This window comes from Argopecten irradians, chromosome 3, assembly GCF_041381155.1.
Source record: "Argopecten irradians isolate NY chromosome 3, Ai_NY, whole genome shotgun sequence".
Taxonomy (NCBI): Eukaryota; Metazoa; Mollusca; class Bivalvia; order Pectinida; family Pectinidae; genus Argopecten; species Argopecten irradians.
In genome coordinates, this window is record NC_091136.1 from 31,846,998 (window position 1) to 32,082,921 (window position 235,924).

At 35.7% G+C, this 235,924-nt stretch overlaps 9 protein-coding genes and 2 long non-coding RNA genes across 12 annotated transcripts; 6 read left to right on the plus strand and 5 right to left on the minus strand.

Moving 5' to 3' along the window:
* The first annotated feature begins 20,001 nt into the window (after positions 1 to 20,001).
* LOC138318237 (cell death regulator Aven-like) lies at positions 20,002 to 26,096 on the plus strand. The gene is made up of 6 exons (XM_069260435.1): positions 20,002 to 20,278; positions 20,581 to 20,737; positions 23,503 to 23,669; positions 24,180 to 24,663; positions 24,827 to 24,886; positions 25,550 to 26,096. Exons 1-6 carry the CDS (start codon positions 20,027 to 20,029, stop codon positions 25,603 to 25,605), a joined length of 1,176 nt encoding a protein of 391 aa, XP_069116536.1. The 5' UTR covers positions 20,002 to 20,026; the 3' UTR covers positions 25,606 to 26,096.
* Positions 26,097 to 31,307: 5,211 nt separating this feature from the next.
* Positions 31,308 to 47,391, plus strand: LOC138318232 (uncharacterized). The gene is made up of 3 exons (XR_011207853.1): positions 31,308 to 31,944; positions 32,503 to 32,605; positions 47,023 to 47,391. It is a non-coding gene; the product is annotated as an uncharacterized lncRNA (long non-coding RNA).
* Positions 47,392 to 90,324: 42,933 nt separating this feature from the next.
* Positions 90,325 to 91,996, minus strand: LOC138318233 (uncharacterized). Its single transcript, XR_011207854.1, has 2 exons — positions 91,861 to 91,996; positions 90,325 to 91,557 (listed from the first exon to the last, which is right to left on the minus strand). It is a non-coding gene; the product is annotated as an uncharacterized lncRNA (long non-coding RNA).
* Positions 91,997 to 98,801: 6,805 nt separating this feature from the next.
* LOC138318239 (uncharacterized) lies at positions 98,802 to 113,939 on the minus strand. 2 transcript variants are annotated; one of them, XM_069260437.1, is made up of 4 exons: positions 113,808 to 113,939; positions 112,598 to 113,232; positions 107,121 to 107,341; positions 98,802 to 102,150 (listed from the first exon to the last, which is right to left on the minus strand). In XM_069260437.1, exons 2-4 carry the CDS (start codon positions 113,178 to 113,180, stop codon positions 101,974 to 101,976), a joined length of 981 nt encoding a protein of 326 aa, XP_069116538.1. In that variant the 5' UTR covers positions 113,181 to 113,232; positions 113,808 to 113,939; the 3' UTR covers positions 98,802 to 101,973. The 2 variants fall into 2 exon arrangements, with proteins under 2 accessions (XP_069116538.1, XP_069116537.1); XM_069260436.1 differs by lacking the exon at positions 113,808 to 113,939 and having other exon boundaries at positions 112,598 to 113,380.
* Positions 113,940 to 114,125: 186 nt separating this feature from the next.
* Positions 114,126 to 162,603, plus strand: LOC138318234 (uncharacterized). Its single transcript, XM_069260432.1, has 12 exons — positions 114,126 to 114,300; positions 117,974 to 118,098; positions 118,460 to 118,587; positions 123,462 to 123,602; positions 123,834 to 123,929; positions 134,510 to 134,624; positions 139,103 to 139,224; positions 147,068 to 147,190; positions 147,469 to 147,568; positions 148,183 to 148,266; positions 155,545 to 155,634; positions 156,778 to 162,603. The coding sequence occupies exons 1-12, from the start codon at positions 114,266 to 114,268 to the stop codon at positions 160,983 to 160,985; spliced, it is 5,367 nt and encodes a 1,788-aa protein (XP_069116533.1). The 5' UTR covers positions 114,126 to 114,265; the 3' UTR covers positions 160,986 to 162,603.
* Positions 148,792 to 155,074, plus strand: LOC138318235 (uncharacterized). The gene is made up of 5 exons (XM_069260433.1): positions 148,792 to 149,969; positions 150,319 to 150,483; positions 150,969 to 151,062; positions 151,556 to 152,357; positions 152,715 to 155,074. Exons 1-5 carry the CDS (start codon positions 149,212 to 149,214, stop codon positions 152,924 to 152,926), a joined length of 2,031 nt encoding a protein of 676 aa, XP_069116534.1. The 5' UTR covers positions 148,792 to 149,211; the 3' UTR covers positions 152,927 to 155,074.
* Positions 162,604 to 163,649: 1,046 nt separating the features above from the next.
* On the minus strand, positions 163,650 to 167,598 carry LOC138318240 (protein lin-52 homolog). The gene is made up of 6 exons (XM_069260438.1): positions 167,544 to 167,598; positions 166,891 to 166,959; positions 165,849 to 165,880; positions 165,576 to 165,642; positions 165,119 to 165,202; positions 163,650 to 164,434 (listed from the first exon to the last, which is right to left on the minus strand). The coding sequence occupies exons 1-6, from the start codon at positions 167,560 to 167,562 to the stop codon at positions 164,373 to 164,375; spliced, it is 333 nt and encodes a 110-aa protein (XP_069116539.1). The 5' UTR covers positions 167,563 to 167,598; the 3' UTR covers positions 163,650 to 164,372.
* A 4,100-nt stretch (positions 167,599 to 171,698) lies between these two features.
* On the minus strand, positions 171,699 to 185,823 carry LOC138318236 (probable methylmalonate-semialdehyde/malonate-semialdehyde dehydrogenase [acylating], mitochondrial). Its single transcript, XM_069260434.1, has 15 exons — positions 185,697 to 185,823; positions 179,938 to 179,991; positions 179,374 to 179,448; positions 178,928 to 179,089; positions 178,218 to 178,296; positions 177,776 to 177,930; positions 176,058 to 176,205; positions 175,663 to 175,727; positions 175,329 to 175,385; positions 174,903 to 174,962; positions 174,527 to 174,656; positions 174,120 to 174,301; positions 173,593 to 173,772; positions 173,173 to 173,271; positions 171,699 to 172,661 (listed from the first exon to the last, which is right to left on the minus strand). The coding sequence occupies exons 1-15, from the start codon at positions 185,733 to 185,735 to the stop codon at positions 172,560 to 172,562; spliced, it is 1,587 nt and encodes a 528-aa protein (XP_069116535.1). The 5' UTR covers positions 185,736 to 185,823; the 3' UTR covers positions 171,699 to 172,559.
* Positions 185,824 to 189,690: 3,867 nt separating this feature from the next.
* Positions 189,691 to 205,285, minus strand: LOC138318241 (galactosylgalactosylxylosylprotein 3-beta-glucuronosyltransferase 3-like). The gene is made up of 6 exons (XM_069260439.1): positions 205,192 to 205,285; positions 200,382 to 200,506; positions 198,962 to 199,554; positions 198,171 to 198,257; positions 197,693 to 197,899; positions 189,691 to 197,367 (listed from the first exon to the last, which is right to left on the minus strand). The coding sequence occupies exons 2-6, from the start codon at positions 200,464 to 200,466 to the stop codon at positions 197,284 to 197,286; spliced, it is 1,056 nt and encodes a 351-aa protein (XP_069116540.1). The 5' UTR covers positions 200,467 to 200,506; positions 205,192 to 205,285; the 3' UTR covers positions 189,691 to 197,283.
* A 174-nt stretch (positions 205,286 to 205,459) lies between these two features.
* LOC138318242 (ADP-ribose glycohydrolase MACROD2-like) lies at positions 205,460 to 218,093 on the plus strand. The gene is made up of 10 exons (XM_069260441.1): positions 205,460 to 205,930; positions 211,218 to 211,346; positions 211,690 to 211,833; positions 212,056 to 212,151; positions 212,362 to 212,382; positions 213,170 to 213,273; positions 213,631 to 213,661; positions 213,815 to 213,894; positions 215,450 to 215,564; positions 215,959 to 218,093. The coding sequence occupies exons 1-10, from the start codon at positions 205,663 to 205,665 to the stop codon at positions 216,348 to 216,350; spliced, it is 1,380 nt and encodes a 459-aa protein (XP_069116542.1). The 5' UTR covers positions 205,460 to 205,662; the 3' UTR covers positions 216,351 to 218,093.
* Positions 218,094 to 221,258: 3,165 nt separating this feature from the next.
* Positions 221,259 to 234,943, plus strand: LOC138318243 (WD repeat-containing protein 27-like). The gene is given in 24 exon segments (XM_069260442.1): positions 221,259 to 221,651; positions 221,958 to 222,099; positions 222,585 to 222,709; positions 223,357 to 223,470; positions 223,697 to 223,819; positions 224,029 to 224,149; positions 224,439 to 224,643; positions 224,926 to 225,029; positions 225,414 to 225,508; positions 225,748 to 225,959; positions 226,426 to 226,508; positions 226,733 to 226,832; positions 228,831 to 228,923; positions 229,393 to 229,502; positions 229,740 to 229,829; positions 230,101 to 230,285; positions 230,530 to 230,663; positions 231,055 to 231,149; positions 231,268 to 231,389; positions 231,745 to 231,842; positions 231,975 to 232,077; positions 232,812 to 232,910; positions 233,754 to 233,798; positions 233,800 to 234,943. Coding segments are annotated over 24 exon segments (2,817 nt in total). The 5' UTR covers positions 221,259 to 221,510; the 3' UTR covers positions 233,878 to 234,943.
* The last annotated feature ends 981 nt before the right edge of the window (positions 234,944 to 235,924 follow it).

A 235,924-nucleotide genomic window follows, 5' to 3' on the forward strand; every position in this document is an offset into this window, starting at 1 on the left:
GATAGTGCAAGCAAGGTCATTGATAGGTTTGACAGTGGACACACACCTCATAGGGCAAGCAAGGTCATTGATAGGTTTGACAGTGGACACACACCTCATAGGGCAAGCAAGGTCATTGATAGGTTTGACAGTGGACACACACCTGATAATGCCACCAAGGTCATTGATAGGGTAGACAGTGGACACACACCTGATAGGGCCAGCGAGGTCATTGATAGAGTAGACAGTGGACACACACCTGATAGGGCCAGCAAGGTCATTGATAGGGTAGACAGTGGACACACACCTGATAGGGCCAGCAAGGTCATTGATAGGGTTGACAGTGGACACACACCTGATAGGGCCAGCAAGGTCATTGATAGGGTAGACAGTGGACACACACCTGATAGGGCCAGCAAGGTCATTGATAGGGTAGACAGTGGACACACACCTGATAGGGCCAGCAAGGTCAATGATAGGGTAGACAGTGGACACACACCTGATAGGGCCAGCAAGGTCATTGATAGGGTAGACAGTGGACACACACCTGATAGGGCCAGCAAGGTCATTGATAGGGTTGACAGTGGACACACACCTGATAGGGCCAGCAAGGTCATTGATAGGGTAGACAGTGGACACACACTTGATAGGGCCAGCAAGGTCATTGATAGGGTAGACAGTGGACACACAACTGATAGGGCCAGCAAGGTCATTGATAGGGTAGACAGTGGACACACACCTGATAGGGCCAGCAAGGTCATTGATAGGGTAGACAGTGGACACACACCTGATAGGGCCAGCAAGGTCATTGATAGGGTAGACAGTGGACACACACCTGATAGGGCCAGCAAGGTCACATTGATAGGGTAGACAGTGGTAGACACACACCTGATAGGGCCAGCAAGGTCATTGATAGGGTAGACAGTGGACACACACCTGATAGGGCCAGCAAGGTCATTGATAGGGTAGACAGTGGACACACACCTGATAGGGCCAGCAAGGTCATTGATAGGGTAGACAGTGGACACACACCTGATAGGGCCAGCAAGGTCATTGATAGGTAGACAGTGGCACACACCTGATAGGGCCAGCAAGGTCATTGATAGGGTAGACAGTGGACACACACCTGATAGGGCCAGCAAGGTCATTGATAGGGTAGACAGTGGACACACACCTGATAGGGCCAGCAAGGTCATTGATAGGGTAGACAGTGGACACACACCTGATAGGGCCAGCAAGGTCATTGATAGGGTAGACAGTGGACACACACCTGATAGGGCCAGCAAGGTCATTGATAGGGTAGACAGTGGACACACACCTGATAGGGCCAGCAAGGTCATTGATAGGGTAGACAGTGGACACACACCTGATAGGGCCAGCAAGGTCATTGATAGGGTAGACAGTGGGACACACACCTGATAGGGCCAGCAAGGTCATTGATAGGGTAGACAGTGGACACACACCTGATAGGGCCAGCAAGGTCATTGATAGGGTAGACAGTGGACACACACCTGATAGGGCCAGCAAGGTCATTGATAGGGTAGACAGTGGACACACACCTGATAGGGCCAGCAAGGTCATTGATAGGGTAGACAGTGGACACACACCTGATAGGGCCAGCAAGGTCATTATAGGGTAGACAGTGGACACACACCTGATAGGGCCAGCAAGGTCATTGATAGGGTAGACAGTGGACACACACCTGATAGGGCCAGCAAGGTCATTGATAGGGTAGACAGTGGACACACACCTGATAGGGCCAGCAAGGTCATTGATAGGGTAGACAGTGGACACACACCTGATAGGGCCAGCAAGGTCATTGATAGGGTAGACAGTGGACACACACCTGATAGGGCCAGCAAGGTCATTGATAGGGTAGACAGTGGACACACACACCTGATAGGGCCAGCAAGGTCATTGATAGGGTAGACAGTGGACACACACCTGATAGGGCCAGCAAGGTCATTGATAGGGTAGACAGTGGACACACACCTGATAGGGCCAGCAAGGTCATTGATAGGGTAGACAGTGGGACACACACCTGATAGGACCAGCAAGGTCATTGATAGGGTAGACAGTGGACACACACCTGATAGGGCCAGCAAGGTCATTGATAGGGTAGACAGTGGACACACACCTGATAGGGCCAGCAAGGTCATTGATAGGGTAGACAGTGGACACACACCTGATAGGGCCAGCAAGGTCATTGATAGGGTAGACAGTGGACACACACCTGATAGGGCCAGCAAGGTCATTGATAGGGTAGACAGTGGACACACACCTGATAGGGCCAGCAAGGTCATTGATATAGGGTAGACAGTGGACACACACCTGATAGGGCCAGCAAGGTCATTGATAGGGTAGACAGTGGACACACACCTGATAGGGCCAGCAAGGTCATTGATAGGGTAGACAGTGGACACACACCTGATAGGGCCAGCAAGGTCATTGATAGGGTAGACAGTGGACACACACCTGATAGGGCCAGCAAGGTCATTGATAGGGTAGACAGTGGACACACACCTGATAGGGCCAGCAAGGTCATTGATAGGGTAGACAGTGGACACACACCTGATAGGGCCAGCAAGGTCATTGATAGGGTAGACAGTGGACACACACCTGATAGGACCAGCAAGGTCATTGATAGGGTAGACAGTGGACACACACCTGATAGGGCCAGCAAGGTCATTGATAGGGTAGACAGTGGACACACACCTGATAGGGCCAGCAAGGTCATTTATAGGTTAGACAGTGGACACACACCTGATAGGGCAAGCAAGGTCATTGATAGGGTAGACAGTGGACACACACCTGATAGGGCCAGCAAGGTCATTGATAGGGTAGACAGTGGACACACACCTGATAGGGCCAGCAAGGTCATTGATAGGGTAGACAGTGGACACACACCTGATAGGGCCAGCAAGGTCATTGATAGGGTAGACAGTGGACACACACATTGATAGGGCCAGCAAGGTCATTGATAGGGTAGACAGTGGACACACACCTGATAGGGCCAGCAAGGTCATTGATAGGGTAGACAGTGGACACACACCTGATAGGGCCAGCAAGGTCATTGATAGGGTAGACAGTGGACACACACCTGATAGGGCCAGCAAGGTCATTGATAGGGTAGACAGTGGACACACACCTGATAGGGCCAGCAAGGTCATTGATAGGGTAGACAGTGGACACACACCTGATAGGGCCAGCAAGGTCATTGATAGGGTAGACAGTGGACACACACACCTGATAGGGCCAGCAAGGTCATTGATAGGGTAGACAGTGGACACACACCTGATAGGGCCAGCAAGGTCATTGATAGGGTAGACAGTGGACACACACCTGATAGGGCCAGCAAGGTCATTGATAGGGTAGACAGTGGACACACACACCTGATAGGGCCAGCAAGGTCATTGATAGGGTAGACAGTGGACACACACACCTGATAGGGCCAGCAAGGTCATTGATAGGGTAGACAGTGGACACACACCTGATAGGGCCAGCAAGGTCATTGATAGGGTAGACAGTGGACACACACCTGATAGGGCCAGCAAGGTCATTGATAGGGTAGACAGTGGACACACACTGATAGGGCAGCAGGTCATTGATAGGGTAGACAGTGGCCAGCAAGGTCATTGATAGGGTAGACAGTGGACACACACCTGATAGGGCCAGCAAGGTCATTGATAGGGTAGACAGTGGACACACACCTGATAGGGCCAGCAAGGTCATTGATAGGGTAGACAGTGGACACACACCTGATAGGGCCAGCAAGGTCATTGATAGGGTAGACAGTGGACACACACCTGATAGGGCCAGCAAGGTCATTGATAGGGTAGACAGTGGACACACACCTGATAGGGCCAGCAAGGTCATTGATAGGGTAGACAGTGGACACACACCTGATAGGGCCAGCAAGGTCATTGATAGGGTAGACAGTGGACACACACCTGATAGGGCCAGCAAGGTCATTGATAGGGTAGACAGTGGACACACACCTGATAGGGCCAGCCAGCAAGGCCAGCAAGGTCATTGATAGGGTAGACAGTGGACACACACCTGATAGGGCCAGCAAGGTCATTGATAGGGTAGACAGTGGACACACACCTGATAGGGCCAGCAAGGTCATTGATAGGGTAGACAGTGGACACACACCTGATAGGGCCAGCAAGGTCATTGATAGGGTAGACAGTGGACACACACCTGATAGGGCCAGCAAGGTCATTGATAGGGTAGACAGTGGACACACACCTGATAGGGCCAGCAAGGTCATTGATAGGGTAGACAGTGGACACACACCTGATAGGGCCAGCAAGGTCATTGATAGGGTAGACAGTGGACACACACCTGATAGGGCCAGCAAGGTCATTGATAGGGTAGACAGTGGACACACACCTGATAGGGCCAGCAAGGTCATTGATAGGGTAGACAGTGGACACACACCTGATAGGGCCAGCAAGGTCATTGATAGGGTAGACAGTGGACACACACCTGATAGGGCCAGCAAGGTCATTGATAGGGTAGACAGTGGACACACACCTGATAGGGCCAGCAAGGTCATTGATAGGGTAGACAGTGGACACACACCTGATAGGGCCAGCAAGGTCCAGCAAGGTCATTGATAGGGTAGACAGTGGACACACACCTGATAGGGCCAGCAAGGTCATTGATAGGGTAGACAGTGGACACACACCTGATAGGGCCAGCAAGGTCATTGATAGGGTAGACAGTGGACACACACCTGATAGGGCCAGCAAGGTCATTGATAGGGTAGACAGTGGACACACCTGATAGGCAGCAACCTGATAGGGTAGACAGTGGACACACACCTGGGCCAGCAAGGTCATTGATAGGGTAGACAGTGGACACACACCTGATAGGGCCAGCAAGGTCATTGATAGGGTAGACAGTGGACACACACCTGATAGGGCCAGCAAGGTCATTGATAGGGTAGACAGTGGGCACACACCTGGTAGGGCCAGCAAGGTCATTGATAGGGTAGACAGTGGACACACACCTGATAGGGCCAGCAAGGTCATTGATAGGGTAGACAGTGGACACACACTTTATAGTGCCAGCAAGGTCATTGATAGGGTAGACAGTGGACACACACCTGATAGGGCCAGCAAGGTCATTGATAGGGTAGACAGTGGACACACACCTGATAGGGCCAGCAAGGTCATTGATAGGGTAGACAGTGGACACACACCTGATAGGGCCAGCAAGGTCATTGATAGGGTAGACAGTGGACACACACCTGATAGGGCCAGCAAGGTCATTGATAGGGTAGACAGTGGACACACACCTGATAGGGCCAGCAAGGTCATTGATAGGGTAGACAGTGGACACACACCTGATAGGGCCAGCAAGGTCATTGATAGGGTAGACAGTGGACACACACCTGATAGGGCCAGCAAGGTCATTGATAGGGTAGACAGTGGACACACACCTGATAGGGCCAGCAAGGTCATTGATAGGGTAGACAGTGGACACACACCTGATAGGGCCAGCAAGGTCATTGATAGGGTAGACAGTGGACACACACCTGATAGGGCCAGCAAGGTCATTGATAGGGTAGACAGTGGACACACACACCTGATAGGGCCAGCAAGGTCATTGATAGGGTAGACAGTGGACACACACCTGATAGGGCCAGCAAGGTCATTGATAGGGTAGACAGTGGACACACACCTGATAGGGCCAGCAAGGTCATTGATAGGGTAGACAGTGGGACACACACCTGATAGGGCCAGCAAGGTCATTGATAGGGTAGACAGTGGACACACACCTGATAGGGCCAGCAAGGTCATTGATAGGGTAGACAGTGGACACACACCTGATAGGGCCAGCAAGGTCATTGATAGGGTAGACAGTGGACACACACCTGATAGGGCCAGCAAGGTCATTGATAGGGTAGACAGTGGACACACACCTGATAGGGCCAGCAAGGTCATTGATAGGGTAGACAGTGGACACACACCTGATAGGGCCAGCAAGGTCATTGATAGGGTAGACAGTGGACACACACCTGATAGGGCCAGCAAGGTCATTGATAGGGTAGACAGTGGACACACACCTGATAGGGCCAGCAAGGTCATTGATAGGGTAGACAGTGGACACACACCTGATAGGGCCAGCAAGGTCATTGATAGGGTAGACAGTGGACACACACCTGATAGGGCCAGCAAGGTCATTGATAGGGTAGACAGTGGACACACACCTGATAGGGCCAGCAAGGTCATTGATAGGGTAGACAGTGGACACACACCTGATAGGGCCAGCAAGGTCATTGATAGGGTAGACAGTGGACACACACCTGATAGGGCCAGCAAGGTCATTGATAGGGTAGACAGTGGACACACACCTGATAGGGCCAGCAAGGTCATTGATAGGGTAGACAGTGGACACACACCTGATAGGGCCAGCAAGGTCATTGATAGGGTAGACAGTGGACACACACCTGATAGGGCCAGCAAGGTCATTGATAGGGTAGACAGTGGACACACACCTGATAGGGCCAGCAAGGTCATTGATAGGGTAGACAGTGGACACACACCTGATAGGGCCAGCAAGGTCATTGATAGGGTAGACAGTGGACACACACCTGATAGGGCCAGCAAGGTCATTGATAGGGTAGACAGTGGACACACACCTGATAGGGCCAGCAAGGTCATTGATAGGGTAGACAGTGGACACACACCTGATAGGGCCAGCAAGGTCATTGATAGGGTAGACAGTGGACACACACCTGATAGGACCAGCAAGGTCATTGATAGGGTAGACAGTGGACACACACCTGATAGGGCCAGCAAGGTCATTGATAGGGTAGACAGTGGACACACACCTGATAGGGCCAGCAAGGTCATTGATAGGGTAGACAGTGGACACACACCTGATAGGGCCAGCAAGGTCATTGATAGGGTAGACAGTGGACACACACCTGATAGTGCCAGCAAGGTCATTGATAGGGTAGACAGTGGACACACACCTGATAGGGCCAGCAAGGTCATTGATAGGGTAGACAGTGGACACACACCTGATAGGGCCAGCAAGGTCATTGATAGGGTAGACAGTGGGACACACACCTGATAGGGCCAGCAAGGTCATTGATAGGGTAGACAGTGGACACACACTGATAGGGCCAGCAAGGTCATTGATAGGGTAGACAGTGGACACACACCTGATAGGGCCAGCAAGGTCATTGATAGGGTAGACAGTGGCACACACCTGATAGGCACAAGGTCATGATAGGGTAGACAGTGGACACACACCTGATAGGGCCAGCAAGGTCATTGATAGGGTAGACAGTGGACACACACCTGATAGGGCCAGCAAGGTCATTGATAGGGTAGACAGTGGACACACACCTGATAGGGCCAGCAAGGTCATTGATAGGGTAGACAGTGGGCACACACCTGATAGGGCCAGCAAGGTCATTGATAGGGTAGACAGTGGACACACACCTGATAGGGCCAGCAAGGTCATTGATAGGGTAGACAGTGGACACACACCTGATAGGGCCAGCAAGGTCATTGATAGGGTAGACAGTGGACACACACCTGATAGGGCCAGCAAGGTCATTGATAGGGTAGACAGTGGACACACACCTGATAGGCCAGCAAGGTCATTGATAGGGTAGACAGTGGACACACACCTGATAGGGCCAGCAAGGTCATTGATAGGGTAGACAGTGGACACACACCTGATAGGGCCAGCAAGGTCATTGATAGGGTAGACAGTGGACACACACCTGATAGGGCCAGCAAGGTCATTGATAGGGTAGACAGTGGACACACACCTGGTAGGGCCAGCAAGGTCATTGATAGGGTAGACAGTGGACACACACCTGATAGGGCCAGCAAGGTCATTGATAGGGTAGACAGTGGACACACACCTGATAGGGCCAGCAAGGTCATTGATAGGGTAGACAGTGGACACACACCTGATAGGCCAGCAAGGTCATTGATAGGGTAGACAGTGGTCACACACCTGATAGGCCAGCAAGGTCATTGATAGGGTAGACAGTGGACACACACCTGATAGGGCCAGCAAGGTCATTGATAGGGTAGACAGTGGACACACACCTGATAGGGCCAGCAAGGTCATTGATAGGGTAGACAGTGGACACACACCTGATAGGGCCAGCAAGGTCATTGATAGGGTAGACAGTGGCACACACACCTGATAGGGCCAGCAAGGTCATTGATAGGGTAGACAGTGGACACACACCTGATAGGGCCAGCAAGGTCATTGATAGGGTAGACAGTGGACACACACCTGATAGGGCCAGCAAGGTCATTGATAGGGTAGACAGTGGACACACACCTGATAGGACCAGCAAGGTCATTGATAGGGTAGACAGTGGACACACACCTGATAGGGCCAGCAAGGTCATTGATAGGGTAGACAGTGGACACACACCTGATAGGGCCAGCAAGGTCATTGATAGGGTAGACAGTGGACACACACCTGATAGGACCAGCAAGGTCATTGATAGGGTAGACAGTGGACACACACCTGATAGGGCCAGCAAGGTCATTGATAGGGTAGACAGTGGGCACACACCTGATAATGCCAGCAAGGTCATTGATAGGGTAGACAGTGGACACACACCTGATAGGACCAGCAAGGTCATTGATAGGGTAGACAGTGGACACACACCTGATAGGACCAGCAAGGTCATTGATAGGGTAGACAGTGGACACACACCTGATAGGGCCAGCAAGGTCATTGATAGGGTAGACAGTGGACACACACCTGATAGGGCCAGCAAGGTCATTGATAGGGTAGACAGTGGGCACACACCTGATAGTGCCAGCAAGGTCATTGATAGGGTAGACAGTGGACACACACCTGATAGGACCACCAAGGTCATTGATAGGGTAGACAGTGGGCACACACCTGATAATGCCAGCAAGGTCATTGATAGGGTAGACAGTGGGCACACACCTGATAGGACCAGCAAGGTCATTTAAAGGGTAGACAGTGGGCACACACCTGATAGGGCCAGCAAGGTCATTGATAGGGTAGACAGTGGACACACACCTGATAGGGCCAGCAAGGTCATTGATAGGGTAGACAGTGGACACACACCTGATAGGGCCAGCAAGGTCATTGATAGGGTAGACAGTGGACACACACCTGATAGGACCAGCAAGGTCATTGATAGGGTAGACAGTGGACACACACCTGATAGGGCCAGCAAGGTCATTGATAGGGTAGACAGTGGACACACACCTGATAGGGCCAGCAAGGTCATTGATAGGGTAGACAGTGGACACACACCTGATAGGGCCAGCAAGGTCATTGATAGGGTAGACAGTGGACACACACCTGATAGGACCAGCAAGGTCATTGATAGGGTAGACAGTGGACACACACCTGATAGGGCCAACAAGGTCATTGATAGGGTAGACAGTGGACACATACCTGATAGGGCCAGCAAGGTCATTGATAGGGTAGACAGTGGACACACACTTGATAGTGCCAGCAAGGTCATTGATAGGGTAGACAGTGGGAACACACCTGATAGGACCAGCAAGGTCATTGATAGGGTAGACAGTGGACACACACCTGATAGGGCCAGCAAGGTCATTGATAGGGTAGACAGTGGACACACACCTGATAGGACCAGCGAGGTCATTGATAGGGTAGACAGTGGACACACACCTGATAGGACCAGTGAGGTCATTGATAGGGTAGACAGTGGACCCACACCTGATAGGACCAGCAAGGTCATTGATAGGGTAGACAGTGGACACACACCTGATAGTGCCAGCAAGGTCATTGATAGGGTTGACAGTGGGCACACACACCTGATAGGACCAGCGAGGTCATTGATAGAGTAGACAGTGGACACACACCTGATAGGACCACCAAGGTCATTGATAGGGTAGACAGTGGGCACACACCTGATAATGCCAGCAAGGTCATTGATAGGGTAGACAGTGGACACACACCTGATAGGACCAGCAAGGTCATTGATAGGGTAGACAGTGGACACACACCTGATAGTGCCAGCAAGGTCATTGATAGGGTAGACAGTGGACACACACCTGATAGGACCAGCAAGGTCATTGATAGGGTAGACAGTGGACACACACCTGATAGTGCCAGCAAGGTCATTGATAGGGTAGACAGTGGACACACACCTGATAGGGCCAGCAAGGTCATTGATAGGGTAGACAGTGGACACACACCTGATAGGGCCAGCAAGGTTATTGATAGGGTAGACAGTGGACACACACCTGATAGGGCCAGCAAGGTCATTGATAGGGTAGACAGTGGACACACACACCTGATAGGGCCAGCAAGGTCATTGATAGGGTAGACAGTGGACACACACCTGATAATGCCAGCAAGGTCATTGATAGGGTAGACAGTGGACACACACCTGATAGGGCCAGCAAGGTCATTGATAGGGTAGACAGTGGGCACACACCTGATAGGGCCAGCAAGGTCATTGATAGGGTAGACAGTGGACACACACCTGATAGGGCCAGCAAGGTCATTGATAGGGTAGACAGTGGACACACACCTGATAGTGCCAGCAAGGTCATTGATAGGGTAGACAGTGGGCACACACCTGATAGGGCCAGCAAGGTCATTGATAGGGTAGACAGTGGACACACACCTGGGAAATACACTGGACACACACTAATAGGGCCAGCAAGGTCATTGATAGGGTAGACAGTGGACACACACCTGGGGTATACACTGGACACACACTGATAGGGCCAGCAAGGTCATTGATAGGGTAGACAGTGGACACACACCTGGGGTATTCACTGGATACACACCTGATAGGGCCAGCAAGGTCATTGATAGGGTAGACAGTAGACACACACCTGGGGTATACACTGGACACACACTGATAGGGCCAGCAAGGTCATTGATAGGGTAGACAGTGGACACACACCTGGGGTATACACTGGACACACACTGGACAAGGTCATTGATAGGGTAGACAGTGGACACACACCTGGGGTATTCACTGGATACACACCTGATAGGGCCAGCAAGGTCATTGATAGGGTAGACAGTAGACACACACCTGGGGTATACACTGGACACACACTGGACAAGGTCATTGATAGGGTAGACAGCGGACACACACATGGGGTATACACTGGACACACACTGATAGAGCCAGACACACACTGGACAAGGTCATTGATAGGGTAGACAGTAGACACACACCTGGGGTATACACTGGACACACACTGGACAAGGTCATTGATAGGGTAGACAGCGGACACACACATGGGGTATACACTGGACACACACTGATAGAGCCAGCAAGGTCATTGATAGAGTAGACAGTGGACACACACCTGGAGTATACACTGGACACACACTGATAGGGCCAGCAAGGTCATTGATAGAGTAGACAGTGGACACACACCTGGAGTATACACTGGACACACACTGATAGGGCCAGCAAGGTCATTGATAAAGTAGACAGTTGACATACACCTGGAGTATACACTGGACACACACTGGACAAGGGCTTCAATGTGGACACAGCACATCAACACCATTAAAATGTTAATTACATCAGATTTTTAGGGCCAATCATCTTCCTTTTTCACAAATCTCCTATACCTTTTAATGAGTTGTTTATTTCGGGGTCAAATTTCAATAGCCCTGTTTATTAATAATACTATTTACACAAGGATTCTTAATTCAATTTTGAAGATGGAATTAAATAAAATGAAAAAAAAAATGCTAAGTCATGTACACTACATACTCTACTGTATACACATGTCTGTAGATAAATATTTTGACATATCATAGTAATGACAAAAATATATGGAGTATAATATTATACAGATTTCTCGTTGGATCCAATTAATTATCTATGGATATGTAATTAGAACATCAAATCAAAAAAGGTTAACCATTGGTTTCTGTAGGTTATCTTTCCTTACTATCTAAAACTGTAATGTTACAGGGCGGGAGTAGTGTAACGCCAGCCGGACTTGAACCCACGACCCAATACTTACCGGTTCACCACTCTACCAACTGAGTTAAAGGATAATTCCCCCTAACACCAAGCTAGAACACGACAGTATCATTATGTACAATTATAACAGGTACCATACACAAACCAACCCAGATTCTACCTCCAATAAAGACTCTCAAACTCTATAGCTTGCACACCTGCATGAGTATATAGTGTTCTGTCAGCCAGACTCAACATTCTACCCCAACATAATGGTCCCCCACTCTCCTGACTGAACTAAAGGGAAATTCACCCTAGTGTGAAGCTAGTAGATGACTATATCACTAGTCCTATGTACAATGAAAAACTGCTACAATAATGACAGTAAAAACATGTATGGCAAAAGGTATTGTTCTTCAACAAAAGTGCACAAAAACAAAATCACTGACAGGTAAAAATAAATGAAATGTATACTTATTTATAAGGTACGTAACTGGGCCACACGTTTAAACTTCATATAATTTAAGACAGCTCAGTATCAACTATAGTAGCATTGCTCCATTTCTCTTTTTGTCATCAAAGAAAGATTGCCTTTGTTTCTTCAGTTGCATTGCTCCATTTCTCTTTTTGTCATCAAAGAAAGATTGCCTTTGTCTCTTCAGTTGCATTGCTCCATTTCTCTTTTTGTCATCCAAGAAAGATTGCCTTTGTCTCTTTAGTTGCATTGCTCCATTTCTCTTTTTGTCATCAAAGAAAGTTTGCCTTTGTCTCTTCAGTTCAATGCATTGTTCCATTTCTCTTTTTGTCATCAAAGAAAGATTGCCTTTGTCTCTTCAGTAGCATTGCTCCATTTTTGTCATCAAAGAAAGATTGCCTTTGTCTCTTCAGTAGCATTGCTCTATTTTTCTTTTTTCATCAGAGCAAGATTGCCTTTGTCTCTTTAGTAGCATTGCTTCATTTCTCTTTTTGTCATCATAGCAAGATTGCCTATGTCTCTTCATTGCTCCATTTCTCTTGTAGTCATCATAGCATTATTGCCTTTGTCTGTCTCCACATGAAGATAGCATTAATTGTCTTTATAGAAGTATTGTTCCATTTCACTTCTTTGTCTTCAGAGTAGTAGTGTCTTTCTCTACAGTAAGATTGTTCCATTTCTCTTTTGATCTTTACAAAAGGATTGCCCAATGCTCACTTGTTTGTTTAACAGGATTGTTGAATATCTCTCAATGTTTCCAACACCAGAGTCTTTCATTCTACTATTTTCGTTTTTGTTTTGCTTCCAACCAAGCTTTTCCTTGATTTTCTTTGTAGATTTTATGCCCAATGACTCTTGATTATTCAGAAACTATATTTTTCTTTATCATATTTAGATGCAACAACACTTGAAACAAGTTACATATGTGGATGTAACCTCCACAATAATTACTGTAACTTTAGTTGTACTTACCTGTATCATCAACTACATTGATCCCTTCTGATGCTATTGGTATCAGACAATATCAGTATCTTGTTTCCTTTTACATCCATTCTGAAATGGAAAGAAAACAACAGAAACAGCTATTACATACATGCACATATTAGTCATTAGAAATTAGTTTCAGACTTACAGCGCTTATCTTGATACCCTGAAATAAGCCTGAATTGTAACTTACACACAGAGTTATGTTCAAGATTGGTGAACTGACAAGCAATTCAATTTTTGGCAATATGTAACAAAGGTTGTGCTTACCGTGAGACAAGGTGGGATAGGGCAGGACAATATAGACGACAGGTGAGACAGAGTGGGATAGGGCAGGACAGTATAGACGACAGGTGAGACAGGGTGGGATAGGGCAGGACAATATAGACGACAGGTGAGACAGGGTGGGATAGGGCAGGACAATATAGACGACAGGTGAGACAGAGTGGGATAGGGCAGGACAGTATTGACATTAAGTGAGACAGGGTGGGATAGGGCAGGACAGTATAGACGACAGGTGAGACAGGGTGGGATAGGGCAGGACAGTATAGACGACAGGTGAGACAGGGTGGGATAGGGCAGGACAATATAGACGACAGGTGAGACAGAGTGGGATAGGGCAGGACAGTATTGACATTAAGTGAGACAAGGTGGGATAGGGCAGGACAGTATATACATCAGGTGAGACAGGGTGGGATAGGCCAGGACAGTAGAGACGACAGGTAAGACAAGGTGGGATAGGGCAGGACAGTATTGACATTAAGTGAGACAGGGTGGGATAGGGCAGGACAGTATAGACGACAGGTGAGACAGAGTGGGATAGGGCAGGACAGTATAGACGATAGGTGAGACAGGGTGGGATAGGGCAGGACAGTATTGACATCAAGTGAGACAGGGTGGGATAGGGCAGGACAGTATAGACGACAGGTGAGACAGGGTGGGATAGGGCAGGCACTATAGACATCAGGTAAGACAGAGTGGGATAGGGCAGGACAGTATTGACATCAAGTGAGACAGGGTGGGATAGGGCAGGACAGTATAGACGACAGGTGAGACAGGGTGGGATAGGGCAGGCACTATAGACATCAGGTAAGACAGAGTGGGATAGGGCAGGACAGTATTGACATCAAGTGAGACAGGGTGGGATAGGGCAGGACAGTATAGACGACAGGTGAGACAGGGTGGGATAGGGCAGGACAGTATAGACGACAGGTGAGACAGGGTGGGATAGGCCAGGACAGTAGAGACGACAGGTGAGACAGAGTGGGATAGGGCAGGCACTATAGACATCAGGTAAGACAGGGTGGGATAGGGCAGGACAGTATTGACATCAAGTGAGACAGGGTGGGATAGGGCAGGACAGTATAGACGACAGGTGAGACAGGGTGGGATAGGGCAGGACAGTATAGACGACAGGTGAGACAGGGTGGGATAGGCCAGGACAGTATAGACGACAGGTGAGACAGAGTGGGATAGGGCAGGCACTATAGACATCAGGTAAGACAGAGTGGGATAGGGCAGGACAGTATTGACATTAAGTGAGACAGGGTGGGATAGGCCAGGACAGTATAGACGACAGGTGAGACAGGGTGGGATAGGGCAGGACAGTATAGACGACAGGTGAGACAGGGTGGGATAGGGCAGGACAGTATTGACATTAAGTGAGACAGGGTGGGATAGGGCAGGACAGTATAGACGACAGGTGAGACAGGGTGGGATAGGGCAGGACAGTATAGACGACAGGTGAGACAGGGTGGGATAGGGCAGGACAGTATAGACGACAAGTGAGACAGGGTGGGATAGGGCAGGACAGTATAGACGACAGGTGAGACAAGGTGGGATAGGGCAGGCCCTATAGACATCAGGTAAGACAGAGTGGGATAGGGCAGGACAGTATTGACATTAAGTGAGACAGGGTGGGATAGGGCAGGACAGTATAGACGACAGGTGAGACAGGGTGGAATAGGGCAGGACAGTATAGACGACAGGTGAGACAGGGTGGGATAGGGCAGGACAGTATAGACGACAGGTGAGACAGGGTGGGATAGGGCAGGACAGTATAGACGACAGGTGAGACAGGGTGGAATAGGGCAGGCACTACAGACATCAGGTAAGACAGAGTGGGATAGGGCAGGACAGTATTGACATTAAGTGAGACAGGGTGGGATAGGGCAGGACAGTATAGACGACAGGTGAGACAGGGTGGGATAGGGCAGGCACTATAGACATCAGGTAAGACAGAGTGGGATAGGGCAGGACAGTATTGACATTAAGTGAGACAGGGTGGGATAGGGCAGGACAGTATAGACGACAGGTGAGACAGGGTGGGATAGGGCAGGACAGTATAGACGACAGGTGAGACAGGGTGGAATAGGGCAGGCACTACAGACATCAGGGCCCGGCACCATAAAACTTTCTCAGACAAATTTTTTACTCAAGTATATGATTTTTCATAGGCTTAAGTAAAAAAATTTATCTGAGAAAGCTTTATGGTGCCGGGCCCAGGTAAGACAGAGTGGGATATGGCAGGACAGTATTGACGACAGATGAGACAGGGTGGGATAGGGCAGGACAGTATAGACGACAGGTGAGACAGAGTGGGATAGGGCAGGACAGTATAGACGACAGGTGAGACAGGGTGGGATAGGGCAGGCCACTATAGACATCAAGTGAGACAGGGTGGGATAGGGCAGGACAGTATTGACATTACGTGAGACAGGGTGGGATAGGGCAGGACAGTATAGACGACAGGTGAGACAGGGTGGGATAGGGCAGGCACTATAGACATCAGGTAAGACAGAGTGGGATAGGGCAGGACAGTATTGACATTAAGTGAGACAGGGTGGGATAGGGCAGGACAGTATTGACATCAAGTGAGACAGGGTGGGATAGGGCAGGACAGTATTGACATTAAGTGAGACAGGGTGGGATAGGGCAGGACAGTATAGACGACAGGTGAGACAGGGTGGGATAGGGCAGGCCAGTATTGACATTAAGTGAGACAGGGTGGGATAGGGCAGGACAGTATTGACATTAAGTGAGACAGGGTGGGATAGGCCAGTGGATAGGCAGGAAGTATGACATAGAGACAGGGTGGGATAGGGCAGGGCAGGGACAGGTGAGAACTAGAGACAAGGCAAGAAATGACATAAGTGAGACAGGGTGGGATAGGCCAGGACAGTAGAGACGACAGGTGAGACAGGGTTGGATAGGGCAGGCACTATAGACATTTTTTTAATCATTCTATTGTTTTTAACCAAACTTTCAGACTAATACCGAAAATAAAATGGTTTAAAAGTCCTCATATATACATTACAACAAATAACGTACAGGAGATTCCCATGTGTACGTGATAAGGATAATGTCATTTAATTTATATCATTATATCAAATATGATCCTCCTATATCATATCTATAGTTTGAAATGACTCACCAAAATTTCTATGTTGTAAACACCATGCAGTATTATTCTTTATATCATGATAAATTATAGTGCGGGTCCATTGTTAGTATAGGCTGTGGGATTGGCGGTTCACAGGATGACCCAATGTAAACACTTAGTACAGTATCCTTCACCTCTAACTCCATCAAGTACCTCAAAGGAACTGGCAACTTATTGTGAACTATTTATTTAATCAGCACAATGAAATTTATATTTCTGAATACACTCAAATTGTTAAAATCTATAATGGAAAATATATTTATAAACCATACCTGTAGCTATGATCAATATTTTATTATTCATTACCATTAAATTGTTTGTTAAATAAACAGGTCTTATGGAGCTGTGATAAAATATAATAATCCATAACTTGTACAAAACAAGTTGACGTATTATGAAATTTGTATTTAAGGAAACGGTCAATATTACATGATTACACAAACAATTCATTTTTCATTTTTGACAAGATAATTAACAATAGATGTAAAACTCAATTAAGGTTAAATTAAGTAATTAATACTGTCAGAGGTGAGCTTTGCTACAGTTATGATGTTGATTAAGGTGTTCGTACCTGTCCGAGTAGAACAGTATCTGCCTGGTGGTATCAGGTAGGACCATTCACCTATATAGTGTCATATCTAATTAATGAACCGGTCACATAAAGTTCACAATGCAGTTGTTCAGGCTACTCTACAGGAACCGCCATAATTTTTAAGAATATGAAAAATACTTGGATAAATTCACAACTTAATACACGAGTGCCATGGAATACATTTCTATATTAATACCATATTTGCCCCAAAATGCCTCCATTTCTATGAACGCCCTTTCACATTTTCGAGACACTAAGTTTCACTTACCGTATTCAACCCAATATGTGCCCCCATCCCTATAAGTGCCCTTTCCCCTTTTTTAGGCTTCAATTCGATTTACTTTGAATTAAATGTAGACTGAAAATATGAAAACTTTGTTGGTTTTCTTACCAATTTCTTTTGCAAATTGACTTATGGCTTATGATTATGGTCCCAGCCTAAATTTTGTCCCATTAAACACTCCCTCAATTTTCAAAACTGTTAATTGTCCTGTATGCTTATTGGGTTAAATATGGTATAGTTTAATCATTAATAATACATTTATTAATAGGTGAATATCATTTTGTAGATTATGAATTCCTTGTATTTATTCTTTTTCACTGATAATTTATAACCATTATAAATTGAATTAAGACATTTTAAAAAGAAAATGCATTTTTTAAGTATACTTCAATAGAAATGTACCAGAAAAAATTACTTAAAATACTGACATCATTCATTGTAGGATTTCATGAAATATCTTGTCGAAGAAAATTGTCAATCCTTTAAAGTTTTCAATATGAAAAAACATAATAATAGAATCAACATGATATGATTAATGTGTGATACCTGTCGTTGAGTAAAGCTCTCAAGGCCTAACTGTAGATTACACAATGTTCAGCATGGTAAGGTCATATTATGAATACTTTAACATTAGACGCTATCCTAGCATAACCTTGTCAGCTTTTATCATTATTTCAATGAATAGGCCACAAGGAACCTATATTTATATATAGCCATTTTCTCATAGCTTTATAATGAATGTTTTTCAGTTCTTCCTGAAAACCCTTTCATTTGGCTCTTTTGAATTCTTTTCAAATTAAATTCTATTTTATCCTAGCTATCTGATGATTGAAAGCCATGTGACTACTATAGAGCGATGACATATTGAAATCAATGTAAACAGGTTAAGAAAAATTAATAAAACTGATTTACACACCATTCCTTTCAATAAAATAGTTTACATGGTTCTTATTCAAGCTCTGTTTGTTTTGTAGGTCGAGTGGTTTAATTATAAAGATGCTCCACCGCTGACAAATGTTATTTTTTCACTATCAAAAACATGAGCAGACGATTTAGTATTTTTCTTCTGTTACAAAAGTTACTTACTTTACACCATTACCACCATTGAAAAGTTTGAGCTTCTAATTTTACTTCAAATTAAAAATATGAAAAATAATTAATTGCATCCCGAAAAAATTCCATGGCACTATATTCTCTATGAAATGAAGTACTGATTGTGCATGCACCAAAGGCAAAATAAATTATTTTATATTATTTTTTGTGTTAATTAGGCATATATATACACAATTCAACACAAATTATAGTTCGAATGATGAATATCATTTATGCTCTGTCGGCGGTGGAGCATCTTTAAGGATATGAAATAGTGCTGAAAGTTCAAGGATATTTTTTGGAAGCATTTGTAAGGCCTACTGTTATATTTTATTCTAGAGCCTTAAGTCAAACTTTTAATATATTGAATCCTTAGAAAGAAATTAAATATTATTATTGTGATTTTTGAGTAGTTAATAGTTTTGACTTTTAATAACTAAGGATCTTCTCTGCTGAGAAGTCAAAATTTCCCTATATCAATGTACAATGCATATGTAAGTAAGCCTTATAGTTTCATCTGTGTCAAACATTATTAACACGTACAATCTAAAGTTTTGGTAAAATAATGAAAATAAATCTTGAGATACTTTCATATAAAGGGAGGGATTTTATCAATTTGATCTCTACATGTACGAATAATATTGGATTCCATCATATCCGTGAGTTCAGAAGATTTTTGAAATTTTGATAAAAAAACCACCGACAAGCTGTCAGTACTTAGCGAATGCCCCATATGGGATTCGAACTCGCATCCCAAAAATGGAGGCTGTCTGGACATCCCACTCAGCCACCACAGCCACAGTCCAGGCTTACATGCATGTACAGTGTGGTCACAGGCATCTGTTTCTGGTTAACATTATTTTTTTTCAAACCAGAAGCAGACGCCTGTACTGTACTGTAACGTACTGCAGACTCCAAAAGTCAGTTTTGATTACAGTATTTTACGTTCTATTGACAGTCAATCGAAGTCTAAGGAAGTCCTATGTAGGTTAAGAAAATGAAGGAAAATCAGAGTACCGGAGAAAACCCACCCATGTACTGCAGAGTCAACATGATACGTGATGATGCGCTGATCAGCTGCCTCCATCAGCTGAAATCCGGAAAATGGTTACGATTGTCGAGTTCTTATTTATACATGCCACCGGAAGTTCACAACACGTTTTGTTAAAACTACCTGACCTGTGCATGTGTGTATTCTCAAAGTACACGTTTTGTTAAAACTACCTGACCTGTGCATGTGTGTATTCTCAAAGTATATATTTTACACAAATGTCATTGTAATTATGCGACCCGATGAACACAAAAAGAAGAGAAGTGCTCAATATAAAAAGAAGCATGGCATGAATAAAGATGACCAGTCGAAAGATGCACGTCGACTTCAGAGTGCAGGGAAGGGTAAAGTGAAAGTAGACCAGAGACAAGATGGGAAAGCTGATGGTCGTGGTGCTAGTGCTGCAAAACTTCCACATTCTTCCTCTGGTAGTGATGTAAGATTTTTTTTATGATTTAGATAGTTTTTTATTCATTGTGAATATGTGGTAGCCATTATGCTATATGTATCTACAAAAGGAATAAATGTGCAAATGTACATGTAAAATGCAATGTAGATGTACAAATGTATATGTGAGGCTTTGAGAGTGAATATTTAAAAATGGAAGTTTCAACTGAAAGTACTGTAAAATTTTCATTATGGTTAATTGATTTACAATTATAAGTAAGCACTTACCGAGGGTATGCAATGGAATGTGAAAAATAATTATATAGATGTTGCAAATCTCTACATTGATAGAGTAGTGACAATGATGGAGACTCTGCTGCACCAGTTCGTCAATCATTCAAGCGAAGAGAAGTTGTTAGTAACTGGGCAAGATATGAAATACTTCCTCCAGAGACAGAGACCACACAGAAAAGAGGCGAGGATTTCGCCAACCTCTTAAACTCTGCTGGTAAGGTGTAGGTGTAATTAAAAATATTTGCTGCTGCATTTATTGTTTGAATATACGGACTTTTCAAAATTGAAAGTTTACTTTTTCGTAAATAATCTTTTTTTTATTTATGTTTCATTGTATTAACTTATAATTTGTAGTACCTAAAATAGCTGAACAAATAAGCAATCAGTTTCAAGTATGAACTGCAATCCATTCTTTGTAATCTAGCTGTGATGACTTTGTCAGCAGACAAACAGAGGGAGATCAAATCCATATATGACCATAATTTCAAACAAGAACGTTAAGCCAATGGCTGACTTTTAGTTTAGTTTAGTTTAGTTTAAACATATTTATTGTCAAAAACATATGACAAGAGATTTGGTACAAGTTATGCATATATATGTGTGGCTTAGAGTTGCTAGGCTTTGTCACTATACGCTAATACTAGCCGATTTTGTTTACCATAACTGCATGGTAACATTGAACTTTGAACTTGCGTATGAAAATGTGCTATGCAACGTAAAAGGACTACTTTTTTAAAAAGCAACACATGACTTTGTTTACATTTTGACGCAACATTACGTGTATATTGTTGTTTTTTTTATTATTGAATTTTGGAAAAATGTAAACAATATATACATGTTTTATATTTATGTAAGATTCAAACAATTTTTAAATTAACAATTGTATATGTAGTAAAGAAACGGAAAAATATCCCGACCGGGGCGACGTGCTTTCATTTTTGTTAAAAATGATGGGTGTCAAATGTAAACATTACCTCTGTGCCTATGTTCGTCCTACGATCGAGTCTTTGGGGTGGACGGGCGTGAGACCCTCTGATAGAGGTCAGTTATAAACATATCCTCTTGTCTTTGTTCTTTGAGAATTTAATCATGTGTATTATAAAACATGCACCGCTAGTAATCCACGTGTTGACAGTTACGCGTCACCACAAATACATTGTATCCATCGAACACAAGTGAATTTGTTTCATCTATCGATGGCGATGGATCTAAACGTAGATTATATAATCACATGGCTCCCAAGGATGTAATATCGTCAGGTCAGACGACATCTCAAACACATTGAGCTAATTGAAAATGGGTGTTTTGACAACTTCGGCAAACTCAAGTGTGTAAGCGTGCGTCAGCTTCGCCTCGCTGCACAATAACGGTCACCGAGTTCACACATGTGGCCGTGTACAAATTCTTTATGTTATTACGCTATATATTAACTTTTAGCAAAATTGAATATATATTTAAAATTCTGATCTAATTATATAAATTTATCTCTGAAATTAACTTTGTTTGTCATGTTTATTTTACAACAAAATATTGAACATTTTGTCGTCGCGGATGAATAATTCTACCTTATGTGAAGAGTCATTATTCGCTGTTCAATTGAGTAAGCTCCTCCCACTTTTGACCGACTTTTATTGAATAATTACGTCACATTTAAATGACGATTTTATTGTATAAAATATAAATAAAAAAAGTCATGTGAGTGTAAATATAGGGATTGGATTTCGCTTTTATGTTAACCATGCTTGTATGGAGCAATTCCTCTAAGAATATATTCAATATGGGGCGCTAAAGTTATGCATATATATGTGTGGCTTAGAGTGAGAAATAAAAGAATCAATATTTTTTCTTAAACCTGCTGCTGTAATTTTGTACCTGAACAAATAAATTTTCATTAACTTCATCAAACAAGTTTTTGCTTCCATTTAGCACTAGATTTATATCAATTGGAACATTCAAGTTTATCAAAGAAGCCTGATATAGAGTGGACATTCGAAAAAGTAGTGAAAAGTATTTTCATATGGATATCCACATGGACAAGTTGGTTCTCCCACTAGTCCTCCCCAAAAAAAAATCATACTGTAATGGACTACTTTCATGTCTGAGTCTGGTATGTAGAATATTCAAATTTTGTTTGCCAACAATGAAATATTCATGAGGTGGATTTTGTCTGTTATGATCAGAGAGTAACGCTTGCTTAAATGACCGAAGTGTAAGAAGAGACCTGGTTTCTAAATCTAAAGCATTCCATAAATGGCGTGTTGAGGAAAGAAAAGAACGCTTAGTTGATGATAGGCGACTATTCTATAATCTTCACCATTTCTCATTAAATAATGACTATGCTGACCTACTGTTGGTGGTAATAATGTGTATAAATATTCGGGAACAAGTTTATTATGCATTTTACATAAAAGAGAAAGTTTACGACGTTTTCGTCTGACATGTAATTTTTACAGACCGGTCTCAAAATATAAAGGAATTGTTTCTAGTATCGATGGTAAAGCAGTTATAATTCTTGCTGCTTTTAATTGTAGTTTTTCTAGTCTTTCAGATTCTGCATTTGTATAGCCGGCTGACTAATACTGTGACAAATAAAAACCTGCATGCACATCTACACATGGTCCCAAACATTACTGCCAAGTTAAAATAAAATTGATAAGTAGTTTAAGGAGGAGTTGTCCAGACTAATTTTAAAACCTGTTTATAGTGACCTGGCTATCATGGCAATCAAAATTTTACATGCATATATACATTTTCACCCAACATTATTGCAAAAGTCCATTGATATTGACACAGTGGTTGTCCGAAAAAAAATTTCAACAAAAACCGTTGTACAGTGACCTGGTTACCATGGCAACCAATATTTTGACTATTAAACACATTATCACACATTTACAAATATACTTCTAAGATGTTAGCTATTTTTTTATTATATATTACTGGTATACCTTAAAAATGTTGATAATTCATCTGGTTTGACAGGTGGCACCAGTTCTCAGTTCCGGTTTAAAGAAGAAGAGGACTGGGAAGATGATGAAAGCGTGTGTGCAGATACCAAACTGTTAACTGTAGACCCAACTGATTTGGCGGCCAGTCTCCAGTGTATACCACTGTACCAGAGACTGGGAGTAGATCAGGATCTCTTTAGTGTAGGTATATCTCTCAACTGTCGGATGCCTGTATTGGTTAAATCTGCCACTTAGCTTGTTTTGTTTTTCACTTGATTCATAACTATTATTTTCACAATCTGGAAAAAGTATCTTCTGTGCCTTAAAACATGATATTCCCAAGTTCCAAATTCACTTTTAGGCTAATATCAATTATAGCTTTTAAATAAACTATGCTTGACAGTCAAAGGGGAGACAATTTTTATGTTAATTCAGTTTTGATTATCGAAGGAGAGATACTCTTCTTTATTTAGCTTTCATAGGAATAGGAAAGATAATCTTTATTTTTTCTTTATTGGTAAGAATGAATAATCCTTCAGTTTAATGAATTAAAAAAATAATATTGTATTTCTGAATATTTCAGCCCTGAGAAATACAATTTACTCTAATTTATCTTCATGAATCAAAGTTTACAGAGGAGAACCACTTAAAATGCCTTTATTGGTAATTTTTTTGACCAAACTGATGAACATTTCTAATTCTGTTACCTAGACTGAACAAATACAGGAGATGGAAGCGGATGCAAGAGAACACACACTACAGTATAACCCATCCCCAAAGCCAGCAGATATAACACAGCCACATAGAACAAATCCTCCATCTGTAGACAATCCAAGTACAACTGACCACACCCAGCTTTCAGTTAACAAAGTAAAAAGGGATAAGGATACAAATGGTATTAATCTGACAGCTGTTTCCAAAGAAAATTTAACAAAACCTAAAGTAGATGGAGATTTATTTAAACAAAAATCTGACTCTCAAAAATCTGCAGATGTTGTGGCAGGTAGCGTTGGTGCCGGTGCCTCTGTAAATACTACATCTGTGGTGAGAACACCTGTAATTAATAATCATAACAGTACAGGTGAAAAGACAACAGGTGTTTCCCGTGATAACCTAGATGATGATTTGGACTTTCTTCTTTCTCTCGAGAATCCATCTGAGGCCACTAGTCTAGGGGAGACAACTCATCAAAATAGTAAGTTTGATAGCTGGTTTTTATTTCAGTAACTGTGATAAAAAGAATAACTATTTTTGAAATAATAAATAATCATGCTGCTGGTAATGTTTGTTTTTCCCCAAACATTTAAAAATAATTGGTACCCATAATAGAAACATTTTTCTCCATTGTTAAATTGCAGGTATCCAAGAAACAGCGAAATCTCCGCCCGATAAAACTGGGAATACAACACAAAGCAAAGGTAAAATATACTCTATAGAAGTATATCACGCTTTAGACAAAATGTGCCTCCAAATGTGTGTCCCTATTACCTTTTCTGATACATAATACAATACAATATATTTTATTAAGGTGTATTTATGTCGTTAATTAATCGTTCTTGTCAATACTGGTACAACAATAAATTGATCATTTTTATTTGTGTGTGATTCACAGCTTACATGTAATTTCATTATAATTTAGTGAATAACCAATATTTAAAATCCAATTTTCTATATCCCAGTCGATCCTGAAATGGAGGACTTTGCGTTATCTATGTTTCTGTCTAGTCCTGTAGTACCACATATCTGCTGTCATGTCACACTAAGGATATTTATGTCTTACAGACAGCCTGAGACAGGTCTAATTGATCTTGTATTTTACATTCCTTGATGTCATTAATATGGTGCAGGGGAAAAGACTATGTTTCACCTATACCTTAATATTATAATATTTGTAAACAAGTGAAACCTGTTCACACAAACTAGAATTTATATGGTACAATTAATGTAAATTAGGATTATATTAAATACATTTGTAGAAACAGATTAAAACTAATTCTGCTCTGATAATTACGTATTACTTTTCAAGGATGATATCTATAATTATATCACATGTACAAACAGTATAATTATTTTTATATCAGAATCTGCCAAAGAAACAGAAAACCTCGAGGACTGGTTAGACAGTGTGCTGGACTGAACAGCAGAAATCATTCTGTTTCCTTCTGTGTATCTGCTCAAGATCTTCTAGTGAATGTCTTCTGTCTTTTATGGTGATGTGTCAGACCTTCTATGGATCTTAACTGCTCGGATATGCTTCCCTCAACCAAATACCATTAGATTATCAACTTAGATAAGGTATATGTAATGTCTCGTGTCAACATTAATTGATACACAGCGGTTTGTCTTTATATTGTTGCAGATTTTGCAGTAGAAAATGTACAGCTGAAGTTCTCAAGTTTTTGTTTTGTTAAAATGAAATACAATGAAATGTTGCAATATCAAGAGTCTTTTTGTATTGGTTGTTGAAACAATAATTATAATTTATTGTTATTTAGGAAAATCTGTGCCTGTCATTTTCATTCTCAGTTCTGAAAAATAGTATGTCTTTGATTTGACCATTGAAACAATACACATCAAATCATTGATGAATTCCTTCAGGAAATCAATATATTAAAATTAACAATATTATTTTGAATTGTGTTATATTTTGGGTCAAGGAAGCAATATCAACGGTTGTTTTCCATATAACACTGGCTCCTTATAAACATGTTTGTAGGATACACATTACTTTAAATATTGGGCAAAGAAGTCATTCTACATGTAACAGTGTGGACAAAATATTGTCAAATTTTCTAGTCGATCTGCCCCTTTGTCAAGACACAAAAAGAACAAATAGAATTACATATTAAGGACGGTAACGAATGTTCACAAAAACATAAACAATGAATACATATAGAACATACAGATAAACTACAGGGACAATGGCGATACATATTGTCTAGATGATCCCTTTGATCAGATAAATTATGTTATACATGTTCTTGTCTATATAAAGATTGGATCATTCTATCATTGATAACTCTCTGTCAGGTAGTGATTTCATTAACTTTCTCTGGTTTTATGGCAGATTATCTCCCTTAGACCATGGGCAAAACCTGAAATCTGATTGCACCTTTTGTAGTAAAATTGTATTGCATTTTTACGTGTTCATCTGAACTCTACTTTTATTCAAAGGGTGGAAAAGGAGTACACAAAATCTAGAATGCAGAATCCAGTTTTGCTGAAGACGTATGTTTATGAAGTCATTGTAGAGATTAAGTGTTTTAAAATAAGGAATGTTGTGAAAGATTAATGAAGAGCCATACTGTGGTAGACTATCTGTCCTGGATTATTTACTGGTCATCTTTGAAGTCAGCAGCTGAATCAGAGGCTGCACTGACTTACCCTGGCACTATCAGTATGGTGTTTGGGTAGTTTACCCGGATACCCAATATCAACGTCTACCTGCCAACGATTTTTGGCTCGGTGTGCTTAGTACTGGGCTGTTTTGGACCCTAATATATCCCAAAAGGGAATATTTTCTTGGATATAGTTTAACACATTCTCATGAAAGCATTAGTTTAATGACTGTTGTAATTAATCACACTGGAAACAGGTCAATTAGTTCACAACCATTTGTACAAGTCTAGTGGGTAGTACTACTATAGTGTTGTATGTAAGCACATCATGTATATCATTTGTAAATATGTCATTTATGTACAAATTTCAAATGTACAAATGTACTGATGTTCCATACTTGTGCAAGTGTCATACATATATATTATGTACAAAAAAATGTGTTGCATACATGTATGCACAGGTATCCCTATTTACATGTACAAATGAAATGTGTAGAAGCACCACTTATGAACACATGTGTCGATAAGGTGCATGTCCATGCCCTTGTATGCATGAACATATATATCTACCATGTTTCAATTCTAGCATGAATATCTTATATATCCTTAAAAGTGGTATTTGTACACGTTTAGTAACGGGTCAAGGGACAAATGCATTTTGCGTTAATGAACAACTAATTGTAAACGATAAAAAAGTACTATAGTTGTACAAAATCCACACAAGTGCATAAAGGGATCTGAGAATCAGTTACAGTTAAAATGGACCTACAAGAGTGTTGTAGACCATATTAGACCTTTTAGGGATCTACAATTGTAGATCAAAATTTTAAAAAAAATAAAACAGTATATGGACTACGTGTATCTGGGTCAAAATATACATAAACTGTAACTAATTCTCATATCCCTGTGCCAGTATAAACTAAATAATTATCATATCCCTGTGCCAGTGTACACTGTAAATAATTATCATATCCCTGTGCCAGTGTACACTGTAAATAATTATCATATCCCTGTGCCAGTGTAGACTGTAAATAATTATCATATCCCTGTGCCAGTGTGGACTGTATATAATTATCATATCCCTGTGCCAGTGTAGACTGTAAATAATTATCATATCCCTGTGCCAGTGTACACTGTAAATAATTATCATATCCCTGTGCCAGTGTAGACTGTAAATAATTATCATATCCCTGTGCCAGTGTGGACTGTATATAATTATCATATCCCTGTGCCAGTGTAGACTGTAAATAATTATCATATCCCTGTGCCAGTGTAGACTGTAAATAATTATCATATCCCTGTGCCAGTGTAGACTGTAAATAATTATCATATCCCTGTGCCAGTGTAGACTGTAAATAATTATCATATCCCTGTGCCAGTGTAGACTGTAAATAATTATCATATCCCTGTGCCAGTGTAGACTGTAAATAATTATCATATCCCTGTGCCAGTGTACACTGTATATAATTATCATATCCCTGTGCCAGTGTAGACTGTAAATAATTATCATATCCCTGTGCCAGTGTAGACTGTAAATAATTATCATATCCCTGTGCCAGTGTAGACTGTATATAATTATCATATCCCTGTGCCAGTGTAGACTGTAAATAATTATCATATCCCTGTGCCAGTGTAGACTGTAAATAATTATCATATCCCTGTGCCAGTGTAGACTGTAAATAATTATCATATCCCTGTGCCAGTGTAGACTGTAAATAATTATCATATCCCTGTGCCAGTGTAGACTGTAAATAACTATCATATCCCTGTGCCAGTGTGGACTGTAAATAATTATCATATCCCTGTGCCAGTGTAGACTGTAAATAATTATCATATCCATGTGCCAGTGTGGACTGTAAATAATTATCATATCCCTGTGCCAGTGTAGACTGTAAATAACTATCATATCCCTGTGCCAGTGTGGACTGTAAATAATTATCATATCCCTGTGCCAGTGTAGACTGTAAATAATTATCATATCCATGTGCCAGTGTGGACTGTAAATAATTATCATATCCCTGTGCCAGTGTAGACTGTAAATAACTATCATATCCCTGTGCCAGTGTGGACTGTAAATAATTATCATATCCCTGTGCCAGTGTAGACTGTAAATAATTATCATATCCATGTGCCAGTGTGGACTGTAAATAATTATCATATCCCTGTACCAGTGTAGACTGTAAATAACTATCATATCCCTGTGCCAGTGTGGACTGTAAATAATTATCATATCCCTGTACCAGTGTAGACTGTAAATAATTATCATATCCATGTGCCAGTGTGGACTGTAAATAATTATCATATCCCTGTACCAGTGTAGACTGTAAATAACTATCATATCCCTGTGCCAGTGTGGACTGTAAATAATTATCATATCCCTGTGCCAGTGTAGACTGTAAATAATTATCATATCCCTGTGCCAGTGTGGACTGTAAATAATTATCATATCCCTGTGCCAGTGTAGACTGTAAATAATTATCATATCCCTGTGCCAGTGTACACTGTAAATAATTATCATATCCCTGTGCCAGTGTGGACTGTAAATAATTATCATATCCCTGTGCCAGTGAAGACATGATAATGTTAAGTCTTTCTCTGATTTACCAATCGTCTGTATATTGTAAACCCCTTTTTCCTGTAAACAATATTTCGCGTCATTGTAATCTGATATTGGCGGTCGAAGACCTACTGGCAATCGTAAATTTGTAATTCACGATAATAAATATGTTTACACTACAATCATTGCAACATTCCTGATTTCTTTCTACAAAACCCGTCTTCTTTTTGGTGAGGACCGAATTTAAATGTGAAATTGCCATCTATACGTTACATTTCCTCCCCATATCAGTACTACTGAGGACGGAAAAAAACGCGCAAATTCCATAGGAAATATTCCTAATTGAGTCGTTTGAATCATAATTATACTCCGTAACCTTTCTATATATACGTTATATCACATTTATTTCCCCGATTCCTTTCTGATCCCTTTCCGGAATCAGTCCACGCGTACGAGTTATGACAAGATGTATACATGACATTTTATAATGAATCACGTTTCCATATCTCAGAAGTGCTTTAGGATTATTTCCCTTCTAACTGATCAATGTACTTGATGCTCCGGTTTTGCCACGCCCATTTGTTCTTTGAGATGATGAATAAACAGGGGCTCAGAGAGGAGATATTGATTTGATCAGAAATGAATAAATAACACATACCATTTCGACTGCCCATAGTTTGGAGTAAAACGAAATAATTCCTTCTATTTCCCTCTTTTTAACAATAAATAATCCGTACTTACGTGTGCCATTGTGGATTAATATCAAGTATGGATACAATAAAGATCCCTCTGGAGATATGCATCAAATTGTGCATTGTATGTCACCACATTTAGAAAAAGAAAAAAAATACTAATTGACACATTAATCACAAATCATAGGAGGCTTATGTCAAACATTTAAAATTATTATTCAAAATATTGGCTTTGCTATCTGTATAGTTTAATTTCAATTTCGTATCAAAAATCACATTTGGAAAACCATAGGGTAACTGTAATTACCTGAATTCATGTAAATTATTAGTTTTTGCTCATTGCTCCGAATTGAATTTACCCCGTAAATCCCGGTAAAACATCTGTTAACAGGACTTCAAGGACAAACAATTGAGCAAAAAACGAGCACCAACTGCACAATTACTACATAAATCAGTCACATGGATTCTAAAACAAGCTTTATATATGCAGGTATGTACATATTGTATAACGTAGTGAATTATATGCACCGTTTACCTTCCAATCAATACATACACATAAACGGACCTATCTACGGAATGTGATGGATTGCCTCAGCATCAAAGCTTGTGTTTTTGGCATCGTGTAACTCATTTCGTTAATATGTCTATAAAAGATATATACTTGTACATGTATATATGTATAAATTGTATTATCATTTGCGCTCAGAGTGCAATTTGGCGGAGAGAATTGGCCTCGGCAGGGAAATCGGGGAATCGATCGGTACACTTTCTTTTTTAATCTGAACTATCTCAATTCCCAATGGCTCGCATTTCCAGTATAGACAGTATATTACCACTATAAACAACGCTGGCTCACGCATGACGATAACATGTTGTTCACCTGTACGTACTATAATACATTGTGGTTGCGTTTGTCACGGTCCGCTAACTATTAAGAGGCAGGCCAGCATCTGAAGTCATAGGTTGCGGCCGGCAATATGCCAGATCGGGGCCTTTGATGGAACAGGTCGGAACTTTTGATGTTAGGGCCTGTTCGGCTCCTGTTTATATCTAGTATTTATAAATATCAAATATTGGGTGCATTAAGTACACCTCATGATCATTTACCTATACCAATATTATTTATGTTGTAAGTCGAGTAAGAGTTATCTCCCTTCGAACAAAAACCGATACCGGTACATGTACCGTTATATGTGATGTTGTAAGTCGAGTAAGAGTCATCTCCCTTCGAACAAAAACCGATACCGGTACATGTACCGTTATATGTGAGCGTATTAAATATTATATAGCAAATAATGTGCTCTCTTTTTCTTTAATATACTAATATTCATATACAGTTATTACTTAACCTATTTCTATTTGTTGTTAACCGCCTATGTTAATTTATATGTGTATAGTATTCACATAAAGTTGCTGAGTTTTTATCATTCTAATATTGTGTAAATTGGTAACAAAGACTAAAAGATGCTAATAATTTAATTGTTAACATTCCCCTGTTTTATGTTGTACTTTTTATATGGATTTCGTCATGTTTATTTATACTGCCCAATATCGTTGATCTCAATTCAAGAGATTCCCTTCCTTGAGATTGTTCGTTTGAGTTTGTTTTTTATGGCAGCAGAGCATATTTTGACACGCATATGTGCAACGACATGCAATCTGTTACAGATTTATTATACTCAATTATAACTGCATAAAGAAGCAATATTTATTCAGTATTGTCTTCATGATATTGTTTTACTAACACTAAATTGAATTTTATCTGAATACGTCAAGCTGACTTAACTTTTACCGACAAGAAAAGGAAGCAGTGTCATTCTAGGTTAATATATGTGTATAGAAAATAATATATTCGATGTATTGGTTTGAGGACATTTGGGTGCAATAAGGTAAGTACAATCAGTTTTTTTTTAATAATTTTACACTGGAAGTTTTTTTTAATAATTTTACACTGGAAGAAACAAAATCTAACATCAAAATATGTCCAGTGTAACGTATTCGAATTGAAAAGACTCCTGACACACATACTCATTCATAACTGACCGATAATGTGATGATCAGTCTGTAGTAGGGCGTGTAAAATGTGACGACTGACCGGACTAGTCTGTGTCACCAGACTGACCTCTACATGACATTCATCACTGGTCATTATATAAAGCTGATTTCATCGGTACTCTTATGGATAGCAATGACCCTTGTAGAGATGTGTTTCGTACTCTCCATATTTTTGAGTGACAACACTTACAAGTGTCTAAAGCTTTAAAAGAAAGCATCATGTATCATCCGTGTATCAGAAACTGATATGTCACTGCAGGGGCGAAACTGATATGTCACTGCCTTTACTAGCCTTACTTTAGGAAAATTGTTTTTTTATCAGGGACGTAGATCACATATAAATCTTTGTTTGGATACAGGATTCTTCTGTTTATGATTTCCTATTTTTTCAGATTAACAATTCTGAATCATCCAAGAACACATCACTGCAGCAACATGCAACAATTAATAAAACTATGCCAAAGCCAACCAACAGATATACGTTAGATGACCAATGTGAGTAGTCATTTTCTGCAATATCATACTATATTTTTTTTATTTTCATCTGGAAATCTGCTGCCGAGATGTTTGGTACATCCGGACTTGAAACAATGAAAGCATATTTAGGTGTATTGTTTTCTTGTCTTTTAACTAGTTTTGAAATAAACAATACAAAATTAAACCGACGCAATAAAATCGGATTAAAATTATATACCAAATGATAAGTCTAGGTTCCGGAAAATATGAGTGTGCTTCTTTCCGGCTGTCTCACGCGTCGGTATTCTAAACACGTGCACGTGGCCGATGACATGACCAACTTCCGGTGAATATTTATAGAACGATATTAGAGATATCAGCAAAAGTTTAACGATTAGCAGCTTATGTTAACGCCCTTTTTGATGATTACAGTGGAATTGTGTCTCCTTTTTTTACTTTAAATAGTGGAGCTCATGACACATAAAGCTCTATTTATCTATAATTTTGTTATCTAAATCGTAGTTATATTTATACTTTACAGTAGTCTGTTTTTAAATACACATATCTGACCCATATTTGTCATAATTCTAAATTCTTGGGTGTTTCTTTGATGGAAAGTTTATTATGTGAAATGGCCAAATGAAAATAAACCAAATATTAAATTTAGGGGTTACATTTTACTTCTAAATTTAGAAATTGGCATTGAAAGTGTAAGAATCATGACATTGCATTATTGAGGTAGTGTGATGTGTTGTGGAGTTTGTCATGACACAGCATTAGGATCGCCACATTATGAATAATCTGTTAAAACTATGATAATTTATAGGATTTTCTAAGCATGCCCCACTGAATCATTTTTATGCAATATTAGAATGTCATTGCCTTTCTTCCGCTATTTTCACAATCCTAGCATTTGTTCCATAAATAAAACTAATGAAAATAATTGTAACATAAAAAAAAGATAACCTAAGTTTAGATCCTAAGAATAAACAACTATTATAGTAGCCAGTGTGAATGTCCTTATGTTGCTAAAACGCCCACAGTACCCCATCGCCATGCCTATGATGCAAGTAGTAAAGTCCCATTATGAGGCTTTAAATAGTCATGATAACCAAAATATTTTGGTGTGGTCACAGATTAACACTTGTAAACCGATAAAGGAGGAGCTTCGGTGGACACTGACCTTTGGTTAAACCAACATGAAAGAGAGTATTACTGTAATGCATATAGTCACCGATGTTCCTTAGAGCGATCCGATGTTCCTTAGAGCGAGTCACCGATGTTCCTTAGAGCGGAGCCCATTTATAATTACAAAAAAAATGTAGTTAATATTTAAAGTAGCGTAACTTCTTTTCGATATTTCGTTTTAATATTAGCCTGCAGTGCTGAATTAGCGGTTTGACAAACCCACAATATTAAGCTGTATATATTAACCCAGTAGGTCTCTGACCGGAAACAATCTGCTGTGCAGACAGAAAATGTATCAATATCTATTTTACTGTTCGAGCTTCAGTGGTCGATGAGTCAAATCTGAAGCATCAGTTCTTATGTAAATGTTTATGTGTTGAAGCTGTGGTGAGTCACCAAGAGGAAGCCTTCATTATAATATGTTATTCAGATTCACCAATGGATATAAATAACGAGGACCAAATAAAAACTGTTCGATTCGGATTTAGGTCGTCCCGCTCCGGGCTGAGTATTAGATCACTTCCATTTATACACTGTGACGTTGATAATCGGAACCCGCACAATCTATTACATCGCTCAATGCATCAGTCAATGTAAAGCGAACTACTCGGTTTTTACTCTAAAGAAAGTTCAAATGGAAAAAAAGAAATAAAAAGATAGATCCTCCCAGTAAATAAGATAAATCTTGACAGAATCTGTTTATCACATGGGTGATGATCAATGCTAAGCTTTCACCCGTAGTCAGACGTCGCATGTGAATCATTTATAAAAAAAAACACTGTTGATAAAAGGATAGACTTGCATGTATAGATTTTGCTGCTAATCGTAGAATACATAAGTGCTGTTTTAGCTTATTCATTGACAAAATATATAAATAACCCAATACATGTATGAATTGGAACTATTTTGTCATCCATGACCTTTCATCATTTTAACTCACCAATATTGTGTAAATAAAAAATAACATTTGAAACTTATATATAAAAATATAATCTATTAAAACATTTTGCGATGACAGTGAGCGGTCTGCAAGGTTGTCAGTCGTTACATGTAATATTACACTTGAAGTGTTGAAGAAATGGAACCGCAACATGAAGTAGCAAGTTCCATGGATAACAGTTCCTTGCAATTGGCATTTTGTTTTCGATAGCTGAAGCGGAGTACGACATACAGAAGATGCTTTGATAATGCTATTTTGAAAATGATATCGGATGAAATTTAAAAGAGCTTTCTATCAGGGCCACTACGGTTCAAATAACAAATTGCTTTATTTAATTTCCAAATGCAGTAAGACTAACAATATACAACCAAGTCATTTGATGATGTACCATTCTTACAAAAGTTTTATGCGTGTACCCCGAGGTAGTTACATTTTAAGGAAACTCATTCAGTTACAGAATATTTTATTATAAAATACTATACTTTATTTATTTCCATACATACTTCTTATTCTTCACAATTTCAGTGGTATTGCAATAGGAATTTAAAAATGAAGACGACACTTTTATTGCATCGATAAGGTCCGGTCACCAATGGCTGGTCGCTAGACCATGGCGAAACAAATGTGAAATAATATAATAATATTATGATAAAAGTAAAGGTTGTAAGCACATCTTGGCAGCCATGGTATTGTTATGATGTGACAGGGGCCGTACAGGGATTGTGTCTGACATTCTTATTACCGATGGCCGTTCATAATTAATACCACTTACTCTTCAACTCACAACACACATCTTTATAGAAATAATATATAACCCGACTATACAGATAAATAGGATCGCAATTACTTTCGTCGTGGACCATTCGCTATATAGGTTTCATCTATCAATTATGGACAACTTGTTGTATGTATTATCTGTTGGTCGATGCGGTACGTTAATTTGTCTGTGGTCCGAAGTTTATCTGGTCCCGACACGCGACCAAACGTCCGACACATAACGCAAGCGTCTGTCAGCGAGATTCGGCGAGAATCGTGAACGCCCAATTCTTCTCTGGTCTTACATCAAAGCGTTACTGATTTTAAATTAATGACTTGTCCGTATCTTATAAAGGCGTAAATCAACGCTGACCAGAATAGGAAGGGGCCTGTCTTTTCCGTTTGCATGCACTAATGAAGTCCTCGACAACGCTACGTGTTTATAGAAAATTTATGGCCGCGGCTAGATTTTTGTGTGTCTGGTTGTGAAAATATAAGTATATTTCAGACTGGAAATTAAATATGAATGTTTTTCCGTCGCGTTTTTATCGGAATGAGAACACTCTGCTAATTAGGCTTCAAAGAGATTGTATCACACGATTTCTCTCGGACAAAACAAATATTAACCCGCTTGCGACGGTTTTAATGGGAAATTTTGCCATAAATAAGTCGAGAAGAAACAAACGAATTCGCCAAATCATTATTGCTTATCAATTACTTATTGTTGGCTGTTTACTCTGACCCACAAACATGTGCAGGTATTGGCCAAATTACAACGTGCATGCATAACCGCCGAGGTATTTGTCATTTGGGGGCGCTTCCCATGTTAGGCCAAGTAATGCCAAATAATGTTTGAATCAAAGGTCTCATGTAGACCAAGTTTTCAAGATGATACAAGAATATACATAGAAGAATTTTGCAGACATAAATCACCATTGTAACACATACATTGTTTAAATAATAATACCGAACATATTTTCATCTCCTTCCTTTATTTTCTACATTTGAGAAGAATCTACAAATCTTAAAATATCGGTAGAAGCCATGGCGAATCACCAAGTATGGTATTTCGGGAGAAACAAAGAAACAATATTGTTCAAGACGTGTGTGACGAAATGGCAAGTCTGTGTTACCATCCAACGTCTGTTGTCCATGAGACGTTTAATCGTTGTTGTCGTCTAGGTCCGAAATATATACCAGAATCCAGGATGGCACATCCCGTCTGTGATATCTGAAAATGACCCGAAGATCACTCGCAAACGGGGCCTAAACTAAGGAAAACTTGACTAACATTTATCATGTTAAACAGTCTAGGATTTATTTTTGTGACAAATTAGAAAGATTGATGGGTTTCTAATGAGTTTATAGGATAATGAATTACCCTTCTATCGCCGTCGTTACTCAGTATTGACGGCGGCAGTGTTTGACCTTTGACCCTGCTATCTCGGGACGCTAATTTTATCGTTAATGTATAGTTTTACAGGTTGTTAACATACCTAAGGAACTCCTGCTAATTAATTGGTCTCTTTATACTCACATCGCCCAATTACCATAAACGACCATCTTACATTTACCGTTCCGAGAATGGTTCAACTTCCTTCTGAACCACGTAATATTTATGGCTCCGTCTAATTGTCGTCTGCTAAGAGTGAAACACTAAAAATACATGTTCGTTCGGAACATAACATATTGATATACTAGTAGTATATGTCTGGCTGTTTTTGTGTATTTAAATTCTGTAGTGGTTACAGATATTAGTGTCAACCATAAAGAAACTTTACTAACAGCCCAAGGTTCATTAGACGGCTATGTAAGAATTGGGAATACCACGTTCAAACTATCCCAACTAAACTCATCATTACTTCCTAATTAGAGGAGATATCTTTGGTGATAATTCATCATCCGATTGACATTTAACAACCATGTTTAATATGTAATTGCTGTGTCCGCTTGACGCTTACAATTCGCTACCCCTCGCCCTCGCGTTCCGCCCTCTGGTGTTTCCTATATCCCTCCCAACCCCTCTCTATAAATCTATATACTGTCGAGATTAGCCGTGTCGGTATGGAGGAATACACCTCTATAATTTGTCAGTAATGCTAGAATGTTATGCAGAGATTCTGTATCTAGGAATCTGCCAACATTCTTTGGGAAAGGGTCCAGATTATTGTTCTCCAATTGGACGCCGTAACCTCTGGAATTCCATAACACTATCCGTACGTACACATACCGTGGCTACTACAGACGATAAATGAGATGTTTTATTGTTCATCATCTTTTATGTTTACCAAAGTCCTGAAACTATTACAAAATGTATTTTTATTTGAACGATTGTTCAGTACAGATAGGTGAAACATGAGGCATTGCACAGAAACTACACGCAACCAAAACGTTGGTTGTTCTCATGCACAGATATACAAATCTATCAAATAGTTGATTACCCAATGTAAAGTCCAACAAATAGCGATGAATATGCTTAAACAATCAAAAGATCATTGACATTTTTTGTTTGATTTTCCCCAGACATTTTGAGGGTAATTTTCTAAGACTCTTTGACTCGTTGTGAACGTAATGGCCAAACGATTAGGCTAAATGTTGTATAATCACTCAACATTCTAGAAATGTCATTCCATATTGTATGCCTTTTTATGGGGTCAACAGAATCATTCGACCTGTTTGTTTTTAATCCTAGTTTATTACACCATTGATACATACCGCCATCGTTGCGAACACCTCAAACATGTAGTAAACCCCAGTCATCACCTCCACTTCCGTCACCAATAGTCCTCTTAAGTGTTACTATAAAAGGATGACAGTAACATATACCGCAGCCTCCCAAAACATCCACACACCACAACATGTTGCACACAAGAGAGGCCGTCCTAAAATGACCATAGATGTATTAACACGTTCAACCTATCAGAAACCAAACCAGATGTTTCGTCGTCATTATTTTACCTCTTCTAGTGTATGTTTATTTGGCAGACAGACAGGTTTAATGACAAAACGAAAATTAGGTGAAAGTCATATACTGTATAGTACTCTATCAGTTTATTGGTGAAATGAACTTTTGATATGAGCAATAGATAGCCCATTGACGTTGGATTGCAGCAATGATTGTCGCTGTGTGGCCAATCTGTCAGTTTGGTCACGTTTGTAGACGAGACGAGATACTATCAAGTAGACTCAGACAGTCCAGAATACTCAAAATAGATCCACTCTCATTGATTAACCAAAACTGTGTCGGAAATATTCTGGTAATATTATAGCATACAGTCTCGGGGGTTTATTTTAAGAATGCATTTCGGGACATCGATAGCCATATAGCCTGTTTATAACATTTGAAAGCGAGATTGCGCTGTATGTCTGCACTATCATGAAAGGTTTAATGGTATTCATGCAAATGTCTCTGAGAACATTTGCGATAACAATTAATTGTATAAACACTTACGAGAATAGAATCAAACGGTAAGACGACGCGGTACTTATCCCTAATGTTTATTAATGTCATTATTCAATACATTTCTTCGAGTATACAGAATCTTCAAAGAGGCTGAAATGTCGACAGTTTCAATGATGATTTAAATGCATCTCTGTGTACGATGGTGCGGAAGTGTTATCGCGCGGACACGGCTGAGGTGTCGCCGGAACTATAAATCGAATCCTCCCTTTTAACGACCAAGGGGATGTGACGGGGTGACAAATCGATGTCATTTGTCTCAATCTAACTGTTTAAGAAACTATCGCTTGCCTATGGCTCCAAAATCAGTAGTTATAAGTATTTTAATATCAGGCACGCATGCGCGGTAAAGCGACCGTAACGGGGAGTAATTAGGATTGTTTATTAGCTGTTTAACTTCTAAAGCCATGAAAAAATGGAGTTTTAATGTTAATGTTGACTTTACCGATACAAAGTCGTTATTATGGCACATCAATGAGCATTTGGAAAGCTGGTTCATAATACCCGGAACACCTTTGAACTTTAGTGTTAATGTACACTGTTCTAAGGTCGTGGGGACATTTGTGACGACAGAGTCCAGATTTTGCAGATAATGATAATAGTGTGTTGATATTTTCTGCTTTTATGTTACATTACATCTGAAAATGATTCGTTATTATGGCCAGGTCGGACTATTTGGGGTGTTCTAAATAAACAAGTGGTTTTAATGTTCCATGTGGTGTGTTTGGACCCCTGGGTCAAACCCTCATTAGACACGTTGTACACCCGTTTCGTGTTCAAATTTAGAACAATATGCCATTGCCAACACATTTTAATAACGGGGCTTTCGAAACCGGTATCAATTTACGTGACTAATAGAATTAAAACCAAGTGATTCTGTCTTAATTGTTTCTTTTATGACCATTATCTAACGTACATGTACAACAATATACAGACTAGTTATTATGCACAATACTTTCTGGGAAACCTTAAACGTGTATTTTATATTCTGAACGTTGCAAGTTGTTGCAGACGCATTTAACGGTACAATATCAATGCCACAGTGATCGCAATACTTGAGCTGGGAGTACCACTAGGGGGCGTGGTACAGTTAGCAGAATCATAGTAATACCACCAGGGGGCGTGGTACAGTTGGCAAGATCATGATACCTCCACTAGGGGGCGTTGATCACTTGGCAGCATCACGGTTGTCGCTGGTATTTTAATTTTATTGTTGACACATGTGATGCCTTCACCTACAACATGGCACCGGTGTTTTCGCAGTGTTACTGAAGCGGTTAATTTCTGTATAATACACGAATTATGATATAGACATGATATTGCGTAAACATTGTAATGAAGATCTCCAAGGTCTAGGCCAGATCGACAAGCTAACCGGTCTTTGCGAGACAGTATGGTACGAAATCTAAAGATATAATGATAAGTGTCTGAAGCTCGCGCACCTGTTCCCTAAACAAAATACATATTTCATTACGAGTCCTAGCGCCGAGACTTGTCTGTTACATCTGCTATTTCTACTTCATGCTAAATTTGCTCAGAATTTGGAGCATCACCCGGCACTGATAGTAATTAAATCTGTCCTGTGACGATGCCCTCCATCAAATTTACGGCCGTGAAATACTCCAAAAATTATTGTCATGGTGGAAGACCGTGTTAAGATTACAGTGATCACCATTTTCCCACAGATATATTATGATGGAGATAACAGAAGGATCTGTTATCAATTTGCTGCCAATTCTTGGTGTGTCACGACTCCTCGCCGATCGACATGCGATAACTCACCGCGTCTCGGCTAATTCCTCCCGGCCGATGCTCATTTGATAGAGATCGTAAAACTATTCATACAGCCCATTTCTAGAAGATTTGCTTATTATCTCTTGGTCGTTAAAATGTTGGTGTTTTATCGGATATGTTTTTAAACTGTGTCAGTGAGTGGTTTTTGAGAAAGTTGTTCGTAATTGGCAGGCCGTGACAGGCACCAACAGTACGAGAAAAGTTCTAATTAGACAAAGTTCGTCAGCAATCTGGAATTATGCACATTAAAAATTCATTAGAGCACGAGATATCTTAATAACTTAAATAAGTGTAAAAACTTCACTCTTAATTCAATATAAATTTTGACGAAGACATTTTAAGATTATGTAATGTTTATTATGGTACATGTGGCCTGGCATGTACACCCGGTGTGGCGGTCACGCCCAGCATTAGTGGAATGTGATATTAATGCCGGAGTCCTAAATTATGTCCGGGAGGTTATATACTCATGTTTGAATTAATAATTTTTAGTAGATAAAAAAAACAACCGGTGTTTAACAAGATTACCTATCAAAGATCAATTACATAAGCAAATATCAATATTTTTGATATCTTAATGCATATGGACATTACATTTCCATATTTGAAAAACCATTAAATTATATTGAGTATTAACACTTCCTAAGAATGATTCGTGAATTTAATAAGTGACATTCTACGTTACCGTAAGTGCAACAGAATGCACTAAAACTTTACAGTGACCCCGATGTTGACATTGACAAAACGCCGAACAATGTGATACAGCGCTGTAGTAATAACAACATAAAGTTAACAAGTGCTGGTGACATTCACAATAACAAACACAACTTATCACCACGAGGGTCGCACGTGGAGCTCACGACGTACACACTCTAACATATTACTGGCTACGATCGATCTTTTAAACTACTTGGGCAAAACGTATCTTATTTAATCATGGACCAAATTGAGCAATATCGGTGGTTCATTTGCGTTAAGAAAATTTAACCAATTAAAACTCCCATTCTGTTTGCTCTGTGTTCCTTTCTGTCACCTCCAACGAACATTGCGATTGGTTGGTTGAACGTGGGCAATAGATGTCCCACAAAGAAAACGAAACTTTTGGTTAGTGAAATTTTGAATACCGCATTTCAACTCTATGTCTCTGATTGGCGAGGCGACAGTCCCTGAAAGTAGAGTGTTAGAATTGGTCACACCCATTATCATCTGACTAGATATAGAATGTTATATGCTATCTTTTTCCTTAGTAAGTTTTCTTCCTCCAAAAGGCCGTATTTATTTTGGCCTTTAGCTTAGAATTATCTTAAGAAATTAATGTTCCTGTTTTCCCCTTGCGAAAGGTTTCTAACGTGGAGGTTTCTACTCCTACTTGATACCAGGTATTGGGACGACTAAAATATTTAGTACATACAGTGTATACTTCTGGTTTATGGCTCAGGTTTGTTGTCTCTTTACAATAAATCTCACTACCCAGACAACTGTCCACAGCCATCTCTGCTCCAATAATTAAACAGCATTGTATCCTCCTACATGTACCTAGCTGCAATATTGTAGCTCAAAAGACTTTTAGACAGAAAATAGTGTCGTCTGTAGAGCTACAATTGGTGCTAATGGAGCAAAGTAATGATTGTGGAAACCATCATTAAAACGTTTGTACGCATTTTATCGTACTTGTTTTATATTTCTTACCTACTAGACAATAAAACCAAATTCACAGCGAGAATTATTTTTTACATAATTATACATACTGAAGGTCTTCCTGAAGGGAATGTACATGTACATATGGTAAATCTACAATTGTGAACTTGACGTCTTGTGAGCCGTATGGTAGCTATTAAGAATGACTGTTATGTTTTTTTGGACAAAAGTGATATATAAATACATGTTTACGCATAAAATATTAAAAATTGTGCCCGAGAGATTTTCTGAGGTACTGCTCCACCTGGACACATAGGCACCTTTTCGAACCCGGCCGAGAGTTATAGTAGGCCGGGTACGTAGATTCGTTCTACATCATACCATATCTTCTTCATTGTTATCATTATAATGTATGTGTGTCACTCTTCTCGCCCTTCATACGAAGTACAGTATATTTTAACTTCCGATTTTAGCGTTCATTCCATTTCCGGTTCCTGCTTTTCAATTTTATAGATAACCACTAATTTGCACCTCCCTATTATTGAGCACCACGAGTATCATATCGCTATTTAATATATATTCGTTTTCCGATAGAGCTCTGCAGTACACATACACTGATTAACAAACCGCTTGTTTACTATACATATCGCCGGCCGTCTATATAACAAGCCGGGGTCACTCGGTGCAAAATAATAGATGAAAAAGATTATTGCATCAGGCGATACGTTAGTAAAAAACACAACACAGAACATCGGTCAAAACATGACTAACTTAAATACGACTTTGATTTTGTACCTCGGCTGCTAATCACTCTCTTAAGTGCCTCTTTAACAATGCACGCTCTGTAATTATTTGTAAATGGCGACTTAAATGGTGTAAACAATCGAGTTATTTATGCCATAAGTAGTTCGTATATATCGTTATATAACTAGGAACACACACTCGTGGGGTGAAGTAGGGAACTCAGACAGGCGAACAAGTGTCAACATAGACTTCAAACACAACACACAGACACGCTCCTCAATGGTTTTGTTTGACATTGTAGTAGCTGTGTGGAGGATAATAACTACAAATCGTGTCCTTAAAGTTATCCAAGGACAATTGATCAAGTGAAACTTCTGAACGTGTATTGGGGCAATATTACAAAGGTAAATTGCTGATCTAAATTCATCTTTACAAATGCATTGTATAATATATGTTGTACAAAGACCCAAATCCGCTGAGCACTATGATTACTAATATCCAGTTGTTTTTTTCTCCATTGCATTTAATATCTGTAAGTAGGACAAAACTAATAGAAAATATCAACATATGTCGATCAGTAGGTCATGTCACTCTTTTAACGAAACCCTCTTCGCGAAGGTAACACGAAGTATCACATAGGATAGTATACTCATCATCATTCGTTTAATATCATTTACCATGTAACATCCTCCAGCTAGTCGCGGTATGTCTCCGTCAATGACACAGTCAGCATCTGTTAGATGTCTTTAACTGACACTTCCGTAAGCATGGTAAGAGTATCTCAATCACCATAAAGGTCTAATCCCAATGGACCTTAAAGCAATGAAGCCGAACCAAAATACAGATAACTGTTTTTATTGTGAAGTATTACACGTGAAGGCCACAGACTAGTACGATAAGTGTATCTAGGGACAAGTCTGAGGACATAATCAGGTCACAGGGACTTTAACAACGTCACTGTATGTCAACAGATAGCACTCGAAGGTCAAACGTCTTATTGCGTCTTGCTTAATTTGCCAGTATGGAGGCCATACGCTTCCATTTAGCTGAAATTACAGGTTATATGCTTCGGTCAAGCTGAATTGGAGGTTATATGCTTCGGTCTAACTAAATTGGAGATTATATGCTTCGGTCTAGCTGAATTAGAGGCTATATGCTTCGGTCTGGCTCAATTGGGGATTATATGCTTCGGTCAAGCTGTTTGCAGGTTATACATGTATGCTTCGGTCTCGCTGAATTGGAGGTTATATGCTTCGGTCTCGCTGAATTATAGGTTATGTGCTTCGGTCTCGCTGAATTATAGGTTATATACTTCGGTCTTGCTGAATTGGAGGTTATGTGCTTCGGTCTCGCTGAATTATAGGTTATATACTTCGGTCTCGCTAAATTGGAGGATGAATGCTTCGGTCTCGCTGAATTATAGGTTATATACTTCGGTCTCGCTGAATTGGAGGTTATATGCTTCGGTCTCGCTGAATTATAGGTTATATACTTCGGTCTTGCTGAATTGGAGGTTATGTGCTTCGGTCTCGCTGAATTATAGGTTATATACTTCGGTCTCGCTGAATAGGAGGTTATATACTTCGGTATTGCTGAATTGGAGGTTATATGCTTCGATCTTGCGGAATGGAGGTTATATGCTTCCATCTTATTTAATTAAAGGTCATATGCTCCCATTTTGCTTAATTGAATAATACATGCTGAATATAGGACATACGTTTTTGTCTTGCTCGGGCCATACGTTTACGTTATGCTGCATTGAATGTCATACGCGTCCGTCTTGCTTTATTGGAAGTCATACGCTTATGCATTGCTTAATGGGGGGGGTCATATGCTTCCATCTTGCTGAGCTGCGTCATTCTTATTTTATGCTGCTATGTGATACCATATTTATCATAAGATTCATACATTGTCGGTTTTCAGAAAATTCCAATATTATATAGCAATAAACTTAACAACGACAGAACGTTCTAAAAAATATCTTTAATTCTCTTATTTCATGTGTGAATTGAGTGCGTTTGGGGGAGACTCGGAAAATCAAATTAAGTAATTGTTCATTTGAAGACTGCACCCGTCGTTTTCCTTTGGGAAGGCTTATTAAAAACTGGATCCACGATGATGGAAGATGCATGTTTTCTCCGTAATGTAAGATACGATATGTTTTTGATTTGGAGTAAATGTTTTTGATGTCTTGCCGTATCAGACAGGAATCTGTCTGTGACTGGTGAATGCCGTGCAGTAAGTCATCCTAACACCTGGAACCTGGATATATATCAGCTTTGTCAGGTGATACTCACAAACAGGTGAGAATGTAGCAACGCGCGTGCGTCATTTATAGGTGAAATAAGAACACGTAAACTGTCTCAGAACACGCGAGAGAACACGTTGGAATAGAAACTCTCCTCACACAGTTTCTTTTTTGATAGCCGGTGCATTTTGACAGTTTCTCTCTTATATTCCTTCAAATTTCAAATTAATCAACCATTTTCGTAGAGTTAAAATGGGTCTAGACTGGCCACCAGTGTCTAAAATATCGAAAACAAAAATCATTAAAATTTGGCTTGATTTTTTTGTCTCTATTTCATGTCTGATCCTAGAGTTTCAAATTAGGAGAGATAATCCAGTAAAGCACTTGACTGAGAAAGTCTTCTGTATAAGGGGCCTCCAAAATGCTTGATTTAATGTAATAAAACTATGCTTTGTCACGAAAATCGAGTTTGGTCATCCAAAAATCATTGTGTTTAGGTACCGATTCCTAATTAGGCATTAAAACAACAAAGTATTTTCTCACTATGGTTTGGTTCGACCATCAAAATAATAACATAGATGCCTGGTATTGACATAAAAGTAACCCTAAGTTCTTCCTGGGTATGACACCGACATTCAGTTTTGTCAACAATACCGCATGTGGCCAATCCCTGATATACAATCTCTAGTTTATCGTCAATATCGAGTTTTGTTATCCAGTAATATCTGGCTTTTCGCCGATATCAACATGTAATGTTTACTGGTATCAATAGATTTTGCCATCCACGTATTGTTATATTTTGTCGTTGTTAAATACAATGTAGAATTTTGTCGTTTGTTGAATGGTTTAGATTTTGAACATACCAAGAAAAACGTTTATACTTCTTCAAAAAAATCTTAGTGTTTCGTTGGGTTTTTCGTTTTGTCTCGTCCCCCGTAAGATACGAGACATGAGTATCTTATGCTATCTAACTGCTTTTCATTCCCATAAAACTGTCTTGCAGCCAAGTTTGTTTGATGCAAAAAATAATTGTGCATTTCATGCAACAACATCTTTTTACATTGAATGGAAATTTTTGACACACCTTTTTCAATTAATAGAAAACATAATTCCCCCGTGTTAAATAGATAAAGTCATCGTCATAAACATGTTTATTGATGACGTCACTATGGTTTTGTAGCAGTTTGACAGGGAGTGAGGGACCACCTGTTCCAACATAATTATATACCGTGTACGCGAGGGCACGTGACTCTGGTGCGATATGGTGTGCTAGTACAGAAAATACCAAAACATGATATTATTCTTTTATTTACTAGCTTTCATGTAACTGCATTTGGATTTTCACAAAAAAGACAATCATCTTCTTTTGACTTTTTAAAATATGTATTATATATTATGTCCAATATATTTAGGCTACATAAATTCTGGTACTAATTAGTACCATTATTCTTCACATGAAAATGCCTAGACCTCTGTAATTCAAGAAATGACTAACTTAGTATCTAGTGAGGTTTGATTTTGATAAACGTGTTCAAAAAATGTGTAATTGTTATAAGTTTGTGTTTGACAGAAAACAATTGGAACTAGTTTGATTTACATGTAGGCTTACACTGAAAGAATATGTACATGCATGTATACAGTATTTATCTATGTACATAACTGACATTTACTCCACATTTTCTTTATAGAATATATGGGACCTTCAACCAGATGACAGAAGTGCAAGATGTGATGGCAGCTTGCCCAAAAATAAAAGGGAAAAACAACTACATGTATCTCTGAGATCAAAACTGACAGTAAAAAGTAAAGTCTGTTTGTAATATACCCATTATGAACCAGAAAGAAATTATTTTCAAGAAGGAAGGACAGAACAAACCTAGCATAATTCTTTACTATTATCACCAGGATATTTTCAAATTATTCATTTCTTCTTCACACAAATGAAAAAAGGAATAATAATGATTATTGCATGTTTACACACCTAGTGTGTATAACTTTTGAATAATTTATATGGGACAAGGATGTAATTCTAATTTATGAACAATAAACCAATTAAAATAATATGTGTCATTTGTCTGAGTTGTTTAATTATGTAGTGTACATTTCAAAAATGTTCAAATACAGAAAATAAATAGCAAACAAGACTGGAGCTAGATCAAAGGTTATTTGGGTCAAAAGTCAGTGTCAAATCTCAAGATATTGGCTCTATAGATATACATATATTCCTATGTGTAATGAAAAAATCTTGTTGTGTAATACACAGATTGCACATATATATAAGAATAGCCATATATCTGTAGAGACAATAGCCTGTGATGCATGTTGTTAAATTGCATTATTCATTTTTGACTATTTTAAGTTGCAAAGTTTTGATTGATTTAGAAAGGAATAGACTGACAATAACTTCTAATTAGTCCAGGTAAATCAAGGTCTACATGTACAAGCTCTTAGCAACTTCACATAATTAGTGTTTGGAGCAAGATCACACTAAAGGAATTAGGATTGCTTGAATATATAAAGATAAACTAACAAAATATAACTTATGAAGTTAGATTTTCCACCAGGTTAGACTACATACATACTAAAAATGAATTTTACTGCAATTACTCTGATGACATGATAATCACATGCTATGGTCAGCTTATTTGCTACTGGATGCTATTTTGAACTCCAGTCATTTTTCTATTGACTTAAAGGGACAATTCAGTCTAAGAGAACATAAAAATTTGTACAAATATCGGAAAAACCCCTGTTCTAATGGAAATTAGATCAGTCGGTTTTACTGTGATATGCCAGAAAAGCCCATGGTGGTGAAATGTTCAAACTCGCTCGCTATCCGCCATTACACATTGTGGTCGAACATCTTGTATGCCGAACCCTTTCCCTTGCTCGTAGAGTAATGCAACTTTTGTCTAGAACTGCTCAAATCGCTCTGACAGTAGTGTGTTTACCTTATTAGGTGAATTATCTTGCCTCAAAATCATTTCATCACCTCCTTAGTGGTTATGTAGTTCATTTGTTTAACGTTCGTGACTTTGGCTCGGGTATGAGTAAAGCGTACATATTGTACCTGCTTAATCGTATTGATCAACGATTTGTAATTACAACGGTATCAATTAAAATACTAAACATTGACGTGGAATTTGTCAATATTTTGTGTTATATATTTCATAAGAAATGTAGAACAATACATATGTAAAAGAATTAACCTGAGTGAATTGTCTCTTTAAAATTCAATGCACAATATGTGTACATGACACTATACAATGCATATAAATGTGCTATTTGTGCATGAATATGATTGTATAAGAAACTTTTAGGTCTTTTATTATGCATGTTTCTGATTCATTTGATTCAGAGGCAAATTCACGACTGGACATCATATTATATGGTAACTATATGGTTCATTGGCAAGTTATAATGTACATGTACATCACAAATTTAACTAAGGGAGCTGTCTTCATTATCTACACAGAAAATATATACATTTGTACATAATTGCATGTTAGACATTCAGAACTTTTAACACACATTAAACCGCCTTATTGCAACGTCAACCCCATTCTTTCTTTTATTTTATTTTTAATTTTCTGTAATCATTGAAATCATATAACCAAATGTTTTTAGTTTCACCAGAAATTTATCATCATGTTTTTAACCAACATGGAGCTTTTCCAACATAAATATAAGAAATATACATAAAATAACACGTATTAAGTTTTATACTCGTATATGGCGGTACATGGTGATTATTTAACTAAAAGATATGTATGTATACATGTATACACATATGACATTGAACAAAAATGCATATTATGTCAAGTTTGCTCTCCGTGCTTAATTTACTTGATTTATTATTATATTTCATTTGGACCTTTATAAAACAGGTTATATGGTTATCCAAGGCAAGTTAAATGTCGTCCGAGATATTTATTTAAAAAAAATATCACCAGAGATTTACATGTAGAAAACCATTTTCGTCTCTGTATAGTACGATGTGTCTTGTCTATTTCATTATTTATTAACACCATTATTTATATATCTGGTACATTTTTGTACAATTTATTATCTTGTCTAGTACGTTGTATGGTATCGCAACACGTATTTTATACGAAGTTTAAATGCCGTTCCCACAAAAAAAACCTCCGGTGGCCCCCGGAAATTAGGCAAAGCATAGTCAACCGATCGCCGTATTGTAAACACTCAAAATGACCGAATGGAAGTATTGTTTACACGACGTTAATGTATATATATTGTTCTGAGGGACTCTTTAACTTCATCACATTACAAAACATTCACTTGTTCATGATAAGTAACAAGTTCTTCCGTAGAAGTTCCTGCTTACATGAACGACACACTTTTGACTGGGCACGCCATTTCGTTTGGTCTGGAAAGTCACGTGATCGTCTACGATTGAAAATGCATATTCAAACACTCTGGATATCGAATTTTTAATCATTAATTTCTTCTGAACTCGGGACTTTTTGGGTGTGTAATTAGGGGAAAGTTGATAACTTTTATAATATATGTACTTTTACTAATTTTCTTTTGTTGATTTACGGACCCTGAAAGATACGGATTATGCGGCTTTAAAATCTTGTTGCAAGATATATTTGTATTCATTATTTTTCTATTAAACAGAATAACTTTATCGAGGAGAAATGTTTTATTTTTTCTATATATATATATATATATATATATATCTTGTTTTATAGTTTATCCACTCTATATTTCACACTGTACATTGGACAATAGGCCTAGCATTGTACAGTAATATACATATGCATTCAGAAGCCAAGTCGCAGCATCACCGACACATAATGCGGTAGGAATCTTTATGTGGAAACAATAGGCACACGATCGCAGTGAGGTAATGTTGAACTGTTCTGTATAGAGGTTCAGCTAAGTCATGCTGGAATGTAACATATTTATATAGAACATGACAAGAGGCTGATTACGCCAGTTTATCACGACTTGTAAAAGCTATTACATATAACAGTTTATTGATGGAAGTAACTTGCTAGCTTTCAACTCTTTTTGGAGAAAGTCCAACAATTTTGAGTGATAGCAAACAGAGTCGATGTGGATTGTTTGTATAGCTGTAACAGAAGTGTGTATGTATTAACTGATAAGGATGATTATTTGGGGTGCACACAGAAATAATTAGCAGGCTGGGGAATCGACCTGAAAGGGGAGACGATTAATCATAGCTTCATCACAATATACATGACAGTAATTTGGTGGTCATTATAATCATTATCAATGACTTTCCCAGCAGTTATGCCATTATCATTTTTCCTCTCTCCCCGAGGGGTAACCACCTCGGACTCACCCTAGCCATTGTGGGATGTGTCGGAATTCATTCACTTTACCTCCAATTAGTTCACGTGATTCCTGGTTACGTAACGCGTGACGTGCCATGCACGACACAACTTCCTGACATGCGCGATCAATATTTTTGCGCCGTACTATTGAAAATAAAATTTGGTATTGTTTTACCATCGTCAAAATTATCATATATTATTTTGATAAATGCATGGTAATGGGTTATTTTGATATACTTACTTTGTGCATTTGACGCACCAACCCATTTATATAAGATATTAAAGTTTTATTTTACAAAAAGGTAAAGCTAGACCACAACACACCTGAACATATCAGAATGATTATGTGCACATTGCTGAATGCGTGCCTTGGAATGAGAATACCAAGATTCCATTCCTCGGTTAATAATATACAGAGATGTAAATAGTATGTATAGGAATGATTCCTCTTTTTCTGGGGTTACATAATAATATAAGCGCGCCATATCGTGTCATGGAATGTCAGGTCACTTCCTGACCTGCGCAATCGATAATCTAACACGATCTCGCGGATGACATGCACGTGCCTTAGAATTCTAATGTGTATATACAATTATAACACTAGGACATTACACAATTTAATTTCACGTTTCACACTGCAGGGTTTATCATCAGATCATCTATTCAGATTTATAATCATCTCAATGGAAATCTATTATCACTTGCCCGTCCTCGCTCAAAACTTCCAACCCTCAACGTTACCCACGGCACTGTAACAATCCCATTAGGTGACACTAAATAAAGCTTCATTCTATATAGGGGAATTTACGACCATACTTTATTAATATATCTGGGGTTAACGACTTCCGACACATATAAGGCGGGCATTGAGTGAATATGATTTCCTTTCGTAAAAAGGGCATCATAACTATACATTCATTTGTATAATCGATGTTTTAACTTGAAGCCATAAAATTCGGTAAGTAACACTCTACACTTGTATATATAGACTTCAAATGGACATTAAATTCAAATCCGGAGCAAAATCTAATTAAAAGAGCATTTGAAATCTGATAGGATATCGATTTGTCTATACAGTAGAATATTATTACACAGCCTGAACTAGCATATCCATGTATCTCAAAGTGATCTCTATTTGCGACTTTATAACACTGAAACATCAAAAACAACAAAGCTTGTGTTTGTCCCTTTTTGTGTTAAACATACAGTGAGAGAATGTGTGGAGTCGTGTTGCCTGATGAAAATATTTACACCCTCTATGACATTCTATGACAACTTTTTTGATTGATGTTTTGACATATTTCACGCGGCATACCTTTTGAGTGTGGCTGATTTAAAATGATACGGATGCTGGCATGCGGCTTCTGTATGTGATACGCGCGTGGTGGGGTGCCCTGTGTCAATCTTAATTAATTAAATAATGAGAATGCCCAAGCACGTCTCCTACACACGTCCAGGTAGCTGACGGACATTAAATTTAAAGGGCCATTATCAATTTGCTCTTTTGTAAATAATAATGGGGTATTTTAAGATGTCCACTGCTCGTGTCTGCGAATGTCAAACGGCTGCGTTACTCCGGCCATGAAGAGGCATGGTGCTATTTATGGCCAGTGTGTAAACATCACTGTTGACAAGCTTTCTCGAGACCACAATAAGTAAGTATACTCTGGGCAAGCTGTGCGCTTTGCAATACACAATACGAAACGCTGTATCTTTCCATAGTAATATTCCCCTTATTAAAATGTCATTTTTTAGTATCTCCACGTGTCTTAACCAACACAGAAACACGTTTAGCTGCTGTTAATAAGAACAGTCATATTCCAATAGATTTCTTATTAACTTGTAGACGGAAAGGATTTTTTTATATTGTATTTTACGCTAATTAACTCCTTTGAAATGTCAGTAATACAATAATACGCATTTAAAGCAAAATATAAACAATACCAAACACTAAACAAAACTTTTACTTTATGTTTCACCTACATAAAATGTAATGCACACTCCGCTTGTAACCGTACCGACGCCCAGACACTCCACTGGTAACCGTACCGACGCTCAGAATAACCGTACCGATGCCCAGACTTTTGAAAAAACGCAATTGCATCTCGACACTAACAACATTCGCATCCAATCTATGGAATCATACTCTAAACTCTAAAAATTTCGCATTAGGCCAAAAAATCAACATTTGGAAAAATACTCTTACTTCAGCTCTTGAATTATACTTGCATTGGAACAATTGAGAAAAATTACACTGATGAAATTGACATTGATATTGTTTTCGCGGCTCGAAATTTATTGCGAAATATTTCCGAAAGGTAAGATTGCCGAAAATTTTCCGTAGATGTTGTGATTGATTGATATTGGAATTGATCGATTTATCATAATATAGTATTTACGGCATAGAAACCTTGACACAAGAACGTACTTGTTACGCAAGTCATCCATTAAAATTTGAATATAGTTCGGGGCAGTCAAGTGGGGAAAAGATAAACACATGCTTGATGTCTGCATTTTATCGGTTTTTAATGAGATAATTATTTGGTTAACCATATTAGTCTACATCTGACACGTGGATTATGTTTTTAAATGTTTTTGTATTAAATACTGCATGTATATAACACTACGCAAGTATTACATTTATGAAGGTGCGAAGAAAAGTAGTACGCAATGGCCAATCTCTATCAATTAAGACCGGTTAACAAGAAAACAATATCAGTACATAATTTGGACTGTTGGTTCGGCCCTAATAGATCATTAAACGGACAGATTTACATTTCATGTGGGTGTTTATTTGATGACAGCCACCGACTCCCAAGGGGATTCCGTGCACTACGCGGCCCTGTTATCCCTAACGCCCGTATGACGCAGGGCGATCCTCGATGTGTGACCTGTTAGAGTTTGTGATGTCTATATATTATCGGGAAATCCCTCACTGTATCAAATTATACTACTATCGAGGGGATAAACATGCCGGGGTCAATCGGTGCACAATTATCAGACGTGGTATAATTTAGCAGAGGGAGCCGAGTACAGATTAGACAGTTATTTGTCAACATTTCCTGTTATTATATAACCACGTGTCCTTTACTCCCTAGTTCCGCAACACTTAACTTGTTTCCAATAAAAACCATGCACATCCAATTGTTACTGTGCATACTACAAATGTGTTTTACGTTATGAACTACAAATTGGACGGGACATTGATAAAACACTAGAAACTTGTTCCACATTGCTGATATTATCTTTCAGTAATTGTTGCAAAAGTGTAAGAGGCTCGGGTTTGGCCCTCGGGGTCTAGGCAATGTACTAGGGAGGGATCGATTGATCATTCACCACAACCCGTGCTGCATTCATCGACAACATCTCTTTCAAAGGGAGCGCCCTTTCATCATACACCCGGTAAAGGTCAATCGAGGTCCCGCTATGTTTTAAACGTGCTGCGACACGTTACATATTGAGGCAACGAAGGGGCAAGGAAGGATGACTGAAACCAAAAGAGTGAAAAACGCTTGTTATGTGTATGATTGGACTTTGTGGGAATTCGAGAAAAATACGAGAATGGTCAAAACCTATTTGTCCCGGTCTTGTGGCCGAAAACAATATAGTAATTTAGAAATGAAACGAACAAATAGTTGAGCCCTCGACTGTACCCCTTTGTGTAAACTGTACCCCACAAGGCCACAGAGTCATGCCTACTCTTATTCAACGTCACGACTTCGATACACATCGGTACTTATCGACAGGGAGTAGTCTGTCACAAACATCATCTCATCTCTACACGCGAGTTTTGGTATTAGGGATATTTGTTTCATGTGTTGGCTTTGAACGTGCATTTCGTGTTCTGCTAGCCAACGATAAAGTCGTTTTCTTACCGCATCAAACGTGTAGCAATTATATTGAACAAGAATCCTCCTTCGAACTCATCACCTCGCCTCTGTGTCTCGGTGTGCACGTGTCATGATCTAGGACGCGCGCGCATTATCCGTCACGTGCTAGCGATGTACTATACGGAAGTCTATAGTTTACGCGTTATGTATCATATCTCTACATGTATATCGCTAGTCTAATACTATTTGTTGAGGTGGTGTCATTTTATAGTGACATGCGTCGATTGAAACCTGTTTATTCAATACCTCTTAAATGTATAATACCAATAGGAATACCATATCCTGGTAATCTGAATCTCATCTGGTTACGTTGTAGTATTTTGCGTAATTTTCAAGTTCTCTTCACTGCATCATAGCCACTTACGGCAATAAAATCATTGTCATTGTCAAAAAGAAGCCTCGTCACTCTACAACCTTATACAATACTAATTAAAACAACACTACTCCAACCAGGTATCGCATCTGGGATTCCCAATCTAGGTACTTTATCTGAGAAAACAATGGACTAAAATAGGGAAGATCAGATCGGAAACTAACAAACAAAAATAAAAATATCTTTGATCTATTTTTCTACCTTTGTTTACTTACATATTTTTTTTCTGACATTAAAAAGAAAACCAGTGATGTAAAAAGATAATAGTTTCTATTGTAACATCAAATGAAGCCGCATCTTGACATAGCATGCCCTGATGGTCAGACCAGAAAGTTCCCACGATATGCTGTAAAGTGGGGTCATCCTTTACGACGAATCCAAGGTAGATCAGAGCCACGAAAACAAATCAGACACTGTGTTGTACCTTCACAAGTACTCCGCCATAAGAGAAGTTAGAGAGGGATCCGTGTGGTATAAAAACTAACAAAAGGAAGCCAAAAGAACAGACATGATAGAAAAAGCGTTAGTTATAGGCTTCCGGCGTCTGCCAGGGCTTGCTGGCGGCCATTTTGCGGTTAAATCATTATGTAAGCAAAGACAAATGGCAAATACTTATGTCTTCGATGGTATATCTGAGAGACTTTGGCGCCAATTTGATCGAGCTGACGTCTACTATGTAACACTCTCATCATAAATGTAACGAAATAATCTGTTTTTAATCCAGAAAAACTTGGATTCTGTATCGCCTTAACGACAACGTTCAGACCCGAGTTGGGATTATGTTCAATTTTCACGTGCCAGATTACTACGCCCTTGACAAAATGTTGCTCATCATCCCGCTCTCGTGTTCGCGTGTCTACCCTCCTCGTTTGTTTATTATCTCTGTCCTTTGGGAATTGGCATGTCTGTTTTCGAGTGCATCTACCATTTATGACACGACATAATCCAAAGTGGGGATTATATATCCTTCCGCAATGTGCCAGATTATTGGGCATTCTCGACAAAGTACCCAGACAGAAAAAAAAAACTCTTACGTTGCAGATCGTTATTATTACTAGTAGTTCTCCCTGACATTAGTGTATATTAACATGCAATAGTACACGTGTATGTAGTAGGCCCTACTCCAAAGTAATTAACCTACGTTTCTACCTTTACTATAACACGTGATATCAAACAATCTAGAGCGTGCTTAGACGTCATAGATTAATTACTTCCATGCAAAAAAATTATGGTCAAGATTCCAGTTTATAACAATGATTGCCTACTACAGTTCGCCACCAAACTGACCAAATGGACAGATGGACACCAATGCTCTTCCGTCCAATCAATGACCATTGTGTTATGGAAAGATATTAAACAGGTATATCATATTAACGTGATTATCCTACGACACTTCAGGTGTGCTATGTTTTTTCTTCCTTAGTAATAAACATTCGGCCATCACAGCTGCCCAGGTACTCATGTAACATTTATTGCTGACCAGAGGTCAGCTCCGGCCACCCCTATGCTATGATTCTCACGAATCATATCGAAAGATTAAAGGGTGCATGCGAAATGAATATGAAATTGGGTATCGTTTTAGATGCATCATTCCGCCATTTTTGGAGATAACCAAATATCCAAAGAATGGTTAGACTTTTCCCTTTTTATTTTGTTCGAAATATTTTCTTGATATAATTTTCATTAATATCGCTGGTTAATTGTGTTTACTTCGCCTCAAACATATCGGTTCCTAGCAAACGGCGAATTGCAAAAAGGTAAAATCTGAATTGGTAAAAGCAAATTTTTTTTTTCAATGCATATTTTCATCATCAAACGGATCAAATAAAAAATAAATGATAGGAATCTTTTGCAAAAGGGATATTTTACTCGCAAAAGTATAGACAAGAATGCCCAATATCAATTTTGACGACGTATTGGAGGTGGTGCGAGATCAACGAAATGGTCGGACATATCTGTGGTGAATTCCTGATCTCCTTCATACTCGATATCTATTTAAATATGTTTTATTTGAAAATAAAGTTGTGTTTTAGGTCACAGCATGTGCGGCGCGGTAATTCGTGACTCAGTGTGATATCTCTGTTATCTCGAGTTAATAATCACCCAGGGCTAACTCATATCTGCACCACCTAATCCAAACATTCCTTCAATGATCCCTAAAATCGTCCGAGCTGCTGTAATACAACTTGGTACCTTCTACTCTGTAACTGGTGTCTGTGATACAGAACAGCGTATATATTACCACTTATTCTCCTCTCACAGACATTACACTAGATCTTGTCAGACACATACACCCGCCCATTTCTCTACGTTTGTGGTATTCAAGTCGTTATTAATAGTCGTGTCGTCATATGCACATATATAATGATGGATCATATACTTTTAGTCATTGATCATTATGATCTCACTTGCCCCCTTTTTATTTTATTTGCATTTTATTTTTAAATATGACAACAAATTTAATAATACCGCATATTTTAAAACGATCGTTGAAACTCTGATAGTCTGCCTGACCAGCCTTGGTCGTATCTGATCTTTTTGTCCTGTTACAGCGAGCAATGCCATAAAAAACATCCTCCTACAATTTGTGGTCAAACCGCTTTTCATCCGTATCCACTTCAAATTATAACGATTTCGACATTAAAAGTCAAACAAAACACTGAAGATATGCTTGTAAGCCTGTACTTGAAAATACAATGTTCTGTTATTAAAGAAAGTCAGCTATAGTTATGGTATTTGGTGGTGGTTGGTTGTATCTATTATGCTGTAAACACCCATGATGCATCCATATCCTTTTATAAATGTTTTAATGTTGACGATTACTTTTAATATGTTGATGATATTGTAATATGATAGGGCTGTTTGATTGGTTTACACCCAATTAAAAACCAGGGCTAATTAAAAACGTGCCAGGGTTAGGAGGCCGATAGTTAAGTATTGGATTATTTTTTTGAATGATCATAATGTTAAATGAATCTTCTTACAATTTGTGCTAAATTTATTAATACTCAAAAGAGATTAGTTTATCAATGTCAATGATAATGGTTTATTTCATGACTGCTCATAATGCTTATTATATAAATGCTTAAGGCGAGAATGATATACAAATACTAATTGTATAATCGCCGCTAAATCGCTTTTAGAGATGATTACTTTATTTGAAATTTAACTTTAAGAAGGGTCATAATGTTTGACATTAATATTTTGATGTTCGTATTAGCCTCAATGCTCAAAATGTACCCATTACTTATATGAAAACACATTATGTTATTTATTGTTTGTATGAATGTTCATGATATTTGAGATTACAGTAGTTTATAAATGTGCACAATGTTTCAGATTATTTTTGAACGTTTCTAATGTTGGTAATTGTTTTGATAAATGTCTATTTTGTTTATTGCTTCCATCGGCTTTAATATTATGTCGTTTTTATTAATATGTTATTAAAGGGATATTCTTAACTTTGCAATTGCTTTTATAAATGTTCGCAGTGTGGTTGGTCAACATAATGTAAATATTGTTGGAAATGGTTCAACGAGCTGGCCACACTGTGGTTAGTTTTAACACTAACAGTTTGCTTCTCGGCAATGACTGATTTTGTTGTTTGCATTATTACCCCATAACTGTTTAACTTATGATAATTTATTACTGAAAGTTTCTGTTGGTGAGAAGGTTTTTTTAAGTTGTCATAATATGTGCCCAATTAAAGCAATAAATCCTCAAGGTTTAACAATTGTTTTAAAATGTTATTGATTGTTGCATGTTTAATTGTTATAAAAATAAACTTAATCAAAAATATCTTATTTATTTAGAACCATATTTTACAAATGGATTTTTTTATTCCTCAGCAGTAAAATCCTAAACATGATTATCTTCCAACACATTGAAAAAATCTCTGAATGTTTTCTTACTTATCTTCTGTATAAAACATAATTACCTAAATTTAATCACGATATTCTAAATTATGAAATTACACTTCGGAAGATGTGACTAATTAATCTACAGAGATTCTAATTTAGGATGATAGGATTGGATAGTGTCAGGATTGCCTTGTCTTAGCTCTCGGTACCACTGGAATCCTATTCAGCCATTACCAGCCTATGTGGCGTGAGAAAAGCACGATCTCAACCAGCATGCACGTGCATTTCACGTACTACATACTTGGTAGGAAGATGGATTGTCAGTTTAATAACAATGATCATAATACCATAAGTCAGAATTGACTTCCATATCTCCATACCTGTGTTTGTAGGTAGCCGTTCCTTTAAAGCTGGGACAGAGATATCATTAGTTTTATGAGATAAGGAGACGATACTTGATTTGGTTTTATAGATGATTTGCTGCTGATGAAGTTGACGAGCCTGTATCATAGATCTGTGGGAACTTTCCTCGGCTTTTTTGCGTTGCATTCTTCGGCTTTCATCCACTGGATGTTTACTAATGAAAACCCCTTGTTGTTCGCGTCATCATACGAACAGATAGTTTCTATTGTAGCGGTGATCTTTACGCATCTATCTGATATAAAGCATCAACAATAACAACATATATCTGTTTACTTTCATCGCTTTATCTCGCGTACGGCGCAAAGAAACAGTTTATCTCGATAAGTTGTAATGTGGTAAGACAATTGGTGATACAAATGATCTGCAATAACGTCACTGGTGACAGCATGCTATTTGTTGGTCGAGGGTTGTCACTCTGGAGATTACATAACGTTATATTGGATTTTTAGGGGTTAATTTCTTTTTATAGCATTCCAATAGTAAAGTAGATAATTGTTGAAAACCCGGTTAATGTCTGGTTCCGTGTATAATCTGGGTTGGGGGGGGGTTCTGGGAGGGGGGGAGAAGAGACATTTGAACCAAAGCAAGAGACTATAACCTCGGATATATGAAGGCCATTGCATTCGAACGGTACTATAGGATCTGTTTTAGTTGAGACAACTGTTGCACATATCAAACACTATTCGAACGCAAGAAAGATGGCATATCAAAATTTGGTAGATACCAAGGACAATTCAGGGAGGACAGTATGTTATTGTGTAATTATGCTGATTTACGTGTATTTCTTTAATACTCACTATTACGTTAACTTTGTCAAGTAAGTTTTCATTTGTATTGCCTAATGACTAAAAGGACGAATAAAAGATACAATTTAAATACAAATTTAACGTTTTCACCAGGAAACCATAAGTGATTATTTACCTATTAATTGGTATGTGTAAAACAATGTAACTCTCAGTAATGTGAGTCGTGTCGTCTGTAGGGCGTAGTCCTAATATTTACTTCCATACACATCCAAAGTACTCTACTTATACACGTGCATGTCTAACACTAACTGTGTCTTCATTTACTTCCCGTATAAACGAGGAAGACAAAACAGGTGATTAACGAATTTTCTGACACTTTATGTTTTATAAATAGATGATGACGAGTTTAGTGTTGCCTTGACCTTTATGCATGACCTCCAACCTTTGACCTCTGCAGAATCACGCGAGTGTCTGCGGTTTTGAGGTAATGTGAAGTGCGTCTCGTCGTTGGTGCCTGGAAAAATACCCATGATCTTTTTTCGCTTCAGAAATCTCGGCATCTTCAAAGGGTCGTGTATGGTTTTACGGAAAGTCTAATTGATACCAGGTCCTACTAGAAAGTTTCCAAGCCGGACTCTTGCTGGTTTGGAAACACCACTGACGACGCAGCGCCGGAGTGCATGATTCACCCCAACAGTTGTCGCGGATTATTATCTTATTTCCTACGATATGTTATGCAATGAAAAATCGTCACGGACGAGTTACTTAAATTCAATACCCATACATCACTGCAAACAATCCAACATACAATGTATAACATTCAAATTAGCACGAAATGAATTGTGATTTTGATACAAAATAATGTATATGCAATATATATGAATAAAGTTCAAATATTGGTAATTTTAGTTCGTTCATTCATTAACAATGTATTTAAATGATTGTATGTTTGCAATAACTATTTCATTGAATGAAATATATTGGTTATGGAACATATGTTTTGAAGGTATTTGACAACCATATGGAAAGTAACTAGTATCCCCGATCCTAAACATTGATAAAGCGCATAACTGCGTGTAATGAGCACTGGGTGACACGGTTGATAAATTTCTTATTGATTTTTAACTGATTTAAAGCTCATCAGTGATCTTTAATTACACTAACTGAAAGAGAATCGTCATGATTGTTTTTTCAATAACAATAGAATCATTTCTCGTGAGATATAATTGAGTGTTTTTTTTTAATTTTTCGTTCCCAAAACCTGAACGATATCTGTCATTAAAAGTGCAAATATGTAGAGCTCGCCAGCTATATGATCTGGAGAGACATTGCCGGTGACTGACAGCGGCTCCCAAGAATGATCAACTTGCATGTGAAAAAGGCATCCGTTGTCCACACCTGGTCACGGCTGGTGTACTCTTGTAACAGTAGTGATGATGTACAGATAACTGTATATCATAATCACGGTCACCTGCACCCTTAACCCATCTGGGATCTCGTGAGACCCTGTCTAGTAATTAGTGAAGTCATTTTTACGCGATGAGAAACAAAAACAGTCAGGGTAGATTAAAAGTCATATTTTAACGAGCGTCGTTGGTCGTATGATATTTTTAATGACCAATGCTAATTAGTATCGCTGTGGGTCTTTTTTCTGAGATCAAAATGGACGCTACCAATTAAGCACCTGTCGTTAGACAGGAAGCCGACCCGTGGTGACAATGGACGAGCTTTGGTCAAAATAGCCGCGACAGATCGCCAGGTACAGCGAGAAAAATCGATAACAAGGGGTCTTAATGGTCAAAAAGTACCTATTAGCGAGGTATTATAACAGCTTGCATTTAGTTTAACTGTCTATATCATGTTTCATTGCTAACTGCGATAACGATGTATAACTGTTCGTTATAAACACATGTTACAAATGCTGCACCCTGGTCCTGCACGTGGTTATCTGGCAGTGGTTCCTGAAGCGTGATACAGATACGGTTCTAATCCTCGATTAGTACTTGTCATAACGTTAACACAGAGTGTATTCGCTTGTCGCGTTGTTTATACGATGGATATTTCGTTTCATAAGTTGCATCGTCACGAAGTGTTGTGTTGAGAGATGACCGGGTAACCTTGTTATTGCAGCATGCACGGCTATGTTTTAGGATTGTGGATGCAATACTGGCAATAAAATCTTAAAGATAGAAACTCACCATATAACAATGAATATGTTATTTTAGCCCGACTGCTGACGGTTGTTTAAGTTTAGAAGTTCCCTTGTTTCACAACTTCAAATAATGACGAATTCGGCATCGGAAACTAAACGAAGCATTGATGGTTATAATATGTTTAGTTGTTTTTTGGTGATTAAGAACTGCTTTAAAATTATTTTGCAAACACCAATGATGCTTGAAATTTCTTTTATTAATTTTTTTATATCTTTGTTATATGATTTTGTAACTACTCGAGATAATACTAGTACTATATATTGCTTATATGATAACAATTTCCATAATCGCTGATATAGCTTGTACAAATTCTGTTATTTATATTTTTATTTAATTAGGGTGACTGATGCCGATAAGTTTTATACATGTTTATACAAATTTTCGAGTATTTTCGTCAGTGACCATGAATGTGAATTTAAATATTCTACAAATAATAATACACAATTCTACAAAATGCACAATTGAATGCTCGATTGTAAATAAGATTCCTTAAGCGCGAATTTATGAATATGGTGAAAATTGTCGAATACGCAAAGTATTGCATACACGAAAATTAAGCAGTTTGCCTTATAAGTTCATGTTAGATGGTCATAATATATATTACATCAAATTAGGGTAAGATATAAAGCCATTTAAAGCTTTGAGAGTTGAAATCACTGTTTTTATAGACATGATTTGCAATGCATTTTTCAAAATGGTAGCAATTTTTGGATTAAAACTGAGGAAAGGTGGTGGGTTTGTGTGTTTGCTGTACATTTTTGATATTTTAAAATCGAAACATTCATAATCATGTATACTGTAATATTATAACAACAATATTGTACAATAAAATGGATATGGATAAGAAATACGTATACAAGAAAATTTATTATGTACGTGAAATGACTTACATGGATTTTGCCTGAACAAATGTGATATTTGCTGGACGTTATGGTTTTGTGTGTGTGTGTTTTTTTTTTTTTTTTTTTTTTTTTTTCTATGCAATGTGCCTTGTACTGTACTGTTTTCAATATCTGACAAAACTCGTAACCGCACGTTACAATATCCAATGTAAAGCTTCAGTTGCTTGGATTGTATCCGCAGAAATTCCCTTTACACTTGTTTTTTTCCCTACGCAAAACTATTTCTTACTTAACGAAATGTATGAAGACATTGGTCTTTTATATATTACGGTAACAGTTTGAGCAATTTTAAAACTAGGTCGCTGCAATATAGTTTTGATCTTGAATATCATTTACAATATGATTGGAGATTTAACCCACCACTTTACACCCTTATAACTTGATATATGTGTTCGACCAGACCTTATTTTTTTCTTATTTTTTCTCAGCATAGACCAAAACCTCAACGTATTTGCAAAAAGAAATAAAATTATCCGAGTAGTTTTGGTATAAATTGGAAAAATTTTGTCCAATCGTTCAAATAGTTTTATTGAAATATACTTAAATGAAATCATGCGTAACAAACATGTGCGAGAATATGAAAAGTAAACAAATTATCAAGAACTGGAAATGACATTATCAAACAAGAGCGACTGCCATTGACAAAGTTGAACAATACTGAATATCGTCGGTACGAGTCTTGATCCAGACTAAGTGGATTTTCACTGACATATAGATAATAACAATTAGTTAAGCAATATGGTAAACACACATAGTAGGTCGCACGTATCACAGACGGAACATCATACGTGGTACCATTTATAATCACAAACGGAACCGATAGCACGTGTATTCAGACAAATATCTTTGTCTTCTTGTGGTGGTATGACAAGTGCCAAGTAGGACGTTTGTGGTTAACCTCTGACTCCAGTACTCCAGCAATACATAACTCACGCACTTGTACTTTTAAAAGAACTTCTTTCTATTTACAATCACACAGATATGTCATGCCAACCTCCATGTTTATGTACGCAGACAGCAGTATATTTAACTTTGTCTGTGTTTTTTGCACGTAGTGTACGCCTGAGAGAGAAAAGTTCCAGTCAAATACAAGTGGAGTCCGTCAAAGCTTTGGCATATTTAGAGTTGCTGCTGACATTACAGATTAATTAAAATTCATTGCGACATCAAAAAATTATGTTTGCCCAATGATTTGGAAGTTTTTGGACGTTTCCCTCTTGTAACAATATCTCATTGGCCTTTGTACATCGGCTCTTAGGATGTGCAGATATATTGCTTAATTGCTTTATGTAAAAAAAATGCTAAGAACTCGAAAAAGTGTTTGGGTTTATAAGTATGCTGCCCCTTTCTGCCATAGACTACAAACATTATGACCGTGTTTATATTTGTAATCGTTACCAAGCAACACATCACCAAAAATGCCTTCACGTCGTTAAGTACAGTTAATTATAACGACTTCCCTGCTTGTTGGGAGTTAGAATTGTACATGCCGCCCCTATTGCATGGTGTCGTAAATTATGATGTCTCCAAAGGTCTCTCTTGACAACGCATCATGTTTGGTCATTGAATTAAATATTTTTCATATGTGAAGAAGTCTCCATTTTCTGTCATTTAACCGAGACACACCATAAAAGTGGTAGTTTCTGGTAGGGCGACTGGTTTGTCCATTGTTAGTATAATGTTACCGGGCGCGTGTCACCTGTAGTGTGTCTCTGGCAGCAAGCTTCAGTGAGATACCACTACTGGTATACTATGGACAATAGTTCCACTATTACACAAAGACTCAACACGAACATATATACTGCAGTCTACAAAACCAGACACGCAGTAAAAATTTTAACTTTAAAAGGTAAAAATTTCTAGCCAAATATGCTATTCTATATATTTTAAAAAGTATTGTAAACATTTGTTTCAGAATAGAAGACAAGGAAACAACATTTTAACATCATGTTTGCAACTGTTAAAAAGTTTACTAGGAATGACCTGTCTAGTGGTCAGCCCAGTGTCAGAGCTGACCTAAGTCGAGTTTACTTGTTGCTGAACTCCAACAGACGATTATTCATACGCATTATAATTGACATTCACTAGACATGAATCATCGATCATCATTCTCTGGCATAAGAACCACGTATTTTGATATAAGTATATACCTCTTAATCCGGAACTAAATCTGATCAGCCTTTTATAACCTGTAAGTACTTCCGATGTTATCCCGTCAGTCTGTTCCGTTCGGATTCTTTCTATAACAATGGGCTAACTTCTTTTAAAATGATTTCATTACGATGATGTTAAGTGGATTTTTACTATTTTTGAAGAAGGATACAATGAGACATATTTAATTTACCAATATTGGTCGATTGTTCAATTTTCAAACTAACAATACAAATTAAAAATCAAGAATATTTTTTACATTTTTCTTGCTATTTTTTGTTTTCAAAACTGAGGTGTTAGGTTCTCTCTACTTGAATACAGTTCTACTCTCACAATGAGACACTCGAACATACCACAGTCGCCAAAACACAAACACACTTAACACACTCCTCGTATCACAAACTCTACATGATTTTAATGCTGAAAATATCGATTAGCTAAATTTGTTATACACTATACTATAACATAAATCCTTGATTTTTATCGCCTTTTATCTAAGCGGCAAACACATATAAAATTTTATTCTCTTTCTTTCCTCCAAATTACATCAACAGAATAACATTTCAACATGGAAACATTAAATATTCTCCATCTCCGACAGAACATAAATAATTCAACATTTGGGCAATAATTAACTGAAAAAATACAATTTGTTTTGCTTTTGTTTCTGTGTCATTAGTACCTCATTCCATATAAGGCATAGTGTCATGGATGTTTTTGTTACTGAAGGAAAATGTTAATTTGTCTGCTCTTGTTTTTAATAGATAAAAATTACCATGCGTCGGCAATGTAACATATCTTTAAAGGTACAATTGATATACCTGTACTGTATATAGACAAGTCGCTTAATAATTAAATTACAAATTATTAGAAATGAAGTCTATACAAAAAAATAGTTATACAAAAGTTTTACATTTTCTAATCTTAAATCTCTAGTTCTTCATTCAAAATATAAACTGTTAATCCTTTACCCAACAAAGTATTACATAATTCAAGCTCTGAAGCTTTGTCATGGATTCTATCCAAATATTATTGACCAACAAACGCCAGTATTAATCAGAAATTTAACTATTTTTGTCACAATGTAAAAAATGAATTATTAGCACCATCTTTAAAATAGCATTCATAATTCCAAATAATGTGACACAATTTAAACAAACATTCAAAATGTAATGTACATGGTAGTTTTCATAGGAAATGCTAACTAGTTTAAGGGGAATGCATTTAAATTTAATTAATACGTTCTAACATATGTCCTTCTTTAAATCTTTATATGTTTAAAGAAAGAAAGTTTTGCAATTGGTTTTTTTATTGTTTTTTTTTCAAGGAGAAGTAGCAGATTTGATACCATCAGAAAATTATCAAACAGTGAATGATTTCGTAGAATTCGTGTGCAATATTTAGCCTGGTATAAAAACCATCATTGCATTCAAAAAATCTAGTGCAAACAATTTGTGTATTAATAAATTGCTATATCCATATCATTGATTCCTCTTACAAACAGGATTTTTCAAATGTCATTGTGTGATTCTAAGCGACACACTGCCTTATTTATTGACATCGCGGTTAAGTAATATGAAACTAAGCCAAATACTATATTTCCATGCATATACTCATTAAATACAGATTTTTTTGTAAGAAAATATTTCTATCTAATAACATTGTAAATATGATTTGTTTAAGCAACACCTAACAACACATACAAAAAAGCACTTTATGTTTTGCTTTTGGGTTCAGCATGTAAGTACGATAATGAATAATACATGTTTCAATGATGCGGTGGGCGCTCTCTTCATCCTGTCAATAAAGAAAAAACAACAGCGAAAATGGTGCAGGGAAATAAAATGGTAACACCATATTAGTTTTTCTCAAGGATTGGTCCATACAAACATACATTGTAGACATCACATATGAACAGTATTATGCATGCCTATTTTAGACCTGAATTTGAGAAACCGATAAAACTTAAACGACCTAAGATGACTGGATATAGTCGTAAATAATCGAAGATTGATTTTGTTTTTGAATTCTTCGACGGTGGCCATGTCAGCTGTAATTAAACTCTGAGTAGCCACAAATCACTCTGCCGTGCTTTTCTGTGTGGAACCTACTGTTTTTACGAGCAGTAAGGTAGCGTACCACACACAGTTGATACTGGTGTCAGAAACAAGGTATTTATTTTGTACGACAAATGGCAGTTGCTCTTCTCTACCTTCTCACCACTAGCATGCCATGGTGGTGTTGTAATGAACAGCTGTTGTGTCAGTTACATTAAGAAACATCTCCTAACATCACACTGACCAGTTGTATTGGTAAAGATCTTCCCCAAGCTAGTAATATAATTGTTTTCTGACTTTTCATTTTAAGGAATTAATTATTCCATCTTTATTTAATGACGGCGTACATATAAAATCAACCTATTGGTAACTGGGTCAAGGACCATTTTTAGTTTTTGTTTAAAAAAGAAAAGTGAATCATGAGCATATCAATAATTAAAACGTGAAAAATGGCTCATTTTAAGAGACCAATTATTCGGTCTATCAAAATCCATCTTCAAAAATCGTAACCAGGAAATACATATGTATTATCGCTAGTAATTGCTTCGAGTTATTTTTTCTAATAACATTTTGGCTACGATTATGTAACGCCTGTCTTAATTTACAATCTAAATAATTCACAACCGATGACGAAAGGGCGTGTCCCACAAAAACAGTGACACAGGCTGTATACTAGTCATTCTGAGCGTGCCATTGTCTGTTTTAAGATTCTAATCTATATATAGCTATTACTAACACTAAAAATTCTTCTCCAGGCATATGTTCTACCAAATCAAAACAGATTTGCAACATGCGCATTTCAGTATTGAAATACAATTTAAGCATGACATTACGGTTTAACTATTCAACCTTCTTCGCTCGTTTCTTGCATGCTGCTTGGACGAAAATATAACAAGTTAAATAACAATTAAGCTTCAAATTCACTTAAAGTGTAATACTTGAAATATATCTCACTCAAATAAAGTAAAAGGCGTCATTTCCGAGTACCTTTGATAGAATAATGCTGCTCTTTTATGCTTGAAATTAAGTGGGCAGAATCAAAGCGTGGACTGGAAGTGGTGCCTGTGGTAAATAAACGGAACTATTAAGAATAAATAGATTTATTAGATAAACAAAATTAACACATATATACACGACTAAACAGTCTAATAGCAACAATACAGACACGATGAATCATATACAAACGCTAATAAAATGGTTTATTTAAGTTTACAAACTGCGGGGTTCGGACAGACAATACAGACATACCTGATGATTCAGCAAAGTCGCATGCCGCTTTAATATAAACCGTTTATGTTGTGTGTACCGTAGCGCCAATACAGAAACACATATATAGCTGGTGCAGATGTCAGTGGTAGGAAATCTATGTAAACAGTGGTAATTGTTTATTGGTCCCCTGATTGACGATGCGTCGACGATGAGCAGCGACGTAATGATGGAACGATGGCACTTCACGTCAAATCATGTCTGTCAGAAGCCGTGGTAACTTTCCGGAATTCTAAATAATCATTTTATAGATAAATAAAGTTCAACTTATAATTACACTATCTGAATTCGATAAAAGATTCGTGTATAACTGTTAAAAGATGACAATTATGAAATTTTGTGAAATTGTGCCATTAGTGTGAATACGAGGATACGAAAAAAAGCTAACAAAGAGACAATGATCGCGCCACAGACAAGGAAAAGGTTAACTCTTTAGGCACGAGGGTCGGGCTGGGATCCCGGGGAGTCAGGTTACACATGGACATGTTTCAATTTTCTAATTACAGTGAAGATGTATAAATCAGCTGATGGTCGAGGCACACTTGTCAGTCTGAGATAAAAAGCAGACAAGTGATCGCGCCGGCGTAACCCAGTGTTTACACATGCGGCTTATCTTACGCGCAATCTGACATTTTACTCTGCACGCGCTGTATAAATTCTTTGTGACTAAATTACCAAAAATGTTAAAAGACCTTACTAAAGGCCACCTTCCTCCGACAAATAAACATTGATAGCACAATTGTGTGTATCTCTCTGGGTCGGGAAGCGGTTACAGATGTCTCTGTCCGGATAGTGTTACTCCGGATTCCGATTCCAGTGTTAGTGGTGCCCCGGGGGTGTCTAACGAACTCGAGTGCTCTTGTTCTCGTTGTTTTCATTGTCTTACATGTGGCAATAATCAGAACATATTGTTAAAATGACCGGTCAATCCCCACACCAAGACCTCTATAACTGCCAGATGGAACAGACTCCAAAGACAATATACGAGGTATAATTTGACCTCATGTTTGTCAGATGTCATGACCCCTATTTTCATTAATTATGACCCCGATTTCTCGCATTCTGGCGGAGATCCATTGCCTTTGTCCGTTCCTTTCATCTTGTTTTCTGTCCGTCAGTTCGCTGTTCATAACTTTCATATCGGGTTTCGTGACGCTGGGTTTCGGACATGACTTCTGGAACTACATAATTGTCGGAATGATCTTCGATTTAACAAGGGCCAGTCATGAACTCATTACCTAAGTAGTTCCGCCGACATCAACATAGTCCGTGTAAGGTCAGTCCCGTTAACGAGGGATATACAGGCCTGAAACAAAGACCTCTGGACATCACGGGATAATCACTGACCATCGTTAAAAGGTACGCACCAAGAATGCAAGATATTATCTGTGGAGGTTCAAACGAAACGATACACAATATTGTCATTGATGCGTGAAATTTGAATTTGAATCAATACATGTTTATTAAATACAGACCTAAGGCGGGAATACGCGATCTTTAATCTTGTCGTGATGTAGCGGTAGTTCGACCGCTTCGCCAGACACAGGTGAGCTTTATCAATAATGAATGAGTATTTTCCCAATGCTCACCAGATTAAAGGCAATATTCCCGTGTAACGCTAATTATTGGTTTGATTTAACTAAGATAACTAGGGAGTAATTGAACGTTTATTGGTTTATAGCACAAATGTTCTTCATTATAAACAACTGATAAATTATACTAATAAGGGAGCATATCTCCGTAACTCAGACCGAATAAATCGGCACTTTGTTCATCTCGTAACCCGAAGCATAAATATATTATCATATACGCCATTATTGCTTCAAGGAAGTCCTGTTCACTTTCATGTCATAATTAGAATTGCCCCATAAGATGATGGGTTTATGGTCGTGCATGGGCGCGTGTTTCCCATGCGTCAACTCTCGTGCAGCATTTAAACAGACCGAATCATTTTAAGCACATTAAATAGCCATATGTTTCTCACTTTAATTGCCACACCAAACTAAACACTGAAGTGCCTACCGATAACACATTCACTGTAAAGACCACTATTTGAAGAAAACAAAGTTAAATCTGTAATGGATACCTTGTAATCGACAGCGACTTAATTAGAAAATAGTCCCGCCCTTGTCCGCGCGGATGGATCGGCGGCGGTGATATGGCTATCTTTGAAATCAAGAAGTCGGTTTCACCAAAAGCGAACTTTGAAGTGGGTATTGCAAATAATTGCTTAAGACATGTTTTATTTTATATGTGCTCGGCGTTTTGACGTGAAACAGAAGGCACTTGTCGTGTTATGTATTTCTGGGGGTCAGTCATAGTTATGGTGTGTAAAAGACGAATGCGTTTTGCAGACGAACATCTACAAAATGACACCTCTCAAGATTAGGCTCAGTGGCAGCTGTTACAGACCTCATGTATCTTTCCCTCCTCAATAGTTATCGTTTATACCCCCATATAGCTGAAGTACTTTATTGCATGCGTTTCGTGATTATTTACAGACATTTTTCTTGTAACAAACGAGTTTTATTTTCTTTTTGCAGAGATCCGAGTTATGTGTTCGGAGCTGGTCCTTGAAACACCCCATCTTTAATAATCCCATATAACCATAGAGGTAAAAGGATTGTGGCTTGTACTTGTTTTACCAATTAGTATTGATAGTGTCTGCGTCCAATCTGGCTCCATTGTAACGCTACCTTACGTATGGAATACCGGGAGAGGGGGTACTCGTCCCGGGGGGAGGGGGCCGATATTGCACGTGTTTCTGAGCTTGTCGTTTGGATGGCTCCCAGACATCAGTGATTGTACTACAAGTGAAGATAAAGAAAGACCGGCAGCGTAACACATTGTTATCTTTTCTTCCTCTGATTTAAATATATATTATCGTGTACATAACTGATAGTTCCATCAGAAAATCTGTAAACACGCCAAACCGCAACCTTTTACAACAGGCCCGCTCGGTTTAACCAAAAATGTGTTTCGCATTTTCCCACTGGCGTCGCATCACAATATAGCTATATTTATTCTGGGGTTTTTTCCCTTCAATAGACTTTTTAATGCATTATCAGTCCCACAAAAATTCCACTAAACAGATTAGACAAATAATTTATTTCTTTAGTCGTCACAAGAATCATTCTATGATTACTTGAAGATCAGACGTGTCTGATGTGAGTTACATCAAATATTTATTTTCTGATTTCTCAAGTCTAATTAAGCAAATTCGGACACACAAAAAAACCGCAATACATTTTGATTTGACCCAGTTTTGAAATAATTTCGAATGGTTTATTTTTTTAGCTTTCTTTCCTTTGTCCCAGTCTCATGGCACATGTGATAAACACTCGACCTAAGGGAAAATTTGATCAATTAATGTTTACAAAACTATTAATTTATTAATTGTGTTTACTTCTACTATTTGTTTAATGAAAGTAAAAAAATATCTTGAGTTATTTAAAAGCACATTAAAATATGTATAATGATCCAGGTAAAATCATTTCATAGTTTTTACATTTGAATATTTCTGAAAAACGGAAAGAGATTAAATTAAAATTGGATTTCATCGTACATGGAATGCTGGAACTGTTCCGTTATTGCCTCCTGAACGGAAGTAAATTAATTAATTCTGTATTGAAACCTCACTCTACCACTGACCTTACTGATTATGACGATACATCAGATAGTGACAGGGGTTATATCAGATAATGATAATGATGAACTCATAACACAGGAAAACCTGCTGGAGCGATAGATATCAATCGAGTTCAGATGAAGTGAGAAGAGACATAATAAAGTCTCGCTTTTTATCAGACAATACGAGATTCTATGACTTTTGAACCACTTTTCGTATCATTCCTTATCGATCGGGTTATATACAATTAACAGTTAATTACGGTTATTCTTAATCTTAGGTACAACTGCCCAATTAGGGAATTAATTATCAGAGATCACTTCGCTTTAGATCAGTGTGATAAAGGACCCATAAAGGGACCATAAACGTCCCCTTATCCCCTCCCGTCTCTGACATTGATTAGGGGCCCATTGAAGCCGGATAAGGACGTGTATTTGACAGTCGATAGCGACAAATGACGGTTATTTGAACGGCTCCGGAGATTAGTGTTGACCATGGGCACGTGCCACCTCTTATTCTCGCGTCTCGCGTTAGTTGGTTGCAATGCAGATTGAAGTGTGTGATACTTCTAATCTGCCATGCGTGTGTGTCGCTACTTATGTTTCTCGAACGTATCGCAACAATTGTTACAAAACTTTGATTTATTGATTGAGGTCAGAATCGATGTTTATATATAGCAACACAAGTCATTTTGACCTTTGCCAATCAAAGAAGAGGTTTAAATTTGTATATAATACAATGGGATGAGACATGGAGGTCACCACCCATAACCACTCAGCCATGACACCACGGGTAACCTATTTTTGTCCTCCTCCCACACTATAAAGTTGATCCAAGTCATTTATCAAAATAAACTGTGGCTTCAGTGGAGAGAGATATTACATACAGGGTATAAGGGTTGCAAAAGATTTCTGGACAGATAATGGTGTCTTCTGTATGTTTTCAGTGCATCTTGAAGTGACTTGATTTGAGGTCGCATATCATTTCTTTTTCCCAAATGATTTTATTGATTCACTGATTCACGATATCGCCTTTGACACCACCTGACTTATGGCCTTGAGTTAAATGTTCACCCTTACGACGAAGGTTTTAGGTTCTGTCCCAGGCCTAGACACACAATAGTCTTTAAAAGTGGTAGTTTCTGCTCCTACTTAACGCTCAATATAAAAGGATGTTTAGGGAATTTTCAAACGTTGAATAGAAAATATAGAATCTGTATGCCATATCTTCCGATTGGAGTATCGAACACAAGACCTCCAGGTGAATTCTGAACATGTTGATCACTACGCATGCTCTGCTAATTTCCCACCATGATGAGAGTTGATAGCACGTGTCGTCAGAGATGTGTGGTTTAATGTACTCCGTCACGGAATCAGGTGCTCACCACCAGAGCCCCGTCTGACTGCGACAAGGAACAAGATTTGTCGGTACACCGATCTACCACATCAAACGATTTAGTCATTGTGTTATAACAGATTACTCATCCGAAAACAACAGAGATTTGCCAGGTTAGTTTTGCAACGCAATTACTTACCAAGTCTCAACGATATTGATATATCTTCCATTGCCATTGTGCAATGCATTGTCAACACTTGCATCTTGCGATGAAATACTCTTATTCTTTATCCTTTATTCAACTCTTCGAGATATACAAATAAACAAAACATGTACCTATGAGAGATTGAATAAACTAAACAGGTTCGAGTCAACGTAACCCAGTGGTCCTAATCCAGAAATCGGCCTGACAGGAGACAATGGTATTTGGTCCCTTGCCAGCCATTGAGTTGTTCTTTGGACGAAAACATTTGTTATCTTTAATATTTATGAATCATACGTAGATATGAATATCGATATACTTCTCTGAACAGATAATAAGTAAACAATGGATCTGTCGTCGAAACTCCCCCGCAGCCTAATTATCTACCTACTGACTTCCTACATATCATTCAACTGAATTGCGTTCATGCATTGCATAATGTTCACCAATTGCCCTAGAAGCTGAATATCATGGATGGTGTCTTTTCATATTCTTATATGTCAGTGATCTCTTTCGCAATTGTGCTACTTTAATGCTCGAGGTGAATGAACAAAGTTGTAGTGGTGTAAAATTGTTTGTTTTTTGTTAAGATCATTTTTTTTCATAAAAGACTAGTTAGACAATTGTTTAAGCTTTTTTATTCTTTCTTCCAAAAATATCAAGGATGTTGCCAGGATTCTTGGATTTCAAAGGCATGCAATGTCCTCCTTTAAAATTGTTTTGGATAAAGATGATAACATCTACCCGACTTTCCAAATGTCCGTCACAGACTGAGTGTCCACGAAACAATGATATCTATGTCTAAACAATAACCTGTGCTCGCGGTCTGTCTGTTCCGATATGACATTCTTCGATAACATAAAATGTACCCAATGGGCGGAAATACTTGCTGTCGATATGGTGAAGATCGCGTGCTGATGTACGAGTCGAGAACAAGAAATCCTTCAGGTTATATGTTAGCCGTCACGCGCGGTTTAACTCTTCGTCCCTAATGCACGTGAATGTCCTGTAACATCTAAGGCGCGCGCGAGGTTTGATATAACATGGTGGTACCAGTAGGGTATGTTTTGCTTGTATGCTGTCATATTAACTATTAGTGTGATATGACGGGCTGTCATATAATCTACTAGGGTTCTTCTACTAATTATCATCTGTCATTCTCGTTAAGGGCTCCGCCTTGACGAGGGTCACTCACCTTTACTGTGGCTTCATCGCCTGGGAAAATACTGTTAGTGTTAGACCATCAGTAGTTGGTCAACTGATACACGTAGTTAACTCATTTGCTGGATAAATTTTCACCAATAGGCAGCAAGTACGGGGTATTTAAAATGGTTCGTTGAGAACATGTAAAAATGCTTTGTGATTTTGTTTTAGGTTGCATTTTTTCAACAGAAAATGAGCATTTTGATTGAGTATTTCAGATGAAGTCACACTTCGATGACTTGGCTTTTGACTGTGAAACGTAATTCCTTATGGAATGTTTGTGGGAAAAACCAAACATAAAGCCTTTCCGTGTCATCTGACATATAATTCTAATTCAAATTTAATACTAAAACGGTGAATAGTGAAGCACTTCGATGTCGGCGTCAAACCATCAGTAACGAACATTTTTTTCATTGAGTGCCTTAAATTTAGAGAAAAGAGAAAACCGTAAAACAAGATGTCAGCACATATTTAAGGACAAAAGCACGGCTTTACGTTTTGATGCCATGGACACATTGATTCGAAGAAACTGCGTGCAATGTCCAAAATAAAAAGAACATTTTGAAAGAAGTGCAAACAAACTAATCCTAGAACGTCACTCAATGCAAAGTCCTTACAGGGGACATAATAAAGGTCTCGAAAGATATGTTAAAATGTCTTTTATACAAATTTAAATCGGTATTTTTTAATCAATCACAAAGTGTCAAACTGCACGAGTCGTCTTCCCGTGAAATGACAGGAGGGACGAAATATTCTTTTTACTAAGAATCGGAGTGCACGTGAGGGGATGACGTCACTGGCAAGGGACATTGAAGATGACCACGAGTGCTCATCAATCACGTACACGAGAGAGTCGTCAAAATCAAATAGAATATTGTCGCTCATTAGCGTCCAAATGTTACCTGCTTTAGTTACGTCTAATTTAGATGTCTATAAATATCTATGACATGGCTTTATGAATCACAGAAACAAAAATGTTACAATAATTACTCAATCCCATAGCATAAGCATTAATTGGTGAACAAGGGAGTAATATAATGTTTCTAAAGATTCTAAAAATATTAATTATTATACAGCATCCCTGTAACTTCCTGTTCAAGTGACGGCAATCCGACGTGCCACAGCTGTTGAAAATTGTTAAATATGATGATAGTGTAAAGACCTGTCACCAACTTGTCTAAAATGAGATTGTTTGTTCGCGAGATGTAACAGATTGTGTTAATGTCCACTATAAAAATTGACATTAAAGAAAGTAGCGCGTGCTTGTTCGCACCGACACGGATTCCTTAATTATACATACATATCGGAGAACGGTTAGATTCAGTTCCGGACGGGACTGTCTGAGAGCTCACCAGGCTACCATCCGGGTTCTTATTTAGAATCAATATGTTGTGTCTGGAGTGCTCGGTTCCCAATGGCGATGAGACTCCTTTAATGCTGTGTCATTTCCCTTTATTAAGTATACCCCGTCCTCCTTACGTTATACTCAAACGAGTGCGTGTGATTTGACAAATCACTAGTTGTCCATTTCATGATTTAGCGTATGAATAGATAAACAAAATCATTGATTTACCTAATGAATCACAGCCACAATGAACTGAGGATTGTGATTTAAAATTAAGTCAGAAAAGTTATGGTGATGTGATCAAGGGGATGTACAAAGAAGCGCGTGCCTTAAACGGCCATAAAGTGACGGCGGGTATCGCGGCGGAAGTGAAAGCAATGACAGGCGCACCAGACTAGAGCGACATAGAACAAGGTCACGTTCTGTAACTTTTGCATTAGTTATGTACGGCAAAGTATGGTTAGTTTTCTTCAACAATATTCTCAATTTCAATAAATTTTGATAAAATCAATATTTCAAAATTACTTGAACAATTACTTGAACAGGTGTTCAAGTTGTAAAAGTAGTGAGTTATATTAAGTTTAAAATCATCAAATAGCACTTAAAAGTGTATATAATTCAGGCGAAGTTTACTTATCAAAGCTAGACGATAAAACTAGAAGCAAAGCCTTTCATCTCGTGGGAATCATCTATCTGCATGTTCATAATTAGTGGAATAAGTATAATAAAATCACTAATGGTGTAACGTTAGCTTTGTAGTGGAGAGACACCCCCTTCCCCGGTAAATGGTATAGTTGTTTACCTCAGAGTCAACACCGCGAAGTGTATCAATAGTAACTACCATGTGAAGTATATGCATGTATATAAATATATTGATCATATGTAACATCCGTGGTCAAGTTCAATATTGCACTGTTTACCTTGAATAAAGAGCGGTCACTTACCAAGAAAGTTATCATTCACGTATCATTATAGCGATGTCCTAGAAAGGTATGGGCCCCTGAAAGAGAGAAATTAAGTATCGGTTTAATCCAATTATTAGTTCAGTTGCCGCAATACTCAAACGACTTACGTTTTACGGATTTCTACTTTTTATTTTTTGCTTTGTTTTAAGATCTGCAACTCGAAAAGATGTTTTGAGAGTTGTCGAGGTATTTGGAGAGGTGTTTTTTCTCTTTCTCTAGAGATTATTATTAGTTGCCGCAAATTCCTACAGTGTCAACTTTCAAATATGTCGACATGAACAGATAAATTCTTTTTTCGTTCATTACGTCCTACTCCGCCATTCTAAGAACATGTCTTGCTATGCTATACCTCGTGTTGATATACCAGTGATGATAACATTAAATGATTGGAAATTACCTTGTCATCATGAATTTGTATACATAAACATCCTGTTATGACCGTAGGTAAATGTGTGTTCCATAACTTACCCCAATTGTCATCATTGGTGAAGCATTCCATAGTTTCCTGACCTGTTATGGTTGACTATGATAATGCATTTTGGTTTACCTCAACTGAGCCACTTCAGCAATGTGCCTGTGGTGTCTTACTAGTTAACACTTGTTTTCCATCAACATTATTTTATCAGGGTTACTTTCAACTTCTTGGTCGCTAGTTAGAGGCCCAAGCAAGACAGTCGCTGCAAGGTAAGGTGGTTTTCAATTGCGTCAAACTTCAAAAATAGAAATGTAGATCGACTGTACCTTTTTGTGTTAGTTCTCCCCAAGTAACAATGAATATATGATATGATTTATTCATGTAAACAATAAAGGAAACAAAATATAATTTATGACGTATGTATTCCAAAATAAGGATAATACTTTATTTAAGGGTTTTCACTAAGATATTATTGGGTGCAATTTATTGATTTTCAAATCACATATACCAGTAAATATTGTTGGGGATTGAGAATATGATATTCATGACAGGATTCCTCCATACATGGGTGTTAGTTTTGACCATAGATTGGCAGTTGTTTTCCGGGTACTCCAAGGTTTGTTATCCCCAAAACTCTGCCTCGTTATTGAATCAATATTTTGTTGTTAAATATAAGTAAAACAAAACGAAATCTTTCAATGACAGTACGTATATACATATTGTTACTTTTAATAATCATGTCTAGACGTTTAGTTTTCTGTACAACAGCTGTAGTGTATATATAAACTCATTCATTTTGACCGGCTGGGGTCGTTTGGTTTGAAAATGAAGCCGTAGTATATATCGTGATATCTTTATTACCAGTAATCCTATAATGTCCAACCTGTTACTATAATGTTAACGATAAGCACGACGTTATATATAGACTCGTAAATTCTTGTCAACATCTAACTATCATGTTTACATTGACTCAGAAAGAGGGTGTATACGGAAAGAATAATATCTGTAAAATCAATAAAACTAAGAAATTCATAAATCACCCATGTCAAATTTGTATCAAGTGTCATAACTATCTTAGAAGGCGTTTTTACTGTTTTCTATTTCGGTGTTAAATGGATTATCATAACGCGCTACAATGGATATGTCTTAATCCATTTGCGTTCGTACTACCTTTAACGCAATCAAAGTATTGTGCAATTGAATATACTTGCACGAAAAGTATAGATGATTTGCATTAATATCCATGTCGAGTTAATGTTCACAATAATTGGAATCTTACTATATTTATATAATGATTTTCTACCCTGATGATTATATCGAATACATCGCTCTTTCATTTATTAAAGAGGCAATGTCACAATCATGTGATATCGCTGTAGGAAGAATTCCCGACGCCCATAGACGCTGCGCACCAGCAACGTTGGTTTCAATACCAATACTATAAAATACATGTAAATCTATTCAGATCATATATATAATATTCCAAAAGTTCGATATATACAGTATAAAATGTGATACGATCAATAGTCACTGGTACTTTAAATACAGTAATACCCACGAACTCCATAGGACAAACTAAACCCAAACTTCGTGTCGAATTACCAATAAGAGGTGTTAAAATCTGAATTATCACAATTATAGAACTGATTATTGAGAAAATGCTATGCTTCTGATTGATTACATCGCGGTTTATTTAAGTTTCAATCCTTCAAAGAATAATCTGATTACACCAAAAGGCCAGGACGATCATCAATGAGACTCCAATACTATGTGATGTATGCGCTGAGCGATCTCTTGTGTAATATCGCGACAGGCCTATGGATAACTTTGTATAATTAACAGTTACATTTTCACGAAACCAGCTTTAAATTTCATTTAAATGACTAGCAGCAATCCGTTTTGCCCAGCTGGGAATGGTTGAAGCAATTACTTCACTTTCAAAGCTACCACTTACACAACCTAATACGAGCTGTAATTATGCAGTTAAAACACAGGGCTTAGCCTTCTCACCTAATCGCATAAAAGGCAACTATACGAATTTCAGCTTATGGAGAAGATAATATGATGCATTTTAATTGTTCGCAAATCTCAACCAATGTCCTGTGTAATAGGTATTGACTGCGAGGCTGCGGTCATGGCGTCCTCATCCCGAAATGAATGGAGTTTGTGTGGTGATTGGTCGTTACCAATATTAACGTTATCAATCAAAGAAAGAATTTGGCTATTAAGAAAGCGTAAAAGGTGTAGACTGAAGACGTGCCATTAATGGAATAACAAACGAGAGGAGAGAACTTGTAAATCACCCAAGTCGAATACAACTTGAAAGGTTCAACTGGTGCATCAGCGTCCACAACCGGAAGTACAATTCAAAAAGTGGCATGATGTCGTAATGTAGATTAGAGTGTCCTGGCATGACACACATAAACCTTCTACGTTATAATTCATTGTTTCCTTGCGTGTTTTGAGATAAGAGATACATTGTCTATGTCTCTAAGTTAACGACAACAGTGACGCGGGGTGACTTTTCATCACCACTCGTCATTTATTTCAACCATTCCGTTATGGCGCCTTGTTTGATAAACAGCCTATAATCTATTCGCACACCGGAACTTTCATATCGTGTATAACACGCGAAGAATCTCGGAGAACTGCTAGTCCGGAATTGTCATAGAGAAGATGTCTCCGGTACGTGGCTCCAAGAGATCTCTGAAGGCTCGTAATTACCATATAGTCCAAGGCGCTAACGATTAAAATCTGAATGCTCCGATATGTGTTGTAAGAGTTTGGCTGATGATAATCTGTGTGCTGGCGTCCTTGAGATACGTCTAGCTTAGTTTTCTAGAATCGCAGTCTAGCAGAACAACCCCAGGTATGAGCCATCGATTGAAATGTACCTGGTGTGAAAGCTCGAAAAACAAACATTGCGTGCAGTTTGGGATGTTTTAAATGTTATTGATAGCGTCCAATTACGGAAGTGAAGTTAAAATAGAGACTTAAAGCTAATTGTTGTCCCGATCAGAATTCCCAGTGGTGTAGTAACATCTCTCTAGTGTAGTTACCATATTTATTGCTTCGCTAGACTGCTCACCCGAAACTATAAAATAAGTTATAAACCACCGAAGTGTTACCAGGGCAACCCGCAGTAATTATTTCTTGTCATACCACATCAAACCATATTAATGTTCAATTGAAAACAAACTGTGTTTTCATGAAAGAGAAACTGATAAATTATGTTTTTTTTGTGTTTTAATCTCACTTTTATATTAAATATTTGTATTGATTGTCAAGAATAGGTTTCCACCATTAGTATCGCATTAAGTAATATTGTGCTTTACAGTATATCGTCAATCTATCAAGCTTCTTGTTTGAACACGTGTAACATACGCCTGAAATTGAGCAGCATCAGTTCAGACGGTCATAGTGTAATAGAAATGTAAAACTGACTCTCAATTTCAATACGCATTTAAGGTTTATTTCCCGGAGTCCTGTTCTACACCTTTCCATGGTACCGTCAGGGACATATGACCTGGGGTGAGGGTGAAGTGGTAAAGAGGCGCCGCTGTGCCTGGTTACGGATATTCTGTCATTGATGGAGAAAGTCAAAGTCAGCGATGACTAAAGTGTTAGAGGGCTATAGCAAGCAGACGTCTCAAGGGAAATGGTCACCAGTTCTATACTAGAATTGGCGCCAACAATTTGTAAAAATGTCTTCTAATTGCAATAGGATGACATCGATTGCATCATAATTAGCCATTCATGATATTTTAACGTATAAGTTAAATCACAATGAATCATCTCATATTTTTTGTTTACGACTTCCGGTGAATCTGGTCAGATTTGGTAAACAGTATCAGTTATGATGTCTTTCAGCAATCCTGCCCATAGTGGGACCAAATAGCAGAAATCTGGGCCTTGACAGTTATCGGTCTCATATTCGTCTAACCTTTTTGGAGGAGAATGTTTGTCTGAATGTAGAACACGAAAGGTAAAACATGTTCGGATTCCCTCGGGACTTATCTTAACAAACACAGACAAGATCATTTTAAACCCAGACATGCCTGAAGCGTCGGACTGACCATGATGAACATTCGCGTGATTTAAGCACGCGACCACACAAAAGGTCCGTAGAGGTTTTTTACGGCTTCTGATACATTTTATCCTCTGTAAATAGTACCCGGTTAGTAATTAAATAGTCCTGATCTAATATCGTTAGTCATTGTGTGATAAGTACATAAAAAGTACAACGCGCTTTTGTTCAAATAATGCCAGAAGCAACCGAAATGGCGTGTCGGCTTCTCGCGGGATCTGAGCTTTTCGTTTGATGTTACATGATTCCAACTCGAACAACAAAACCTACTTACAACCTATGCTTATTTTAGTATCCTTCACTGCCATGTGTTACCTTTGTTAGACGCTGAAGCGTAGACACAATTGTATTCGGTATTTAAGATCCGTTTTAATCAAGATCAAGCTACTTTTATATATAAAATACGCGTAAATACACTTGTTTATTTCTGGTTATTTTTCTGCTTCTATGTCCTGTAAAATAAACCGGTGATATCGAACAACGACCAAGTTATTGAGTGAGTGTAACCATGTGTACTACCAAGAATACAATAATTATAGAATTCATTATACGCTATCCAATTGTTTTAATAAAACTTCACTAGCAAATAAATCACACCTTTACTTATAAACGATTTATATTTACGCCTCAGTATGCTATTAAATACCATGATATTCCTTGATTTCGATATTACTTCGTAAACAAAACCTCAAATCTGTGCGATGTTAGGACAAGATTTCATAGTGTTTACTGTTTATATGTAAAAATACATTCCATAAGTATCCTACACCTGGATGATAATTGTTTTCCCTTCTGTAAACAATGTTAACGTCAGCTGTGATTACCCTAATTGTGGCGTGATGGACCCGCACTTGTATACCTAGGGACCACTGCATTTGTAGTAAGGCCACCACATGCACATGTGTCAAACGGGTGCACCTGCCATAATGGCTTCGCTTTTCTGTAGGACCCAATTTCATCTATTATCCGTAACTAAAGGGAACTCCTTGTTATTACCTAAAATTCTCCATATGAAGACATTCTAGAAGAAAAGGATAGTTTCTTAACTTGGTAACGATTTTCGTATAGGGTTGACAAAGAATATTTATAAAATTATTCAGTTACAAGCTAACCAATATTTACATAATATATAATTTTCAGTCATGTGGACATGACGTACATAGGAATTATTTTACATAATGAATAATTTGCGTGCCCCTGTGCTTGGGCTGAGGTGACCAATATTACATTTAAGGGTCCCGGAATAGCAGTTGAGATGGGTTGTTTTTATCTTGTACATACGTTCCTTCCACATATTCATAATTCTAAATACAACTGTCGAAGACAGATATATCTGGATCAAATTATCGATGAAAAGTTACATAATACATATGTATAAGACCACGATCAAGTGTATTGTGGGTAGAGATAGGCCTAGGACGTCTCCTTGCAGGCGGTATATGGAATTTTCAAATTATTATTTGCCTAGATGAAATAAATGATTTGTTTTAATGTCCATGAGACAGGAGTCATCTCGTCTTTCCGTGTCAACACCAAAATAAAACAAACAGGCCCGTTCAAGGACACGTCCTTGGCCTAGCTACTGTAAGATACTGACCATGTATATATCCGATGTAAATCCTCAGATATATAATTATTTATTCTGTAGTAATAGAGCTACATGTACATGTAGCCCTCGCCAGATATTGTGAATAGTTTGAATAGGCATGTTTGCATGATATATTAAAAAAAAATTGAAAAAAAATTGCCGCCGGTGGAGAATCGAAAGATCAGAAGATCTGCACGTTAACACTAAACCAGATTTCTGCTTTTTTTATATACAGTGATTTTTTTATAAGAAGCAGATAACATTGTTGTATGATAGAGTATTTCCTTATAGGAAAAATAAAAAAATTATAAATGTAATGTGCATGTAGCTGTTGTTTCAGCATGAAGAAAAGTGAAAAAAGGATAATAACACATTGATAACAAATCACAAAGTTTTTTGTTGTTCTTTAATACACGATAATCTTTGTTATTTTATTGATTTTTTCTGATATGCTCGAACGTCGTTGAAGACACCCCCTGAGAGGAATGAGCTAGATTTCGCCGAGACGAAGCACACGCTCGTGTTACGTTGATACGGAGAAAACGACAGTTTTCATTTTATACCATGGAATATCAAAGTTATATTATGCATTGAGAAATTGTACAATACAATCTTTTTTAGATTATATCTTTCTACTGCGTATGCATCGTAAGTTGCATGAAAAAAATCACGATAACTGCAGGTACAGGTATAGTAGGCCTGATGTTATACAATGCACAGTCGATGTCGAGAACAGATCCGATTTGATGCATTCAACTCAAATATAAAGAAATGAATACTATAGCCTAAACCTTTTGGACTCAGGGATAGTCAAAGATCGCTTTTTTAATGAATAAGAAAAAATAAACACGAAAAAATCACGATAGCTGCTCGCAACCCAGTGGTACCGCGGTTCATCGGTTTTCGACGGCGAAAGACCAAAATAGATTTTTTACACACAATGTCAAACATATTCAATTCAACTCATTAATTATATGTGTCAGAAGCATGTTAATGGATGTTTTTTGTGCAATATTTCATGAAATTCATCTACTAAACGAAGCCTTGTATCCACAAACGCTGTAAGATTTACATTGTAGCCTACGTATGCCTACTGTTTCTTTTTGTCAAAGTGACGTTTAAATAATGAAATGTTCCAAGATAAAGTAACGCCATTATTTATAAACTATGTTAAGCTGTATATGAGTGCAAATTGTCACCATAATACCGCAAATGAGTGCTTATTCAATCCTTCAAAACGTCAGCTTGCAAGGTCGAATCACCCGGGCTCATAGAGAACTAAAAAGTGACGTCATTGGAATGTTCGGGATCAAATCGTCAAATTTAGAAATGGTAATCAGAATAAAGAAATTAATCATTTATTTACTCACATCGCAATATTTTCATATCGCAACTGTTACAGGAAATTCTTATTACCTGGTATCGAGTTCTATGCCTGATTAATCTCGATATTTAGTGTTGAAAATATCTGGTTTATTGATATTATTCCGCTACTTTTGTTGAGTTTGAATTCGCAAATTCGAAGGGCGTCAGAACGCTTGTTTTCAACCGGAATCAACACCGTAGTGATAAAGACCTTCCAAGTGGATTTTTTTCATCGACATAAAAAGTTGATTTTCTCAAAAAGTAAGAAAAATAAAATACATTAATTTTGCTGGAACACTAAAAAAATCATTCTGATTTCGGAACAGTTGGAATCATGAAGATACCTCTAACAGTATTTTTATTATTATTATTATATATTATGTAAGTAATAAGTAATAATATCGAATTATGTTTTAACAACATCATATCCAATAATAGGAGATATAACTTATTTCTGAAGGCTCCAAATATTCCTTCTTCATCTTGGTTTGTCATTTTTTGGGCAATTGGCAAGCAATTTTTTTTATTCAATCAGTGTCGTTCAGCGAAACTGAAACCCGCTGTTTATTTTACCTCATGATCAATATTTTAAAACGTTAAAAGGGAATTATGATGACAAAAGTCCTACAGTAATGTAAACAATTTGAAATTATTTTGTAAAGTTTTTTTTTTTTTTAATTTAAACACAAACTCTAACCTCTACCTCTACTAAATCTGTCCATTTATATGATGCATAAGAGATAATTAACGACATGGCATTTCTGCAATCGAATTACGAATACTTTTAACACTGCACGTGCATATGAGTTGACCTTAGTTTCGTACGCCGTGAAAAGGTCGCACAAACATTGCGGGGATCTTGTTAAACAAGCTTGTCATGCTCCCATGGACGTTTGAGCCGACACGTGCATCAGTTCTTGTCTATGACACTGATTGACAGCGGTCGTGATCCCACATTTTATTTCTGTTTTGAACATGTAATTGCTTAGATCTTTTGAAAACAGAGATAGAAAAAATGACGTTACCCTGTGATTGATATTGAGTGGAGCTTTGTAGTGACACTTTCTGTTGTCCGTGAAATCGGGCAAGCGCGGGAAAAGTATACCTGGTGTATATTAGTGCATATTGCAACACCATTGTCTCTTGTGACGGCGACATTGGAGAACCCTACGCCCGCTGTATCCAAGGGCGTATTGTTGAAAATATCTTCTCTCTATTCTATTTAGAGAATATCAAGTAGTCCAAAATATATCAGATACTATTACAGACCCCATTACCAGTCTTGATTTTATCTCGTCATTTCTCTCTCCTTCACACTTATACTTGACAATGTACCTCCTTTACATCCGTCCTTATATGATTTTTGAAGTTACCAATTACTAAAAAAATGTTTCCAAACGGCTGGAGTGAAACAGTGACAAATTGTACAGAAATGAGCGAAGTAAACTATTTACGTCCCTTCCTACTCACAATTACGTTTTAATGTCAACTCCTAATTTAATTAACATGTCATTTTCAAGAATGATACATGTAATAGCCTTTAAGTGACAACAAAATCGTATTCGAGCCATTCCATTTGTATACAACCATAAGTGATTTCTGGTATTTCATTTATTGACACCAAACAAACAAATATCTATTATCTAGATATGGGTCAAAGAAGTAATATCAACAGGATTTTCCAGATGACACGGGATCCAATCAAATGTAAGTCTGTTCGATACGAGTTACTTCAAATGGTAAATGTGGTAAACGGTGTATCAAACGGTTGGAATTACTTCCTTGTGCCTTATCTAGATATGTTAATATTACTGATATTCACAAATGATTGTCGTTTAATTTGTCATCACTCTTGAATACATTAAGATTTGTATTCTATCTAACATTTCCTAACCAGCAGCAATTGTGGAGTTCAGCGTCTAGACGAAGTTGTCAAGGTAACAGTAACGCAACGTCAAAATAAAGTACCATTCAATGTACATGTACTTCAGAATATAAATTGCTGAAAAGACAAAATATTCACTTTGAAGTCTTTCACTTATGATGTAGAAATCAATTATTCTTCATATCATATTCATGTTTTATTTCTGGTATGTCTGCTATTGTAATTATTATTACAATATCGTTATTCTGTCATAATTTATTAGTATTGTTATGTACCGGAGCTCTCTCAGCTGTTTCAGTGTTGAAAATTTTCATAAACAAAATCCTCATATCGTCTGGTGGACTTGGCACCTTGTGTGTTGGTAGATATTAGTTTAATACTGTTATTTAACTGTGTAACATCTCGAAACTTGCTTTATTCGTGTTGCTTTCAAATTATTTGTTAAGGAAAATACACATTATTGGACATAGTTATCGACACAGAATTTACATTTCAGACATATGCTTTCATATATTATAATACAAAATACATTTAGATATATTTCAAAAGACAGGCGAACCCATTACATTGTTAACGAAACGAGCTTGGTAACACCTGGAAGCAATTCACGTAGCCGTATACCGCTATTTCTATATTGATCATAATGCTTTAATAGTTTTCAATGCATCGCTAATTCAAAAGGTCGACAATTACTATTGTCAACCTCATCAAATAACAATATGCGAATGGTATGGTGTTACCTACGTCGAATGACAGCTTTCATATCAACAAGCGTTGATTAAAAGATTAAGTTTCAGTATAAATCAATGACTTGTGACTGCCTTCAAATCTAATCGTGGAGAGCTGATAAAAATGTTTACACATGTCATTTTCATCATATCAGAAACTGTTGTAATTGGTTTTATTAGTCGCAACATTGGTATTATCTTACAATATGGCCGTCGCGTGACTTCCGATGAAAGCGTGACGGTCAATCCTTAGATGGTTTGTTTAATTTCTATAATGTCTGTGAAAGGTGTCGATTTCCATGTCGTCCTGTTTCCGGTTGATTTGTAAGTGAGAAGTTCATAGGTCACAAACGTAACGTTCTAATTATAAATTTCATTATAAAATGTTTATTAGTTGTTGTATGGTTCGTTTCGTGAATAGATTCACAGTCGGAATATCTCGTCTTTTATCCCAACAGAAAAAACAGAGGATCTCCGACTGTTAGCCATTTTACCATAACTGTTTACAATGTCATAAACACAGCAATTACAACACATTTTTTGTCGGCAGCTGTACCGCGACAACAGGTTGTATTTAGTATTTGATTTTGTGCGAAACCGCTCGATTACTTTCACTTCAAAGTTCCGGCTAAGTACGATAGCTTCCGGTCATAGACTCCCGCTGGAATTCTATACATTCATTGGTTAATAGCAGGCGTCATTAAGCAATCAACCCCGCGCTAGCCCCACGCGCCGCTCGCGTCAAAAGTTTGACGAAAAGGCGACAATTTATACGTAATAGAATAGCCATTGTCAGTCCTCTATTTAGAATTAATTACGGGAGCTATTAGCTCGCTACCTGTAGACATATTGAGATAAATAGATTTTTCTCACGAAACGTGACACAGTTAATCTGCCCTAAAATCAGATCCGTTAAACAGTTTATACTGAACGTCCCTGTCCGATTTATCGGTAGATTAGCGTGATCATCAGATCATTTGTCGAGAAGGTAAACCCTCTGCTAGACTTCTCACATAGATAACGGTAAACGTTCCCTGCTCACACTTCCAGTGTGCAATGTTACAGCAAGTTTTCCTTGCAGCAACAGTTACGTAGAAACAGAATATATGATAACGTTTTGAAAAAGGAGTAAATGGTGAAATAAATCCAACTAAAGCATCAGTTTTTGCTGTTGAACATTTGATGTTGTTAATTCTATTAGTCGGTTTTCAAAAAGAATTATATACCGTTGTCGACTGTGCAATTTTAGTACCCAAACTCTTATCCACAAGCAAACGCTACCCGGAGGAACAGAGTGAAATACAATAATTTAATCAGCTTTTCACAACATGAATCTATAATGTAGATTTTTTTATCACTGAACTAAACATTGAAGATATTTTATGATTTATTAGTTCGGGTAATGATTCCAATAGTGCCTTCTCTGTTTAGAATAATTATGTATTGATATGGCGAGTTAAGTAATAGGTGAGGGTTGATAAGCTACCTTTTTTTAGTATCATATACACAGAAATCATAGCATTATGACTCAGCCGTATGTCTAGTACAGCGACAATTACATACTCCACTTCGTCCACCGAGATAAACCAGACAAAAGTAGCAAACTATAGACTAAATCTTCAGACTAATTGGTAAAATGATTACCTCGCTTTTGTCTGGGTCAAACTAAAAAAAAGACACACATGTGTATGTATTTGAATAATGACGTGTTTCCGTATGTAAATGATATGTGCAAATTACGCAATGTTCGTATTGGCTACTGATCAGATAAATACCGAGGGACTGGGTCAGTGGGCTGTAAACCATCACTGTTATCTCAACACCGTTACTCATACAAATAAACAACATTGACATTGTCAATGTGGTGTTTTATCGACCGTAAGATCGGTTACTATTCGATTGTTCCTTTTCAGACAAGATAACGACGTCTCCATGGAAACACCTGTCCCGAAAGAGAAATGACGTAAAATTTTACCGGGGATGTTTACAAGCGAGTGCAGGATGTTTAGCATGGTCATGTTATTGTATAATAGTGAGAGACGTTCTAATTATACTGCAGGCCTCTCGGCTAACAATGGATGTGTATTTACATTGAACAATGTGTGAATGTATCTGTATCAGGATATCATCCTTAAAGTCAAAACACACATTGTAATACAGATGGATGAGGTTACCGCAGTCTCCCAAAACAAAAGCACACACACTCACACTGCAACATATTGTCTACAGGAGGTGATGGCCTTAAATAATCAGGTAACATTCAGCAAAATCAACTGATAAATAGACATTTATAAAATACAGCATATATATATACGCATCGCCACCAAAACTTTAAAACTAGATTCAGATCCAAACACCAAACGCAACCTAACCAAACAGTTGCAGTTGTACTGTTACGTATGATACTGCAATGCCATGCATTAAGATATATTCCATGAATATTCTAACACTCAATCGAAGAATTACTTATTCAGAAGGACAAATAGCTCTCTGATACCCAGTTTATTCAGGACAAATGGCTCTATGATACCCAGTTTATTCAGAAGAACAAATGGCTTTCTGATACTCAGTTTATTCAGAAGGACAAATGGCTCTCTGATACTCAGTTAATTCAGAAGAGCGAATAGCTCTCTGATACTCAGTTGATCAGTTGATACTCAGTTTTAGTGGAAATAAGTTAATATCATGCATTAAAATTAATACACAGAACCAATATTATTTGATAGTGACTAGGTGTTTTTTCCCCATATCGGTAGCCTTTTTATCAATATAAGTTCAAATAGTATAGTGCCGTTGACCCTGTCTGTACACGTGTTCCTGCCGTCGCTGACCGCTAAGTGACTTATGTAAGCTATTATAAAAATACGTATTAAGTGTGTACTACGACTATTATTAATGTCATTACAGCTGATTTATCCTATTGAAAGTTACCTTAAGTCAACTAAAGGCTGCCAAAGTGCCCTAGGCTGTCTAATCTAATCAACACGTGCAATGTGGTAGTACAACATAAAAAATGTCAAAGAAATTATTCAAAAACAATTCTTACATAATCTTTTATTCTTACATTCTCTTAGTATATCCCCCTTTTTCCGCTTCATTTGTTTAATTAATTTTCAGTATACAAAAAATGGAATGCAATAAAACGCCATCAATAGCTCTCAAAGATTATTGGTGTAGCTATAGTTTAACAAAATACGAAGAAGGACATCTTTGTACGAATTTTCTTTGTGACACTGTACTATCAATGGACAGACGAGAAACAATAATAATCATTACATAAATAATGCCAGGATACTTCATTACGCCTTTTCCATCAATGCATGTGGTTTAATACACAAAGTACTGTTCGTCCATCTGGACTGAAGCCGTCAGTGATTTTGAGGCATTCCCACAAGAGCCATTCCATCGGAAGAGTATCATTACGGTTACTCTTCTTCAGTCGTTTCGTTGACTACTGAGTATTGCTTGAAATCTTAAATATATAAGCATGCAGCTTATGAACACAATTTGAGTTATTGTTTTATTTTCATTTCAATAATTCAGGCTCGAATATCAGTTTTGTGTAATGAAAAGTGGCACCCGTTATTATTCAAGAATTTTCGACGGTCAAGAAATAATGACAAATTAAACAAAACCTGAAACTTACCGATGTTTTGGTATTTTTTGGTTTTCTGGTAGAGTATTAAATTACAATTGTATCGCAGTTCTCGGTTTAACACGAGAAGCCTTTAACAGTGACACTGTTTGTGTTGGCAGAGACGGATGTTGGTAAATAAAGATTAGATTTAACACGTGTTGGCGGAAAAAAACGGCGTTGGATGTTTTGAAGAGCTGACCCCAAACACCAGAGATCGCAGCCAGTAATGTGATCCACACTGACTCGCATATTTAATTCGTCCAATTTGACAGGTTTATTTCCAGTAGAAAATCAAAACATTCTTATCGTAGTTATGTTAATTCCGAAATCGGAAACAATTTGACGATTTGGCCTCCGCTCTTCTCTCGTGAAAACGATTACTATAACCATAGCGATTACAAGTCGACAAGGTTATCATACATTACAGGGTTATGGTACAGGTCCAATGTATCCCGGCGGCCTCTCCGCATGTCACTCAAAGGGACAACCTAACCACTTTACTCCAGAGGAACTATTTCCTTATCGCGCCCTGACGCCGACAAGTGCCGCCGTTCGGAACAGACTGAGGGGTATCCCTTTCCATTGATTTGACACCATGCCTGGAAATCTCGGAATAATCCTGACCCGTCCTGACCCTGGGAAGACAAATATAAAGAATGAGTAAGAGATAAAACTAATTTGCATCAGCGTAACATTAAAGAAGGTTTAGAGTTACACCAGGCTCCAGAATTTCATGACTTTCTTGCAGGATCTACTATATACAAAAACTGAGGCCGAAATTCTCAAAAGAAAAAATTCAAACGTTAAATGTGGTTTCTTGATGTAAGAATTCGCTGTGAAAAATGTTTACAAGTGCCACATAAAATCGGCCCAGCGTGAAGCCAGCCTTGATAGATAATGATAACACGTATCAAATACTTATGGCGTATCAGACTCACTTTAATACGGCGTACAACTTTACCCTCGACAGACATTACATCAGACACATTATACAGATCGAGGAAAGAAAGTCATTTAATGGGATGATCCTTCGTGTGCTTCAAAATATGATCCGACATAGCCATCAAAACTACGTCAAATGCAAACCACCATCTGTGTTAACACTTATACATTGTATCTTATATATCTTCATAATATTAAAGATCCAACGTCAATCGACATCTCCTTGAAAATACTTACGTATGTTTGACATTGTTGTGTGGTCGTTTCATTTCATGCATAAATATAAATTTCTAATACTATGTTGATTGGTTGTATGCATGTCTAACATGTAAATGTACGTGTTTTGAATAATAAAATAATCCTGAATAACTGTTGTCTTATCGTCGGCCTTCATTTCATATACTGTATAGTTGTTTCATTTTGCGGGTAGAAAATTTCGCGTTTTTCTCTTTGATACTGTTAATTTCAAGCAGTAAAACTTATCGTTATTTTAATTTTATTCGTGGGTTTTTAAGTTCGCGTAAATTTACCTGACATGGAATGTACGTATCTGTTATTGTTTTTATCAGTCGCCATACTGTGTTTTTGTACCTTTGAGGACCCGGATGTAAACTTTCTGTGACGTCATTCCATCTTTTCTGAAATCTCCTATAGCGAAATTAAATCCCCTACGAATAAAAGAAACTATACAAAACATTATAGAAATCGACATGCATGTTGTGAATAGTATGTTCATTGCAATCATGTATTATGTTGCTATCGTAATCCGAGGTATGTATAATAAAATTACATGTGACATGACTGTAACAGCTTGGACAAGAGAACAGAGCTAATCAGAAGATTAAATAATAGGGGTATATTTTAGTGATGAACTCCGACATCGCAGAAAATTTTAAAGAACGTTATTTAAGTCTAATTGAGACATATTTATCGATAAACCCACTTAAAATAAAAGGTTTTATTCTCTACGCAAGTAGCTGTCTGACATTGAATGCAATCAAATCTTTGGGTAAACATCATCTATTTCATTGACTTTACATAATGGAAAACTTTATAATTCCAATCTAATTTAGGAAGACATCGGGGAAAAAAAGTAAGTTTGAAATTACACCATGGTGGGTTTGCTTTTAATATGTTCCATTCACTTTCAAAGTATTACAGTATACAACGGAAATGTGTGTCAATTTTAATGCACGCAAATCAGAATAATAACATCACATTTCGAAATGTATGCCGTTGTTCGTTATCAGGACTGAACCTAGCCTAATTACTAGATCGAATGTGGGTTATGAAATGTATACTCCGCCAACTCTTAATTGATTAATCGTTTCGCTAATTTGGTACTTAAAAAACAATTAGTTTGCACTAAATGAAAGATAAAACGTTTTTACAGGGCAGGGCGTTTGTTTACAATGACCCCAATTTATTGTATCTATCACAACAAAGGCAAACAACTTTTGGCACCGACATTACGTTTATTTTTTACTATTAGCGTGTGTCCCATATAATGTTTATTCAATAGCAGAAAACTGTGACATGAAAATATGATACTAGTAGTTTGAAAAAAATTAATGTGCATATGTTTAAACATATAAGAATTGAAAACATCTCACAAATCACGAACCATAAAAACACTTTTGAATTAAAAATCTATCAAATTTGAATTTTCTTTTATAGAAACTTTAACGCAATACATGTGCACGTGTACATAATTGCTGTTGATTACTTCTTGTATGTACAATGAAAAGACACTTTCAATACCAATATAGCGATGAAAATTGCATTTGACTTAGCTTTGAAAGCTGTAGATGACGTCTTCTCTTCTGGAACTCCTGGTTCTATTTCCTATTCTTTCAAGGTCCTCTGTTTACTATTTTCCTAATATTTACTCCTGCTTTAGATCTTTATTCCTATTCAAGTTAATTAAATTAAATCTGTTTGTGTATTAGTCTTTGGGTAAGTTTTCCATTTTCAAAATAAATTAATGCTTCAAATGTAGCTCTTTTCAAATAAATCAATTATCTAGTACAATGTTAAACCAGCATAACTACAGGTTGGCAACAAAGTATTTCGTTAGTGTCAGTTGAGACGACGATAAAAATGAAATAATGATTTTTTTGTAGGGAAAATAAGGATTTGCTTCGTTATAATATATATTTTGACGCATCAAGTGCATATTATCAACATTATAATGTGTAACATTACATGATGCCAAATAAAACTTCCAAGCGTGAAGTCAGGCTTGATAGATAATGATAAGGCGTATCAAATACACGTATTGTATTATCAGTTTGATTTAAAAGTCAGACCATCAGTTACGGCTATTGCATAAGAGTAATCTACAACTTTAGAAATTTTCAAATAGACTGAAGAGAAACTAGTTTGATATCAGGTACGAAGATATACAATGAAAAAACCCCGTATGGTAACGTAATATAGACATATGGAAATAAAACCGTAAATTAACCCTACATCAGCAACACGAAGAAAGGCATTTTAAAAAATATTTTGCATCTTTTCGTCTTACCATTTGAACTCAAGATGAAATATCTTGTAAAATCGTCAATGCATTAAACAATGTCTTCTTCAAACTATACGGAGTGAGGTAATGCGTTTGTCTTTGTCAGCAATGGGAAACCTTTCAATGTCACTAAATGACGACAGAACATTCATTACGACGAAGCGAATGACAGTGTTCGCATTTTGTCGACATCATGAAAACAAAGTGATGACTGTATACCATACCAATTTCAGATTACCCCACATGTATAATCGGCTTGAAGTTTAGGTTGAGCCCTATCAATGACACTGCATATCACAATTCAATAATGGCTTAGAAAATAATTTTGTTTACCATCATGACAGGTTCAAACATATATTTCTGGCATGCCTCTTGATACTTGATACAGTTGTCAAGTTGATTTGAGACTGTAACATGCGCGGATTTGTTGGATAAGGTAAGTTAATAAATTTTGGGACGCTTACTCTTCTGGATAGCCTGGTTCTATTTTCCTGACAGTTTTACATGATATTCTCTCCAAATCTTTACTTTGTTTACTGTTATCAACCTATTTTCGCGGGGACATTTATCGCGTGTTCATTCCTATTGACTACTGTAAACCAACTTTCTTTCTGCTGCGAAATTTCGCGTTTTCTTTTTTAAAGAATTTTCGCGGAGATTAAGTTTCGCGAAGTTAAACTTGAAGGGAAATACCTTTCAGTTTAATTATGCAAAACCTGTGAAAGTTATTAGTTCGCGTAAATGAGCTTTAGCACATTTATCTTGATCGCGAAAATAGATCTCAATCGATAGAAAATTGGTGTACAGTAATCCGCGATTAAGATTTATATCATTCTAAAGAGTGCACATGTGTTTGAAACATTTTCGCGACAATTCGTTATCGAGATTTAGAAATAACCCACGAAATACGCATATTTCAATCGCACAAGAAAATAAGTTGGTCTATAGCATATACATGTACTTCTTCGATATTGGAATATGTCGGTAACGGTTAGACTAAACATTTTTTATGGGTTTTTTTAGTTGTTGTTTATTATTATTATTATTATTCTACTCTCTAAAACTGGCTGTGCAAAAGTTAATTCCAGAACAGCAGGAGGTGTGTGTAAGATTCAAGTAGTCCTTGACATTCTCATGTATCCAAGGACAAACAATATGATACTACTACACTAAAGGTACAAGTGTCTCATTCTCTTTCTAAAGTAACCACTTAATTATATCAGACAAAAACAACTAGAAAACATTATAACGAAACTGTTTCTTTTAACTCTGAAGTCAGTTTGAACGATGGGAAAATAAAATAGAAATATATTTACCAACTTCCTCCTTGACAATATCGCTTGAGATAAGATTATCATAATTGTCTAACACAATCCAGTCTTATTTTCATTTCAATAATGATGTCAACACTGGATGTCAACCAGATCAAGAAGCGTCATTTGTAACGGACGTAGAGAAGTGAATGAAGATTTACCTTCCGGAGCTGGCGGGCGTCTTTGATTTGAATATGGCTTTATTATCAGAATAAAAAAATAGGATTTAGAACAAATTATTACAAATTGTAGTCTGGTGGTGAATTTCCTTTGGTTTGGATTTCCTCATATAAAACGTGTGTGTGTATCCATGTTAGTTTTGCTTTAACTGATATCTGCCACTTCCTGTTGCCTTTGTGGATCGATGTAGCATTGTGTGTCACTTGCTTTTGTAGTTTAGTGATAAGTTGCGTAAGCTTGTTTGCTTCATATACGCAATAAAATAGTCTGTAAATCAATTTTATCTACTTTTTGCAACTTCCTAAAACGTCGCATGGGATGATGTTTATCAGAATCGCTTTTCTTTCAGTTGAGATTATTCGCTTTGTGGTTTTAGACAGGAAAGATCTAATCGATCATTTATCATGAGTGAGAGCCATGTAAATGCAGTAAACTTAATCTTTGTGAAGGAAATATTTTGGAAAATGACGTAAACACAGCCTAAAATAGTTCAATAACTTAATTACGTAGAGTCATATGTTTGACCGATTTGTATTTCATAAAAGACTGGACTGTTAGTTGATAACTCGAATTTTTCTTTTTGTTTCCGTCGTAAAAATCATGAAATATTATAAAATTTTTCTAATTGCCAAAAATTAATAAATATTATAAATTGCTTACTCTGGTAAAGAGATCGATATTTTTTAATAAAAGCTACTTTATTTTCGCGGACGCAATATTTCGTATCATCGTTATTTTGAACGTATACACTAATACGATCATGTTAGCAAAACATTCGAATTCGCGTCCTAACTCTCCAACGAAATAACGCTAGAATTTGTACCTCGTGAAAATGCAGTGATTACGGTATTTCGTATTTTCGTAATTCCTCTTGATGCTTACTATTTCAATTCTTTTATCACTTTCGGCCATTCGGCCTATCAGTCATACAAATATTGAGCATAAATTTCAGCATGACATATACAATACTATATCATATAGAGAATGTAATATAAATGTATAGTTACAACATGTACTTTTATCTAATAAATGAATCATAATGACTACATATCAGTCTATACCTTGATTATTTCTTAGTTTTGTTGCCTCGTATATATATTTTCCTAATGAACGTAACTCCTTTATATTTTTCACTCTTAATAACTCAATTAATTTAAATACAGATGGGTTTTTCCAGTAGTAAGTCTTAATATATTTTTTTTCTGACATTATTGCATTTGTTACATTGCAGGATAAAATGATATTCGTCTTCAATTTCTCTTGAATCACACATACTACAAAAACGTCTTAATCTTGGAGTATTATTATATCTACCAGCTTCAATAGCTAAACAGTGTGAAGATAAACGCAACTTGGTAAGACAAACTCTATACCGTTTATCAATATATTTCGTGAGATAAAAAGGCAAGGTAATATTATCAACAACATATTTATATATATGGCATTTCTACTAGAAACTTCGATTTTCACCATTTGATTTTGGAGATTTGTTAATTGGGAAACAATCGTGTACAAGGACTCCAACGTCAACTTATCACACTGCCTCGACGTGTTGGTGTTACCGGTAAGTGAGGTTTAATTTACTGACCAAACAATGGCCGTATTAGCAATGTCTGGACCAGGTGAGAAAGTCAACAGAAGCTCAGGTAAATACATGTGTCTCAAAGGCCATAACCACAGTGGATAAGGTAATGTCCCAGTATCAGGTGAAGGTCGTTCAAACGACAGATTAAGAAATCTCGACCTGTATATAAAACAAACTACGTCAGCCTTATAAATACTCCGAGATACAGGTGAGAAATAGTGTAAATGACAGGTCGAGTTTTACCTGTGACAGTGGGCGTGGCTTGCATGGTACCACGAGCCTAAACTCCGCCTGGCTGTTCCAGTAATTGACTTCACTCTCGACTTTCTATAAAAACTGCATGAGTAAGTTACTATTTTCATCCCCAAACAGCATTTGTTGTTTTCTTGGCACGGATCCAATACGCTTCAGACATAACATCCCGCGGCTTATAATTCAATATTTCGTGAGAAGTAAATGGTTTATATACAGCGTGTATCAGCAGGGGTTTGTATTAGCAGAGTCTGTACATGTACCACTGACCCATTGAGGGATCGCTAATGTTTTTTGTCCTGTCATCAGTCAAAGACAAAAGAATGGTTAGCTTACATATAGGTTTCAATAACTGACAAGTTTACACGGTTATGTGTACTATCTGGTTACACCATTTTAGATATTTATCAGATTTAAACGTTTGTATCGATTAGAATAAGATTAACACACCTTTTAACTTATTGTCTGTCATGAGTGTAATTCTACAGGACTGGGTGTGTTGAAAATCCAGGATCGATTTTATTCTACCTCGTGACGTTAGGATAGTTTTGTCTTTGTGTCTGATATACATTTACATCAACAGGTGCATGTTTCGTTGAACTATTTTTCTGGGTTTAATAACATTTCATCATGTTGACAAGAAAGTATATCGAAGCAATAATTAGAAAAAATTTGCTTCATTTTACAAAACCAAAAAATGACAGCATAATCTGGTTAGTTTTAAACAAATAATAAAATTAAATCTACCAGTAATGTGAATACACATATTTTTTCCCCATCTTTTCCCTTATTTTGCCACTTTATTAATATGTTATTTTCTGTCTCTATTGATTTTTATTTGTAAACAAACTGTCGGACAACATTCAACAATCGGTTCTTTTCCATTACACTCAATAAAAGGCTATGACCTTTTACAACGGACTTTGAATGTCGAATTATCTAAAATAATTATTAATCTGTCTTTACTGTTAACTTACTCACCCGTGAAGACACAGCTCTTCTAAATCAAAGACGAGACCTGTCCATTGTGAGATTTTTACGGAAGAATAAGTTAATTAGCATTAAAGAGTATAACAATACACAAAATCAAGGCAATGTACATTTATTGATAATCGTCACCTTCATTTATGTCTTTTCATTCTTTTTTACATTTTTTTTTCTTTCTTTTCAATATAAATCCTTTCCAAGTCTTTTCTTACAAAAATAAATTGATTGCATGATCGTGATAGGCATACCGTTTGGTCACCAATGTTAGTACTTTATAGAACAAAAATAAGCACTAGGGAAACGCTGTTCAAACATGTGTTTGTAAACAAAGACGAAAAATAAATAAAATATTCAGATAAAAGATTGCAAAACGAAAATATAATATATGAACTTATCATCGCAACAGATAAAGGATATATTTGAGCAAAGGGGGTTTGTAGACACTTTTCGTAAGTAGATGAAGTCTGAATTGGAAGGGAAGAGGCACGTTGTATTAACATGAAAACATTAAAGAACCATATCCACATAACTATGTACATAACAATAATTTTAAAGAAATAGCACATTTTGAATCATTTGACCAATTACAATATAAGTAACACAAATCATTTTTGAACCATACAAAATTTCTTATTCCAATGATATTTTCATTACAAGATATTTTATAGCGAAACGTTGCTAATTGATATATCATAAACCATTATCTTTTTCATAAAATTTTGCATTCAATTGCGATTTACTTAATAACGATTTTCCAATTTCGAAACATTAATTAATTCATGACGTTTAAATCATAACAAGAGAATGCTATTATTGAATCCATCAGAAAATAACGCGGTTTGTGATTTTGAACATCGTTGTGAAAGGAGAATCTTCATTTGTAGTTATTACCATTTCCAGAAACATAACTCTTGTATTTCCCGTGTAGGTCAATACTGAACATATGAAGCACAAACAACTATTCGACAAGATATTAACTACTCTATATACAGCTAACCAGTCACACAAAGTATGTACACACAATGGGAAATCAAAGAATATCTATATACAAAAGTCAGCAACAACAAAAAGAACAAATTCTGAGATCATTTGGAAAACTTTCGAAATGTTTTTTCTTCACATTTGTTGGCACAACGCCCCTCACTCACTTTCTCTCTCGCTGGCACACATACATTGTTATATAGTTAGCTACTGTTGTTAACCTACACTGGTGATCTTTAGAATGGTTACCCATGGAAAATCCATAGAGGTACCCTGTGTTAACTAAACACGGTGGACAGTCACCAAAATCCTAATTCTTGATTGGTGAATAAGGAGGAACCACGTGGTATACATGCGCAAGGACAAATTTCAAAACCTCAGCTCGATGAACTCAACGAGCAGATATGTTTATCAACATAAGTTAGCTAAGTCCAGACTCGGCGATTGCGAAGGTTATTAAAGTCTCTGATCCACTGTGGACTGTGTATAGCTGAATATAGTAAAAACGATGGCTTTTTGGAATTTATTTGTAATGTATTTTTTTTTTAAATTCATTGCAATTAACTTTAATTTTGTTATAGTTATGGCTTTAGATCTCACCATTTAGAATTTATTCCTCGACGTCAACCACGTGATTTCCCATCATGCATAGCCACGCCGCCATGGTTACAAATACTAGCAGAGATTGTTACATTAAAGTAGATGTAAGTTATTGTGTGATTGGCAACCATGTAGTAGTTACATATCAAAATAAATCATTCAGAAAATAATATCAAACATATACCGTAAAAGAGTGTTTTCATAAAAAAAAGATCTACCGACAAAATATACTGCTACTGATATAGTATTGTGCCGTCATTCTTTTCTGCATAGGTGGTCTGTTTGAATGATATCTGATAAGCATGTCCCGAATGATACATTATGATAATCACTAACGAGGTAATTGTTTCTAGTGTAAATATCAAATACAAACATCATGTATATAATAATTGTTATAATACCCTGCATACATTTTGTAAATATAACCATCTTGGAAAATTTAAATGTCGAAATAAGAAAATAAATGAAATAAAAAGAAATGTTTTCAGAAAAAAAGTAATATTTTTAATGTGGAGTGTGTATGATGTAATGCAAAGACTAGAAGTCAGAAGGAAGATATAGACCATAAAATGCTTACAGATCAGAACGATCAGAATAGTTGATGTATTCGTATATATGTGTCAGTAAACATTAATGCCAAGACTAGAAATTAAGGAATTTTAGATACAATACATTGCCGAACAAATGAAAAATATATACATAATAGTAGGAGCGATCTTTACTAAGACCGAGTACAGTGAATAGAATGTGATAAGGAAAATTTGGCCTGTCTTACAATTCCCATGAATATTAATTCAACTTTTGGCAATTATTTAACAGATAAATGACAAGTTTGAACACTTCCTCTTAACATTGACTAAAAGCTATCTTCTCATCTATTATTTATGAATGAAAATTCGATCGATAGTCGCCGGAAATGCCTCTGTAATGAGTAACTATAACTACTGAACACCTCAGGTTTTTCCCCGCCAACTGTCTCCAGTTGCCGGATGCAGTGGCTGAGCTATCGTTTAAGTATTTTGCACCAAATGTAAGATAATGGTCACGGCCGTCTCCGTAGCACTTTGAATTGATCAAATTAAAACAAAATACAACAATATGTCCTGTCAAAAAATAAAATGAGATCCTCCTACAATGGGCTTGGCCCCAGTATGAGCAATTGACATAAAGGACTAAGTTGGAGTGTTTTGTAGAGGTTTCTGCTAGTATAAGTGGTTGTTTACTACGTCAAAAACACAGCTGCTCCTCTCAAATCTCGTACGAGTTCGAGAGATTGGTCCGGAACTACATTTCTTCTCTCATCATTGCTCTTATCTGTGAAGAGTTTGACGTCGTTTCATTGTAATAAATACACATCTTATACTCGACATTGGACGTACCACAAAAAATAGACAAATCACAACCTGTCCTCACTTTCTTACACATAAGGTGTCTACTACTCTACATACATAGCACCATTGAGGACAACGCAACTCGGAGGTTGGCTGCCCAGTAAAATGTAATGGACATTCGGAATGTCCTCTCTCATTGTCATATGTGCCAATTTGTCATGAGATCCAATTCCGTAAACACCATTCGGAACATCATCTTGCAGACTTGATTGTCGGAAAATTGTCAAAAATACATTACAAAGTTCCCATAGATACAGACATGAGGTTGTGACGTACAGTACATATGGCAAGACATGACGTCAAAAGTCTTTCCGGAAGGAGCTGGGATCAGCCGAAGACGAGGCTCTCCTGCGCGGATGGTCTGGATCTATATTTACTGGACTAGAGAAAATGGTCCGAAGCTGTTCCCACCAATTCTGGAAATTGAATGCCGTCGTTCCAGGAAAGGACGAAGCTTGTCGCATAACAACACCGTTCTGAAGAAAAATGATAACACATATTAAGTCACAGATTGAGTGGGGTTATACTTAAAAGGTTTCTGTAATAGTCACAGACATGTTCAATAGCTGGCTGGGTACTGCATGTTTCTATGGCCACCATCGGATCTCGCCTAGGTTACTCTGGCGGATGTCAGCCATGATTATAAAAGACGGTTACTCTCCCGAACCACACTAAACTAGTTTTTAAAGCGTCATCCACCGACATTTCTGTTCACTGTTTGCCATCGTTTAAAATTCGAAGTTTGTATTACAGTTCCATTTTTATACTTTGTAGTTAGACTGACACATGTGTTTGGCTTACAAGGTAAATATGGTCTATATTTTGTACGGGTGGGTTTTTTCCTATTTTGTTCTTTTTTATCAAATTGTGCTCAGACTAAGAGCAGATTTATGTCGATGGGTAGAAATAGAATAATGTATAATTATATCACTCCGACGAGACGCGTGTCTCCACGTCCTTTGTATATATATCTATTTACCTACTAACAACAACACAGGTAATACGATATCTCACCTGCCAACAAAAGTATCTTTCAACAAGTGCCACAATAGCACCCAACAGAGGTGCAACGGGCTGGAAAGGGACACCTGTGTGTAGACGTATTTACCAGAAGGTGGAAAGGTGATGAAAGGCCCAGAACAAAACTGTCCAGGGGGGAACGAAACAAGGGAACATATGTAGTCACTGACACAGTATAGAATCAATATTCTGATGCTTATCCGGCTATTTAAGGTTCGCTGCCGCCAGCAACTTTCCAAACCGGAAACAAAGTATGACTCATCGTCTCAGGAGTAATGATAATGGCCCAGTTAGGGGTAATAAAATTTGACAGGTGACGTTTTCACACCTGTGTAGGTAAATATATAGGTAGCATATACTACATCATCGTATTTACTCGTTAACAACATATTGGAATAAAAAAAGCTATATGCAACACTAATGGACAAGACAGGAAAGATATCGCATCTTGAATGTTATGCAAGCTAGTGCTTTTAAATAATACACATGTGTTGATTTTTTAAAGCTTACATTAAGTCACGTAATTCGTTAAACGTAACTGAGATATTATTGTTTCGTACGCGGCTACCCTTAACATCTTTAATATCCTTTGAAGATATATATATTATCATACAGTCGACTAGGCTAATAATTTACTTACTGTACTTACTATAGCTGACTTGAAAACATATATATTTGTCTGATGTTTAGATATATGCACGGTGATTCGGTTGAATGATCAAACAAAACAAAAACAAAACTAATAAAAACTACATATGGTAAATGCAATGAATCAGAAAATACCCGGTTGGTTATGAAAGATTAAATATCGACTGATGAACGTGACAAACGGTTGATTAGGAAAGTCCGTTGACGAAACAATACGAGGATGATGCACGGTTGGGGAAATCCAGGTATCGATCTCGATACAGGTGCGATACATTTAGCTCCAGATGCTGAACAGGCATATATAGTACTGGATGAACCCGCTACCACATTCAGGGCAAATTAGTTCACATGAATTTATGTTGTAAACAATTAATAAAGTGACAATATTTTCAAAACATATTTCAAAAGAAAAAGAGTGTTCATTGAATCTTCAGATTTAAAGAGAAAACACTTTTAATGAAGGAAAAAAGGACACCATATAAGCGAGGATATTTGCAGTCATGACGGGAGCTCTCACTATAATATAGACGATGGTGTTTGCAGTCATGACGGGAGCTCTCACTATAGTATAGACGATGGTGTTTTCAAGTTTCCGTAAACAAGAAAGTGGACTGACATGACATTTCCATAACGTTGACAGTTTCAAAATTCCATGTCCTATCAAAAATCATGCAATTACAAAAAAATATAAAAAGAGCTATATAGACATCGATATTCAGCTGAAATACAGTATCGATGAAATCGATTATCTAGACTTATATCGTCCTTGCTACTCACTTTGACGTGGCGATTTTTTTCACGTCTGTCAGAGTTTATGGCAGAGAGGGTTATAAACTTTGTAATCTTTTATCGATAAAAAGTCTTGTAAGTGTATACGTCTTTGTCAGTGTAAAGTACAACAAAAGACACGGTCTGCATGAACATGCATGGTTTATGTAAGAGTTTGGCATCGTGCCAGTGTAGTATACTACAGCTACAACTGCACATGTAGCAACGACAACAACGTAGTAACCTCGTGGCCTAATTCTGTCAAAATAACCTCTCACGGCGCGTGCTCAGTTTTTATTTACATCACGTGACATTCACTTCAAAACTTTAAAGATAAAAGGCCCTGGGCGAAATCTAGAGTGATTTAAAGGGTAAAAAAGAAAACAGAAAACTTCCTTGACGTTTTGTATACATTTGTAATAGCTGAAACACATTAGCCGTAGATTTTAATCGTTAAACCTGTGAATAAGTCGTAACTGATAGAAAAGGTGTGCTAATCACTCAGCGTCACCTGTTTATTTATGCGAGTGTTGAAATCAACTAAATTAAATTAATTTTTATCTCATATAAATCAAACAGAAAATAAAGCATGTGGATTAGACTATTTTCTTTTTATTGTTATTCACGTTCGTATTTCTTTTTACTGAAAGAAAGAAAGAAAGAAAGAAAGAAAGAAAGAAAGAAAAAGAAAAAAAGAAAGAAAGAAAGAAAGAAAAGTATTTTCTGCCTTTTGTAAACACTCTCTGATATACACAGTTCTATACTGAAACAACAAATCAATTTGATCCGACTTATTTAAATCTGTGTAGCAACTTATATCTACATCCTTAAAAATACTATAATCACAGGTTTACGACGCGCGAAAAAATACTAAAAATACTTTTTAGTATTTTTTTTTATTTATTTTTTATTTTATTTTTTTTGCGCGTCGTAAACCTGTGCTATAATCATTAATTAGTACAGTCTCCAAGTGTCTACATTTATATACAGTTTCAGATCTATTCAGTGATTTCTTTCAGTATACGTGAGGTAACCGTAGCGCATTTTGGCTGTATCTCCATTTGCCCACTTTTTATAATCTGATAATTAGCAGAATGTTATGACAAGGATTATAGTCTATTTCAGAGAAGTAAACCAGGATTTACCTGTGTTTTACCTGTGAATATCATTTATGCATAACATGTACATGCATGGAAATTTTATTACATGGACATATCTATTAATATGTTACTATTGTTTTTGTAATCTAGTTATGTTCTTGATATTTTCATGTTAATTGAACACATCAAACATACAATTAATATTTAGTACTAACTTCAAAAGTTCTTTCTATCTTTTTGAAAAACATATAATATATACATACATACACTGTACAACTACATTAAACTTCATCTACATATACACATAAATGCTACCTAGAAAAATAGTTCATGGTAATATGGATCATACCTTTTATAATACATATATAGCCTCTTTTCATTAGAAATCACCTTTTTGACAATTTTACTGAAATACACTGCAATATATCGTCATTTTAGGGCCCCATTTGGCCGATTTGATTGGACAGGTGCGAACTATCCGAAGTAGTATATATTATAAAAAGTCATCACTAGCTATAAAATTATTATTTTTCTGGGAAAATTGCGTGTTTAAACTAAAGAAATTTCAAAATTAGCAAATCTTTGAACAAAATCTCATTGTTCTTCAGTTATAGTATAACATTCGCATTCTCTCAAACAATTTGCAGTCTGCAGAAGTCTATCTTCTGTAGAAATGCTTAGGTTTTTTAAAGTGTGATAAAAGTGATGCGCGTTGATATATATAATACATGTATTATCAAATTATGCAAATTTACTAAGTTTTGCAGGTTACTGTAATCAAAAGATATCTCAATTAATCCAAATATTGCATTCTGAATAAAAAGTATATTGAATTTATCAATATCGCAAACTCAGTAATTATTTCATGGAGGATATTTTAGCGACCATCTGGATGTTTCCAAAACATTGCCAAAATATCATCCTAGATGAAAAATAGCTGGATTTTCTCAATGTCTAACATACAAATATATACAGTACATGTATGTTTGACTTTCTTGTTACTGTAGAATTGGAATGTCGGGACATCAGTAAAGTTTCATATACAATGTATCTATGGAATACAGCTGTATATGATATAATTAATTAGATACATGCATATTTACATGTGTACTGTTACAATTACATGTATCATCCTATAGAATTGAACAGTTTCTTGTGATATATTCTCTATATAGCTACATAAGTACACATGCCAACATTACAAGCATTATTGTCTTGATTGGGTTCACATAATAACGACAGATGTAAAAGTTTTCATGATTTTAACTAATTCTTGAAATTGAAACAGTTGGTAAAAACAATTTGCTCTTCTTATGACACTTCCCCTAAAACTTGGATGCAATTTTGTTCTTTATTCTTATCTCAATGTTGAAATTTACAAAGATGTAATATAAAATATGATGCAAAATTTTCTGTCAAAATGCATTAAATATACTGTACTGTATATATTGATATCTCTCTATTTCCCCACTTTTGACAAACTACAGGTAAATGAATACAGGTAAGCATAGGTAAAAATTATTATGAAACTGACTATAATTGGTTTTCCATTGTTCTCCTATACCAACACTTTTCTTTGTTCTCTAAAAAGTGGGCAAATGGAGAACACACCCGCATTTTTTATACTGATTGTTTGCTTTCGTCTTGTTTGAAGTACACAAACTGTTATAGCGAAGCCTCCAATCCGTCGAAACAAACTGATATAAAAACCGTAACTACTTTTACTCTGACAGTCAGATTACAAATGAGCAACTTCACTCCAGTTTTATCAATTTGTGTAATATATCAATGTCCAGCAATTATTCATTGATTTCAATTCATTCAATTTGGCGCATTTTTTCTTTTCCACTTTGTGAAAGATTCTTAAATAGCTTTTACTTTAAAAGTACAACGTAAGAAAAAACACTTACCCTTCTAACTCGGGGAGGGGCACTAGCGAGTTCAAAATGGAACTCGTCCCCTATCCGTCGTAGTTCCCGACCCACGTCAAGTCGCTGTTGGTGGTGTACATCCGGGAGTGATATGGACCGATCCCGAGGGACGGGTACGATGTCGGGTAGATCCCTCCCGTGGGCAGGGGAATTTGAATCATCGCCGTCTGAGTGGTACCTTAGTCGCGCGTAGGCAGTACCTGTAAAGGAAAATGTTTCATTTATCATAACTCTTCTAACCAGTAAGATACGGGGAGTCATCTGTATATTGGTCTTTTGAAACGTCCAGGCATTTCGTAATATTTTGCATGTAAAATTTATTTTTATCTAATAATTATCTTATTGACTTGTTTGCGACCCAAAGTTAAGAAAACAAGTAAGTTATTTATAATACTGGGTACATATAATAGTTATGTGTCATATGATTGAAGAAAATTCCTCATCAATATTTATCGTTTTGTGTCGGTCGATCAGAACAAACCACAAATATTTCCTATATTGGCTATAATCCTTTTTATGAATACATCTCTATCATAAACAGCATGTTTATTTTTATAGACTCAGTGCACTTCCTCACTTAGAATTGCGATATTTATACTGTAAATAAATAGAATACTTTAACGACCTTTGCTTAATGAGCTTTATATAATTCAAACTCGTTTAATTTATATTTTTTATTGAGTTAACGCTGCAAGCGTCCGCTAAATTCACGTTTAATGCCGTTCAACTACCGATAATAAGTCTGTGCGTTATTTTTATTCATTACATCGAAATTTCGCCATGTGGAGATGGTGTATACGAAATGCAAACAGTTTAACGACAAAACACTTGAGTTAGCGATTTCCGGATTTGACAGTTTACCGTGAGTTTACTGCGTAGTATACCAACCTACGATTTGATTAAAATATGTACACAAACAAAATGTAAATATGCATCTGAGTTCAGTTAACAGGAAATTATTACTGTAACGGTGTCACTTAAAAATCAAGTAGTGCACTTAAGATCATCTGTTATCTAAGGACACGTCTATTGTTTTGTGTTCTAATTATACTATGATGAAATCAGCCTTAGAATTATATTTTATAGTATGCCACTATACACAAGGAACCGGACTAAAATGGGGACGTTATGTTAAATGTCAACCGTGGTTGTTTGTAATGGGTTTACAACTGTTATGTCGCGTATGCAGTGACTGGGTGTCCCATAATCTACGCGGTGTAAGCAGATAAAGCAATACTACAGACATGTGCATGCACAGAAAAATCTCCGCGAAATCGACATGCAGTGATTACACAAGGCAATACACAACACAGCTGTATGTGCGTTACGTGGAAGTATTTTGAGTGCTGATGCAACACTGTTCATTGTTATCGCGAGCCACGATCTGTGTTATATTTAGGAACAATTGCTACATAACTTTTATCTATATAATGGTCCACTTTTGATAGCGTTTCAGTATACCTGTAACATATGCTTGTCATTGTGCGCACATAAATCTAAATTATCTTGATCTGTCACAGACAAACAATTAAAACTGTATTTAATGGGTATTTTCACGACAAAAGACCGGAAATATTTTACTTTAAATTTGTAACTGGTAAACACTAATTGTCAGTAATTTGAGAGAGCACGTATTTAAACATATCTATTATATGTAATTGATTTCCTTTGTCGACAGGAATATCGATGATTTTATATCATGTGTAGTCATATCTGCACGTGATTCGGTGACCCGTTGATAATGCAGACCATTGTCTATCAATGATTGTAAAGTATCACGCCACTTTAATAATGACAATATATATACATGGTTGTGAAATAGGACGAGTTCTGTAAATAATTCTAAAAGATGATATTATATTTAGTTTGGGGTAACTAGACGTAGATCGCGTTTCTGATCTATGTAGGAATTAGCATAAAATGTATAAAGGGGCGCCTGCCTCGCTGAAATTTATTTTGTATACACGGTTGTATTAGCATTACTTCTACTCATGTAATATTGCATAGACATGTAATCAGGAAAGAAAAAATGAAAGAAAGGAAAACCGCGAGAAAGAAGAAACAAAAGTTGCAAATACTGAGAACCTAATTTATCAGAGATTTGAATAGTTTATGTTTATATGTCATGTACATTTTTATATATAAGTCGTTCGTTATCTATGTTTTTTTTTTTTATGGGAAGAGACATATGTTAACGTTTTAGAAAAAAATAAAAACTTTCATTAATTTTAGTTATAAACACTTTAAAACTTTAAGCAAGCGAATAAGAAGATTTCGTCTGTACACATGTGGATGAGGATCAAAGGTGTTGCCCATCGATCAATGTCGCGTGCTCCCTGACACCTGATCGGACATTGACATATTGACAGGTGGGACGTTAACGGTTCTCCGTAACTTCTGGTCCGGAATACGGATCCATGGTCGTAAATTAATTTTCACTAAGGAAGTAGTTATATAATAATACTTTGTAAATGGTCTTAAATTTCTCGTTCTTTTACGCTTGCCAGACATTTTTCTAGTTAATTTTTTTCTTGATAGTTTGTAAAAATAATATATAAAAGAATCGCGAATGATGTACACATTATAATGACAAATCATGGTATTTTGAATTTAATCGCTAAAAGCAGTGTTAAAGTATTCTTTAGTAATACTAGTGTTAGATACGATATCATTTCTATGGGAAACGAATTTTCGCAAAATTCGCAACTAATCCAGTTAGAAAAAAAATGTTTTTCAGGATTATATATCACAATTTCAAAATGGAAACTAAAATTTCAAAATTAGCATTCAACGCCTTATCCTAACTTTGGTCCGTTGTCCCTATTAATTATTAGAGATGAATTATTCATTTTGTCGGAGTTCCAGCGGTTTTCGGTTTAAAATAAAACGCAATTAAAAGAAAGAAAAAGAAAAGTAATTGGTATAATAGATACAATTTGGCACATAAAGGATGTGCGATGTTATAGATATTCCAAGAAAATATACAAATGAAGACGTAATCTGTCCTTCACGATTTTTTGTAAGCTAGGAGAAAAGTGTATTGCAGAAAACTTATCTTACATCCTATAGCTTCACAAATGGAAGTAAACAGATGTTTCGGATATAAAATCTAATTGAAAAACACAATTTGCAACTAAATGTCCGTGAAAATACATCATTGTTGAAATCGAATCCTCATCTGTACCATTTTATAGGTTTGAAATCCAGTAAAGATTTGACATTTATTTCACACTTTTCACCATTACTAAATGTGTCTAGTTTTTAACGCAACTTTTAAAAGGTTTATTCTTCACTTGAAAAACCGTTTTCTCATTGCTGTCTTTTTCATGTTATCTATAATTCGTCATGTTTTCACGAGAGAAAAAAAACCCGAAAAATCGTTGAAAGCTAAGGCGAGAGGTTTTGAAAGAAATGCGCGATATTTGATCATCAAGTAACTTTTATTAATCCTTGGTAATTTACTAAATTAAGCGTAATTCCGTCAAAACAACTAACACAAAATATTTGATTTTGATTTTTAATTTGGTACTTATCAATAATCAGTAAAATATGTGTCCGTATGTTTATTATGTTGATGAAAGCTGCATCACATAAATTCATATTTTGAAAATAATTAATTAACACTTATGTTTTCCAATTCTACACTTTATCATTGAACTATTTAAATGTATGTTACCTAACACAGGATGAAATGCTGCGTTAAACTAAAACATTATTTGGAAATCATTTGCGCTATTTTTTGTATATATATTTTTTTGTGAAGAATGAAGAAATTTATTCCACAGACGTTTCATTCCATATTTTATTTATCTATTTCCTGAAGGCATTCTTATTTAGATAATTCTATTATCATCGTTTTATTTGGTTATATATTTATTTTCTAAATGCCTAATTAATTCTACTATCAGTTCCGGAGGATTAAACAGTAGTTTGATTCTTCCTTAATTTAATTTTCTTACAATACAAAATACAAAACGATGAACCGGAACTGGACATCCTGATTAAATCATAAAAAAATGCCAGATACAGGAATGGAATGTGTAGTATTGTATCAAAGTCTAAATATACATATATATGATATATGAGAAAATCATATCTGTAGAATGATATACATGTAATATAATTAAAATTGTAGTATCTGTATCTTATATTTCTGCGGTAAATAAATAGATGATAAAGGAATATCAAATAAATAGTAATTAACAAGCAAATAAACAAACATCCAATTAAAGAAATCAAATAACCAAATCATCTGATCCATAGAAACTGTTTGTTTGGTATACAAATATGTCCTCGTAACTTAGTACTGTGTAAATGTGTGTAATGACTCACGGAGTTCTATAAGTCTAGATCTGCTTCCTTATCCACCACTTATTGGGAGGGCACGGGGTCAATTCATTCTAAATCTAGTCATCCATTAAACTTGGCATATTTTATCATGTTTGCGAAAGAAATCAGAATAATAAGCTCTAACTTTTTTTCTTTCATAAATCGGCTTTTCGAAAACCACTTCAACATAAACAGCTAAAGTCCTGCTATGACTAAAGGCCATGACGGAGTTCCAGTGGACCGAAAAACCGCAGATTTTTTCCTCTTCTATTTTTTTCTAGACTGATTGACTCATCCATTTTGGTTATTTCCAAAGAGGTAATAGTCCGAGAAGTGCGGTCTGGAATTAGGATGATCCGGTCGCTGGTCTGACTTTTTAATCCTAATCCCATCACTGGATTATCCTACTATTACCCTATGTTACTCGCGATGTCGCTACGTGACGGACGTTCTCAACAAGTCAAGTGGCTCAAGAGCTTTCGTGTCATTGTTTTCCTTCGCGACTTATATTAACTTAATAATCTCAAAAGCAATATCGTTAGCTAAATATGCATTACACACCTAACTGGATTAAATATACCGTGATATTGCATCAGTATTGTGACAAGTAGGCTTTATATCATAGGGCCATTAATTAGAGTAAATGAACTGCTTATTAGTCTTAACAAAATGAACGGTATTTGGTGATAAGAAAATGTGCGAGAGTTAATTAAAAACATACATTTAGAATACTACTCAGTTGTATAACTGTCATTTAAATAACGACCACATGTACAACAGTGCAAGGTGGACAACCGCAAACAGCTGTACCTGGAGTTACCTCCCATTACGCAATTAGTCATCTTCCACATTCCTGTGTGTACTACTGCACAGCTGATAGCAAAAACTTGTAAATAATAGTATTTAACGGATTTTCGTTACAAATATGCCCTGGATACTTATATATTTTAGAAAAGTTTGTCATTAATGAAAGAAAGATCAACTGTCACTTTGAATAGGATATGTTATTTTTGACAAAATCAAAACATGTTTATAACATGAACCTGTCACCATCATTATGTATACATTAATGATGAACATGTTGCAGTGGTAAATTGTTGTATGTGAGAAATATACAGCAGACTTACCTCTGGCTATGGGCGGTTGTTGATAAGGATGGAATCTGTCGGATATAACATTAATAGTCTCCGTTATGGCCTGGCCATGCAGGCTAGGGGTTTGAGTCCCCACCGTCCGCCCGTGTATGGGCCTAAAATGATGGGCGTGGTGCCTAAACCTCCTCATAGTGAACACATCACAAACATTAGAAGCATTCTCAAAAACGTCATCATCTTCCGATTCATGGGATGGACCCGTGTCCAACATGTCCAAAGGTAGGGGTGCCCGGGGTCGTTGGATGGGGATAGGCTTCGACGGCCTTCCCATGGGAGATGGACTATTCAGTACCATTTCTACTTCCTCATCCTCGTCCACAGACGGGTGGAGGGGCACCCCTCTAGACCCCACACCGGAATCTCCAGTATCAAATGTGAAACAAGTGGCATTATTTCCAAAGTTGGCAGGTGAATTATCTGTCAAATATCCACTGTCCCGTTTTTCTGACCTGGACGATGTAGAATGTTTGAATCCCCTGCTGGACACAGCTTTAAATGCCGATTTCTCCTTATCCTGATCTATATCCAATGTGCTACCTTTAGAATACTCCTGCATCTCTCCTGTTTAAACCATTACCTAGGTGTGTAGTGATTCCGTGTAATAACTCCTGTGGATACAAACGCCACTATTAATATATACACACACAATGTATTGTACGCTGTATAACCACGTGCTTTTATCGGGTGTATTATCGTAATCTTCAGACTAAATAAAAACCTTAGGTCACTGTCCCAATACTAGCTGTAGCCTTGCTCACGTAATTGACATTTTGTGTACGAACGAGATTTAAACAGACACTCTAAATATAAATTTGACAAAGCTGGAAAACTGCCAATTTTTTTTTTCTATTTGTGATATTTACAGTCTGAAATTATCAGAAGGAAAAATAAATTTGTAGATTAAAAACAGTACAAAAAACATTTGAGAGATCCAAAATCAACATCATACCCAAGATAATTTTGGTGTATTTGCCAATAGCTAAGTAACACGAGAAGCGTGAGCGATAATGATGGTTTACGAAGTACGTCCCATATAATGATACTGTCGAAAATTAACTCGAAGTTCACATTTCACTAAATAAACCAAGTTTGTTTTTCACTCTTTTATCAGTAAAGTAACTCTAGATGTCTTATAACGTAATTTGTAGAACATTAGTGATAACGAGAAATTATCCTTCCTTACCTGTCAAAAGTTCTGTCAGTATGGAAACTCCCGCAAAATTTTTACTATATCTTACGTTGGGAGCATGACATACGCATGCCTGTTTGTTTACAAACGTTGCGTCATTTTCCAAATATGGTCACAGCCAATCGCGTTCTTCGAGCGAACTATTACAAGTTCAGACATGACTTTGAAGGAGGTCTCTGCCTTGATTCTATTGGCTCCCGCCTCGTGTACAAGGCAGCTTGAATGGCATTATAGGCGGAGCCAAGCACTGATCCCATCACCAATCGGATAGCTTACCGTAAGATGTCGGATTTTGCCGAACTGTTTCTCGGCACAGTCTCGTCTAACGGTACTTCGCGAGAGTGAAACAACAGTAATGGCGGGCGATTTGTCTGTCGGTTATCAAAAGGGAAAACGAGTTATGTGAACGACCGCTTAAAGTCTTTCAAGTTGACTAAAGATTGTCAGAAAACATGGACAGGGACTCCGCTTTCAGGAAGGAAATATGGTGTGCATTTATAATGTCATCTGCAGTAGATCTACTGAGTTTTCACTTTCCTTTCAGTCCCAAATTCGTGTGAACCTAACGTAATGTGTTTCTGCTCAATATTTTTTAGGCTAGGGGTTGTGGGTCTACCTGTTGTTATTTATGCATTATGATTGAGTTTATTCATGTTGCACACACATACACTGCTTTTTTAAACACACGAGCACTAGAATATTGGTCCAGAACGCCCCTTTCCAAAATTATTAGAAGGACCGAATGAACTTCACAAATGTAAACAAAGACTAAAAAAGCACTGTCGTTTACAAAGTTTCTGTAGACTCCAGCAGGACAAAGGCTAGGCTACATGTTAGATTTTCTACTGATAATCTTTCAATTTTATTTTTGTCTATGGTAGATTGGCGACATTTCCAAAGCTTTAGTTAGAAATTAGATGCTGAAACAATTTATATTATTTAAAAAAATAACTTATAAATAATTCTTTGGAATGCATGACCTCCCTTTAGTTACAGTTGAAGACAGTAGGCTACACATATTGTGTTGTTTACACGATCTTCTGCAATCACAGCATACATGTATATTAATCCAATAATATTAGACATTAACATAGGGCTGAAACGATTAGTAATTTTTGTATTCGATTACTCGGTCACATGTAATCGATTACTAATCGATTAATCATTTGAATTGAAGGCAACTATATTGTTTCACTACTGACTACTGAAAACGTCCGCCATGTTTTGTTATCAACTAATAATAACACCTACTGTACAATATGACAGAGGACATGCTTTATATAATATAAGCCTACCAACAAATAAGAATAGATGTATTGACAAAACAAACGTATTTTATCCCAAATAAGCTCCGAATTCCGTTCCTGTATCGTCTTCCGTAACATCGTTTAAATCAAGTCTGCTAACCCGCTGTTTTGACGTGACCTTCACACGTACGACTAATCAACCAAATCTGGATCGCCACGGAGCGACATGACCAAATTTTCGTCAATGAACTTTTTTATTTCCGTGATAAAAAAAATAAAATAAATCAAAAACTCTTATCTTCAATCAGAATATGAACAAAAACATTCTTTTTGTATGATAAACACATCCAATAGTAAAATTTAAATGTTCAAGATTACTGCTCCTTCCACTCCCGAGCGTCCCGGCGGCGATTAGGCCTCCGTGCATAACAACAACATTGAGTCGATCGCTAGTGAAAATTGGTGAACAGCGTGTTGAAGCTTTCTCATGACATCCACTTTTTCATTGATTAATGACTTTAACTTCCACAGAGACGTAATTTAACAAGTATTTCTCACATCATGTATGCTTTGTTGAGTTCAAAACATGTACATAAAGAGATGAAACTCCAGTCGGAATGGCTTACTCAGAAATCCATGATCTGTCAAAGTGTTTAGTCAGCTTACAATGCACTTGCTATGCATTTTACGATTAACGATTAATAAAATCTTTAATCGATTATCAGCGATTAGCTTCATTAATCTAATCGCCTCCGATTATTCGACTAATCGTTTCAGCCCTACATTAACATTCGTATTGAGAAACTTCTGATGCCATGGGCAATACTGACATCTAATCTGGGAAGCCTATAAGAGTCTACGCCAGTTTTGCTGTTGAAATTGAGCAGAAGTTTGACATTTCATTACGGAACAAAAACTTACCAGAATGTCATGAAACAAGTAGCGTGAATCAGAATTTTTCTGAACACGGAACACGTCAAGCTATAATAAGTGATATGAAAAAATATAAATCCACTGAATAATCACACATTTTTTAGGTGACCCATAGCAATCATGTCCAGTGCTGTACACTCTAGGTTAAATCATATTGCAATTTTCGTCACTTCTGGTATGTCAAAATATAGCTTGTTGTATGAAGTGGAAAGATAATATTAACAAGGTTGTTAATATGCATGAAAACAAGTATTTTTTTCAATTTTTATGAATTCTGGAAATATTTTTATACAATGATATATTTTATAAGGGCTAGGTATTGGAAGGTCTAAAACGATACGATATGTATTGACAATACTCTGAAACAATACTCGATACGTATCGACGATACAGTGGACCCCTTTTTCAAATACAGCTGACCATTGTGTTTTGAATATTGTGACAATAAAAGACTATTTTGATAAAACATTCTATAACCTGGAAAAAATCTACTAAACATTTGATTCGAGATATCATCTGTGTTAATTAATTTCTGTCAATTTGTATTCTTAGATATGAAAAGGCATTTCTAATCCATCTAGGTGACACATGCTTTAAACACTTCCTTTTGATTGAAATGCTCTTACTTGAAAAATGTTTTATATTAAATTTTGTTTGGAATTCCCTATTTCTATAAACAGTATAGGTAACTGGTTGAGTTGTTAAAACGATACAAGGATATACAGCATGTTTGCGTATCGATATTCGATACGCTGCCAAAAACCGATACTTATCGGTACATCGATATATTGATCCAGCCCTAATATTTTAATTAAAATACTGCAAGAATTTTGTTGGAAATGGTCATTTTACTCTCCGTTACCATTCTGTAATATTTAACTACCGAGTAAAATGGCGACCAGGTATAGACTTACAAGTAGTGGTGGGGGTAAAGAAATGTCTAAATTCAGTTTTAAAATGCAACAGTGAAGTTTTGTGTTTTGGATTTAGCATGATTTTGGAAAATTCTTTCAGAATATTTAAAGGCCATTAATGCTGTAAACATCTTTGCATAGCAGGCCATTTTGTAATTTTCCTGCAATATTTGGAGCCATATTTCAGTCCCATTCTCAATGGAAAAACATAATTTTTTCCAATGGGAATCATTCACGTACCATGTGATACCAAATAACATTTGTGCGGGACTATTGTTTCTATTCATGATGGAATGACAGCAAAAGATAATATCCCAAGCTAACTAAATAATTCACAAAATGGGTCAGTATCAAGCCAGATTCCATAATGGCATTGGGTGAAAAATGAATGTTAAAGCCTATGTATCTATTTGATACATCATTTTGGTTATATTTACTAGTAAGGTATTCTTCTTTCCTCTCAAAGTCTAGAGTCTCTGGCAATGAAAAAAAACTGTGAGGCAATGTAATGGTATTTACTAGCTTTGGCAATGTTGTTTATAAAATAACAATTTTGACAATTAAAAGACAAGTGAAATTGTGAGGGTGATGTACTAAAAACATTTTATGGCCTGGTTGAGAGCGTACAAGTGCCTCATTGTTCTGCGCATGCCTTAGTTGTGATACAATATACAATCAAGCGGCTTGATTGTATCACAAGGCATGCAATTTATGTTTTTTATTTCTTTAGTTATTCTATACTGTATAGAAACATATAGCAATATTTACTTTTTTAAACATTAATCAATGTTATTGGTAATAAAATTTGACTTATAGAAATATCTAAATATAACTGAATTTTAACGCAATTAATTATTGACCTTTAAGTTTAATATTTTGACTCTCAGTAATTTGATTTGACCCTCAGGATTTTAGAGCCAAGGGTCACTGACCCTTGAGATTTTGATCCTACTGGATGCCCTGAAGCCCTCGTCTTCTCAACCGGGCCATAATAGATAAATAATGCATATTTCTTCCTTTTGAAATTTGTAATAGTATTGACCATATATATACTTCTTAATTGCAGCCATAAAGGACAGCATATTCCTTTAGATCCACCTGTGGTGCATATGTCCGCATATACTAAAGGTGGCCTTCACAGACTTTTTCGGCAGATAGCTCACCCAGACAAAGTCAGCTTTCCCATATATGGTATGTACAATGTTTGTTTTAACTAGTTGATGTAAACATATTGATATGCTGAATAATTTATCAGTGATGACACACACACAGATAGAAATGTGGCATACATTCATACATTGCCTAAGAATATATTGTCACAATTTAAAAGATGACAAGGAGACCTTCCAGTTTTTAGTCACTCAACTTTATTTTTGACTTATTTGAATTTGAATTGATACAAATAATTTACCTCAATGAGTGACATACATTATAGGTAGTGTAATACACTACTTTGATTTTGTTTTATTTTACTGAATTTTTGCCCAGTTAATAAATAAGTACAACTTAAATTCGAAGGACACTGTCATTATCTTTAATTTGATTAATTCAGAATATGGTCAGTTCACAAATGATGATGGTCAGTTTTGCCCTGTACTTGGTGTGGTGATGGCTTCTCGTTATAGAGTGAGGCAGGTGATTAGTCGACGTGGCCAGTCGGCCATCCTTCTGCTTGCTGAGGTATACATGCTTCCATTTCTGCTCTTAAGTTTTGTTTCCATGGAAATAGGACAGATTATTCATTGACTTATTCTTTCAATTTTTTGTCAAAAAAGTATAGTCAGATGTTTTTCAAAATAGCAAAATACATGTATGTCTGAATAAAAGTTTATTCGTGTCAAATACATAAACGATGACTTTAAAGTTTAAACTTAAGTCAAGAGCACTAGATTGGTGCATTTATTTCTACCAAATATACTTATATTTTTGGCGAGGGTTACCTCGCCATTGTGATCGTGGTTGCAAAATTCTCTCACAGTCAATTTCCTCAATATGATTGGCTAAGAACTTGCTCGCAGATACTAGCGCTCCTAGCGGCAGTGTATTCAACAACTTTGATTTTACCGGGAATTTTAAATAGCAAATTTTGAGTATGAAAGTTACTGAAATAAGCGTATCTGTAATGTTGAAATAGGAAAAGTAGATAACTGCTTTCATATCCTTACCATATACATCGTCCAAATGATCTTAGATTGGAAAATTTTCACTTGAATTGTGTACAATGTATCTAGACTTTTCGTCCTGAAAATGTTGTTTTCAATACATGAAGACGTTTCGTCCCGAAAATGCTTCGCTTCGCCCCACGCGTTTAGTCCCTACTAGTGACAATTATCCCGCAACGGAAAAAATGAAATCTATATTTCACCTCAAACATTAAAATTGTTACAATAATGATTTTTGCACTTTGAATCACATTAGTTCGGGAGCAAATATATTTCAGGACGATATGGAGATTTGTTTATCACGGCTGCGTTATGCCACATGTACGTGTAAATCCACAATGGAAGAAAGACAACTCTAACAAAATTTTGGACAAACTTGGACTACCGATAAAATAGCACGTGACAGACGGTGAACATTTTGTAAATGTCCAAGGTGGCGTAATCTTAAAACTAACGGCAGTTAATAAGGTATGAATATTTACCACATCCATTATTATCGATAATTTTATAAGCACATGTATAAATATCAGATTATATCTATATACTAAAGCACGTTCAGAGATTACCACTAAACCATACTTTTAAAACATTTTAGTTATTTTCACCACAGGAGCTTGACGTTCTGATCATATACATACAGCATATTCATTAAACTAGGTAATACGAAGTATACATTTTTGGCCAAATGACATAAATCATATGTGGAATGTTCATATAACTCGAAGTGATATTTTTTGGACTACTAGATCGACGAAAATGCCGATTTCTTCTTCATAATTCTTCCGTAAAACGGCACTTAAAAAGCTGTTTCAATCTGTAACAAATGTAGAGAAAACTGTTAATTGTTTAGCAATTATCCTGAGTTATATTTTACCAGAGATTTAAATAGTATTAAATCTCTGATTTTACCAACAAGCATCAGAGATTAGCAATTAAAACTTACATAAACATATTCCCGACTCTCACTTGCATTGTGTGATCACTCGAGCGGAACTAATCTCTACCACCTGGCACAGTCTTACAAATGCCCACATGATCACTGTTTTTAGTGCGATTACATCTTAGGGTGTGAACAATGTTAGTTTTTTAACTTTTTACTCAACAAAATAGACTTTACGCACCATCATTTTCTGTATAACTTATTAATTTACCACTGTACCCATGCATACGTGTGTATTTATACTTCTTTGTGCACATTATATAACAACGGCTATAGACTGTATATTACAATCAATTTATGAAGGACAAAACTCTTACATGTAAGAACAGGAGGACTGAAGAACAGCGGGAATTAAACTTCAATAATATTTCCTCTATGCTGGTATTGCTATTTATGATTAAAATGTTTAATTATATGATATTAGCCTTTTCAGTAATTACTCTGTTAATACATTTATTGTTTCCTTATGTTTTACAGAATGTCAGCATGCATGTATCATTTCAACTGGAAACAGCCTAGGAGAAGAATTGTGTGAACAAAAAGAAGTAATTTTCAACTGTGGAAGCTTAATATTGTAATGATTTTCAATCCGAAAATAATTACTATCAACATCTTCAAATTCCTTATTCTGAATTTAACTGTAATATGATTTAAGCATATACCTGATATTTGTTAATATTCTATGACATGTACATGCTTGAATTGAAATGAATAAATAAAAGATTATTTAAATTTAAAACACAATATGACATTAGCTGTTAATACTTTTTGTCAAAAACATATTAAGCTTATCGTTCATAACACACTAATCATCACCTTCGAGACAATTTAATGAAAATCAATTAAACATTATTTGTATAACACAGGTCGTCTTATGTTTTCCCCGCCTTGACTATCAATGTTCCCTGATCACTCTGAAAGTATTGATTTTACCTTTTTTTTTGGTCACCACATGAACTGCCTTTAAATCAATCACACCAATGAAACATACATTTACTGCATTCATTATAACACTGTAAGGCAATTCTGCAAGATCAGCGAACATTATTGATTTACCTTGAATATCTACATGCATGGTACCATATGTAACAGGAGAGGAGAAAATGTAGCGGCAAGACCGGGATTCGATCCCGGGACTCTCCGAACACTAGCTGAGTGCTCTACCGACTGAACTACCTGGTCATCGATAATCGACCCAGTCCAGTCCCGCTACACTCCTCCCTCTTTTTTTGAATACATACGAGACCCTTTCAAACACCACAACCGTTGGTTATTTAGTTGGGTGCCAATTCTGTAACAGGAGAGAAGAAAATGTAGCTCTTCTGACTGAGCTACCTGATCGCCGATAATCAACCCAGTCTGATCCCGCAACAAATATTTATCTGGTTATTTTATCTCCCTTCCTTTTTTCAATCTACCTTTATGACTTAGAATCTTACCTGGTGGAAAAGAATATTTTGTCCTACAAATCTTGACAAATTATGCACACTGTGATTGTTGCAAGCTTAACTACGTATCCGCTTGCTGGTTGCTGTTGATTGTTAATGATCTCAAACACACTAATTACTTATTGTGTCAATTTAAGTAAATATATTCTACTCTTTTCAAATATTCCTGATTACTATTCATGTGTAATATCTCAAAAAATTGACATGTGCACGGAGTACGGCGGACCAGACCGCCAATGTTTTGGACATCTGCCAGATATTTCAGTTTCAGGTTACGGTGACCAATAAAAGAAAACAAACACAATGCGGTTTTCATATGTTATTTCTTCTAAATACAACACTTTTTGTGCAAGTTGTCAAGCATTTATGGGGAATATTTTGCATTGAAATTGTCACCTTCATACATCGGTTTTGGGACTCCCTGGACATTGTTTTCCCCATTTTGTTGATGCGCAAAATATACTGATAGTAGATTTTTTAAGCATTTTCAGCCCTAAAAATTACCTGCGCAAAATTAAACCAGTTTTTACGGTATATGATATTGGAATGTATCCCAAACTTTTTATCATACTATTTGCCAATAACACTGTTATGATATCAGAAATATCTGATGGTCTACAACAAGTGTTACATGAATTTTAACAATATTGCATAACATGGAAATTAGAACTTAATATCAGAAAGATAAAAATTGTGATATTCTCAAGACGTAAATCGGTACCACAACACCAGTTGATGTTATGGAATACAGAATTAGATTTATAAGAATTGTTTACATATCTAGGTACAGACAATAATGTTAGTGGTAGCGTTTTTAAAGAAAGGGGAAAAACCTGCTGAACAAACAATTAAATCGGTGTTTGCTGTTTATAAGAAATAAAGGAATGTATCTCTTCCTGTTCATCTTAAACTGAAAATATTTGATTCACTTGTAATGACAGTTTTATTTTACTCATCAGAGGTATGGGGATTTGAAAATAAAAAATGTTGTAGAAAAATTCATTTGTAATTTTGTAAAACGATCCTGAAGTTAAGAAAGTGTACAAACAATTTCATGGTCTATGGTGAGCTAACAAGTTATCCGGTTTGAATTGAAGTTCGGATACAATGTATATCAATCAACTTGCTGTTTTACAAAAGAATAATTACAAAACTTGTTAAAAGTATACCAATTGACCAATTTATTCAAAAAATCACATGGTGATATTGATAAGTCTTCTAGAGGACAGACATATTCTATATTTAAGACATTTTGGCATAGAAAAGTATGCCCCTTGTCTTTCTCTGCTGCAAAACAATACTTGTTAACTGATACTGTGGTCCCAGGAACTTGATGACAATAGTCATTAAGAATGGATATTTTCATTAACATCAAATTAACAAGGAAAATGCTAAAGGTGTTATAAAATCATTTGACATATAACATCATAGGAAATATTAGAATGGGCTTCCAAGATTTTAGTATGTGTCTCTTATTTTACACCTTGGTGTCCAAGGAATCCTCAAAAGTCCAAACTGGAAGGAACACCAGCCAAATTTATTTCTTATTGTACAAAACTACAGTAGTATTGACCTTAGAAATATATTCCTCCTAATATTGAGACCGAGCCATTTAGTACTTTCAGTACTTTGATTAATCGTTGATATCTAAAATATTGAAAAAAGTACGAAAAAGAAAAGGCATTTTCGAGTATCTGTTTACTATATAAATTCTATAAGTAATGCATTGCTATACCAATAATAATATTTTCATCAAAGAACGCATTACCTTGATGTTAGTCTTCTAGTTTCCAAGGGAAACACATATATCTTTTAACATTATTTCATCTGATAGTGGGATCGATTATATTATGCAACTTAACTAATTTTCACCCCTGAAATTTCATAATGAATTGGTCAAGTCATTGATTGAGAAGAATCTAAATGTGTCATTAGGGGTGAATATGTTAATACAATGTAATCTTTTAATGCTGTATATAGTATCATACATCTGATATATTTCAGGATATGTTCTGCCACAAGAAACATGTCGTTGTTAAGGTGTTACATGCCAGTCGCTACCAACTCGGTGCCCAGGAGACCCACTGTTTGTGGAGGCTGGCCCTGGCCGACCCCTGGGGAAACTCTAACACTGTCCACTATTTGGTAGGCATCAGTATAGTAGTAACATTTTAAACATAATAGGTTTGTTGTACCCCCACCTTGAATTAGGATTACTGTTACTGATGAAAGCTCACTATGGTGAAGAAATGATAATAAAAAAACATACAAATTGTCACTCTATGTAAATCCATTATAGTTGTAAGCACATTGTTTCAGTGATAAAATTATGTCATTTATTCATATTGAGTCATTCCTTGTTATCTGTGATTGCAGAATACCTTCACATTTGATGACCACTACTGTATTGTCTTCAGACCTTTGGTGCCACTCTCTCTGACAGATATATTTCACGATATACCAGCCCTAAAGGTAATTATTTATAACCATTTTGAAGGTTAACATCAAAGCGATATACTTCACTCTAGTGAAAATATCAATTTTGATATTTTCACCCGCTTTTGACCAATCGGAATGCAACATTTGACAGTGAAAATATAAATTATATAAAATATAATAAATAATGTAAAGCAGATTCGATGAGAGCTGCTTCAGAATTCCAGAAATTATTGAATATGCATGCTATATAAAATTGTTGTAAAGAAGACCGTAACAGATAAGGAGCAACAGATCACAACATGAATCAGAGATTGACTTTCAATTTGATATTAGATATTGGTGATAAACATTTAATGAGGCTTATAATTGTTAAAGTCACTTAGTACATTTGAATATCATTAAAGCTGATGGCCCTATGACAGCTGGTTACAACTTTTTAAAATGTCTGAAATATTCTTTTACACATTTGGCTCCCATCACATGGAATAATGCAGGGAATTCCCAGAGATATTTAGTTAGAATTTGAGATTACATTGTGTATTGTACTTAAAACAAGTGTTGTGCAACATGCCTTTGTACAGAGTGACCCGTCGCAACACTTTGTCACTGTCCAATTATACCATTAGAAGACAAAGGTTTAGTATGATATTGATATCATATATATGAGGTAGATATTCTAGAATATAGGCGCAGTTATTTGAGAATTTTTTGCTATTTTTCTGAAACTGACTATATAGTCATTTTGATTTTGTTTTTATATTTTTTTTAAATAGACTAGCCAACTTTTGTTTTTATCACATAGTTTTGGCATTTCTTGGTAGCCTGTTTGTTTATCATGCATACACAAAATGGCAGACAGTGCTTTCGATCGCTACTTTCGTTTTTAATTTGTGCCAGATGGGAAATACTGACAAAGAAAGAAAAACACACACAATAAGGCGCTTAGAAACACAATAAAACGCTTAGAAACACAATAAAACACTTAGAAATGATAACATTCCTGTTATTTGGGAACCTTTATCATTATAGATATACAGTAAGTATTCATAAAACCTGTATAGACATTGCTAAAATGTTGTTCATTTACACATGTGTGTGAGACATTCAAGTGACACATTTTGATTTTAACATGGGAATCTTTCTGTTTCTATGCATAAACATTCGGCAAACATGTCAGTTGCTTAATGCAATAAATAAGTTTTTATACAAGGTGATATTGATGTGTTAAGCATCAGACTGATGTGAAACAGTATTTCATACTATTTGCAACAAAAATTGTATGAAATTAGTTTTATTCCAGCAAAATTATGGGAAGCCCTTATTGGAGGAGACACTCTTAATAGGGAAAATACAGTATGTTTCTTTGCATTGTTTTAAACTGCTGTGCATGTGACACATCCACCTCTATTGAATTCTTGTATAGATTTAAGCGCATGAACAAGTACAATACAATTGACACACATGGTTTGATTTCTTTAACGTCCTATTAACAGCCAGAGTCATTTAAGGATGTGCCAGGTTCAGTAGGTGGATGAGAAAGTTGACGTACATGGAGAAATACTAGCGGCCTACAGTCAGTGCCTGGCAACTGCTCCACACTGAAGATTTGAACTCACGACCCAGAGGTGGAGGGCTTGTAATAATATGTCGGGACATCTTAATCTTATATAATAATTGTGTAAGTCAAAATGATAAACCATCAGACTCAAGTCTTGATAACATGGCATCATCATCATACCCATCTATTACAAACAAATTCTAGTTTGTATCAAGTCACAAATGCAAATCACAAACAATGAGGTGAACATCAAAACTTAATTTACAAATGACAGAAAATGTACAAGTTATTTATATTCATTTCCTTAAATTGATGAAATTTATAAATGATGACATGACCTTATCTACATGTTTATATACATTTTGTCAGACCTGTTCTATATATGTAAGGCTTACCCACGAGGTATTGAAGACTCAACTTGCTACCAAATATTATTTGTCTTACATACAAATATAGCAGTTTCATCGAGAAAAAACAGAACGTAAAGTTTACTTATTTTGAGAGGTTAAGTAGATATTAAAAGAACTATTGTTTTGTTTGTTCTGTACATAAATGATATATACATGCATTATTATGCTTGAAATAATTAATTACCTAAGAAGCATAATAAATAAATTGTGCCTGGCCATGGATTGAACACTAGGGCATTGCTCCACTAGGACCCATTGAGATTAATTCGTTACTGGCCAAAATATATAATAGACCAGCCAGGTAAGTTTATTCATTCTCACATGATATACTAATGGTCAAGTCATTACACTGTTATGTGTAAAATGTTTGTTTGATTTTTAAAACAAAACTAAATTCTTGATATAAACTCAAAGTGCAAAATGTTGGCTTTTATGGTCTTCATTCAGTTTGTTTCTGCTTTTGCTGTTTTAACACCAATTTAACTATTATATGTTTGGTTGAATTGCCTACAGAAAAAAAGTTAACACATCTGACCTCATTACATGATGGTATGGGAATTATAAATCTTTTAAAAATGAGCACATACCATATCTATAGTTACAATCGAAGACCACATCAGTGCAGATATTCCAGTGGGAAACGTTTATGAGTTGGAAAGTGTGACCAGTTTTAATGAAAAAGTGAATTGGGACAGGGACCTGCTGACTAGCGCAAATAGACAATACCATATATAGTATACCATGCCTGGTGTAGAATGAAAAATATCTAGTTCTATAATTTTTGTGTTATTTTGATATTTGATTGCTATATTAATTAAACAAGTTATATACAGGCCTGGGGCTTAACTGTCCATTGAATCAGATTTAGATTATTTGTTGTGAAACAATCAATATTTTAAGTATACTGCTGATAATGAATTCTGCATGTCCTCTGCCTAGTCCGTGATTAACTAATGGTCATTAGATATCATTTCGTACATATTTGGAACAAAGAAAAAAATAAGAATGTATATATTAATATATATAGCTCACCTGCAGAAAATTGTACAAATGGTTGGGCTGACCCCCTAGGGGCCGGAGAAGTGGGACCAAAAGGGATCAATTTGGCTATTTCCATATAAACGACTACTTCTCTGAAACTAAGCATGGTACAACACTCATATTGTATTTGTAGCATCCTTTTAGGTTGGGTATTTAAAATTGTATAAATTGTGGGGCTGACCCCCTGGATGCCAGAGGAACGGGACCAAAAGTGTCAATTTGGTTAATTCCATATAATTGACTTCTTTGAAACTAAGCATTTATATTGGATAGCACTCATATTGCAATAGTAGCATCCTTAATTATGGACTGGCCTAATCGGGATTCAATACAAATAGTGGATCTGACCCCCTGGGAGCCTAAGGGATGGTGTCAAAAGGTGTTAATTGGGATATTTTCATATCAACAACTTTTTTGTAACTATGCATTCAGTGGTTTTTTTGGTCAAATCTATAGCCGAACTTCGGCTGTTTCCTCTAGCCAAAAAATGCCTTATTTTCCCAATTTTGAAGTCAAATTTTCCAATAAAACTGTATTTGAAGTCAAATTTTCCAATAAAACTGTATTTGAAGTCAAATTTTCGAATAAAACTGATAAAATGCAGTGACATCTGTTTTGATAATTTGTACCAGATTTTCGTTCCTAAAATGTGTAAAGATAATATACATTACTTAAACAAATAATTTGGGATTAGAAACAATTTTTATTTCACAAAATGAAAACAAAATCGAAATGAGCATAACTAGGTCGCTAGGTGCACCTTCAATTCAGAGACGGTTTTACAGACATTCAAGCTGATAAAAATAATAGTTAACAGCGTTTAAGTTATATAACAATATTTCCAGAGTTAACTTACATAATTAGTCGTCTAATTATTTTTTTTCGACATAATCAAGGAGTTTTTCTGTGTAAAAACGATATCTGTTCATGGTAGGAAGTAGTACTTGGGATCTAATAATGGAGCCGGAATCCGGTTTCCGGAATTCAGGAATTTAGAAGAAAAAAAATTAATAGAGAAACGAAAAAAAAAGTTTTAAATATGCAAATAGTGCTGCAATTTAATTGTTTTATTTTTCTTCTAATAATGGAAGGAAAATATCTTGTGAAATAGCATTAGAAATGTTTATTAGATCATTCTAAATTTTTTGATTTTCAATTTTCCAGTAAGTACAGTACTGCGATAAAAATATGGTATTTTGGGGGGCAAGTGGAATTTAATTTTGGCAATTGCAAGTGAATTATTGGACTCTACTTGCCCGTGGCAAGTAATTTTGAAATTTTTTTTACACCCCTGAAATTTTTCCCGTTTTTTTCCAAATTCCGAGTTATTTTCCCAATTGAAAAGGCATGGGCTGTTGAAAATAGTAAATGAAAAAAACCACTGGCATTGGATAGCACTCATATTGCATTTGTAGCTTGCCCTGCTAACTGAGAGGTATCCAAGTCAAGATTATGGAACTTATAGCTACAGAACCTCAACAAGAAGGACAGTGTTGGCTCAATTCTTCTAGCTAATGGGGAGGGGATTCAAAATTATACAAAATGATGGGGCTGAGAAGTTTTGTAAATAAACCAGGTGAGCAATACAGGCCCTCTGAGTCTCTTCACTCTCATACCTAACCTTTTTATTACAATTTTACAATTATGATATCCTCCCATTTTGAAAAAAAGTTTTGAGAAAATGGCAACTGTAAATCAATTCTCAATACATGAAAATTGTGTGATATATTTAACACAAATTCCGTTGTTTGTGTTCTATGGTAACAAAAAACCAGCTTAGTTTCTTAAAATAATGTTAAAATTTCAACTTGAAAATAGTAATTTTGTTAAATTTTATCAATAAAATATTATTTTGTTGAAGTTTACCAAAAAATAGTAATTTTGTTGACTCAGTGATATCACAAGTTTGTATGAGTAGCCATTTAAGACAACCTCAGTCGATATTAGTGTGTATTGCATGGGATAAACCAGTAGTATGCTCATAGATAAGAGGAAAAATCTCCTATATCATAGCTTCATATACAGTGGGGGACATTTATTTAGATTCAACTACAGTGTATCACTATGCAGATCACAATGAAATAAAATGGATGGCAACAATTCTGTACATGCTGAACTCTGTAAAGCAGATTCAATGACAGCTGCTTCAGAATTCCAGAAATTATTGAATATGCATGCTATATAAAGTTGTTGTTAAGAAGACAGTAACAGATAAGGAGCAACAGATCACAACATGAATCAGAGATTGACTTTCAATTCAATATTAGATATTGGTGATAAACATTTAATGAGGCTTTATAATTGTTGCAGTCACTTAGTACATTTGAATATCATTAAAGCTGATGGATCAATGACAGCTGGCTTACAACTTTTTAAAATATCTAAAAGATTCTCTTACACATTTGGCTCCCACCACATGGAATAATGCATGGAATTCCCAGAGATATTTAGTTAGAATTTGAGATTATTGTACTTTGAACAAGTGTCGTACAACATGCCTTTGTACCGAGTGACCTGACGCAACACTTTGTCATTGTCCAACTTATACACCATTAGCAGACAGAGGTTTAGTATGTCATAGGGGTAGATATTCTAGAAGGTGATCAGCAGATGTTTATGGCACACTATAAACCAAGGGATATGCAAGCATTTTCATGCTTTTGTACTCAATGACCCTCATTTACTGTTTTGATAATCTGTATGTCCAAGTGGAATTTAATTTTGGCAATTGCAAGTGAATTATTGGACTCTACTTGCCCGTGGCAAGTAATTTTGAAATTTTTTTAGTCACCCCTGAAATTTTTCCCGTTTTTTTCCAAATTCCGAGTTATTTTCCCAATTGAAAAGGCATGGGCTGTTGAAAATAGTAAATGAAAAAAACCACTGGCATTGGATAGCACTCATATTGCATTTGTAGCTTGCCCTGCTAACTGAGAGGTATCCAAGTCAAGATTATGGAACTTATAGCTACAGAACGTCAACAAGAAGGACAGTGTTGGCTCAATTCTTCTAGCTTATGGGGTGGGGATTCAAAATTATACAAAATGATGGGGCTGAGAAGTTTTGTAAATAAACCAGGTGAGCAATACAGGCCCTCTGAGTCTCTTCACTCTCATACCTAACCTTTTTATTACAATTTTACAATTATGATATCCTCCCATTTTGAAAAAAAGTTTTGAGAAAATGGCAACTGTAAATCAATTCTCAATACATGAAAATTGTGTGATATATTTAACACAAATTCCGTTGTTTGTGTTCTATGGTAACAAAAAACCAGCTTAGTTTCTTAAAATAATGTTAAAATTTCAACTTGAAAATAGTAATTTTGTTAAATTTTATCAATAAAATATTATTTTGTTGAAGTTTACCAAAAAATAGTAATTTTGTTGACTCAGTGATATCACAAGTTTGTATGAGTAGCCATGTAAGACAACCTCAGTCGATATTAGTGTGTATTGCATGGGATAAACCAGTAGTATGCTCATAGATAAGAGGAAAAATCTCCTATATCATAGCTTCATATACCGTGGGGGACATTTATTTAGATTCAACTACAGTGTATCACTATGCAGATCACAATGAAATAAAATGGATGGCAACAATTCTGTACATGCTGAACTCTGTAAAGCAGATTCAATGACAGCTGCTTCAGAATTCCAGAAATTATTGAATATGCATGCTATATAAAGTTGTTGTTAAGAAGACAGTAACAGATAAGGAGCAACAGATCACAACATGAATCAGAGATTGACTTTCAATTCAATATTAGATATTGGTGATAAACATTTAATGAGGCTTATAATTGTTGCAGTCACTTAGTACATTTGAATATCATTAAAGCTGATGGATCAATGACAGCTGGCTTACAACTTTTTAAAATGTCTAAAAGATTCTCTTACACATTTGGCTCCCACCACATGGAATAATGCATGGAATTCCCAGAGATATTTAGTTAGAATTTGAGATTATTGTACTTTGAACAAGTGTCGTACAACATGCCTTTGTACCGAGTGACCTGACGCAACACTTTGTCATTGTCCAACTTATACACCATTAGCAGACAGAGGTTTAGTATGTCATAGGGGTAGATATTCTAGAAGTTGATCAGCAGATGTTTATGGCACACTATAAACCAAGGGATATGCAAGCATTTTCATGCTTTTGTACTCAATGACCCTCATTTACTGTTTTGATAATCTGTATTAAGATGTTTCACTTGATGCAGATAATTAAATGGGTAACTAAAGAGGATCATTGCCGTGCATTCAGCTTAGGACTTATGTCTTTTTGTATGAATTAATTTCCTCCTTTTCCATTCTTCCGTGAAATGTGTTTGAAATGAAATCTGACTCAGGTGTTCCTATATCCTTGTCACTGGAGGAGTATTTAGGAGTTTGTACTACTAGCTTCCTGGAGATATCTGTTCTCTATTTGTATGGTAATATAGTGTACAAGTCAACAGGTACACTTGGATACTGATGCAGATGATGAGGAATCCAGTGATAAATGTTTGTGCTAATGTGCTCTTAAATTATTGATTGCTTTGTATTGGCTGTGGATCATCAAGGGCCTTTATATTCTGTAGTACATTTCGGGACCAATGTAGGGCCCCGATTCCCAATGGAAAATGTCCCTATTTTTCCCAGTATGTAGCTAACGGTCACAATAACCTACAGTTATTGTGCTTCATCCATAGTGCCCCGTCTGTGTGCGTAAACTTTTCATTCAAATGCCTTCTTCTCAATAACCGAAAAAGCCCACATAATCAATAACTGAGAGGCCTAGCTACTGGGTCTGTGGCATGGAAAGTAAGGTAAAGGAATACCACATGCATGTCTGTTCAAATGAATGACCTTGAATGAAGGTCAAGGTCACGAGTGAGATAGGCTAAAATCTTTAAACCACTTCTAATCAATAGTTAAGGCCTGAAGCGTGCTTGAGTGAAAGGCTACCAGGTTTGTTCAAATGAATTACCTTGACACCTAATATAGGCCTTTGGTATGCTGGGATAAAGGATAACTCTACTTTCAAGGTAAAAGAGTTCAAATATGTGAAAATCATTTTCTTAATGAGTGAAATGCCAAAATAACTTGAATATAAGCTAAGGCATGGAGCATGCATGATGGATAAATTTAAAGCACTTAGTTTCAAGGTCACATTGGTCAAATATATCAAAAATTTATTAGTATTGGAAAAAACAACTTTAGTGTTAGTATACAATGTCTTACTGTTAGTCAAAGAAAGGTTGGGCATTTCTTAGAAATTTATTTTTGGGTAATGTAGCAAGGCAATACCTTAATTAGGTCACTGTGACTTATATATTGATATTTGACCTACATAAAAGTCAAATAAAAGCCCATTCCCTTCACTAGTAGTAATGATATCTGGACTTCTTTGGGTAAAATGTATCTAACTGAGACAGTGTGTTATGTTTCAATACCTGATATCTACAGTGACCTACATTTAGATAATCACTTGCAAAATGTGTGACCTGATGTAATTGTCTTTTAAACTTTTAAGAATTGTATTTTGTGTTGGTACTTTTCAATCAATTGCGTATGCTGTGCTACTCCATGTATTGTCCGTAAACCATTTACATTTTCGACTTCTTGTCCAAAACTGCTGAAGCAATTTCAATGAAATTTTGCACAAACCTTCTAAGGCATAAGGCCAATGAAAATTGTGAATTATATGGTCCCCACCCCCCAGGGGGCTATGGGAGGAGCCAAAAGGGGTAAAATTGACTTAAATTTCAAAAATCTTCTCTTCCACTCACAGATGTGATGGAATTAAATACTCTTCATAGATACAAAGGTCCTAAGGTCCTTTACAAAAATTGTGAAGTATATGACCCTAGGGTCTCAGGTTTCGCCCTGGAAGGGGGTCAAATTTACAATAGTTTAGGTAGGGAAAACACATTTTTGAGTATTATTTGATCATATGCAATAGGAAACAAGTCAAATATTGTCAGAATTATCAGTATGAGATGGTCATTGAATTCTATTAACCAATTTTCCATGACTGACCCCAAGGGGCCTTAGGGGTGGGGTCAAAAGGGGTCAAATAAGCTATAACTTCAAAAATCTCCTTCTGAAATTCTGGAAATGGTAGAATCACATACTCTTCATAGATGGAAAGGTCTTGAGGTCCTTTACAAAAAATGTTAATTATATGACCCTGGGGTCTCACATTTCCCCCTGGGGAGGGGGTCAAGTTTACTATAGTTTATATAGGGAAAACACATTTATGAGCATTTTTTGCTCAATTTTCATAGGAAATGAGTCAAACTTGTTTAGAATTATTAGCCTGAGATAACATTTTAATATCATATCTATATTGGTCCTGGTCAACCCCCTCGGGGCAGAGGGGCGGGGCAAATAGGCTAAAACTTTAAAAATCTTCTTCTTAAATACTGGAAATGGTAGAATCAAATACTCGTCATAGATGGACAGGTCTTAAGGTGTTTTATGAAAATTGTGAATTATATGACCCTTAGGTCTCAGGTTTCCCCCTGGGGAGGGGGTTAAGTTTACTGTAGTTTATATAGGGAAAACACATTTTTTTGAGCATTATTTAGTCATTATAATAGGAAATTAGTCAGTTGTAGTCAGAATTATCCCTATGTGATGGCCATTGAATCTTATTACCAAATTTTTGCATGATTGATCCCCAGGGGCCTTAGGGGCGGGGCCAAAATGGGTCAAATAAGCTAAAACTTCAAAAATCTTCTTCTTGAAATTCTGGAACTGGTAGAATCAAATACTCTGGATAGATGGAAAGGTCTTAAAGTCCCTTACAAAAATTGCGAATAATATGACCCTGGGGTCTCATGTTTCCCTCTGGGGAGGGGGTCAAGTTTACTTTAGTTTGTATAGGAAAAACACATTGATGAACATTATTTGCCTATTTTTCTTAGGAAATTAGTCAAACTGGGTTAGAATTATTAGTCTGAAATAGCATTTTAACATCATATCCATATTGGTCATGGCCGACCCCCAGGGGCCAGAGGGGTGGGGCCAAAAGGGGTCAAAATGGATAACATTTCAAAAATCTTTCTTCTGAATTCACAGATTTAATGGAACCAAATAATCTTCATAGATTAAAAAGTCAAATTTATAAAATCACTTACTGACTTCAAGGACCTGATGGGCAAATATATAGTGTTTATATGCTTGTCTTTGTTTCATTCTGTATCTGAACTCAGGTGACTGTTAAGGCCCATGGGCCTCTTGTTATCAATTTTTTAAGCGCCCTGGGCGCTTATTGGGTCGAATACGGTACATATAAACTAACTCAAATACACCTGAATTTATTACTAATATTACTTGTGAATAAATGGGGTGGCTGTGTCCTAAATGTCCATCCAAAAGATGTTAAACAATGTTATAAGCCATTTTTGTACGAAATCCTTGGTGTTGATATATATCCATCACACATTTATTTGTTGAAATTACTTGTGTTTATAGTTATATAACAGGCTAAAAAAATATAATGATCAGACTGGGATGTTTTATTGAATGATCCTAACACCCTATACCATATCAATAGAACAATGTTATGTTGTAATATAATTCCTTGTAAAAAATGATTAAAATTGGTTACAGGTCATACCCAGCATAAGGAAAATTGCTGTTCGACTTTTATCAACCTTGGGATTTCTTCGCCAACAAAATGTTATTCATGCAGACCTTAAGCCAGAAAACATTTTACTACGTGATAGTAAGTATTCAAAAGCCTGTATTACATATTCGTGGAGCATTCATTTTGTGATTTTTGATTATTTTAGGTGTCTGACATTATACCTGTAGCCTTTTTGAGTCAAGGTTTAATACCTATATGTATTAGTACAATAATGTTATTACCATTAGTGTCAAAGTCGACCATCACTATGGTTTGATTGGTTTCACATCCTATTCACAGTCATTTAAGGACCCAGAGTACCCAGAGTACCCAGAGTAAAAAAAACACCAACCAGCTATCAGTACCTGGCATCTGCTCCATTTGGGATTTGGTCTCGCTACCCGGAGGTGAATGTTTGACAAACATGCTCTACCATTATCACATAACAAGGTCTATTGACAAAACAACCAAACCAAAGTCTTGAATTATTGGATTTATTTTTGTTTTTATCCCCCGCCCAACGAAGTTGGCGGGGGATTCGTTGGGCGGGGGATATACAAATGGGTTCCGTCCGTCCGTCCGTCCGTCCGTCCGTCCGTACGAATGGTTTCCGGAGCATAACTCTAAAACCAGTAGAGATATTTCCACGAAACTTCATACACAGATTGGTCTTATGGTCTAGTAGTGCCTTTTGCTATTTTTAGGTTTTCATTTTTTGCATTTTTTCCGTAACCATGGAAACATTGCTGAAAATATCATATTTTTGTACCAGGTTCGTTTCCGGAGCATAACCCTAAAACCAGAAGAGGTATTTCCACGAAACTTCATAGACACATTGGTCTTATGGTCTTGTAGTGCCTTTTGCTATTTTAAGGTTTTCACTTTTTGTACTTTTTCCTGTAACCATGGAAACATTGCTGAAAATGGCAGATTTTTGTGTAAGAATCGTTTTTTTGCACTTTTCCATAACCATGGAAACATTGCTGAAAATATCATATTTTTGTACCAGGTTCGTTTCCGTAGCATAACTGGAAAACCGGTTGAGATATATGCACGGAACTCCATAGGCACATTAGTCTTATGGTCTAGTAGTGCCTTTTGCTATTTTAAGGTTTTCACTTTTTGTACTCTTTTTCTGTTACCATGGAAACATTGCTGAAAATGGCAGATTTTTGTGTAAGAATCGTTTCCGGAGCACAACTCTAAAACCAGCAGAGATATTTCCATGAAACTTCATAGACACATTGTTCTTATGGTCTAGTAGTGCCTTTTGCTATTTTTAGGTTTTCACTTTTTGTGCTTTTTTCTGTAACCATAGAAACATTGCTGAAAATATCATATTTTTGTAGCAGGTTCATTTCCGGAGCATAACTCTAAAACCAGCAGAGATATTTCCGCAAAACTTCATAGACACATTCTTTTTATGGTCTAGTAGTACCTTTTGCTATTTTTAGGTTTTCATTTTTTGCACTTTTTCCGTTACCATGGAAACATTGCTGAAAATATCATGGTAAATGGTAAATGTTACTTTGCAAAACTCCACCCATCTTTGTGTATATAGTCTAATATAAATGTCAAGGCTGTATACCTGATTCAACAATTGCAGCCCTGCTCTACTTGAATTATACTCCATCTTCCTTTAGCTCAACTTCCTTTTTCCTGTTTTTTTTCATACACATAAGTCTCAACAATCAAACTTACTTCAGCTTTGATATCTCCATTGGCGGGGGATCTGAATGACTATGTCCTTGTTGTCTAAGAAAAAAGCTCCAAAGACACTTAAAATAGGAATGATGGAGGAGCACTTATAGGGATAGTATTTCTGATTGCCATAAAAGGCCTCCTAGATCTCCTTTAAAAGACTTGCTGTCTCCCATGGGTGATCATGCACATAAAAATGTGTCAATTACGTATACTGTACCCCTAAAAATTACATTACCCCTAAAAATTATATGAAAGTGTGGGGTATATTATTGAATAATAGTTTAATTTTGCTTGTTACGAGCATTTTCATTGGCTTTAAAATTTACTTTATCAGCCCATAAAGAAAAAATGGCGTCGCCATTTATAACGTTGCTTCTAATTGGCTGAGATGACGGCATAATGATTTTCATAGACAAAAGAGTCCCAAAATGAATTTTGAATATTGAAGAAATTATCTTTAATAAATTAAATTATAAGGATTAATTTGAATATATTTTTATGTTATGGAGATATAACACAAAAATCTGAGTGTATTCTCATCATAAACCGCTTCACAGCTTATTTAGAGTACACTCAGATTTTTGTGTTCTCCATAACATAAATATATATTCAAGTTAATCCTTAATTATTACTGGTATTTGTTTTAAATAGCCCAATTATCATGAGCGCTTATTTATTACATTCAGAAATAAAATCAGAAGAAATTTAGTGAAATCAGAAGAATTCCAGTCATGATCAGTCATGAATCGATTACTTTATGTTAAACCACAAAACTTTTTCCGATATAGCTCTGTTAAGTTTTGGGTTTGTACTGAAGGCAAAGTTGTACCCCTCCCTTTTCATTTGTTCAATATGCTTTAGTTGAGTACTGATGGTTTTTCTTAACATCTTTTGATTTAATTCATTACAAATTAGGAGAAAAAAGGAGAAGGGACCCTCATAGAAACAGGGCTAAAACATTTTCTTGTCTTACTTCCTGTAACCATATAGTGTCAGACTTCACACTTATTTTCTAAATCATATCAGTCATTGTAAAATGGAAAATGTAAGCAAGAAATTTGAAAAACATCTACAAATTCTGTGATAAATAGAAGGTCAGCTGTAACGTAGAAGGTCAGTCAGACATTTAGATTGATCCGTGTACTGTATAAGGGGTGTATGGGCTATATGGTATCACTGGTGTCATCGGCCAATATATTTTCGGGTGGTGACAAGACAGGAAGTAGAATGGTGTCACTTCCTGTGCGGGGAGGCATGTGCTGGTATATGGTGATTGGTAGGTGATTGATGCTGATGGTGACATCCTGGTCCCCATCACCCAACAATCAACATGACCTCACGACTAATTACTAAAATACTAGGCACAGAATTTACGGTCTCGCACAGGTCCCAAACTGTCTGTCGTCTGGTCATTGGGATATGATTTGTTTCCTACAAGTGGAGTCAGCAGATAGCCATGGCCTACTTTGTGCCGCTTGTTGGGATCAGGTTTCCATGTGGAGTGACATCATGTCCCATAAAGTTTAATCAGGCCTGGTAAAGAGCCAGGACTTGCATTGTGGATTTTGTCATCATCTCGGTTTTTTATGTGGCAAGTTAAAAGGCTTTCAGGGGATTGGATTCTAATGGACAGGGATAGAGTCGTAGAAATTGAATATATGCTCACCCAATCACATGCAGTGATAACTCTCAAAGCTTTGTCTGCTGGTCAAAAAAAGAAATCAAATCTGCACATCAATTTAACATCTAAATTGTATATTTTTATAGGTTTTTTGCAATGTGGATTCTTTTCCTTTATGTGTGTTTTGAAAAAAGTTATAAATTGGAGCTGAAGTCAGTAGACCTTCAAAAGTATTTGTTTAATTAAGTGAATTCATGCTAACAAATCCTGGTCCAAACATTTCTTCCAATTCTATGTGCATTTGTCTGTCAGCTTCGACAGCAGCACTTTTTGTTTATAGCCTTGCAAATTAATCGTGTTTTGTCATTATGTTAAATTCAATGCCAAATAATCTGACGAGTATTTTGAAATGTGTTTTTTTAATTTTCTTATTTCAATTTGTGAAATTGGTACTGGTGAGAGTAATAAGGAAGACAGTTATGGTCGATTTGCCTGCCCAGGAATTATGTGTTGTGCATGTGGGGTGTAATCACGACTTATCTGTAACCCGACAATTGAAAATGTCCTGTAACAAGTTTTATTGCAATTTATTGTCAAGTAAGAGGTTTTTCGCAATCTCATTAAACATAAATCTGATCTAGCTCATTTCCTCTGTCCAGTGAAGCGTGAGTGTGTGTGGCAGTGAGCATTGTGGTATAAGATCGTTACGCGGAGAAGCATCGTTTAGTGTGGAGATTAGCACCACCACCATTGTTATCTATTCAGTGTGACTCTCTATAAATGTCAGCAATCCTTATAAGGTTGTAGGAATTATATGCAGGTTAATTAATATTTCTTAAAATGAACTGTTTTATTTATAGGTTGTCTTGTCTTTACTTTTTTCCTCCATTACATAATGTAATTATTTCATTTACAATATATCAACCTTCCAGGGAAGAAATATTGTATGCATACATGTATAATAACTAGGAGTAGGTCTAGTAAACTTGATGTGCAGAAAATGTAAACTTATACATTTTATAACAAATATTAAGTGGCAAAGTGATTAGTATTATAACAAATAATCTCTGGATAAAGTAAAAGATTGGTGAAACTTATCTTAATTAGCTTACATCACTAGGTACCTGAAGTATATTCATCAGACATTCAAGCAATTTAATTATGGCTATCATTTTCATGCCACTTTAAAAAAGATATGATTAAATCCTGACAATGATGTGTAATCTACATGAACCATTTATTTACTTTGTAGGGAATGACCTTAGCTCTGTGACAGTGATTGATTTTGGAAATGCAATCCAGCATGTCCACAAGGAGATTGCCCTTTACTACGATGATTTTGAGCTCCAGACTCCCCTGTACAGAGCCCCAGAGGTAAGGTTACTATATGCTGATCCCCTGACATGTACAGAGTCCAAGAGGTAAGGTTACTATATGCTGATCCCCTGACATGTACACAGCCCCACAGGTAAGGCTACTATATGTTGATCCCCTGACATGAACACAGGATCAGAGCTAAGGTTACTATATGCTGATCCCCTGACATGTACACAGCCCCAGAGGTAAGGTTACTTTATGCTGATCCCCTGACATGTACACAGCCCCGCAGGTAAGGTTCCTATATGTTGATCCCCGGTAATGTACACAGCCCCAGAGGTAAGGTTACTTTATGCTGATCCCCTGACATATACACAGCCCCACAGGTAAGGCTACTATATGTTGATCCCCTGACATGAACACAGGATCAGAGCTAAGGTTACTATATGCTGATCCCCTGACATGTACACAGATCCAGAGGTAAGGTTACTTTATGCTGATCCCCTGACATGTACACAGCCCCACAGGTAAGGTTCCTATATGTTGATCCCCGGTAATGTACACAGCCCCAGAGGTAAGGTTACTTTATGCTGATCCCCTGACATGTACACAGCCCCACAGGTAAGGCTACTATATGTTGATCCCCTGACATGAACACAGCCCAAGAAGTAAGGTTACTATATGTTGATCCCTGACATGTACAGAGGTAAGGTTACTATATACTGATCCCCTGACATGTACACAGCCCTAGAGGTAAGGTTACTATATGTTGATCCCCTGACATGTACACAGCCCCAGAGGTAAGGTTACTATATGTTGATCCCCTGACATGTACACAGCCCCAGAGGTAAGGTTACTATATACTGATCCCCTGACATGTACACAGCCCCAGAGGTAAGGTTACTATATGCCCCCCTGACATGCCCCAGAGGTAAGGTTACTATATGCTGATCCCCTGACATGTACACAGCCCCAGAGGTAAGGTTACTATATGCTGATCCCCTGACATGTACACAGCCCCAGAGGTAAGGTTACTATATGTTGATCCCCTGACATGTACACAGCCCCAGAGGTAAGGTTACTATATGCTGATCCCCTGACATGTACACAGCCCCAGAGGTAAGGTTACTATATGCTGATCCCCTGACATGTACACAGCCCCAGAGGTAAGGTTACTATATGCTGATCCCCTGACATGTACACAGCCCCAGAGGTAAGGTTACTATATGTTGATCCCCTGATATGTACAGAGGTAAGGTTACTATATGCTGATCCCCTGACATGTACACAGCCCCCAGGTAAGGTTACTATATGTGATCCCCTGACATGTACCAGCCCAGAGGTAAGGTTACTATATGCTGATCCCCTGACATGTACACAGCCCCAGAGGTAAGGTTACTATATGCTGATCCCCTGACATGTACACAGCCCCAGAGGTAAGGTTACTATATGCTGATCCCCTGACATGTACACAGCCCCACAGGTAAGGTTACTATATGTTGATCCCCTGACATGTACACAGCCCCAGAGGTAAGGTTACTATATGTTGATCCCCTGACATGTACACAGCCCCAGAGGTAAGGTTACTATATGTTGATCCCCTGACATGTACACAGCCCCAGAGGTAAGGTTACTATATGTTGATCCCCTGACATGTACACAGCCCCAGAGGTAAGGTTACTATATGTTGATCCCCTGACATGTACAGAGGTAAGGTTACTATATGCTGATCCCCTGACATGTACACAGCCCCAGAGGTAAGGTTACTATATGCTGATCCCCTGACATGTACACAGCCCCACAGTAAGGTAAGGTCTATATGCTGATCCCCTGACATGTACACAGCCCCAGAGGTAAGGTTACTATATGCTGATCCCCTGACATGTACACAGCCCCAGAGGTAAGGTTACTATATGTTGATCCCCTGACATGTAAAGAGCCCCAGAGGTAAGGTTACTATATGTTGATCCCCTGACATGTACACAGCCCCAGAGGTAAGGTTACTATATGTTGATCCCCTGACATGTACACAGCCCCAGAGGTAAGGTTACTATATGTTGATCCCCTGACATGTACAGAGGTAAGGTTACTACAGACATGTACCAGAGGTAAGGTTACTATATGCTGATCCCCTGACATGTACACAGCCCCAGAGGTAAGGTTACTATATGCTGATCCCCTGACATGTACACAGCCCCAGAGGTAAGGTTACTATATGCTGATCCCCTGACATGTACACAGCCCCAGAGGTAAGGTTACTATATGTTGATCCCCTGACATGTACACAGCCCCAGAGGTAAGGTTACTATATGTTGATCCCCTGACATGTACACAGCCCCAGAGGTAAGGTTACTATATGCTGATCCCCTGACATGTACACAGCCCCAAGGTAAGGTTCCTATATGTTGATCCCCGGTAATGTACACAGCCCCAGAGGTAAGGTTACTATATGCTGATCCCCTGACATGTACACAGCCTCAGAGGTAAGGTTACTATATGCTGATCCCCTGACATGTAAAGAGCCCCAGAGGTAAGGTTACTATATGCTGATCCCCTGACATGTACACAGCCCCACAGGTAAGGATCTTATATGTTGATCCCCTGACATGTACACAGCCCCACAGGTAAGGCTACTATATGTTGATCCCCTGACATGAACACAACCCAAGAAGTAAGGTTACTACTATGTTGATCCCCTGACATGAACACAACCCAAGAAGTAAGGTTACTACTATGTTGATCCCCTAACATGTACACAGCCCCACAGGTAAGATTCCTATATGTTGATCCCCTGACATGAACACAGCCCAAGAGGTAAGGTTACTATATGTTGATCCCCTGACATGTACAGAGGTAAGGTTACTATATGCTGATCCCCTGACATGTACAGAGGTAAGGTTACTATATGCTGATCCCCTGACATGTACACAGCCCCAGAGGTAAGGTTACTATATGCTGATCCCCTGACATGTACACAGCCCCACAGGTAAGGTTCCTATATGTTGATCCCCGGTGACATGTACACAGCCCCAGAGGTAAGGTTACTATATGCTGATCCCCTGACATGTACACAGGATCAGAGGTAAGGTTACTATATGTTGATCCCCTGACATGTAAAGAGCCCCAGAGGTAAGGTTACTATATGTTGATCCCCTGACATGTACACAGCCCCAGAGGTAAGGTTACTATATGTTGATCCCCTGGCATGTACACAGCCCCAGAGGTAAGGTTACTATATGTTGATCACCTGATATGTACAGAGGTAAGGTTACTATATGCTGATCCCCTGACATGTACAGAGGTAAGGTTACTATATGTTGATCCCCTGACATGTAAAGAGCCCCAGAGGTAAGGTTACTATATGTTGATCCCCTGACATGTACACAGCCCCAGAGGTAAGGTTACTATATGCTGATCCCCTGACATGTACACAGCCCCAGAGGTAAGGTTACTATATGCTGATCCCCTGACATGTACACAGCCCCAGAGGTAAGGTTACTATATGCTGATCCCCTGACATGTACACAGCCCCAGAGGTAAGGTTACTATATGCTGATCCCCTGACATGTACACAGCCCCAGAGGTAAGGTTACTATATGCTGATCCCCTGACATGTACACAGCCCCAGAGGTAAGGTTACTATATGTTGATCCCCTGACATGTACACAGCCCCAGAGGTAAGGTTACTATATGTTGATCCCCTGACATGTACACAGCCCCACAGGTAAGGTTACTATATGTTGATCCCCTGACATGTACACAGCCCCACAGGTAAGGTTCTTATATGTTGATCCCCTGACATGTACACAGCCCCACAGGTAAGGCTAATATATGTTGATCCCCTGACATGAACACAACCCAAGAAGTAAGGTTACTACTATGTTGATCCCCTGACATGTACACAGCCCAAGAAGTAAGGTTACTACTATGTTGATCCCCTAACATGTACACAGCCCCACAGGTAAGATTCCTATATGTTGATCCCCTGACATGAACACAGCCCAAGAGGTAAGGTTACTATATGTTGATCCCCTGACATGTACAGAGGTAAGGTTACTATATGCTGATCCCCTGACATGTACAGAGGTAAGGTTACTATATGCTGATCCCCTGACATGTACACAGCCCCAGAGGTAAGGTTACTATATGCTGATCCCCTGACATGTACACAGCCCCACAGGTAAGGTTCCTATATGTTGATCCCCGGTAATGTACACAGCCCCAGAGGTAAGGTTACTATATGCTGATCCCCTGACATGTACACAGCCTCAGAGGTAAGGTTACTATATGTTGATCCCCTGACATGTACACAGCCCCAGAGGTAAGGTTACTATATGCTGATCCCCTGACATGTACACAGCCCCAGAGGTAAGGTTACTATATGCTGATCCCCTGACATGTACACAGCCCCAGAGGTAAGGTTACTATATAATGCTGATCCCCTGACATGTACACAGCCCCAGAGGTAAGGTTACTATATGCTGATCCCCTGACATGTACACAGCCCCAGAGGTAAGGTTACTATATGCTGATCCCCTGACATGTACACAGCCCCAGAGGTAAGGTTACTATATGCTGATCCCCTGACATGTACACAGCCCCAGAGGTAAGGTTACTATATGTTGATCCCCTGACATGTACACAGCCCCAGAGGTAAGGTTACTATATGCTGATCCCCTGACATGTACACAGCCCCAGAGGTAAGGTTACTATATGCTGATCCCCTGACATGTACACAGCCCCAGAGGTAAAGTTACTATATGCTGATCCCCTGACATGTACACAGCCCCAGAGGTAAAGTTACTATATGTTGATCCCCTGACATGTACACAGCCCCAGAGGTAAGGTTACTATATGTTGATCCCCTGACATGTACACAGCCCCACAGGTAAGGTTACTATATGTTGATCCCCTGACATGTACACAGCCCTAGAGGTAAGGTTACTATATGCTGATCCCCTGACATGTACACAGCCCAAGAGGAAAGGTTACTATATACTGATCCTGTGACATATTCTCAGCCCCAGAGGTAAGGTTACTATATGCTGATCCTCTGACATGTACACAGCCTCAGAGGTAAGGTTACTATATGCTGATCCCCTGACATGTACACCGCCCTAAAGGTAAGTCGAGTAGGTTACTATATGCTGATCACTGCAGCTCAGTAGTATATATCTGACCGATGCCCTAAAGGTAAGGTTACTATATATGTTGATCACTTGACATGTACACAGCCCCAGAGGTAAGGTCATTATACAGATCTCCTTTGTACAGAACCTCGGAGAAAAGTTTAATACACATATCTCCCCTGTTCAGAGCCCCAGATGTTACGTACAAATTTATACAGATGTTTCCCCTATACAGAGCCTCAGAGTAAGATATATATATATAACAGATCTTCTCTATACAGAGCCTCAGAGGTACAATATAGATTGCTTTTGGAAAGGTAGTACCTGTATTGTATTAATTAAAGCATACATTTTATCATATTCTTGAAAATGGATTGAATCAGCATATATTGCTGTGATGCATAAATACCAACAGTTATTGTCCATACCATGTTATGGATTTCGGGTGAGAGTTTAAAAAAAACCATTTACCAAAATGGATGGTGAAGTTTTTCAAAGCAAACAACATCAAATGCATTAAGACTATGAATGCTAGATTTATTCATATCCTTGTGTAAAACAGATCATTTTTATTTACATAAAAAACATATTTGTATGATACATTTCTAAAGGAAAATGATAGTATAATTTATAACTGTTGCTTTTGAGACACTAAAATCATTTCTATGACAAGATCTGTTATGACAGAAGAAGGAAGACAATTTCCATATCAAAGTTTCCCGCACACATCTCTTTCTTGTAATTACAAATAATGCATTATTTCATTTTGATGTGCATATTGCCAAACAAGCAGCGAAAAATGATTAAAATGATTAGCACGATCCTTTTGTGACTAGATACATCAGTCTTTGTGTGTCTGATCACGTTCATTAATCACTCACAGCACTTTAACCATTTATTACTCCTAGCGGCTTTTGATCATCAGGTAAAAACTTCCCTCCACCTTTAATACATTTTATGGCTCCCTAGATCTCGAAAACATTAATGCAATTATTCAATCATTGCTGATATTACGACTGATTTGTACACTATCCTATTTCCACATGAGTGGACATAGGGCCAGAATCTATGTAAGTGATACCCCAACCTGTTGCGGTGGCCCACTCATGTAGTCGTAAATGTGGGCCAGGTCTATCATTACCCTGTAATTGGTTTTTACGTCAGCCTGCATTTTTCCCTGCAGCTAGCTTTATTGTCTAGAGTTTAAATTAAGTCATTTCAAGAAAAAATTAAATTTTCAAGAAAAAAAAAATTGTTAAGTATTCTTTAATTCAAATGACATCTTATCTTGAAAATTGCATGGTTAACAATTACGAAAGTTTCATTATTTTCTTATGTGTTTTTCTGCCTCCTACCTGTCAAGATGACAATGCATAATGTGACTACACATAGATACACATCATAAAGTCGGAACATGATTTTTATTTGGAAATTTGTGGGATGTAAAGAAAAGTTTGTGAAGTAGACCAGCAATGAGAAGATTATGAATCCAGGCTCCCATAAAGTAATGATCTGTTTAATTGATAACAATACAAGTATCAATGCTATCGATATCCACCCTCCCCAGCGAAAAGGTTATCACCGTTTTACCATTAATAATGATGGCTTGCATGCACGTTAGATTTTACGACACAGCTTCATCATTATGGCATTGTCTGGGAGATTTAGACTAAAGCTTACACCTATAATTTGGCATGTATAGGTAAATGTTTCCTCTGACCTGTTGTGTTGGTAGCCTGATGGTTGGGGCTGATAGCCAGTGTGGGGTGTCACTCTGCCAGTGTTTATTGTAGCTGTACATGATTTGTTACCACATGATGTGCTAACAGCCCATTAGGTTTGTTTAACTGTCCACCAATTCACACACTATGTTGAGATGTAAATGATATCAATGAAAAGGGATTTAGGAAAATTGGCCTGTTTAACAATGTCCTGATATATTTTGGTGTGATTATGTAAACTTTATGGATGGACCTCTTAATTTACTGTTAAATTAATGTAGTACATAAGAAGGATATAAAACCCTCAAGTGTTCAGTAAAAGTTACATAAAACCATCCTGCAATGTGTGTTATAAGATAGTGAGAGGATGAAATTGAGAAATAAATCCAATGTTATTGTTGTTCCTTTCATAGTGCATGCACAACATTGCCCTTAAGTCTGGTTACCCAATGCTTGGTCAATATCGGAACTGATTAATACTTTTCAACTAGAGCATGTATACCTGACATCAAAAAACATCAAAAAGAGCTAAGAATAAAGAAACAAGTAACTATAACTACCGAGTAATTAAAAAACTAGGTTACTGTGACCTGTATTTTGACATCTATTTAATAAAAACCCACAATACAATACTGAAACTTGGTATACATGTGTCCATCTTGCTTAGGTGAAGAAGTGTCAGATATTATCATAATCAGGTTATATATATATTGCTGTGATTTACATTTTCAGAAAAAGCTTGCATTATTCTTTGTGTATGTGTCATACATTTGTTGAATGTCTATTTATACAATGTATATGATAGTTAATATGATTCCTGTGAGATGAGATTACGTCTAGTCTTTCAGGATATCACAAATTTATTGTAAAGATCAACATTTATAGTTCTTATATAAATAGCTCACAATCATAGAATCATATACCGATATTTGAGTTAAACTTACTCTTGATTTTGTTAGTAATTAATACAATATATTTGATAATGATATATTCATTGACATGTAATCAAGTAATTTATAAAGTATAAAAAACTAGTTTTGTATACAACAGGTGATGTTTGGGATGCCGTTTGGTAAGGAGATTGACATGTGGTCACTAGGCTGTATACTGGCCGAGCTCTACCTCTCCAATCCGCTCTTCATGGGTAACTCAAAGATGGACATCATGAAGCAGGTAATGAGCAAAAATATACTAGATATTTCTGACAGAATTAACATATTAAATATATATGTATGTTAAGTCTACTGTCTATAGGAATTTCCTTTTGGAAGCAAGATTGTATCAAATGATCAAATGTTCAAGCATAATAGTACATGTGCTAGTCTATATCTTTTCTATAATCCTTTTAGGGTACATGTAATTAATAGTTGTCCATATTTGGCATTATTTTCTAATGGAGATTGGTTTGATCTATGTAGACCCTGCCAATTAAAATTCAAATTGAATTTCAGATAACCTCCTTACTAGGACCGTTTCCGGGAATAACATTCCAGAGGGGCAAATTCTACAGTAGATTCAAACACCTAACAGACAGTGTAGAACAACCTGATGGTATGTTATAGTCTACAGCTGGTTTGTCCTGTATCAGTCAAAAGTCAAAACTGTTTTCCTTAGTTGTGGTACCAAACAGGTGAAATGTTTTTCTGAGGTCTGAGGCCATGGGAAAGTCCTCAACGTCCTTTTAACAGCCAGAGTCATTTAAGGACATGCTAGGTTTGGGAGGTGGAGGAAAACCCACTGACCAACAGTCAGTACCTGGCAACTGCCCCACATGGGATTTAAACTCGCAACACAAAGGTGGAGGGCTTGTGGTAATATGTTAAGACATCATCTAAACCACTGCTACTGCAGCCACATGCTTGTTTCTGTAAAGATCCGGATAATAAATGAATGCTGTCATTACCGAATTCTTTACTGATGCAAACATGTTGTCATGCTTTTCATTAGGAATCTTTCAACTATCATAGGATATATCCACTAGTACATAAACCAGACAACTACATTGATAAACTTATTCAGTAACTCGATCCTTTCAGGAAGTTGATAAAATAAAATGTGATTCCGCTTAATGTTAAAGCTTACAAGTCCAGAGATCTTGACTTGTTTTAGTAATTAATAATTTTGCATCATTCTTGTATGTATATGTTGTGATTGTGTTATTACAGCTACAGAACTCCTCATTAGTCACCTTGGCTGTAACGACTACTTGTTCACAGACTTCCTGGCTGGACTTCTCCGGTATAACCCAGGTAAGATAGTAGAATTGTACTATATAAGTTAATGCCAGGTTAATTAAAGTACACATTAGGTAAAGATAAAATTAACTTGTACCAAAATTAAAGTAATATCCAGGTAAGGTATAGCATTATACGTTTCACTAAATAGAGCTCAATCCAGATAACATCATTATCCATTACCATTTAATACTATTCATTTAAAGATGCTTCACCGCTGACAAATGTAAATTTTTCACTATCAAAAAAATAGGAGCAGACGATTTAGTATTTTTCTTCAGTTACAAAAACTTTACTTTACACCATTACAACTATTGAAAAGTTTGAACTTCTAATTTAATTTTATGTTACAAATATAAAAAATAATAAATTGCATCCCGAAAAAATTCTGTGACACTATCCTATATGGAATGAACTACTGATTGTGCATGCACCAAAGGAAAATATAGTATCTTATATTATTTTTTGTGTTAATTAGACATTTATATACACGATTAAACACCAATTATTGTTCAAATAATGAATATCATTTGAGCCGGCGGCTGAGAAAAGGGCCCTTACAGCTTAACCAATGAAAACGGAGAAATAAGGGAATTCCGTGACGTGATTATTTTTTGGTGTCGCCGAGAGTTCCCGCCGTCAGTGATCTGTCACTTCACATGTTTCGATGCAGAAAATATAAATGCTGATTGTAAATACGTTTATTTTACGCCTTTTATAAACTCATATGAATAGCAGCTTGATATTTCGTTATGAAATACATTGATCTGTGCTGTATTTATTCTGTATTCCGACTTTGAAGCGAAGGGTATATTTAGATTGTCCGGGCTTCCCCGCTGACGCGTACGTCACACACGAACAGGAAGTAAACACACGTACGCTGTCGTCTGCCGTGTGTTGATTTTGACAATTCTGGACTGAGTGGATTACACGTTCTATATCTACAATGTAAGTGCCATTATGTCGCATTTACCGGCGGATTTTTGCACCATTGGTGTATCTAGTGATTTGTCTTTACAACATCAAATCGACGAGGAGTTAAGCGAGTTTTTTCCTTCCCCTTCGATATCTACGGCGCCGTCAGCAGCATGCACATGTGTGTCCAGTGATTGTGTTGAACTAGAAACTGATTCTGACATCGATTTCGATGATGCTGAGGTAGGTGATCATGATGTTTTACGTAGTCCTGTTATACAGAGCAGATTAAGAGACTTTATTCACCAGGATAGTGTAAATTTTGATAGCGATGAAAATGAAAGTGAAAGTGACATTTTAGCAGATAACAGATGTCAGAATGTAAACACGGACATGATAGATAGTGTTCAGGAAAGGACATCCAGAAATATATGCCAATGTTTACGCCAGTTTCGCACAGATGATATCGTGGAAAACAGAATCAACGTGTCTGCAATGGACAAGGAAGCACGTGATGTTTTTATAATGGGCCAACTTCAAGCTTGTGGGACTAGTAAAGGTGAAGTAACCAAGGGAGGTAAAGACAGGAAAAGACACAGGTTTGACTATCAATTTCTGAATTCACCTGTATGCAAAGAGTGTTTCCTGTTTGTCAATAACATTGGTGACAGATTCCTGAAAAACATTAGGAAACATTTATACAAAGAAGGAGCAGTGTCCAGAGTCCATGGAAACACCAGTCGAACACCAAAGCATGCTGTTACCTATGATGAAGCTCAGCAGGTTGTGAAATTTATTACAAGGTAAGTAAAATTTCAGAATAAACATGATTGTTTTCCTTCATTTAAAGTGCATAATCATCTCATCAGATATTGTTTGACATCTTTTTGTGTTGGAAAAAAAAAGAAATAAACAGTATATTTTATTTAATTAAAATAGTAAGACTACACACTGATTTAACTATCATCGTTTAAGTAAACAAGTAATACATTATTGCTAAGTTTATAATTATGAAAATTTGAATTTATAAACATGATTTGAAATGGTTCTTCGAAAATGTATTCATACAACATGACAATTGACATTTGCTACAATGAATGCATTTTATCACAACTGATTCATATTAATATTAGATTTATTTAATTTTTACAGGTTTGCTGATCAATTTGGTCTACCTCAGCCAGCTGCGCCAAGGGGCCGAGATGACATTCCCCCTATTTACCTTCCTGGGAAAGAAAACTTCAAGTCTGTGCACCAGAAATATGTTGAAGCATGTGGAGATGAAAACAGAGCTTTATCAGAAACTACATTTCGCAGGTATGATATACACTCATGCATATTTTGGAAATACTGCTATCACTTAAATCTGTGTAAAATAGTTATCATTGATTTTTATTTTTTATTTATTGATAATTTAATTGAATCAGCATGCAAAATCATTTCGTAATTGTGATTCTCATTCAGTATTCATTAGCTAATTTGAAAAAAAAAAGTTTTATGTTTCTTCTGTTTATAATTGACTAGTTTATTATTTTTATCAAGGTACATAAGTGTTGCATTTTTAGCTACAGACTGTATGTCTGTGGTTTTTCCCTCTCAGTACTGCACTTCCTAATCCTCGCATGTTCTTAAATGACCCTGTACCTACCTGGAATATTTTGCTTTTAGATTTAACCAATAGCCTAATTACAATATATAAAAATATAATTTGTCATGTGAAGATTATGGTTTAGAAATAAATCTAAATTAGATGCTACAAACATCAAATATATGACACATTTTTCATTTGCCTTTTTCAACAGGATTTGGCACAGAGTTGTTCCCCATGTGAAATTTATGACTCCAAGAACAGATGTATGCCATAAATGTGAACAGTTTCGTGATTTGATCCAACAGGTACATATCAAGAGCATACAGAATGTCTTTAATACTTATTATTATAATTTCTTATAGATCAGTTAATTTGCTTCATTTGTCAAGCCAATAGATGTAAGCTTTAAAAAAATAATGGAAATGAAAAGTAAGCAGTGGAATTTGAGATTTGTAACATCATTGTAAAAGTTTTGGTTTTAATAGTTTAACATCCTAAACAGTCATTTAAGGATGTGCCAGGTTTCTTGGTGGAGGAAAGCCGAAGTACCCGGAGAAAAACCATCTGCATGGTAACTGCATCGCATGTTTTGTACTCACAACCCAGAGATAGAGGGTTCTTAACCACTCGGCAACCGCCATTTTTTATTTGAAAATAAGGATGTTAAGTCGTTCAGCTGTGAAAACTTGCAAACATTTTAATTAGTTAAATATCAGCTAAAGATTTTCTAAACTTGCAAAGTAGAGTGTTTTTTACAAAGGTTATGACTGGCTTATAAGTTATATATTGATTTTACAGGCCAGAACGGAGGAGGAAAAGTTGTCAGCAACAGAGGCATTCAGTAATCACATAAAGTCGGCACAGAGGGAGCGCGATCATTACAGGAATGTCTGTGTTGCTGCCAAAGAAGAACTTGATGGTCGACCAAGAATAGAGGGCTCCATCACCCCATGCTCCACCAATTTGAGGAACGTACATTATACATTTGACTTTGCTCAAAGTGTCTTACTTCCGACTCACTGCAGACAGGAAGGTGCCCTCTATTTTTTATCTCCCTTCAAGGTGAACTTTTTTGGAATTTGCAATGACGGGAGGACACTACAACATAATTATGTCTTTGGAGAATCGGAAAGTATCGGTGAGGATGGACAGCAAAGCCACTCTGCAAATTCTGTTGTTTCTATGTTGGATGACTTCTTTAATAGACATGGTGAAGGGGAAGAAGTTTGTCATTTGAATGCTGACAATTGTGGAGGACAGAACAAGAACCACATCATGACCAGTTATCTTTCGTGGAGAGTAGCCAACAATCTTCATAAGGAAATCAACTTACATTTTATGAAACCCTATCATGCAAGATGCTTGGTTGACAGTTTGTTTGGGTTAGCTAGACGGGCAATACGTCGAACCGATTGTGATTCCATGGAGGATTTAAAGCACACCGTGGAACGCTCAACCTTGCACAACCGAGTTGTGTTATATGGTAGCCAGGACGGAGAATGGCAGTGGAGAGACTGGAAGAAGTTCTTCAAGCCAGTGTTTCGGGCTGTCCCTGGAATCCAGGCATTTCATCATTTCAAGTTTTCATCAGAAAAACCAGGTATGAATGTTGTAATTTTTGGATTGAATAATAGGCCTAAGCAGTGTCTTGTTACTGTACTTAATATTGTAATTTATTGAATTATTAGTTATAAACAACTTACATATTACAGATTACTTTTGGTGAACTGAACAGCAAATTCCTATTTCTGCCTCGAGAATGCAAAAGAATGAAAAAAAATTCTTTAAACATCAAAGAATATTGTATATTTCAAAAGTTATATATAAATATCTAATTAATCAAGACAATTATAATTTTTTTAACAAGATGTGATTATTTGCTAGTAATTGACATATAATTCAAAATGGAGGAAAATTAGGCTAGCAAGAAACATCTTCTTTTGTATCCAATTTCTAGGTGAGGTTGTTGTGAAGAAAGATGCTGATGGGCCAGAACTAACAGTACGCCTACTGAAGAGAGGGAAGTCTGTGCCAACTGGTTTGCCAAGTAGACTAGAACCAGCAGGGACATCTTCGACAAGGGCAAAGTATCTTCACAGAAGCATCCGGCCATACGTGAAAGATCCCAACAAGGATGTTCTGTGTCCTCCTCCTCTCACTGAGGAATGATGATGGACTATATTACTTTGTGGTGAACAGGGTTACACATGTATTAATGAAATCAAACATTTGAATACATGTGAATGTAATGATTTATATGTAACTGCATGTGTATATATCTTTTTTTAATCCTTTAGATGTATAAGTGGTAAAATGTTGAGTTTATGATTGAAGGGAAGTCAATTTATCTATAGATGAAGTTTGCATGAAAAGAACTAAATTAAAGTGTAATACATGTAGATATATAGATATTCTTTGTCCCATATAGATATATAGATATAGTAGAAGATTTCCAGTACAGAAACTACTAATAGTTCCTCTTCACCGGACTCAAAGTATTAATTATTAATTATATCATATTCCGGTTATAGAAGCCTTGTAGTTAAATAGGATATCTTGATTTTTTTTCACTTTTTATCCAGTCTATTTTTAAAACAGTTAATGTTAGGAGCCAATACAACTTTTTCAGAAAGAATGTTCCATAGCTTTACTGTTCTCATAGTAAAAGTGTTCATTCGTAGTAGTATCCTCAATTGCTCTGGAAATATCATTCTTGTGTTCCCTATTCTACTATGTCTTGTTACAACATTATCCCACAATTTTAAAAATGAGCATGTCTCTTCATCATAGATTCCATTTGTTATTTTATATAACTCAACCATATCCCCTTTAAGCCTTCAGTATGATAGTGTTGGGAGGTTTAGAATTTTGAGTCTTTCTGTGTATGGTAAATTATTCAATGCTAGGAAGGCTTTTATTTGCTCTTCGCCGTACTGCTTCGAGTCTATATCTATGTCCTTGATCTTGTATGGAGCCCAAACCGAGCTTGCATAGTTTAGTTGTGATCTCACCAAACTTTGTATTCATAAAATTAAAAGTTCTCTGTAATATACCGAAAATCTGATTGGCCTTCTTGATCTTTTCACTTACCTGGTATATGATGATCAAAAGTTAGATCGGAGTCAATATATATACACCAATATCTTTTTCTATGTCTGTACGCGCAATGTTGTCACCAAGAAGTTTATAGGATCTTGATGTTTCGGCTATGGGATGTTTTTTTTTGCCTATGTGCATGTGCTTACATTTTTCAGAATGCATACGAAGCAGCCATGTATCACTCCTAGTCCCCATGTAATATAAAATTGTTTTAAAATTTCATAAGTAAATCCATTTGAGACTTAAATTTCATCATTTTTTTATTTGAATTATCAGATGCCTCTCAAGTTTAGTTCATGCTTGATATTTCAATTATTAAAGTGATCAATGCTTAAGTCAATATTATGTTAAATGTACTAAAATTCAAAACATTTTTTATGAATTAATTATTGTAAATACTAAATTTGTGTGAATTATTTCGAATTTTATATGACTGTCAAATTGATTTGCTTGTTTAATCATGAAACTTCCAATATATAACATGCAATAAAAAACTGGCTATCATTTATCTTTTGATTCTGACCTTGTTTTTATCGACCAGAAGTGAGGTGAACAGCAGATTACTGAATTAAAAGTAAAAAGTAATATCATGTATGGAGAGGTATAGTTTCTTTCTCCTTCAAGTGTCCAATTGTTACAAATTGCCAACAGCAGTTTGTCGGATTTTAAATGGTTTCAACCCTAATCAACTCAACAAAACAAAACCCAGAATCCCTGGACGTATTTCATGAAAAGAGAAAGACGCATATAATATCTTAACCAAACCAATTTACGTTTTCTTCATAAACATGCAGTATGCCCACTGGCTAGCCAAAACCAGGCTTGTATGACAATTCCTTCCACTAAAATGGGAGGAACAACATGCATGTACATTATGTATGTATACATGTACATGATGTACATGTATCAACTGTGTATTAATAATTTACACTTAAGCCATATATGCAAGAAAGGTGTTCATATAAATGTTCTATGAAAATGTTGACGTCAAAAATTTCACGACGTCAAAAATACAGACGACGTCACCAAAATTATTGACGACGTCATCATGATCTTGAAAGGCTGCAATCTTCAAAAGACGACTGTGCCGCTAATAATTCAGATAGGAACAATCTTTTTGCAGCATTTTAATCACCATTACCTGTACTTTCAGAAGAGGTAAAAAAGTGAAAATATTTTTTTTTACCCCTAAGGGCCCTTTTCTCAGCCGCCGGCTCATTTATGCTCTGTCGGCGGTGGAGCATCTTTAAATAAGATTAAACTACTGTTCATTTAAATGAGATTAAATGAAAGTCTTAATTTCAAAAGAAATATAGAATGCTTTATGGTCTGTGCTGCATTCTTCTTGTCAAATAACATGTGTATGTAAATATGAAATTAACCAGTTACCCTCACAACCCTGTATTTTGTAGTACTAAGCATTTAATTATAAAATTAGCAAAGAAGTTTTAAGTATTTAGCTGATGTCAAATATGCAGAAAAGAAACACATTGCTCCAGTATTTGTGTTGTAACATCGGAAGATAAAATGTATCCTCAATTGACATCATTGAATCGTACAATTCTGTAACCGCAATACCCTTTCAATTTAGTGTTAAGCTAAATCCTATATTTAATTTTCTGAGTTGATGATAAGCATTTCCAATAAACAGGAATTATTCAAATTTTGACAATTGATGTTTTGTTAAGATGAGCGGATGACTCCATTTGATGCTGCGAAGCATTCCTTCCTTGCCCCGGAGTTCCCCTTTGGTTATCTACTGCCCCCGTCCTCTGGAGGTGAGCTCTCTGCCTACATGTTTTTATGTGACTAATGGACTAATGTATGGTTTGGGCCCTTTTTGCCATCTAAATCCATTGATTTGTTTAACTAAATGTTAAGATGTTAAAGTTGTTGTATTTGAAATATTTAGTACATTCCTGATTCAATTGTATTGGAAATTTTCTAAATTCGCAACTTTACTGTAGTTGTCATGGTAACCATCTGAAATATGCATAAAAGCAAATTTGTCATTATGTTTTGATTGTTTTGTCTAAGAAGGAAAAGAGCACAATTTTGAACAAACTTAATATTTACTGAGAATAATATGTAAGCACTTCAGATACATCTTTATGAGAAATATAAAGTTAGTTCAAGGATGCGCTCTATGGTTTCTAGATGAAAATTTTCACACAAAATTGACAAAATTGACACATTTTCCTCATTTATGCATGTTTAGGATGGTTACAATTGCAACTGCAATGATACACAATTATCGTACATATTGTATCAAGGATGTGCTCGATATTTGAGATTCAACAATTTAATCACTAAATAACAGGTTTGAAAATTTGACAAATCTGGGAGCCAAAAAAGGCACAAATCATACATAGCCCTTTGTCAACATTTGTTCATGAGTAACTGTTTAAAACAGGCGATGAAGGCGAGAAACTTGGGATACATACATGTATGTGTACTTTGTATGTGCACTTTTAAATGTTTTGTATCAGGTATATGAATTTACATGGAATACATTTTCTATTACATTTATATCTATTATATTATTGGAAAGCACAGACGTAACCAGTTTAAACCCTGTTCAATAATAAACTCAAAGTTTACTGAACTGCGGTAAAACTTCTAGTGATATGAGTATTCAGGTTATTGAACACTAATGTATTGAGGAAAAGATTGGTCTCGTACAAAAAAACCTTCTAGTTAAGGAAATTGTATTCAAGTGATACAAGTTTGAGTTCAACTGTATGTTTAGACATTTATAGTTGTTTTATGAGGTTCAAAATTTTCACAATTTAAGGTTAAAAATGAGAACAAGTGTATCAAATCTTCCCCAATCATAGAAATGTTTAGTGAAATTACGAGCTATACATTATTAAGTAGACATTATATGTAAAATGATGTTATAAAACGTTTTCTATCTACAGATGGCAATGCCTCATACTCGGCAGTTCACCTCAATAGTACAAAGTACACACATCGCCCTACAGTGGCAGCAGACATCCGTAGGAGTCAACCTAGTACCTATGATCTGCTGAGTCTAGGCACAGCTCTGAAGGAGGAGGAGAACAAGGATGAATCTTTTTCGGAGGCTGGCGGTACTCCTAACAAACATGGCAAAGTGGCCAAGGTGGTCCCTGTACAGAGGGAACGGTCACAGGGAAAAGGTTCAAGAAGCTCAGGTGAAGTAATTCAATATCACAGCAACGAACGAAATCTAGTGGCTAGAGAAACTTCAAGAAAAGGATCATCACAGGTTCAAAAGGTGAAGAGAGAGAATGTGCATCAAAAATCATCATCTAATTCCATTCAGGAGTCTGCACCAAGGGACAACAGGAGAGAGACGAGGGATCAGCAAGGTTATAATCACCAAGGGGAGACAACTTCCTCAACAGACATAGGGAGACGTAGAGAAACCCTTCAAAGGCATTCTTTGGCCAAGAAAAGGGAAAGAAATAGGGAGGAAACTTCAGCTGGTCATTTGACTCTAGACAATCATTATTATTCACATTTACAACAAGAAAATTTAGCTACTGGAAGATATGAAGCTAAAGAAGATATCTATGCTGGATCACCTAATCATAGGACAGAAAGGACTGGAGAAACAACCAATTACAGAAATATTAATGAGAGAAGAAATTTTCGCTCAGCTGGAGATCAGAAACAAGTGGAGAGAAGAAATGCATTGGACTTGTCACCAGCAACGGAACAGCAGTCTTTGACAGGGGTCAGTAATGTTTGGGAAAATCAAGTCATGACAAATATCACTCATCACAATTCTACTGCAGAAAAGAGCCAATTAACAAGGGAGGCTGAATGTCACAGAGGAAGGGAGATAACTCAAAATAATAACATTGATCAAACATGCATTAGAAATTTTGATTACGATAGAAAGAGTTCAAAGTATCATTGTGATAAAGATTCAGGAAGTGACTATGAGGACAGAAGATTTTCTGGTTCTCAATGTGCATTTAAAGATATGAATGAAACCTTTGTTATAGACTCAGACAACTCTTCACAAAGTAAAACTGAGGTTGTTGGTAAGAAGAATGAAATCATCAGACCTCGACCTGGGTGGTTTTCTAAGAAACAACAAGGCGAAAGTGCATTTAAACATAATGATAATACACCAAAAGAGCATACTACTGCGAGACACAGCTTTCACCAGAAACACACTGTTGTACCTGTGGTGTCTGATACACAAGGAAATTTGAATAGGGAGATAAAACATGCGCCTAATTGCATGACTGATGACCATACAGACTCTTACACTCCACATCATATAAAACGTACTCAGAGACTGGATATCCATGGAAAGACCAAGCACAATTTTCACCATCAGAATTCCGGAAGTACTGGAAAAGATTTGTTACACATTCCTCAGTCAACATCTTCATTATCTCAAGAATCTCTAAGTGACTACCATTCAGGTTCTAATAGACCAAGTCCATATAAACATCATCATCAGGAGAGTCCAGGACAGCAAACCTCAAACACCGAACAGCTGGCATTGTTAATGAAATCTATCAAAGAGCAGCAGGATTTGGTAGAGCAGGATTTGTCGGAAAAAGAATTGGAGAGGCATTTTAAGTTTGAAGTTGACCATCGAACATCTGTGGATCAGAGAGACTGGAGCGATAGTAAAGTAAAACATTCCAAAAGACGTACATCTGAAATGTATGAATCTATTTCCGATGATGATAGGAAACCAGTATGTGATACCAGGGAGTCTGCTTGTGGAGCTGTTGTGAGACCCACAGCACAGTTTCCAAAATGTGTCAATGCGCAAAAGAGCGAAGATAACCATTCATCATTTACTTCTTCTAACACAAAAGTGGAAGAAGAAAAACATTTCAAAACCAATGAGTTTTCTAAAAACAGGACTTCACATTGGAAAAAGAAACAACAATCTTCACCAGTTTTAGTGTCTCCGTCGCGATCAAACTCGGTATATAATGAAGGAAATTCGGAGGATTGTCATAGACCTGCCATCAAAAGGTCATCAGATACTACACAAAGGTCTTCCTCCCAGGTACCCAACATGTCTATAAGGGAACAAAAACACCTTAAAACTAAACATGAGTCTGGAAGGACATGCAGAAGTGGTGTAAATGATACAGACTTGTGTAAGAGGTCCAGTCATGAAGCTTCCAACAAAATCTTTACACTGGACCAAACGGATAATAAAGAAATGGTCACACATCAGAATCCTAGTAGAGTTGACATGGAGACAGAAAGAAGCAAGGTGCGAAACAAAACGTTACATAAAATATCTTATAAATATACTGATGACCTTTCAGACCAGGATATCACTAGTAATGAATGTTTTGTTCCTGCACCACAGAAATATATTTCGGAATCAGAGAATGAATATTATTCAAGATCGTCTACAGATTCTGCTGCAGTTAAACGGTCAATCAGAAATGGATCACAGACAATACAGGCAAACGATAACACTACCACAGACTCCTATATGACATCAAAAGCTCAAGAATCAGAGACTTTGAAGTCTGACTCGGGCAGACAAATATTTTCATCAAAAGTGAAAGTGAAAAAGATGGCTAGGAAAAAACTCAGTTTTACAGATGCCTTAAAACCTCGTAAGTCTAACCAAACTAAAATCAAGAAGCTTCCCAAGAAAAGAGTTGCATCTGTTTCATATAAAAAAAACCATGGCAACAATAGCAAGGCAGATCCTTATGATTTCACAATCACTCCAGATAAAACTAAACCATATCATTCAAAAGAAAATTCCACAGAGAATTCCTTTGGACAAGCATATTCATCTAAAGCTTCAGATAGAGCAAGGGAAGGGAGCAAAATCTCATCCAAAATCAGCACAGAAGAAAATGCTTACCAAGATTTGGCAAGGCAGGCACGGAGACATGAAACAAGGGAGTTTTCTCAAATTGACTCTGCAGAAAGTATCAAAAGGGATTTGATTATGCAACAGGGAAAGTGTCCTAGAAAAAGGGCTTGCTCTCAGACAAACATGAAGGAAAAGTCTTTCCGAAATATGGATAACCATTCAAGGAAATTTGAAAAGGGGAGATGGAGCAATGACTCAGGTGAAGAGGAATCCAGCCATTATTGTGATCGTGAGAAACCAGTAAAAGTTCCCAAGCCTACTCTGTCAAACGATAACCAGAACAAAAGGATGAAGACAAAAGAGGAGAAAGAATCACAGCAGTTACATAGAAAATCAGGTGATCCTCAATACTACAAAAATGAATATCAACCTGCAGCAGAGACAAAAGAGGATATACCAGCCAAAATACAGCAAACTGTCGTAAGAGGGAACAAAATGAAACAAAAACACAAACGAAAAGCTGTTAATTCGCCAAGAACAGGTATGAAAAGACAAAAACAGTCTGATCACTGGGATTCTGATTGTACTGGAGGAGTGGCAAGTGAAACATTAAGTGGGACACTTAGCAGGAGTTCAAGGAAAACACAAAACGCTTCAGAACGGCTTTGTAATAAAGGCATGGACAAATTAGACCAGTTAAGTATTGAAAAAAGCAAAGTGGTTTTAAACTCCGAAGATGATATGCAAAATTGTGTACAGAGTGAAATTATGAAGTCAAAAAGGCACCAAAACAGACAGTCAAAAGAAAAGGAGTATGAAAGTCATCGTTCAATGTATGAAGAAAATAAGGAAAGAGAAAGTTGGCAGCATAAACCAAATAAAAAGTATTGTGCAGAGTCTGGGGATGACCATGAAGCAGTAAAGGCGGGACATATGGCAAATTCTAATCATCAATGCCACAAATCACCAGCCAGGAGATCACACCAAAACGGATTCACATGTGTAGCACAATCAGACAGTGTGGAAGGAAAGACTCTTCCAAAAAGATGCAATATGGTTGCTATTGGGAAGTCCAAAAGAATGACCCATATTGAAAGTGATGTGATTGACTTACAACAAGGTAAAATGTCATCGCCAAAGAAATCCAGAAGGGCTGAAGCAGACGATATCATCCAACAGTACAATCTGGGAAGGTTAGACCACAGTCATACTGTAGTACCAAGGAAAGTGATACCAGGACAGAATGAAATGTACCAGGATTATACATTAGAGGGAAGTACAGATGACATGTGCACATCAGACTCGGAGGAGGTCATGCTTGTATGATATTATTATATTATATTTATTGTATTTTGAATTTTGAAATATTTAAACATATGTGTTGTAATATTGACAAATCAAGTGCTGTAGTAGAGACAAATAGGTGCTAGCCATATACAGAAAAGTTTGGGATGCTATAATTTTTTCAGACTTACATTTAAAGTCCACCATTGTGGTAAAACTTTTTTTCAAATTATTTTCAATGCAGAGGTATCTAACATCAGTTAATTTTGATATACCATAATTATCCTGAAGGCCAGCATGTGTACATTTATTTTTGACACAATTTTCAAAAAAATGTATACCCGGTACATGGGTATTGTTGCTAGTCTCATTTACTGGTGTGAATAATTTGTTATATTGGGAGACTTTCTATTTACTTGTACATAAAAGAATCATTGAAAAAATATCAATATTGGTAGTACAATATCATTTTGTCATATTTATTGAGGTACCATGTATCATTTTCTGTCTCATAGCTTATCAAGAATACTCAGAATAAAATTCACAAATTTTCATGAAATTCTCAGTTTATTTTAAGTACCAACTATGATATTGTCATTTAGAAAGTGTGTCAGTGTATTAGTCGACATGTTCCAGGTACCCATTTTGGAATGAACAATATGGTGGCATGAAATGTAATATTTTTAATTTCAATTCAAGTTCTATAAGTTTAATGAAATTTTGGGATTTGAATGATAATGAGATTTTTGAGAGAAATACTTTTGCCAGATACATTAATTATTAATGTAAGTTAATATCTATTTGACAATTTAACTTATTCAAAGGTGCTATATTCAGACCTGCACATCAGAATTCGCTGAAGATGTCCATCTTTATGTACATCAAATGTTGTTATACCCCTACAAGATAGTTTCTATATAAACTCTATTGACAAAAATGCCAATAAATGAACTGTTACTTCGAGCGGTTCAAAGAACTGTTAAAATGGCTGTTGGACCGGAGTGAGGTCAAGCCTACAATTTGTGATGTCAATGCATTGTTTTGAGTCAATGAGCATAACAAAATAGTTAATTATTGACTAGATTTTCGGGCAACTGATGATTTGTTGGACTCACAAACTGTTGTCCTCGGCCTCGGGCAACAGTTTGTCCTCAGGTCCATCAAATCATCTGTTGCCCTCAACCCCAGTCAACAACTGTATAATATTGTGTCTCTTCAGAAGTTTCTGAAACTGGGTACATGACTTTCAATGTTTAATTTTACAAGGTTATGTGATTGACCAATTTGATTGTCCCTGGTTACTAGATGATGATGACATGGATTACCTTATGTTAACCCAGTGCCTATACATGTATTTAATCTAAATATTTTTGTTATTTTTATTCTTGCATAAAGTGATTTGTTAATAATTGATAGTGTTTACTGTAAACACTGAAAATGAACTTTTTAGAAAAACAAAACTATTGTCTATTATATTTGTTTCACTTATTGTGCCATATATATGTGGTACAATTACTTTTCAAGGCAGCTGTCACAAGAATAAAATATGTACAGTACGGTTTGTTTGTATCTGGTGTCTTTGTTGGACAGTACAAATTCATTATGGTGAATGTGTTGAGTGGGTCAGGGGGAGTCATCATTAAGACATAGGATTTTACCATGTAGTAAGAGGTCAATAGGTCTTATTGCCATCTGACTACTTTTACAGTAATGAGAATAAATATATTATGTTTAAGTACTGTAGACCAAGGCCATTGATTTGAGTAACCATGATAGCCATTCAACACAGCATGTTGCATACATATACATATTACCCAATATTGTCTCTAGATCTATTTGTTATTGACAAGAAGTCATCAGAAGATTTAGCCTATTTGACATCTGTAACCTTACATGAATGTCAAGGTCATCCATTTGCTACAAGTCCAATATCGATCTTTATTAGATACTGACAAGAAGTTCTTTGAAATATACTAGGCAAAGTCAATCATTTGAACAAACATTGCTGTCCTTCATCAGGTAACTAAACCTGCTACTTATTGACAAAAAGTCTCTAGGTCTTTGTTTTGTTACAAAGATTTTGGACTATTTACCTCTGTAACCTTGCATGAATGTTAATATCATTTGAATAAACTTTGTGATACTTTGTCCCAGCATGCTACAGAACCACTAACAGTACCCAGGATCTATAGATTATTGAGAAGTTGGTTTGAATTTAAAGTTTGTACTCTAGAAGATGTCAGACAGAGCATGATGACTAATTCCAGGTCATCTCGACCCTTGGGGTCAGATTACCTAAAATAATACAATGTTGCCGTTCATAACTCATGAGATTTTTGTGATATTCAGTACAGACTTGTTCAGTATTATAAAAGGTATTAAATGAATTAAAGTCACTGGGTCATAAGTCAAGGTCAAATAATGTATAATTTGCGTTGAGGTACCGTTAGCAAGGAGTCAAAGGACCGTTAGTCAAGAACATCAGGCCAATGTTAGCATCTCTTCATTTCTATGTTTAATAGAACATTCAACTCTGCATAAATTATAGCATATGCATGTGATGGGGCCATAAAGTCTAAAGTCCTGGAAGGCCACAGTAGCACCCTTCAAGACAAATACATGTAGGTAGGCGTTTCTTACACATGACCTATACAATTTATAAGGTTTACATAACTGTATATTCTTCAAGAATAAATAACAATAAAATGTTTATTTATCATTTTATTAAGCTGAAATATTTACTAGAACAAAGCAAATTGCTAAAAAAAATTATTTCTGGAAATTTCACAGCATTTGACAGTTACCTTTCAATACAATTCAAATGATACATTAGGACATCTGATGAATCTTTTCAGAGAGAAGTAGACATATTGAGAGTGATATATTTCAAACTTTATTTAAAGTTATCAGAACAATTGTAATGAACATATCTAATCAATTTATCAAGGATTAAGGAAGAGCAAAATAATATATGATTATAGCGAAATAAGTAAGCTACAAAGTAGTTGGAAAATATAATTACATAAATGAAATGGTGGCATTTCAAATGCATTGTTAAATTAAATACCTTGCACTGAGGCAAAAAGCAAATAAAACATATGAACATTATTTATATTATCGATACTTTCAAAATTTGAGAAATAGAGAGGTTTAATAAGAATGAGATACAACACAATGACATATGTTTCATAAAATTTATGTGACACTAAATAATGACATATAACATGTTCCAATCATCACAATAGTTCTACATAAAGATTTGTCAAAAACAGAAATGAATTGCACATAAATCATGTCTGAAAACATACATTATACATATGGAGTCCCATAGAAGATACACTTGCTGTTTTTGATTCCACACAATCATTAACACTTATCATCATGGCAGCACAAAACATAACGTCAGACACAAATCTTCACAGTTGTAGCTCAATGTTTGATGTTTTGCTTCTGTAAGATATTCAGGAATTTTCCTCGGGTCATTTCCCTGGCTGTAAGAAGAAAGAAACACCATCACTACACAATCAGACGTACAGACAGGCGGATACTAACACTATAGTTTCACTGTCGCCTTCACATCTATACGTTACGTTCCAAATATAATGTAGCAATGTTAACCACTGATATAGTGATTAAAGTTCTAGTATCAAAAGGTTGAAATAGATCACTATAAAACATATTTAGTAACAATTATTGGCTAATATCAAATTCACCTAAATAAGGTTTGGAAGTGATTTGTCTTAAAGATGCTTCACTGCTGACAAATGGTAATTTTTTGCTATCAAAATCTGGAGCAGACGATTAAGTATTTTTATACAGTTACAAAATTTACTTTAAACTTTACACCATTATCATCATTGAAAAGTTTGAGCTTCTAATTTTACTTCAAGTAAAAAATATAACATGATTAATTGCATCCCGAAAAAAAATTCTGTGGCTCTTTATCCTATATGGAATGAAGTACTGATTGCACTTGCACCAAAGGCAAAATGAATTATTTTTATTATTATTTGTGTTAATTAGACATAAATATACACGATTAAACACCAATTACTGTTCAAATGATGAATATCACATACATGTTCTGTCGGCGGTGGAGCATCTTTATCAATATATATTGGATATCTAACAGTGCATTGAGGTAATTAAAAAAACGAACATTAAGCTATACCGACCTTCATCAAGGCCAAGTTGGTAAGCCAAATTCTGTAGGCCCCTGATCTTGTCTATTAGCTGTGATGTTGTCAGACTTCCAAACTCTGCAAAATTATAGACAAAAATAGCTATACATGAGCAGCTGTACATCTATCAAATTCTACTTCACACAGTAGAGAACAAAAGAAAAAGCTTTTACTTGATAAATTCATGGCTAATTCTGAAATAGGATTGTTGTGACTATATATCAAATTTCTGATGATTAATTAATTGTGTCCTTCTAATAATTGGTCCTAAAACTGAGTTATTTTCACAGAAAAATACCAAGTGAAGTCAAACGCTAAAAATGATCTGTTACTAATGAGGACATATACTATGTACATGCAAGAAAAAGAACCAAATAACAATTTTTTTTGCAAGCACTTTCGCTAATCTGATGGCTCTTCGTGTATACAGTTGACCATCACTGGTTTTCACCTTGTAGAAGTCCAATATCTTCTGATTGTAACTCTGACATCCATGAAGGCTGGGGACTGGACAGTGGCTGGAAAGGAAAAAATACACTATACATAATCATACATGTTTAATTAATATATTGCATAATTAATACTTTACTTGTATATTGGCATCTTAATTGTAACATTATTTAAGTCTAGTTGAAATGGCATTAACAATATCTTGTTATCACAACTGTTTATTATCTTATTATAGTTTTCATTAATAACTAATATGTACTGAATGAAAACTTACGCTTTTAGAAGCAAACTCTGAAACACCTGGAACTGAAAGCAAAAAAAAATGAAAGTCATTTAATATATTACTTTTAAAGATGAATTACCTCTTTAATTAAAGATGCTCCACCACTGACAAATGGTATTTTTTCACAATAAAAAACAGGAGCAGACGATTTAGTATTTTTCTTCAGTTATAAAAGTTACTTACTTTACATCATTACCACCATTGAAAAGTTTGAGTATCTAATTTTACTTCAAGTTAAAAATATGAAAAATAATTAATTGCATCCCGAAAAAATTCTGTGACACTATATCCTATATTGAATGAAGTACTGATTGCTCATGAACCAAAGGCGAAAAAAATTATTTTACAATATTTTTTGTGTTAATTAGACATATATATACACGAATAAATACCAATTATTGTTCAAATGATTAAAGTGAACAGTCGGGCAAGGATGGCTAAAGTCGGTAAAAATGGTGTGAATGTATCCAGTATAATTTCTTATGAAATGGAAAAATAAAATCTCTCGTCAAAATCTGTCTGCGTACGAAGAAATTAATTTAAAGTGTGGAAATTCTAAACCGTCCTCCTGGCTCACTATGTCCGTGGTTACATTTCCACGCAGCCTCGCTTTCAATGCTTTCAAATTTTCTTTACTTCAATGGTCAGAACTGGGAAACGTAAGCAGAACTTGACCGTCGTATTAATATGTGAGAACTTTTGGAAGGCCAATGAACGCATTTAGACTGGTTTTCTTTGCCCGACTATTCACTTTAATATCATTTATGGTCTGTCGGCGGTGGAGCATCTTTAAATAAGATGGTTGAGATTATTACTAATTTTGTTGAAACAGATGAAGAGCAATTTACATACCAGAAACATAAATATAAGATATTTAGATATATATTTAGGTATTAGCTACGGTAAATATCATTATTTTGTTTTAAGTATAAAACTACAGAAATATTAATTTGAAAAGCTGAATCAGTTTGAAATGAACATCATGTGGTCTAAGGTACATCTACATTAAAACTTAGCAAATCTTGCTACTTACTCTGTTCTGGCCACAAATCAGGGGATGCTCTATCCAGCTTCTCATAGCTCATCAGACATTCATCTTGGGCTAAAATGATTTAGAATATATATATAATTATGAGACACTCCGGTCAATAACACAAGAAATAAAATAATAATAATAAAATACCTGGTTAAGATATCACATGCACATATACCCGGATTCTATGGATTCTATTAATTAATAATTAACAGCACATCCTGTATGTATACATATATAGACTAGTAAAGGCTGGACTAGGCTGCAATTTGTATATATTTTTAGAACCATGGCACTTGTGTTGAAACTTAGACGCGCCTTTGTTATTTGCAAAATTCACACTCTCCTCTCTTGGCATCCCTCTCCTAGCTTACCCTAGCTACTGCGACAGAAAAGTCAGCCAGAAGGTGATATCTTTTCCACTAAGCCTACAAGTTACAACAGCTGTACAACAGTAGTAAAGCTTACTGTACCCGTCAGATCAGTATCCGTGAATATTGGTTGTATATGGCAATTACCTATTTGCTTTTAGAATATGCGTATACTTAATTTTAATTACTTATATCATATTTATATGATATAATCGATTAAATAAAGTATATATAGACAAAATTAATCTTTACCACAAAGTTTTGTTTGAAAATTATATTTACCCGCACTGGATGCCGCCATCTTGGATCAGAATGTATTACTAAAATTCGGTCCGGAAACGTACAATTCCAATCCGGAAATATGCCAGAGTTGACCATTCCTATCCAATTTTTTCGTGTAAAACTTGTATCCAGATATTATACATCATACTTTTTCTTTAATGTAATGACGTTTTGGGGAATAATAAGAACAATTTACGGATGACGTACCACAGATGAAAAACGAATTGAACAAAAAAAAAAAACCTATCTTGACATTTTATCTTAAGGAATGGAAAATAATCCCTACCAAATTATAATTTGAGCTTAATCGGTCTAATTTAAGATTTAACTGAAATTGGGACTGCAGCATTCTAGCATACATGTATAAGGGCTACCAAGTGTTTCAATTTATTTAGACTGCAGTAAAGTATGTGATTTAATATTGAATTTTACTAAAAGAACTAATTAAAACAAAGAGAGTAAAGAATCATCAGGGGCGTAGGAAGGGGGGGGGGGGGGGGGGGCAATTGCTTTCCCGAGACGGGGGGGGGGCAAACATTTTTGCCCCCCCCCCCCCATTTTTCGCCAAGTGAAATGTTCTTAAAATGCACATTTATAAGAAAAAAGGGTCCTCCTGCACATTTTTGTACTTCGTTATAGAAAATTTTCCGCTGCGCAGCGCGTTCCCTAAAACATTCAAGCACGTAACGTTAATATTCAAACCCTTAATAATGAAAATTCAATATACGAACTAGACTAAAATGTCCATATCAAGGGATTATATTATTTCAAAAATGCTTCTTAAAAGATCAATTTGTTTATATGTTTTAGCAAGACAATCAATTTATTATTATTTTGAGTTACACAACAGTATGTCGATGGTGTGAATCCAGTATGGTTTAACGACGCTCACAATTATCATTTCTCAATGCAGGTAACTTTAAATGGAAAAAAATTGTCGTGTTAAGAACACTTTAAAATCATCAAAATACATCGTTAAACTCATCTCAGACATTCTAAATCCTATTTTTTTCCGAGGGAGAACCCAGGACCCCATAAACAACAAAATCGCACGCCTTCGTTGCTCACAAATTCAAATTCATCATACTTCGTAAAATTCATCTCAGCCATTCTAAATAATACAATTTTTTCGCGGGGGAGACCCCCGAACCCCCCAAACACAAAAAATTCAACAAAATGCATCGTAAAACTCACCTCAGCCATTCTAAATCGTACAATTTATTCCCGGGGGACCCCGAAACACCAAAATCTCGCGCCTTCGCCGCTCGCAAATGTAACAAAATGCATCTTAAATCTCATCTCAGCCATTCTAAATCATACTATTTTTCCACGGGGACTTTTATGTCTAATTAACACGAAAAATAACATAAAAAATTATTTTGCCTTTGGTGCATGTGCAACCAGTATTTCATTCCATATAGAATATAGTGCCACGGATTTTTTTCGGGATGCAATTGATTATTTTTTATATTTTTAACTTGAAGTAAACTAAGAAGCTCAAACTTTTTAATGGTGGTAATGGTGTTAAGTAAGTAACTTTTGTAACTGAAGAAAAATACTAAATCGTCTGCTGCTGTTTTTTATAGTGAAAATCTTTAAATTAAATGGAAATATAAGTTGTGTAACAGTACCATTTAAGGTAAAAAATTAAGGACGCTCTCAAATTGTATAATGGTCGCATTAAACCTAACTTGTGGGCAAATTATTGTCGAATTTTCGAGGCGATCTCCCCTTTGTCAAGACAAAGAAAAAAAGATCAAATGAAATAACATATTAAAGACAGTCAAGGACGTTCACAAAAACATAAACAATTAACACATATAGAACATTATGCGTGTTGTCTGAATGATCCTTTCGGTCAGTCGATCGCCGAAGGCTTATGTAGTTAATCTATTGAAAGGCATATCAAAATGGTGTGCAGTTAAGATTAACTCTGTAAATATGGTTATAATTACCACTAGTACTGCTAAGAAAAGACAATATTGCCAGTGAAAATGTAGGACAACAGAATAAGTTGACTCTAATGAAAACCTCGAGCTCCCATGGATGCAGTGTGCTGCGTTTGTAAAGTGCCTGTTTTTGGGAAACTACGGTATGTTCATAGTTAAACGTTAGTTTGAGCTGCTATAAGTAATAAAGTACCGGATGGATTTTAACCAAATTTGGCTAGACATATCCTTATTGAGGAAAGGTTATAAGATTTTTCGTAAATGGGAACTATGATCCCCTGGGGCTGGTGGAGGGGCGGTGCTTGATGGATTACACTAAATTAGATCAGAGACGTCCTTTCAGGAACGGGATAAGATTTTGCATAAATAAGGACCCTTCAGGAATGGGATCAGATTTTGCATAAATGGTGAGTTTGTTCCCTGGGGGTGGCATAGGGTTCAATAGGGAAAAGAGCATCCTCGATACCCCAGGGGTTCCGATCACTTACGATCTCTATAGTGATCGGAACCCCAGGAATACCGAAGATGGGAAAAGAGAGGTAATTTCTACTGCTTATCAAAGTATTATATGGATTTTAACCAAATGTGATTATAAACGTCCTTGGGGGGTGGGGACCAATTGAGACTCTTAACAAACATCCTTAGGGGAAGGGAACACATATATGGCGACTCTTACCCCCATGGGTCAGGAGGGGTGGGGCCCAATAGGTGGAAATTCTCTGATTGAAGGGGACTAATGATATCTCAAAGTGTGGTCTAAAAATATTTTGTTGTCATTAACCTGATAAGAAAACAAGAGGCCCATGGGCCTTAACGGTCATCTGACTATTGGCACAATACAACACATCAAAGAATATATAGTTGTTGCAAACAATTAAGGCAATAACAAAGAACTCTTTTACTGTCAGTAATAGAAGAAGTTCAGGTTCAAGTTCCATCCCCTTGATGGATTAGACCATAAATGAAGGACCCTTGATCGCACCATGCTACAAGTTCAATATCCAGTCTCTAGGACTCTTATAGTTATTCACAAGAAGTCATTTAAAGATTTTAGCCTATTTGACCCCTGTGACCTTAAATGAAGACCAAGGTCATTCATTTGAACAAACTTGGTAGCCATTCATCACAGTATGCCACAGGCTCAATATCAGGTCTCTTAGTTATTCATATGAAGTTGTTTTAAGATTTTAGACTACATTGTATTTGACCCTTGTGACCTTGAATGAAGGTCTCTAGGCCTCTTAGTTATTCACAAGAAGTTGTTAAAAAAAAAATTAGCCAATTTTACCCCTGTGGCCCCGCCCCTCCTCCCCCCTGAGGGTCACAGCCAAAATTTATACAAACTCTTCTCCTTCTCCAGTGGGTCTTTCTGGCCAAATTTGGTTACAATCCATGCAGAACTCTATGACTAGTAGCGATTTAAAGAATTTACCTCTATTTCCCCTATTGGGGCCCGCCCCCTGCCCACAGGACAATAAAAAATATCAATAGAATAAATTTCTTTGAAATTCTTCTTTCTAACCATTGCAATATACAGGCGAGTGATACTAGTCCACTGGGCCTCTTGATATATGGTGCCATCAGACGTGTTACAAAAACAAGATATGCATTCATTAGCTGAAGTTAGCCAACAAATGGGGTCTTTACACTGTAAAGAGGTAAGTAACCTCTCATTTAAAGACACTGAAGTTAACAATGGTGAATTCCACCAACTTCAAAATAACCACAACTAAGACTAAATATTGGGTCTCCTGCATGGCTGGATGGATGACCATGGCCTTAATCAAAGGTTACTGGGTCAACAAGGCTTAGGCTAGATAATTAAAACAATATAATGATATTTGACCAGTTATGCTCACTCAGGAGGAATTCTGAAAAAATTAAAATTGACCTTCACTTAATTACATTATCATAGCTGCTTACATTTATGTAGAATTTGCTTTTTGCAGGCAGCATAAAAAATAACAGATTAATGAAAGACTAAGAAAAACATATTTCAATGTTTTTGATTCAACAAAATGGAACTAAGGAATACATTATGCTTTCATTTTAATTATAATTAGACTTATTCCTCTCAACTACGTTGTTCTAACTTCTATGAGCATCATTGTGGAACAGAATTACAAGTCTTGAGATGTTTGGAAATGAAAATGTTTATAACAGATGTAGAGCAACAGTCTAGTATAGTGAAGAAAAACTAAGCTCGTTTTCAACATGTGAAAGTTTATTTTGTATAAACATGCATAATTTCAGTTTTCTGTTCATAATTTCTGTATTTTAATCACACTATGAAACATGATTTAAAGTTGTACAATTTTCTGGCTGATGAGTTTCATCCAAACCAAGCACTTTAAACAGAATTCTATATACATATTCGATATATTGTTTCATACAATAATCTTGTAACAATGAGACAAGAGCTCAGCTCTGGTGAAGAAACACACACACAACAAGTATTCGGCACACTTATCAATATCTTCAGAATTTTTCACCATGATATTTCTTTAATGAAAGTTTACGTTTGTGCGCAAAACAAACAGAAATTTATGAAGCACTCTTTGCAGAAAACTTTGATAGATTAAAGTAAAATCAATTAAAACATCAAATTACAATGTATCACTAATTTCATTTCAGTAAAAATACTTCACAAAACTTGGAACAGAAATTTCTATAATAAATTGATACAGTACACCAATTTGATATATGGGTACCTATCTGCCCTTTCCTAAATAACAAAGATGAAAGAACAGTCTGAAGGATTGAAAAAACAAAATATTCTGAATACATCATAAAGTACCGTACCCGTTATTTGGTAGTTACTTGTGAATGAACAGAAAGAGTAAATGAATATACAAATAAATGCATATCAAAAGAAAGTCAAAAGCTGAGATATATCCCATGCTGATTACCCATTGAGATATCAATCAACAAACATCTGATTATTTCTAAAATCTATTTAAATGTTTAGCAATAACAAGGTGTAAAATGTGGCACATCTATATCACAAGTGGTCTTTTCTCCCAACCATCTAAACACACTCTGGCATTGTCAACAACAAACTACAGCACTATCGCATGACAGGCATGGCCGTCTGCTTCTGTCCAATGGAAGCATCATCAGCTCTCCACATCTGTGTGACAGTCTTGAGCTGTGTGTAGAACTGGATACCCTAAAAGATAAACAGGAGGATAAGACAATGTTTCATTCTGTAATTAGAATTGGTCTTATTGGCATACACCTACCACATATAGCTTTGCTGTATTCGACAATGACAGAAAATATATGGAAGGTGGGACTAAACAACAGTAAACCCTACTTTGGTATCTCGGAATCCACATTTTAGGGTTGGATTACAAATCAGTCATATGATTTTGCTTTGTAATAAAGTATCAAGGTCAAGGTTTTATTATTAGTTTAACATCCAATTAACAGCCAGGATCATGTAAGGACATGCCAAGTTTGTTGGTGGAGGAAAACCGGAGTACCCAGGGGTCAGTACCTGGCAACTGCCCCACTTATGACCCAGAGGTGGAGGGCTTGTGGTTATTTGTCAAGACATCTTAACCATTCAGCCACTGTGGCCCCAATAAAGAATCAATACCATCTTTATACTATGATGACAGCCCAAATACTAGCAGAAGCTACCACTACTACAGATTGACCAGACATGATTCACGTACCCCTTTTCCGTAGAAGTTCATATCTCCCTTGAATGATCCTCTGGAGCCAGTGAAGGAGAACATTGGCAGTGGTACAGGGATGGGGACATTGACACCAACCTGTCAACATAATGACATACAATGAGGTTAACAAGAGAAAAAAAATCATTCTTTTTGCAAAAACTGGTACTAAACGAGTAAAATTATTAAAACATTTTGTATTAGTTTTTTGCAAAAATATAAAAATATAAAATTTCTATCAAAAGTTTTAATCAAAATGATTTTCTTGAAAGTAGTTTTAAAACCATCTGATAATAATGAAGAATCAAGCATAGTGAATGTCTTTCAGCCTTTTTTAGCCCCAAAAATTACACTAACCACAATAACCAGACATGTAACAATTTGTGAAAATGAATAATGACATGGTTCATCAGCGTTTACCTGGCCAACATCGGTTTCCATGGTAAACTTGCGAGCTGCTGCACCATTGGTTGTGAAGATTGCAGTACCGTTACCATAGGGATTATTGTTTATACAGTCGATAGCGTCATCTAAAGTATCCACCTCCATACTGACCAGGACAGGTCCAAAGATTTCCTCTTTGTAACAGGTCATGTCGGGCTGCAATTACGAAGGTACAGTTGAAATATTTTGTTTTTCACTATAAAATTCAAATACGCTAGTAGCTTACTTAAATACTTGGATAACTAAATTTTTGTAAAGGTTCTGTCAACTTTTGACTGTATTATACCTTAAATTGATCAGGGTAAAAATATCAAGAGTATTCAGGGAATTTCACTGGAATTTCTGTTGAAAACAACAATAAAATAAAGATCAATGTAGATAATTTCCGCTTTTTTCCCCCTTTGTCCTTTAATTCCTTCATAATATTCATGATGAAAAATTTTCCAAACCTAAATGGAAAAATCCCACAAATATGGATTCATCATATATCGTTTCAAACATACCTTGACATTGTGTAAAAGGGTTGGGCCAACAAAGTTGCCCTTCTCGTATCCCTTTACTAGACAGTCCCTTCCATCAAGTAAGATATCAGCACCCTCATCCACACCAGACTGCACAAGGTCAAGGACACGCTGTTTTGCAGCAGGTGAGATCAAAGGTCCAAGGTCAGCATTGGGCTCATGACCTGATTACATAATTCATTGAAAGTAAATCATAAGTGAATGCACATCTTGCTATACATAACATGTGCTTTAAACTTTATCGAAAACACACAAATAAGCATGTCAGTTTTTGAAAAATTCAAATACATAATAAATTGTACCGGTATTTCAAATATGTTTTATCTACCTATTGCCGTTTGAGAGCTGAATAACAATACATGATAATAAATGTAATGTGTTTATCGTACCAGCATTCACTTGAAGTTTCTTGGCTTTCTCAATAAATTCAGGAATCCACTCCTTGGCCTCTCCAACAAATATGGCCGTTGACAGAGCCATACACCTCTGTCCAGCAGCTCCAAAGGCAGCACCAACCAACTGAAAGTCAAACATCCACATAAACTTTGTCACACATACTGTCAAAACTCTGCATAATTTGTCTTCTCATTACCATTTACTAGTAAAACAATCATGAAATTGAACTCCAATCTAGAGAGGCTTTTCATGATAAATACCTGGTAGGTCATGCTTCCTTTATTGTGTACAATGTCAGCTGATATCAAATTCTGATCTTTGGTACAAAGCTTGATATAAATGTAATAGAGAACAGACATTTAGACTTACCTGGTTCAGGGTGTTCTCCTTGTTGGCATCAGGCAGAATCACACCATGATTTTTAGCTCCCTATAATGACAAGGATGGCAGACCTGCATTTTCACATCTCATCAAAATAAGTGATAAAGTTACAGATAAACTATATATTAAAAATTATCTTACTATCTTACTACTGGTATATTAATTTACATTTTAGGTTCCGAATTGGTATATGTATGAATTTTTTATTTGATGATTCTTAAATACACAGCTATCAGTACAACAGATTGATTTTTGTATTCAGGATTAATTGTTATCAATTTATATGAAACCATTGATTGTGGTAGGGGTCTTAATATGGGAGGAATCCAAAACATCCATGAAAACCAACTAAATAGGCCATGTAGCCCATACATATATATGGTATATCAGGAAATGGAAACCCAGTTTACGTACCATATTGGACTGGACTCTTTTACCATTCTTTGATCCCCTTTCGTAAATGTGGGATCCCTGTAAAACAAATCATCAAAACATACTCAATAAAGACTGTTAAGCCTGTTTGTCAACTCAATAGTCCTCTTTTATAAGCGTTTGAGTTAAAATACACCATCAGCGATTGATACTTCATGTATTGCTTCAAGAATATCAACACTGTTTTAGATCAATTATAAATATATTGCATGTATATTTTCTAGTTATCTCCCATTTATAAAATCTCACAAAAGGATTGCATCTTTACATGTATAATGATTGTGTGAATGTTTGATATCGTGCATATTATACTCACAGCTTGATCAGAACCCACAAAAGAGATAGCCCTAATATCAGGATGGTCGCAGATGAAGTTTACAGCTGAAAGTAAAGATTTAGAAAATCAGAAATTTCAGATTATAATAGCTTACATATCAGCTGTCTACCTATAATGATATCTAGACGTTTCATTTTTATCAAATGTTATTTATTGATGATATGTTTATTGACGATGACCAGGTGTAGGATCATTACCAGTAAGTGTACATATTTATTTACTGTGTGTTAACAGATTTCATTCTACTTTTCTGTAATGCTGAAGACATTTTTATAAGCTGACAAGAAATCCAGTTTAAAGCACAAAAAGTGCTAAATCTGAAGTGATTATGAACAGATCTTATTTAATTTCAAGGTTACAGAAAATGTACTCACAGTCATGTCTGCCATGGATGACGTTGACAACACCATCAGGTACACCTGCCTCCTTAGCCATCTCCACCAACATCATACATGCCCCGGGGTCACGTTCAGATGGCTTCATCACAACCGTGTTACCACAAGTCAGGGCCATGGGGAACATCTGTAAAGTATATCAACACCTACATCAAATGATCTATTCTCTCATGTATAAAATGGTTATGCCTTTGAAGGACTTTTTTGTATTCCTTTTGGTGATTTCAGAATCTAAATGCAATTTTGCTTCCAAGAAGGAATAAACAGCATGATCCTACAAAATGATCCCAGATAACAGATAATTGTAGGTACCGTATTTTCCGGAGTATAAGTCGCTACTTTTTTCCCTGAAAATCGGGAGTGCGGCATATACACCAGTGCGACTTATCTGTGGACGAAAACCAAAATCTGACGATGTTTTGGCATTATTACGTCGTGATTCACATGTGAAAATCGTAAGTTTTACTCGCCAGTTTTGTAAAGTTATACATCGAACAAATCACTGTAAAAGTGTTTAAAAGATAAAATATGCAATGAAAATATATTAACGATGAAAATGATTACATATCAGATGCATATTCATTCGTAAAATTGTTTAATTCAAGGAAAATCCGCCGACTGAAACGTGTTTGTTTACTAGCGCAACACAATAGCGGTTTAGTAAAGTTATACATCGAAAATATCACTGTAAAAGTGTTTAAACGATATAATATGTGATGAAAATATAATAAAGATAAAAATAATAACGTACCAGATACATGTTCAATCGTAAAATTGTTTAATTCATGGAAAATGTCCGCAGACAGGGAAAAAACAATCTTCTGAATGACTGCTAAATATAACTTGCACACGTGTTACACACGGTCAACATGTGTATTTCTCAGAATCCTGTCGCTGTGACTTCAATGAAATAATCGGCAGTCAAGTTTATAGTGTGAATTACATGTAATATAGAACATTATAGCGATGTTAAAAAGCACCAAACAGTCGTATAAAACATCATTTAATCGATCTCTGCAGCGGCAAACACCACGAAATCATATCCGGAAGTTTACAAAAATAAGGCTTCGGTGAATTGCATCATGGGATGGCAAGTTGAGAGAGAACACTCTAAACGAAGTCAATTTTAGGTTAATGATAGTCTTGATAATAAAGTAATCCTATACACATCAATATAATTAATACGCGATAATAAAGTAATCCTATACACATCAATATAATTAATACGCGAAGTATATCAAAATAGATATAAAAGAAAATCGTATGCATATTGAGGAAAGTATTTTAACCGGCATGTTGAAATATGAGAGAGAGTAAGCGTGAATTCGTACGGCCGCCATGTTTGTTTACACACAAGAAGTCTTACGTAATGGCAGAGTAAACAACGAACAGAAACATGACCAAATCAATTTTGCTAAAGATATTTACATCATTGTGAGTTTTATTTGTTATACATTTACAGAACAAGTTTACAGACAGTTTTCGTGATTCTAATCGATCGATAAGCATTACCGTGCTTCATTAGAGATCGATCGTATACACAGAGGGTTGCGTGGGTGCATGGGCCTAACTTTTGGTTGCGGCTTATGTAACGGTGCGTCTTATGTGTGTACAAAACCTGAAAAAATCGTAAAAAAGGCCTCTGCGGCTTGTACACAGGTGCGACTTATTGTCCGGAAAATACGGTAAATACTTACCCAGAGAGGTATCATGGCTGGGAAGTTAAATGGTGTAATACCAGCCACCACACCTAAAGGCATTCTGTAGGTCATTGTATCCATGTCCTTGGCGATCCCTGATAGAGTCTCACCAAGCTGGAGGGACGGAATACTACAGCAGTGCTCTACAACCTCTGTTAACATAATTTAGGAGTCGATGTATAATATATTGTTTTATTGAGTAATTAATGAAATTATGTACCATAGAACATTCTTTTTTCTCTCTTCATAATTTAGAATTGGTGTATAACATTTTTTTCCACAGTTGTTCATAATCGTTTATACTTGGTTCATACTTGAACATTTAACATCAAAAGAAAGTCTGTTAAATATGATTGCCATATTGCTTGGTCTCCTGGTCATATTGCTTGGTCTTGGGCTTGATTTGTACATGTGTTTACTGCTATTTGGTCAAACTTACGTAATCCACGCAGGACGTCACCCTCGGCATCAATCAGAGTTTTGCCTTGCTCCAGAGTGATGTTCTTGGCGAGATCTGACTATAATGGGGAAAAGCTCATCTTTTAGCTATGCATATTTCATACATAAAATGAATAATTCTAACAAATATTCAGAACAATAATCATTTTGAAATATTTGCAGTACAGTGGACTGTACTTATGTGTAAAATATATATAGGATCTTACATGAGTGTTCATTTCATATGAAACTTTATGAAACAAGTCTTAGAAGTTTTAATTTTTAAAAACTTCTTAAGACTCGTTTCATAAAATCTCATATGAAATGAACACAAATTTAAGATACTTTTTAGTACATAACTACAAATAATCTACAAATATTTACATAACAAAGAATTTAACGTCAAAATGTGTTTCGATAATCCAGCAGTGACCACCATTTTATCCTGCCGTCCTCGTAATCCTGACGCCACGTCATTTTTTCTGATTTCATTTCATTGTTCTTGTCTGACATCACAATGAATGTTCAGCCAAAGAAAATCACTCAAGGTCATATCACATTAGTGATATATGCAGAAATATTACATGGGGGAAATCACTGGATATCAGGTAGATTATGCGATAAAACTATGTAATACCCAAATGTTAAAGAAAGATACCATTAATCTAATTCTGTAAAGGACACATATACTCTCTACCATCATCTACATACTATGTTGTCCTTGATGAGACTTTGGAATTTAAACATGTACTGCTGTCTGGTAAGGATGGTGGTGTCCTGCCATGTCTTGAAAGCTTCTTTAGCCACATGTACAGCCTCATTCATCTCGTCCAGGGTGGATTCTGGTACTCTTGTCACTACTTCATTTGTTGCCTATAGTCGTAAAGTATCAAATTATACTATCATATATATATATATGTACATTAATTACATAACAGGAATCCCTAACTGAATTAATGATATTACTATGTTTCATTATTAGCACTGAATTAATATTTGATTCTACAATTTCTTTCTTAAAATCTTAAATCCATTAATTAAATAGCCATGACGACAGTCCTACATGTACAATACAATATTTGTTGATGGTATGAACTTTGTTGGTGAAGTAAAAAGGGATTCATTTTCCAAAAGAAAAAACTGTAAATAAGACTTACTGGGTTATGTACATCAATCCATATGTCAGTCTTGGACTCCACCATTTTTCCATTGATGAAATTCTTTGTTGTCGGCTGTGAACATATGTGTGACAGAACATTGAACATTTAATTTTGGTATGAAATTCAAAAACTGCTGTTGGTAAGAATCCAGAAAGTTAAACAGCCAAAACAGTAGTTGTTTTCTAAAAGTGATTAACTAGGAATAAGACATCAAACAATAAGCCATAAGCTATAGCTAATAGCTATGATGTAACACATCAATGGCATTAGGTCAATCTGATTAAAAAAGTTAAATATACATTGTATAACTATCAAATGGCCCCTGAAAATATACTGTTGATTTTTCAAAAATGGTGCCCAGATATTGGGCTGAAAGAAATTATAGATATTTACATTTAGTGTTTTTATTATTCATTCTTCGGATTATTTGGTAATCATAATTTAATACTGACTGAATAGTTTAGTGGGTTCCCCGATTTGTTACTGCTCATATATATGAAGAAACTACTGTAATCCGATTTAAGTACTTCAAGTTCGGTATTTATAAAAACTGTCTCTTACCGCTGTGCTGGCATACATTCTGGAGGATTTCCATACTGCCTGAACAGCCAGAGCCTGTAATAAATTAGAATAGTTTTCAATGATTTATAATTTTGCCCAGACATGTGGAAGAATGAAGAGATCAAATCAATAGCAAATCCATATTTTATGCATTGTTTATACTTTGAATCCATCTCCAATTTCTTCAAAACAACATTTCATTTCAAAAGCCAGTCTCAATATACCGGTAACAAGGACATGCAAAATTAATCTATTCTACATCAGATTAGTACAAATAAGCCTGGTGCATATTGTCTGTCATATGTTATTCAATCTGATTCTGATGGCCTTTCAAATTGACCTATCAAATTTAATTTACTACCTCCTAATTTCATGACAGGGACAAAATAGTTTGACTTCAAACTATAAGAATCATTATTGTATATGTAGTCTTTCCACTATATCAAATTAAAGCTATTTGTTTGTGGATGCCAAGTACAAATATTGTTTTCCATTTTAGTATCTAAGTGGAGAAAATGCATTTGAATTGTTTTATACTGTAAATACAGGGAAAATAAACTATAAGGGTCACAGGAGCATCAACCACTGAATGTTTTTGTTAGATTGTCTATAAAATGGAGTGAGAATAACTCTATAAGGATTTCTATTTTAATTAGATTGACTTGTTTCACATTGGTTTGTGAACAGTTTTCAGTTACGCAGGTTTTCTTTGAAAATAAAATGATGGGGTGCCTGGGCCTTATTGTGAAAAATGAAAGTTACATGCAAATCAATAAATCTTGAAGCAGGTGTGTACAGTGGTTTGCATAATAAAGTGCTAAGTAAAGTCTCTGACTCATGATCAGCGGATGCTGGATGGAACATGCTTTTTTTGGCTAAGTCAAGTATGTAGTCGAGGTAGTTTTTCACACTAGAGACCTGGGTTTCATTAATACTGGTTGAAGCACTTGACAAAAATGAATATTTTCTCCGGTTTTGTGTTGACATACAACTTATAATCCACGGGAGGTGGTTTTAGAGTCTCGTACGTAGCTTGAACTTTAGGAAATATTAGAAAAACTAGGGAGTAGTTTAAAAGGAGCGAGTTCAATTGATGTAGAACAGTGTTAAATACAGTCTCTCACTCATTCTTCTTTGGCTCAGTTGATCGAGTTATGTTGGAGACTCTGGGCACTCGACAGGAATTTTCACATATTTTTCCTATTTTCCTACAACAGTGATTATACCTAGCGTTTGATAAAATGCATAAGAGTATTCTAAATGCAACAGGGTGTGCAGACCCACTTAACTTTAATACACACATTAAGCATTTATATATATATACTGTATTAAAATCTACTATACTGTACATATTGTTTTGACATACATTAATTGCTCTGACCTTTCCAGTAAATATGACAAAATTTAAACTAATAACAAAGCTTTTAACTATCAGCTGCGTAATGACTCTTGATATGCTACCAGCTGTTGTTTTACTGAGTGTTGTATCTTATTTTGTATTGATTATGTAAAGTACAAGATTATTATGAAATACAGTTGGTAGTAGACTAAAGGTTACACATTGTGCACACGGTGTGAACTACGAGTGGACACGGAGTGCACGAGGTTTAGACTACAGGTAGACACGGAGTGCACGAGGTTTAGACTACAGGTAGACACGGAGTGCACAAGATTTAGACTACAGGTAGACACGGAGTGCACTACGTGTGAACACGGTGTCCACTACAGGTGGACATCGTGTCCAGGTAAAATGTCCACTACATCCAGACCACAGACAGACTAGATGATGTGCCACAGAGATATGAGAAAAAATGTATTTATTCTGCAGTCTATATGGACTTTGACAGATATAGAAATATTTACTGCGATCAGAAACATAATATTTATTGCAACATAAAAATTGCCGTTAATTACTGGAAATCATTCGTACTGTAATGTTTATTTGAATAGATACATATAAAGTAAAATGTATCAATATATATTATCATACAATTTAATTTATAAATAAGGACGTTTATTAGAAGTTATAAAAGCAAATTAACTGCGTTGCAAATTAACTGCGTACGGTAAACCACGTTCTGGTTATGTCTCATCAATGGATAGTTCAAGTCCGCATTTTCCCAGGAAAAAATATTTTTCTTAGCTAGTGATATGTAGTTTAAAGATGAAATTCTTTTTCGAATGCATAAAGTGATGAACCTTGCGTGAAGTAAGATTTTCAGTGTAAGCAAATCGTCGCCAAAGAGATATTTTGATCGGCAAAATATTTTGATTAAAAAGAATATATTGATGGGCATAATAAAAGCAAGGACATATAAACATAAACAAATTAAATTCTTCATAAAATGTTTAACTATGTATGTATGGAATATAGTTTTCTAAACGGCAAGGTGCGCGAAATAGTTTTAATCCTGTCAAATGTATAATACGTATACATTTGCTACATGGAACCTGGTTCGTTGCAAAGCATTGGAAAAATGAGAAATCGTCCATTGACGTTAAAAATTTGCATTAGAAACTGCATTTTATTGTATCAACCGATTGAGGAACCTGTAAGCACTGGCTTAAGAAAGCAAAAATTTAGTATCGGGCATGTGGCTGCCCGTGAGCATCAACACTGTTCAAAGGACCGATCGCTAAAATGTAGGTCACATGCCTGTTAATCAAACAGATAGAATCAAAATAAATCCAACTTCTACCCATTTAAACTGTAGATTCATAGATGTTGATTAAATTCTGAATTTGTCATAATTAGTTTAATTCTAGAAACCTTGATAATTTGACAATATCCTATTCTGACCTTCTTTTACAAACCGCGTGAGTTACGTGATAACAATGTATGATCCATACATGTATTATATTGTACACTTAAAATTTGCCTGCTCGAAAGGTAAACCCCTAGGCTAGGACTGCAGTTGCCATGGTCACTTGGACTTCATACTGTTCTATCAACCACACAGGTATGATAATCTAAATTACCTAACATTGGTCATAGTGGGGTCAGGGGCCTGGGGCCTTCCTTGGGCACCCTTCAATATGTTCAGTCAAGTCAGTGTATCACATACTAACAACACCTGTATATTTGTAGTACCTTGTCCCAACCCCAGGGGGTCCATTTATAGCATGCTGTACCTAGGTGGCAGCCTCTTTACATACATACATTGTACTCATCACACAAATACATACAGTTATACAACAATGCTAGTCAATAGGGATATGTGTTTTAACTGGTAGTGCATTTTAATTTATTTGATAATGAAGCTTTATATATTAAAATTAAAAATAATCTAAATACCAAGTGTGTAATTAACTAAAACATTTATTTCAAGATTATTGGAATATCATATTTCATCCGATATCTTCTCATTAATTTGATTTTTTTTACACTGGCTTTTTACATATATCAGAAACCTGATTATCATGACTATGTATATAAAATACCATATTACAATGTTGAATAAGTACCTAATCTAAATTAATTTTGATTATAATATATACATGTATACATTATTGGTAAATTCAAGGTTGTGACAGACATGCTTGATTTACGCATTGTACAGCTCCCGTCAGCTCCACTTCACGGCTGCCTATCATGACAATAATTGAGGTGAATTCAGCATCACTTACTATATGTTTTGGCAGCTAGTTTTTACCTCATCCCAAATCCCTAATTGATTATAATATATACATGTATTATTGGTAAATTCAAGGTTGTGACAGACATGCTTGATTTACGCATTGTACAGCTTCCATCAGCTCCACTTCATGGCTGCCTGTCATGACAATAATTGTGACAATAATTGAGGTGTATTCAGCATCACTTACTATATGTTTTGGCAGCTAGATTTTACCTCATCCCAATCCCCCAATCTAACCCCCCCCCCCCTCGGGAAACGGTGTACATGTTTACCCAGGCTCTACAACAAGCATGTACATGTATCTAATAAGAATGGTACTTATGTGTTTCAAACTCATGAACCTATATGATTTTTAAACGGTTAAGTATATTTGTTTGTCTTAACAAACTTCCATAGAAAAAATTCTAAAATAACATATTATATAAAGATACTGCCCCCATTCTCATAAAGCCGTGCAAACACAGAAGGCAACGATTCTGCCCTCTGGCCATCTATCGATGGTCACCTTGAGGCACCTGTATAGCTGGATACTGTGGCTTACCTGTATGCTTGACAAGTTATAATTATTGGACCATGACGCAATATACGGTCAAGATAACTTGCGGGGTTGGGATCATAAAAATATTGTGTGTACCGGTAATTAAGAATCAAAACAAGCTGAATTGGGTAATTGTAGGTAGACTAGCCACCAATTAGTGGAGGACGTCATATAGTTTGAAGTGGATTTAATTCTGCATGATCTTTTAAAGATGTTCAATTTTTAATAAAAATATGTAATTAAGCTATTTTTACGTACAATACTTAGAACTTAAAATAGCAAGAAAAATATTATAAAAGTGTATATATATTTAATGAAAGACGATCTACAAGGGTATCGCTAGATAACTGATTGATAGGCACCAAATCTTTTTATTTAAAAGCTATGTATTACCCGGTATATGATTGTATTACTGATAGCTTATCATAAAAAAAGTGTCTCAAAAGCATATTAGGACTGGTTTTTGCTGCAATTTAAAGTTGTTTTTTTGACTTGTGAAAATGCTTGTATTTACTATTTCATGTAAATGATATATATATATATATATAATGCAATTTACCCATAAAACATTTACTTTTGAAAACGTAATATAGACAATTTAAGATATGAAATGGAAACTACTGATATAAAATTAAATATACTTAATGAATATAAATTAATCTTTATTACTTTTGCAGTGAAAAGATTTTATTCGTGTATACTAAAAAAATATCGTATTATATAGTTATGTATACTGTACATTAAATTGTAGATGTTGTAATAAAAAAAATAAACACTTAAAATTATAATTATGTATTATTTCAAATTGAAGAACTTATTCTTCCCCGATCCCTAACTGTAACACATCACCTTGTCTGTCTAGGTCTCAATGTACCTGGACACGATGTCCACCTGTAGTGGACACCGTGTTCACACGTAGTGCACTCCGTGTCTACCTGTAGTCTAAATCTTGTGCACTCCGTGTCTACCTGTAGTCTAAACCTCGTGCACTCCGTGTCTACCTGTAGTCTAAACCTCGTGCACTCCGTGTCTACCTGTAGTCTAAACCTCGTGCACTCCGTGTGCACAAGGGTGTAACCTTTAGTCTACTACCAACTGTATGACACCAAGTGTTTTGTTAATTAACATACATTACAAAGTTCAGTATAACATAGTGTAGCATTTCAAATAAGGTCCTAACATGTTAAATTTTACATTTCAGTTGCACGAAGCTAGCATTCATCTTAATTTTAAAATTACATAATACAGTCTACCTGTCTACTGCATGTTAGAAACATGCAGCAGTACAATAAATTAAAAGTTGCGTTAGCAAAGTGGGATAAAGCTACCGAAGTGTTGTTTTAGAGATAAAAAATGGCTTGATTTGAAATTATATAAAAAAAATGTATGCATAACTATGCTATTCAGCAGATCACAATTGACATTAAAATAGGTTTTATAATCGGTGTTTTTTAATCAACTGTTACAATGTCGACTGTAAGTTAGGCATATTGTAGCTGTAACTTCGCCAGTGTTAGAGTCGTGCTATTTTAAAAGAATGTGCAGTAAAAATCAACGTTTAGTGTCCATGGTTCTTTCTTTACCTCTCGGCGAACAAAGCTTCGAAGTAGTGATGCTGACATGACGGTTGTGTGACGGTTTTTAACTGCTATAATCCTGACGATAGGCTTACAAATCCCCCCGGTGCAGCTGGGAAACCTGTGAGGTCCAAGGTCAAGGGCGAATTGAATGGAATCGGGGGTGTGACCAATCAAATGCGAGTATTTGGGGTTTACGAAATTACCAACTAGCGAGAAGTCTTCTTTTCAAGCGGAAAGAACTTGCAACTAGCCTGTGTTAAATCCTGTGATACTCATGACAGGTTTAATTTTCCAATTTACCTTTAGATTAATTTCAGAGGATAATTTACTTGTAAGCCACGGCAGGAAAAAAGGCGTTACATAAACGCGACAGATGCACCACTACAGAGTGATACCGTTACACGACACGTGTGCAGAATAAAATACACGTCTCACCTATCCTGTATTTTTTTATTTCTCCAAGAGATATAAATACTAGATTCTATACACGACACAACGGCGCGATATTTTGTAATGAATCAACAAAATGACAGATTTTATAGATATAGATATACCCTAATATGGTAACCATGCATGTCTGTATTAAATCATTTTCCCCCATTTTTATGCACATGCCCACGCACAACCATGTCAATATTTCAGGGCGGGAAGTTCCGATTTGCTGAAACAAAAATCCTTATAGTTTGTTTAATAAATTAATTATATGTTTGGAGGGATAACCCGTTATTAAACATGTAGTCAATCATCGGGACTGAACAGATGGATAGATTTGTCACATCCCTATCTCCCCTCGTCCTATATAATTACATTTGTCTTAATTAATTAATGACGTAAATAATTAACTTATTATGACGTCATGACTTTTTTCTATGAAGTCATAATATGGGTAGGATTTTTCGCAACACTCATCACGTTCGCCCGGCATTTTAGGTTGCGCTTCTGGAGAAAACGAAATAAGGTAAATAGGCCTATATATAATTATCTACCAACTTTATTCGAACCTTAGCGTTCCTACTATAGAAATCAGCATTTAATATAGAAGTCCCACGGTTAACTCTATATATCAGAGACATATATTACCAAAGTCCTTAGTTCACGTTTAACGATGTTTTACATATAATATAGTTTCTAAAATTAAAATTCAGGGAAAGAGAATATATAAGTTATGCTTGTATAGCTTGTGTACTGTATACTCGTCAGCTTTAGCTCTGCTAGCTGCAATATTGTACCCCAAAAGACTTAAGACAGAAAATGGTGTCGTTTTTAGAAAGGTAAAGCCTAGTGGGCCGGATACGTATGTATATTTGTTCTATAGCTCAGCCAGCTGTATGGCAAACCGGCACATCAATAGATCCTTGGTTCAATCACAGACTTTTGATTCTAACGATAAGGATACCTGTAGATATATGTATTATAGGGTATTACAGAAATATATGTATCACGGTAAATGTATATATACATTTGTAATTAGAACCAAAGGGTTGTGGTTTCGATCATTATATAAGTAGAGAACTCGAATTCTTTGTATTCTAGCTGTTGCAATATCCAGTTGCTTTTACCTGAAAATGCCAATAAGATTAAAAGTATCTTTTTTACTTCTTCGTTTTAGATCAAATCCATTTGTGAAAGAAATGTCGCACAATACACAAAGGACGAAAGAGCTTGTTTTGATGCAACTGAAATCAGAGGGAATTGATCCCAAGAAAGGGAATGGAGGGGTGGCTTTTGTCGTAGAGATCTCCCACCCCTCACCCTCTAGTGTCCTTCCCGTAGTCCCAGAAAGTGATAACTACAAGTACGCCACACTGCTTCCTTCCTCCTCGTCATGTGCCCCCAATCATTAACAGGGCTGTCATGGAAGCAAAGCAAGAGCGAGCAAGAGAGAATAGGGAAAGGAAACCGTATGAGAGCAAATCGCATTTTGAAATGGCGAAATATGATGTTTTGTCTATTTTTTTTGAAGCGGTTAACCATAATGAATTTTCCAAAGACTTCATTCAACCTGAGATTTTAGACAATTCTACAACATAAGTTGATTTTAAACAGAGTAAACGTTGTTTTATTCAGTTTAATTTCACTAATTTCAATTAAATCTTCTGGTGACAAAACATTTCAAGAGGGAGTTACCTGAATTAATTAACATAATCATTTAAAAGTCTTGTCCTTATATCTATACCCGGTCAATATACTTTGTTAACCATTATTATGATGAATTTAACATCTACTAATGATAAGTTTTCTATCACAGCGTACATGTAAGTCAGAGGGTATCGAAAAAGGAAGATCTAGATGAGAAAGGCATTTACTATCAAAGTCACGGAATTCCTAAATCCTTAAGAAGAAGTCAGAAAAGACAGATTAGAAAAAGAAAGTCTGAAATCAGGAGTTATATAGTTCCAATTATATCTAGGGTCTATAATTTGAGGACTATAAATGTCCCCTCTCTCTCTCTTTTCTATAAACTAAAGTATATTCCGTCTACACAGAGACATATACGTCACAATCAATCACAAGTTTCCAGAGATACCATATACTTTAGTCTGATGCTGGACTCTTATCTAGCTGACAAAAGCTTTGCCCGAGATATTACAATTAACAAACGCTTTATTAACACCTAATTTAATTTGCAGTGAAATTGCTGATTGGATATACTTAAATTTCTTTGCAGGCATTCCCTAGGGATCTAATCTTGGTCCTCTTTTATTCTTCATATGTTTTATAAGGATATTGTCGGTATTCTCTAATTAGTGGTTTGTCTCTTCACATATTATACTCCACTATTCCAGTCTTCTTCGAATATCAAAAAAGTTTTTGAAATCCTTTGTAATACCATCATATATAGGAAGTAAGTCGGCATGGAGAGCTAGATTTACTTACAATAGACTTTCACACATCCTTAAATGTTGCCCAGAATCTGGATAATTTTATTTAATTCTGACATACCTGAACCTTATCTGAATATTGCTTATTTTGACGTCTAAGGATAGATATGAAGATTTAGAATTAAAGTTTGATGGAATCTGGGTGTATTATATTTGTGATGGAAAGTGGGTCGTTTTTGTTTGGCTATCACAGCAGCCATCTTGTAAAAATATTTAATTAGTAATTCTTCTGCAGTTAAAGATGCTCCACCGCTGACAAATGGTATTTTTTTCACTATCAAAAACAGGAGCAGACGATTTGGTATTTTTCTTCAGTTACAAAAGTTACATACTTAACACAATTACCACCATTGAAAAGTTTGAGCTTCTAATTTTACTTTAAGTTTAAAATATAAAAAATAATTAATTGCATCCCGAAAAAAAATCCCTGGAACTATATCCTATATGGAATGAATTACTGATTGCGCATGCACCAAAAGCAAAACAAATTATTTTATATTATGTTTTGTGTTAATTAGACATACATATATACGATTAAACACCAATTACTGTTCAAATGATGAGTATCATTTATGCTCTGTTGGCGGTGGAGCATCTTTAACTGGTGCCACTAAGCTGAAAATTAGTTGGAATGCATAATAGCTGCATTAGAACCAATATAAAACCAGGTATACCAGACGAATCTTGCCTAGAATGCTAATGAGATGGTCCTAAGTAAGTGTAAACAAATAATTTCAGCGTGGCGCTGTATATGCCATGGCAACTACGGTGCCATTTTGTAATATGTTTGAAAAATCAAGGTAATTTTTTTTAAGATTTCGACAAAATGAACATGCTGGAACTTGCCATATTCAGCAGAATAATTCAGATTAGCTCATGATCAGTGTTGATATAATTTGGATCAGCCTGAAATCTATGATATCTCTGCCACAGCAGACATCTTGATTTTTTAAAGCTTCACTTATAATTAATTGGGCTATAATTGCAATGGTATTGGGACAGCCAATAAAACATTGCTAGATTTGATAAACCTTCATGTGGGATCAATGCCAGCTAAAGATTGTACTTGAGGTCAATGTGAGTTTAATCATAAAGTAAAAACATAATTCAATATATACTTTTATACATATATATTTATTGTTTTCTCTCCTTTAAAACCATATAGATGTGCGTAAATACAAGAAGCTGAATATCAGTGATCATTTCATTTCTTATACATGTACTCACAAAATATCCAGCTATTGTTTTAGATAATACTTGAAATAACAACCGGATAAAATCTCTGCCATTTCTTTTTTCTAAAAGATGTCATACACATATTGGCAACAAACAACCCAGAAGCCAAAATCTGAAGAAAAACAGTATATGTATGGAATAATACTTTATAAGCATTAGATATTGCAAGTACATACTGCACCATTGTAACCCAATCTGACACATCAAAGTTACTTCCCTTTGTTTCATTATGTCACTATGACGTCTATGTCACTACTGACGGAGTGAAATGAAGGGAGATAACTGTGATAGATCAGAATGTTGTAACCACATGTAACAAATATAATAAACATATAATTCAACATTAAAACATAACAAATATCACGGGTAAACTAACACTGATCATCTTCCCATTTACACATTAACTACAGGATTCAATCAACATAAAACCATCTACCACAGGAAATTGAGCAAATTGTTTTCAAAATTGAAATGATTGTGACTTATTTACATACTGATCTATATCTTAATTCTTGTGGAGAACTATAGAACTGTAAATGGCCAAAACAAAATGGCATCGTTCATAAAGTTTGTAATATAGGCAGTGTATCAAAATGTAAGTTTTCATCTACATTGTATGTGATGCTAGGAACACATTACTTAATTTGTTTTTCTCATCTCAAATAAGATGTCATTGCTCCAAAAATAGAACTTTGAAGACTTTTTCATAAAATCATATTAAAGATTAAAGTATATTATTGTTGCTGATTTGTGCCATTTCATTTTTTCATCATGCAAAGACTAAAATTAATCTTTTTTAATTCTAGTTTTTTTTTTTGAGAAGAAAACATGAAAATTAACTATTCTTTAACCTCATCATTTTGGGATGAAATGACAAAATGTCAAACATGAAAAGACAAAATTTATCAACCCTGCCTTCAATCTTCATCTAATCGCCTTCCAAAATCTTGTCTTCTCGTTTTTTCGCCCTTTTTCGTGGTGAAAGGATAAACAGTTTTTTAAAGCAAAAAGACAGAAATTTAAATTGATACGTTGCGTGCATAAATTTCATCTTTTCATGTTTTATTTTTCATCTTTTTCCCTCGAAAACACAAGACGCAGAGTTATTAATTGGCACAAATCAGCCACCAAATTATATAGAGGCCATTAAAATCTCTGATTACACTCTCATTACATTTACAGTACTAGCATCATTCAGCATCCCACACTTAAATAAAGGGCAATTCCTTCAACAAACTGATGATATGATCCAAATAAATAATCTTATGATACAAATAAAATATTGCAAATATGTGTACAATGTCATATGTATATATTTGTTGAGTAATAAAAACATCTGGATATATAACTTATCAATAAAATACATGAACAAATTGGATCTGCAATAAATGCGCATCACTTGACTAAGATGTTAAGACTGTTTAAAATTACATAAATATGTAGGTACTGTATAGTAGTTGATATGTAATGGCTATTTTGCAATGTTTGCATAGCCACAAAAGTTATATGTAGGTTTTTTGTAACTCTTTTATTACAATAACAAACTGTAATTATTGATTGGATTTAACGTTAATCGTTTAATTTTTCATTAACTTTTAAACAATTTTTCAAAAGTTCAATATACATACATGTATAGCCTATATATTTGCTAGGTACTTTGGTATAAGTTATATTCATATACCTAGTATATCATTTGTAATGATTTTTAATCAAATTGATGAATAAGGAAAATTAAAAACAAAGTTTCTAAAAAACTTTCTAAAATTTCTGAAATTTTCATACCAAACTAGAAGAGATAAAAATTCTTCCAAGGTTTAACATCATATAAACAGTCGCTCTAAGACTAACCCACATACTACTTCATATCTTACACATTTCGATGTATTTACGAATGGCACAAAGAATTATACCGTATAAATGCCATACAGACATATCTTATCACATTCACCCTCTATGTTATCGAGACATTTCAAAACCACATTCCATACACATCAGTCACAAAGTGCTATCATCAAGTCTATAAACCAACATAAGGTACTAATCACGATTCACAATAGAAAATCTGCTAACATGAAGCACCTATATACATGTATATATACTACTTTTGCCAGAGTTGAGACATCAACATTCACCTCAAATAGAAATGTATACTGTCTATGTCAGGTATCAGGGACAGAAGAAACTTGGACTTCCAGTACAGGCCATGACAAAACAGTAGGGTAATTGGGTAGTGTATTAATAGTTTAGGCATAAGCCTTTCACCAGGCGCAACACAGACATGAAAATGAGACATGAAAAGGTCAGGGGTTATCTGCATGATTATTTTTTCCCTTCTACTCTAAGTCCCTCGAACGCTAATATCTGGGCCATCGAAAGTGATACACAAATTAATAGTTTGTGATCAATGTAAAATGAAATTTTACTTCAAATGAAACAGTAAATAGCATGCAATCTCATGATCATTTGTAGAATATATAATTTGATTGAATGACAGAAACATGGACAAAAATGACTATACATAACGCTTTCTTCAATCAAGTTTGTATTGCATTAATGAATGTTTCAACTTCTACCGAGCACAAAAAGTTATGTTCTGGAGTAAAAGTTTATGTTATTGAGATGCTACAGTATTTCATATTTTTGTATCTCTTGTGCTAAGTTCAAGCCTGTAATGGAAATCAAATCCACTTCCTAAGCTCATAGGTAAATGTATCACAAACAAACACAATTTAAATCACCAAGATTTGGAATAAAAATCAATATAAATAAAAAGAGGGTTGTCTCCAAATACATGTAAAAACTTCATATATCATAATCTTGCACATTTGATCTGAAGGAGTAAAATGGAAGGATTTGGAAACGTATTTCTTTTACATCCATTAAAGTATTAGGTTATTCTGGTCCTTTTCTTTACTTTATAGCTTACATATTACCCAACACTGCATCTCAAATAACTGAGCCTTTCTATCACCTCCAACAAGCATTGACTGTACATAAACTGTGTTTTTACGATGATTATTTTCATCTCATATCAAAGAAAATAAGACTTTTTCAATAATGCCCAAACAATATAATTTGTGGTAACACACAGCACCATTAATGTTGACCATCAAACATATTATTGTTCCATCCATTTTAATTTTCCTCATATATGTTAATGTTATTTTGATGACCCATAAAAAAACTGTTTTGGCAATTTCCGCATATCTGGTAAATGCACAAAAGGCGTTATAAACAAAAACAACAAAACATTTAAAAAGCAGATTACCAAAAGTATTCTCTTTTCAGACTAGCATTCTCTGTAATACATACTATTAAATTGCTGATAGAATTGTCTTAAGTTTAATTAGAAATGTGATGTCTGGATTAGGTATGATGACAAAGTTTGAAACAAGGGAGGTAATATAATAAAACAAGGGGAGATAACCGGAAGATACAAGAAACTTTGTAGGAAATTGGTGCTACATGTTTAATCTTTTGATAAATAGTTTTTATTATAGTACTGTTAAAATTTTCTCTCCCAATGTTATATTCAAAGAAGTAGGGATTTATATTATATCTGTACATGTATGTGAAAGTGAAAATGCAGAGCAAAAATTCATGCGACATTGTTAAAACAATAAATAACAACATTATGTACAATCATTGATAAACAACATGATACATATATAACAACACCATAGTTTTAAAACTAAAATTTACTAAGACAACATTTTTTTAGTTAAGAACTAGCCTGATAAACATATATGTTCAGTAACCAGTACATGCACATATCTATGAGTCATGTTTCACACCTGTAGACATGTTTGAGCGCTTCTAATTCAAAGGCTGGAATAGTTCATTATAAACTTTCAGGGGTGAATGAAATAAATCAAGAACCTATCAATCTCTAAGGTAAAACAATTCTTTCCCAAACTAATGAAATATCTTCATTATTTATGTCAAACAATAGATTGAAAAGTTTTACTTTATTTCTATCACTCCAAGCCAAATTTCCTGTCTTTAATATGGCAATATTTAGTTACCAAAATCGTGCTTGTGTAGCATAATTAGTCCCACCTTCTGGTGGTTGTGACATTTTACTCTGTCACAAAGTTCTGACATCCCCACTGTCAGAAGATGGGGATTAACTGTATTTTCAGTCTGCATTTAATTTGAGGTCAGTGAAAATGAGGTCTCAACAAGAATTCTACGGAAGTGGATGTGTCGCCTGCACAGCAGTTTAAAACATCACAAAAAATAGTTATTTACAGTTGAAAATATTGTTAATAATTACCCGGTAGGTGAAGTTATCAAGTCCCGTAACTCTTACAAATATTGACAGATTTCTACCAGCATCGAACCACTCACTCAGAGATTTCATTAATACAATGCAATATACCAAATTTGGTTGAAATGGGATAATAAATACATATTCAAATTATCGAGCGATAACCATGGATTTATCTGTTTTGACGATTTTAAAGTCTCGTAACTCTCGCAAATATTGTCGGATTTTGACCAGTATCGAATGCAATTTGAGATCTGATTAATGTAAAGCAATACACCAAATTTGGTTGAAATTGGACAATAGATACTTAAGTTATTGAACAAAAACCATGGATTTATTTGTTTTGTCAATTTTAAGGTCAATAACTCTTGTAACTCTTGACGAATTTTGACCATTATCAAACTCATTCAAGATCACATTTATATAAAGCAGTATTAAATTTAATTGAAATCAGACAATAAATACTTAAGTTGTCTCACGGAAACCTTTTCCCGGACGCTGACACCGCCAACGCCGACATAGTGATTCCTAAGTGTTGCCCTTGCTTTGCAGGCGACACAAAAAGGAGGAAGGGTGCTTATAAGGATAGGGGTACTTATTGGGTCAAATACAGTATCAATTAATCTAAGCTCACATCATTTTCAGCTAATCAATGTACGTCATTGCTGCAAGGAAAAACAATCAAGCTTAATGTAATTTTAAGCTGAATTAACTAACATTTATATGCTCAAGGTATCTAATTACATATGGGGATCTCTTAGATACTGTACTACCTTTTTGCATCCTCCTCTGTGTTGGACGGACAATTGGATTTTATGAACTACAGAATTGTTTGATGTTGGTGAAGATTTGTTTGAAATGCATACTAATATCAATACCTAGTTCAGTTAACTCTAACATGTGTTTTTTTTTTTTTTTTTTTACAATTTCTTGATAAATTTCACATATGATACATTGTACATACTTCGAAATTTAAATACATCAATTTTTGTTACTTAACTTAAAAATAATGTTCATAAGGAATCCTTTATGATGAAATACTATGATTCCGAATACAGTACATATTGTATTGCCTTAAAAATGAGATTCTCTGGTAATCAAAGATAAAATTCATTATGATTGCACATTATAAATTATGTTAAATGAATACCACTGCACAAAGACTAGAACTGTGAGATGACTATGGAAACAATATGCATGTAGAAGTAGAGCTATACAATGTGACTAACTCATGTAAATGGTTACATTTATATGAAGTCTTGATTACAATTTCTGAATAGTGGAAAAAAATTTATACTGAAAATCAATATTCTTTCGCTACTATTCGATTTCATGATTTCAATTTCAAAACAAGTTTGCAAAGATTAACATTCAAATACTTAAAAATTGAATGGAATTTTCTATAAATGTAAATGATGTAGATGCTAATTATCAGAGATAAAATTTAACAAATTTACTTTGACCGTGAAATTTGCAAAAGTAAATTGCACATGACAGAAAGATGTTTTACAATAACCAGTATTGTCTATTACTAGTGTTTGTCATAGTCAATCTTTTCTGTATCATATTGCTCTCTTTGACAGCTATAAAGCAAACCATTTCATTCTGTGATGTCAAGCATCCAATACCAATGAAATGTGTTTGACAAACAACCTTCAAGCTGCACAAGAGTGCAATATGATAATTTATCAAAGAGGTAGTTTCCTGGAGAACGTGTAGACAAATAGAGCAATGTAAATACCTGGTAATACTAATTATAGAATATTAATTAAAATGCTAAAACAGAGTAAAACATGAAAATATGTTGACAAATAGAGCAAAATGCAACTCAAGATAACATATTACAATCTAAACATTCTCTTGTAATACTAAAATAAAATAAAAACAGTTTATTGACCTGTGAAATTGTTTCAATTGGTATATTGATTTATGAAGCTCAGCTAATCAATCGTAACCTTAGCCCTTTGGCTTTGTCTTCACTGAATAAATCAATACATTGATAGAAACAAGACATACATCTTATTGCAGCGGTATTTGGTAATACCGTAAGTTTGAAATATGCTCATTGATTGCGTAATATTGTGTGCATGACAAATCCAAGAGAGACTACATATTACAGTGTATCGCAATTATGCTTCAGTTCTAATTATAGGAGCACATTGAAAGCAATGCACATTCCTTTTGATACTTCTTAGAGTTCTGGCAATAATGTAAGTTCATGAGCAATGTCATTAAGCATTGAAGCAATGGGATACCATGTATGAGCCCTGACACAGGTATATCAAAAGCAAACATAGGTAGCTTATTGCAAGATATCAGTACCAATCTTTGTTTTAAAATTGATAAATGAACAAAGCTTGGCATTATATTAGGGAAAATAATACAAAGCTTTTGACATCAAAATAAAATGCAAGAAATCAGATGAATGTTACCAACATTAACCAGGTGGGTAAAATGATCTAGTTCATTATCATGGAATTCAACATTTTAATCAGTCATAAAAAGGAGTTGCTCTTTTTATGTAAAAAAAAAATACATTTGTAAGTTATTTGTGGGTGCAGCCAACCTATGGCCTAGTGATACATAGTAAAGGCTGGTATGGAATATTTACAAGTGTAATAACTAATACCCAAGTATTAGATATGCTGTGAATTTCCAGTGATCTCTGGCTAATACATGGTCAATACATGGACATGTGGAGGTCAATACAATTGTGGTTAGTAAGCCAACATAATGTTACCATTTTAAGAAACACTAAGTTGATACTGCTGTGAAATCAAAGTGTGCAAATGTTGAGTTCTATAGGGCGGAGTTCTAAGGTCTTTACTTTTCTTTTAATATCGATATCAAATAATGCATTTGATATTTTAAAAATCAAAATCATATCTAATACGAAAATGAGAGACCTTTGATTTGGTTAATATGGTGTTATGCTACCCTGGTAACTAAAATAATGACCTCATACAAATTAAATTCTACCGGGGTAGTACAACACCATAATAACCTCAACAAAGTTTCATAATTGCTACTGTTAATACATTTAATGGAATATGATGTCTTTGATTGGAATGTAGTATGATATTCTCTTGCAATATACCACATTTTGTTATCATTAGTTGTCATAACAACATCACCACATCTCCGAGGCGGCCATTCTTTGTAGCAATCAACACAAAATAAATCTAAACAGTTGTCCTACATATCAAACCTCTACATTAATATCACTTGGTGTTATCTTTTCATTTTTTGTCTTTGTCTTCTCTGTCCGTGTATGCCAAACAAGCACCTGAAACAAATTTACATAAACAACAATTATAAATTCATAAAAAGTCTCTTTATGGCAACAATTCTGTCTTTATGTCTTAAGGCCTTGATTTTATACTTCTTGCTTTTCATGAGCAATTAACACTTATTGCACGGCAAAAATTCATTTAACAGAAAAGATAAAAGCATAAGTATATTTCAAATAGAAAACTTACGTAGGAGTAGAATATCATTTAGGTGAACAATCTTTTTTTCACAAATAATGATTCCAAAACGACTCTTTAACGAGTAAACCATATTCAACATTTGCCTTTAAGTTATGTAATAATAATTCAAGAAAATATTACCTTGGTACAGGTATCAGCTCTTGGTTCTAGGTCTTTGAGCTTCACACCTAATTCCAGTAATAAAGAGTTCTCCAGGTAACCTCTAGGTACATTGTTAGAAAACACTGCATTGGAATGACTAAATATGATGGACAAATTCACTGCAAATCCTGCCATATCGAGGGCAAAAGTTCTCTCTGGTTTCCAAAAGGTATGCCAGCCAACCACCTGTTACAAGAAGTAATGTGAATTAATACATTATATTAAATAACCATAGCTATTCTAAAATTGATGGATACTTACTTTTTAGCCATTTATGCACAAGCCAACTTGTTTTAAAATATGCTTGAGTCAGTCTGCTTAAGCCAATTGCATTTTCTGCATGTCATGGATATGAATATGTATCAGTAAAAATGGATGGAAGAATTTATCATTTTAATTATTTTGTAATGAAGTTTGGGTGAGCTATTAAATAAATTTACAAAGAAACTGTACTTACACTTCCATTCTTAACCGTAGGACTCTCATACCGCAGGCCTCCCACTATACCTACAGGCCAGACGGACACCTTCTGCGTCTGTCGCATCTGTCACAAAACACATTATAAATAAACATTTACAGTAAGGTTCAACAGGTTATAAATGCATGTAAATCAGATTCATAATCATCTGTTTTTTCATAATCATCTGTTTTTGATACAGGAAGATGCTATTGACACACAAAACATGTAATTTAGTAGGGCTTCTTATCATTTCTTAGTGAACCAGGAGATGTGTAAATTGTCTTCATCCTGATGAGGTGTAAAGTTAATATTTGCAGGTTCTTTTCAGTGCAAGTGAAATTGCTAGAATGTTATAAACTTCATCAATTTCTTAAAGGCCCACTACCTTTCCGAAACCAAAATTTTAAGTTTCTTTAAAACAACAATAACAGACGAAAATGTATATTGATGGCCTAAGATGAGGCCACCAAATAAATGCAAGATTCCCTACATACTCATATGTTAACAAGGAAGATTCATTTAGCTGTTTTGCCGTCTTGCGTAGTGATAGTCAACTAACTTGCGGTAATTAGGACGACAGCAGGAAACATAAGACCAGTGTTATGAAAATTAGCATTTAATTTATTTTAATGAAATTGTTCATATAGCAATTTATATAAGTCTCTATATATAAGTCTTCAGAGCTAGTAAGTATCATGACTTTTGGGCATGCAGACTCTAGATTTGCTATATTAGAGTATATAACAAACATAAATGGTTATGATTGTTTATTTATCTTGTCAACTTACTTCTTCAAAAAGTTCTAAGCTGTAAGTATTATCATCATCAGCGAAGTACACAACTCCTTTGTCTTTTGATGGATTTAACGCTGTTCTGATCCAGGTCAGCCCAGCGTTTCTCTGTAAAACTCCTCTTGGTTTTAGCCACTGCGGATCACCAGTTTTTAACTTCACTTGTGGGGGAGTCAGAATATTCAAATGTGTGTTATGAATACCACAGTTTGCAAGGAAATTGGTCACAAGTCTTGTTTTTACATCAGAATCTTCAATGACAATCCAGTGAAGATTTTTGACATGGAGAAGTGTGTGTGACAGTCTGGTGAGGTCCGCCTTCTGTTCCAGACGAGCGTAAGTAGGTGTGATTAGGTATAGCGTGGGTAGGGATGGGTCAATGTCTCCCGCTACAGGCTTACATGTTTTCATTTGCAGAAGGTGAGACAAGCGCTGTATCTTTTCCTCATAGTCCTGCATCTTACCCTCGTACTCTAACACCTTACTCTGGACATTCTCTATCTCCCTGTTCTTATCTGTCATCTGTTGTTTGTAGGAGTCTAGCTGTCTCTCTCTCACCTCAAGTAACTCGTCATTGGAACAGAAGTACTCTGTCAAACATACAATGCACAGATTTAAACAATATCTATTTTTTCCCCCACTTTTCTACGAAAAAATATTAAAAAGTCTGGATTTTGACCTCAGACTCCGGTTCCGACCATCATTTTAGAGTGAAAAACACTAAAAATAAAGAAAAAATATCCTACCGACCGACCGACCGACCGACCGACCCTATTTTTTCCCCCAATGTAACCCTAAACAAACTTTTTCTTTTTGGCCTAACATATACAGTTTTGTATTTTATCTGATAATATATCTGATAATAAAAAGATTGCTTGATAATATGTAAACCTAAATTTTATACAGGTGTATTAATTTCCATCACATTCTTATCTATATGGGTTACTTCCCTTCAATTCACTCAGTGGATGCTGACAGAGTGGAGCAAAGGGAAGTAACTCTAATTGATTAAAAATAACTTCTCTTTCTTTTTATTTTACAATATCCAAATTTGCTATTTCTAAATATTTGTTCCCATCTCTCAAACTTCTTAGACAAAAGACCTATCCAGTATTGATTTCACTCATCGTCTAGGCAACAGATGCTTCATATCAAGCTTATATCTATATTTACAATAGTTTTTTTTAAAGAATGTTTGACTGTGTATCATATATTTTAAATTCAGGTCTTTTGTCTCACTGACTGTTGCATGTTGGTACAAGAATTATGCAAACAAATTTTCTTAAGCTTCAAAAAAGCTTTGGAACCACAGAACTTACCAAGCACTTGTGCATTATCAAATATCAGTTTACTAGTGTCAAAAATCTTCAAACAGCATAGTAAAATGTGTAGATATATAAATATCATCAGGACTTACCGAAGGTGGAGAGGAACCAAGTAAATCCTAGAAAGATAAGCACCGAGTACAGACATAGCAGTCTGCCTTGTGTCATCATCACCATGTCACTACTGAGGCATCCCGAACACTAGTCAACAATGGCACTGAAACAATGGAATCAACAATGGCACTGAAACAATGGAATCAACAATGACACTGAAACAATGGAATCAACAATGGCACTGAAACAATGGAATCAACAATAGCACTGAAACAATGGAATCAACAATGGCACTGAAGCAATTAAATCAACAATGGCAGTGAAACAATGGAATCAACAATGATACTCAAACAATGGAATCAACAATGGTACTGAAACAAAGTAATCAACAATGACACTGAAACAATGGAAACAACAATGACACTGAAACAATGGAATCAACAATGGTACTGAAACAATGGAATCAACAATGGCACTGAAACAATGGAATCAACAATGGTACTGAAACAATGGAATCAACAATGGCACTGAAACAATGGAATCAACAATGGTACTGAAACAATGGAATCAACAATGGTACTGAAACAATGGAAACAACAATCTCACTGAAACAATTGAATCAACAATGGTACTGAAACAAAGGAATCACCACAGGCACTGGAACAATGGAATCAACAATGTCACTGAAACAATGGAATCAACACAGGCACTGGAACAATGGAATCAACAATTGCACATAAACAATGGAATCAACAATGGCACTGAAACAATGGAAACAGCAATGGCACTGAAACAATGGAATCAACAATGGCACTGAAACAATGGAATCAACAACCACACTGAAACAATGGAAACAACAATGGTACTGAAATAATGGAATCAACACAAGCACTGAAACAATGGAATCAACAATGGTAATGAAACAATGGAAACAACAATGGTACTGAAACAATGGAATCAACTCAGGCACTGAAACAATGGAAACAACAATGGTACTGAAACAATGGAATCAACAATGGTACTAAAACAATGGAATCAACAATGGGACTGAAACAATGGATTCGACAATGGCACTGAAACAATGGAAACAGCAATGTCACTGAAACAATGGAATCAACAATGGTACTGAAACAATGGAATCAACAATGTACAGAAACAATGGGATCAACAATGGGACTGAAACAATGGATTCAACAATGGCATTGAAACAATGGAATCGACAATGGCACTGAAACAATGGAATCAACAATGTCACTGAAACATTGGAATAAACGATGGTACTGAAACAATGGAAACAGCAATGTCAAAGAAACAATGGAATCAACAATGGCACTTAAACAATGGAATAAACAATGGCACTGAAACAATGGAATCAACACAAGCACTGAAACAATGGAAACAACAATGGTACTGAAACAATGGAATCAACAATGTACAGAAACAATTGAATCAACAATGGGACTGAAACAATGGATTCAACAATGGCACTGAAACAATGGAATCAACAATGGCACTGAAACAATGGAATCAACAATGGCACTGAAACAATGGAATCAACAATGGCACTGAAACAATGGAATCAACAATGGCACTGAAACAATGGAATCAACAATGGTACTGAAACAATGGAAACAACAATAGTACTGAAACAATGGAATCAACAATGGCACTGAAATAATGGAATCAACAATGACACTGAAACAATGGAATCAACAATAGCATTGAAAAAATGGAATCAACAATGCATGCACTGAAATAAACGAATCAATATAATGATGATCTGAAATAAAGGAAATATAATTCAAAGACATATGAGGCATGTAATCTACAACTAATGATAACAGTTCACAAGATATTACTAGAACATACATACGTCGCTTACAACAATTAGTCATTAACATACTACTGTTGGTTTTCTTAGAATTATCTATATGAATTATCATTAGCTTTAAATAATCCACGCTTCAATTCCTACAGAGTCAAAAGACATTTAATAAATTATTCATTATTAACTGAAATAAATAATAAACATGTCCATGATTTTTCACCTGACGAAAAACAATCAATTTCTAAGTTTCATATTTTACCAATACCACTGCACTCATAGGGATATTGGTTGATCAATACACGTTTCAGTAAACACTGTATATCATTATTGTGCAGTCAGTGACTTTAAGTACTAGTCTGATGCCAAGACTAGTAATTTTACATTTTGGCTCTCCATCCAATTAAAATTGTGAAATACAACTGTATTATATTTACAAGAGCGGTGGTCTATTGCATTTTTCAACACATTTTGTGTGCATTCTTTATGTGATGATTTCAGTCCAGATGCATCATTTGACATTATGTGAGAATCTATGCTCACGAAAGCATCCAGACTTTTGGTAAACAATTGTAAACTGATTATGACTGAAGTGCTGAAGCAAAATGGATGTAGATTTAATTTGGACTAGCTATATAGTGATTAAATAGTCGGACTAGTAACATTTTTGGGTTTACTAGTCCAAATGACTTGAAGCAAAAAAAAATTTCTACGTAACAGACTGATTGTGCCCCAAAAGACTTTGAGACAGATAATGGTGTCATCTTTAACAAAGACTTTATAGCTACAGTTGGTGTCCATTACTGCTAGTGGAGCAAAGTGATATTTTTGAAAAGGACTACTTACACCTTTGTATGCATGTTATTAAGCCAGCTCTTTATATTTTACATACTAGGCAATGATGTATAAAAAATCAAAGTCATAGAAGATATTATTTACGTTACGTATGGCGATCTTGTCAAAGGAAAAATGTACAGAAATTCTATAGATCTTGTGAGTGGTAAAAAAGATACTATCAATAATTTTTGTATTGGTTTATTTTTTTAAAAATTACATATATATACATGTACATCTTTAAGCATGAATTAATTGAAACATATAAAAAGTATAGAAAATTTTGCCTGAGTGATTCACAGTGGCATTGCTCCACTAGTACACATATAGGGACCATTTTGTACCCGACCGGAAAGCATAGCAGCCGGGTACGTGAATGAATATATCCATTCTATTGATATACATCTGGTATCACTGTAACAGACTGTAGTCATATATGATTAAATTAAGATCTAGAGATGTGGTCACCAGGATGGCTAATTAATGCCCACATTTGATAGTAAGTCCCTTTTGATTAAATGTGTTAATCTCCATTCTTTATATTAACATTAAAATAACCCCATTATGTAGTAATAAAGAGTTCAATGCAAGATTAAAGAATTATAAAGATAATGGGACCTCAATTTAGAAGTCGCTAGAGTGGAAGGTAATGAGCATGTGGTGTGCTTAAACAGAAATAAAATAGATATGTAAAGCAGCTTATGAAGGGGTGTCAGAAAGATCACCCCATTGTCACAATATCTCATCCTAAAAAATCCCGATTATTTCACATTGATCTATTTTTTCCCAAAGAGTTTGTCAAAATGTACCAAATTTTTGGGGGCAATAAGACATTACTTTATGCCACCATGTCTCAAATCCATTTTGCCATAATAGTTTAAAGTGCAGTCAAAGCTATAGTACAAATGCAGCTATGTGGCTCCATGTCTCTATGTAAGGTAATTTTCTAGTACTGTGCTATATAGAGTACCGAATACCAGGTCTGACCTACATGTATACTACAGCTTTTAAATACAGACAAACCTCGATGATTCGAACTCTGATGAATCAAATTTCAAGCTGTATCAAACATTATGCTTGGTCCCGAATTTCTTCACTGCATGTATACGTATATAACAATACTAACAAACTTACGTGTGAATCGAAGTTTTATGAATCAAAGTTCTTGATGAATTAAACTTTTTCCATGGGCCATTTGTTATAGGATGATAGGTAACTGTACCTGTACAGATCAGGTGTTCGTCGATGCTCTACGGCATGCTGTCACACCTGTTTCGTGGCAGTCCTTCGCCCGACAATAGGAATTGTGTTTCTTGCTTGATATCATAAAGATAATTAATATCACTGATCAGGCCAATAACCGCTATAAGCTACGTTATTTAATAATTTGTACGGCAAAAATACTGTTAGTCTTTTTTTGATGTTCGCTGCTGCCATTGCTAGCGGTTTGTAGAATTTACGGAATGGCAAATAGCGAGCCACATAATTAGTATTAACTCATACTCAAAACTGTTACATTCCAAACTTCGGCATGAATACTGGAGCAAATTGATCTTTCTAAATCGAAGTAATTTTGTAGGTGTTGTACTGCTTTTGGTTCTTGATATCCTTTTAGTTTTGTTTTTACAGTGTCTTTTCGTATTTAAATTCCATCCGTAATATTTACAATCGCTTCAATAGTCATCACATGTACACATGATTAATTGCATACTTCGTTTTTATTTTGTTTCGTTGGTGGTAAAACTGTCTAATTCCAACGAATCATTCGAAGTTTCAATGTTTCATAGTTTTTCTATCGGTTCCTTGAACTTCAATACATAAATGTTTGACTGAACTGTATAAAAAGTTTGCCATGTACATAACTGCATAATAATAGTTGTACAATATAACATTCTAATTATTCAATAATATCCTTGGTATTCACAGTAAGTAATACAGACCGCGTACATTATATTGTACATATACATTTCAAATATACCCCTTTATTTTTTATAGTAATACATGGAATATATTCTATCCACATGCACTACTGTATACATCATGTAACTGTGAATTGAAATGCACAGCTTTCCTAGCAAGCACCTGTTTGTCTGTTTTACACGAAGTACACAGCAAGTTATGTTCATGATCACAGTACTGTAAAGATATATCATTCAATACATTCATAACGAAAGAAACTTGTTACTTACACCACAAGATTGCCGATAGATAAAGATCAGAACTATTCCTGGTAACTGTACAACTGCTACGACGACAAGAGCTAACTAAGTACGTCACTGAAACGCTTAACACTTCTTGATCTATTTCTTTCAAACGCAGGAGTGATGATACCGGCCGATTTCCTAATATAAAAACCAACATTTAAAAGTATCAAATTAAAGTATTTGTTATAAGCGCATTCTTTCAAATGTGTAAAAAATATTCTCCAAGTACATATCATGATAATTGAAAAGCTAGAGGAATATTTTTGTTCGGACTTCATTATCTCATCAATGTCACGGTATGTGCGTACTTTTGATGTTTGTGAAGCGAACGCACCCAAATTCCGTCCGTGATTCAACTTTCGTTTTCGAAAGTAGGGAGCTTAGCTATGGTACAGACAGGCGGCACATGCCATTTGCCATAAGGTTGCTAATCGTACATGTTTAAGTATATTTATAATGCAACTTGGTTCTAAAAGCGTATATAACCTGTTACATTTCGGTAAGCGCTTGTCTCAAATTCCGAAAAACATTCTTGGGCAAAATTTATATCTGCAACAAGTTTCGTTTACCAGCATGGATAGGTATGTCACAAGGAAAGTTTTAGCAGAAGATGAAAAGGAAAAGAAAGGAACGAAAGTCAACAGCCCCGAGAAAACATCTCCTCAGCAGAAAAGGCTGGCATCACACGATTCAAAATGGCAAAACAAATTTCAAGTGGACAAAGGTTTGTTTACGTTACAGGTGTAACAGGGGGAGGAGAAAATGTAGCAGCCAAACCGGTATTCGAACCAAGGGCCTGAAAACACTAGCTAACTGCTCAATTGCTGAGTTACCTGGTCACCGATGATAGACCCATTTTATTCCCACTAAAGTACTCCTCCATCCTTTTTCAAAGACTTTGCCATCAAATTAACTCAAGCCTACACTTATACCACCACTGTGGATATTTTAGTTGGGCACCAATTTTTGTAACAGGTGACGAGAAAATGTAGCGACCAGACCGGTATTTGAACCCAGGACCTCTGAACACTAGTCGAATGCTCCGAGCTTCCTGGTCAATGATGATCAACCCAGTCCAATCCTGCTACATATATAAATCTATAGCATGTGATATCCATATCGAAACTGAGATTGAGCTCATGGTGTAGCGTCAATATTTCTGTCGTCCATATCAGCTGTCATGTCGTCAACTCTTCCATTTAAAGGTGATAAAAACCATGTATCAGTATTACCATTTTTGAATGATTTTACCTTCATTAAGTCGTAATTATAACTTCTGTGTAATGATGTATGCTTTAAAGTTGTAAAACCAGTTAAAAAACAGCATAATTATAGGGTGTTTATAAACGGCACAGAAAAACTTGTACGAGTTATCGTTCTTGAACAGGAAGACTTGTGACGTCACATCGACCCACCGGAAATAAAGGCCTCCATGAAACCTGTTATGTTGGAGATCGTGAGGATAGCTATTCAACTCTTTATTACTGGATTTTCTTACCTGTATATGTTTACAAGTGAATATTAATATCATGGTGGGATTTAGGATCGCTGTTTCTGAATATGGAAGCGAGTGACAATCAATAGCAACGGAGTGACAGTGTAGGAGACATGAAAAAGCCTAACTTGACAGTCAGAGAATCGTTTTTCTTTACGTTTAGAGTAGTGTAGTCTAGCCTATTTATTCTCACATTTTATATTTTAATTGGTCATTGGCATGTCAAGGTGGTAAATGTGGCGAACAGAACACGTAACTAAAATATTCCTCGACAAATTTGCTTTGCCGTATCGCCATTCAGTAAATCGGATATACATGTAAACATACAGTTATACAGAGAGAAATATGCGAGATTTTAGCTTGTACCTACAGATAAAATGCTATGTCCATTGAAGGAATCACAAATGGAACAAAAATCACTAACTTAACGAAGTGGTACCTGCAAAGTCTTGTGTTTGAGGACGGAGAAAATCCTTCTCGTTTCAATTTTACAGTCCATTCCTTTCTTAATTTTCTATTCTTAGGAAACAAAAACATACTGGTTTTCTTCCCATCATCTGATCTGTTGGTGCAATTCAACACTGCACACTGCCATTTTTAAACATTCGAATAAGATATGAAAACAGTTTGTTTTTTTGAAAATCATGATGTAACATGTTTTAATGATGAATAATCGCTATTTTGGCGAACAATTTGGGCTGTATTAGGGTTTAGGGTTTTTATCACCTTTAAAAAAATTCACCTTAAAAAAACAAGAGACAATGTATATCATACCGCCAGTTGTAACTTGCTAGATTAGGGGCTTTCAAGTTTGTTCAAATGAATGACCATGACCTTTATTCAGGTCAAAGAGATAAAATATGCTTAAATCTCGAAAAAAAATCTTGTCAATAAGTAGATGTACAATTGACTTTACCTATGCTTCAGAAATGTGTATAGCACAGTATTATATTTAGTCTGTATCATGCTTGGATGAAGGGCTACAAAGTCTGTTCAAATGAATGACCTTGACTTTCATTCAAGTTGTTAGGGATCACTTAGGTTAAAGTCTTTGAAGAACTTCTTTGCTGGCATCCGAAAGACACTTAATATTGGGCCTGACAGTAATTACAACATGCTTGGATGAAGGACTCTAAAACTTTTTCAAATCAAATGATCAAAATGGTCAGATGATCAAATCAAATGATCTTGGCATTTTTTTCAATATTACAGAGGTCAGAAAGGCTTAGCCTAAATTTTTGAACAACATCTTGACAATAACTTACTAAGAAGCCTAGTATGTTGGAATGAAAAGCTGCTAAAGTTTCATCAAATGAATGATCTCGACTTTCATTCAAGGTCATGAGGGCCATATACCTAGGTAAAAATCCTTGAACCACATATTCTTTTCAGTAATAAAGGCTATAGGCTAATGTTAGACTTGACATCGGGTCTGTAACAGACTGGGATGCAAAGTTTCCAAGTTTGTTAAAAGGAATGAACTTGATCTTCTATCAAGGTCACAGGGTTAAAATTGGCTGAAGTACCTTTGAGTTGAAAGCATCACTCTTATGACAGGATATACTGTACGTGATGTTGCTAAATTTTACAATGTTTTAAATGTTGCAAATTTGGATTGATCCATGAATTCAGTAAAATTAAAACCCCAGCAACTAATTTGTTCAAATGACTTGAAATGTCCATGTTAATTTCTTATCTGTCTTATTTTCACTATAATGACCATTGATACAATCTTTATTACTTACAATCTTTATTCCAAACATTTTTGTTACAAGATGCAAAATATATCAACATTTTTGGGGGCCATATTGCGCTGATTTGCCGACAAAAAATCCTACTTTTACATTCATAATTTGACATGTTCAAACTGTTCGAAATAGGATTTATTATAAAAAAAAAACCCCAGTTTTCAAACTATCTCTAACTAAAATATTACTGTTTTTCCTAAAAAAAAAAAAAAAAAACATGTTCGAACTATCCGCAGGTTCAAATTAACTGGAGGTTTACCGTACTCTGACCTATATTCAAGATCACTGGAATCAGTAGACTAAAATCTCTAAACAACTTATTGTCAATGCTCAATACCTAAGAGTATTATCATGAAGGGCTTCCAAAATTGTTGAAATAAGTGACATTGATTCACCTTTATTCAAGGTCACAGGTGTCAGTTAGGTTAAAGTATTTGAACAATGAGTACTTCTTGTCAATGTGAAGCTTAGAGACTTTACATTGGCTTCCATGTTCGTTGAAACAAGTGGGATTTACCATTTTTTTCAGTGCATGGTGTGAGTCAAACATGGAAAATTCATAAATTGACCTTTTTATGCAGCATATGCATGTAATATGCACTTTAATCATCAGGTACTCGGGTAGCAGCTGCATATGTGACAATTTGGGCCCACTGTCTTTTTTGTTTCATTTTGATTGTGACTACAGATGACAGTAGCTACAACAGTTAATCTGCATTAGTATTTCAATTTGACAATTTTATCAGTTGTGTACTACAGGAAACTATTTGAGTTAAACTGCCAGTTGATGCCATCAATGTACAAATTACAATGACATCGTTTTCAGGTTTTTAGTTACTATTTTCTGTTACAATTTGATTTTAGCTCACCTACCTGAAGGGCAAGTGAATCTGTCTTTCCTAAACATTTTCTTTAGACTACTCAAAATCTATAAGAGGCCCAGTGATCTAATGTTGGGCTACCATGATTTTTCAAATTATTTACCTTGACCTTCAAGGTAATGGGGGACAATTAGGTGAACACTTTTAGATAAATTCTAAATATCTGAAGGATTAAGAGACTTATCAATGGACATGCTGGGATGAAGGGCTAACAAGCTGTTCAAATGCTCTACCTTGACCTTAGTTGATTCAAGGTCAAACTGGTCAGATTGGGTTAAATCTTCAAAAGACCTCATCCCAATAGCTAAAAGGCATAGACTGGTCTGATTTATATCACTGTAAAGGAATGTCACTCAGTGTGGCATCTACAGTTTGTTAAATACCATCCATGTCTCCAAGTTGGAGGAGTATGCTCTTTGGCTCAGTTTGAAGAGCAAGGATTCTTGAGTTGAAATTTCTGAAATCTGAAGAAAACAGAGAGTTTTATAAATTCAGAAATGGTCAGTAATCAGGTTTAAATGCAATCTCTCACAGTCACTAAGTTGATAGAACAGTCTTTTCTTTAGCCCATTTGAATCATACATGTACACTTGTATATAATAACTGTTTATCATGTAATCTGTGAATGTATAACACTTGGTCATTAACACTAGAAGAATGTGTGATTTCTATGTTGTTTTACAATGCAATAGATAATTCACTCTCATCAACTAGCTTCTCGGAGTGTTATCTCATTCAACCCCTAAAGACACATTTAGACTCTTCTAAATCAAAGACGAAACAAGTCCATTATAAAAGTTCAGGAGCGAATGAGTTAAGTATTTGTATTAAATTATGACATGTGCTGTACCTGGAAGACAAAGTGAACTATGGTGTCGATTTTCTCCTCACCTTTCACCCAACATTAATATCTCGGATGCACATCTGTCATAGCATTAATGGCCATTAAATAAGAAACAACAGCTACAGTACTGAAGATGAAGATTCCAATAAGAGTCAAATGCAAATTATATAATAAAATGAATTTTTACTTATAAGATTTGTCTGAAAAGAAGTACAGTATGTAGTATTAACAGTGCATTTAACATGATTTAGGATGGCCTAGTCATGCTTGTGCTAATAGTGTAGCAGAATGTACAGGGATACTAGCATTCCATGTAAAACAAGGCCTAACCTACAGTTTCATACCGTAGTATACCCACACATGTCTGAGCATATATAAACTTACATATATACCCTCTACCCCAAAATTTAGCTGAGATTTAGTATAGAAGGATTTTACATTTTGAACATGCACAAAATTGTGGTACATTAGTTGAGTTTCAGTAAAAGCATGGTGTAATGTGGAGTAAACTTAGAAAAATGTACCTTATATTTAATTAGCATAGTTTAGGGTATTGCTTAACTTATCTTATGTTATACATATGTTGCATTGCTTGTTTCAACTCAGATATAAACATTATGCTACACTACATTATGCTACATTATTGTACGATGAAATATGTTGATGAACACTATTAATGTCAAGCTTTTAAATTCACCAAGAGTTAGGTTGTGGTATGCTATTTTACTCTGTCTAAAAGATACATTCTATTGTCGTGTACTTCTACCGCCTCATTTCTTCAATACACTTTAGTAGGTTAATAGTAGAAGTATGACTAGGCCTTGATAGTCAATTAATAGACTAAAAAATTAAATTAAAAAAGATTTTTAAAAAGATCTTCAAAGCTCATCAGAATCCCAGCAAAACTATGTACACATGTATGAAAATACAGTAATGTGCATGCAGTGTTTTGTTTGATTATCTCCCCATTTTATGCCTCATTCCCACTACATGTATATGTCCCATTGATTAGGTATATGACATAAACTTTTGTTCTATTTCAGATAAATATTTGAACATGTCTATAAATGACAAAAGGAAAGTATACAAATGTAAGAAATTTGTTGAACTTTCTGACATTCCCACATGGCAAGAATTTTTCTTAGAACATGAGGAAAGACTACATAGAAAATGTAAGTAACCAATCTCAGGAAATTTTAAAATTATTATGTAACATGGGGAAATTTACTACACAAATATAATATTTCATTTACATCTTAATTAATATGATTTAACATGAGCATAAATGTACATTTTTGAAGCATTAACATACAAAATAAAGTGAGATATAGGAACTGTATATGATGTTTAAACTAAAGAGAGTAAACTAATACCATTAAAAACATGATATTTACAATTTTCAAAAATCACATATAGTTTAGTATTGAACCCAGCACTGTTGTGCACCTTATGATAGCATGCTGGACATCCATGGGATACAAATATAAAACATTCTGACTGTTACACCATTTTCAGTAAGAAACAGGAAGTTGACACGAAAGGCAGAAGTAAATGAAACTTTCAACAAGAAGTTGACATTGTGGCGAGGGGACATAACTGCGTTAGAGATAGATAGCATTGCCAATGCTGCTAATAACTCCCTGCTCGGGGGAGGTGGCGGTGAGTCATGATAAATATCAATTTTATTCCTACATTATGGATTTTCATTACAGTCAAACCTGTTTTAAAGATAAAGACTACAGCCATGTGCTCTTTATATACACGGAAAGGTGGTCTTTATACAGAGGTGCATGGTCGCTAAGGCAGGTTGCTCTGTATGCAATGCTTGTGCGTAGCAACTCTTTGAATCATTATTTATGTTTTGGTTACTGTTTTATTCAGTTGATGGAGCCATCCACAGTGCAGCAGGAAGTTGCCTAGTTGCTGAATGTCGGACGTTGGGAGGCTGTGACACAGGGGATGCCAAAATCACAGGAGGTTTGTAGCATTATAGTAACAAACACTGGTGTATGTTAAATGTATTTCATTTACAGAAAATCACCTTAATTACTTAATATGTTTGTAAATGATCAATGACGTAGTGTCAAAATTCTTATCTCAATAATCAAATACATGTATTACCACATGTGTACAGTATTTCTTAGGTTTGATAACCTGCCTTCTGAACAACCTTTTTTCCATTTTCAGGTTACAAACTGCCATCAAAATGTGAGTAATATTGTCATACAAGAGTTGCTTTGTAGAAATATATATATATATATATATATATATACTCTGTTTAGGGGTATATATCAAATAAATATATGTAAATTACATTTAATCTACTATATTCAATACAAAAGGGAGAAACAACTTCAATTCAAAGTTTTATTTCAAGATTTATCTGCTCTCTCGACATGAAGAAAATTAATATGGATTGCATACATAAGAATCTAGGATAATGACATCTTCAATTTGGTAAAGCCAAATACATTTACTTTCATTTTATACCAAAACTGACCTCTACTCCATTTGTTTACCAGATGTCCAATTCCTGTAGTTTCAAACTAGGGGGAGTTAATCCATTATTAAAATTTAGAAATCTAATAAACATCTTATAGAGGTCTGCATATCAGCCAAAGTGGTTAAATGATATTGATGCCAGCTATGAATAAAAAAAAAATAACATGCAGTATCATTAGATTAACTGATCAACCACATAATGGTTTTCACTTGATTTGCTTTGCCTGTTGATTAAATAAAATGATACAAATAAGCCATCTTAGCTATAGCTTAGGATAGGCATGTATGTCATGGGTATTGTTAGAGTGATAAAACATGATCAAATATCTCTTTGTTTATATATTTAGATTGTTAAATGATAACAAAGAATAATTGACATTCAAAGAATTGTGATAGAAATTGATAATGACATGATAAGTTAAAGGAAAGATGTAAGATTTGTGCATGAAAATGATGATGTGTTCTTCATTATGTTTGTGTAAATGTTTTCCAGATGTCATTCATACCGTTGGGCCAATCGGAGAAAACCCAGAAGCTCTGAAGAGTTGCTATGTTACATGTTTGAATCTGATGGTGGACAACAAATTACGATCAATTGTAAGTAATGCTTCTGTTCTTTGATGGGTTAGAATTTGATTTTATTGATTACCTTTATGGTGTTTAACCTTCAATTTTAAATTGATAGTAATATGATAAACTGTAAGCCAACATTTTTTTTGTGGGTGATTTCGTTACACAATTTTTGGGATTTAAATAAATTGATGAAAGTTTATCTTAAATTGGCACATTAAAATCTGTATGATTTATATTGATAGGAATTTCCATTAAATTTTTTATTCTGCCAATGCTGATCTTTGGGAACTTGTTGCAGTAATGAGTAAAATAGTAAACGTTTGGTATATATTTTACTGAAATATTAATACCAGTAATGAATGTTTGCAATTTTAATTTCAGGCCTTTCCTTGTATTTCTACTGGAATTTATGGTGAGTTTCTTTTGAGATGAAATTATGACTACCATAATTAAATGGCATAAACTAGTACATGTATTACAATATTGATTATGTCAGCTATATATATAATGAAACTGAAAAACATAATAGAACGTATGAGTGTTTTCATTAACCATTGTTTTCTAGGTTACCCCTCCAATAAAGCTGCTGATGTTGTTCTGTCTACTATGCGAGAATGGCTGGAAGAATCTGACAACGCAGATAAGGTATGTTGCTCATGAAAATATTTTAGAGTGATATCTTAGACCTATTTGTTAAGGTCCTTTACAAATATTGTGAATTATAGGACCCTGGGGTCTCACGTTTCCCCCTGGGGAGGGGGTCAAGTTTACTATAGTTTATATAGGGAAAACACATTTATGAGCATGTTTTGCTCAATTTTCATTGGAAATGAGTCAAACTTGGTTAGAATTATTAGCCTGAGATAGCATTTTAATATCATATTCATATTGGTCCAGGCCGACCCCCTGGTGGCAGAGGGACGGGGCCAAAAAAGGTCAAATAGGCTAAAACTTCAAAAATATTCTTTTAAAATTCTGGAAATAGTATAATCAAATACACTTTATAGATGAAAAGGTCGTAAAGTTTGTTTATAAAAATTGTAAATTATATGACCCTGGGATCTCCTGTTTCCCCTTGGGGAGGGGGTCAAGTTTACTATAGTTTATATAGGAAAAACACATTAATGAGCATTTTTTGCTCAATTTTCATAGGAAATGAGTCAAACTTGGTTAGAATTACCGGTATTAGCCTGAGATAGAATTTGAATGTCATATCCACATTGGTCCTGGCCGACCCCCTGGGGGCAGAGGGGCGGGGCTAAAAAAGGGTCAAATAGGCTAATACTTCAAAAATCTTCTAAAATTCTGGATATAGTAGAATCAAATAATTATAGATGGAAAGGTCTTCAGGTATTTTATAAAAACTGTGAATTATATGACCTTGGGGTCTTACGTTACCCCCTGGGGAGGGGTCAAGTTTACTTTAGTTTATATAGGAAGAACATATTTGTGAACATTATTTGCCCAATTTTCGTAGGAAATTAGTCAAACTTGATTAGAATAATTAGCCTAAGGTATAGCATTTTAACATCCATATCCGTCCTCGATGACCCCCTGGGGGACCAGAGGGGCAGGACCAAACAGGGTCAAATTGATTAAAATTTCAAAAAATACCTCTAAGTTCACAGGTTTGATGGAAGCAAATACTCTTCATAGTCTAAAAAGGTCAAATTTATAAATGACTGACCAACTTCAAGGCCCAGCAATAGAGCATATAGTGTTTTTATGTCTTTAATTTGTTTTATTATTTGTTTCATTATATATTCTAACTCAGGTGACCGTTAAGACCCATGGGCCTCTTGTCCAATTTAGAGATTGTTCAGAATTTGCAGAATTGTTTGAAGTCTAATATAGGTAGATCTTTCTAAAATTTGTATTTCTGGCGAAATCTGGCTAGAGAAGTGGTGCTGACTTTTATTGGAAGTAAAACATGAGAGCTGGCATAGAAATACAAATACAGAGTATTTCTTGCTATTTGACTTTTGATCTGAAATGGTTTGATTAAGTTTAAGATTATGATAACAGTCAGGGTTATTAAAGGAAGTGCCAGGTTTAGATGGTGGATTCAAACTGAGGACCCCGAGAGCTTGTCATAATATGTCGGGACATCTTAATCACTCTGCCACCATGGCACCTTTCTATTTAACTGATCAGATCACAAATAAATCACACCCTATATTTTATTTCCGAACTGTTACAGGTAGACAGGATCATTTTCTGTTTGTTTATGCCACAAGATGTTCTTCTTTATGAAGAGCTCATGCAGTTATACTTTCCAGTTCCATTGAGTCCGGAGAGGAAAGGAAAACAGGATGGTAAGGCTACATATACATCAAATTGTTTAATTCATTACAAAACATGTACAAAAGTTATTATTTAATTGGTTAATTCAATCATGTTATTTCTATCTTAATTAATGTAGACATACATATGTTAGAGATTATCATGTTTTAGTCCACTTCATGTAACTTTGTGCTAAAATGTTATTGTCATCATGTCTTTGATAGAGCAACTATTGTAAAGGTGTGAAATCTGATTTTGTATTATTTTAAATTAATTTTACACTAATTTGATTATGCCAAAATAAGACTGTGTTTACAGCATAAAAAGTATTGAGGCATATTATATTTGAAATTAAATAAAATAAGGCCATTTCTAGACACTTTGTAAGTCAGATTATTCTCTGAATATAATTTCTTTCACAAGCAGATGTGAAATCTGATCCAGAAGAAAGTGAAAAATACTTAAAGGAATCTTCAGAAAAGAAAGAGAATACCACAGCATCCAGTTATGTTACTAGGAAAGTATTGAAAGATGCCGAAAGTGAAAGGAATTCAACACCAGATGGAAAAGAGCCTGCAGAGAAAGTATCAGAAGTAAAAGCAGGAGCTACATCAAAATCTCCGCCTGCTACGACTGTCTCCGATACAGAGTCAGCAGCTAAACGAAAGTCTCCCATTAATTCTGAGGAAGAATCAAAAGATTTGAAAACAAAAAAGACAGACGAGAATAATACTGAAAACGATTCCCCAAGTTCTGATAATAAAGAAAGCCAGGATTCCCCAATGGAATGTGAGACTTCTTTCAAAACAAAATTATAGATTTTCTTAAAGACTAGCTTTAATTTCTTGTCTACGTAATAATTCTGTCTTTGCATATCAAAGCGTTATCTGTCCTTTTAGGTATAGGTACATTGTATTGATTGTGACGTCATATATTTCAGAGAAAAGAATGTGAGATTAGCTTTGCAATCCATAATTTCTAGCAAGGGAGATAACTCTGAAATATGCTCAAAGACTTAATTTTATAAAATAGAAACACTTGGTTTGAATGTACTAGGTTATAACTTACAACAGATTGTATAAGGATAGAGAGTTTATGCAGAAAATGGAAATATCAGAGTTAAGCGTATGAGTTTGAAATTAGATTAATATTTAAAATGTGCCCAAATCTTAAAAGGATTTATACTTGCTGTAAATGTGCAATTTATTTTATATTCTTTTTTTTCTCAATTTTCATTATTAAGAATATTTTTCAAACAAGTTATAATAGGAAGGGAATAAAATACATTCATTCTTTTCAAGTTTTGGGGGAAAAAAACGTCTTAAAATTTGAGAATAGAAGTTTGAAGACTTTGTGTTATTGTTGTTTGCCTCTTTGAATCTTCTTGTATTAAATGCTAGTAGATAGATCATACTTTAATTTCATTATCAGCTCTTGCTCATTTGAAAGTATACAATACTTACTATGATATGAGCAGACAAAAGAACTCTTATACTAAAACATTTTAGTTCAGTAAACTATAACACTGAAATATAAGGACTAAATGAAACTCATTTTAATATTATATTTTTCTAGAAGTAAGCTTTTAGTTTATATATTACTATAAATATACTTTCATGATTTTCATGTCTTAAAATGATACATATTCATTAAATTAATGGAAAAATATTAATTTTCTGTATTTATTTTGAGAGAATAGGGCTGTTACATGCTACATCAATATTGAAGTTAGGTATAGTGTACTTCCAATATGATACAAAGATAATACAGGGAAGTACAAAAATCCATATCAACCTATATATGAATACTCCGTTTATTTGCATATTTTGTATAGACAACCAACAATGCAAATAAGTGGAATCTTTCGTAAAATATACAGGTAATTTAAATCCAATCTTTGCTTGAGTGTGAATGTCCATGGCAGACTGTCTTCATTGAGTGTGAAAGAAGATCTTATTTGAATTGAGCTGAAGATAATATTGACCTGCTCAAATTATACATTTGTACATCAAAGAAAGCAACTTGGATTGAAAACACCTTATTTTTGAACAAGATGGATATACCTTGACTAAATTTTACAGATTGTGATATTAGTCATGATACACAGTTACATTTGGAGTATCTCATTATTGATCTGACTTGGATCCTACACAGCCTAAATAACAGGCCCCAATTTCTCGAAACAAACTTAGTAAAAAACGGACTTTAGTCAAATTTTTTGACATACCAAATTATATTTATTTTAGTGATGACTTATGTTATTACTTTTTGCATCGAGAAATCGGGGCCAGGACTTTATAGGAAACTGAAGTCTGTAATGACAGTTAATGTCTGTTCTACATGAAATTATAGGATAAATTACTGGTAATAGGTATGTAGACTGTCATTTACAACAACGTTCATCTCAATTTTTCTATAAAAATTCTAAAGAACAAGTATGAACTTATAGCCAGTGATTGAAGTATGTATCTGTAATTTATAATCAAACTTGTAAACAGGAAACTCGGATTATAAGATAAAATAAACGAAAATTATGTTTCTAGTCATGGACATTATACCAAGTTTCCAGCATTGTCTACTTTTTCTAATGCTTTCTTTGATGTTAGAGCATATGCCTTAAATACTACTGGTGTATACTATACAATTATCAACCTATTTCAGGTGGATACGGCGAGTTATCAACCCGAGTAAGTGATATATCCTGAGGCCGGAGGCCAAGAGCTATATCATTTTCGAGGGTTGATAACTCACCGTATCCACCTGAAAATAAACGATAACTGTTTTATTATATGAAACTTACATGATATTAACGTGGCTCTTTAAAAAGACTTAACAACAAAAAACAGGATGATATTTGGAAACTTTCTGTATACAAAAGCAGTTACATGTACATGTAGTACATATGTGTATGGTAAATATCCAAATGCTTCTTGCTTACGGTGTAGATTGGTAGAACCGTAATATTTTATCAACTGCACGTCTGGCATTCTTGAACGTTTTCCATCAATTGAAGTTTGCAGTTGATCATCGTTGATCGCAGTAAACTTGCTGTCTTCCGCTATATATGTTGCCGACTATAATAATGATGTCACAATAGATTATCCCGATGTTATTGAATGAGGGAAACTCTATATTTGGCTATGACTCGACGTCAAAAGTTATTATGACCTAATATCTCAAGGGAGTTTTTCTCGATCTATTATTGACACAGGTTACTGGAATAGTGAGAGGTATCTAGACCGAGTCCAGTAACATCGGGTACTTTTTGCCGCTGATTTCGGGGTTGATAGGTTCGGGGTTCGCAGTTGATGAATACTTCTGAGAAACGTATTGGCTAATCAAAATACAGCAAAAGCACCAATCATATAATAATTACATACATTTGATAATAATCCTTTGGATGATAAAAACTTTAACATATAACATATTTTAAAATTTTAAAGATGCTCCACCACAGACAGAGCAAAAACGATACTCGTCCTTAACAATAATTGGTGTTAATCATGTGTGTATATGTCTAATTAACACAAAAAAATAATACAAATAATTACTTTTGCTTTTGGTGCATGTGCAATCAGTGTTTGATTCCATATAGGACATATAGTGCCAGGGAAGTTTTTCGGGATGCAATTAATTATTTTAAATATTTTTATGTTGAAGTAGAATAAGAACCTCAAACTTTTCAATTGTGGTAATGGTGTCAAGTAAGTAACTTTTGCAACTAAAAAAAAAACTAAATCGTCTGCTCCTGTTTTAAAAAAAACTAAATCGTCTGCTCCTGTTTTCGATAAAGAAAAATACCATTTGTCAGCGTTGGAGCATCTTTAAATGTTTTGCTGTTTTCAAATTTAAAAAAAGAACAATGATAATATGATTTTGATGACTGTTGTACCATACTGATCTGATAACACTGTAACGAATGTGTAAGGTTGGTTTTCTCCTGATTCTGATTTCTCTCACAATAAGGACCCTTACATTGAGGCCAACAACGTTGATTGATATAAATCATCCTCAATGTTTCACAATCGTTACCATGACTAAATAGATGTATGATAGTTCATATTCAGTTTGTTACATGTACAAGTGATAGACAGAGGAAAAGAGAGAGAGTCAATCACCTCTACTGTTTTGAATATGTAAAGACTGAATGACGTAAAGATCATATTACTCATCTAATTGTTGAAGCTAAGAACACAAAATATTCAAGAAAATCACAGTACTGGTATACAAAGATTTGTTAAGGGAATAAAGCTAGAGATTGGCTAATACTAGTGGAAAGGCATGAGGTCATTAGTAGAGTGGATACGGAGGGATTATCAGATTTGAGTCCAACTCCAGGTAATTTGCGCTTTTCTAAAACAATCTTCCAGATTATAGATGGAAGGGCAATTACAAGTAAAAGAGCTACAAATCGAGTGTTAAATTAAAAGTTATATTCTAGAAGTACATTATAGAAGAGATTTGGAGACCTGATCTAGTTATGTTAAAGCACTCAGTTGATAGACAGCATAAAATATACATGTAAATCATTTTACCCAGAAGCATTAACTTCAAATCTTTCCAGTGAGCACATATAATGAATTCCCTGAAGTAAATAATTTTACCAATCTTAGGTATTATTTTGGTGAAACGGCTTTGTGTTCCCATTGTTATGATCTTGTTAAGCTTTTACCAGATGTAAACAACATGTACATCTGTTCCCTTGTGATGAGTTGTGATTATATCTGTTTGTTTCAAATAAAGCATTATACTTTTCTAAGTGTTCGATTTTTATTTGTATTCAACAAACCATTACTATTGTAGGTGTCTGTTTGAGGTTTTTTATGACATCTATACCGGAGGTAAAGATTATACCTATGCTATTGAAGTAATATTTTTGTGAAATTTTGTTCAATTTTTTTTTGTCAATGTCAATGTCTGATTGTTTGAGTTGAATAACTGAAAGTTTTTCTTAAACTTAAAAAATGCACAGATACTTGCCTATCAATAAAAAATTGAATAGTCATGAGCTCTTTTGAGTAAATTTTAATTAAAGAGTTATTGCCCTTACTTGTATGCCATCAGAATGGTAAATAATGGACTAGCATAATAGACATTTGGTACATACATGTATTGTATACATGTAGCCATTATACAATAACAATTTAGACAATTGGTCTGAAGAATTTGTAGTGTATAAACCATATGATATGGCCAAAACATGCTCAGGGTGTTATACATATAGTGATAAGGCAAAAATTGGTGGCATTATTTTAAATATATATAATTAAGGTAATCTTAAATGTATATCAGCCTCATTATGTTCCTATCATATGATTTATGCCACATTGTAATAATTGAATTAGTATAGTTTTTTAAACATGCATGGTTAAGTGCATCAGTGATCTGGAAATTTTTAAAGATGATCAAATTAACTGGATCAAAATTTAATGACATTTGAAAAGTATTATTCTTAGATGGGATTCATTTAAAGAAATACATGTGCTAGCTGAATTATTTTTGGAATACTTGTGAATAGAAATAGTGAAATTTAAATACAAAGAGTGTTGAAATTATTTCTAGGGTAAAAAATTAGATATTACAATTTTAATAGATCTGGTCCAACAGATTTTTTTAGGTTTACTTTCAAATGACAAGCAGTTCGAACTTTTTCGACATTATCTATTGTGTCAATATCCGCGGTGCAATCCACCTTAATGAACGCCCGCTGCAGAAAAAGTACCATTTAGAGTTATCTCCCATTAACACCGACATTTCATGCAGCCATGACGATTACGACGCTTTAGAGTGTGGATGAAGTTGAAGAAGTATGGGATGCTAGCAGGGATTTAATTTTGTGACTATGCTAAGGAAGAAAGTTTTCCAGTTAATAATGCTATCTATATATATCATACAAAAGAGATACGACATTATGAAGCCAAAGATACATTGCATGTAACGTTTCCTATGTGCTGTACACGTGTTGAGCATCACGAAACATGGAACTCAGTTACATTCAGAGTGTAAGGGCAGCATTCAACCCCGCATACACTCAACTGGCGACAGACGGAATTTACCTGGCCCTGCCACATACACGCTGCTCTGTTGGTGTCTGGAGTCTGCAACACTTGGCGTTTAAGGTTTTTAATGTTAGGCTAGATTTCTGGTATCATGTTCTGTAAATTGTTTTGTATTTAAACAAAAATCCATATTGTAGTAGATCTAGCATTAAATATGAAAAACTAATGAAATAAAATAGATAATAAATAATTTCTCATATGGTACATGGGTACATATTTATTTTTGAATATGTGTTGTATTGGAATTGTAGAAAAAAAAATCTTGTAGAATCTACATGTTAATTAATCTTTAAAAAATTTGAACATTGAAAAGTTTTTTTTGAAATTACAATAAAATCATAAATGCTTTGTTTTTTTTCATACTAGCCTCTTGAACTAGAGGGTCACAGGAAAATACTGACGAGTATCTCTTTAGGAAGTGGAAGTTCCCCCAAATTACTATGTTCTGCTGCAGAGGACTATGTGATTGTATGGAATCTTCTCCAGGCAAGACAGATGGTGGACAAAGGTAAGATTGGTCTTGTCTCAGAAACTAATTAAGATGCTGAATGTTATGGTTTAGTGATAATGGTTTTCCTTCAGGCCATCTAGGTCTGAATCATTAGGATTCTAACTATTTGATTCACTGAATTATGATGTTACTAGGGGATATATTTGTTCCACCATTAACAATATTATAAGGGATTGGAATCCTTTAAAGCAATTGTACTCATCAATGATATACAGTGTAACATTTTTATAACAAATTCATGATTATAACAAATTGAGTTTCATCCCCCATCAAAGTTTCTGTACTGTGTCTGTAATGTGTGTATAACGAATTATGCTTATAACAAAGTTATTTCTTTGATATTCAGAGGTACATTGAATGTTATGTTTTACTATTCCTGTACATGTTTATCCAAGATTGTTTGTAGAATGATTAGATGATAACCAGTTTATCAGTTCTACTGTGTAAAATATATTCTGTTATAGTTTTGTAAATGTTTACAGGGCTACAGATTCGAGGACAGATCATTGGTACATCTCTTGGACATATCCACTATTGTTCCTTCAGTCCCGATGATACACTTGTAGCAGCTTGCTGTGGAGCAGATGTTCTTATCTTGGATGCCAGTGTAAGCTTAAGTTATGCATTTCTATGTACCTTCTACTACAAAACACAAGTAAAATATTCTGGAAATTGTTCACTATTTGTAAGGATGATTCTTTCAAATGAAATTATCAAAGATCATTATTTAAGGATGTACTCTTCTGAGAAGTCAAACTTTTCTTGTATTAAACTTTTTTTCTTATAAAGATTTTTGGAAATAGGAGTTCATATCATAAAAGAAAATAGAAGAAAAAACATATGCCCATATACTTGTTTTTGAGCTATTGTCACTCAAAGATACCTAGTTTACAAAATATTAGATTTTAAGGGAATTTTGGCATTTTGACCATATACACAAGATATTAAAACTATTATTTCCTAATGAGGTGTTTGATATGTATGAATGTTTGTAGAATTTATTCTCCAGTATCAGGTAGTCTTCTTTATACATTCTTAAATGCATAGTAAGGAAAATAAAAGCCAAGATAAGCTAAAAATGTGTACCGGCCAGTATTCAAAATTTTGAAAAATTTAACATTCTACCTATGGGAAATATTGATGCATGCTGTCCCTTTCATAATAATTGTAAGTTTCAAGTATGAACATGGCAATGTGTCATGAAATGACAGCCTCTTTCTATGAATAAGTGTTGGATGTACAACTTGTTTTCAGAAAGACCAACAGGTAGCTACTGTTGAGGGTCATACAAGCAAACTGACCAGTGCTGAATTTTGTCCTCACTACTCGGCCACCTTGGTCACCATATCGGAGGACAGGACTTTCAAGGTACCAGTAAACCTCGCATTTCAAATAAAAAACATCAAAAATGAAATAATGATAAAAGCAATAAATAAAAAACAAACAGAAAAACCTTTTTGACTTTTAAATGTAGTAAGTAATAAATCATTTACTTTCTGAAAAAACAACCTGATGATGTTTATATTTTGTATTTGCATGTAAAGAAAAATATTGATAGAAACAATTACTCACTGGAACCTCCATGTTGATCTAGGTTTGGAATATAGAAGATTTTACACTGATATATCAGTCACCAATTCTGACTGCATCTCCTTTCATCAGTATGGCAATGAACCTCGCACAGCCTCAGGTCGCCATAGGAACGGCTGATGGTCAGGTAATTCAAAATTCAGGCATTACTACACATTTTCTCATGCTCTTTAAATTTGCCATTTTGATATCAACTGGGAGAGACGCAAAGAGAGGAAATCAAGATGCACAAAAATTCGAAAATACTAATTATTTTATTTGATAAATCACTCAAATTCACATAACATAATTGCATTTTAACATTACATCTTTGCAATTTTGTCCTCATATTTGTAGGTTCGAGTGTTTGACCTGACAGATGGACAAGGGTTTAGACAATTGCATCAAATTGATGTGGCAAAAATTATGAGGAAACAAAAATCCTCCCAGCAATCTCTCTCTTCTCCTTCACCCTCAGGTAGGACTGAAAATACAGGATAAAATCTTACTCCAGTGAGCAATGTAAAGAAGCGTTGTTCTTAAAACAAAGTTAAGTCAAAAACTGACTTTAAGTCAAACATTTTCACATTTGTTAAATTAGGAGAATAATTTTTTTGACTTAGGTCCACACTCTTGCTATGAAAAATTGGAGCCACGTAACTGTAAAATTGTAATTGGCAATTAGATTATTTCAGTGTACCGGTAATTGCTAAGGGAATTGAAATATTTGTTGTTTGATTGACAATGTACATTGTGAACACATGCAGGTCCAGTGACCATCAGCAGTAAGCCCACATGGAAGAGGATTGACCAGAATGAGATTGCCCCCGCAGGTGACCAGACTGTGGAGGACGAGGCAGAGGCAGGATACTCAGTTCTTGGCCTTTACTTCACCTATCTACCTCAAGGTGGCACTGAAATCAACAATTCATCAAAACCAGCATTTTTACAGCACAACAACACAGTTGTTAAGTAGGTATTGCAAACGAAAATCATCGAATTACTAAATTCTATGAAAGAAAAATCATGAAATGTCATTTTAACTAGATAAAAAGAGAGAAAAAGTTAACATCAATGAATGGAAATATAATACATGTATTATCAAAAGAAATATGTAAGATTTTTTCATACAACCTCATTAAAGTATGTGTGCTAATAAGTGATTCCAAAATATAGAAATTTAGCCATTGTATACAGCGACAGTGATATAGTTTTACCCAGACCAGGTGTTTAATTTCAAATGAAATACTGCAGGGACCTTCTACGCTCCAGTCCTATGTTGGTGGTTGGGACGACAGGTGCCCTGGTACAGATCAATGCCAAGACACTGGATGTCTGTAAATACTGGGATCTCCACGGTAAATATTCATATCTCTTCCTCAAGGTCAAACACAATTACTGTTGGAACTTGCCAAGGTCACACAATCATTTTGTTGTCAAGGTAAACATTTCTTTTGTCAGGCCAAATGACCTTTTCTGTGTTGTCATGGTCCTCTTTTCTGTTGTGCACTACTCAATATTGTTGTCAGAATAACTATAGTTTTACATTGTATATTTGTCAATGTGACTCCATATTGGTAAGTAACTGAATAATTTACTAGATTACTAAATGACAGTTGATACATAAATGTATTCCCATTGGAAAAGATTCTAAATGTGTGAAAGACTGAAAGATAAAGATAATGAATTTTTGTTTTTCGTTACTGTTCAAAGATCATCCTATTTTTTCGTTGAAATTACAGATTCAATACCTGTTGATAATGGCCTTGTAATGGATAATGTGTCAATTAACGCTGCAGGAGCGGTCTATATTTCACAAAGCTCCAATGCTCAGAAGGTTTGTCATCACTTACTCTGTGGTCTTTTGATATCTTGTTTTCTTCTAAGAGGATAAGATAAAACATTTACCAGTTGTTATTAAAAGAAATTAACATTAAGACCTGATGTTTCATACGGTGTACCTGGTATAAAGATGTTGAAACAACACTGTGTATGTTTGTATAGAATTAGCAATTTCAGGTATCTTTAAAACGTTATGAAATGAATTTCCTTACCAAAAATGTAATGATCTTGCAGCTATGGTGTATTGTCTGCGGCCATTTTCAAAACACTGTCCACATTTTGGAGTGGTGCCATGGGTCACCTGTGGATGAGGTAACCTCTGACCTTAACCATATGGAGGTCGGCGAGCAGACCTCTACCTTGCCATCGTGGGCCGGGAACAGTGTGGACAACAGCGACCTACTTACTCAGGCCAAGAAAGCTAATGAATTAACAGTTCTCTCCAAGCAAGTAAAGTTATAGTTTCATGCATGCACCAGTAAGAATGGGTAGGAATATTGCATATGTTTCCCAACTCAGTTCTCCCCAATGGACCATTTTCTTTCTCTATGCCATTCTAGATTCATTAATATACATCAAGAGAAGACTAAAATAGGTTAATCCTTTTGACACTTAACATCTTTTGTCAATGAAATATTTTGAAATGGAATTAATATACATGTACATATATATCTTAATTTAAGATCAGGTTTTAATGACGACAGGGTTGTTCAGTATTATTGTTAAAATCACTTTGACGATTTAAAAATTACTTGTAAAGTAAATTATTCATCATTTGCTACAGTAATTGTTACAAGAATATTGAATTCCAGAGAAAAAGTTCTGGAAAACTACCTTAAATGTGCACCTTATTTATTATAAATATATATGCATAATGAAATAATTGTTAAGAAAAACAAAATCTTTCTTCAGTGTGCCTTTAGCTGATAACTCACCACTTAGATCTGAGCTTGTGTATAAAGTAAAAGAGGACACAAGGACAAAGAAACAAAAAGGTATGTAGAATTATCTACTGGTACTGAAATTTAGATGTAGCTTCTGTTTAAGGAGAACATTACTGTAATGTGTTTCAAAGAACTTGTTTTTAAGTTATATGTACATTATAGAATGAAAAAAACCTGTTTTAGACTCAGTTGATCTATACAAACTCTTATGAAATGAATATTTATTTAACATACAATATTGGAAAAAACAACTTTGTGATTCATATTGATTTTAGGTTATCTCACCCCAAACAAGAAGTCTGGACAACGTATAGAAGACCAACCATTGACATTTAAGAACAGTGTTAAATCCTCGGGGTACACCGCCTCTCCTAGGTATTGTAAAACATTTCTGTCTTTCATATCTGTGAGTCAACTTTCATAACAAGGGGAGGTAATATCTGTTGATATACCATCATTGGGAGGTAATATCTGTTGATGTACTGTCCTCACAAGGGGAGGTAATATCTGTTGATGTACTGTCCTCACAAGGGGAGGTAAAATCTGTTGATGTACTGTCCTCACAAGGGGAGGTAATATCTGTTGATGTACTGTCCTCACAAGGGGAGGTAATATCTGTTGATGTACTGTCCTCACAAGGGGAGGTAAAATCTGTTGATGTACTGTCCTCACAAGGGGAGGTAATATCTGTTGATGTACTGTCCTCACAAGGGGAGGTAATATCTGTTGATGTACTGTCCTCATAAGGGGAGGTAATGTCTGTTGAAGGCATTGTCTTTACAAGGAGAGATAATATCTGTTGAAGGCATTGTCTTTACAAGGAAAGGTAATATCTGTTGAAGGCATTATCTTTACAAGAGGACGTAATATCTGTCGAAGGCATTGTCTTTACAAGGGGAGGTAATGTCTGATGAAGGCATTGTCTTTACAAGGAGAGGTAATATCTGATAAAGGCATTGTCTTTACAAGGGGAGGTAATATCTGTTTAGGGGGATCTTTCTTTGCAAGGGGAGGTAATATCTGATGAAGGCATTGTCTTTACAAGAAGAGGTAATGTCTGTTGAAGGCATTGTCTTCACAAGGATATGTTATATCTGTTGAAGGCATTGTCTTCACAAGGAGAGGTAATATCTGTTGAGGGCATTGTCTTTACAAGGAGAGGTAATATCTGATGAAGGCATTGTCTTTACAAGGGGAGGTAATATTTGTTGAGGTACTTTTCGCAAGGGGAGATAATATATGTTAGGGGGTACTGTCTTTACAATGGGAGGTAATACCTGTTGAAGCCATTGTCTTCACATGGGGAGGTAATATTTGTTGAGATACTTTTTACAAGGGGAGATACATGTAGTATCTGTTGGGGGTACTGTCCTTACAATAGGAGATAATATACGTAAGATGGTACTGTCTTTACAAGGGGAGGTAATATCTGTTGAAGGCATTGTCTTAACAATGGGAGGTAATATTTGTTGAGGTACTTTTTATAAGGGGAGATAATATCTGTTAGGGGATACTGTTTTTACAAGAGGAGGTAATATTTGTTGAAGGCATTGTCTTTACAAGGGGAGGTAATATTTGTTGAGGTACTTTTACAAGGGGAGATAATATCTGTTGGGGGTACTGTCCTTACAAGAGGAGGTAATATCTGTTAGAGGATACTGTCTTTACAAGGGTAAGTCATATCTGTTGAAGGCATTGTTTTTACAAGGGGGGGGGGGGGGGTGTAATATTTGCTGATGTACTTTTTACAAGGGGAGCTGATATCTGTTGTGATACTGTCTTTACAAGGGAAGGTATTATTTACTCTTAAACTGTCTTTATAAGGGGTGGTAATAACTGCTGAGCCTTTGCAAGGGTGATAATATCCTCTGATATGTCTAACAATGGGAAGTTATTATCTATATAAATGTATATATGTAATGCAAAGGGAGTTGTCTCCACAGACTTACTTTAGAAGGTATATCATATCTGCTGGGGTACTGGTTTTTCAACAAAGATGATATCTCAATCGTGAGGCTCTGTCTCAAAAATGGGAGATGATATCTACTGTAAAAACTGTTTTCAAGGAGAGATGATATATAGCTGTCACAAAGCTTTGCTATTACCATTACCGTATTTCACCGCAAATAAGACCCCCCACCTATTTTGACACATTTCCAGACTTTATAGGGGGGAGTTTGAAAATAAGATCCCCCACCTATTTTTCCATTGGATGGGGGATTTGAACAATGGGGTTATTAAAAATGTCACCGAAATGATTGTATACCGGGACTGTTTTTTTATTTGTTTTAACGACAAAGAAAAATCACGTAGTAAACAACTGTTTGTTATATCTGTCATTTAGTAATAATAACGTCTGCAATATATATTTAGGAATACCATGTTTAAACCAAGAACAGATTTCTCAAGTAGTGCTTCAGCTGCCAAGCGACTTCCTAAATCTGCTTCATCTGGATCCATTGTTGGGTAAGTCATATGTTTGAACTTCAAATGAAAAATAACAAACATTGCCTTTTAGACCCTCCTTATACATAAATAAGTCCTTGTGTCTTTTAGACAGAGGTATCCAAATGAAGACATCTGTGGAGGATTGAAATTGAATACTGCAAACTTAAATTTTCACATATTTATCTTGCAGAGAGTCAGAATTCATGAAAATTAATTGCCGCAAAAGATTGCAAAAGAACTACAAATGCGTTTCAGGATTAAAAGAAATTGATTATAGCAAAAATCTTGTTTGGCACAAAAGCGTGAATTCAAGTCACTGCAAAACTAAGTTGGTTTACATGCATTAATGATATTTCTCAGGATAAGGTATATAAAAATTAAAATTAAATGACAATTTTTGTAATAGAGCTACATACATGTAAATTGTATCTCAACATAACATGATATGTTTACATGTGTGTACCCTGTATGACTTTAATATTTACAGGAAAGTGAACCACAAACAATACCCCATGGACTGTTCTGCACCCTCAGTGTTACAAACCAAGTTGAATGTTGCTGAGCGTCCCACGCCAATTCATTCGGTGAAATTTTCTGGTACTGTTTTACACATTTTAATCATCAATTTACTATTTTTTTCATGTAATGTTGGTTCCTATCTTTAAACCAGTAAACCAAGAATTTTGAATGTTAGTATTTAATTAAATTTCACTCTTTTTCACACCTTTATGTTGATCAGTTATTACTTTTTCACACCTTTATGTTGATCAGTTATTACTTGTATGATGTACCTACAGTTTGACTAATCCATGATTGTTTTATCATAATACACAGATGATGGCCAGTGTTTGGCTTGTGGTTTGGCTAACAAGTCAGCTCAGATGTTTAGCATGCCTCTGACTGGGAAAGGATCTAGTTTTGTTGGTAAGTATCAATGGTGTCTTCAAAATTTGAATAAATATATTTTCATACCCCTGTCGTATCATTTCTGTCCAATTCTGTTACATACCACCCTGTTCTGATTTCAAAGGAGACAGGGGCATTTTTGTCTTACGATAAAGACATTTTAGTCTATTGTGCTTACTAGGCACATACAATGAAAAATAGTGTTTTCATAAAGTGATTGTCTGGCTTAAAGATATTCTTTTGAGCTGTTTAAGATATTTTAAAAGTGACTGAAAACTCATGATTATAGGGCATGACCACACCGTATCAGGTGTGAACTGGAGTCATGACGGGAACTGGTTGATCAGTTCCTCGGATGACCGAACAGCATGTGTATGGGGAAAGGGACGATCTGAACCTCTGCTTACCTTCAACAACATAGTCAATAACTTCGCTGTCGATAAGGAAGGAGCTCAGCCACAGAAGCCCAGCAAGGTCAGGGGTCAAGCTGTTAGAATGTCACTTAAGAAAATATTGATAACACTGGGCTTTGGTTAGTGTCCTTTTCGAAATAAAATGAAAAGACAAATCTTATCAGAATGTAAATGTTTAAGTATTGCGAAGATCTCAATGTGAAGAATATGTTTAGAAAATTTGGTAGTTGAAATTGGATAACTCTACAAGATTCATCTGTAATATTTCATCTGGCATAAAGATGTCTCTGTATGCTGTTCCCCAGGATAACCCTTCCTTCCCCAGGGAGGTGAAGTTTGGACGGTTCTACTATATGGATAAGTTTATCCTGCTCACCTCAGGGAGTACAGCCTACATGTACAAGTATCACCTGGACCTCACCAAACAGGATATCAAAAGGTCAGTCACACTGGGTCAGCTGGCATCTGTACCTTAACTTAAATGTAGATAACCACTGAAAAATAATATTGCATTATTCTAGTACTTTTCTTACCTAAATTTTGACCTTTTACTTCATTTGGTAGTAAACTGTATTTCATTAAATTGACACCATAATATCATAAACATTGCTGTGGTTTTCATGGCTGAAAGAGGAGGGGACTTTTAGCTTAAATTAACAGAGTGTCTTTGAACAGTTTTGGATTTACTGGAAAGATTAGCTGCATATGTGTTGCTATAGAAATACCTCCGGAATTGAAAGATCATATATGCTTTAAAATTGCCAAAATTAGATGTGTCCATACATAGACTCATTATGTATGTTAATCAGTTGTCCTTTCTTCCAATGTAGATATTTAAGTAAGAGTAGATACAAACTGGTGACAAGTTTTAGTTTGGAGGCTCAGCAGATTACAGCACTGTCAGCAGTGAACGGGTTCTACTCCTGTATCCTTATCTCATAATTCAGTACAAGTCATATTAGCACAACAAATCCATGTCAAATAGCATATAATTACAATTATGATGTCTCTGAAAGTGAATACTGTCCTTAACCAATGGTCAGACCTGGTTCTATGTGCTGGAACTAACAAGAGTTTGGAAGTGCGGGATATGAATGTTAATCAAACGTTGCGGACAATGACCGATGTCCATACTAAACCAGCTCATGTGATCTGCCAGAATGAGGTGAGGTTTAGCATGCACACAATATAAGTACATGTATGTACTAAAATGTAACATGAGTACCATATTCTAGCAAAGAATTAACTCTTTTTATTAAAAAATTACCAGAAACCACTTTTATTTTCAGATATTATTATACTTTACCCTTTTTTTAACATCTATCTGTGAATACATTTAGTATAATTATAATTTCTGTTTATTTAATTATTTGCAAATATTTGAATTACGTACCAGCTGTAGTGTTTGAGCCCTCTCGCAAAATCATGCCAAAAAATAATATATCTCATTAAAATAAAGTATATGTTGTTTACAGTATATTTATGAATTCTTTTGACAACTATATCTCTTACCAATATAGGGATCTACATTTACGTCTCATCCACCTGATGCATACGACCTCTTTGTCACAGCTGCTGCAGGAGATTGTATCAAACTCTGGGATATCAGAACCAACAGGTAAATGCATATATGGGTCTTCCTTTTGATGCTGTAGGTTCATTTAGTATGTTTCTGCTAGGTATTGATATATTTATTTATTATGTTATATTGGATGAATACCTAATCATAACTGCCATTATATTGCTGTAGATGTGTGAGGAGATACGAAGGACACCTCAACAGAGTTTACCCTTGTGGTGTCGATCTCAGTCCTTGTGGTCGTTACCTAGCAACAGGATCTGAAGATAGATCTGTAAGTCAACCAACCATTTAAAAGTAAAATGGTTATGTTTGATTCTTTAGTAAGTTTCTTCTAGTAAACTAATCTTTGGTAACATGAGATATCAAATATTTTTTTTACAATTTTACCTCTCCAGCTCCTTATGATATAGCATAGATTTGGAGGTTTTTTTCTGGTCATACAATAGAGAAGAATATGTGAAACTGAAAGCAAGGGAAACTATAAATATTGTTGATTTCCATTGATTAAAGATGCTCCACAGCTGAAAAATGGTAATTTTTTTCTCTATTAAAAACAAGAGCAGACGATTAAGTATTTTTCTTCAGTTAAAAAAGTTACTTTCTTTACACCATTACCACATTTGAAAAATTTGAGCTTCTTATTTTACTTAAAGATAAAAATATCAAAAATAATATATTGCATCCTACATGGAATGCAGTACTGATTGTGCATGCACTGAAAGCAAAATAAATTAATTCAAATGATTTTTTTGTGTGTGTTAATCAGACATGCACATATATGATTAAACACCAATTATTGTTCAAATTATGGGTATCATTTATGCTCTATTGGCGGTTGAGCATCTTTAAACATGTTTCTAAAAAAAAATTAAAAAACCACTTTTACTTAGATAGTTAGCTTTGGTGGAGAGAGATATGTCAATATTTGATCACTTGCCTCTGTATTACTTACATTTTCTGATTTGCTATTGAAGGATTATCAATACATGTATATGTTTTTTGTAGACATACATCTATGACATAAGAACTGGGACCTACTGCCACAAGTTGACAGACCATACAGATGTGGTGTCTGATGTTGCTTTCCATCCTAAATATCCTCAGGTGAGTTTATTACAGTATTGTATCTTTGTACGGTAAGGTCAAACCTGTCTATAGAGACCACCCAAGGGAACAAGAGGAAGAGATCTTTATACAAGAAGTGGTCTTTATACAGAGGTGGTCCCTAGGGCAGACTTGACTGTAATTGAACTGAGAGATTCCATACATCAACTGTTTAAAGCAAATATGTAGACAGACTCTGACATAGAAATATTGTCAAATTTTTCACAACAAAAATTAAGTCACCTCATTATTTGTCCATCCGCATGTTCAACTGCCGTTACTGGAGTGAAGAACTCTCAAGCTTATTGAAGGACTGAAAGGTGCAATTTGCAATAGGCTCAAAGACCTAATATTGTAACAGTTGAAATACAGTTTACTATCAATGGCAGGCACGCCAGAACTAAATGAGGTCTCAAGATGCTAAATACTTAGGGAACAAATAGGCGACCATGTTAACTTGTTTTATCATGTAATGTCTCGTTCAGCTGTGAAATACAGCCATGTCACTATTGTGATATCACAGGTGAAAATATGATATCGTTCAATTGTCTTGGTGGACAGTAACATCACATTCAAATAATCTGATTTTGCCTCGTTTTAAAGAAATGAAATTGAATTTTTCATTTATATTTCAATAAATACTAGTTATGTGATAAACATAATCTTTATCTTGTGGCTACTTACTGAACTTATTTTAAAATGATTTGATATATGCTACTCTTGTAAAGGCTGGTGGCATATCAAATTATTGAACTGGTTTAATAAATTTCATATTAAATGTATCTGTTCAACATTTTTCAATTGTACAATTATGTACATGTACATGTATTGCATTTCTTTCAGCTTCTCTCATGTTCTTTGGCCGGGAAGTTGGTGCTTTATACAGACAAGATCTCCAGATGACATCGTGAATGGAGTTGAACCAGAGACAATGTCTAGTGAGCCTATACAATACCTGAAAGTATAGAACATCAGGCAAGATATGCCAGTAACTCCTTCCACCTTCTGACTGGCAGTGCAGAGCTGTTCAATCCACTCAAATACAACTTAATTAGGATAGTTTGCACCATTGTTTTATTAAAGTACAGCTGTAGCTGTATTTTATATAACCAACTTGGATCTCAGTCTGCATCATTGACTTTCAAAATGCTATTTTTGTAGGAAGGTCTCCAATATACAAAATCATCATATATTGGCTGTTAGGATAATGTTTGTACAAGTGCCCGGTACTTTGATTACCTGGTAGGCTTAACCTCCTATGAATTAACAGCAATGGTCATTTAAGGACAGCGCCACTGCTACATTACCAAAAACATCAGCCACCACTAAAGTATGTTGGTACATGTATACATATTGTGTATATGCTTAGTTAAGGGTCAGAAGTCTTACCAGAAAACCACAAAACAAATAAAAGTGAAAAGTTTTTGTACTGATACATTGATTTTGTATCAAAATAAGCAGATTATTTTACCACTTTGTGCATCACAACTTTTCAGGGATGTTTTGTTTTGTGATTTTACATATAAATTGAATAACTGTTTTGTGCCATCAACAAATGAAATGATAGATATACTAATAACTTCATTTCAATAGTGTTAGAGTGTATTTTTATGCAGTACTACTACTATATTATTCGAGGAATCAGTTGTAGTTTGAGTAACCATTTGTTGGAAATATTGATTTGTCAAATTAAATACCAACAAATAATGTTGCATTATGCATCATGTGTGTTTTAGAAATTACATGCACCTTGCTTAAACAACATTAAAAAAGAGTTTCACTGTATAGTCAAAGTGCAATACCTCTAGTTTACGAAATGAATAAAGTTGGATACACATTGTTTAATATCTTATTAGAGCATTTAGCAATGTGACAAAACATTGTGATAATTATAATGACATTTGAATGTATGACAGTGATATTGTTGTACTGACAATATAATTTATTCAATGCAGATTTGTATTTTTAATGGTTTATTTTCCTGTGAACTTTAAAAAGTTCTTTAAAAAATAAACATTCCATTATTTCTCAAATGGCTTCTGTGATGATTTTTATTACCCAGCAATGTTTGCTCCACGTTTCAACATCTTTTTTTTTGTAATTGTTTATTTTTCAAGGCATTTATATATACATGTAGTATAAAACAAAAAGCAATCATTTGTCACCAATCATGATTATCATCATCATCATTATCAACATCTATCTACATCATCATGATTACCATCATCAGTAGCAATATCTTATCATTATCATCATCATTATCAGCATCTTATCATTATCCTCATAAATATCATTTCCATTATCGGAGATAATCAGAAATATCACTATCAAAATCATCATCATTCTTATCGTCATATATCATCAACCATCATCATTATTGCCTTTCATAAACGTACACACACCGTTATACACACTCTTATACACACCTAACACACTTTCACTCACACATACACACAGTCTCTCACCTTCATTCACCCACACAGTCACACTCAGATACACACAAGCATATACATGGAGAAACAAGAGAAAATTTACAAAAAGAAATGGAATACTATATATGGAGATACAAAGCAAAAGAGGTTTAGAGAGGGGAGACGAGGTAGGGAGATTCAATCACTGTAGTGTTAATATACTCTAGAGGAAGGATATATATTGAAATATTTTGGCTGGAAATGCATATTTTAAATCAGCACTGAAAGGGTCAATGACAAACTTAAACAATCTGTTAATAGTAATATGGTTATTGTATAGATATAGATATATGTATAAGTACGTGTATATGTATATGCACTTGATTTGATGTGATGTGTATACATATGTAAACATATATATACCTGGTATATATAATAGATTAATTAATAAAATCAAATTGAAAAATGTGGGTACATAGGAAAGAAAATAATGTGTTTAAAGTTCTAATAGTGGTTTTCCATTTCCTTAAATTAATTTTAAACAATTGTTTTTCCCCTTGATTGTTGTTATTGTTTAAAAATTTCAGAGCTGATAAGAGTTCC

Bases quoted from the DNA above. Each gene is read 5' to 3' on its own strand.
- LOC138318237 (XM_069260435.1), top strand. From the start codon at position 20,027: ATGTGTGTATTCTCAAAGTATATATTTTACACAAATGTCATTGTAATT. The intron at 20,279-20,580 runs GTAAGATTTTTT...CTACATTGATAG, and splicing joins ATTCTTCCTCTGGTAGTGAT to AGTAGTGACAATGATGGAGA. The intron at 24,664-24,826 runs GTAAGTTTGATA...GTTAAATTGCAG, and splicing joins GGAGACAACTCATCAAAATA to GTATCCAAGAAACAGCGAAA.
- LOC138318242 (XM_069260441.1), top strand. From the start codon at position 205,663: ATGCAACTTGGTTCTAAAAGCGTATATAACCTGTTACATTTCGGTAAG. The intron at 205,931-211,217 runs GTTTGTTTACGT...GTTCTATTTCAG, and splicing joins CAAATTTCAAGTGGACAAAG to ATAAATATTTGAACATGTCT. The intron at 215,565-215,958 runs GTAAGGCTACAT...TTTCACAAGCAG, and splicing joins GAGGAAAGGAAAACAGGATG to ATGTGAAATCTGATCCAGAA.
- LOC138318235 (XM_069260433.1), top strand. From the start codon at position 149,212: ATGTCGCATTTACCGGCGGATTTTTGCACCATTGGTGTATCTAGTGAT. The intron at 151,063-151,555 runs GTACATATCAAG...TTGATTTTACAG, and splicing joins TTCGTGATTTGATCCAACAG to GCCAGAACGGAGGAGGAAAA. The intron at 152,358-152,714 runs GTATGAATGTTG...TCCAATTTCTAG, and splicing joins GTTTTCATCAGAAAAACCAG to GTGAGGTTGTTGTGAAGAAA.
- LOC138318240 (XM_069260438.1), bottom strand. The intron at 165,881-166,890 runs GTAAGTAGCAAG...TTTTGCTTTCAG, and splicing joins TGATTTGTGGCCAGAACAGA to TTCCAGGTGTTTCAGAGTTT. The intron at 165,643-165,848 runs GTAAGTTTTCAT...TTTCCTTTCCAG, and splicing joins CAGAGTTTGCTTCTAAAAGC to CCACTGTCCAGTCCCCAGCC.
- LOC138318236 (XM_069260434.1), bottom strand. From the start codon at position 185,735: ATGTCAGCATCACTACTTCGAAGCTTTGTTCGCCGAGAG. The intron at 174,657-174,902 runs GTAAGTCTAAAT...TTTGACTTTCAG, and splicing joins AGGAGAACACCCTGAACCAG to TTGGTTGGTGCTGCCTTTGG. The intron at 173,272-173,592 runs GTAAACGCTGAT...TTATGTTGACAG, and splicing joins TGGAAACCGATGTTGGCCAG to GTTGGTGTCAATGTCCCCAT.
- LOC138318239 (XM_069260437.1), bottom strand. From the start codon at position 113,180: ATGCAGGAGTATTCTAAAGGTAGCACATTGGATATAGATCAGGATAAG. The intron at 107,342-112,597 runs GTAAGTCTGCTG...TTTCCTTTACAG, and splicing joins ACAACCGCCCATAGCCAGAG to GTACTGCCTACGCGCGACTA. The intron at 102,151-107,120 runs GTAAGTGTTTTT...ATTTTTCTTCAG, and splicing joins CCCCTCCCCGAGTTAGAAGG to AACGGTGTTGTTATGCGACA.
- LOC138318241 (XM_069260439.1), bottom strand. From the start codon at position 200,466: ATGGTGATGATGACACAAGGCAGACTGCTATGTCTGTACTCGGTGCTT. The intron at 197,900-198,170 runs GTAAGTACAGTT...TTCTTGTAACAG, and splicing joins CTACGGTTAAGAATGGAAGT to GTGGTTGGCTGGCATACCTT. The intron at 197,368-197,692 runs GTAATATTTTCT...AATTTGTTTCAG, and splicing joins GAGCTGATACCTGTACCAAG to GTGCTTGTTTGGCATACACG.
- LOC138318234 (XM_069260432.1), top strand. From the start codon at position 114,266: ATGGACAGGGACTCCGCTTTCAGGAAGGAAATATG. The intron at 114,301-117,973 runs GTGTGCATTTAT...TCTTAATTGCAG, and splicing joins GCTTTCAGGAAGGAAATATG to CCATAAAGGACAGCATATTC. The intron at 118,588-123,461 runs GTATACATGCTT...GATATATTTCAG, and splicing joins CCATCCTTCTGCTTGCTGAG to GATATGTTCTGCCACAAGAA.